Raw genomic sequence first — 288,358 nt, forward strand, 5'->3', positions numbered from 1 at the left:
ATACTAATAACCCTGCACCAAGATTGTACACCAGGTTGCCTTAGGGCTGCTGTATGGATCAGAGGATTGTCTGCCAATCATGATGGGTGACCTATTGTCCCAGTTTAGCAAGTTTCCCAGGATGTGGGACATTACATTTTAAAACTAAAATAGTTCAAAGAAAAGTGGAATGAGTTAGTTGTGTTACAACCAATTGAGTTGTTAATGTCCAAGGTAGACTTCAGAACACAGAAAGATATATAGACATTAACATGTGTCTGAATCAATCTTCAGTTCAAGTTTTAAAAAATGTAAGTTTGAAGTCTACCTATAAATATGATTATTTTATACATAAGTATGAATGTTCAAAAAGTATAGGTAAAATTATATTATATATACAAATAAGAATAATTTTCTCTCATCCTTGAAGTAATGTTTCATTAACCTGTAAATTTTTAAAAATTATATTTCCCTAAACTCTATATAAATTGACTTAACTAAATTCCTTAAACCTTTTAAACAATGTTTACAATTTTTTTTAATTTTATTTAGAAAATTAACTTTAACAGGGTGACATTGATCAATAAGAGTACATAGGTTTCAGGTAAACATTTCTATAGCATTTGAACTGTTGATTGTGTTATGTGCCCATCACTCAAAGTCAAATCATTTTCTATCACTGTATATTTGTCCCTCTTTACTCCCTTCCCCCACCCCCTCAATGTTTACAAATTTAATGTTAGATCTTCTCAGGCATTTATTTCAGTTACTTCACAGAATAAAGTTATAAGTTTAACAAACAAAATCATACTAAATTCATCAAAAAGTAATAAGTATATTAGATAAAAATTTTAGATGTACTAAGTCAAATCCGCTTAAACATTCAAACTCTTTAGAAACTTAATATTATCTTAATACTTTCTAATTAAAGTCTCTTAATTTTTCTAGTAGCACAAATAACAAACTTATAAAACTTATTATGATCTCCAGTTTTTAATAGTATCTGTCAATTTACTTCATTCGATCCAAATTTTTTTCTCTATCTTACCACAGCTGCAAAGGCTGTTGTTATTCAACCCAGGTGCAGAACTGTAATCTCAGATCTGTGGACCTTGAACCCAGGGCCCAGGATGCACATCACCAAGATGCCAGCCTGGTGCCTGTTAACATGCTGTGTCTCACAGAGTAGGGGACTGCCTAAACCCATGCGTCCCCCTTCCAAATTTCTGCCTTAGCCTCTTCTAATTTTATGATTTGAATTAAAGAGAGCCTATTCCCCTCCTGGTTTACACTGAAGAAATATTTTCCTTCTTCACACCCACCTTCAATTTTGTGTTCAAGTATTCTGAAACTCCTTAATGACACCCTTTTAAACATTTAAAGCACATTGCAAATATAAGGAAATATACACTTACAAATGTTGTTGCCTTTATTATTTGGTCAACATTTATTAGCTCCTTTATATCAATTCTCAATTAATACTTGTTGAATAGGATATAAAAGCGTGAATCAAGCCCCGGCCAGATAGCTCTGTTGGTTAGAACGCCATCCCAATATGCAGAGGTACAGGCTTGATCTCAAGTCAGAGCTCATACAGGAACAGAACAATGTTTCTGTGTCTCTCTCCCTTCCCCTCGCTCTAAAATCAATATAAAAAAAGGAGTGAATCAAAATTTTAATAGATGTATTTTGGGAAATAGCAAGATGATGCCAATAGTTCATAAAAAATATATGGTGTTGGCCTTGGCCAGTTGGCTCAGTGGTAGAGCGTCGACCTGGTGTGCGGAAGTCCCGGGTTCGATTCCCGGCCAGGACACACAGGAGAAGCACCCATCTGCTTCTCCACCCCTCCCCCTCTCCTTCCTCTCTGTCTCTCTCTTCCCCTCCCGCAGCTGAGGCTCCATTGGAGCAAAGATGGCCGGGCGCTGGGGATGGCTCCTTGGCCTCTGCCCCAGGCGCTAGAGTGGCTCTGGTCGCGACAAAGCGACGCTCTGGAGGGGCAGAGCATCGCCCCCTGGTGGGCAGAGCGTCGCCCCCTGGTGGGCGTGCCGGGTGGATCCTGGTCCGGCGCATGCGGGAGTCTGTCTGACTGTAAAAAAAAAAAAAAAAAAAAAAAAAAAAAAATATATATATATATATATATATATATATATATATATATGGTGTTGACACAATAATTAGCAGGTTGTTTAAGTGAACAGAAATGTAAGTCATGAAATTGATACTGACATATAAGATTGTGTCATTTGTAATAAAGGAAAAAACACAAACCAATGAAAAGGCAAATGGTCTGTTAAACAAATTATGTTGAGATTATTGCCTATTTGGGGGATATATGTGAAACTTGGTTCACACATACACTAAAGTAAATTTCAAATGCATTAAAGTGTGCAATAAAAAATAAAATCAGAAATACAAAATAAAAACTAAGTGCAGTAATCTCTGGAAAGAAGAGATATTCTTAGCACAAAGATAACAAATTATCACGAAGAAAAAAACTGAGTACGGATTTATAAAAATTCACAATTTCTATACATGCCTATAAAAACACTACAATTTCTATTTTAAAAAGTACTACAAACAAAGCACACACATAGAGACTAGCAGAATATGTCACTATGTCACATATACATACAAATGGTTCATATCTGCTATAGGTAAATATTTCCAGGAAATTAATAATAAAAAAACACACATTCTCTTCCCCTTTACCTTCCCAACTCAAAAGATCATAAAAAGCTTCCACTGCTGCCCTGACCAGATATCTTGGTTGGTTAGAGCATCATCCTGATATGCAAAGGTTGTGGATTTGATCCCCAGTCAGGGCATAAAAAGAAAAAAAAAAAAAGGCTTCTACTGCTGATATGATACGAAGCCAGGAACCGGGAAAGGAAAGATAAAATACCAATGCCAAACACTTAAGATTTTAAAAAGAGTTTGGAAATCTGTCCAGAAGTAAAAACAAGCAAGCCAATAATTCCACTTTATAACATTGGCTTGATAAAACCACTGGCAGGAGACAATGGGAACTCATCATTTGAGTTAATAAGCATTTTTATTAAAATGGACAAAAAGGCCAACGTGTACATTAGTATTTGACATAAAATGTTTAAAAATGTTTGTGCCCAGCCTGACCGGTCGTGGTGCAGTGGATAGAGCATTGGCCTGGGACACTGAGGTCCCTAGTTTGAAACCCTGAGGTCACCGGCTTTAGCATGAGCTCACCAACTTTAGCAGGAGCTCACCAGCTTGAGTGTGGGATCATAGACATGACACCATAGTCGCTGGCTTAAACCTAAAGGTCACTGACTTGAAACCCAAGGATGCTGGCTTGAGCAAGGGGTCACTGCCTTGGCTTGCACCCCCTGGTCAAGGCATGTATGAGAAGTAATCAATGAACAACTAAGTGCCGCAACTACGAGTTGGTGCTTCTCATTTCTCTTCCTTTCTCCCTCCCTCTCTCTTTAAAAATAAAATAAATAAACCAACAACAAACAGTATGTGTCTTTGTAAAGCATAATTAGTAAAATCTTTAGGCAGGACTTTTTTTTTTTTTTTTTTTTTTTTTTTTTTAGCGAGAGAGACAGAGACAGAGAGAGGGACAGACAGGCAGGAAGGGAGAGAGATGTGAAGCATCAATTCTTTGTTGCAGCACCTTGGTTGTTCATTGATTGCTTTCTCAAATGTACCTTGAGGGAGGGGGCGCTATAGCAGAGCGAGTGACCCCTTGCTCAAGCCAGTGACCTTGGGCTCAAGCCAGCAACCTTGGGCTTCAAGCCAGCGACCTTGGGCCAAACCATGAGGTCATGTCCATAATCCCATGCTTAAACCAGCATCCCCATGCTCAAGCTGGTGACTTTTGGGATTCGAACCTGGGTCCTCTGCATCCCAGTCCAATGCTCTATCCACTGTGCCACTGCCTGGTCAGGCTAACCAGGATTCTGTTAAACATTATTTTCATGCTTTTCCAGCACAATAGCAGATGTTTACCATAATGACTGAGGAACTGCATGTTTTTGAAGTTTCTTTTCAATAATCTTTTATCAACAACAGTCTTGTCACGGTGTCACTACAGAATGTATTTCTTTTTTGTTTTTGTTTTCTGAAGCTGGAAACAGGGAGAGACAGTCAGACTCCCGCATGCGCCCGACCGGGATCCACCCAGCACGCCCACCAGGGGGCGACGCTCTGCCCACCAGGGGGCGATGCTCTGCCCCTCTGGGGCGTCGCTCTGTTACGACCAGAGCCACTCTAGCGCCTGGGGCAAAGGTCAAGGAGCCATCCCCAGCGCCAGGGCCATCCTTGCTCCAATGGAGCCTCGGCTGGCTGCGGGAGGGGAAGAGAGAGACAGAGAGGAAGGAGAGGGGGAGGGGTGGAGAAGCAGATAGGCGCTTCTCCTGTGTGTCCTGGCCGGGAATCGAACCCGGGACTTCTGCACGCCAGGCCGACGCTCTACCACTGAGCCAACCGGCAGGGCCATAGAATGTATTTCTATCACAAATATCTGTGTCCCCAAGTGGTGCCTGCATGGCATACAAGGTAATTCTATTAATTGCTCCATTCCCTGGCTATTTTTCGGTAACAGAAATTTTACAACAATTTAATATAGAAGGTTCCTTTATCTGAAATGTAGAGAATAGGATTAAACAAAGCTACTGCTTAATAGAGAAAGAGTAAGGAAACAGTTAGTTTAGCTGAGGAAATGAAGTCAAAATAAAAAATGTAAAACGTCTCTAAATGCTGCAGAGGATACTCAAGGAGCAAAAGTTAGAAGGGACTGCGACATGCTTATTTGAAGATTGCGCAAAAAGCTGGCTTTTCTGTTTTACCAACAGGTGGCACTGCACTAGCACCCGGCCTCATGAACGCTGGCTGGGGAGAGAGCAGCCAGGAGCCACCAAGACCACTTCCTGTAGTGCGATCATGGGATCCATTTTTTTTTTTTTTGTCTGTTTGTGGCCTTCAAGAACCTCACTCTGTAATAAAACATAACAGCACAGGACCACACACAGGAAGGCACGTCATAAAGTGCATTTGTTGAGGCTGATTCAAAATATTCATCCTAGAGGTAAATTTGTTTATTCATTAACTTGTTTACTTTGTCAAGAAATATTCTGGGGCTTTCTATCCTATGTTGGGCCCCATACTTGGTGCTAGAGATATAATAGTTAAATACATGGACCCTGTTTTTATGGTCCTTATGGTTTGGTGGAGGGAACAGATATTACTAAAAATGTTCACATTAATGAAATAATCATGAACTGGGGTAAGTGATTCGAAGGAAAAGTACAAGCCATATACCCTATATTGACATTAGGACAAGGTGAATAAATATGGACTCAATTTTGTACAAAATAAGAATTTTCTAAAATGTTAAAATATACCCAGTGCATATAGCTATCATGTCATTAGGAGTATCTGTGGTATTATTTAAAATCACCTCCTAGCCCCACCATGGCAATCAACAGACATGGAAAAAGTGCCCCCTTCATTTCCCACCAAACCTATACTTCAAAGTCTAGGATGGGTTCCAAACTTTCTCTTCTAAGCAGCTCTTCTTCCTCTGCCTGCTTGCCCTCAAAATGCAGTAACTCCATCAGAGGCTGCACATAACCTACAACTTAAATTTTCCAAACATGGTTTTCTTCATGTCAATTTCCTTCTCATGGAACAGTCAGACGCTTGACTGTCTCCGAGCTGACATTCTAGTTCTTCACCCTGTTACTCAAGGAGCTCCATGACAGGCTCTAACTTCCTGTCAGCCCCACCGCCCATTGGCCATTGTGCAAGTCCTGGAGGCAAAGAAGTGTTCCTACCACCCCCGGAAGAGACGTGCCTACCTCCCTTCCCTGCCTCATTTCCACGTCTCTGATCCATGCCATCCCAGGCATCTGAAATGGCTTTCTTTCTTATCAATAAATGATGCCTTCCTTAAAATAAAATCACCAACTTTTTAAAGGGTGTTACAAGACCTTTCTTTAAAATAAAATAAACCTGGTTAAACTAGTGGTTGGTTTTAAAGATACTTGCTTGGCAAAATAAAAGGTGGATAACCCAATGGTAGTCCTCCCATTACAAAAAAATAAAATGTTATGAACATTTCATTGCACTTGTCTTTCGGAGCAGCACAGTCCTCCGTGGAAGTCTCCCTTCGCAGGCCCAGGGCCTGATTCCATTTGGAGAGAAAATGAGCCCACACCTGGGAGGACTGTCCTAGTCCCGAAACCCCTGTGAGTCCAGGCCGAGGGACCTGGAGGACAGAAAAGAGGCCTTTCTTCTCTTTGTTAAAATTTGTCCTCAGAGTTCTGGTTTCCTGTGTGAAGACCTACATTTTCTTCTGGCCATTCACTGGACAGATGCGGTCTACCCACAGGGCTGTGGTCCCGGCCGCGCAGGCCTCTATGGAACAAACACATGAGAACGTCACGTGTGGTAAGGAAAATCATCCATATATAGAATGATGATAATAGTTGTAAAATATCCAAATATGCTGCTTTCTTTTGTACAGAGGTTAATAATAATAACAGTATTAAAAACTGTTACTATTTTTAGTAGCAGTAGGCAAAAGTAGGTTAATAATAGTAACAGTAATAAAAACACAATAATTAAGAAATAATGAAATAAGAATAAACTCTCTCGCATACTCACAACTGTAAACCTGCCTTTGCCCACCCTTGTATTTTCTTATACTGACCTCTCTCCCCACCCAATATTTCCAGAGGTTTTCATTTGCCTTGAGGAGGTTTAGGATTGATACAAAAGGAATATGAACAAAAAGAGAAAAAGAAAGAAAAAGTTAAGTATCAGGCCCTGGCCGGTTGGCTCAGTGGTGGAGCGTCGGCCTGGCGTGCGGGGGACCCGGGTTCGATTCCCGGCCAGGGCACACAGGAGAAGCGCCCATTTGCTTCTCCACCCCCCTCCCCTCCTTCCTCTCTGTCTCTCTCTTCCCCTCCCGCAGCCAAGGCTCCATTGGAGCAGAGATGGCGCGGGTGCTGGGGATGGCTCTGTGGCCTCTGCCCCAGGCGCTAGAGTGGCTCTGGTCGCTGCAGTGCGACGCCCCGGAGGGGCAGAGCATCGCCCCCTGGTGGGCGGAGCGTTGCCCCTGGTGGGCTTGTCGGGTGGATCCCGGTCGGGCGCATGCGGGAGTCTGTCTGACTGTCTCTCCCCATTTCCAGCTTCGGAAAAAAAAAAAAGTTAAGTATCAGCTTCCACATAGACTTTTAGGATTTTTGAACCAAATCATCTTAAAAGCTAGGCTTAGTAAGAGATAGAAAAAAATGTTCTAGGTTCCTTTATCTCTCTTGTTGTCATATCAAAAACTAACTCGATCACAGTTTTGCACAGGGAAGTCCTGGAGTAGATAGGAAAAGAAAGAGGAGCACCTATCCTGTCAGTCCTAAGGGACAACCTAGGAAAAACGAGAGACAGAGATGGTGGGGTGACTCTAATCTCCCTTGATTCTGCCTGAAGCAGGGCGATTTATTAGCAGGTGGAAGAAAGGTGGAGGGTTTCTCTGGGACTCGGGGAGGGACTCATCTTGCAGGCTCGCTGGCCCCACCCTGGGAATGGCTATATTTAGGTTTAACTCAACATGATTCTGCAGGGAGGAAATGGGAATATAATTTTCTAGGCTCCCCCCAGGACCAGTAGAAAATAAATTGGGCCGAGAAGTTCCCACCTGCTCCAGAGAAGAGGTCTGGAAAGGAGCTGAGCTGAGAGCCAACAGGCTCCAGGCGTCAGTCAGCAAGATTGAAAAGTGAGTCAGCAATGAGCCTGGGGGGTGGACCTTCTGGGCAACAGTCAGATGGAGGATGTGGGGTCTGTAGCAGCAGCCAGAGTGGAGGCTGAGTCACCAGGGACCACTAACAGGCCACTAGCACCCCAGAGGAACCACGGGCACTGGAGATACAGCCTCAGCAGCAAGTGCTCATAGAAGTCCCAGGGGTGGGTTAATTACAACCCAAGGAGTGTCCAGACCACCCACCCACACCAACAAGCAGCAAAGATGCAGAAGGTGCTGCATGACCTGAGGCTCCCTCTTTACTCTGTGCCTAGGGAGTGCCTCAGCCATAACTCTTCCCGAAACCCAGACACAGTTTCAAAAAGACTGAAAGGGAGAGGGAGAATGCAGATATCTAAGACACTGAGCACGTTTCACATAAAGAGATGGACCGTGTCCCTAAGATGTCCAGTTGAACTGTTGCGCCAGAGTCTTTTCCCATCTATGCAGTGGTTGTAGGCTCGTAAGGAAGATAAGAAAAATTGTTAAAGAAATAAAGATGCTACATCTTCTCTGCACATTTGTGAGTAGGGTGAAAAAATCTGCCACCCTTCACACATGTTGGTGTTGCCAGCTTTTCCTGTCCTCCTCCTGTTGCTAAATTTGGTGCTGCTTGGGCTGTTCAGTTCCTCCTATCCACCCACAGCCAACTGTGGAGAAGAGCATGGAGGGTCCAGACGGATTTCTGAGATTTCAGTGCGGAATTCGAGAAATGGGAGACGGAAATAAGTGGTGTAAGCCACATGGGTAGATTATAAGGAGAAAATAATAATAATAATAATAATAAAGCAAGCTCCTCTTGCAAGAAGCCATGGAGAGCAGGGGGAATGAATGTGGGCAAATGCATCAGGTGGGTGTGGGAAAGGGGCCCAGAGAGATGTGGAGTGGGGGGAGCATGCCATTTTGGGGAAATAGAAGAATGGAACGGTTGAACATCTGAGGAGCGGAAAGATTACATACTTAGATCTCAATTATATTCCTTGAGATTAAGAGTAGAATTTCTGTCAGGACTTTGCTTCTTTGAGCCCCACCCACTCAAGGTCTGAACCACATGAATCTCAGCTTTGACAGGTTTACAAACACGGTGACCCTGCCAATATACAGGACATGCAGGGATCTCAACTATGGGTGGTCTTGCCTCCCAGAGGACATTTAGCAATGTTGAAGACGTTTTTTGATTGTCACAACTGGGAGAAGCTAGAGGCATTAAGTTGGTAGAGGCCAGATATGTTGCAAAGCATCCTAAAATGCATAAGTCAGCCTCCAACAGCAAAGAATTATCCCAGCCAAAATGTCAACAGGGCCACTGTTGAAAAATCCTGATATAGAAAAATGGAGGAAGTGGCATTTGTTCCCTTTCATCTTCTCTTCTCAAAGGCTACATGAAAAAAAAACCCAGCTTTTTTCATTTTAAACATTTTTTCAAGTGTGTGATATTAATTCTTTCTTTTTTTTTTTTTTTTTTTTGACAGAGAGAGAGAGTCAGAGAGAAGGATAGATAGGAACAGACAGGAAGGGAGAGAGATGAGAATCATCAATTTTTCGTTGTGGCACTTTAGTTGTTCATTGATTGCTTTCTCATATGTGCCTTGACTGTGGGGCTAAAGCAGACTGAGTAACCCCTTGATCAAGCCAGAGACCTTGGCCTCAAGCTGGTGAGCTTTTGCTCAAACCAGATGAACCCACGCTCAAGCTGGCGACCTCGGAGTATAAACCTGGGTCCTCTGCATCCCAGTCTGACGCTCTATCGACTGCGCCACCGCCTGGTCAGGCTGATATTAACTCTTAAACAACACTAAATGTGTGTGTGTGTGCTGTGTATAGTAATATTAGCTAAATAGAATGTGGGTTCCTAAAAACCTCTAAGTTGGGAGAGCTACTATTTAAGAATTCCAGGCCCTGTGGAAAAGTAGAGTTTAATACAGAAGTTTCTAGAAAATTAATGAAAAGTCTTCATAAATATTTTTACACTCAATATGAAAGATATAAAACTAGTACACTGAATAAAATAGTTATTAAATTTAAGAGGTGATTATATGAGCAACCGTGGTTACTCCCCATCTTTTGCTCACTACTAGAGAATCCTCCAAATCTAGCTCTCTTTCCCTCCCAACTCTCCCAACAATTTGTTTTGTGTTGTTTCAGATCAGACATCTACAATGTTTAAGGACTGTTTGGGGTAAGGGTGTTGAAGGACCAGGATATTTTTGGCCTCCATCCAAATGCTGTATTAAATGCCTTTAGATTTTGAGCCACCTTCCTCGGCTCTCTGTCCACCAGCCCTTCCTGCTCAGTCCCCACTCCATCTTTCTATATAGACAGCCCCAGAGGTCACTACTAGGGACCACCTTAGATGACTTTAAACAATAACTCAACAAACTAGAGGGCTTACCTTTTGATAGTTTCTTTTGATTCAATTATTTCAAATAGGCCACCAACTTAAAAAACAACAACAACATGCTGTTTCTTTTGTGGCTGTATCTCCATGTGTTTTCTCTGAAACTCAGTACTATAGAAGGAACAGTTGTATGAAATTGATGCCAAAGTGTTCAGAACTAGATAAAATACAAATTACAGTAGCAAATATGCTATGCTTATCCATATTATAAAGAGTCAGGGCTTCATTCTCTCCTTATATTCCTGACCTCAGCCTCTTTCGGTTGAAGGCAGCAAGGAGACACCTGGGAGAAGGTAAACAATATCCTGCCCTGTAGAGGTCATTTCTGGCCTCTCCCCTTCCATTGGATCTACAACCAGGCAGCCAGGATACAGGACTGGGCTGTCTCTAACTTTTACATTTCTCTGTAGGGACATACCAAGAGCAAAGACAGGACACAGGGCCAGAGGGAGATTGCCACCAGGCTTGGTCCTAGCACCAAGTTACAAAAGTAACTACCTTCAGTTGCCTTCATCACTTTGTCAGAGACCTATCTCCTTCCTCTTATAGCAGCAATGGTGGCCAGGGCCACCAAGTGATGAATCGAATCAACAGCATTGTCCGCCAGATGATTTATGAATGAACAACCTGGACTCTAAGAGATGATTTCAGCCTGGCCTGTGGTGGAGCAGTGGGTAAAAGCATCGACCTGGAACACTGAGGTCGCCGGTTTGAAACCCCAGGCTTGCCTGGTCAAGGCACATATGGGAGTTGATGCTTCCTGCTCTTCTCTCTGTTCTATCTCTTTCCTCTCTCTGTCTCTTTCTCTCTGTGTGTCTCCTCTCTCTAAAAAAAATGAATAAATTAAAAAAATGTAAAAAATAAATAAATTGTAAAAAAAAAAAAGATGATTTCATAGTATCAGCACATAAAATGTGCAAAAGTCAAACTTGTAACAACTAGGACCATGCTTTGGTCTAGCTGAAAAATAGGCATCTCTTTTTCTCTCTCATAACAAAAAGCCTGGAGGAAAGCAGTCCAACGCAGGTGTAGAGCTTCAAAGATTTGGGGGCAAGAATTCTCTTATCCTTTTTGTCATGGTCACAAGACAGCAGTTGCATTTCTAGGCATTGTATCTATGTTCAATGAGGAAGAAGGTATGGTGGCAATCTCATCTGGCCCTTTTGCCAGGAAAGCCTTCTGGAAGCCGGAAGAGGACTCCCTCTCATGTCTCATTAGGTCATATAACCTACCAGAAGATTTCCAGGTGTGCCCTATGGTATTCCAGAAAAATATGTGCCTGTTGGGGACCAAATATCCAAGAGGGTTTTTGGAGTTTAGATTTTTGGGGGACAGAGGTGTGGGGAATTGGCTGTAAGCTGACAGTCTGTCCAACCCCCTCACCTCACTTGCCTGATTAGGTTGCAAAAGGCTGTTAAGCTATGGTGCTGGATTGTTTATACTACTTCCCATGTTCCCTGGAAAGACTGGAGGCAAGTTTCTTCTATCCTTTGTTTGGTGTAAAGTTAAGATGATATGTATGGTGGGGGTTTTGGATTGATGATTAAACACAAGGAATTGTCTCTTGAAGCCTTTTGGATTTCTATAAAAGAAGAATATGTGGCAATATCTAAAAAAGCTTTGAACATTTTACTACAATTTTCAACATCCTATTTATGTGAATTAGGATTTTCTACCCTCAACACAATTAAGAGTAAAAGGAGAGGAATTCTTCAATGTATTGATGAGGAAACGAGAGTTTGCCTTTCAAATATATGCCTAAACATTGAAGAAATCGCTAGGACACATCAGGTTCATGTTTCTCATAAACACAAGAATGAAAAACCTTAACACATTCATGCCGGGACCTGCTAAATTTACTAAATCTTACTAAGAATGTGTGTGTGTGTATATATATATATATATATATATATATATATATATATATATAAAACTTTGTCATTTTTAAAATTTTTAACCCTTTTTTACAAATTTTAAAAGCGTAACTCAAAAAATGTAACATAAAAATGTTTTTTAATGCCATAATAAATTTAATTTTGTCGTATTTATTTTGTTTAATTACCATAAAAGCACGCTTGGACTTTATATTTTTTCTTTAATATTTGACTTAATTATAACATATTTCTCAGAAATTTGTATATAGTGCGCCTACAATTATTTGTAGGATTTTAAATGTGCCCCGACTTCAAAAAGTTTGAGAACCACTGCCCTAACCCTTTATAACATGTATAAGAATAGCATTTTTAGCCTGACCAAGCAGTGGTGCAATAGATAGAGCTTTGGACTGGGATGCGGAGGACCCAAGTTCAAAACCCCTTGAAACCCCAAAGTCCCTGGCCTGAGCGCGAGCTCATCTGGTTTGAGCAAGGCTCACCAGCTTGAGCCCAAGGTCGCTGGCTTGAGCAAGGGATCACTCAATCTGCTGTAGCCTCCTCCCTGGTCAAGGCACATATGAGAAAGCAACCAATGAACAACTAAAGTGCCACAGTGAAAAATTGATGCTTCTCATCTCTCCCTTCCTATCTGTCTATTCCTCTCTCTGTGTCTCTGTCTCTGTCACACACACACAAAAAGAATAGCATTTTTATTGTAAATTGTATTTTATCTAGTTCTGTCTAGAGATGGGAAGTACCCTCTCCGTTATATTATGTTAACCATAATATATATAAAAGTCTTCCAGCCTGGCATCTTCAACTAGTTGGAGGGCTGATGGGAAAAGAAATGAGAACCAGAGCTGAGAGTTGATTTTTATGAGAGACTCTGAGCCCAAGCAGTGCTGTTTGGGGGGCTTAGAATTGAGAAGAAGACTTTCCTTTTTAAAAAAATTTTTATTTATTGATTTTAGAAAGAGAAGAAGGGAGCGAGAGAGAGAGAGAGAGAGAGAGAGAGGTACATTAATCTGTTCCTTTATGTGCCCTGACCAGAGATTAAACCGGCAACCTCTATGCTTCAGAACAAAGCTCTAACCAACCAAGCTATCAGGCTGAGGCTGGGAGATGACCTTTCTTACCAGCTTTGCTGACACCTGGAAGCTCTGTGGGCTCTGAAGGACAATGATCTCAGTTTGGGCCTTGACGTTCTCACAGCAGGCACCGTAGAGTGGTGAGAGTCCCTCAAGCTACTTCCTGAGTAGACACAGTGACAAAGGGAAGCCAGAGCAAGAAAGGAAGAACATAACCAACCCAGCAACCCCCACTCTGTGAGTCTGACTGAGACTTGGGCACTCCTGGAAAGAAATCACTGGAGAGAGGTTGAATTATTCATGCAAGTGGGAAGTGGAGGCAAGATCAAGAACTTTAGGTTAATGATGTTAGCAGAGTCTCCTGTGTAGCCACAGGCTGATATGGTTGCCTGGAGATTTGACCATAATAATAATCATGAAAACAGCTTGCTACTTTGAAATCAGTTTTCCCAACTTCCACAACAACCCACAGAAAATGAAAGATGTTTAGCTCTATCCCACCACTAGACAACAGTTCATGAACCATGAGTTTCTGCTCCTCTTGGTATCTCTACCAAAAATGAGCTGCTTGTGACATACATCGCCCCAGCCCAAGGGGAGAATTGCAAACCTCAAACCCTGCCTCCTTCCTTTTCTCCTTCCTCATCTTACTTCTGAGGCTTTGCCTTTGCTCTGCACCTAAGCTTTCTGCAAAACCCAGTCTCAGCCCAACATGGTTATGTGGTCTGCTCTGGTTTCCCTTGTGGGTTTTAAATTCAGAATGCTGAGTTCATTTATTAGCAGGTTCTCTGACAGGCCATCTCATTCATTTGCTCATTCATTCATTCATTCATTCATCACTCATCAAACATTTAGTACATGCCTTCTGTGTTCTTTTATGTTTTCTATGCACCAGAGAGGCAAAGACAAATAAAATTTTGTCCAGTCTTTGAGAAAGTTATATACAGGCCAACAAATAAGAATGGTAAATACATTATGAACTTTCCCACGAATGTATACGCTGGGTACTATAAAGACACAAAGGAAGAAGAGGCCAGATGTATGGGGCAAATCAGGAGGTAAATCTCAGATATTATATATATTGAAATATTTTCAGTTGAACTTACTATTGAAATATAAGTAGATATGTTGGTATGGTGGTCAAAATTGGCTGTCTACTCCATGGCTATCGGTTTCTTTTCTTTCATAAGAGAACATGGTTTGGTTCAGCTCTCAGGTCTCAGACAGCAATGCACTTTTGGAAGGAGAATCCATTTCAGATACCAGGACTATTGATCAGACTAAGACAATTATACATTCATAATGATTGTGAGTGAGATTTATGGAGAATATACCTGGTCAGGGTGGGAAGGAGCATTAGGGGAGGGGAGTGACTTCTAGGAAAAACTCTCTGAGAAGGGTTTTCCTCCCTGATTTAAAAAACAAACAAACAAAGAAAAGCAATAGAATAAAATGTTTCTACCTGCCATTGGATGTTAAGATGTTTAGGGCTTCAACAATTATCTTGTGACTGTGAGGCCAAAGTCAAAAGAATTGCATAGAAGCTAACCCAGAGCCTTGCCATCATTGAGTCAATGAATCATCTCTGTGGCTATGTACTTAAGGACATTTTTTTCCCCCAAGTTTTTATTGTGGTAAAATATATATATAACATAAAGTGCTCTTTTTGAACATTTTTAGGTACTATTCAGTGGCATTAACTCCTTTTATATTGTTGTGCAGCCATTACCACCATCCATTTCCAGAACATTCGTCTTACAAAATCGAAACTCTGTACCCATCAAACACATAACTCTCCAGTCCTCTCCTCCCTTAGCCTTTGGCAACCACAATTCTACTCTGTCTCTAGGGTTTTGGCTACTCTAGGGACTGCATATGAGTAGAATCACATTTATATATATTTGTCTTTTGTGACAGATTTATTTCACTTAGCATAATGTCATTAAGATTCAACAGTGCAATATAGTGTGTGAGGATTACCTTCGTTTTTAAAGCTGCATAATATTTTGTCATGTGTATACCACCTTTTGCTTACATCATTCATCTGTCAGTGAACACTTGGATTACTTCTACCTTTTGATGATTGTGAATAGTGCTGCTATAAACACGATGTAAAAATCTCTTTGGACTGTGTTTTCAATTATTTTGGGTATGTACTCCGAAGTAGAATTGCTGAATCATACAGTAATTCTATTTTTAATTTACAGGACCTGTAAGGCCTTCTTTTTTTATGGACAAATTAAACTGTACTTGTTTATGCCATGTTTGACAGCTTTTCTGTTACTTGCAGCCAAATACCTCCTACGTGGTCTTATGGGAGCTAAAGTGGGCAGGGGGTCTTGGACAAAGGGAGGGGTTGATGTACAGTATATCTGCATATAGCCACCTCGCATATTTAGGGAACTAACTGCAGAGCTAGACATATCAGCACATAAAGTGTAAGCATGTATCTGTTATAGCTGACCCTGAAACAACAGACCCTTCCCTAGCTAGTTTAAGCAGGAAGGTGATGCATTACATGTATTGGGTAAATAAGAATCTTTTAGAGGGTTAGAAAGTCAAACTGGAAAGTTTTTCACCCAAACACAACACCCAAGTCACACATCTGGTCACACAGCACTGCAGTTTGCACAAGATAAAGTGGCCGAGGCCTCAACCTCTCCGACCTGAGGTCTTTGTGCTATGCCTTGCCACCTTCAACAGCGATGTCTTCTTTTTTATCATATTTCTCATATTCTCCTCTGAATTAAAATCTCTCATGGCTGTATCTCCCTGAGGGAAACTGAGACACACGTATGCATCCCAGCTACAAGAGACTTTGACCTTGAGAAGGCTAAGCATAGTGTTCTGAGTCTCATTAAAATTCAGTTGGAAAAAGCGTCGTGATTGATTGACAGTGTGTGCCATGGTTTTTATGGGAGCTTGTTATGGACCGAATGTATGTACCCCCCTCAAATTCACATGTTGAAATCCTAATTTCCAGTGAGGCTGTATTTGGAGATGGGGCCTTTAAAGAATCAAGGTTAAATGAGTCATAAGAGAGGGGTCCTGACCCAGTAGGATTAGTGTCTTTATACCAACTGATACCAGAGAGCTTGTTCTCACTCTCCATACGCATGCATCAAAGAAGGGCCATGCAAAAATGTACAGAGAGAGGGTTCCATCTGAAAGCTAGGAAGAGAGCTTTCACCAGAAACTGAATTCGCCAAACCTTGATCTTGAAGCCAGCAGCTTTGGCAAGATAAGAAGGACCCCAGGAAAAAGGCAAGAATTTAATCTTATCCTCCCACCCTCACCCTACCGCCACCTCCTTGTAAACCTCCTTACCTGGGGAAGATATGAATCAGGGGAAAGGAGATGCTTTTAATTTGAAGTAAGAAGTTTTGATTATTACTCTGCACTGGACACTTACATTATTGACATGAGTGTCCTGTGTGAGACTTCATCCAGGGTGGGTAAAAGATTTAGTCCTAGAGCAGGGAGAAGAGAATATGGAGGGGGAAATAAAATTGTTTTGTACCCACAGAATTCTACTTGTGGAATAAAATGGCTAACACAGGCATTGCTGGCTTTTCCTCCTCCTCCTCCTCCTCCTCCTCCTCAACCTCCTCCTCCTCCTCCTCCTAACTGCCCTGTTCCTTCAGTCCCATCCTTCTGGACACCTTTTTGTCCAGGCACCACTGAGCCCTTCTCAACTCAAGTAGATTCTCCTGTGGCTCTCTTCTGGAGCCCGCTCTTCCCCTTTGTTACTAAATTCCCAACCAGCCTTTTCACCCCCAAAATTCCATGAGCACTACTCAGAAGTTGCTCTCACCATCAGGAATGACTTCCTCTTAGGACCAGGCTCGCCCAAACCCTTACCACTGGGAAAACTACCCATTAGGGGATGCCTCTTCCGAGGATGGCATTGGAGTGTGCATTGGAGTAGCGTGAATGGGTGTGTCTGCTGCAGTCAGACTGCGTCAGGCCCAATCCCAGACGTCCTGCTTATGGGCTGCCTGACCTGCCTTCTTACCTGTCCATGCCCAGAGACATCCTCTATAAAAGGGTAATAACAACAATAAACAATAATAATATCATCCATGTATTTGTCCACATAAAGAGTCTGACCCAGAGTAAGCACTCAGTACATGGCACTATTAGTTCCTGTGCTTGGTCAGAGGGTAGAGGTACTTTGCAGAGAAGTTCTCCTTGGATTTGCATTGTTGAATCTCCTCCTTATTGATTTTTTCCCCACCTTGAATTTTGCTGTAAGAGGGGGCTTTGGGCCAACTCTGTAGTCAGTTTCTTTCTAGTTCTACCCAAGTCTCCTTTCTCCTTCCTCAGAGTTTGGAAGAACACAAGGGCACTATGTACCCAATCACTATTCCACTATCTTCCTACAGCACTGGGTGGGGGTGGGGGGAGAGACTGAGAGGTGACACACTGATCTCCAACCTATCATGAGTATAGCCAGCTAGGCCTCCAGCCCCGTCCTTTGCTGACAGATGGAGGTGCAAACTAATTGTGTGTCACCAGGTGAGTAACATGGTTCTCAGCCTCAGGAGACCTTAGCTATGTCTTTAGATTATGAAAATCAGCTGGGCCCTGGCCTGAGGTCCTCTGGTCTGGTTCTTTCCAACTGAATGGAACATTTCTCCAGGTTTCATAATGAATGGTCAAATCTGCCCGGACAGATAGAGACATTCCTTGAGTATAGAGGAATGAAGGAGATGAAACAAGTGCATTTTTGCTCAACTTTCCAGTTTTCTTTTCAGACCTGTTGTTTTACCAGTCTAAAATGATAAGAAAAGTGCAGTGAAGGTGGAGTGGATATGGCATCAAGTTCAAAAGTGGGGAGGCTCAGGCCCTGGCTGGTTGGCTTAGTGGTAGAGCGTCAGCCTGGCGTGCAGGAGTCCTGGGTTCGATTCCCGGTCAGGGCACACAGGAGAAGCGCCCATCTGCTTCTCCACCCCTCCCCCTATCCTTCCTCTCTGTCTCTCTCTTCCCCTTCTGCAGCCAAGGCTCCACTGGAGCAAAGTTTGCCCGGGTGCTGAGGATGGCTCTGTGGCCTCTGCCTCAGGCGCTAGAATGGCTCTGATTGTGGCAGAGCATCGCCCCCTGGTGGGCATGCTGGGTGGATCCCGGTCGGACACATGCGGGAGTCTGTCTGACTGCCTTCCTGTTTCCAGCTTCAGAAAAATACAAAAAAATAAAAATAAATAAAGTAGGGAGGCTCAGAAACAGCTGAAGTCAGACTGACCTAAGAGCATAGACTGTCCCATGCTCTAACATTCAGGCCTTTACCATCCTCCTCCAGGCACTGAGCAAATTTGAAAATATTTTTAATGCTTCTGAGCAGTGCTCATGGAATTTTGGGGGTGAAAAGGCTGGTTGGGGATTTAGTAACAAAGGGGAGGAGGAACTGGAAGCTTTAGGATAAAAACTTGCCATATTTTGGGGCATACCCTTGTTAAGGCTCAACCTGATCTAAAAGTCAAATGTTAAAAATATATTTTTTAATATTCTGAGTATTTAAATTCACCTTTCATCACTCTAACTTTGTAAAAAAAATTCTGATTGGTTTAGAGGTTGTTTGTACAATGTAACTGATTAACTAATGCTTAATATACAAACAGTACTTGATGAGATGATTGGGGAGATCAAATCATCAATGACCAAAAGAACTTGTCTTCCTACCAGTCCAATTTTAACTAAACAGTATCATAATTCTGCTCATGAGTCTACAGCCTTATGAAAATGACCTCCATTTAAAAACTAAAAAGCAAGCACATTTTTCTTCTCCTGACTCACCAGAATAAAGGTAATAAATAACTCAGGACCAGGAGATACCCCTTTTATTGCCATGTTAGAGGTTGATGGGTGCTGATTCAAAACAAGGCTGTGTAACTAACAAGTTCTGGAACTAGTTTTTGGCTGTTGGACATATTCTTAAGAGGCATTATAGTTTTCCTATCTCATCCACCATGAAGCAAGCCAATTTATGGGTGAAAATAACTGAATGGGTTAAAAACCGGTGAAGAAAGAGGAAAGGACATAGTAGTGAATGATTGATTGCTCATCAGAGCAGAAGGGGTAGAGATAGGGGAGATGGTCTTTAAACACATTCATTAATAATTTGAGGAAGGAAATGAAGTGCAAGTTTGTACATGATGCAATATTGTTCCAGTTACTAAACATCATGAAGAAAGGAGAGGAACTCTAGATGAATTTCAAACACAATGCAAGGGCAATAAAGGCAGGGAGGTATAACAGCCTTCTTGTAATTGTGCTGTGAGTAAATCTTATTAGTCTTTATAAAATTTTATATCCCAAATATTTTACACTAAGGAAACACTGACTCTGCTAAAGATCTCTGCTAAAGGTCTCTGCCAAGCAGGCCAGGATCAGTAAAAGAATAATAATGTCCTTAAGTGTTTATTCAGAGTTAGAGTAATTAGGAATGGCTTTGGATGAAGAAAAAAGGGAGTTTCTGGGTTTTAGTAAAACATTATCATAATTCTGAAATCTGTAATAGGAAGATCGCTTGAGAGAAAAAAAAAGTGGAGGGTCACTTCATGTAAAGTTGTTTTCATATCTTCAATAACAATTTAGTAATAGAGTTATGGACTGAGGGTTAAACTAGTGAAAAAGAATAGAAACTAGGAGAATTTGGTACAGATATTGATATTTACAAACTAGCTTTTAATTTCAAATTATAGGTCTGTGGTGGCTCAATGGATAAAGTGTCAAGCTGGAACACTGAGGGGGCTGGTTCGAAGCCCTGGGCTTGCCTAGGCACATATGACAAGCAAACAATGAACAACTGAAGTGAAGTGGTTATGAGTTGATCCTTCTCACTTCTCTACCCCTCTTTCTCCTCTCTCTGTAAAATCAATAAATAAAATCTTTAAAAAATAATTTTAAATTGTAGAATGTTATTAAAGCTTCCCATTCCTATTTTAATTATTTGGACAGGTGTGATAATGAATAATAAATACAAATCAGAATTTTCAAAACAGGAAAACTTCTGCAGAGTAGAAGAAGCAAGTGAGCAAATATGACTCCATCCACTTATTCAACAAATATTTATTGAGGGAGTTAAAAACATAAATCTAGGAGAAGAAATAAACAGGTACACACGTATATAATACTATGTAGAAAGTGATCAATGCCACAGAAAGGTACAAATGCGAACCTCTGTCTATGAGAGTAAGAGATAGATGGCTGAGGCAGCATTTGGCCAGGCAGGAAAAGGTCAACCCTAACAGAGTCAGGCTGGTGGGGAAAGTGATTCAGTGTGGCTGGTGGTAAGAAGAGTTAGGTAGGCTGGGTCCAGTTCCAACACTGGACATTTGCCTGAGGAATTTTAACTTTATTCTGCTTGCTGGCTGGCTGATGGGATAAATCAAACCATTGATGTTTTTCTGAGCTGATAAGTGACAAACTCCAATTTTTGCTTTAGGAAGATTAAGTGATGTGTAGGAGGAATGAGACAGATAGGAGACCTATTAGAAGAATTCCAGTCAAGAGAATGAGGTAATGTTTACTGAGTTAATCCTACTATGTGCCCAGCATTCCACTAGATGCTCCATATACACACTCTCAATAATTATTTAATCCTGATAATAATCCTTTGAAGAAGGAAGAGTAAGTATAGCATTCGCATTTTACTATTAAAAACAGGTTCAGAAAGGTCGAGTAACTTGCCCAAATGTCACACATATAAAAATGGTAGAATTAGGCTCCAACCCACATCTGCCTGTCTCATACACTCATTCATATCTTTTTAAAAACAAAAACCAAACACTATAATCTGTCAATACTATTCAAATGACAATTATTATTTTTTTTTAATAAATTTTTATTAATGGTAATGGGATGACATTAATAAATCAGGGTACATATATTCAAAGAAAACATGTCTAGGTTATTTTGTCATCAAATTATTTTGCAAACCCCTCGCCCAAAGTCAGATTGTCCTCCGTCACCCTCTATCTAGTTCTCTGTGCCCCTCCCCCTCCCCCTAACTCTCTCCCTCCCTCCCTCCCTCCCATGTCCTCCCTCCCCCCCCACCCTTGGTAACCACCACACTCTTGTCCATGTCTCTTAGTCTCATTTTTATGTTCCACCAATGTATGGAATCATGTAGTTCTTGTTTTTTTCTGATTTACTTATTTCACTCCTTATAATGTTATCAAGATCCCACCATTTTGCTGTAAATGATCTGATGTCATCATTTCTTATGGCTGAGTAGTATTCCATAGTGTATATGTGCCACATCTTCTTTATCCAGTCTTCTATTGAAGGGCTTTTTGGTTGTTTCCATGTCTTGGCCACTGTGAACAGTGCTGCAATGAACATGGGGCTACATGTGTCTTCACGTATCAATGTTTCTGAGGTTTTGGGGTATATACCCAGTAGAGGGATTGCTGGGTCAAATGACAATTATTTTAACAAGATCAATGACAGAAAATGGAAAGGAAGGGAAGGGGGGAGAAAAGATTTTGGTACAACCAAAAGAATGTGACAACTGAAACCAGTATGGTGACAAGGGATTTAAAAAAAACAAAGTTTTTAGCCCAGACAACAGAATACGGCTGTGAACTCAGTTTTGGAAAGAAAAATAGAAAATCAAGTTTGGGACTTATTGTTTGAAATGACAGGAAAACACCCACTTAAGAGCAGGTAAGTTTACTTTCTCCAAGTGTAAAAATCACAGAGGTTACCAGTAACACACCCCAAACTGCAAGTGTCACTCTTTAGTGACAGACATACACCGAGGGCCGGGGCTCTCTTCAGCTTCACCATTGTGTAGTCTCTGAGGTTATCACTAAGTCTGAGCCTCAAAAAATATTTGTTGACAGATGGACTGATTCCTATTGTCGCCCTGAAAAACAACTACCCTGCCCTATTAAGTCACAGTTTCTTCCTTCTTAGGGCAATGCAGAGAACAGCCTCAAGACCAGGAAATCATCGCCCTCATCACATACCAGGGCATTATTCATGCAGTTTACTCACTGTAAAGAGCTCCCTTGACATAAAGCTAACAACTAGTCAAAGATTGATAAATTTCCTCGTGTCAATCAACTTTTTAACAAGCCTACTTATGGGGGTGGTGGTGAAGGATTAGTGGGAGACCCAACCTTTCTTTGCTCTGTTTCTGAAATACAGAAGTGGTGGGGCTTCAGAATTTCTCTGCGGTAGGGTGTCAGGCACAGCAGTTGCTGTGATTGGGGACTATGGTCCTTTTTATGCATCAGTTGTTGCAAAGCAGTGTTCTTACTTAAAAATGAGGACTTGTGTGTAGTGTGTGGCTTGAGGATAGGATACAAATGGATATAATTGAAGGAATCTCTAATGCACTCTTAGCCCCTTTGGAATAAGAGAGTTTTGAGGTCCACTCAATTATCAAGCTCCATTCTATTCCATAGGCACTTTCCTTGAGTGCTAGGAGATAGGGAAGTCGGCCGGTGCAGATAGCCCAATTTCCAGGAGGACTTGGGGACTTCCGAAGGGCCGCGATTTTCTCTAAGTGGGTTTCCAGAACGGTCAGAGCCACGTCTTGGAGCCTCACTTGGCTAGCGCCGGGGCTTTATGGGGCAAAGAGAAGGCAAGCCAGGAGTTCGGTTCCCGCGGGAGCGGCGGCCCGGGCTCGGGACAGCGGCCCGGGCTCGGGACAGGGGAGCGCCGACAGTGCGGACCTGGGTGGGGCGGGCGGGGCCGCGGCCGGGCGGGGCGGGGCGAGCCGAGCCGAGGCTGGGGGCGGGGCCAGGCGCGCAGTTCGCCTCGCCTCGCCCGCTGGGCTCCGCCTCGCCGGGCTACGCAGGCGGCGGGGCTGCGGCACGGGCCGGGGCAGCACCATGGCGGCGGCGGCGGCTCCAGATGCTGCGGCGGTTTCTTCCGAGGCGCCGGCAGTACCTGCGACGGCAGAGCCCGAAGCTGCCGACGAGGACAATCGCGAGGTCCGAGTGCTGCAGAGTCTGCGGGGCAAGATCTGTAAGCGGCGGTCGGGCTGACGGGATCCACCCAGCGGCGGCGGCGGCCGCGGGGCTGAGGGGCGGCGGGCGCGCGGGGGTGTCGGCGCGAGCGGCGCCGGGGTCGCGGGGCTGAGAGGGGGCCTGGCCCAGGGCCGGACGAGCGGCGCGGGGAGGGCGGGCACGGGCGAGGCTGGAAGGGGGGTGTGTTGGGGGAGGCGTCGCCCGGACGGGGCGGCGTGGGCTGGGCTGCCCCTGTCCGGAGAGAGTGGAGAGCCGAGAATTTGTCGCGAGGGAGCCGCCTGGGCTGCGTCGGCGTGAGGAGCTCAGCTTGGAGGAGCGTCCGGGGCGCGGGGACGCCCGAGCTTGGGGCGCGGCCGGGGGCGCGGGCCGGGGGCGTGAGGCGCTTCCGGCCGCCCTGAGACGCAGGCCTGCGGGCGGCTGCGGGAGCCCGGGAGCAGCCCGGAGGTGGGAGCCGAGCGGTAATTACCGGGAGGCGCGGCCGGAGGAGGAGGGCGGGGAACTGGGGCTGGCCTGAGGGGAGGGGGCTGCTGTTTCCTGGGCTCCCGAGGCTGGGCGAGGCTGAAAACGGCGCCCTGGTCTGAAGGAAACAGGCCGCCGTGGGACTCGAGTGGCCGCTGCACTGTGTGTCCGGGAGGGGAGCGGGGCTGGACACCTGTACTCGCCTCAACTCGCTGCGGCGGGGACTTGAGTCGAGAGACAGCGTGACTGACAGTGAATTCAGGCAGGATGTAGTGGCTTCCTGTGAACAGGTCTCAAAACACAGTCATCCAGCCAGAACTTAACCCACTTAATTCATTTCCTTCTCATGCATTTAATTGTTACTTTTGTGAACGAGCCACCCTAGTTGACTTAATACAGATTTTTTTTGCTTGGAGGCTCTAAGCATTAAGAACCATTTGAGTCCAATCATTTGGACTTTTATTCGGGAGGGGAGCGAGGGACCCTTTGTCGTCAGATTGCCCTTTTTTTTTTCCACAGTAATTTATTCAGAGGAAATAGATACTTTTTTTCTATTTATAAGATATATCATTATAACTTACTTTTGCTTCTGACAAATACTAGTTTTATTTTCTTTATTCAGTGTCCTCAGACTGGAATGTGTTTCATGTTTCATGTAAATAACCCTTAGTTATAAGTACTTTTTTATTTTGTATGAAGAAAATTGAATTGCATTAAAATGGCTAACAACGCTGTTTTTTTTTCCTAAGGATGTAAAAGTTTCCTCTTTCTGACTAGTGATGTTATTAATTAAGCTTGGATTCTCCCCCTTTCCTCTTCAAGTTGCTCTCTCTTTCAAGTATTTGGGATTTTATTAAACCTCAGAAGCAGATATGTTAAAATTCTTTTACCTTTTTATTCCCTGAAGTAGTTCTCAGGCTCTTAAGAGAATACAGTTCTTTTTTTTTTTCTTTTTTTTTTTTGTATTTTTCTGAAGCTGGAAACGGGGAGAGACAGACAGACTCCCGCATGCGCCCGACGGGGATCCACCCGGCACGCCCACCAGGGGGCGACGCTCTGTTGCGACCAGAGCCACTCTAGCGCCTGGGGCAGAGGCCAAGGAGCCATCCCCAGCTCCCAGGCCATCTTTGCCCCGATGGGGCCTCGGCTGCGGGAGGGGAAGAGAGAGACAGAGAGGAAAGAGAGGGGGAGGGGTGGAGAAGCAGATGGGCGCTTCTCCTGTGTGTCCTGGCCGGGAATCGAACCCGGGACTTCTGCACGCCAGGCCGACGCTCTACCACTGAGCCAACCGGCCAGGGCCCGAGAATACAGTTCTTAAAACCTGGAAAAGGACACCAGAAAAGTATTGAATAGATCTTGTCTGTATCTAACTTCCTAGCATCGAAGTTAATTAACCGTATAGGGTATAAGATCTTTTAAGAATTCGGATTGTCTTATACTTAATATTTGCATATATCTAATTTAATATTTGGGAAAATTATAAATATACTAGCGTTTCTCCCTAATTTTACAAATTTTTTGCAACTTTACGCTTTAGTGTCACTTGATGCTAGAGAACACTGGAGCCTCACTGATTTACATAGCTGCTGGTTGCACCTTGGAACTTCATACACACACGTCTTGGAATTGAGGATTGAGATTGGGTTGTTTCCAGAAGAATTTAGCTGCCGTGCACTTTTACCTGCTCCGTGGCAAAGATATCATAGTAAGCGATATCTCTGTAAGGGAGAGTAGGGCCAACAAATAAGAAAACACAACTTTGCAGGCATCCCCAAAGGACAGCCCGTGCATGCGGCCCCCTGAGGCCATTTATCCTTCCCCCTTTACCCCCCCACTTCCGGAAGGGTCACCTCTTTCATTGGTGGTCAGTGAAAGGAGCACTGTATGTGTGGCCCTCCAACCATCTGGGGGACAATGAACTGGCCCCCTGTGTAAAAAGTTTGGGGACCCCTGGGAGCAACCCCACTCCCCACAAGTGGAGACTGATCGTCCAGTTGCTGGGAATGGTATTACCGCTTTAACCATAGATGACATATTACACTTGTTATCTCAATCGTTTTCTTGGTTTTTTAATTGCTCAGCTTATAGGTCAGATCATAGTGTCTGCTTCATAGAAATAAATATATTTAGGATATTTCTATATGAAACTTCTCCATTTCTTTGCCCTCCTTTTAGCTAGTGTAATTCAGAGTTGGTTGACCTTCAGAACACTGTGAAGAGATGCTGTTTTCTGTTTCTCTGAAACTGACATGTGGGTTTTGCATGGTGGGGGCTGGGGGCTGGGAAATTCATTACCAGGTGCTAAAGTCACAAACAGAATGAAGGTGGTTGTGACACTGAAGATACTAAGCAGCATGTCAGCTTTCCTTTTCATCATACTGGGAGACCTTGGAGGAAAGCCTGATAGTACTCACTAGCCTGGAGATGTGCTGGCACATTCTAAACTGCTGATTGCAAATCCCTGATCTGGAGAATTAGCGATCCACAGGACTGAAAGGGCGCCTGAAAGGAAATGTCCATTTTCCTAAACTGTGGTAGGACCCTTCAACTCCAAATCATACCAGCAAAAAAGTGAGTGTGTGTGTGTGTGTGTGTGTGTGTGTGTATATATATATATAAAATCAATACATATAGCCTGATGGGGCGGTGGCACAGTGGTTAGAACGTTGAACTGGGGCTTGGAGGATCCAGGTTTGAGACCCCAAGGTCACCAGCTTGAGTGTGGTCTCATCTGGTTTGAGCAAAGCTCACTAGCCTGGACCTAAGGTCACTGGCTTGAGCAAGGGGTTATTCGGTCTGCTGAAGGCCCACGGTCAAGGCACATATGAGAAAGCAATCAATGAACAACTAAGGTGTCACAATGAAAACCGATAATTGATGCTTCTCATCTCTCTTTGTTCCTGCCTGTCTGTCCCTCTCTCTGTGTCTGTAAGAAAAAAAAGAGCCCATATACAATTTATTTATTTATTTATTAAGAGGGAGACAGGAAGGGATAGTGATGAGAAGCATCAACTCGTAGTTGTGTCATTTTAGTTGTTCATTGTGTGTTTCTCATACATGCCTCGACGGAGGAGGGGAGCCATTGACCCCTTGTTCAAGCCAGCAACTTTGGCCTTCAAGCCAGCAACCTTTGGACTCAAGCCAGCAGCAATGTGATCGTATTGCTGATACCACGAAATGACCTTTGCTCAAGCTGGCAAGACTGCACTCAGACCAGCTACCTCAGGGCTTCAAACCTAGGACTTCATCGTCCCAGCTTGACACTCTTATCTACTGTACCACCACAAGTCAGACTTGATTTATGTATCTTTAAAATTTAAGAGATAATAGTCCACTGCCTTTTTTAGGGGTTTTATTCCAGTATTTATTAATTTTCTCATATACTTTACAAAGTGAAATACCAGGTTGACAGATCGAAAAAGCATTTTGTGGTGGTCAGTTTCAAATAATCAGACATTAGCGATTCCAGTGTTGCTGACAATATTTTATCTTACCTGCTGATTCCACATTCTCTGAGGTCCTTTTAGTGCCCTATGAAACCATGGCAGTTCCAAATGGTCTGCTCCATTAATATTCAAGAGACAGGTTTGGTTGTTGAATGTCCTGTAGTTGTCGTGTGAACTCTTGATGAAAGAAACTAAGGGTTACTTCAGACTCCATTCTTTGGCCTGAACTTCTGTGCAGTCAGTGGCAGGTACGCTACTCGACTGAGGAAATTTTGTATTATCCTTCCCTGCTGCTCCCCCTCCAGAAAAACCACATACAAGCAAAAGGGGATTGGGGTTTTCTCCTTTATACTTCAGGCTTCATGCTGTTATTTTATGATGTCTTTCTTTTTGTTTACTGCTTTTTGTTCAGTTTGCTCTTGTCTAATTAAATCAGATTGTTGCAGAAAGGGCCCATGCCAACTCAGGCTCGGGTTTACCTACTCAAGGAAGACCAGATTTATAAGGGAGCCAAATTTGAGGATTTGTATGAAAATCGAGATGAGTGGTATAACACTAGATCTCGGACCATAATGTATTCCAGAATTTATTTGGTCTCCCCGATGTCTTCAGATGAAGAATGACCTGGGGCTCTTTGGCAAAGCAGGATCTGGAGGGTATGCTGAGTTTAGATGCTTGGTCAGATTAGTTACCTAGGTTTGAGTTTTTACTTAATTTCCAACTTGTGTCTCTGTATTCTCATGTGTAAAATGGGGATAGTTAAAAATATCTCACAGGATTGATTTGAGGATTAAATAAATCCTATTCTCTGATTATTTCTTCTCCTCTTCCCAGAATATGGGACAGACATGGACCATCTCTTAAGAAGGAGAAAAAAGTAGGAGATAAAAGCTAATCTTTATTTGATGTTCTTATCCAACATGTACTGGCATTTTCTGGTGTGCAAAGCTAATTAAAATCAGAAGACCTAAAAAAAAAAAAAAAAAAAAAGAAGAAGACCTGTATTCTGTTTCTACATTGTTAATTATTATTCATGTGACAACTTTAGTCAGATCATTTATTTTTGAGCTTATCTTCCTCATCTTTAAAATGGGAATAATGCTTCATCATACACATGTTGTTCTCTCTGTCTGGGAGAGTCTTTTTTCTTTCTTGCACCCCATGTTTATGTCAGAGAACTCCTGCTCATCCTTCAAAAGCCTACTTCATGTCATGTCTCTTCTTTGGGTACTGCCATCTCTATCCCGGAATAGAAGGTGTTACGAGTTTGTACTGCTGGGGAATCATAATTCCTTGTCTACTTCCTTATTATATAGCACATTTCATATAACTTGTTTATTTCCCATTTAGACTGTGAGCTTTTCCAAGGTAGATTCATTCTTATGTATTCTTTAAAAAATTATAAGCGTCAGCATGGTGTCTAGAAGAAAATAGGTCTTTGGAAAATCCCCTATCTCTCACTGTGTTATCCTGAGGAGGATTTTGAGATACAAGATATGAAAGTGTTTTGTAAATTTTACAGCTAAATAAAATAGAAGAGATTATATTGTTACTAGATGGATCTGGCAGGAAGTTCATCCCTTTCAAAATCAGTGCCAGCTGAGTTTAGATTTGAACTGTTGCCAAAGTTGCTTCATTAGAAAAAGGATTAAATTTTTCTAGATGCTTTGATAGCTCATTATTAGAGGATTTGAGTATTGTTACCTGACTGTATTTCATAATTTTGTCATTAATTGGTCCTTAGCCTGGTAAGGAAAAGTCTCATAATCACATCTTAGACATTAAATGTTTTTATTGTCATGGCAAGTTTGAGTTTTTTGGTATTAAAATATAAATCAAAACATTTTATTGACCACAAAACAGAATTGAGAGGAAGAGATTAAAAAGTTTATTCCACTGAGAATTTATTATCAGATATGTGAAGTGAGATAAGTTATTTAATAAATTAATAGAGGAAAAGATTTTAAAGGGTTTGTTCACTCTATGAATTCATTATTGTCAGAAATTTGAAGTGAAATGAGAAGTTATTTAGAATGGAAGAAGAATCCATCTTTCAGATGGATAGAAATTAAGAGAAAGGGTTTCTTTGTAAAAGTTCACAGAGCAGTCTGCTAATCATTTGCTCTGAGGAAGATAGGAGGTAAACCTCAATGAGTTCATAGAGTTGTTTTTTTCTTTTTATTTGAACTTAGAACTCTTTGAATAGACTCTATAGTCTGTGGAAGTAATGTAGCTGAAATAAAATTATCGTTTTATCCTTTAATCATAGATGCTAATCTTATTTCCTTGTAATGTGCTTTATGAAATTATTTGACAGTAATATCAGATTACATTTTTTATCTATTAATAAAGTTCTTTGCTCTTTTGAGAGTTACTAACAGTTTTGTTGTATAGCCATTGACAAATGTAAATTAATAAACTTTATATTAAGAAATTTCTGTCCTATATCTTTAGTTTTATATGTCATTTTAGTCAGCAAAAAATCCTACCTGAAATAATATACCTTTAAGGTTATACCAGTACACATCTGTGAATAATAATTAACAATTTTTTCTTCTTCTTTTTTGGAAGGGAGAGAGAGACAGGAAGGAAGAGCGAGGAGAAAGGGAGGAAGAAATAGAAGCATCTGCTCATTGCTTCACTTAGTTGTGCATTGATTGCTTCTCATAAGTGCCTTGATTGGGCATCAGACTGGTGACCTCAGGCACAAGCCAAGCCAGCGACCCCTTGCTTAATCCAGCAACCTTGGGCTTAAGCTGGCAATTTTGGACTCAAGCTGGCGACAATGACCCCTCGCTTAAGCTGGTGACCCTGCTCTCAAGTCAGCAATTTAGGGCTTTGAACTGGTGGCCTCAGCATTCTGTGTCGATGCTCTATCTACTGTGCCCCCACTGGTCAGGCTAATTGACAAATTTTTATTAAGAGCTTGATCTGAATGTTGTAAATGACAGAATGACTGGAAAAATCCCTGAATTTTGCTGAGCTTTTATTTTCATGTAAAATGAGAGGTTTGGATATGGTCTTTAACATCCCTTTTAGCACTAAGTCTTTGATTAGTACTTTTATTTTATTTATTTATTTATTTGTATTTTTCTGAAGTTGGAAATGGGGAGACAGTCAGACAGACTCCCGCATGCACCCGACCGGGATCCACCTGGCATGCCCACGGAGGGGCGATGCTATGCCCATCTGGGGCATTGCTCTGTTGCAACCAGAGCCATTCTAGTGCCTGAGGCAGAGGCCATAGAGCCATCCTCAGTGCCCGGGCCAACCTTGCTCCAATGGAGCCTCGGTTGCGGGAGGGGAAGAGAGAGACAGAGAGGAAGGAGAGGGGGAGGGGTGGAGAAGCAGATGGGCGCTTCTCCTGTGTGCCCTGGCCAGGTATCTAACCTGGGACTCCTGCATGCCAGGCCGATGCTCTACCACTGAGCCAACCTGCCAGGGCTGATTATTGCTTTCAAACTTAAACTGTTTGCTTTAAGACAGTGCATCAGATGCTTTTACTTTAATGCTTAAATGTATTTAGTATACCTGTTTTGCATAAGATGCACTATTTAAAAACTAAGATTTATTAGATCATATTGTTTGAATCCTAATTTTTTTCTGTCAGCATTAATTAATTTATTCAGCAGCACATAATATATATCTGAGTGATAGGGCACTAGTCTATTGGATGGTGAATTGAGCCTAGCTGTGGATGTAATGAGAAAGTTTCTTACTAGTTTATCCTAAAATGTATACTAAGCAATAGTTGCCTTTAGACACCTGTATTCTAGATAATTATAGAAGTTTAGTTCTGAAAGGTAGAAAACATATCTTGTTTTGACCTCTTACCTTATAAATAAAGAAGTTGACAATAAGAGAGTCCCTGTGTTGGGCACTAGTCCACTGGTACTATCAAAGTTCTTTCTAAAATTCTATGTAGGGGGAATTTGTTAGTACTAACATTGCAATTAATGTACTCTATTTAATATATGAAGATTACACTGCTTATCTAGTAATATATCCAGTAGTAATAGATTTGCATTGCACTATCGACATACTTTTCATCTGTTCCTTTTTAAGAACTTTGTTAAGTGGTTAGGATTAATGATGAGACTATGACTGTGACATAAGTGGATATTGAGCCTGGATGCTCCCCTATTTGTGTCATGCTATAACTCAGCTGTTTTCAGTCCTGACCGTCCTTCAGCATCACTTGTGAACTTAAATTCTGACGTGCAGACTCTACTCCAATCCTACACACTACCTGAGTGGTAGCAATCTGTTGTGCATGACCATTTAAAGGGGACCAAAAGAAAGTTTGGTGTGATCACAGGAAGGTTTTATTTGTAAACAGATTTATTTATTTGATTAGGTAGTGCAAATGCCTGTTATATAATTCAAAAGAATCAAAAGGGAGGGTTGAAAAGTGTTTTCTTATTTCTGTTGTCCCCTAGCCATTCCCATTCCAGAAGCATGCATTACCAGTGTTTTGTGTATCCTTGTAGAGATTATTTAAATATTTACAAGCATAAATGTAGGAGTATTAATATCTCTCTCACCAGTATACAAATAATAGCAAAATATACCCATTGTTTGCATCTTGTTTTTTTTATACTTAACAGTAGTTTGAAGATTCATATCTATATAGGGTGCTGTCTCATTTTTAACAGCTGTATAATATTCCATCACCAAGATATATCAAAGTTTATTTAACTAGTCCCCTGTTAATGTTCATTTAGGTTGTTTCCATTTTTTTTTGCTATTACAAACATTACTGCAATAAATAACCTTGTAGGTATGCCATTTTTAGTATGAGTTATATGCCTATCAGTAGGATAAATTTCTAGATTTTATTAATTCAGTTGATGATTTGAATGGTATGTACATTTTTATTTGGGAAGACAGTACCAAACTGATTTTCATAGAAACTATAGCAATTGTGCTCCTACCAGCAACGTATAAATGCCTGTTTCTTTACGCTCACATAGAGTATATTTTAAAACTTCTTGATCTTTCTGGTCTGTAAGATGAAAAGAAATTTTGAATTTGTAGTTTTGATTTGTACTTCTAAATGAGGTCAAAGATCATTTCATATTTTTAAGAGCCATTTTCATTTCCATTTTTTTGTGAACTTGTCTTTATTTCTTTTGTCTTCTATTGGCTTATTCTTCTTACTGATTTGTGGGAATGCTTTATACAGTAAGGAAGTTAACTTTTTTTTTAGTAGAAAGATTTTTAAAAATTTAGATGCTTTGGCTGATGCCTGCATTTATTCTGGAAGAGAACTTGATTGTGAGATCTGGAAAGGGCAATCAGTTGTTGATTTCATCTACTTACGTAATTTCTGATACTAGAATAGAAATGGAGAAAAAACTGAGGAAAGGTAAGTGAAGACATAAACAGGAATTAAAAGACAATAGTTTGGGAGAAGATATTTGCAGCAAATCCTACAGACAAAAAGAAAACACTTATATGACCCTTATTAAGCCATTGTTTTAAAACACTTTAAGCATATTAACTAATTTAATCCTCATGGTAATTATAAGTATAGTTATTGTCCACATTTTGCAGATGAGGAAACTGAGGCACGGAATAGCTAAACTGAGTAACATGACCAAGATTAGACAGCTAGTGAATGTTGGAGCTGTCATTCAAACTGGGCAGACTAGCTCTACAGTCCATCCTGTTACTCTGAACCTGCTATGCTACACAACATCTTTATTTATTAGTGTCCAGACCAGGGGTCATCAAACTTTTTATAAAAACCTCCCACTTTTGCAGTGCTAGTCAACCTAGTCCCTACAGCCCACTAGTGGGCATTTCAGCTTTCATGGTGGGTGGTAGCAGAGCAACCAAAGGGCGCCGCGATTGGCCCACCATGAAAGCTGGAACGCCCACTAGTGGGTGGTAGGGACCAGATTGACCAGCACTACAAGAGTAGGTGGTTTTTATAAAAAGATTGACGTACCCTGGTCCACACTATATAGAAAGTTCATACAAACTTTAAAAAGGCTAGGAAACAAAGGAAAATACTGGTAAGAGTAAACAAATTAATCAGGAAAATACAAATTTTAAAAAGTCACCAGTTAGGCCTGACCAGGTGGTGGCACAGCGGATAGAGCATCACACTGGGACGCAGAGGACCCAGGTTTGAAATCCTGAGGTCGCTAGCTTGTGCGTGGGCTATTCTGGTTCAAGCAAGGCTCACTAGCTTGAGTCCAAGGTCGCTGGCTTGAGCAAAGGGTCGCTGGATCTGCTGTATCCCCCTGGTCAGGGCACATATGAAAGAGCAATCAATGAATGACTAAGGTGCCGCAATGAAGAATAGATGCCTCTCATCTCTCTTCGTTCCTGTTTCTCTCTCTCTCTCTCTCTCTCTCTCTCTCTCTCTCTCTCTCTCGTCTCTATGTCTACCTCTGTCACCCCCCCAAAAGTCACCAGTTAGTGAAAACAGAAAAACGTGTTAATTTCAGTTTTTTTGTTGCTGTGAATTTCAATTGGTAAAGTGATGTTGGAGAGCATATTGACAGTGTCTGTTAAAAATTGAAATGTATATACCAGGGGTCCCCAAACTTTTTACACAGGGGGCCAGTTCACTGTCCCTCAGACTGTTGGAGGGCCGGACTATAGAAAAAAACCTGAATAAATTTCTATGCACACTGCACATATCTTATTTTAAAGTAAAAAAAACGGGAACAAATACAATATTTAAAATAAAGAACAAGTAAATTTAAATCAACAAACTGACCAGTATTTCAATGGGAACTATGCTGCTCTCACTGACCACCAATGAAAGAAGTGGTGCCCCTTCCGGAAGTGCGGCGGGGCGGATAAATGGCCTCAGGGGCCCACATGTGGCCTGCGGGGCCGGTAGTTTGGGGACCCCTGGTATAAACCCTATGTATTTCTATGTCTGCATATCTACCTTACAAAAACACTTGTACATTTGCAAAAGAAGGACATACAAAGATGTTTAATGTCGCCTTGTTGGTAAAAAAAAAAAAGGCAATTAGAGACAACTTAAGTGTCCATCAGTAGTAAGATGGCTAAATAATATATTCATATACATATACTAGAGCAGCTAAAAAGAATGAGGTATATCTGTAGTATGAAAGGAAACAAAGAAAAAAGGAGACAATTTTTTTTAAATTTAGTGAGAAGAGGGGAGGCAATGAGACAGACTCTCCTATGTGCCCCGACCAGGATCTACCCAGCAAGCGCACTAGGGGACGACGCTCTGCCCATCTGGGGCCTCTGCAGCTGGAGCCATTTTTTAATGCCTGATACGGACGGAGGCCATAGAACCATCCTTAGCCTACTTGCTCCAACTGAGCCATGGCTCAAGAGGAGGAGAGAGAGAGAAGCAAGAGGGGGAAGGGTGGAGAAGCAGATGGGCGCTTCTCTGTGCCCTGACCAAGAATCCAACCTGGGTCTTCCACATGCCGGGCCAACACTCTACCACTGAGCCAACCAGCCAGAGCAAAAGGAAACAAATGTACAGGAAACAAATTGTTGAGTAAAAAAAAAAAATTGGTTGTTAAAGTGATATGTGTAATAGCATATGTTCTGTTTTTTCTACACGTTTGTGGGAAAATGCACAGAAAGAGATTTTAAAAGATGTACAACAATACCTGACTTACGGTGGCACAGTAGATAAAGCACTGACCTGGAATGCTGAGGTCACTGGTTTGAGACCCTGGGCTAGCCTGGTCAAGGCACATATGAGAAGCAACTACTAAGAGTTGATGCTTCCTGTTCCTTGCCGCCCCCCCCCTTCTCCCCTTTCTCTAAAAATCAATAAATAAAATCTTTAAAAAAAAAAGATGTACAACATTGGTTACCTCAGTGGTAGACAAAGGGAAATGAACCCTACTTATAGTTATTTAATTTTCCATTTGTGTATTAGCAAGTTATAAAAAAAAATGACCATTTGTATAAATGAGTGATAGAATATTTAGTTGTGTGAGCCTTTCTTGGTATGCTGTTTAAGATCATCCTATCTGCAAAAATAAGGGTTACTAAATGTTTAGCTTGGTAACATTTTTTTTTTTTTGGTTTTTTTTTTTTTGCATTTTTCTGAAGCTGGAAACAGGGAGAGACAGACAGACTCCCGCATGCGCCCGACCGGGATCCACTGGGCACGCCCACCAGGGGGCGATGCTCTGCCCATCCTGGGCGTCGCCATGTTGCGACCAGAGCCACTCTAGCGCCTGAGGCAGAGGCCACAGAGCCATCCCCAGTGCCCGGGCCATCTTTGCTCCAATGGAGCCTTGGCTGCGGGAGGGGAAGAGAGAGACAGAGAGGAAGGCACGGCAGAGGGGTGGAGAAGCAAATGGGCGCTTCTCCTGTGTGCCCTGGCCGGGAATCGAACCCGGGTCCTCTGCACGCTAGGCTGACGCTCTACCGCTGAGCCAACCGGCCAGGGCTAGCTTGGTAACATTTTGAGTGCACACAGAAATAGAGTCAATTTTTCTGTCAAGTTTTTGGATAACTTTTTATTTCTTATACTTGACCTGTTTTCCCCATTTGTGTTCAAAAATTCTTTTTCTTCGTTTGATAGAGACAGAGAGAGAGTCAGAGAGTGACAGATAAGACAGACAGGAAGGGAGAGAGATGAGAAGCATCAATTCTTCATTGGGGCTCTTTAGTTGTTCATTGATTGTTTTCTCATATATATGTGCCTTGACTGGGGGGCTCCAGCAGAACGAGTGACCACTTGCTGGAGCCAGAAACCTTGGGCTCAAGCTAGTGACCTTTGGGCTCAAGCCAGTGACCATGGGTCATGCCTGTGATCCCCTGCTCAAGCCAGCGGCCTCATTCTCTAGCTGGTGAGCCTGTGCTAAAGCTGGCTGAGCTCACGCCAGCAACCTCGGGGTTTCTTCTACCTATTTTCTTGTATTGATAGCTTGGTCTTGGTAAAACTCACACATACACATACATACACCTATACATGTATGTTTGTGGGTTCAACCTTTTAATATCTAGGTACCATTCTTTTTAAAGCACTAGGTCATTATGAGTCTCATTTTGGCTCCCTGGATGCTGTTATCAGAAATAGTAGCCATATTCTGTATATGACCTGTCCTTGAAGCCCTTACTTCTGCCACCACCTGGCTTTCAGCCTTTTGTTTGCTTGCCTTATGAGGCTCTCTTGGTCAGCTTAGGAGCCTTGCTATGCTTCATGTAGCTGTGAGAACCATTGGCCTGCCTAGGAGAGATTCTTACCATATGTTTCAGACTTTGGTTTGCTACTTGAGAAGGTGGCTGGCTGTAGGAAGCTTAGGGATCAGCACACATTCAAAACTGAAACCGGAAGTGGGTAAGGCAAACCACAGGAAGATCCTGCCTGCATCTTGGTGACGTATTTCTATAACCCATGGACGCTTCCTGCCAATACCTTGTGAAACTTGCCTTTTCATGTACAGTTTCCCCACTTCTTGTTCTGTACAAAGCTTCAGTCAAAGGTGATTAATACGATAGCAATATAGATAACTGTATGATAATTATTGTGCACATGACTTGTATGGAACAACTGGCCCCTAATTGTGTTCTGTAGACTTTTCTACCAAGGAGTTGCATCTTACCTAGTAGGACGTTTTTGATGGGTTGCTGTGGAACTTATGCTTTAACCTTGACTTTATGCCTTGTCAAGAATTGTACTATTGTTCAGGTTTTATGGCCACAAAACAATTCTTTGCTTACTGAGTCTAGCTAACCACCTCTAAACTATGCTGGATTCCTGGAGTCCTCTGTCCACTCAGGTGCTTGCTTAGGTACTCAGGTACCTTGCTTTTAGGCACCTTGATTGCTCGGTACCTTATTTCCACTTTGGAGTGGTGATTGTTATAATTTAGTAAGGGGTGCCCGTCTGCAGTTTCTACGCAGAACCAACTTGCCAAGTCTTTGATTATTAAAGAGAAACAGAAAATAATTATATATTTTTTATTAACTCTCCCAGTTTTTAGATGTTGGCTGCATTTTTCTTTTCATACTATGCAAGCCAAACAAATCTCTGGCTATCTAACTCCCAATTTGTGTCCTCTAGAATTGTTGAAACCCCTAATTTTAGAGATGTGGAACCTGACCTATAGAAAGGCCAGGTGTTTTTCCATGTATTTCCTATAATAGAAATGTATTACTTCTGAAATAATAATCTCTTTGTGTGTGTGTGTGTGTGTGTGTGTGTGTGTGTATTTTTCCGAAGGCATAAACGGGGAGGCAGTCAGACAGACTCCCGCATGCGCCCGACCAGGATCCACCCGGCACTCCCACCAGGGGGCGATGCTCTGCCCATCTTGGGGGGTCCCTCTGCTGCAATCAGAGCCATTTTAGCGCCTGAGGCAGAGGCCACAGAGCCATCCTCAGCGCCCGGGCAAACTTTGCTCCATTGGAGCCTTGGCTGCAGGAGAGGAAGAGAGAGACAGAGAGGAAGGAGAGGGGGAGGGGTGGAGAAGCAGATGGGCGCTTCTCCTGTGTGCCCTGGCCAGGAATCGAACCCGAGACTCCTGCACACCAGGCCGACACTCTACCACTGAGCCAACCGGCCTGGGCCAATAATCTCATTTTTTAAAAATAAATGAGCCTCTCTGTTGTATCTAGTTGTTAAATTACAGATTATCTTTGGTCAGTACTTAATGGCTAGGGTAAAGAGAATCTCTAACCAAAGAAGAGCACTACTAGTTGCTATTTGCTGAGTGCTTACTCTGTTACAGACATTTTGATGCTTTACCTCAATTAATGCTCACAGCAATCCTGAAGCATTATAGTTACCTCTTTTTATACAGGAAGTTGAGATTAAAGACATACAGGTAAAGTACAAAGCTTATGTTGAAACTCAGATCTCTGTCTCCAAAACAAATTCATTTAACTCACTATACTTTACCAATATAGTACTTTATATGTTTTCAGAATTGTGTCCCTTTTATTGTGAAAAATTTAATTAAACTTTGTAAGAAAATTGAAAGAACCTTCTGATATGTTAACATTATATAGGATTGTCTTGTTTATATATAATTAGATTGCATAAGAGCATTTTAATGTTATTCTAACTAGTTTACACCAAGACTATATTATATTTTAAGAGTACATCATTTTTCTTCTTCTTTTATTTTTGTGTGAATCTAAATCATAAAATTTCCACAGTTTTATATCTTTTCTCCATCTAACGTTCCAATCCTCTGTTTAGGTTGATAGTCCTGTTATTAGAATATCATCTCCTGAGTCACTGTAGCCAAATTATTCTATCTCTGTAGTATCTCTTCCATTTTTCTTTTCCTCATATTGCCCTTTTATTTTTTATTTTTTTTAAGATATATTTTTATTTTTTATTCATTTTAGAGAGGAGAGAGAGAGGGAGAGAGGAGAGAGACAGGGGGGAGGAGCTGGAAGTATCAACTCCCATATGTGCCTTGACCAGGCAAGCCCAGAGTTTCGAATCGGCGACCTCAGCATTTCCAGGTCGACGTTTTATCCACTGTGTCACCACAGGTCAGGCCCATATTGCCCTTTTATTACTTTAATTTAGGCTGATTAACTGTCAGAGTAATTTTCCTGAAGCTTAGTTCTGACCACACAGACTTTTAGTGACTCTTGTTGCTTACTGAATAAAGTTGAAACTCTTTAGCTTGGTGTTTCAATTTCTGTTTGATTCCATCCTTCCTTTACAATCTTATTCCTTCTTATACCCCTTTCAGCTCCCTTTATGCTCTAGCCAGTTTGTATTATTCCTACTTCTTTGAAGGTGCTTCTGCTGTTCCCACCTCTAGACCTTGTTCACTTACTCCTGGAATATTATCCTTCTACCCTCAGTGTCATTACTATGAAAAAAAAAAATCAATTGGAAGAAGTTATTATGAAGATAAAGTGAGGTAGCATAAATGAAGTCCCTAAAAAACATCTGCTATGTGTAGTAATGTGTAGTATATGTATTAACTTATTCAGTAAATGGTAGCAACTATTATGATTTAGCTTTCCTCCCACACCAAATTATCTTTATCTTTAGGGTTTTCACCCTGGCCCTTTGCAGTTTCTCTTGGGGTTTAATTTAATTCCACTGAGATTTATGTTGGCGCTTATCCCTGTACTTAAGTTATCCTTTGAACAGTCTTGGGTCTACAGGATCTCTTAGGATAAGCTCAGAAAGAAGTAGCTATCTATTCCTCTCAACACTACCGTTTTCAAAGACTTGAAGAGTGGAATGGAAAGACTAAGCTTTAGAGGTTGATTTTTGTCAAATCACCTTGCCAGATATGTAACTGAATTTTTAAAATTTGAATATGTTTATTTATTTATTTTTAATTTATTGATTGATTTGAGAGACAGAGAGAGAAATATTAATCTGTTGTTTCTCTTATTTATGCATTCATCGGTTGCTTCCCATAAATGCCCTGACTGGGGATCAAACCTGCTACCTTGGTGTTTCAGGATGACTCTTAACTGACGGAGCTAATGGGCCAATTCTTTTAGTTTATAAAAAGAAACAGTAATACTTATCTCACAAAGTTGTTGTATAGATCAAATGAGATATTTGAGAATATATTTAGTGTTAATCTTGGAGTATCCAACTACTTGATAATATTCTTTTCTTATTCCGGTAGTGTCCTTCTCTAGGACACACAGAAACATACACACAAACCTACAGATATAAATGCATGCATAATTTCCCCCAAACATACACATAGACGTATGTGCATACTCACGTACATGTCCAGAAGCATATAGACCAGAATTTGTACCAAGTAGCCTGATACTTAAAATTCTAGTCCTAGGCAAAATTTATATGGTAGGATCTGTATTTACCATCTGGTGACCTTTACATATAATCACTGCTCTCATACACAGAAAGTTGGCTATCTTTCTGTTTCTGTTAATCTAAGTTATCGGGTTTGGTTCCCACTGGTGTTTACTTGGTTTAATTGTTTATTTTATTTTATTTTATTTTTCTGAAGCTGGAAACGAGGAGAGACAGTCGGACAGACTCCCGCATGCCCCCGACCGGGATCCAACCGGCATGCCCACCAGGGGCGATGCTCTGCCCCTCCCGGGCGTCGCTTTGCTGCAACCAGAGCCACTCTAGCGCCTGGGGCAGAGGCCAAGGAGCCATCCCCAGCGCCCGGGCCATCTTTGCTCCAATGGAGCCTTGGCTGCGGGAGGGGAAGAGAGAGGCAGAGGGGGGGGGGTGGAGAAGCAAATGGGCGCTTCTCCTATGTACCCTGGCCGGGAATCGAACCCGGGTCCCCCGCACGCCAGGCCGACGCTCTACCGCTGAGCCAACCGGCCAGGGCAATTGTTTATTTTTTGACAGTGACTAAAAGCTACTATTTTTTAGAAAATATTTAGTTGTCTCCCCTCTTCCTTCAGGTATTTATGCAGAAGTTACCTTTTCAGTGGAACTCTCTTTGGTTCCCCCTTCCTGTGTCTTTCATGTGGTACCTGTTCTTGCTAAAAAATTATTAGTAATCGTTTTTACTTATTTATTTATTGTCTGCCTATGTTGGTACAATAAAGATACAGTTTTGCATATTTTTCTCACTATTGTGGCCCTTGCATCTTAATAGGCACTCAGTAAATAATTTGAATGTGTGAATTTCAAGATTGGTTTATTTTCAACATAATAACTGTGTAAATGTTATAGAGATTCTTATAGTTAGTGCTTTAGGTAACTGTATACAGGGGACTTTTTTTTAACCTTTGGAGCAGTTGACATAGATTAACTGATATCAACTGGAAAAAAAGAAGCTTATATGCAGTTTTATACTTTGTGATGTAATATCAGAACTCTTTTGCTCATGCTAAAATTATAAACACACACACTCACTCATACTTATTCAGAAGACATTTCATAATCTATTACAAGATCAGCATGGTTCTAAGAATTGATCTCTTCCCTTAAGAAGTTTATAGTTCAGTGAAGAGACATATAGCATTCTCCTTACTGTTTTCTTCTTATGTCTACTAACTCAAAATAATTAAGTGCTCAAAGACTCCATCTTCAAATCTCTTTTCTATCCATATTTACTCTCCTTGTGATCTTGTATAATCTTTTGGTTTTATAAATATTATGTATTTCCTGATAATTTTCAAATTTTATCTCCATCTAAGACTTCTTTGCCCTCTTGACATCTGCACTTGAATATCTAATAGGCATCTCAGATTTAATATGCCCAGTATAAACTCTTGATCTTCTTCCCCCAACAAGAGGCTTCTCCCTCTGGAAGTGGCATCTCTGTTCACACAATTACTCAGGCTTAAACTCTAGGAAGTCATCCTTGACCCCTCTTTTTCTCACACCCACATCCAAAATACCAAAAATCCTGTTGGCTCTATCTTCAATATGTATGCCCGTTTGACCACCTTTCTCCATATTGGGCTGCCCTCTCCATCCAAACTTATCTTGATTCATGGTTATTACAGTAGTCTCCTGCTTCCACCTTTTTCCTTCTGCAGTGAACTTTTGTCTTCTAAAACAAAAGTTATATCATGCCATTCTTCTACACAAAATCCTTCAGTAGCTTCCCATCTCACTCAAAAAATCCTAAGACTACACTGGCCTACAAGACCTATTTAACCTACTTCTTTCCCTACCTCTACCTCATCTCTTACTATTTCCTCCCTCTCTCCACTTGGCTTATTGTTTTACAGTCATACTGGCCTCCTTGATATTCCTTCACTGTGTCAAACTGTCCTGTTTCCGGGTCTTTGCATATTTTTTTCTTTCTGTCTGTCCATTCCTTTCCCCAGATATCCGCATGTCTCAGTCCCTCATTGACTTACTTCAGGTATATGCTCAATTATTTTAATAGAAAGGCTTTCCCTGGCTCCCTGTATAAAATAACATTGCTCTCTTCCCTCTCTCTACCTTCTGGGACTGACTCTCTTACCCTACTTTGTTTCTTCCATGGCAACAAATATTATTTACTTACTTAAGAGTTTATAATGTTTGTCTCCCCTGTCTAGGTTGTACAACAGTTCCATGTGAGCAAAGACCTATTTTTATTCATTTTTTTATCCCCAGCATTTAGAAGAGTACCTGGCATGTTGTAGGGACTTGAATATTTATTGAATGAAATACAACAAGTACAACACAATATTATTATTACAGTAGAAGTACATATAAGGAAATAAAGGAAAGAGTGACACGACTACCTAGGAATTGAAGGGAAACTTTACAATGATGCCCTTAAACAGATATTTTTTTTGGTAGGGAAGAGAAAACAGGAGCATTCCATATAATGAAAAAAGTCTTGGAAATGTAGAGGCATGAGAGAACACTGTGTTTAAGGCACCAAAGTACAATACTGCTAGAGCATAACTTGTGGGGATAAAGAGAGATTAAGAAAGTAGATGAGACCAAACATGTAGATGGTGTCAGATCATGAAGGGTTCTTATGCCAGACTAAGGAATTTTAGACTTTATCCTGCGAGGTGGGTAGTATGACACCATTGAAGATTTTGAGCAAAAGGTGATCCATATGTTTGAATATTAAAAAGATAACTGGCAACAATGCAACAGATGGGGATCCAAGCTAAATAGCACATTTTATTTAAGGTATATATAATGTTGCAAGCTATGTATGATGCAGAGAAACAATTACTATTGCATGAGTGGTCAAGAGGCTATTTCATTTTATGGTTGGACAAAAACCACTGATGTGTAGTGTGAAGGTGTTCTTGGAATTCTTGCTGTACATCTATGAAGGAGAAGAAATGCCCTGTGGAGATTAGTTAGTTCATCTCTAAAAATCCATGCTTTAGGAGATAAAAAAATTTAATTTAACAGTTATAAGTCATAATGTAGACTAGAAAAGTTTTTAAGGAGTACATTTATTAATGCAACAAGAAAGGGTGTTGTTACAGAATAAAAGGTGTTGCGCTTGAAGGCCAGCCTCCTTTCTTTATAGAGGAACAGTTGTTTTGTCAGTAATATGCCTCCTGATCGCGATTCACTGTTGAAGGAAATATTGACATTTGTAAATATAATCAGGTTTATACTCTATATTTGCTGTAGGGCCAATACATCTGCTTTTGTAGAACAAATATGTGCCTTTGCATATTGCAGTACCTTGGCATGAACAGAATTTTTTAAATCAGGGCTAAGCTAAAAACATTTCTTCTTTCATTAAATTGCAAGTAAAAACCACTTCCATTATTTTATTTGTCTTGCACAAGTGTTATTTCTCAGCAATATATTGAATATCTTGAATACTTTAATCTTATTACTTTAGAATCAAGACATGATGTATAAATTTAAGGATAAGATAGAGGTCAAAATGGTACACATGGTTTGAATGTTGAGAATTTGACACTCCCAAATTCATGGAAACATGATACTGTATATAATTGAGCATATTTTAAAAAAACTCATCCAAATGCTACAGTAGCAGATACAACAATATAGAGAATTAAGATACATTTGTCTCTATTTCCCAAGTTGAAGCATTTACCTTTTGAGCGTGCTGAGCTATTCAGCTTACTATCAAATGTAACTATAAAAGTAGTTTTTAGTGAGATACTGCTTTCTCATTTCTAAATCCATGTTTGATCCAGATAGCCACATCTGAAAGATTTACCAGACTCTGATGACTAGTAATGTAGAATGGAATTTTCTAATTTGTTAGAAATGAAGGGTAAGAAAAGAAACCAATTTAGGATTAGGTTTACAGAATCAGCTCTAGCTAGTTTAAGCTGAGAGATTTAGTAAAAGATTTTAAGTGTTTTATAGAATTGTTGGAAGGACTGTGGAAACAGACTGTGTGTTGAACTTTCAGGAATGACATTTAAAAGCCACATTGCAGCTGGACCACCAAGAGACTTAGTATCTCTTTTAGGATCAGAAAGGTGCCTACAGAATTGGGAAGCTGTAATTTCTAGCTACTTGGCTTAGAACCTTGCCACTTCTGCCATCAGGAATCTGCCACTATTAGGAAATAGCCATTAGCAAGCAGCCGTCTTCATCAGTAAGCTGTTGTCACTGCAGCTGGCTCTAGAGCCAAGCCACACCCGCCACAACCTGTATGACAGAATAGAGGCCTTGTGCCCTTCTTTTTGATACCTATGAAACCTGTGACTAGATACAAGGACCTCTGCAAATGCTGCTGCAGAAAACTTGGACAGCTCTGTGACAGTACTTGTTAGTAGAAGCAGCCTAAATGCAACCTCCCTACCTTTCTGCCTTCCACCAAATTTCTAGTGAGAGCATCTGATTGCTGGAATTTAACCCTTTGAGTAGTATGAACGTTCCTGTACATTCTCACCCAAAGGGTTAAAATAAAACAAATCTCACTACTCAAAGAGTTAACCCCAACAGCAAGAGTCTGGGAAATGTAGTTTTTAGCTTTCTGGTCTCTGCTGTGCAGAAAGGGTAGAGAGAGTACAGGTGGATGGATGAACTACAGATGAGCTTTGGATGAGAGGAGGGACGTGTAGTCTTTTGAGTAAGAGAATGGATAGATACCAAATCAAATATATATTATTTTTCCTGTTAAGAAACAGGCTTATCTGTAAAGCCCAACCAATATAAGGCAATTCTGGGATCATTTAAAAGATTAGATTTCTTTATTCTTACTTGAGATGAACATAAGTATTTTTATGTATTCTGATTAATTGGTAAATAGATTTTTTTCTAATTTCTCAATAATAAGTGTAATAACAATGAGTATCTTACTAGTGCCTTTCCATTGATTTTCTCATTTTAATTATAAAGTATTTGTTTATTGAGTTTTTCATAAGTGCTTATTATAGTTATGATAGTTTTTAAAAATATATTTGTTTAAGTGGCCTTAAATTTTTTTTCTTCTTTTCCAAGTGTGAAGAGGAGAGATAGAGAGACAGACTCCTGCATGTGCCCTGACCGGGATCCACCCGGCACTCCTGTTTGGGGCCGATGCTCTGCCCATCTGGGGCCATGCTTGCAACCCAGCTATTTTTAGTGCCTTAAGCTAAGGCTCCACGGAGCCACCCTCAGCACCCTGTGGAGCCATGAATATGAGAGGGGGAGAGAAAGAGGGGGGGCAGGGGAGGGGAGGAGAAATAGATGGTCACCTCTTCTGTGTACCCTGACTGGGAATTGAATCCAGGACATCCACATACCAGGCCAATGCTCTACCACTGAGCCAACCGGCCAGGGTCATAAATGGCCTTTAATTTGAAAGTTGATAAGCAGTTAAGAGACAAGTTTATTCCAAACTTTCATCGAGAAAGCTGTGCTTCAGTAATTTGTCTGAAGTCATTTAGCTGCTATAGTAGCAGAGGTAAGACAGGAACATTGGTTTCATGATTGTTAGGGTAGAGTTTTTTTCCTTATGCCAACTACCTTGCCTTCCTAATTTAGTACACTGGTGTCTGATTTCAGCATTCACACTTTTGTGTGTCCTTGTGGCCCCTGAGTATCACACAAGAACTTCAAAACTAGACTTACTGGGTTCTTTAATATCAATTCAACAAATACACTTAAGTGTCTTCCTCACTGTATGACAGTCACTAGTTTAGATCTTGGATATCAACCATTTCTCAGGCCTCAAGAAGGAGGGAACTAGCCTGAGCAGGTGGTGGCGCAGTGGATAGAGCGTCGGACTGGGATGCGGAAGGACCCAGGTTCGAGACCCCGAGGTGGCCAGCTTGAGCGCAGGCTCATATGGCTTGAGCAAAGAGCTCACCAGCTTGGACCCAAGGTCGCTGGCTCCAGCAGGGGGTTACTCGGTCTGCTGAAGGCCCGCGGTCAAGGCACATGTGAGAAAGCAATCAATGAACAACTAAGAAGTCGCAACGCGCAACGAGAAACTGATGATTGATGCTTCTCATCTCTCTCCGTTCCTGTCTGTCTGTCCCTGTCTATCTCTGCCTCTGTAAAAATAAATAAATAAATAAAAAATTAAAAAAAAAAAAAAAAAAAGGAGGGAACTAGAAAATAAACACGTAATATTAACCTGACCAGGTGGTGGTGTAGTGGATAGAGCATTGGACTGGGACGTGGAGGATCTAGGTTTGAAACCCTGAGGTCACTGCCTTGAGCATGGACTCATCCAGCTTGAGCACAGGGTCGCTGGCTTGAGCAGGGGATCGTAGACATAACCCCATGGTCACTGGTTTGAGCCCAAAGGTCGTTGGCTTGAAGCCCAAGGTCGCTGGATTGACGAAGGGGTCATTCACTCTACTGTAGCCCCCCCCCTCAAGACATATATGAGGAAGCAATCAATGAACAATTAAGAAGCCACAACAAAGAATTGATACTTCTTATCTCTCTCTCTTCCTGTCTATCCCTCTCACTGTCTCTGTTAGAAAAAAAAAAGTAATATTAACAGAGTTTCAAATAGTTATAAATGCTGTCATGAAAAGAAACAAATAAAATGTGGTAACTGTAGTCAGAGAAGGTTTCTCTGAGGAAGTGACATTTGAGCTGAGACCTTGATAAGAGCCAGCTATGAGAGCATTCCAGGCAGAGGCCCTAAGCTTGAACAAGCTTGGTATGAGTGATGAATGGAAAGAAGGTGAACATAGGGGAGAGTGGGAAGAGAAGATGTCAGAGCGGAGAGGACAGTAAGTAGGGCTGTGTAGACCATTAACATGGGGATTAGAAATGGGATTGTATTCTGAATAAATGGAATGGTGTTAGAGCAGGTGCATGACTGACCTGAACGATATGTTTTGTTTGTTTTGTTTTTTTAACTTAAAAAAATTATTTTTATTCATTTTAGAGAAGAGAGAGAGAGAGAGAGAAGGGGGGTGAGGAGCAGGAAGCATCAATTCCCATATGTGCCTTTACCGGGCAAGCCCAGGGTTTAAAACCGGTGATCTCAGCGTTTCAGGTTGATGCTTGATCCACTGTGCCACCACAAGTCAGGCCTGAGTGATATGTTTAAACGATCACATTGCTAGATGGAGAGTAGGTTGTAGGGTGCTACCAGTGAAAGTATTGAGGAGTGGTTGGATTTGGGATTTATTTTGGAGGTCTGTTGGATTTATTGATGGACTGAATGTGGGAGAGGGAGGTTTGGGGAGGATGGTAAGAAAAAGAGAAAGACAGTAGTAGATTGGGGGAAGAGCATGTTTTTGGGGAGGAAATCAGATGATTTGTCTGGAACCTATTAAATTTGAGATACCTACTGGAATCCACAGAAGTACTTGGATATTCAGATCTAGTGTTGAGGAGGACATATCAGACCTGGAAATGCAAATTTGGGAGGTATTAGCATTAACACACACACTGAAGGAATTTGCTTAGGGGAAGAAGAGAAGGTGGTCCACAGCAGAGCCCCGAAGCATTGTAACATTTAGAAGTAAGGAGGGAGTGAAGTCAGGAGAGAGGGCCAGTCATGTAGGAGGAAAGCCAGAGTTGTGGAAGCCAAGAAAAGGCTTAATGTTAGTGTTCACCTATTTTAAATAGTGCTGCCAGATCAAGTATGATGAGGACAATTGGGCTTGGCAGTATGGAAGGCAGTTTCAGTGTTGTAATAGAATTAGAAGCTAATTGGAGAGAGTTGAATGAATGGAAGAGATATTAGAGAATGACTAGAAATAATTGCTTTCAAGAAGTTTTGCTGTGCAAGGGAGTCTAGAAATGGAATGATACCACAGGGAGAAGGTGGAGTCAGAGGAGGTGTGTGTGTGTGTGTGTGCGTGTTTTAAATTGAGAAATACCAAAACTTGTTTATGTGCTGATGGGAATAATCTACTAGAAAGGAAAATTAATGATGATATAGGAAAGAAGGATTAAATGTAGAGTCAAGTTGTTGAGACAGTGCTGGTGGGATGGGATGGACATCACAAGTTGAGAGATTGCTCCTTTCTAGGAGCCAGGCGTACAGTGATGTACTATGACCTCACATGCCCTTTACACACAGCTCCTCCTTCATTATCACCAGACTCCTTTAGAACAAGTTGATCATCTTCTCTGGTAACTAATTTTTTTCCCTGTGCAATATCTTATATGTTATTTTGAATGGATTAATCTTATATAAGGCTTAGCATGAAGCAGCTGGTGATATTTAACACAAATTTCAATTTTTGTGCCAACAGGTGAAGCAAAAAATTTATTGCCATATCTTGGACCCAACAAAATGAGAGATTGTTTCTGCACCATAAATTTGGATCAGGAAGAAGTTTATCGTACTCAAGTTGTTGAAAAATCATTAAGGTTTGTAAAATATTGATAGATTATCATATATATGATATATATTTATTAATATACACTTTGCAGGCTTCATCAAAAAGTCCTCATATGACACTTTTATTTTTCTTCTATATTCTGAATTTAATTTTAGAGTGACAGGATCTCAGAGTTTGAAGGAACTTTAGTGGTCATTGAGCTAGACATCCCTATATTTGTTTCCTTCTGACAATTATCTTTGACAGGTGGTCATCATTTGCTTAATAATGTACCAGTGACCAAGGAGTTCATTGCCTCCTAAGCTGCCAGTCTGTTCTTGGAACTATTCTGGCTCCTAGAAAGTATTATTTTTAGTCAGTTAATGTCTAATAGAAGGAGAGCTCACTATATTCTGAGTACTTACTATGTGCTGTTTATTAATACACCCATGAGAACAAGATAGGCACACTGCTTGCTTTCATGTGGCTTTTCATTGTCTCAGAATCTGTCTTCCTCTTAATTATTATTGTTATTATTTTTTTAGGTGAGAGAAGGGGAGATAGTGAGGCAGACTCCCACATGTGCCCCCCAACTGGGATCCACTTGGCAACCCTATCTGGGGCCAATGCTGAAGTACTGAGCTATTTTTAGCACCTGAGGCTAACATGCTCTGACTCCTCAGTGCCTGAGGCCATGCTCAAACCAGTTAAGCCATTGGCTGCAGGAGGGGAAGAGTGAGAGAAGTGGGAGAGGAAAGGGGGAAGAAGCAGGATCATTGTTTCTCCTTTGTGCTCTGACCGGGAATTGAACCTGAGACGTCCGTATGCTGGGCTGATGCTCTATCCACTGAGCCACTGGCCAGTGCCACTCTTATTTTTAATTCTGTCCCTTGGACTTCTGGCAAACAAGTTTAATGCATCCTTCACATGACATGCTCAAATTTTTGAAAACAACTATCCTATAGTTGTTTGTTCTCTAGGCTAAATTTTACCCATTTGTTTGAACTTTTTTGAAACTATATCATTTTATTTCTCTCGAAACTGAATAACTTCTTATAGTTTAAACAAGTCACTTAACTAAGTAGGGCATTGTAAAGGAATGAATTCTTAGGTAAATTTCTCATCTTTGAAAGTGTAATAGCACTTTGAGACTATCGTAGTAAATTCTAACTCATAAAATTGAAGTGTGCCACCTCTTCCCTATAATATAGTGTTTGTGGACATTCTAGTACAGAGCTGTGCTGGAACAATGCGGTTTCATTCAGATACCAGAATCATAACAAGGGCTCTGGGAACATGTAGTGGATGAAATATTGAGTATCATGACATGTAAATTGTATGTCACATTTATATTTTTATGTTCTTTTTTTATATCTTTTTCCTTTATATTCACCTTTTTTTTCTTTTTCCCCTTTATGTCTTTATTGTCAATATTTATCATTTTGAATGTCTACAAAATTCTTCATAGGAAAGACATTGTATAAAGCTGAAAATACTTTTATAATTCAAAAAGGTTTGAGCCCTGGCCAGATGGCTCAGTTGGTTAGGACATTGTTTGAAGCGCAGAGGTTGCCATTTGAACTCCAGTCAGGGCACATACAGGAACAGATGTTTCTGTCTCTCTTTCTCCCTTTCTCTCTCACTAACATCAATAAGTAAACTAAAAAAGATTTGAAGTAATATACTTTATATCTTTAGTCATGAATCACCTGTCTCTTTTGTATTAGATTGTTCTTTATATGTTATAAATGATGAAACTGAGTTACCAAAAGGCTGAATAATTTGCATATAATAAAGGAAGTTAGTAGCAAAACTAAGATTGGGACCTGAAATTACTTAAATCTTAATTTGTTACTTTATGTGTGTTGACAGCATATAACACAAAGGTCAGTGATATATAAAACTAGTAGTCCATAAATTGAATACTTGTGGTTGTTTCTTATATGTAGCCTTGTAAATGAGTGACTAGAATTAGCCTACATTTTTTAACCCTTGCCTTTCTAAGATATTTGTGTTGAAAAAATGATAAAATAATTATTTTTATCTATCTTAAATTATATTTTGAGATGCATAGCAACTTCGAAGATATTTTAAAACTAGCAGTGATTACCTTAGGTCATTCAGTACAGACTATATACTAGTTAGACTAGGTGCTTGTTGGGTTCTGGGTTCTCCCTAGCATTTTTCCCCTTGTTGAAAAGTTTTCTTCAATTGGATTAATTAATTTATTTATAAAATAAAGATGTGGGTATTATTAAGATTGAGATGATAAAGTGATACAGATTACTTAATGAATAATTTTCATATTCTTATTTGGCTTTAGAATATTTAAAAAATAACATTTGTGTGTGGATGTATGATATATAAAAGAAATTCTCCATTTTATAATTGTTTATAAAATACAAAGGAGAAAAATACCTAAACATGTTAGGCTTTTGCCTAATAATTGTTTTAATATTGATTTCTGTATTGAGACTAATTAGAAGAGTCTAGTTATTTTGACAGACCAACTTTTAAGAGTTTAGTTTGGTTACATTTGACATGAAAAAGTATTGACAAAAGTTAACCAGGCATTATAACAACTGAAAAGCTGAGTCAGCCCTGGCCGGTTGGCTCAGCGGTAGAGCGTCGGCCTAGCGTGCGGAGGACCCGGGTTCGATTCCCGGCCAGGGCACACAAGAGAAGCGCCCATTTGCTTCTCCACCCCTCCGCCGCGCTTTCCTCTCTGTCTCTCTCTTCCCCTCCCGCAGCCAAGGCTCCATTGGAGCAAAGATGGCCCGGGCGCTGGGCATGGCTCTGTGGCCTCTGCCTCAGGCGCTAGAGTGGCTCTGGTCGCAACATGGCGACGCCCAGGATGGGCAGAGCATCGCCCCCTGGTGGGCAGAGCGTCGCCCCATGGTGGGCGTGCCAGGTGGATCCCGGTCGGGCGCATGCGGGAGTCTGTCTGACTGTCTCTCCCTGTTTCCAGCTTCAGAAAAATGAAAAATGGAAAAAAAAAAAGAAAAAGAAAAAAAAGCTGAGTCAGCTGTTTTCTGGACAAAGTTGGAAATGACTTCTTTCTTTTTTTTTTTTTTTAATAAATAAATTTTTATTAATGTTAATGGGATGACATCAATAAATCAGGGTACATATATTCAAAGAAAACATGTCCAGGTTATCTTGTCATTCAATTATGTTGCATACCCATCACCCAAAGTCAGATTGTCCTCCATTACCCTCTATCTAGTTTTCTTTGTACCCCTCCCCCTTCCCCTCTCCCTCCTCCCCTCCTGCGCCCCCTCCTCCTCCCCATCCCCAGTAACCACCACACTCTTGTCCATGTCTCTTAGTCTCGTTTTTATGTCCCACCAATGTATGGAATCAGTAGTTCTTGTTTTTTTCTGATTTACTAATTTCACTCTGTATAATGTTATCAAGATCCTACCATTTTGTTGTAAATTATCCGATGTCATCATTTCTTATGGCTGAGTAGTATTCCATAGTGTATATGTGCCACATTTTCTTTATCCAGTCTTCTATTGAAGGGCTTTTTGGACTTCTTAAAGAACATTTTACTTTGCATTTCAGCTTCTCTTCAGGTTGTGTCATCCTAAAGAGATTGCATTTTATGGTGACATTTCCAAAGTATCTTTTTGTTTTTAAACTAAACATTCGCAGGAAAAAGGGACTCTTTTTTCCCCCATTGATTTGAAGAGTAGGGTGGGGGGAGAAGCATCAACTTGTTGTTTCACTTAGTTGTTAAATCACTGATTGCTTCTCTTACGTGCCCTAACCAGGACCTTGGCATGTAGGGACAATGCATTATCCACTGAGCCATCCTACCAGGGTGAAAGAGGAACTGTTGACAAGATTTTACTAGCATTTCAGAGATTCCTGTCTTCATAGAAGAGTTTAAATATCAAAATAGTTTTCTTAAAGTGCACTTATAAAAATAAGGTATTTCATAGAGGAAACTCTTAGGAACTTGGAAGTAGGAAATGATTTTTTACTTTGTAAAAAGTAATCATAAAAAAGTTGATAAATCAGATTTCATCAAAATCTCAGCCTTCTGTTCTTCAACAGATACTGTCAAGAAAATGAAATCACAAACTACAACTGGAAGAAAATATCCTGACAAAGGACTTGTATCCAAAATTTATTTTTAAAAAAATAAGAAAGACAATCCATTTAAAACATGTGGAGAAAACCCAAGCAGATATTTCCCAAGAGAAGATAGACAAATGGCCAATAAGCACATGAAAAGCTATTCAACATCATTAGTCATCAAGGAAATGCTGTTTTTAAACCATTTTTGTCACTATAGATTCTTGAACATAACGTGTCAAGATAAAAATCAGATCACTGGTGTCTGCGACAGTATGGAGGGGGAACTTTCTAGAGAGATAGAAGTGTTCTGTATCTTGATTGGGGTAGAGATTACACAGGTGTATAAATTTATCTTGTCACATTCACTAAAATAGCAATTTTAAAAAGACTTTCAGCAGCAAAAGTTGACAATGATATGGAGCAACTAGAACTCTCATACCTTGCTGGTAGGGATGTAAAAAGATTGGAAATCATGTTTGAAAATAGTTTGACAGTTTCTTAAATTAAAATATTACTTACCCTTTAACTCAGCAATTCCATTCTTAGTTACCTACCCAAAAGAAAGCATATGTCCAGTAAAAGCCTTGTATAAAAATGTTTATAGCATCTTAATTTTTAGTAGCCCAAACTGGAAATAATTCAAGTGACATCAGTAGAATGGATTGTGGAATATTCATAAATGAAATATTATGCAGCAATGAAAACAAATGGACTGCTGATACACAGAAAACGGAAAAAAAATCTTACAGACTTTAAGCTGAGTAAAAGAAGCTGGACACAAGAGTACATACAATTTGATTCCATTTGTGTGAAATTCTACAGCAGGTCTATCTGTAGTGGTAGAAATCAGCTCACTGGTTACCCGTGGCAGGTATGGTGGGGTAACTGCAGAAGAGTATAGGGGAACTTTGTGGAGATATAGAAATGTTACCATATCTTAATTGAAATGGAGGCTACACAGTTTATAAACTTATCAAAAATAATTAATCTTTATACTTTAAATTGAATTTTAATAAGTATGTAATTTATACCTAAGTAAAGTTGATTTAAAAATAACCTTTTTTAATTTTTAAAATGTATTAAAAAATTTAATAATGTTTTACATAATATTACCTATTTTATGTTATATATGTATTATTGTGGTTAACATAGCTTCACATGTTTCTGAGATGATGATGGGACTGTCCTCTGCTCTCATTTGTGTTCACTTTAGGTGAACATTGACCTAGGGCAATTCCTAGGTCTTCTGTTCACATGACTTCTGAAAGCTGTTTGTTCAGAGCTCAACCTGGCAATTGAGGTCCTTTTAGAGTTCAGCTTGGTTTTTACAGGATTTAGTTGAAACAGAAAATTATTTTGGAGCTTTTGAAGCTTTTCTTATGGTGTTTTAGTGTGTAATTTCTTTAATTAAAAATATTATTTGAGGACACTTGTTAAGTTTAAAATAATGAGCTTTTTTCCTTTTCTCTCTAGCCCATTTTTTAGTGAAGAGTTTTACTTTGAGATTCCAAGAACTTTCCAGTATTTATCTTTCTATGTTTATGATAAGAATGTTTTACAAAGAGACCTTCGTATAGGTATGTACTATCCATAATTATCTTTAATTGCAACATTGGTGTTTATGTTCATTCTTTCTCTAAGTGTTGAAAACAACAGAATAATATATGATCATTATTCTAATCCTTTTCTCTAGTCTTATGTTCGTTTGTGAATCTGATTTTTAATTGGCCTGCTCTTGTCATGGTGGCATATGTTTCCTTAGTGCCTGATGGGTCTCTTTTCTGTAGTTCTTATAATGCTTATTCATCTATTGTTTAAGATCTAGATTCTCTAGTTGAATATGTTATTTATGAAGCAGAGGCTGTCACTCACAGAGTACCTTACATTTAGTAAATGTTTGATATATATTGTGTTGAATGATTCAAAGAATATTTTATACAAAGATCACAGTATTTGATTCCCACAATGAGCATCTGTTTTTGAAGTTTTTCTATTAGAAGTAATTCACTTTAATCTGGTCATATGTTTTCTGTCTGTTTGTATTGGTGACCAGTAACTATTTCTTAAATAATTGTTTGAGGCTAGGTGGACTAGAACAAAGCTAACTGGCCACATTTGTGTCACACTTATGATCTTTGCAACAGTATCTTTATATTTTAATAACAGGTAGAGATCTTTATTTTACATTTATTATCCTCTCCCCTTTTAGTGTCCTGAATTTTATCCTCTGCATCTCCCCTTTCTGATTTTAAATATGTTCAAGTTTCCTATAATTTAAACAGTTAAGCTTTCTTTGGCTTAGTCCTCTTAAACCACTATCTAATTTGTGTCTCCTTTGCTATTGAACTCTTTAACAAATGGTCTGTACCCTTCTGCTTACTGCTTATTTCCTTTTAAATCTCTGTGATATAGCTTCTACATTTTTTGGACAAACTTTTTTGAAGTTTGTCAAAATTATTTTAGGGAAAATCAAATAACCTCTTAAAAACAACATATTTTTTCTTAATTTTAAAACTATTACATAATCTTTGTGACTGGTAGTGTGGCTCTGCACAGGAATAACTGCAATTAATAATTTGTGTATTTTTTTCCATTTTTTTATTCCATGGTACATTTATTTTTTCTTTTCACTTAATAACATGTAATGATCCTTTTTGCATGTTAGTAAATATATTAAAAATGTATTTGTTGTATAATTGCTTTATATAGAAATGTATTATTTTAACCATTTCTTTGTTGGTAAACATTTACCTTTCCAGATTCTTGGTACTCTAAATCATTGGTCCCCAACCTTTTTTTGGGCCACGGACCGGTTTAATGTCAGAAGATATTTTCACGGGCCAGCCTTTAGGGTGGGATGGATAAATTCACAAAATGAAGTTATGCAACCAGCGTAAAAACTGGTATTTTTAGATATAATTGTCAAACTTACCAGACAAGCATCAAGAGTGCTTAGACAGATGTAACAGGAAATCTGGTCATTTTATAAAAATAAAACATCATTCAGACTTAAGTATAAATAAAACGGAAATAATGTAAGTTATTTATTCTTTCTTTGCGGACTGACTGGTACTGGTCCACGGCCCGGGGGTTGGAGACCACTGCTCTAAATAGTGCTGCTGTGAATATCCATTTTTCTTAGGATAAAGTTTTAGAAGTGAAATTACTGAGGCAAAGGGTATGAATATTTTAGGGTTTCTTCTATATATATCTTTACATTGGCCCCAGAAATACTGTACTAATTTATATTCCCTATTCTCAACATGGCATGGGCATAACCATTTCATACACTCCTTATTCTTAGATACTATCATTGAAAACAATATTTCCAATTTGATAGATGAAAAATAATATTTAATTTTTTAACTTGTCTTTTTCTGATTATCAGTGAATTTAAGGAATTTTCTGTTTTATATTTTTCTTTCATAAATTAATTGCATTTTTTACCCTTTTGTTTTTGCAGGCATTACATCTTTTATGTGTTGTTACACATCTTTATTTGTTAAATGTTAACTTTTGTCAGCTGTATTGATAGCAAATACTTTTTTTAACAAAAGGCAGTTTTTTAGTCCTCATCTGCCTCTGTGTCACATTTGAGTCTTTTGATTGCTAAGGAAAAGACAGTTTACTGACATTTTTAGGTGTCTTTCTTCTGACTTCTATACCTCTCTATACATACTGTCTTTCTAGCAAACCCTTAATTATAGATTACCCCAGAGATTCCATCCTTAATTTAATCAAACAAACATTTATAAACACTTCTATATGTCATGCAATGGATGGGTATGTTAAATGAGTAACACTCAGTACCCTTCCAGGCTATCAGAGGCAGATTGTACTCTAGTACTAATATAATAAGTTGTGTGCTGGAGGTGTGAACAAAGTACTTGGGATCATAAATGGGAGAACAGTTAATTTTGTTTAGTGGAAGGTTAACAGACTATTTAGGAAGATATTTCAAGGTAATAGGGATTGGCAGAAGCAGAGGAGAAAAGTTGAATCTTGTTTGTGGAGTATCTGATGGAGTAGTATAAATTAGGAGGATGGTAGAAGGTAAAGTTGGGAATATAAATTGGAGTCAAGTTGTGATGGACCCTAAAAGCCATGCTAAGGGATTTGACTTTATTCTGTAGACAGTAGTGTTGGACCTCTTAAGAATGAGAAACCTTTTAAAAATTACATAAAACTGTATATGCATCAATACTTTTATAGTTTAACAACTTCCAACAGCAGTAACTTTCAAACTATGAACTCAGTGTCCATTGATAGTATTTAGTATCTATATAGTATATATCTATAAATACATATTTAAAGTATTATACCGTGTTTCCCCAAAAATAGGACAGTGTCTTATATTAGTTTTTGCTCCTAAAGACGTGCTAGGTCTTACTGTGAGGGGAGGTCTAAGCTTGAAAAAAATTGCACTAGGTCTTATTTTCAGGGAAACAGGGTATGTATTTATATAACTACTGTATTTCCCCATGTATAAGAAACACCCCTTTTCAAAAAATTTTGGGTCTAAAAACTAGGTGCGTCTTATACAGTGGTTGTAGATTTTTTTACTTGCATTTCCCGCTTTTTCCCACGGATGAGGAGTTGTGTGAATTTTATGATGAATAAAATGAGTTCAATAACTTTATGTAATACTTTTTTTTCCAAATGTATTACATATGTGCCTTATATGTAGGGGCATCTTATACATGGGGAAATATGGTATATATACACGCATATAAAAAATATATAAACACATACTTTATTTTTATTTATTTTTCATATTTTTAGAAATTAAATTTAATGGGATAACATTGATCAGTTAGAGTATATAAGTTTCAGGTAAACATTTTTATGGCATTTGAACTGTTGATTGCATTGTATGCCCATCACCCAAAGTCAAATCATTTTTTGTCACTGTATATTTATCCCTCTGTACTCCCCTGCCCCAACCCCCTCCCCCTGGTAATCACTTTACTTTTATCTATGTCCATGAGTCTCAGTTTTATATCTCACCTATATGTGAAATCCTATAGTTCTTAGTTTTTCTGATTTACTTACTTCACTCAGTATAAGGTTCTCAAGGTTAATTCATGTTGTCATAAATGGTAATATGTCATCATTTCTTATGGCTGAGTAGTATTCCATTGTATGTATGTACCATATCTTCTTTATCCAGTCCTCTATTGAGGGACACTAGTTATTTCCATGTGGTTACTATGAATAATGCTGCAATGAACATGGGCATGCATATGTCTTTGCATACCAATGTTTTTGAGCTTTTTGGATAGATACCCAGTAGAGGGATTGCTGGATCACATGTTAATTCTATTCTTAATTTTTTGAGAAACTACTATACTGTGTTCCATAATGGCTGTACCAGTTTACATTCTCACCAGCAGTGAATGAGAGTTCCATTTTTTCCACAGCTTCTCTTAACACTTTAAACATATACTTTAAATATGTAATCTATAGTTTATAGTTTAGAATAGAGAGAGTTAGAGGCAGGGAGACCAACCTGGAGGCTATTACCAAATGAGATGGATAGGGTGATGGCAATGGAAATGCAAATAAAGGATTGTACTTCACAGGAGTAGCTTCAAATAGGATTTAGGGACTAAGAGGACAAATAGGATGTGAGAAGGGAAAGAGTTTAAAATGTTAGGCCTAACCTGTGGTGGTGCAGTGAATAATTCGTCAATCTGGACCGCTGAGGTCATCAGTTCAAAACCCTAGGCTGGCCAGGTCAAGGCACATATGGGAGTTGATGTTTCCTACTCTTCCCCCCTTCTCTTTATCTCTCTCTCTCTCTCTCTCTCTCTCTGTCTCTCTCTCTCTCCTCTCTCTCTAAAAATGAATAAATAAATAAATAAATTTTAATGGTAGTATGGCTGTCATTACTGATAGAAGGAACACAGCAGGAGCATTCAGGTTTGAGTGAGGGATGGGAAGGGGATAGGATGACTTTTGTTTCAAACAAGTTAAATTTATATTACTACCTGTATGGAACATCTTTGGCTGACTGTTGGGGATGCAGATCTGAAGCTTAGAAAAAAGAACTGGAGATGTGGACTTGAGAGTCGTTCGCATTAAGTGATACTTGAAGCCTCTGCTGGAATGAATGAAAAATTTCCAGAAGATAAGGAGTGTATTGCCGGGAAAATGAGCCTTCAGTGAAGATTGATAAGGTGTATCAGGAAGGTAGAAGGAGATAAGAGAGATGAATATCGTCACTAAAGGCAAGATCTTTTAATGTCAAAAACTAGGGAGAGGTAGAGTGGATGAGGATTGGGTAGAGGCTGTTGGTAATTATTAGAGACCTTTGAGAAATTATGTATCTTTGACTATCATGTCTTAAGAAAAAATTTTGTAATTTTCATTGTTTTACATGTAACATTATAGTTATCATATAGTATTGCTTGAAAAGGTCTTTAGTCAAGGTTTTTTTTGGGTTTTTCTTCTTTTCCAAGTGAGAGGAAGAGAGCTAGGGAGACATACTCCCTCATGTGCCCTGACTGGGATTCACCTGGCAATCCCTGTCTGTGGCCAATGCTCTGCCCATCTTGGACCATGCTGGCAACCGAGCTATTTTTAGCACCTAAGATGGAGGCACCAGGGGGCCATCCTCAGCACCCAGGGCTGGAGCACCCAAACCAATCGAGCCATGGCTGCCAGAGAGGAAGGGAGGGGGGGAAGAGTGGAGAAGTGGATGGTTGCTTCTCCTCTGTGCCCGACTGGGAATTGAACCTGGGACAACCACACGTTGGTCAGGTCCACACTCTACCACCGAACCAACCGGCCAGGGCCTAGTTGAGATTTATAAGTATGATTTCCAAACATTGCCTTTGTTTTGTTTTATTGTGTATTTTCTTTTTTTGTTTTTTTCCATTGATTTGAAAGAGAGAGAGGAAGGTGGGGAAAGAAGGGGGAGAGAGGGGAGTAAGGGAAAGAGAGGGAAAAACATTGACTTGTTTCACTTAGTTCCATTTATTTAGTTGTTCACTCTTGATTGCTTTATAAGCCCTGACCAGGGATTGAATCCCTATTCTTGGCTTACAAGAATGATGCTGTATGCATTAAACCACCCATCCAGGGCCTTCTTTGAGTGTTTTCAGAGTAAAAATCAATTAAAAAAAAAAAAGAAATAATTTTAAGTAAAAATCAGTTGTTCGTGGATTGTTATAAGAAAACCATGTCTAGGTGTGAGAACTTTCTCCAAATGTTTATTCTTATTAATAGATAAAATTTATATATTTAGTGGGAATTTTTTCTTTTACACATAGGAATTATTCTTAAAGTAAACATAATACATATGCACCCTTTAATTTAAAGCTGAAAAATGGTCTTGCTGTTCTCACATTTATACTTTTGTAGTTTAATATATTTTCTGTTGTCATTAACTCAGAAAGGTGGGTGGTTTTTTGTTTTTGTTTTTAAATTTTGAGCTACTGGAAATTAAGTTCCCTCAATTATTTTATAACTCTGAGCTACTCAGTTGTAGATTAAATAGTGCCATTTCCATTTTCTGGAAATGAAATTTAGCTAGAGATATGAGAATGTGTACTGGTCAAATATAACTAAAAGCTTCTTTGTTCTTTCTTTTTAATTATGTTGATATATGGATATTTTTCTTTTTGTAAAAAAAGGTAATTATAGTATTATAGATAATCCTAATTAATTTTGACCACTGACCCCACCCCACTCCTAATCCCTATAGCAGAAGCAATAACTATTACTTTTCATATAGGCATTTTATATGCTAGGAATAGGTAGTGTAAAAGATTGATTAGGGATTAATTAAAAACTTGAGACTTAGGAACCATTTTATAAAAAGAAAGGAAATTATAAAATTGAGGCTTTAAAAATGTAATATAAGGTATAGTGTCTTCTCTTAAAAATTGAGAAAAAGACAAAAACTATATAAGAATATATTTTCATTTCCAGTGAAGATCCTAGTATTAAAATTAAAACATATATACTTAACTTGTAATCTGTATATTTGGTCCTGAAAAAATTTCTTTTTCCTCATTAATTTGTGTCTTAAATTTAACCCCCCAAAAGACAAATATATTTTTTTCCTGGTGCTATTTCCTGTAAGATTTGAATGAATTATAAATGCTGTTATTTACATGAAGATTTTGCCCTTCACATTAGGTTTTATCCAATATATTTAAAAGAAAGTTGGAAAGATTCATGTTGTTGTGAGGGCTATTTATTAATTTTAAGATTAATATATTAATAATAAAGCTGAACTTTCAATAGTTCTCTTGGTTGTATATTAATACAGTTGCCATCCTAATGAAAACAAAAGTGGCTATGTATTTTAATATTTTTCTTAAAATTATACATATAAACATATATAGGTAGTCATTGTAGTTTGAGTTCTAGTCAGACTAGGAAGATAAGCTTATCGAAAACTTTAATCTGTTTAAAATTTTTTAATAACAGCTTTATTGAGATATAATTTACATACCATAAAACTCACCCTATTAAAATGTACAGTACAGTGGTTTTTAGTATATTCAGAGTTGTGCAGCCATCACCATGATCTAATTCCAGAATAAAATTTTTTTTTTTCAGAATAAAATTTTAAAGATAATTTTACTGTTTGTTTTCCTGTCATGCCTCTCCTTTTCACTTCATACACAAAACCTGACACACTGTTTTCTAAGTTTTCAAATGTTGAACTAAAAGGGCAAGATACATCATAAGTGAAAGATACCCTTGAAGTATAATTAGGACACTTAAAATGAAAATTCTTATTTGATAAAATAAAGTGAACTGTTTTTGACTTTTAGTGTATATCTTTTGTTGAAGTTTTTGTATAGAATTTTTGCATAAATTGTCAGTCATATGCAAAACTATGTCTGCTTCTTAAAACTTGAATTGAGGAAGGAAATGCTTTGTACCAACATGGCAAACACTTCATTATAATAAGAACATGTCTGTTTCTTCCTCTCTGTACTACTTTGTTGTACTATATCTTTTCCTGAGAGGTAGAAACTCTTTAAAGAGCTGTCTTGATTTTTTTTTGTATGTATTAAAGCAGTATAAGCAATGTTTGCAGTGTTTTAATAAAAACAAACTTTTAATAAAATTATTGCTTTAATCTTCCATAATTTTCAATGAATTTTCAATATTTTTAGTGTTATATGATGTTTTGATTTTTCTGTTAATTGGGACTTAAAACTCATTAAATGCAGGTATAACACATCTTTTATTCATAGTATTAAAGAATTAGAAGGATTAGTTTGCACTGTTGTTGTACTTTGCTTTTTATACTGATTGTACTCGGGGTGAAAACATGAATCTGAATAGGTAGTAAAAAATGCAATTGCATGTAAACACAACTGAGTTTTTGTGTAATCTCCTGATTCAAAATGACCCAGAAAATGACCTACCACAGAGCAAGGGGAATTAGCACTTCTTATTCTTTAGAATATAGAAAAATATTTTATAAAAATGTTTTTTTATGTCAGTAGATATGAATTATTTTTGTTTTATACGAACTATTAGATATTAACAGTGCTAAGAATTACACAAAATGTTTCCTCATATTGTTTTACTTATTTCCTATAGGAAAAGTAGCCATCAAAAAAGAAGACTTGTGTAACCACAGTGGTAAAGAAACTTGGTTTTCACTGCAGCCTGTTGACTCCAATTCAGAGGTTCAGGTAAATATTAAGACTTAAGTGATATAGGAGATTGTCACACACAGAAAATGAATGAAAAACAAACTATATCAGTTCATAGACAAAGAGTTTATTATACCTTATTTTAAATTTTGACACTAAATATTGAATACCTTTGGGTAATACATAGCTGGAAGGAAATGCCTCACTTGATGAATTCAAGAATAACACATATGCGTGTAGGTTTGGGGAAGTTTATTAGGGGGATATTTTTTCTTGTTCTTTTTTTTTTTCAGTCACAGTAGCAAATTATTAAAGTATTTTTAAAAGGAGAAAAAGTTTTAAAAGGAAAAAAATGTTTTATTAACTCTAACTCTGAAGATAGTCCCTAGATGTCTGTGATTTCATCTCTTCTGACCAGGATGCTTTACTTACTCTCTAGTGAACTCAACTTAAAAAAATACTGTTTATTCAAACCATGCTTGACCTCACCATACAGTACCTTTATTCTCATACCCTTAAAGGGGGATCGTTACTCTTTTTAAAGCTCTCTCTCTCCTCTTGTCAAAATAAGGGGTCTGTGTGTGAGGTATCTTGACTTTCTGTTTGTTTCTGAAAAATCTGAGTTTCTCTTAGAAGTTGTTATATCTATCTAAAAGGAATGCTTTCCTTATAACCCTATTTATTTATAAAATATGCTAAGGATTGTGAAACCATTTCCCGAAGGCATAATTGCAAGCAGAATTTTTCTTCTCTAAAAGAAGCTATAATTTGCTACTGTGACTCAAACAGAAGTTTAAGACAAGAAAAAGTGCTATGCACAGACCCACAGATATTTGCAAATAAAGTACTTGTCTCTATTTCCTTATAACCTCTCAAGCATTCTCTTTGATTAAATTCTCAAAATAATTGAGTATCGGTATACTAAAACCTCTTAAGTACAAAATATAATTAAAACTTTTCTTGTTTTATCTACCCCATTTTAATGTTCTTTTCTTTCCAGTTGACAATAACTGTTATTCAGATCCCAATTATACAATATGGTAAATGATCCAGGTGAGAGGCAATGTGGTGAAGTGGAAAGAGTTTTAAACTAGAAGTCAGAAAATGTAGGTCCTAATTTTCATATTGTAGTTACTTTACTGACCTTGAATTTTATTTCTATAAAATGGAAATAAAAGTTGCCATGTTGAGGCCCTGGCCAGTTGGCTCAGCGGTAGAGCGTCGGCTGGGTGTGTGGAAGTCCTGGCTTGGATTCCCAGTCAGGGCATGTAGGAGAAGCGCCCATCTGCTTTTCCACCCTTCCCCCTCTCCTTTCTCTCTCTCTCTTCCCCTCTTGCAGACAAGGCTCCATTGGAGCCAAGTTAGCTGGGGCTCTGAGGATGGCTCCATGGCCTCCACCTCAGGCCCTAGAATGGCTCTGATTGCAGCAGAGCAACACCCCAGAAGGGCTGAGCATCGCCCCCTGGCGGGCATGCCGGGTGGATCCCGGTTGGGTGCATGCGGGAGTCTGTCTGTCTGCCTCCCCCTCCCTTTCTCAATTCGGAAAAATATCAAAAAAAGAAAAATTGCCATGTTGACTCATATGAGACTTAAGTGAAATACTCTTAAAAGTATTTTGAAAGCTGTTACATGCTATTCAAGTGTGAAATGTCTGTTTACCAACCGTTGATCAGGTGGCCATTTCCCTAATATGCCTTTATGAAAAGGCAGATATGAATGTTTTAAATTAAAATATCCATTTTTATTTTTAATTTTTAATTTTTAATTTATTTTTAATTTTATTTTTATTTTCATTTGCATAACTTATAAAATTTTACAAAAATGTCATGGAAATGAAAGCTGTTAATGGAGCCATAGGAAAAAGCTGTAAGACAGAATTCAGCAGGAATTTCATCTAACAGTTGCTATTAGTAGTCATATCAGTCTATACCAAGCATGGTACTAAGTAAGTCCTTAATATGCATTATCTCATTTAATCTTCAAAGTAGTGTTATAAGGTAGAGGTAGGATTACATCCATTTTACAGATATGGAAAATGGATTCATAGAGGTTAAATACTGTCTCCAAAATCACAGCACTATTAAGTGATGGAGCCGTGATTACAATAACCTTAACCATAGTGCTTTACTGCCTTTTGCTGTTCTTTATTATTGGCCATAACAGGCTTCAACAGAGATTATTAGGAGAATCTCTTTAGGGAACATGTGACTATTAGGAACAGAAGCCTACTTAAGTAAGTTCAAAGAAAATGGAAGGGGCATTAGAAAGTCTTTACATAAGACTGCTTAAACCAAATCTCTCATATGGAGAGATTGGTGCTTTCATTAATTAAGAAGGGTGTTTGTCTTACATAACTTGTACAAGCAGTAAATCCAGCTATACTGTCAATCACGTCCTTTTGATGTAATTACTTAGTTAACAAGTGTTTACCAACAAGCTCATCTTGAATTTCTGGATCATGCCCTAAATTATTGTTTTGTAGTTTGTATGTATGTAATATGGCCTCTACCCTCCCTCTTTAAATAAGCATTAAAAAAGAAATGCATTGATTTCTAATCAGTATAAATCAGGGTTATTTTTTTTTATTATTTTTTTATTGATGTGATGGTTAATTCCATGTGTCACCTTGGCTCCGATATAATGCCCACTTATTTGGTCAAACACCAGCTTGAATGTTGCTGTGAAGGTATTTTAACATTAGAAAAAGTAGACTTTTTAAAATTTATTAACTTGAGAGAGAGGAAGGAAGAGAGAAAAAAGAAAGAGAGAGAGACATTGATATGCTCCTATATTGAACCAGCAACCTCTGTGCTGCAGGAGGAAGCTCCAACCAACTGAGCCAGTCAGCCAGGGCTAAATCAGGGTTTTTCTGCATGACCATTAAGACACATTGAAATATGGGTTGATTTTTTTTTTAATTTATTTTTAAATTTGTAAGTGTGAAATAACACAGGAATACATCTTCTGGATCATAATAAATACTTCTTTAAAGAGTAGAACAGGCCTGACCAGGTGGTGGCGCAGTGGATAGAGCGTCGGACTGGGATGCAGAGGACCCAAGTTCGAGACCTCGAGGTTGCCAGCTTGAGCGCCGGCTCATCTGATTTGAGCAAAGCTCACCAGCTTGGACCCAAGGTTGCTGGCTCGAGCAAAGGGTTACTCGGTCTGCTGAAGGCCCGCGGTCAAGGCACATATGAGAAAGCAATCAATGAACAACTAAAGTGTGGCCAGGAAAATCTGATGACTGATGCTTCTCATCTCTCTCCATTCCTGTCTGTCTGTCCCTATGTATCCCTCTCTCTGACTCTCTCTGTCTCTGTTAAAAATAAATAAATAAATAAAAAATATACTTACACATTAAAAAAAAAAAGTTAAATTCCAAAAAAAAATAAAAAAATAGAACAGATCTAGCCATACATAAATAAGAGATGGAATGTAAAACCTTTATTTTATTTTTCATCTGACAGGTAGTTATGTCTAAAATGATTTACAGATTTAATTACTGTATATGAAAACATTTGAGGGACAAATATACAGTGATGGAAAAAGACTTGACTTCAGGTGATGGGTACACAACATAATCAACAGTTCAAATGCTACAGAGATGTTTACCTTAAACCTACATACTCTTATTGATTAATGTCACCCCTTTAAATTTAGTTTTCTAAATAAAATTTTAAAAGAACCCATTTGTCAGAAATCCAGAAGTTGGGATATTTTCCCCTCATACAAAAATATTTTTCACTATTTGAAATACATTGAGTTTTTTATGAAGAATATTGTTAAAATTTAGTGTTCTATGATAAAAACTAAAAAAGTGTTTAGACTCGAGGTTTTAAGTGCATGCATTGTATATATAATATTTTGCTCAAATACCTATATTCATCTGAGTTTCCCAAACTATGCAGAAGTTTATATATTTTCTACAGGGTAAAAGAGCAACATAATATAAAATTAAAATAATCATGGATTTTTCTGTGTGAAATTTTTGTAAAAGTAATTGAAATAAAATTAGCATATGAAATATTAAACCTTCAGACAGTATCAGAACAATACAAGTTCCTTAATATGTTAATACAAATTAATGTGATACAGTTGCATGTATCAACCTAACATAGTCAATGCTGTGCAATACAGAATACCTTCCAAGAATTTGGTTTGTTTTTAATTAAAAGTAGAGAATACAGTGCTAGATGTCTGATCTTCCCGTGTTTTCTGGCATATAAAAGGTATATTATTTGTCATTGAATCTTCCTTAGATACTAGATAAGAAAGTAGTTGTGGACCAAATCACATTGCATGTTTCTAATTAAATATAATTCCTTGTCTGAGTCTTACGGTTTCTTCTTTGTAGGTGCATTGGCTTTTTCCTTGTTGCCTGTAGGATTTTTCTCTTTATCTTATGCTTTCATCAGATTTACTGTGTTGTGCCTAAGTGATTTTCTTTATATTTAGCCTACTTGGTGTTCCCAAAGGCTCTTGAATCTTTGCCTTGATGTCATTCTTTAGTTTTGGAAAATTCCAGACAATTATTTCTTTCTCTTTTTTCCTTCCCTATTATTTTTTTCCTCTCTTCTGGGACTACAAGTATATAAATAATAGACTTTTTTCAGTGACCCCGTGCTCTCTTATTCCCCCCCCCCCATCACCACCACCATCTGCTTCATTTGTAGATATTTTCTAACTAATTATCTCTCATTTTATCAATCTTCCTTTTTTTTTAGCTGTGGATAATCTGCTGTTAAATATATTCTCCTTTTGGTTATTTTATTGCTTTAATTCAAAATTTTTCATTTGATACATTTTCTAGTTTCTACTTGCTATTTTTTCATTTTATTTTCTATCTTAAAATTTATTTCCCGCCCTGGCCGGTTGGCTCAGCAGTAGAGCGTCGGCCTAGCGTGCGGAGGACCCGGGTTCGATTCCCGGCCAGGGCACACAGGAGAAGCGTCCATTTGCTTCTCCACCCCTCCGCCGCCGCACTTTCCTCTCTGTCTCTCTCTTCCCCTCCCGCAGCCAAGGCTCCATTGGAGCAAAGATGGCCCGGGCGCTGGGGATGGCTCTGTGGCCTCTGCCTCAGGCGCTAGAGTGGCTCTGGTCGCAACATGGCGACGCCCAGGAGGGGCAGAGCATCGCCCCCTGGTGGGAAGAGCGTCGCCCCATGGTGGGCGTGCCGGGTGGATCCCGGTCGGGCGCATGCGGGAGTCTGTCTGACTGTCTCTCCCCGTTTCCAGCTTCAGAAAAATGAAAAAAAAAAAAATGAAAAAAAAAAATTATTTCCCTGGGATTTTGGTTTTTTTTATTGGAATTTTTCCGAAGTTAGAAGTGGGGAGGCAATCAGACAGACTCCCACATGCCTACTAGGGGGCGATGCTCTGCCCATCTGGGGCGTTGCTCCATTGCGGCCAGAGCCATTCTAGCGCCTGAAGTGGAGGCCATGGAGCTGTCCTCAGTGCCCAGGCCAACTTTGCTGCAGTGGAGCCTTGGCTGCAGGACGGGAAGAGAGAGAGAGGAAGGAGAGGGGAAAGGGTGGAGAAGCAGATGGGTGCTTCTCCTGTGTGCTCTGACTGGGAATCAAACCCAGGACTTCCACACGCCAGGCTGATGCTCTACTGCTGAGCCAACCAGCCAGGGGCTCTCTGTTTCTTTTTTAGTTGAATTTATTGGGGTGACATTGGTTTACTAAAAAAAATTTTTTTGAGAGAGAGGGAGAGAGTCAGAGAGAGGGACAGATAGGGACAGACAGACAGGAAGAGAGAGAGAGAAGCATTAGTTCTTCATTGTGACACCTTAGTTGTTCACTGGTTGCTTTCTCATATGTGCCTTGATTGGGGGGGCACTCCAGCAGAATGAGTAACCTCTTACTCAAGCCAGCGACCTTGGGCTTCAAGCCAGTGACCATGGGGTCATGTCTATCATCCAAGGCTCAAGTCAGTGACCCCGTGCTCAAGATATGAGCTCTTGCTCAAGCTAGATGAGCCCGCACTCAAGCCGGCGACCTCGGGGTTTCGAACCTAGGTCCTTGCGTCCCTGTCTGATGCTTTATCCACTGTGCCACTGCCTGGTCAGGCTAAGAAAAAAAAAAAAATTAAAACAGCTATTTAACCTCTGTCAGTTAAATCCAACATCTGCATCTCCTATACATCTGCTTCTTTTTGTCAAGTTTTTGTTTTTGGTGTTTGTCTTCTGGCATGCTTAATACTTTTTGATGGAATGCTAGACATTGAAATATGAAATATTTTAGAGATAATTTGAAGCTCTGGGTATTTTTTTCTTCCTCCAGAGATTTATTTTGCTTTTGGCATGTAGATAGGTCAAAGGCAGTTTACCTTAATCCAGTTAAGGATTCAGCTGATTCAAGGCTAGGTTTCAGTCTTTGTAAGGGCTGGTCTTTGTTGTTTATTCTTACTCCTCAGGCATAGTCCTTCAGAGGATCCAACAGAAAGCCTGGGTGTTTCCGAATATCTTGGTGGATCCTAGACTCCAATTTTTATGTGCCCAGCACTGTGAGACTGGAAAGCTTTGACTAAACTGCTCAAGTTAGGGAGTTTCATTCAACAAGCTTCTTCAGATGCCCCACCAGCAACTTCTGTTATACATTTCATTGGCCAGAATATCATATGGCTCTCCTTAGCTACTATCCCTGGCTTCAAGGGAGACAAGTAAATGTTTTGCTGAACTCATAACTACCCTGTCAAAAAATAAACAAAAGAAAATTTGTTTTGCTACAATCCAAATACACAAAATGATGACAGATTTAAGTAAAACTAAACTTTTGTGTAAATGTATTAAGGAATACCAAATATATTTTCTTACACATTCACAGGTTTAGATTTCTGACACTGAAAAGTTGCTTCAAATAATATTTTATAAGATTTTTATTTATTGATTTTACAGAGAGAGGACAGAGGGTGGGGTGAGAGAAGTATTAACTCATAGTTGCTTCACTTAAGTTTTTCATTGTTTGCTTATCATATGTACCTTGAACTGGGCAAGCCCAGGGTTTCGAACAGGCAACCTCAGCATTCCTGGTCGATACTTTATCCATTGCACCACCACAGGCCAAGTAGCTTCAAATAATTAAAAAAAATTTTTTTTTATTTTTTTTTTATTTTTTATTAAAGATCCATTAGTAGTAGTGGAAAATTAGTAATAGTAACTTAAAAGGTCTAGATGAGCAAAAAGAAAAAACATCTACCAATAACAACAACAAAAAGAAAAATCCTACAAACGAAAGGTAACTTATAGACTGACCAGGCGGTGGTACAGTGGATAGAGCATCAGACGGGGACGTGGAGGATCCAGATTCGAAACCCCGAGATCACCAGCTTGAGTGCGGGCTCATCTGGTTTGAGCAAGGTTCACCAGCTTGAGTCCATGGTCTCTGGCTTGAGCAAGGGGTCACTCAGTCTGCTGTGCCACCCCCATCAAGGCACATATGAGAAAGCAATCAATGAACAACTAAGGTGCCTCAACAAAGAATTGATGCTTCTCATCTCTCCCTTCCTATCTGTCTATCCCTCTCTCTGTGTCTCTCTGTCTCTGTCACACACAAAAAAGTAACTTCTAGCAATGTTTTAGTAAATGGACTTATAGTAATTTTATATAGTGGTATATGTACAGTATATTATTCTATTTTTATAAATTATTCATTATACGTTGATTTTGTAACTTGTTTCTTTTACTTACTATCGTGTATAAACTCCCATGTGAAAGTATACAATGAAGTAGTGTTTTACAGTATAGAAATAATTTCCTTAACTCATAATGCCTTTTAATTTTAGTGTTCCACACTAATAGTATGTGCCTTGTGTCTCCTGTTCTGTACCCACTCTTTTCTTGACCACGTTAATACACAATTATGTTATTGTTGACTAATACCAAAGGAATGTTATGTTTAAAAGCCAGTGGGAGTAATGAACATGTTAGGTAGTCTCTGACTCAATGATAATGATTCCTGGAAGAATCCCATTAAATATCTTTTTATTTCTAGGCTTGACTTGATACAGTGCTGTGATTTTTAGTTGTGAATGAAATTATTATACTTTTTCTCTACTCCATGTTAGCAGTTTTTATTGTCTTAGAAATAGCCTAGACATTTCCTGAGAGACAGTTGGGTGTGCTTTGTTAGCATACAATTTCTACCATAGAATGCCTACGTGTTAAAATAATAAAACTGTTTTGAGATGCAAATATTGGTACAGTTGGCTGGGTTCACTAAGTGCCACATACACACCAACATGACAGCAAATATTATTCAGAATTCTACTTGAGTAATACTACAAATTACTACAGATCATGGACCTCTTCAGGGCCACTCTTGAATAGCAGGGGTTGTAAATATTAAAAGCAGGACTAATGAAAGACATTTCATAAATTGTATTGTGATTTTATAAATACATATTTGTGCCTAGATGTTTAGTGGAAGCTTTGTTTAATTTCATTCTAAATTCATCTTAACTGCTAATTTTACTACCACTGGTGCCTTTCTTTAGAGCTTAGCTTTCTTATGCAGACTTTTGTATAAAGAACATCAATATTTATTGTTCACCACTTACTATCTAACCCTGAGCTTTGTAGTTAGTGAACCTCAGATTCACTCTTGTACAATAAATCCCCATAAAATAGTGAGGCTGATTCAGGTTAGAATTCTGTGAAAGAATATCTGAAAGGGTTTGTTCCAAAAAGGAAGTGAGTCGATAGTGAACTGTCTTACCTCTAATGAAATCACTTTTGTCATCAGCCCCTAGACATCACACCCATGAAGTCTCCACTTGGCACTGTGGGAGTTTGTCTTGTCACCTGGGTGGAGGTAATCCAACATTGGATCCTTAACCAGTTCAGAATTGCTCATAACCAGTCTAGAATTGCTCATTACCAGTGGCACAGTAGAAATATCAAGCTCTTATATTGCTTCTAAGTCTTTGTTTCTTAGAAGTTAATAGTTTACTTTAAATTCATATTACTGAATTTTTTAAAAAACCATTTATTAATGGCTTTTTAAGGAAGTACTCCTTTGTTTTCAGTATTCCATTTTTTAATCAGTGCTCTTGGCTGTATATTGCTCTCTTTTGTTTATTGTCTCTCCAACTAGATTGTGAGCTTCTTATAAGCAGTAACTGTATGTTAGACATTTGTGGATTCCTACCCACTCCCACAGTGCCTCCTAAAATACAGTAGATAGTCCATAACTCTGTCATTTAAGAAGTGTTGACAGACTGCATTATTAGTTATAACTTAGTTTTATTGTTTTAGACTTGTATGATTTCTCTGTCTTTTAATGATATTGCCTCTGCTTTATTGATGGTTTGTCTTTTCTGGAAAAAGCATTCTACATTTTATAATTAGTTTTCATTTCATCATTTTTAAAAACATAATTGTTATCTTTCTTTGTAATCCATGATATTTGAGATATAAATATTTATTGAACTGGGCATCAAATTCTTAGAATTGAATACCATGTTTGATATAAGCATTTGACTGCTTATCTTTCAGATTTTGATTGTTGTTTATTAGTCATTTAACAGGTACTTAATGTGGGCAAAGCCATGTGTCACATGAATACCACTTGAAAAAGTATAGACCTTTAATCGTTTGCCAACAAATAGACTACTCAGTTTATAATTTTTTTTTTTTTTTGGCATTTTAGGGTAAAGTTCACCTTGAATTAAAACTGAATGAACTGATTACAGAGAATGGAACTGTGTGCCAGCAGCTTGTTGTACAGTAAGTATATTTCTTTTACCAAAATCAATGAGAAATAATTCTCCATTTAATTCTTTGAATCTTAAGCCAACTCTTTAAAAACTTCAGAAACTTTTTTCAGAAATGAAATTGCCATTTCTTTATTAAGTTGATTTTTAATTTATTTTCTTATATCTAGTCTACTCAGGTTATGATAAGTCATTAATTAACTCAACCAATATTTATTAATGAATGTGGGCTGAATGATAGATACAGGCAATAGGGTGTTATAGTTTCACAGTTAAGTGTGTCTAACCACCAGGCAGGAGGAAGGTGGGAAGGTTTCTTAGTGGAGAGCCTCTAGGAACTCTGATCCCACAGAGCAGAGCATTAGGGACCTTGGGACTAAGATTAAATGCCTATTTTGAGATTACCAGTATTGATTCTCACCTATTTTGAATTCCTTTTCTCTTTTGCCTTCAAGTCATTTTTTTTTTTTATCACCAGACTCTTAACTTTCTGTTGAGAAATCTGGCCTAGCCCAATCCTCTAACTTTTCTTTCCCACCCAATTCCTTCCTCTATGTTATTCTGGCTTCCTTTGAATGTTTTCTCTATCTTTGTTTTAACTGATATCTGACTACCCCCTGAGATAGTTTCCTCTACTGCTTTCTCAGTCAGAAGCTGTTGTTTGTTTTTTACCATACCACATACCTTAGAGCCAGGGAGTAGGATAAATGTCACTCTTCTGTTGCTGCTCTGGACTATAATTTATTCTATTAAATTTGAAGACCTCAACTTCTTTGAGGCATCCTCTCTCTATGTAAATATATAAATGTATATTTATATATTTTTATATGTACATTAAATATTATATATAATTTACTCAGTTAATTTTTTCTGAACTCTTTCAAAGAAGGTCGCATATATCATGATCCTTAGTATTTCATTGTTTATTTTCTAAGAATAAAGATACTTTCTTAAATAACTGTAGAATTATCAAACTCAGGAAATTTAACTTTGTTAAAGTATGATCAATAGCTATTATATTTCACTTTTGGCAGCTGTTCTAATAATGTCTTTTAGGACATTTTGTTTCTCTCCAGGAAAGAATTTCATCCAAGAGCATGTACAATATTCCATTTAGTTTAATGTCTTTTTAACCTGTAATCGTTTTTAGCTTTTCTGTGTCTTTCATGATATTAAGATTTTTGAAGAACACGAACCAGTTACTTTTCTATTTGGATGTAACTACTGAAAACAGTTCAAGATTTGTTTGCAGCCCCCCCCCCCCAGACTGGCAGCATATAGTGAAAATTTTTGAATTAGTCCCCTTTCCAATACTCCCTTCTCTGCTCATTTTGGTTATGTTATACAGTACATTTGAAACACAATTAGTTTGGTTGGTTTGGTTTGCATTCAATTTAGTGTCGTTTTCTCCTATCCTTGTTGGTTTACTTTCGTATTTTTGAACATGTAGAATATTGTTAGCATGACCTCAAAAGTCAAAATTACACCAAAAAACATTGTTCAGAAATGTATTCAGTCCCTGCCCCTATAACCTGATTTCTATGCCTATAGTTTTGCCTTTTCCAAAATGTCATATGAACAGTTTCATAATATAAAGTCTTGCGTGTCTGGCTTCTTTTACTTAGCTAGCATAATGCTTTTGAGATTGATCTACATTGTTCTATATATCAATATTTTATCCTTTTTTAGGTATTATTTCCTTTTTTTCCCCCATAACTTGATGGATACTGTTTTCCTCATTTTACAGATGACAAAATAATACACAGATTGGTTAAATAAGCCCAAGTTCATAACAAGGAGTGGTAGAGTCTGGGTTTGAACTCTGGCAGTTTTTTCTTGTTGTTGTTGTTGGGTTTTTTTATTAAATGAGAGAATGGGAGGCAGAGAGACAGACTCCCACATGCACCCAACTGGGATCCACCAGCCAAGGCCTCTAAGGGCAGTTCTCTGCCCATCTGGGCTATTGCTCTGTTGCTTGGCAACCAAGCTAATTTTTTAGCGCCTGAGGCAGAGACAACAGAGCCATTTTTAGTACCAGGGGCCAACTCTCTAGAACCATTGAACCATGGCTGCAGGAGAAGGGGTAGTGGAGCAGCAAGTGGTCACTTTTCCTGTGTGCCCTGACCAGAATCAAATTCCAGACATCCACACACTGGGCAACACTCTACCACCGAGCCAATTGGCCAGGGTTGATTACTTTCTTTTTCTTTTGAGATAATCACAGATTTATAGGAAATCGCAAAGTATAGAGAAGTCTTGTGTACCCTGCATTCAGTTTCATCTTACATAATTATAATACAATGTAAAAACCAGGATATTGGCATTGTACATGTATAGATCTGTGTAACCACCACCACAGTCAAGATATAGAACTATTCTATCACCATAAGATCTCCCTCATATGAGTCCTTTATTTTCACATTGACTCCTTTCCCCACCATCATGCCTAACCTTTGGCACCTTTAATCTGTCTCCATGTCTATAACTTTGTCACTGCGAGAATGTTATGTAAGTGGAGTCTTCTAAAATGTGACCTTTTGGGGTTGGGTTTTTTCAATTAGATCCACCCAGTTGTGTGAGTTTCTTGTAGATAGAATATACTTCTGTCAGTTTTTAAATCTACTTTCCTAAGCTCTGTCTTATTTAGTGAGTTTATACCATTTACTTTTAGTGTAAGTCTTGATATCATTTGGCTTAAATCTGTCATCTTTTTTTGTTCTCTCTTCCCTCTGTATTTTCTTTTTCTGTTTTCTTCTTTCTGTGGGTTACTTGAACATTTTTTAGAATTCCATTTTGATTTATCTATAGTGTTTTTCAATCTATTGTGTATTTCTTTGTATAGCTTTTTAGTGGTTGCTTTAGGTATTACATTGTACATGTATAACATCAGTCTACTGGTGCTGACATTTTACCAGTTAGAATGAAGTGTAGAAATTTTATCTTCTTTTAAATCCTTTTAACATCCACCATTTGTAACAAACTTGTCTTAAATGTTTTCTCTACATACATTGAGCAGCGCATCAACAGTATTTATAATTTTTTCTTCAGCCATTTAACAAAATTTTAAATAGTGAAAAAATTGAATTTACCCATATTTTTGCTCTTCTTTCTGTATTCTGTTTTCCTTCCTGTTGTTTCAAGATTCCCTATTTTATCACTATCTTTATTTTTAGAGAATTTCTTCTTTTAATCTACTGGTGCCACATTCTATTAGTTTTCCTTAACCTGACAATGTCTTGATTTTTTTTTTCTTTATTCCTGAAGAAATTTTACTGGATATAAAATTTTTGGTTTACAATTTTTATTTTAAAAAAAGAAAAGAGGCCCTGGCCGGTTGGCTCAGTGGTAGAGCATCAGCCTGGCGTGTAGGAGTCCCAGGTTCGATTCCTGGCCAGGGCACACAGGAGAAGCGCCCATCTGCTTCTCCACCTCTCCCCCTCTCCTTCCTCTCTTTTTCTCTCTTCCCCTCCCATAGCCAAGGCTCCATTGGAGCACTGGAATGGCTCTGGTTGCAACAGAGCAATGCCCCAGATGGGCCGAGCATCACCCCCTGGTGGGCATGCTGGTTGGATCCTGGTCGGGCGCATGCGGGAGTCTGTCTGACTGCCTCCCCGTTTCCAGCTTCAGAAAAATACAAAAAAAGAAAGAAAAGAAAGACATAAAATGTACCACTTCTTTCTGGCCTCATGGTTTCTGATGAGAAAGCTGCTGTCATTCATATTGTTTTTCCTATGCAGGTATTATGCTGTTTCTCTTTGGCTACTTTTAATTTTTTTTTCTTTGTTTTTTTGTTTCCTGTGTGTTTTAGTTTGACTATGATATATCTTGGCATAGATTTCTTTTGCTTTATCCTGTTTGATGTTCACTCAGTCTCTTGAATATAGTAAAATATGTCTTTTGCCAAATTTAAAGAATTTTCAGGTATTATTATTATTTTTTATTAAATGAGAGGCAGAAAGACAGATTTTCACATGCACCCTTCCCAGGATCCACCCAGTGAAGCCCCCATGAGGTGATGCTCAGCTCATCTGGTGCCACTGCTCTGTTGCTTGGCAACTGAACTATTTAGTGTCTGAGGTGAGGCCATGGAGCTATCCTCAGCACCTGGGGCCAACTTACTCAAACCAATCAAGCCATGGCTGCATGAGAGGAAGAGAGAGAAAGAGAGAAGGGAAAGGGAGGGGGGTGGAGAAGCAGATGGTCGCTTTTCCTGTGTGCCCTGATTGGGCATCAAACCCAGCTGGGACATCCACCTGCAGGGCCGATCTACCAATGAGCCAACCAGCCAGGGCCACCATTATTTTTTCTAATACTTTTATCAGCCCTGCCATCTTTCTCTTCTCCTTTTCGAGGTTTCAGTGGCATGAACGTTAGATCTTCTGTTATCGTACTACTGCTTTGTGAGGCTCTGCCACCTTTTTTTATTTTCCCAGTTTATTTTTCCTCTGTTTTTCATTTTGGGTGATTTCTAATGTTCCGTCTTTAAATTCACTGATTCTTTCCTATGTCCTCTTATTCTGATGTTGAGCCCATTTATTGAGTTTTTTATTTTGATTTTTATATTTTTAAGTTCTAAAATTTTTATTTCATCTTTATATCTTTTATTTCTTGGGTGAAAATTTCTTTTTTTTGCTGAAACTTTTTTTTCCATTTGTTTCGGACATGTTCATAATTTCTTATTGAATTATTTTCATGATGGCTGTTTTCACATTCTTGCCAGATAATTTCAGTATCAACATTATCTCAGTGTTGGCATCTGCTGATTGTCTTTTCTGATTGAAGTTGAAGATTATCTGTTTTTTGGTATGAATGGATTTCAGTTTTATCCTTGACATTTTGGATATTATGAGACTCTGGATCTCATTTAAATAGTTTTATTTTCTTATTTTTTTTATTAAGTGAGAGACAGGGAGGCAGAGATAGACTCTCCACATGTGCCCCGACCAGGATCCACCCAGCAAGCTCCCTACCAGGCGATGTTCTGCCTATTTGCTCTGTTGCTTGGCAACCAAGCTACTTCAGTGCCTGAGGCAAGGCCATGGAGCCATCCTCAGTGCCCGGGGCCAACTTTGCTCAAACCATTTAAACCATGGCTGTGGGAAGGGGGAGAGAGAAAGAGAGAGCTTGGAGGAGGAGTGAAGAAGCAGATGGTTGCATCTCCTATATGCCCTAACTGGGAATCAAATTTGGGACTTCCACATACCAGGCTGATGCTCTACTACTGAGCCAACAGGCCAAGGCCTTTTTTTTTTTTTTAAAGCTAAATTCCTCTGACCCTCTGTTGGTGGGGGAAGAAGAGTACCTATTCATTCTGTCAGGTGGAGGTAGAATTTAAGGTTTCTGACTTAACATCTGTTGCTACATTTGAGAAATGTTCCTTGTTACTGCTGAATAGAGTGGTAGTGAGGCTCCTGAAGTTCTCTCCTGTGACCACTCTCCCTGGGATGGGGAGGAGTGCCTAATTACTGCTCTGTGCCTTCCCACTCGGCTTTCTCTGCCACCACCACCCTGGCATGGAGAGGGAGGAGTGCCTTATTCTTTCTAGGTGGGGATGGAAAGCCAGGTTCCCCATGTGATCACCACTGACACCATTGAGGGAAGGGGCTTATTACACTTTGTCAAAGGTGGAAGTCTATATTCTCCCCTTAACCTTTGATCTTTGTTGATGGGCTCAGGCTGGAGCCATGACATTTTTTATGGTGTTTGATTGGAATAGGTGGTTATTGTCTAAAAATGGTTTCTATTTTGCTAAGTTGCCCACTTCTCCTTGTCCTTTGACTACAGATAGCTGGGGTTTTCTTAGAGCATTTATTTGTTTATACCCAATGGTGTTTCCAGGTTAGTGACTTCTCTATAATCAAGTCTAGGATATATAAGGTACAGTAGTCCTCCCCCCCTTATCAGTGGTTTCACCTTCTACGGTTTCACTTACCCATGGCCAACTGCAATCCAAAAATATTAAATAAAAACTTTCAGGAATAAATAATTTAAAAGTTTTAAATTACACACAGTTCTGAGTAGAGTGATGAAATTTCACACTGTCCTGCTCTATCTAGCTCAGGATGTGAATCATCCTTTGTCCAGTGTATCCACACTGTATATGCTACTCACCCATTAGTCACTTAGTAGCTGTTTCAGTTATCAGATCTACTGTCACAGTATTACAGTGCTTATATTCAGTTAACGCTTATTTTACTTAATGGCCCCAAAACAAGAGTAGTGATGCTGGCCATTTGGAGAGAAGCCATAAAGTGCTTTAAGTGAAAATTCTCAACTTAATAAGGAAAGAAAAAGTATTGTATGCTGAGGTTGCTAAGATCCGCAGTAAGAATGAATCTTCTGTGAAATTGTGAAAAAGAAAAAAATTCATGCTAGTTTGACAAGAGAGAGGCCACATTTATAGATTTTTTATTACAGTATTTGGTTATAATTATTGTTTTATTATTATTGTTGCTAATCTCTTACTATGCCTAATTTATAAATTAAATTTTATTATAGGTATGTATGTATAAGAAGAAAAATATATGTAGGGTTCAGTACTATCCATGGCTTCAGGCATCCAGTGGGGGGTCTTAGAATGGACCGCTGTGGATCAGGGGACTACTGAAAGCCCTTGTAACTCATTGCTGTATCTTTCTTTGTGTCCCAAGATTTCCTTTTCGTTTGTCTTGTTCTCTTCACCTTTTAAGAGTTTCCTTATGTTAGTTTTATATACTACGTCCAGGGTTTTAGCTAGCTATACTTAGTAGGAGGAATAGAGAAGCATGCATCTATTCTGCCTTTTCCTAGAACTAGAAATCAGTTCATTCTTTATTTATGAGTAGTATTCAATTGTATGGAATTTGTTTATTCATTCACCAGTTTATGGATGTTTGAATTGTTTTCAGTTTGAGGTTGTTATAAAGAAAGCTGCTGTAAGTGCTCACAAACAGGTTTTTATGTGAACATACACTTGTCTGTATTTTCTTTTTTCCTCTTCTTTTTCACTTAAGCCTCCACTATTCATACTCACTGACTTGTCGCAACAGAATACTGGTAGTAGCCTTATGGAATTTATTGTTGCTTTCTCAACTTAAGAGGTATTTTGAAGTTTTTAGAAATGCTGAAGAGATGGTTGCAAGTGTTGTTTTCTTTGTGCTCCTTGCTGAACTTTTAGTTTTGCAGGATAGTGTGGAAGGATTCATATCTTAGCAGTAGTAGTATCCTCCAAACCTAGAAGTTTCACACTAGAGCATTTTCTATATATCAATAAGACCATTATCCACTGGTCTTTACCACATTTTTTCCCACTCCTATTTTTACTTCCCTTTATACTTTTTTTTATGATGTCACTGTAATTGTTTTCTTGCAAGTACCCTAAATCCTCTACTCTTTATCCCTCTTGTTTATCTGGGAAAATTTAATATGAATTAATTTAACCTCTTCCTCTGTGTTTAATCTTCACCTGAATGTTGCTGGATAAATATCACAGTCAGACTGATTTTACTTTAAATTCATGACCACACACCTTACATGGGTACTTGTAACTGCCCTAGAGTATTACTGTGCTTCTCTGATGCACCACAGCCTATAAATTGATCACATCTTCCTGAATACAGATAGGTAAACCTGTATTGGCATCCATCGTTTTGTCCTTAGGTTAAGTAGAGGAAGTGCCCCTTTTCTTATTGGGGGTAAATTTTTATATCTGACCTCAGGATTTCATCTTTTTCCCCTACTCAAAGACTTTGCTCCTTCTGATACTCCTTTCATTTTACCCTCTCCTTTAGATTGTTCTCATCAACATGTAAACATGTGTTCTGGTATCTCCCATCCTAAAAGACAGTCCTCTCAAGACCTCATCTTCACCCCTCACTTCCATATCCCATTCCTATTTCTGTTCTCCTTTGAAGACAGATTTCTTAAAGTAAAATTGTCTAATAGATATGTGTTTGTGTACACTAGCTCTGTTCACTGAGAAGGCCTAGAAACAGTGTCATTCCAGTAGCAATGAGATTGCTTAGCACCCATATTTTGGTTTCTAAATATTATTCTCCAATTAGTACAGTTTGGTAGATCTTTCTGTGGTGATGAAAATGGTTTGTATCTTAACTGTCCAGTAAGTAGCCCCTAGGTATGGGTGGCTATTGAGAACTTGAAACATAGCTAGTGTTACTAAAAAATTGAATTTTTAATGTCTAATTTTAATTAAATTTAAATAACCACAAGTGGCTAATGGCAACAGTATTAGACAGCTGCTCCAATAAAAAGAACTTGGATTTTTATTTAGCAGTGGCTGATTTCAAGGCTTGGGCAAAGAAAATATGAGTCCAGAGCATCTATAAAGTCAGAAAGTAAAGAAATGCTTAAAAAATAATGAGGACATGTAGAAAGGACATTGAAATCAAATTGAAGGAGCCCCAGATAACCAAATCTGAGAGGATTTAAGCATCAAAATGAATAATGATAATGACAGATTAAAACCTGTAGAATAAAATATCTATAAGTCATGCTGCTATAAACAAATAAATGGAGAAAGGACTGTTTTTTCTTATAATAAAATTCTAATTAATTAATGTAAAGCAAATGATAGGAATCATCTTTGGCAACCACTACAATAATAATTAGTGCAAGTACAAGTCACCTATAGTTAAAAACAAATGGGCATAAGTATGATGACAAATAGCATATTTGCAGAGTCTCAAAGGGTATCCACGTAAGATGTCTAATAGATACCCCCTTAACTGAGGGATTAAAGTTACTGTCACCTATAATGTACACCAGTATGCCCTAGTATGATGAATTACAGAAGACACCAAGATGCATAACCTCAGTCTAATCATGAGCATGCATCAGACAAATTCAAATTAAGGAATATTCTACAAAAGAATTGGCTAGTACTGGCAAGATCATGGGACAAAGAAGGAAAACTAAGCAACTGTTTTGGGATGGAGGAGATTAAGAAGACATGACCACTAAATACAATGCAAGAGCCTATATGCATCCCAGACCAGAGAAAGGATATTGGTAAAATATGAGTAAGGTCTATAGAGTAGTTAATATTATTAACTAACATTGTATCAGTGTTAGTTTCCTGTTCTATAAATCTACCTGGGTTACACAAAATGTTAACATTGTGTGATGGGTATACAGGAACTCTATATATTTTACAACTCTTTGAAAGTCAGAAATTGTGTCAAAAAGTTTAAAGTTGTGCACACCATGTATATTCAACCCTTTTTCTAAGCTCCAAACTCATATGTCCACCTGCCTTTGGGAAACTTCACTTTGCTGTCTCACAACATTACAATTTAATGTATTAAAAACTGAAGTATCTATGCATCTCCTCCCCACAGCTGTAGCAAATGATACCTCATTCACCTAATTGCTCAAACCAGAATTCTGGGAGTCATTTAAAATCTTTTCTCTTTCCTCACACATTAGATCCACTTTTTACTGATTCTATAAAATATGTCTTGAATTGTCTAATTTCTAATAATATCTACTGACATGTCCTTATATCAGATTATCAACCATTTCTTACCTTGGCTATTTTAATAATCTCTTAACTGGCCTTTCACTCTGCAATCCATTCTCTTTATAGCAAACCAGAGTAATCTAAAACATAGCCAAGATCATGTCATTCCCCTGCTCAAACACTTAGTCATTTCCCATTGCATTTAGAATACGATACAAGTCTCTTATCTTGGCCTGCAAGATCGAGCGTGTTCTGACTGTGCTGCCTCTTTGATTTCATCTTGTGGCATGCTTTGTCTTGTCCATAGGCTTGCTGGCTTCCTCTCAGTGACTCAAATGCGACATTCTCTTCCAGTTCAGAGCTCTACATCTGTTCTTTTTGCCTGGAGTACCCTTGTGACCATTTGATTTCTAGCTGCTTCCTTCTCATCCTTCAAATCTCAGCCTAAATACCACTTATTCTAAAATAGGGCATTCTGTTCTTTTTCCTTCATAACACTTACTGCTATTTGTCATTACTTTTTTTTTCTTTATTGCTTGTCATCTCTTTCTTCCAAGTGGATTCTAAGCTGCATGAGATCAGAAACCATGTTTGTCTTATTCACCTCATCACCCCACTGCTTGACACTTAACAGTCAGTAAATAAATCTTTGCACAACTAAATGAAGAACGAAGGGAACATTTGTCTTAAAGGATGAATAGAAAGTAGCTAACCTAGAAAAAGTAAGATTTTATTTTTCCAGAAGAAAAGAACAATATAGGCAAAAGTGTGGAGGCAAGAAACAGCATGGTGTTTGTGTGTATGTGTGTGAATAATTAAAAGAAGATTGATATTACTTAGTATATGAAACTTGAGTCAAAGATTGGTCAGAAATTGGTGAGCCTGACCAGGTGGTGGCATGGTGGATAGAGTGTCAGACTGTGACGCAGAGGACCCAGGTTTGAAACCCCAAGGTCGCTGGCTTGAGCAGGGGCTAAGCAGCTTGAGCGCGGGGTCATTGGCTTGAGTGTGGGATTGTAGACATAACCCCATAGTTGCTGGCTTGAAGCCCAAAGTCACTGGCTTGAGCAAGGGGTCACTCGCTCTGCTGTAGCCCCCCACTCAAGGCACATATGAGAAAGCAGTCAATGAACAACTAATGTGCCTCAGTGAAGAATTGATGCTTCTCATCTCTCTTCCTCCTGCTTGTCTGTCCCTATCTGTCCCTCTCTCTCTCCCTCTCTGTCACACACACACACACACACACACACACACACACAATTGGTGAAATAAGCTAGATCTTGGAGGCTCTCATGAACCATGTGAACTTATAAAACTTATATGAACTTATGGAACTATTGGAAGACTTTAGATAATAGAGTAATATGGACAAACTTGCATTTTAGAAAGATCAGATATGTGACAACAGTTAAGTATAGAAACTAGGAGGTGAATTTGAAAGATGTTAGGGTGAAGCCCTGGCCGGTTGGCTCAGTGGTAGAGCATCGGCCTGGCGTGCAGGAGTCCCGGGTTCAATTCCTGGCCAGGGCACACAGGAGAAGCGCCCATCTGCTTCTCTACCCTCCCCCTCTCCTTCCTCTCTGTCTCTCTCTTCCCCTCCCGCAGCCAAGGCTCCATTGGAGCAAAGTTGGCCCGGGCGCTGAGGATGGCTCTGTGGCCTCTGCCTCAGGCGCTAGAATGGCTCTGGTTGCAGCAGAGCAATGCCCCAGATGGGCAGAGCATCGCCCCCTGGTGGGCATGCCGGGTGGATCCCGGTTGAGCGCATGCGGGAGTCTGTCTGACTGCCTCCCTGTTTCCAGCTTTGGAAAAATACAAGAAAAAAAAAAAAAAGATGTTAGGGTGATCCAAGTGAGATGATGGAACCAGAACGGTAGTTGGAGAGATGAGAAAAGAGGATAGGAAGAAATATTTAAAGAATAGAATCACCAAAACTTACTAATTAATTAAACATAGAAAGTAGGGGCCCTGGCCGGTTGGCTCAGTGGTAGAGTGTCAGCCCGGTGTGCAGGAGTCCCGGGTTCGATTCCCAGCCAAGGCACACAGGAGAAGCGCCCATCTGCTTCTCCACCCCTCCCCCTCTCCTTCCTCTCTGTCTCTCTCTTCCCCTCCCTCAGCCAAGGCTCCATTGGAGCAAAGTTGGCCTGGGCGCTGAGGATGGCTCTGTGGCCTCTGCCTCAGGCGCTAGAATGGCTCTGGTTGCAGCAGAGCAACGCCCCAGATGGGCAGAGCATCACCCCCTGGTGGGCGTGCCGGGTGGATCTGGGTCGGGCACATGCAGGAGTCTATCTGACTGCCTCCCCACTTCCAATTTCAGAAGAAAAAAAAAAAAAAAAAAAAAAATATATATATATATATATAGAGAGAGAGAGAGAGAGAGAGAGAGAAAGTGAGGAAGAAAAAAGAAAGAATTTAAGTATGGTTCCTAGATTTCTAGAATGTGTTACTGGATGGATGGTGGTGTTTGCAACAAAGGGGAAATCATGGAGGAGGAGTTGCTTTAATAAGATGGTAATGAGTTGGGTTGAACATCTAGGTAGAGATTTCCATCAGGCATCTCTGTGGAGTTCTTATATAGAAATGTAAAGTGAATATTGGTAATTTGTATCTTCACTCCTTGTTTTCCTAATTAGTCTAGCTAGAGGTTTATCAATTTCTTGTTTGCTTTCTGTTTTATTGATTTCCACTCTATTATTTGGATTTTATTTGCTATTCTTTTTTAATTTTCTTAATGATGGAGGCTGAGGTCAGTGATTAGAAGTCTTTCTGCTTTCCCAATGTAGGTATTTTAGGGCTATCCATTTTTCTCTAAGTACTACTTTAGTGACATCTCACAAATTTTGATAAGAATTTTCATTTTTATTCAATACAAAATACTTTATAATTTTTCTTTTATTTTTGACCTATGGAAATAAGAGGTAAGTTATTTCACTTTCAAATATTTGAGGATTTTCCAGCTATCTATTTGTTGTTGAATTTTAATTTAATTCCACTGTTGTCAACATATTTTGTATGATGTGAATATTTTTAAATTTACCAAGACTTGTTTTTTGCCCCCAAAGACTTTTTTTTGTGTGTGTATTTTTCTGAAGTTGGAAACGGGGAGGCAGTCAGACAGACTCCCGCATGTGCTCAACCAGGATCCACCCGGCATGCCCACCAGGGGGCGATGCTCTGCCCATTTGGGGCGTTGCTCTGCTGCAACCAGAGCCATTCTAGCGCCTGAGGCAGAGGCCACAGAGCCATCCTCAGTGCCCTGGCCAAATTTGCTCCAATGGAGCCTTGGCTGCTGAAGGGGGAGAGAGAGACAGAGAGGAAGGAGAAGGGGAGGGGTGGAGAAGCAGATGGGTGCTTCTCCTGTGTGCCCTGGCTGGGAATCGAACCCAGGGCTCCTGCATGCCAGGCCGACGCTCTACCACTGAGCCAACCGGCCAGGGCCCAAAGACTATTTTTTATTACTGTTAACTATGTCAGGTCTGTTTCTCCCTGCAGTTCTTCCAGTTTTACTTCATTTGTTTTGCAGCTGTAATGTTAGGAACTTAACATTAGGATTGTTATGTCCTCTTGATAAGTTAAACTCTTCATTATTGTCACGTGAACTTTCTTAACCCTGGTGATATTCTTTGTTGTCAAATCTACTTTGATATTAATATAGCCACTTTGGCTGGCTCTCTTCTTCGTTCTCTTATGTTTCTAATTCAAGTTTAATATAACTTTAATTTTATATTTGTATTTTCCTCTTAATTGAAAATTTTAATTTCTGACATTAACATAATTGTCTTCTATATCTTGTAAGTTATAGAAAACAGATTCAGAATAATATCAATATTACCACTGACAGGTAGGTTACTGAATGACGTTTCAGAGATCTTCTGGTTGTTTGTTCTAAGAATATATATCACTAAGGATGTAGAGTTAAACACTGTGTTCTAATCCCTTGAAATGAATTCTCTTTCTTTTTTTGTGGTTTTTCGGGTTTTTATTTTTAAGGATTGCTTCTTAAATTTATTTTACTTTTGAAAGGTAAAAATTTTTATATTTCCGAAGTCAGAACTTATATAAGGTCTGTTTGGAGAAGTATCATATCCATTCCCGACCCTGTAGCCTCTTACCTCTATATTTAAAATTTTTAGGGTTTTTAAAAAATTATTTTTAAAAATATAAATAAATACACATGCATACATCCAGGGTGGGGCAAAAATAGATTTACAGTTATATTATTATTAATTATTGTATATTGTCCATACAAACAACTGTAAACCTACTTTTTGCTCCACTGTATATAAATAAAAATATATTTGTGTTTCCCACCTGATTCTTACAATAAAGAGTAGTGTACTATAACTTCCTCTTTTCTACTTAATATGTATCTTGAAAATCATGGCATATCAGAGTAATTAGAGAATAGAGATTTGTTTTATTCCTTTTGACAACTACATAAGAGTTCTAACATAAATATTTACTATAGTTTACTATATTCAATCAGAGCCCTACTGATGGACATTTGAGTTGTTATTACCCATATAATGAGCTTTCTTTTACTAGTAGCATCCTAGAATATATATATTTCCATTCTTTTACTTTTAACCTAATTTTATTTTTATATTTAATGAGTTTCTTGTAGGTAGCTTACAATTTTTTTTTTTGTTCAATCTGAAAATCTCTCTTTTTTCTCCTTTTACTAAGTGAGAGGAGAGGAGATAGACAGAATCCCTCATATGCCCTGACCAAGATCCACCTGGCAACCCCACCTGGGACCTATTCTCACAACTGAGCTATTCCTAGTTCCTGAGGCGGAGGCTCCACAGAGCCATCCTCAGCTTCTGGGGCCAATGTGCTCAAATCAGTTGAGCCATGGCTACAGGAAGGGAAGAGACAGAGAGAAAAGGGGGAGAGGGGAGGGTTGGAGAAGGAGATGGGCACTTCTCCTGTGTGTCCTGACCAGGAATCGAACCTAGGACATCTATACACCAAGCTGACACTACCACTGAGCCAATGGGCCAGAGCCTGAAATTCTTTTCTTTTTCTTAAGTGATTACTAGGGAAGCAGAGAGACATTCACCTGCATGCACCCCAACCAGGATCCACCTGAAGCCCTCTATGGGGCAATGCTCTGCCCATCTGGATCTGTTGTTCTGTTGCTCAGCAGCCGAGCCATTTTAGCACCTAACGCAAGGCCACCAGAGCCATCCTCAGTGCCCAGGGCCAGCTTGTTCCAACTGAGCCATGGCTGCCAGAGGGGAAGAGAGATAGAAGGGAGAGGGGGAGGGGTAGAGAAGAAGATGGTCACTTCCCCTGTGTACCCTGACTAGGATTCAAACCCAGGAATTTTTCATGACAGGCTGACGCTCTACTGCTGAGCCAACGAGCCAGGGCGTGAAAATCTCTACTTTATAATTGGCATGTTTGGACCATTTACGCATCTATTTAATATGAGTTTATTGCTCTGTTTTTTTATTACTAATCTTTTCTTCTGCCATATCTAATCTTCTGTTACTCCCGCTTACTGTGTTTTTCTTGTTAGACCTGTGTTTTCCATCGCTAGTCTTTAAATTTTTAATGTCTTAATATGTCTCTATCAAACATATGAAGTACAGATATAATAACTGCTTTTAATGTCCTTATTTTCTAATTCTATCATCCATGTCATTCCTGGTCCTGTCACTGTTGATTTGTTTTTCTTATTCACTGTGGATCATAGTTTCTTGATTCTTTATGTTTTTGCTTATTTTCTATTGGATACTAGACATTATGAAGTTGCTTCATACTTTTGTAAGCACAGTAAGTCCCTGGGTTACAAATGAGGTAGGTTTTATAGGTTTGAAAATGTTTAAGTATTTATATGCACAGAAAGGTAAAAATACTATTTTATGACAAATATCTGTCTTAAAGTTGAATTTAGTAGGAAAATGTACCTGTTCCAACTTATATACAAATCAACTTAAGAACAAACCTACAGAACTTGCTTGTTCGTAACCCAGGGACTGCATGTATTCACATGAATATACTTAAGGATATTCACATAAATATATTATATTTAACTTACCTCGAAAGTTTTGATTTTTTTTTTGGTTTGCTTTTAAGCTTTGTTAGATGGAACAAGAGTTGGCCTTTGTGGCTTATATTTTCCCACTATTGAGGCAGCACCCATGAATTACCAGATTTTCTGTGGCCGGTTAGACATCTTACTAGCCATGTCTGGGCTTCAGGAATTTTCCCCTTTGCTCTTATCAAATAGTTCTTGCCCAAGCCTCAGGTAGTTAACTCATAAGTGTATGTTTATCAGCACTCAGCTGAAGGCTCTGGGTGGATTCCTGTAGCTCTCTGAAATTTTCTTTCTCTGCATGCAGCTTTCTTCCCCGGAGTACTCTGCCCTGGGAACTCTGGTCACCTGGGTCTTTCCCAACTGACAGTTCTCCCTCTTCTTCCCCGGGAAACTGTACAGCTGAAAGCTGGGACACTTGGAGGGCTCACCTTGTTTATTCTCCCCTCAGAGATGACTACCCTCAGCTGTTTTTAATTCTTTAAAAAAAAAAAAAAGGTTTTATTCAGGTGGGAGAGTAACTACATTCCCTGTTACTCCATCTTGACTGTATGTAGAAGTTAACATTTGTCTTTTAGTTTAAAAAACAAAATCCAAGAAAAAGATTCAACTCACTCAGTAATTAGTAAATTAGTTTGTACTAAATTTATCTTCCTTTATAGTTTCTAAAATAAAAAATTATTAATATCAAATCCTTTATATGTGATATGTAAACAAGATATAATTCAGTATAGTGTGTTTTTTTTTACATTTTCTGTTCATCTATGGTTTATGATATATAATTGCTTGATTTACCAATTAGAATAGTTGTATCCTATGTGTTAGAAATATAATACACTGCTCACAAAAATTAGGGGATCAGAGAATGTGCAGATACTCCAGTCCTTTCAGCCTTTTGTGTAGTGAATTTTTACCAATGAAATAAAAGTTGGTTTTGCATCTCATTTGCATAATTGAACAACTTTGACTTGTCATTTGCTTTTCTGATGTTCTTGTTTAATAAAAAAATCAAATGCTTCTTTTTTTATCCCTTCATATTCATTTTGAAATATCCCCTATTTTTTTGTGAGCAGTATATTTCATAATATATGTAGCAAATAAAATAATCTATAGTATTACTTGTTTTTCACAAAATTCAATTTTAAAACATTTAAAACTTGAGTAATTCTGACGATTTTTATGGGCTCGTACTTTTGGCTTATAAGTATTGTTTTGGTTTGTATTATAGAAGTCTTTGTACACTGAACTGCATTTTTCTCATTTTTTTTGTACTTCATAAATTGCAGTGAATTTTTGTAATTAAGATTTCTTATAATTAGTGAGGCAAATTTTGTATTGCAAGGTAAGGAATACAGCATACTCAGGCACAGTGGGAATGTAGAAGAGCACTAGACTTTAGAAACAGTTAAGAAAGAAGTTGAATCTTGGCCCACTTCTTACAAATTTTGTATTACCTTATTAGCCTTATTTTATTACTTTCTCACATAATCTTTTGGAGCCTTACTTTCTTTTTCACAATGGCATGATGGTACTCTTAGATACTCTTCTCAAAGGCAGTTGTGAGAATTAGATGCATTTTGTGAAAATAAACTGCAAATGCTATATAAATATTAGGTGTCATCTTTAGGTTTGGTCTGAAGTAAGTTTCACACAGTGTGTACGGTGGGAGAGTTTGACTGTTACCTAAACCTAACATTAATAACCAGAATAATTATCTAGGCCTGAGCTTTCTTTGGTTAGTTTCAGAAAACTTTTGAATTTGATTTTTGATACCCAATTTAATAGAAATGAGTCATTATCATTTCTGTCTTTGCTCGGCAGCACCATTTGTACTCACCACATATATGATCAGTGGGTTGTGGAGAGAAATAAGGATGTTGCTCAGTAGCCCACATCTTTCAATGAAGAATACTTTTCAACAGCACTCAGGAATTTCTCTTAGGCATTAGGAAATTCAATCCCTTAGATGTTAAATTCATGAACTTAATTTTTAGTGAAAGAAAATTTAGCAGATTAAGTCAGATGCTATATTCTCTGTAAATACCAATGACTGTGACCCATGGAGTGGGTTAGATGCCTTGGTGTTTATGGTCTATAACATCTTTAACAGAATGATGCAGGATCTATGACTGAAAATCAGAATAAAAGGCTACAGAACTGTGTAAGGCTTGCCCTCTATATATGAATCAGATTTTAAGTGGAAACCACAGCTGTTTCCTTGTTTCTCATTCATGCTTTAGCAGAGGATGTGATGCCATAGATCTGGCTTAATTTTGTAGTTTCTCCTTTAAGGTTCACACCGCTCTCTTTTCCTTTGTAGGAGCCACGGCAGTTTTAATGTATTGTCAAACCACAAAATGTACCTTATTACATATTTAGTCCGGATATGTGTGCTAAATATTATTTGGTAGTCTCAGTGCTGATTGTTGCATTCTAATATAACCCCATTTTGGAAATGCAGCATAAATAAATAAATAAATAAATGCATATATACATATATTTGGGGTAGATGGTATATAGGCATACAACTGCAGGCATATGTGGGAAACAATTTTAACCCTTTAAATATGTTAATTTGTATTTAAAGATAATGTTTTTGGCCTTGGCCGGGTAGCTCAGTTGGTTAGAGCAGCATCCCAATACTCCAAGGTTGTGGGTTTGATCCCCAGTCAGGGCACATACAAAATTAGCCAATGAATACATAATTAAGTGGAACAACAAATCAATGTCTCTCTCTCTCTCTTTCACTCTTTCATTCCCTCTCCCTCTCTCCCTCTCTCTGCCCCCCTTCCTCCCTTCATCTTTCTCTAAAATCAATAAATTTTTTAAAATTGTTAATGAAAAATAAGAAATAAAGATGTCTTATATTGTTTACCCTAAATATCATATGTTCATTTTTTTTTATTCTTCCTTAGCATCAAGGCATGCCACGGGTTGCCTCTCGTAAATGGACAAAGCTGTGACCCTTATGCAACAGTTTCTCTAGTGGGCCCTTCCAGGTAATGTTTATTGAATTATGAGATTTTTAAGTTTTAAAGTTTGATGCAAGAGTTAAAAAATTAAGGTTCTAAGAGAAAAATGCTAAATAGCTATTTATGACACAAGTAATGCTTTGAAAGAGAAATCTTTACTGAGTTCTATAACACCTTGTAAACAACCAAGTCTTGTTTTTATAGAAAGAGAAAAGGAGTCATTTCAAATCTGCCAGACCCTTAAGCTTCGGGGAAAGAACAACATCAGTTTTATAGTTGTTAAAGTATACTTTAAAACATAAACTTGACCTTCTTTATTCATTATCAGCCTTCCTGCTGGCAAATGTCTTAGATGTTATGCAGGTAAAATCCTGTTTTGATAAACGCTAGCACAGAATAAGGCAGATTTCATATTGTTATCTGGAAAGCAGCTCAGGACTAAATATTTCTTTTCTACTCAGGGCATCTGTGCTCTACAGAGAGAATTCAAAGCTGTAGAAAATCTGCCCAAGTACCAGAACATGGTCAAATGCACTGTAACGTGGATTTAAATTTATCAGGATAATTTATGGAAAAACCTATAGCACTTTGTATTATTTTGTATTTTATAGCTTCATTATGGTTTTTTTCAGACCCTAACTAGTCTGAAATTTGTCTACAACTGGAAGGTTTAGAATCAGGAAACAAAGAGCAAAATATTTTCTCTACACAAACACAACATTCATACACAGACACATACCCCTTCTCCCCAATCCCAAGCCCTCTCAGTATTATTATTTTTTAGAAACTCACTTGTGAGTCACTTTGAAAAATGTATTTGAAATGGACTTGTATGTGTGTGTAAAATACTGAGCACCATGCCTGTACTTACTGGGTGTTCAAACAGTAGTATGCTATTATTATTATAGATGGTTTTGGATTTAAAAGGAGATAGATACCCAATCCTATAACATTTGTGCTATCAGAGGAATTTAGTTGTGCGTGTTAAAATTATTTAACCTAGGCCTCACCTGTGGTGGTGCAGTGGATAAAGCATCGACCTGGAAATGCTGAGGTTGCCGGTTCGAAACCCTGGGCTTGCCTGGTCAAGGCACATATGGGAGTTGATGCTTCCTGCTCCTCCTCCCTTCTCTCTCTCTCTCTCTTCTTTCTAAAATGAATTAAAAAAACAAAACAAAAAAACGTACATACCCTTTGGCCCTGGCCGGTTGGCTCAGCGGTAGAGTGTCAGCCTGGCGTGCGGGGGACCTGGGTTCGATTCCCGGCCAGGGCACATAGGAGAAGCGCCCATTTGCTTCTCCACCCCCATCCCCTCCTTCCTCTCTGTCTCTCTCTTCCCCTCCCACAGCCAAGGCTCCATTGGAGCAAAGATGGCCCGGGCGCTGGGGATGGCTCCTTGGCCTCTGCCCCAGGCGCTAGAGTGGCTCTGGTCACAGCAGAGCGACACCCCGGAGGGGCAGAGCATCGCCCCCTGGTGGGCAGAACATTGCCCCTGGTGGGCGTGCCAGGTGGATCCTGGTCGGGCGCATGCGGGAGTCTGTCTGACTGTCTCTCCCCATTTCCAGCTTCAAAAAAGAATGAAAAATAAAGAAAAAAAAATTATTTAACCTAGTGGAGCTGTGTTTTGTTTCTTGTCTTTGTTTATAATTTATACCTGACAGGCAAATTCTTAAGTGTAATTGTTTAGTAACATACAGATAGAAACTATTTGGCATATGAATTTTTTATAAAAAGTCACTATTGGTTTTGATACTATAATTGCATAAGATGTTGATATTGAGGTAGGTTGGGAAAGGCTGCATGGGACTTTCCTATACATTTCTTTGTAACCTCCTCTGAATCTATAGTCATTTCATAATAAAAGGTTTTTTATAAAGTCACTTTGTAGCTGAAGCCCAAGAAGTAAACTGAGTTAAGAATGTTTTTTGTGCCTGACCAGATAGTGGTGCAGTGGATAGAGTGTCGGACTAAGACACAGAGAACCCAGATTTGAAACCCCAAGGTCACTGGCTTGAGCATGGACTCATCTGGCTTGAGCATGGGGTCACTAAAACATGGGATCATAGACATGACCCATGGTCTCTGGGTTAAGCCCAAAGGTCTCTGGCTTCAACCCAAGGTGTCTGGCTTAAGCAAGAAGTCACGCACTCAGCTGTAGCCCCCGCCCCCCAATTGAGGCACATATGAGAAAGCAATCAATAAACAACTTAAGTTGCTGCAACGAAGAACTGTTACTTCTCATCTTTCTCCCTTCCTGTCTGTCCCTATCTGTTCTTCTCTCTGACTCTCTGTCTCTGTCACACACACACACAAGAAAAGAAGAATGCTTTTCATATTTCTCAGGTATTTTTCAACATAGGTAAATCTTACTGTCTTTCTCCTACTATTTATTCTGAATTGCTTATAAAATAGAATGTGTTATTAAAACTTCCTGACATAAGGTTGGCAGTTAATCTAGTATAGCCACAGAGAGAGAGAATGATATAATCTTGCTATACGTCAAAAATACAAAACTTGATTATTCTTTGATTTGAGTTTTTAGGCACCTAATATCCCCCCCAAGTAATATTTAAAACTACAGTCTTGGCTGAGGCAACTTAACAGTTAAACAGGTCAGACTCCCCTGGTTGGAAATAGCATGTTTTATAATTGTGTACTGTTAAGTTCTACAAGGTAAAACTCTACCACATTGGAACAGGAATGATCAAAAGAAGACAAAAGTAAAGAAGAAAACAAGCAATCCGCAGTTTAATGAAATCTTTTATTTTGAGGTAAGTTTTTGTTTTATATACATACTAACATTGAATATTTAATACTAAATGCTGATTTACTTTTTTCAAAATACGGCCATAGTAGTCATTTTACCAACTAATGCAACTAAGCATTTCTCTCCTGAAGAACCATATGCAATGCAGAGGCTCACTATATAAAGCAAATGAAGGCAGAGCTGTGATTGACTTGGGGATGGGGAGATCTAGGAGCCACACCCATTTCCAAATCATCATCAGTATCACTCCCTTCTCCATAAACCCCACCTCATCCAGCATACCCCCAACCTGACAGTGGCCACAGAACTTTCTGCAGAGTACTGTTTGAATACCACTAGTGAGGTAAATACAATATCACTTGGGAGATCTGAGTTCTAGTGCCAGTTGACTGAACAAATCACTAAATGTGAGACTCAGGTTTCTTATCTTGTGAAAGGATAATTTTGTGAGAAAATAGTAGCAGCCCTACCTAACTGATAGTTTTTATGAGGCACAAATGTGGGAATGCTTTGAGACTAAAGCACACTCTGTGGACCCATGCTTATTCTCAGCGATCTTCAGCAGCCTTGAAGTTACCCCAAACACAGTGCTTTGGAGTTCATTACTGTGGAGCATTTCTTAAATTTATTAAAGAAATCCTTTTTTATACTATTTGAAAACTACAGAAAAAAATTAAAATAAGTCATTCTCTATTCTGAAAGATTGCATTCTAGCTATAGAACATGTTGCATTTGAGATTTACATGTGGGGTAGATTTGAAAAAAAATGTTATATTTTTTGCTTTACCATTTGTGTGGGTGTTTTTCTTGGTATTTCTAAGTGGAGAAAGCAAGGGCACTTCTAGCCATGCCCGATTACTGTACTTTTATAAAGGAACACAGGTTAAGGAAAATGCCAAATTGAAGTAGGAAGAATTGTGGGGGTGGAAGCAAGGGAGAAGGAAAAACAAAAGAAAATGTACCAATGTGAGGCTTTTCTTGCTATATCCAAGCATACCTATTAGGCCTTAAAACATTCATTCAAAGGGCACTTTGTTGAGCTGATTATAAAGATATGGTTCAGTGTCTATCCTCTAGCAGAGCAAGAGACACAAAACACATGCGCACACACACACACGTGTGCACACAGCAGTAAAATGCAGTAGATATTGAAGAGGCCAGATGAGTTCTGCTCCAGCTGAGTTAGTAAAGTCAGAGGAAAGAGAGTGTTAGAAAGAAGGAATATTTTGAGACTGAAAAGCAAAAAGTTGTGTCCAAAGAATAGCAAGTAGGGCCCTGGCCGGTTGGCTCAGCGGTCGAGCGTCGGCCTAGCGTGCGGAGGACCCGGGTTCGATTCCCGGCCAGGGCACACAGGAGAAGCGCCCATTTGCTTCTCCACCCCTCCGCCGCGCCTTCCTCTCTGTCTCTCTCTTCCCCTCCCGCAGCCAAGGCTCCATTGGAGCAAAGATGGCCCGGGCGCTGGGGATGGCTCTGTGGCCTCTGCTCCAGGCGCTAGAGTGGCTCTGGTCACAACATGGCGACGCCCAGGATGGGCAGAGCATCGCCCCCTGGTGGGCAGAGCGTCGCCCCATGGTGGGCGTGCCGGGTGGATCCCGGTCGGGTGCATGCGGGAGTCTGTCTGACTGTCTCTCCCTGTTTCCAGCTTCAGAAAAAAAAAAGAAAAAAAAAAAAAGAATAGCAAGTAGTGATTTGACTGGAAGGTTTGTACAAGAGAATAACGGAAACTAAGCTTTAAAAGATAGAGTAGGACCACCTAATGAAAGGCCTGAGTGCCTGCCTGAGGTGCTTTAATATTAGCCAGTGAATGTTTTTGAGTCTGGAAGCGCTAAGAGTAATACAGTTTGGGGAAGAATTAACCATGATCTGTGGGCCAAATGATTGAGAGAGAGACAACAGAGATGAAGAGACTGTTGTAGTTTAGCTATTAATAAAACGGGGGGTGGGGTGGGGTGGAGGAGGAAATGGGTCTGATCCAAGAGAGTAATATGAAAATGGAGAAGAAGGGAGAGATGAGAAAGAAAGGGCAAAAGGGAAGATAATAAAACATTGGTTGTAGAAGAAAAAACACAGGGAGGGGTCAAATGTTGTCTTCGTGATTTCATATCTGGAGAAATAAAAAAGTTAGACAAAGGAAAACAGAAGTGGTTCATTTGGGGGCATAGTGAGCTTGAGCTCTGACATGTAATATCCTCAAATAAGCAGTTTATGCCCAAAACTTGGGATGTGTGATGGTTGCAAATAAAGCCTCAAGATTTGCTCACAGGGAGTCAAGAAAGCCAAGGAAGTAGAGGTACACAGTAAGAGAGAGAAACGAAGAGGGTCGGTTCTGGCACTCATTAGGTATTCAGCTCTGAGCATGCCTCTTCATTTCTGTACTTTAGCTTCCTCATTTTCGAGATGAGGATAATAAATCTAGCTCTGCCTGCTGCAGAGCAGTGATCTGATGAACAAAGGAGATAATGGATGTGAAAGCACTCTGTAAACTGTGCAGCACTTGCAGCTCGTAGAACAAAATAGAAAATAAAACCTTAGAGAAAAGCCATGCTTTTATAGGTTCTGTGAAAGAAGAAGTACCAAAGGAAGAAGCAAAGAGAGCAGAAGGTTGCCAGGATAGGGCTTGGGCACATTCCAAGAAAGGAATGTTTCTGGGAAAGGAGGTACAGTTGTGTGATTACTTGTTCAGATGAGGGCTCAGTGAAGGTTAGAACTAAGAATTCATCAGGTTTGGTGGTTTAAGAGCAGGGTTTTAGGCAGGTTACCTGGAAGGAAGCCAGATTATGAAGAGTTACTGTAGTAAGTGGGTGATGAGGAAGAGGAGGCTGTAAGGATAGGCTATAGTTTTGAGATATTTGTGAAAGGAAGGAGGTAGAAAAACCATAATTTAAGGGAAGAATTTTTCTCAGACTTGAGTAAGGTGAATAAGCTGGTAAAGAAAACTATAATTAAAAGAGATCGAATGCTTACTGCATAGTAGGTATGGGTGGGGTAGTTTTAGAAAAGGGGAGGATCATCTCAACCTGTTAAGAAGAGGATGAGCAAATGCATCAAGTAGAAAGGCCTTGATGGGAGTGGACATGTCCAGGTGTACTGTAGTTGAGGAAGTTCCTGTCAATGGCCTTGGTATTTTTAGTAAAAATGTGAAAAGGAAGTATAGGGTGGCATTGATATCTTGAGAAATTGGGACAGTGCATCTGCACTCAAATAGAACATTTTTACTCTTTGAGTCATCAACAGATTACAGATGAGGCAGTGACCCTGATGTTGCTTTATATTGAGTCGATAAAGAAGGGTGTGGACATAAGGTTGCTTTTGATATTTTTGTACCACCTTATTCTTAACTTTTCTACTACTTTCATGGCTGTTTTTTAATTTAGCTTTTGGGTAAAATATTGATTGCCTAGGCATTTTCCTCTGTTTATAATAAACAAAATTGAAAATTTAGGGGTGATGGTTTTATCATCAGTTCATGTAGGAAAAAAAATGCTTAAATTTTTTTTTACTAAAATACTTTGTTTACAGGTAACCAGATCAAGTAGTTACACCAGAAAGTCCCAGTTCCAGGTAGAAGAGGAGGACATTGAAAAGCTAGAAATTAGGTATGTGTCTTGGGGTTTAACAGAACTACTTTTTATGTGCCAAAAGATAATCCTAAATTTAACTGGAAAAGGGGTACCAAGCTTAATAGAGTTCTCTTTAGCAGGTTGATTGATGAAACTTAAGAGGAACATACATCTAAGTTAAATCCAAATTATCTTCTCAAAATCTGATTCTTTATAGAAATAGTTAAGGTGTATTTATTTTGTAAACACAGATTAACTCATTTCACCTATTTTTATTTTTTTACCAAATTTAATTGCTCCTTAAATTTCTGAATCATAGCATAATGGATGCAAAAAAATATATGAAAAGTAATCACATATTAGCCTATTTAGAAATAATTTTTTCATTCTTCTTAACATATCTGCTGTCTAACAGAAATTTCAGTGAGGTAAGAAGTCTTATAAGAAATTCAACAGGTGCATGTGTTTGAAGTTTGTGCTTTTCCCTAGATCTTAAATATCTATGCTTTTTGGGAGGGGAAACTTTTTGTAAATGCATGTATAGGTGTGTTGTTAACCGTGTGTTCATCTAAAGGGTGTATTAATCACAGATATGGAATGATCAGGTAATGTATTTTTCTAAATTACCTATTTTTACACATTAACTGATTCTAATTGAGAAAGAAACTGTAGTCTTTGTTGGTTTCTTTTCTCAAATTCAACAAAGTGACTCTGTAGTCCTTATTGCTACAGGTTAAAATAAAGCCTAGGCTTTGAAACTAAGAAACTTAAGTGCTCTCTTTTAGGCTATTCAAAATGGTTACTTTCTGTACTTATAAATAAAAGCTACTGCAGTATTTTGCTTTCTTAGTTTAGATAGTGAAGTATATGACAATGCTAACATTTAAGCATGTAAAGTTAATGTTATAATACAAATCAAAGTAATTTTAAGCCATTTGATGGTGTGTGTTCTCTTAAACGTTGTTTGCAAAAAGAATAAAGCAAGTTTAAAATTTTCAGGATTGACTTGTGGAACAACGGAAACTTGGTTCAAGATGTTTTCCTTGGTGAGATTAAGGTTCCTGTGAATGTGTTAAGAAATGATCTCTCTCATCAAGCCTGGTAAGAAGACAAACACTCTAGTGATCGCTCTTTAATATATTATATATGCAAATAAATGCTCACTTATAAGCATATTCTAAATTTGTAATTGAATAAGCCAAAATTATTAACATTAATTGATTTCGTCATTAGTTTATTGTTGCAAAAATATAAGTATATACATTGATAGTTTTTATGACGACCTCTGGTACTGAGACAAAAGTACTGAACTGTCTAGTGATAGTTTTCTGTTCAAAAACTTAAGTCCTATCTCTAAGGGAGAAATGGAAAACACTTAAGGCATTACATGAGAGTTGCCCATGTAAGAAGATGTTTAGTCACATACCATCATCTACAGTTTAGAAGCCTCATTAATGGTCATGAAAACTGTGGATTCTTTTTTTTTTTTTTTTTTTATATTTTATTGATTTTTTTAGAGAGAGAGGAGTGAGAGAGAGAGACAGAGAGAGAGAGAGAAGGGGGAGGAGCAGGAAGCATCAACTCCCATATGTGCCTTGACCAGGCAAGCCCAAGGTTTTGAACCGGCGACCTCAGTGTTCCAGGTCGACGCTTTATCCCACTGCGCCACCACAGGTCAGGCGAAAACTGTGGATTCTTGAAGACCAGTGGTTTATTGAAGGGAATCAGCTTTTTCTGGGATCTAACCAGTGATTTGCTTCACCACAGCTCCCTGAAATGCAATGGAGATGGCCCTGATGTTATTTTCTAAATGTCTAGGGTTTTAGGTGTTATTGAACTGATTCAATTAATACATTTTTCAGGAGTTCCGGTGGCTCAAGAATAGTCACAACATTATTTTCCCTTTTATGACTCTTAATAGTGACATTAAATTGATACTAAATTAAACTTAATTTTTGGATATTAGGTTGATGTTAGTTTCCTTTGCAGAATTGATGTGCATCGTTTGTTCTATCAATGGCACTCTACAAGCTGCCTATCCTGTCCCTTCCAGGAGTTTGCCCCACAGCCCTCATGCTAGACTTGGGTTTCAACTGAGTATAAAAGAACATGCTTTCCTCATTTGCTAAACTTCTGAGGCCCACTTTTCAGAACTCAGTTTCAGTTGTCTGGAAGAAGATTTAGAAAGTAAGCCTTTAGCTGTTTCTTTCCACAGGCACCAATCTCATTTGTCTTTAAAAGAGCCTGCCTCTCCTGATTGGCTGTCAAACATTCTTCAGTTTGGACTCTGTGGTCCATAAGCAGTTTGAAGACTGATTTTTAGACTCTCAAAATTTTTTTGTTTTTATCTCTTGCTAATGCAGATCTTGTCATATTGCATGTCATAATTTTTAAACTGCATTGGGAGGCGATTACACTTAGTCATTATGAAAAATTGATGGACATTTGTCACCTTCTCCCCCCCCCACACATCTTCTTTCACCTTCCATAAAACACCATACATTTTAATATGAAAAAATTTTAACTCAGTTTGTTAAGTCTTTAAAATTATATGCCAAAACTACTTGGTACAAAATAAAAAGTAAGTTGTACCTGCGAGAGCCCCTCAAAGTGAACTTGAAGTGTGCCACATAGCTGTATTTTAAGTAAGACTATCCCTTCAAATTTAGCAGAATTTTTTCAACTCCCTTGGCAAGATGAAGAACACTAACAAATTCATTATATTCCTATAGATTTTTTTTGCCAATAGTCTTTTAAAATATTTTGAAGTATCTTGCCAAAAGTATAAGTGCTAAAATATACCTAGCACAAAATAGGAACACTTGCTAATTAGTTTATACTCTCATACATGTAATGAAATATAAAAAATAAAAATACCATTTCCTTCTAAGTTGAAATTAATAAAACGCTTAGCCTCCTTTTTAGAGCTATAGCATCCCCTTGTGGGATTGAGGGTAACTGCATGAACACTCAAGAAAAGCTTTATTTACCTTCCAAGATTTCAGGCATATTCTTTTTAATCTTAATATTAAGAAAAATGTAGAATAATGATCAGTAATGTTTTAAAAGCCTCAATTTTCTTTTTCACATAATTTCTATTTTTTATTTGTTTATTATAGTCCTTTTCCAAAAACTGGTTATTGATGGTTCTAATTCAATTTTATTCTCAAATTAAAATGATTTAATCATTTTCCCATTACTTTCTTGGCCTTTCAAGGCCTTAGTAATGATGTGTGTTCTTTTTTCTGAAACTTCTGTGAAATGTGAAGATTAGCCTATTAGTGTTAATATTAGCTAACTTGAACTTGAACCTATCTATATATATACTAGAGTTTTATTTGACTTTTTTTTTAATAGAATTTGCTATAGGGTAACTTTTTTTTTAAGATTTTATTTATTCATTTTAGAGAGGAGAGAGAGGGGGGAGGGGGGAAGAGCAGGAAGCATCAACTCCCATATGTGCCTTGACCAGACAAGCCCAAAGTTTTGAACCAGCAACCTCAGCATTCCAGGTCGATGCTTTAGCTACTGTGCCACCACAGGTCAGGCCTTATTTGACTTTTTGAATTAGAAATATACTTACATGGTTTATAGTTCAAAAGGTAAAATATGTCACCTTCTTCTGTCTTCCAGCTAATCATTTTTCCTTCTTCTGAGGCAGCTACTGTTTTTTGTTGTTGTTTGTTTTTTAATTTTAATTTTAATTTTTGCATTTTTCCAAAGCTGGAAACGGGAGGCAGTCAGACAGACTCCCCCATGCGCCCGACCGGGATCCACCCGGCATGCCCACCAGGGGGCGATGCTCTGCCCCTCTGGGGCATCGCTCTGTTGCATCCAGAGCCATCCTAGCGCCTGAGGCAGAGGCCACAGAGCCATCCTCAGTGCCCGGGCCAACTTTGCTCCAATGTAGCCTTGGCTGCGGGAGGGGAAGAGAGAGACAGAGAGGAAGGAGAGGGATAGGGGTGGAGAAGCAGATGGGCGCTTCTCCTGTGTGCCCTGGCTGGGAATCGAACCCAGGACTCCTGCACACCAGGCTGACGCTCTACCACTGAGCCAACCGGCCAGGGCTGCAGCTACTGTTTTGAGTTTTGAAAATATGTAGTATAGGCAAATAGATATACAGTGTGTCCGTAAAGTCATGGTGCACTTTTGACCGGTCACAGGAAAGCAACAAAAGACGATAGAAATGTGAAATCTGCACCAAATAAAAGGAAAACTCTCCCAGTTTCATACCTATTTAGTGCAGTTCGATGTGGGCTCACGTACAGATTTTTTAGCTCCTTAGGTAACTATCCCGTATAGCCTCTATAGCAGGGGTCCCCAAACTACAGCCCGCGGGCCACATGCGGCCCCCTGAGGCCATTTATCTGGCCCCCACCGCACTTCTGGAAAGGGCACCTCTTTCATTGGTGGTCAGTGAAAGGAGCACATTGACCATCTCATTAGCCAAAAGCAAGCCCATAGTTCCCATTGAAATATTGGTCAGTTTGTTGATTTAAATTTACTCATTCTTTATTTTAAATATTGTATTTGTTCCCGTTTTGTTTTTACTTTAAAATAAGATATGTGCAGTGTGCATAGGGATTTGTTTATAGTTTTTTTTTTATAGTCTGGCCCTCCAACGGTCTGAGGGACAGTGAACTGGCCCCCTGTGTAAAATGTTTGGGGACCCCTGCTCTATAGACTCATCACTGACTGATGGCCTACCAGAATGGGGTTTCTCCACCAAACTGCCAGTTTCCTTCAACTGCTTATCCCACTGAGTAATGGTATTCCTATGTGGTGGCGCTTCATTTTAAATGCGCCGATATTCACATTGCACTTTGGTCATGGATTCGAATTTAACGAGCCACAGAACACACTGAACTTTCCTCTGTACCGTCCACATCTCGACTGGCATGGCTGTGGCTGCTCCGCTGTATACACGGTGTTATCACCTGCGTATGCGCACATGCTGCCACATCATCCTACAGAAACTGAGAGAGTTTTCCTTTTATTTGGTCAGATTTCACATTTCTATCATCTTTTGTTGCTTTCCTGTGACGAGTCAAAAATGTACCATAACTTTACAGACACACTGTATATCTTTCTTCCCTCTTCTTTACACAAATGGACATATACTATATCTTGCTTGTACCTTGCATTTTTCACTTAGTAATTTAGTAGAACCTCAGTAAGTATTTGTTGTCTCTTTGGTTATGGTTAAGAGTATGGACTCTGGGACCAAGTGCAATCTTGGTTCAAATCCATCTGTGCCATTAACTACCTGTGTGATCTTGGACAGGTTACTCCACCTCTTTGCTTTGTTTACTTTGGCTATAAAATGGGGGTAATACAATACCTTCCAAAATTGTCAGAAGATGAATTGAGTTCTCATAAAGTTAGCTGAAAGTTCTGTAACCATGGATATAACTCATATTGTCATCATTATAGTTGTTGCTGTTGTCATCACTATAATTCCACATTGATACATATATATAAATTTTCTGCATCCTTTATTTTTTTCTCTTTTGTGCCAGTATTTTATGGTTTAGAATGTTATAAATAAAAATAATCATGGAGATAACCTAGTTCAATCAAATTTACCAGTTACCCCAATGTCAGAGAACTTAATGTATATAAAACCATTGTGTAATTTTACAGATTGGTACAATAATTTCCCCCAAAAGGATTCAAACTGTAAAAATGTATACTAAGAAAATATGGTCCTGGCTGGTTGGCTTAATGGTAGAGTGTCGGCCTGGCATGTGGATGTCCTGGGTTTGAGTCCCGGTCTAGGCACACAGGAGAAGCACTCATCTGCTTCTCCACTGCTCCTTCTCTCTCTCTCTCTCTCTCTCTCTCTCTCTTCCCCTCCTGCAGCCATGGCTCAATTGGAGTGAGTTGACCCTGAGTGCTGAGGATGGCTCCATTGCTTTCACCTCAGGTGCTAATAAGAGCTAGGTTGCTAAACAACGGAGCAACACCTCAGTTGGGCAGAGCATCGCCCCCTACTGGGCTTGATGGGTGGATCCTGGTTCGGAAACATGCAGAAACCTATCTCTGCCTCTCCTCCTACTACTGAAAATAAAATAAAATAAGATAGATATAAATATCTTTTCATGTTACAATTTTTAATTTTGAAAATAAGATTCAAATAGTAAATAAAACAAATGGATGGGGTTTTTTTAATATAAAGTACTTATACTTGTTTAAAACTAGATTAATATTTTATTTGAGGTGAATTGGTTTCCCCCTTTGCCAGTTTTAACACTTAATCTTTAATAGCTTTAGTTAAAATCCATTGATAATAGTTATCTTTATGAAACCAGAAGTAATATTCAAGTATTAGTAGAACTGCCTTTGAACAGTTATTTTTCAGCTTATATAGCATTATGAACAAACAATTGTAGTTTTTGCCTGCCTACTTCAACTTCAATTATATAGATCTTGTGGTTAAAATTTTTCAAATGCTGTTAATTAATTCTATTTAGGAGCTGCCAATACTGCTGACTCATGAGAGAATAAAGATTACTTTTATGCCTCTCTAATTGTGAATGAAAGAAATATTTGTACAACTGATTAACACTTTCAGTTAATAATTTATCCTTATTTCCTGTTTCTCATTCTTTAAAACTGAAACACTTCATTCAAAAACTGAAGAAAAGGCCCTGGCCGGTTGGCTCAGTGGTAGAACGTCAGCCTGGCGTGCGGGGGACCCGGGTTTGATTCCCGGCCAGGGCACATAAGAGAGGTGCCCATTTGCTTCTCCACCCCCCCCTCCTTCCTCTCTGTCTCTCTCTTCCCCTCCCGCAGCCGAGGCTCCATTGGAGCAAAGATAGCCCGGGCACTGGGGATGGCTCCTTGGCCTCTGCCCCAGGCGCTGGAGTGGCTCTGGTTGCAACAGAGCAACACCCCCTGGTGGGCAGAGCGTCGCCCCTGGTGGATCCCGGTCGGGCGCATGCGGGAGTCTGACTGTCTCTCCCCCGTTTCCAGCTTCAGAAAAATACAAAAAAAAAAAAAAAAAACCTGAAGAAAATATATTTGAGATTTTTTTGCATCCCTAGACCTTAGGCATGCCAGTTACCCTTTATTTAACAAATCTTCAGCTTTTCCCCTTTAGCTTTAATTTATACAAGATTCCTTAATTTACAAGGGATCCTTCAGGTGGTTTTTTTTTTCCTTTTTCTTTTTTTCCAAGTGAGAGGAGGGGAGATAGACACACTCCCACATGCACGCTCTGCAGGATCCACCCAGCATCCCTTGTCTGGGGCCATGCTTACAAGTGAGCTATTTTTAGCACCTGAGTGGAAAGCTTCATGGAGCCATCCTCAGCGCCTGGGGCCGATGCACCCTAATCAATGGAGCCATCTATGCAGAAGGGGAAGAGAGAGAGAAGAGGGAGTGAGAAGTGTGGATAAGTAGGTGGTCAGTTCTCCTGTGTGCTCTGATCAAGAATTGAACCCAGAACATCCATACTCTGGGCCGATGCTTAACTGGCCAGGGCCACCTTCAGGTGGTTTAAATTGAGCCTTTTGTAACAATATTTTAAAATAATAAATCACGTTTATCTATAGTTATTTACATATTTAAGTGGTGACAGTGATATATATGTAAATGTTATTTAAGTAGCATTACATATTGTTTACTGTGTACCAGACACTCTGAGTGCTCTGTTTATGTAACCTCTTTAGAGTTGTTATAAGGATTAAATCAGGATACACTATTATTAACTGTTATTTAACAGATAGGAAAACAAGTATAGAAAGACAAAGTGGTTGCTAAGGTCACACAGCTGGGATTTGAACCAAATTCTCTGACTCTAAAGTTTGTGCTCTTAACCAATGTACTATAATAAATTTGTTCTTTGGCATACATATTTTTGAATATGTTTAAAATTCAAAAATACTTTCTGTTTTAAGCTCTCAGCAAAGAGCTGAGTTCCCTTTGCTTCTAAAATATTTGAATTGGTCCCTAGTCATTGAAAAAAATTATTTTTTCAAGGAATGAGTAGGATAGTGACATATTTTAAAATTGTATTTTTTTTTTCAAGTAGACATGGATGAGATGGATGAAATAGTCTGTCCATAGGGATTTTTTACCCTGCCAAAGAAACCCAAGGACTCAAGCTTAAAATGTGTGTCAGGAGCAAGCCCTTCTGGAGATACTAAGCATCTTAAAACACAGTGTACGGATAAAAATTAATAACTTTGATAACACTACCCTAATCCTGCTGCACAGAACATGCCGTGTTAGGACTGTAAACCTGTTTTGTTGGTATTTTGTAGTTTTACGAGAGTAACAGGAATAAGACACAAACTCTCCTCCAGTAATTTGGAGATAAGGGAATTAAAGTTGCCCTCTGAGTAAATTTCTGTAAAGCAAATCAAAACAGTCTGGAATCTGACCAAAGTGTAGGAGCACTGTTTAAGATGGGTAGGTTCAGTCTCAGGGAGACAGAACCATATATTAAACGTAATACAAGTAATTTTATTCTACCATATATAGAAAACACTAGTTAAAATAGAAGGAGAATATTAGAATAAAAATAGGAGACCCAATGAGGAAGACATGGATGTGTACTGCCCATTTGAGCAGTCAAGAAGAAAGGGGATTCTGCTTCAGAGGCATTACTGTTTCCTTTGCAAAACTGTTGTCTTAGCTGAGAGAGTCTTAAGACTCCTTACATATCTGTGTTGTATCTGTGCGCATCATAGCACCTTCTGATAATTTGGCTTCCAGATAGCTTACCAACAGGAGAAATATATATAAATCAAACAGATTTGTAAAATAGTATTAACAGGTTAAAAAACTATTAGTTGAAGTGAAAGATATAGATGAAATACCATGGGAAATGGTGATCATTGTTGAAGCTTGAGTAATAAATGCTTGGAGGTGGTGGTGAGAGTGTTCGTTTTTAGTATCACTCTTCTGCCTACTTTTATGAATGAACATTTCCATAATAAAATATATTGACCACATAGAATTACAGTGTTTTTGTCACTTGACTATTGTATTTCGTTTCATAAATTTACTGATTGGCCCTGTACTTTAAATATGTCAGTCTCTGCTCAGTTATTACAATTCAGGTTCACTTTTAGATGCTGATAAAACTAGGTATCTGAATTTGCAAAGCTACAGACATACACTGGATTGGTGGAGGTGTCCAAAGAAATGCCCTTTTCCTAGGTGCTTGGTGATCAAATAGCTACGCTTCCCTTAGAGGCACTTCTGAGTCACCTTTGCTACAGGCTCATTTATAAATATTTCTTTAAGAAGTCTTTAAATCATTATTTCTCAAATCATAGAGTAGAAATTGTGAAGGTTGATCTTTTGAGATGGGAGTTTCTCTTTTGCAGGTAGTGATTATAATTTCTGTATAATTTTTTCACCCAGTATTATGATTCCCTCATCTTTTAAATTTTGCTTGGTTGAGTCTCTAGTTGTTTTTTTTTCTTTTATGCTTTTAATACTATTTTTCTCAAAGCTTAATATTCTATTAAGCCCTTTTCCTTCTATTTATTTATTTGTTTTAGTGAGGGGGGCTGAGAGAGAAAGAGAGAGAGAGAGAGAGAGAGAATGGGGGAAAAGCAGGAAGCATCAACTCCTATATGTACCTTGACCAGGCAATCCCAGGGTTTTAAACCGGCGACCTCAGCATTCCAGGTCAACACTTTATCCACTGTGCCACCACAGGTCAGGCCTTTCCTTCTATTTTTAAACAAATTAGTCTGTTGGGGAAGCCATTAAGTGATGAATATAAAAAATAAATATCAAAACTGTTGACTTTACTTTATAAAAAGCATTTCAGCTAATAAATAATGGAGGAAAGAATTATAAAATTATCATTTTGCAACCTGTAAAGATTAATGATGCAAGACAGTGATCATCAATGACTACTAATATCGCTAAAAGAGAAACAGTCAGACATTAGCACCTCTTAGTGGAACTACACAACACTATCAATGAAATGTTCTTGGGAGACAAGATGGCCACGAAGTAGGCGGACGCTCCAACTCCCATTTTCCAGAACCAAGGTGGATTACAACTTAATTCTGAGAACACTAATCTTGACAGACCAACTTTGGACTAAACTAAAAGGATTCTACAGCCAAGGACCACCAAAGAACCCACACTAAGACTGGTAGGAAAGGCGGAGATGTGGAATGGGCTGCCCTACTCCCAGGAGTGAGTGGCAGCTCGGAGAAACTCTCTGACGGGGGGAGGGTTGCCCAGCAAGTTGTGGGTTTTCAGCCCTAAAACCGGAATCCCAGCCTAGAGCCCTGGAGCTTGCAAGGGGCTTACAGACTATATTTGGCTGAGAAAAGAGCCTAGATACTGTTTGAGAGAAAGAGGTAGAACTCTCGGACCCAGGCTCTGTATTAAGGGGGCTACATGGAGAGCCTCACTCACAGCCACTTTCCTGTAGCTCCAGGAGCAGGGAGTGCTGGAAGGACTGGAGTTGCCAGGGGAGAGAGTGGTCTCAGAGGCACAGAGGGAGATGCTTGGAGGGATGGACACACTAACCCCTGGGCTGAGTCACTTCCCAAATCTAAAGTGAACATTTTTCCTGGGAACAGCATCACCAGCAAAGGGAAAGAAATTACTCCATCTACCAGAGGCTCATGTGCCCCAGTTAGAACAAAGAGGCGCTTAGAGGCAGGCAGCATGTTAGAGACACAAATAGGGAGTGCAGAGGTCTAAGCTACACCACCACCCCTCCCCCATGCCGCTGAGTATTTGCTGGGGGCCGGCAGGCGGGCTGGAGGTGACAGGGCACCGCTGCGGAAGCCAGGATGCAGCTGCGGAGGCCAGGGTGGTTCAAGCGAGCACGCGAAGGCGGGAACCAGGGCTACCGCTGCAGAGGTCAAAGGCTCAAACACAGCCCTGCTTGTGGCATGGGCCTGCCATTGGCAGAGGTGGAGGGCCAAGTGACAGTGGAGGGGGTTCACGCGGGTGTGCGCGGCCCCGCCAGCGAGGGTGGAAGTCACGACAGCCGCTGCGGAGGTCTGGGCAGTGGAAGCCAGGTGACCTCAGGGATGCTCCGAGAATGTGCAAGCGGGTCCACCTGCGATTTTGCAAGCCATGGCAGCTGCTGAGGAGGTCTGAGCTGATGCACAAACACCGTGGTGACGCCAACCACTCTTGGCTGCCTGGGGAGCTGTCCAAGTGGGCATGCACGGGCCTACCCGCAGGGCAGAAACTGCAGCAGACACTGCAGAGGCCCAAACCACGGCACAGGCCGGCCCTCAGCAGCAGCAGCGGAGGCTGCAGTGTCCGTGGAGGCGGGCTGGTGCTGGCAGCATCTAAGCCCAAACACCGTAGGCAGCAACAGCGGGTGGTGACCTGGTTGACAGACCACACAACAGGAGCACGGGGACCACACTCACTGGACCCCTGTGACTACACTCTACTGAGTGCTGAAAAAGAAGAAAAAAACAAAATAAAATAAATAAAAAGTCTGGATAGAATAACACCTGAGGCTAAGGAGCAGACCACATCTAATACCATACCTAGTCACTGAATTACAGTACTGAGCCCAACAAGTAGCCAGCAATAAGAGGCAACAGAAAGCAGATCTAAGGGGAACTTGAACTTTTAAAGGAACTTCCCCCAGGTCAAGAGTAGATAAAAGCAAGCCTAGGAGTGCAGCTGATATTTATAATGGCACCAGGGCCCAGCAGAGGCAGCCACAAGATCTGGATCGCCTCCAAAAAGGTTGATAAGAGCCAGTCACAGGCATTGACCTCCCCCCCCTCCACTGGTCTGTCCCAGGCCCCAGACAGGGAGGTCCAGGGCAGGCATATTCAGCGCCAGATAGGAAAACCACCAGTTCAGGACCTAATAACCCTTAATAGAGTGGAAGCTTAAGGAAGGGCTCCACACACCTGACCCAGCTAAGACATAGAAAACACCGACACAAACAGCAAGAGGAACAGTGATAGCAGATAAGTAGCCCACAGCAGATTACAAACAATAGCTGATGCCAACCCAAGAAGACCTAGAAATAACACAACTGAAAATTGGAGGCAGACAATACCAACCCTAGACTTAGCTAGCTTCACCAACAACACACCTAAATGAGGAGTGTATACACAGACAAAATTAGAAGTCAGAGAAATGCAACCCAGATGAATCTACAAGAGAAATCCCCAGAAAAAGAACTGAGTGAGATGGAAATAACCAAACTACTGGATGCAGAGTTTAAAATAATGATTATTAGAATGCTAAAAGATCTCAGAGCAACAATGGATGGACATAATGAACACCTGAATAAAGAGTTAACAAGCATCAAAAAGGACATTGAAATAGTAAAGAAAAACCAGTCAGAAATTACAAATATCAGAAATAAAGACTACACTAGAAGCAATTAAAAGCAAGCTGGGGCCCTGGCCGGTTGGCTCAGCGGTAGAGCGTCGGCCTAGCGTGCGGAGGACCCGGGTTCGATTCCCGGCCAGGGCACATAGGAAAAGCGCCCATTTGCTTCTCCACCCCTCCGCCGCGCTTTCCTCTCTGTCTCTCTCTTCCCCTCCCGCAGCCAAGGCTCCATTGGAGCAAAGATGGCCCGGGCGCTGGGCATGGCTCTGTGGCCTCTGCCTCAGGCGCTAGAGTGGCTCTGGTTGCAATATGGCGACGCCCAGGATGGGCAGAGCATCGCCCCCTGGGGGGCAGAGCACCGCCCCTGGTGGGCGTGCCGGGTGGATCCCGGTCGGGCGCATGCGGGAGTCTGACTGTCTCTCCCTGTTTCCAGCTTCAGAAAAATGAAAAAAAATAAATAAATAAAGGAAAAAAATAAATAAATAAAAGCAAGCTGGATGAAGCAGAGGATCAATCAATGATTTATAAGACAAAATAAACAAAAGCATGGAAGCAAAGCAGCAAAAAGAAAAGAGGCTCAAAAAGTTTGAGGAAATTCTAATAAGAGAGCTCTGTGACAGCGTAAAAAGAAACAACATTCACATCATAGGGGTTCCTAAAGAATAGAAAGAACAAGGGAAAGAGAGTCTGTTTGAAGAAATTATAGCTTAAAACTTCCCTAAATTGATGCAAGAAAAAGTCACACAAGTTCAAGAAGCACAGAAAATTCCATTAAAGAGAAACCCACAGAAACCTACACCAAGACACATCATTAAATACCAAAGCTAAGAGATAAAGAAAAAATACTAAAAGCTGCAAGGGAAAAAATGTCAATCACCTACAAAGGAGCCCCCATAAGGATGTCATTCGACTTCTCAACAGAAACACTCGAGGCCAGAAGGGAATGGCAAGAAATATTCAAAGTAATGCAGTACAACAGCCTACAACCAAGACTTCTTTATCCAGCAAGGCTATTGTTTAAAATTGAAGGAGAAATTAAAAGCTTCCCAGACAAAAAAAAAAACTAAAGGAATTCATTACAACCAAACCAATGCTGCAAGAAATGTTAAGAGGCCTGTTGTAAACAAATCAAAGGGGGAAAAGAATATAGTAAAAGAGGAATGTAGTTTTAAAAATTAATGGCAACAAACAATTACATATCAATAATAACCTTAAGTGTAAGTAGATTAAATGATCCAATCAAAAGACATAGGATAGCTGTGTGGATAAGAAAACAGGACCCATACATAATGCTGTCTACAAGAGACACACCTCAAAACAAAAGATACACATAGACTAAAAGTAAAAGGTTGGAAAAAAATTTTTCATGAAAATGGAAATGAAAAAAAAGCTGGGGTAGCAATACTTATATCAGACAAAATGGACTTTAAAACAAAGAATATAGTAAGGGATAAAGAAGGTTACTACATAATGATAAAGGGAGCAATCTAACAGGAAGATATAACCAGTATAAATATCTACGCACCTAATATAGGAGCATCTAAATATATAAAGCAGACTTTGATGGATATAAAGGGTGAGATCAACAGCACTACTATAAGAGTAGGGGATTTCAATACCCCACTAACATCTCTAGATAGATCCTCAAGAAAGAAAGTTAACAAAGAAACAGCAGGCTTAAAGGACACACTAGATCAACTGGATTTAATAGATATCTTCAGAACCCTAAAGCAGAATATACATTCTTTTCAAGTGCTCATGGTACTTTCCTAGGATAGACCACATGTTAGGCCATAAAAGTGGTCTTAACAAATTTAAGAAGATTGAAATCATATCAAGCATCTTCTCTGATCACAGTTAAATGAAACTAGAAATCATCCACAACAGAAAAACTGAAAAATACTCAAACACTTGGAAACTAAATAGCATGTTAATAAATAATGAATGGGTTAACAATGAGATTAGAGAAGAAATCAAAAAATTCCTAGAAACAAATGATAATGAGCATACAACAACTCAAAATTTATGGGACACAGCAAAAGCAGTCCTGAGAGGGAAGTTTGTAGCACTACAGGCATACCTTAAGAAGTTAGAGAAAGCTCAAGTAAACAACTTAACCCTGCATCTAAAAGAACTAGAAAAAGGACAGCAAGTAAAGCTTAGAGGAAGTAGGAGGAAGGAAATAATAAAGATCAGAGCAGAAATAAATGTCATAGAGGCTAAAAAAACAACTCAGAGAATCAATGAAACCAAGAGCTGGTTCTTTGAAAAGGTAAACAAGATTGATGAACCTTTAACCAGACTCACCAAGAAAAACAGACAGGACTCAGATAAAATTAGAAATAAGTGGAAAATTAACAGCTTACACAACAAATACAAGGGATTGTAATAAAATACTATGAAGAACTATATTAGACAACCTAGGTGAAATGGACAAATTCCTTGAAACATATAATTTTTTAAAAATCAATCTGGAAGAATCAGAAAACCTAAACAGACCGATTTCATCAAATGAGATAGAAACAGTTATCAAAAAACTCTCAACAAACAAAAGCCCAGGCTTCACAGGTGAATTCTACCAAGTATTCAAAGAAGAACTCACTCCTGTGCTTCTCAAGCTATTTCAAAAAATTCAAGAGGAGGGAAGATTTCCAAGCTCCTTTTATGAGGCGAGCATAATTCTGATTCCAAAACCAGGCAAAGACAACACAAAGAAAGAAAATTATAGGCCAGTATCCCTGATGAATTTAGATGCTAAAATCTTCAACAAAATATTAGCAAACCAGCCTGACCTGTGGTGGCACAGTGGGATAAAGCATCAACCTGGAACACTGAGGTTGCCGGTTCGAAACCTTGGGCTTGCCTGCTCAAGGCATATATGGGAGTTGATACTTCCTGCTCCTCCCCCTTCTCTCTCTCTCTCTCTCCCCCCCCTCTCTAAAAATCAATAAATAAAATATTATAAAATAAAAAATACATATATTAGCAAACCAGATCCTGCAGTACATGAAAAAAATCATACATCATGATCAAGTAGGATTTATTCTGGGGAGGCAAGGCTGGTACAATATTCACAAATCAATCAATGTGATTCATCACATAAACAAAAGGAAGGAGAAAAACCACATGATAATATCAATAGATGCAGAAAAAGCATCTGATAAAATCCAGCACCCATTTATGATCAAAACTGGAATACAGGGATTATACCTCACCATGATAAAGGCCATCTATGACAAACCCACAGCCAACATCATACTCAATGGGCAAAAATAAGACAATTCCCTTAAGAGCAGGAAAAAGGCAGTGTGTCCCCTTTCACCACTTTTATTCAACATAGTTCTGTAAGTCCTAGCCACAGCATTCAGACAAGAAGAAGAAATAAAAGGCATCCAAATTGGGAAAGAAGTAAAACTATCACTTTGCAAATGATAGGATACTGTATATAGAAAACCCTAAAGTTTCAGTCAAAAAGCTACTGGACCTGATAAATGAATTCAGCAAGGTGGCAAGATATAAAATTAATACTCAGAAGTCAGTGGCATATTTATACACCAACAATGAACTGTCAGAAAGAGAAATTAAGGAAACAATCTCCTTTACTACTGCAACAACAACAAAAAATAAAGTACCCAGGAATAAATTTAACCAAAGAGGTTAAAGACTTGTACTCAGAAAAGTATAAAACTGATAAAAGAAATCAAGGAAGATACAAATAAGTGGAAGCATATATCGTGTTCATGGATAGGAAGAATAAACATAATTAAAATGTCTATATTACCCAAACCAATTTATAAATTTAATGCAATACAAATTAAAATACCAATGACATACTTCAAATATAGAGAACACATATTCCAAAAATATATATAATATATATGGAACCAAAAAAGAACATGAATAGCCTCAGCAATCTTGGAAAAGAAGAATAAAGTGGGTGATATCACACTTCCTGATAGCAAGTTATACTACAAAGCCATTGTACTCAAAACAGCCTGGTACTGGCATAAGAACAGGCATATAGATCAATGGAACAGAACAGAGAACCCAGAAATAAACCCACACCGTTATGGACAATTGATATTTGACAAAGGAGGTAAGAGCATACAGTGGAATAAAGACAGCCTCTTTAACAAATGGTTTTGGGAAAATTGGACAACTACCTGCAAAAAATGAAACTGGATCACCAACTTACACCATTCACAAAAATAAACTCAAAATGGATAAAAGACTTAAATGTAAGTCGTGAAACCATAAGCATCTTAGAAAACATAGGCAATAAGCTCTTTGATATCTCTCGCAGCAATATAGAGTGGTACCTCGAGATACGAATTTAATTCGTTCTGTAACCGAGCTCGTAAGTCATTCAACTCATCAAACAGCTGATACTGGACCCGTTTGCCAGCGCGCCAACTAGCAGCAGCTTCCCAAATCACAACTCGTATCTCGGAATTTCGCTCAGATCTCAAACAAAAATACAGACCAAGTCACAGCTTGTATCTCAAAAAATTCGTATGTTGATCTGTTCGTATCTCAAGGTACCACTGTATTTGCCGATTTCTCTCCATGGGCAAGTGAAATAAAAGACAGGATAAACGTATGGGACTATATCAAACTAAAAAGCTTTTGCACAGCTAAAGAGTCTGAACAGAGTAAAAAGACAAACCACACTATGGGACAACATATTCAACAGTACATCTGATAAGGGTTTAATAATCAAAATTTATAAAGAATTTGTAAAACTCAACACCAGGAAGATAAACAATCTAATAAAAAAAAATGGGCAAAAGAAATGAATAGACACTTCTCCAGAGAGGACATACAGTTGGCAAATAGGCATATGAAAAATGTTCAACATCACTAATCATTAGAGAAATACAAATTAAAACCACAATGAAATTCCACCTCACACCAGTCAGAATGGCGCTCATTAACAAAACAACACATAATAAGTGCTGGCGGCCCTGGTCGGTTGGCTCAGTGGTAGAGCGTTGGCCTGGCGTGCAGGAGTCCTGGGTTCAATTCCTGGCCAGGGCACACAGGAGAAGTGCCCATCTGCTTCTCCACCCCTCCCCCTCTCCTTCCTCTCTTTTCCTCCCACAGCCAAGGCTCCATTGGAGCAAAGTTGGCCCGGGCGCTGAGGATGGCTCTGTGGCCTCTGCCTCAGGCGCTAGAATGGCTCTGGTCACAGCAGGGCGACGCCCCAGAGGGGCAGAGCATCACCCCCTGGTGGGCATGTCAGGTGGATCCCGGTCGGGTGCATGCGGGAGTCTGTCTCTGCCTTCCCATTTCCAACTTCAGAAAAATACCAAAAAAAAAACAAAAAAAAAACGTGCTGGCAAGGAAGTGGAGAAAGGGGAACCCTCCTGCACTGCTTGTGGGAATGTGGGCCAGTGCAGCCACTGTGGGAAACAGTATGGAGATTCCTCAAAAAATTAAAAATGGAACTGCCTTTTGACCCAGCCATCCCACTTTTAGGAATATATTCTAAAAACACCGTATCACTGATTCAAAAGAAGAAATGCATCCCCATGCTAATGGCAGCATTGTTCACAATAGCCAAGATCTGGAAACAGCCCAAGTGTCCATCAGTGGATGAGGGGATTAAAAAGCTGTGTTACATACACACAATGAAATACTACGTGGCCATGAGGAAGAAGGAAATCTTACCTTTTGCGATAACATGGATGGACCTGGAAACTATTATGTTTTTTGGGTTTTTTTGGAAATACTATGTTAGGTGAAATAAGCCAGGAAGAGAAAGAAAAATATCATATGACCTTGCTCATTTGAGGAATCCAATGAACAATTTGAACTGAGGAATGCAATTGAGACGGGAGGGATCAAAGGGACCAGAGGAAAAGAGGACAGAGGGTAAGGGCATGATAGGATGGAACAATCCTGAAGGGAAGGGGGGAGGGTGCTGTAGGGAGGGGGGCAAGGGAGATGTTGAGGGGAACATGGAGGAGGGGGGTGCATTTGGGGTGACACTAGAATCTGTGTAAACACAATATATTAAAATCAAGAAAAAAAAGAAATGTTCTTGGCAGAATATCAGATCTGAATCTAACCAAGCCTCCAGATCTAACTACCAATATACAGAAATACAGAGGGGGGCAATATAACATGCTAAATGATGTCATTGGGATAGAGATCAAGTTAACAACCCCAAATGTGGAAAATTCTATTAAGACATACTGCTTGATTTTTTAGGGGGTAGAGGGAATACATAGATAAAAAAAATTTAAGCTATCAACTAATTATAATATATAGACCTTGGATTTAAATAAACTTTAGAAAACTTGGTAAGTTTGGGAGAATTTGAATACTAACTGGCTAATTATAATTTTTAAAAGTTTTATATATATATATATTTACAGTTATATATTTTTTTAAACATTTTTTTATTTATTCATTTTAGAGAGGAGAGAAGGGGGGGAGAGAGAGAGAGAGAGAAGGGGAAGGAGCAGGAAGCATCAACTCACATATGGGCCTTGACCAGGCAAGCCAGGGTTTTGAACCGGCATCCTCAGTGTTTCCAGGTTGACACTTTATCCACTGCACCACCACAGGTCAGGCCTACAGGTATATATTTAGGTATACTGAAATATTTATAGAGGAAATTATAGGACACCTGGAAATTGCTTTAAAATAATGCACTAGTGTGAAGAGGAGTGAGTGGAGGTATGGCAGAAACAAGAAGAACTTTAAGACAATTGCTGAGGCTAGGCGATAGGTACTTGGGGTTCTGTATACTACTCTCTTTACTTTTTTTTTTATAATAATTTTATTTTTTTAATGGGGTGACATCAATAAATCAGGATACATATATTCAAAGATAACAAGTCCAGGTTATCTTGTCGTTCAATTATGTTGCATACCCATCACCCAAAGTCAGATTGTCCTCTGTCACCTTCTATCTTGTTTTTTTGTGCCCCCTCCCCCTCCCCCTTTCCCTCTCCCATTCCCCCCTCCCCCCCGTAACCACCACACTCTTATCAATGTCTCTTAGTTTCACTTTTTTTTTTTTTTTTTTTACAGAGACAGTGAGTCAGAGAGAGGAATAGACAGGGACAGACAGAAATGGAGAGAGATGAGAAGCATCAATCATTAGTTTTTCATTGCGCGTTGCAACACCTTAGTTGTTCATTGATTGCTTTCTCATATGTGCCTTGACCGCGGGCCTTCAGCAGACCGGGTAACCCCTTATTGGACCCAGCGACCTTGGGTTCAAGCTGGTGGGCTTTTTTGCTCAAACCAGAAGAGCCCGGGCTCAAGCTGGCGACCTCGGGGTCTCGAACCTTGGTCCTCTGCATCCCAGTCCGACGTTCTATCCACTGCGCCACCGCCTGGTCAGGCTTAGTTTCACTTTTATGTCCCACCTACGTATGGAATAATGCAGTTCCTGGTTTTTTCTGATTTACTTATTTCGCTTCGTATCATGTTATCAAGATCCCACCATTTTGCTGTAAATGTTCCGATGTCATCATTTCTTATGGCTGAGTAGTATTCCATAGTGTATATGTGCCACATCTTCTTTATCCAGTCATCTATTGACGGGAGTTTTGGTTGTTTCCATGTCCTGGCCACTGTGAACAATGCTGCAATAAACATGGGGCTGCATGTGTCTTTACGTATCAATGTCTCTGAGTTTTGGGGGTATATACCCAGTAGAGGGATTGCTGGGTCATAGGTAGTTCTATTTGCAGTTTTTTGAGGAACCACCATACTTTCTTCCATAATGGTTGTACTACTTTACATTCCCACCAACAGTGTATGAGGGTTCCTTTTTCTCCACAGCCTCCAACATTTGCTATTACCTGTCTTGCTAATAATAGCTAATCGAACAGGTGTGAGGTGGTATCTCATTGCCGTTTTGATTTGCATTTCTCTAATAGCTAAAGAAGATGAGCATCTTTTCATATATCTGTTGGCCATTTGTATTTCTTCCTGGGAGAAGTGTCTGTTCATGTCCTCTTCCCATTTTTTTATTGGATTGTTTGTTTGTTTGTTGTTGAGTTTTATGAGTTCTTTGTATATTTTGGATATTAGGCCCTTATCTGAGCTGTTGTTTGAAAATATCATTTCCCATTTAGTTGGCTGTCTGTTTATTTTGTTATCAGTTTCTCTTACTGAGCAAAAACTTCTTAGTCTGATGTAGTCCCATTCATTAATTTTTGCCTTCACTTCTCTTGCCTGTGGAGTCAAATTCATAAAATGCTCTTTAAAACCAAGGTCCATGAGTTTAGTACCTATGTCTTCTTCTATGTACTTAATTGTTTCAGGTCTTATGTTTAGATCTTTGATCTATTTTGAGTTAATTTTTGTACAGGGGGAGAGACTGTAGTCCAGTTTCATTCTTTTGCATGTGGCTTTCCAGTTTTCCCAGCACCATTTATTGAAGAGGCTTTCTTTTCTCCATTGTGTGTTGTTGGCCCCTTTATCAAAAATTATTTGACTATATATATGTGGTTTTATTTCTGGACTTTCTATTCTGTTCTATTGGTCTGAGTGTCTATTTTTCTGCCAATACCATGCTGTTTTGATTGTCGTGGCCCTATAATATAGTTTGAAGTCAGGTATTGTAATGCCCCCAGCTTCATTCTTTTTCTTTAGGATTGCTTTGGCTATTCGGGGTTTTTTATAGTTCCATATAAATCTGATGATTTTTTGCTCTATTTCTTTAAAAAACGTCATTGGAAGTTTGATGGGAATTGCATTAAATTTGTATATTGCTTTGGGTAATATAGCCATCTTGATTATATTTACTCTTCCTAGCCAAGAACAAGGTATATTCTTCCATCTCATTATATCTTTTTCGATTTCCCTTAACAATGGTTTATAGTTTTCATTATATAAGTCCTTTACATTCTTTGTTATGTTTATTCCTAAGTATTTTATTTTTTTTGTTGCAATCGTGAAGGGGATTATTCTTTTGAGTTCGTTCTCAATTGTTTCATTGTTGGCATATAGAAAGGCTATTGACTTCTGTATGTTAATTTTGTATCCTGAGACCTTACTGTATTGGCTTATTGTTTCTAGTAGTCTTTTTGTGGATTCTTTGGGGTTTTCGATGTATAGGATCATATCATCTGCAAAAAGTGATACCTTGACTTCTTCTTTTCCAATATGGATGCCTTTTATTTCTTTGTCTTGTCTGATTGCTCTGGCTAGAACCTCTAGTACCACATTAAATAAGAGTGGAGAGAGTGGACAACCATGTCTTGTTCCTGATTTAAGGGGGAAAGCCTTCAGTTTTGTGCCATTTAATATGATGTTAGCTGATAGTTTATCATATATGGCCTTTATCGTGTTGAGATATTTTCCTTCTATACCCATTTTGTTGAGAGTCTTAAACATAAAATTGTGTTGTATTTTATCGAAAGCCTTTTCTGCATCTATTGATAAGATCATGTGGTTTTTGTTCTTTGTTTTGTTGATATGGTGTATTACATTAACCGTTTTACGTATGTTGAACCATCCTTGAGATTCTGGGATGAATCCCACTTGATCATGATGTATTATTTTTTTAATATGTTATTGTATTCGATTTGCTAGTATTTTGTTTAGTATTTTAGCATCTGTATTCATTAGAGATATTGGTCTGTAGTTTTCTTTTTTTTGTGCCATCCCTGCCTGGTTTTGGTATGAGGGTTATGTTGGCCTCATAAAATGTGTTTGGAAGTATTGCTTCTTCTTCAATTTTTTGGAAGACTTTGAGTAGAATAGGAACCAAGTCTTCTTTGAATGTTTGATAAAATTCGCTGGTATAGCCGTCAGGGCCTGGACTTTTATTTTTGGGGAGGTTTTTAATGGTTTTTTCTATTTCTTCTCTACTGATAGGTCTGTTTAGGCTTTCTGCTTCTTCTTGACTCAGTCTAGGAAGGTTGTATTTTTCTAGGAATTTATCCATTTCTTCTAGGTTGTTGAATTTAGTGGCATAAAGTTTTTCATAGTATTCTACAATAATTCTTTGTATATCTACGGTGTCCGTGGTGATTTCTCCTCTTTCATTTTGGATTTTGTTTATATGAGTTCTTTCTCTTTTTTCCTTGGTAAGTCTTGCCAAGGGTTTGTCAATTTTGTTGATCTTTTCAAAGAACCAGCTCCTTGTTCTATTAATTTTTTCTATAGTTTTTCTGTTCTCTAATTCATTTATTTCTGCTCTGATTTTTATTATCTCCTTTCTTCGGCTGGTTTTGGGTTGTCTTTGTTCTTCTTTTTCTAGTTCCTTAAGGGGGGTAGTTAAGTGGTTCACTTGGGCTCTCTCTTGTTTGTTCATATATGCCTGAAGTGATATGAACTTCCCTCTTATCACTGCTTTTGCTGCATCCCATAGATTCTGATATGTCGTATTGTCTTTTTCATTAGTCTGTATATATCTTTTGATCTCTGCACTTATTTCTTCTTTGACCCATTCATTTTTTAGAAGTATGTTGTTTAGTTTCCACATTTTTGTGGGTTTTTCCCCCTCTTTTTTGCAGTTGAATTCTAGTTTCAAGGCTTTATGATCAGAAAATATGCTTGGTACAATTTCAATTTTTCTAAATTTGCTGATATTGTCTTTGTGGCCCAACATATGGTCAATTCTTGAGAATGTTCCATGTACACTAGAGAAAAATGTATACTCTGACGCTTTGGGATGAAGTGTCCTGTAGATGTCTATCATATCCAGGTGTTCTAGTATTTCGTTTAAGGCCACTATATCTTTATTGATTCTCTGTTTGGATGACCGATCTAGAGCCGTCAGCGGTGTATTGAGGTCTCCAAGTATGATTGTATTTTTGTTAGTTTTTGTTTTAAGGTCAATAAGTAGCTGTCTTATATATTTTGGTGCTCCTTGGTTTGGTGCATATATATTAAGGATTGTTATGTCTTCTTGATTCAACTTCCCCTTAATCATTATGAAATGACCATTTTTGTCTCTGAGTACTTTTTCTGTCTTGTAGTCAGCATTATTAGATATGAGTATTGCTACACCTGCTTTTTTTTGGGTGTTGTTTGCTTGGAGTATTGTTTTCCAGCCTTTCACTTTGAATTTGTTTTTATCCTTGTTGCTTAGATGTGTTTCTTGTAGGCAGCATATAGTTGGATTTTCTTTTTTAATCCATTCTGCTACTCTGTGTCTTTTTATTGGTAAGTTTAATCCATTTACATTTAGTGTAATTATTGATACTTGTGGGTTCCCTACTGCCATTTTATAAATTGCTTTCTGTTAGTTTTGTATCTAGTTTGATTCTTCTCTTTTGTTTTTCTATCATTTGTTTTTGTTTGTTTGTGTTCCATACTTCTTTCCTCTGTTGCTACCTTTTTTAAGTCAAGTGTTTTTGTGGTGGTTTTTTTAAGGGTGGTTACCATTAAGTAATGAAAAGGGTACCTACCATATTCATTGTAGTACCCTATCTTATAAGTATTTCTGCACTTCATCGTCCTTTGCTACTGTTAATCTCCATCCTCTCCCCCCTTTTTTTCCTTTGTTGTCACAGTTTAAGTTTGGTTTTATTGTGTTCTTGGTGGAGCTGTTACTTGTGGTGTTGTTTTCTTTTGTTCTTTGAATCTGGTTGGAAAACCCCCCTTAGTATTTCCTGGAGTGGGGGCTTTCTGTTGATAAATTCTCTCATCTTTTCTGTATTTGTGAATGTTTTTATATCTCCTTCATACTTGAAGGATAGCTTTGATGGGTATAGTATTCTTGGCTGAAAGTTCCTCTCTTTCAGGGCTTTAAATATTGGGGTCCACTCTCTTCTAGCTTGTAGAGTTTCTGCTGAGAAATCTGATGATAATCTAATAGGCCTTCCTTTATATGTTGTACTCTTCTTTTCCCTGGCTGCCTTGAGAATTTTTTCTTTGTCATTGGTTTGTGTCATCTTTATTATGATGTGCCTTGGAGTGGGTTTGTTGGGGTTAAGAAAACTTGGTGTTCTGTTTGCTTCTTGAATTTGAGGCTTTAGTTCCTTCCACAGGCTTGGGAAGTTCTCGTCTATTATTTGTTTGAGTATATTCTCCATTCCATTTTCTTTCTCTTCTCCCTCTGATATACCTATTATTCTTATGTTATTCTTTCTGATGGAGTCAGACAATTCCTGTAGGGCTTTCTCATTTTTTATTATTTTTGAGTCTCTTTCTTCTTCTCTCTGTTGTGCCTCAAGTTGTTTGTCTTCTATTTCACTAATCCTATCTTCAATCTGGGCTGTTCTGTTAGCTAAGCTTGTTACCTCGTTTTTCAGCTCGTGAATTGAGTTTTTCATTTCTGTTTGATTTGTTTTTATAGTTTCAATTTCCTTGGTAATATATTCTTTGTGTTCATTGAGTTGTTTTCTGATCTCCCTATATTGCCTTTCTGTGTTTTCTTGTATATCTCTGAGTATTTTTAACATTTCTATTTTAAATTCTCTGTCATTTAGCTCCAAGGCTTCCAATATGTTAAGTCTTTTCTCCATAGATTTTTCCACATCTATTTGTGTTACCTCTCTTTCTTTTGTATCCATAATATTCGATTTCCTCTTTCTTATCGGCATCTGAGGGTAGTCTTATTGATAGCACTAATTAGAATTAATAAAGAGTAAAAAGAAAAAAAAAAAAAAAGGGTTAAACACCCCACAAAAAAAAACAGTAATAATTTATTATTTCCCCCTTTTTTTCTCTCTTCTCTTTTCCTCCTCTCCCCTCCTCAGGGAAATATCGTGCCTATAATGGAGGGCCTGATTTGGGGTGAAGAGTTCAAAGGGCAAAAAAAGGGAGTAGGGACCTACTAAATGCAAAAAAAAAAAAAAGGAAGAAAATCTTAGACAAGCATAAGATGATTTGCTTGTAAGTGATGGTCAACTAAGAGATATAATGAGAGGGATAAGAGGGAACCAGAAAAAAGGACCAAAAAAGAATAATAAAGAAGAAAAATAAAAATAATAAGTAAAAATCTGTTGTATTAAGTGGAGCGAAGACTAAATACAATGGAGACCTTGGGTTGGGAGGACCCAAAATGCCACAAAAATAAACAAACAAGAGAAAAAAAAATAAAAACAAAAGCAAAAAAGAGAAATAAATCCAAAAAAAAGCCTTGAGTCCCAAATTAACTAATTTGTTCGTGATTGAGGATTATATGGGAGGAAAGTAAAATGAGAAAAGAAAAAACGAATAGAAAGGAAAAAATAAGAAAAAGAGAAAAACGAAGGAAGAAATAAAATAGGAGGAGAAAAAAAACAAAATAAAGCAAGACAAAAAAAAAACAAAAGAAGAGAGAGTGAGAGTTAAGTGTTTTGGAGTATAACCTTAAAGGAGGGTGAGGATGAAGAAGAAAAATAAAATGCAACACTCATGGGTAGTGTAGTTCAAGAAAGGGGAAGCATAAGATGGGAAGAGAATAGAAGGACCAAGGTGGAGGAAATAAAGGCAAAAAGATAGAAGAAACAAACAACAACAACAACAAAAAAAAAATTAGTGGATCAAGTTGTAAAGTCTGTGGGTTTTTCTTGATTTTGAGAGGTTAACTTCTTCCTTTTTCTTTTCTCTCCCTCTTCCTAGTCGGTGACTCTGTACCCCAGGCTCTGCCCCTGTGTCACTCTTAGGTAGGGATTTGCAGTTGATGGGATTCTATGGCTATGTCATATAATTGGCTTTAGTCTTGCTGGAAGTAAAGGCTTGTTGGCGTTTGCAGGGTCCAACGATGAGAGAGTTTGCTTTCCTGGATTCTCTCTCCTAGTCCCCCCTTTCTGAATTAGCAGCCTGGTGATCCAGCTATAAGGCTGCAACTGCTTCTGCCTGGGGAGTAAGAGGCTCAAAGAGCTGGGAAATCCCCACTCTATCCCCACTCAGTGCAAGGCTTTGGGAAAGGCTCTGAGAGTCAGGGCCTCCAGTGTAATCAGGCGGGGGTGGGAGTCAATTGTTGTCAAGGTGACTGTTCAGCGCCTATCATTTAGTTGGACCTCTTTCCACACTTTGTAGCCTGTTTTTGCAGGGAAGAAGAGGCACTAGTCTCTGCTTATGACTAGTGTAGTATAGACCTTATTATCTGCCAAGTCCTTCTTGTTAGCGTTTATCCCTGAATATGGAGGCTCTATCAATCAGAAGTTGCCCCCGCCCCTTTAGCGAGAGGCACTAAAAAATATCACGCCTCTTGTCTTGGATCGCTGAACTGAGAGAGATCTTATCAATTAGAACCGAGGGTGCGCAGATTTTATGGGTTAAGCTAATTTCAGTGATTGGGTCGCAGCTGTGTTTCTGAAGGTGTTTTAGGCTGCCTGCGCGCGCCCCTCCCCCAACGCTTGATTGTTAGCTTGAATGGCTGGGTGAGGTGCCCCGCCCACGGAGAGAATCTCCCAAGCCTCTCCCGCTCGCCCCGCCGCTGGCGGCTGGACCGCACCAGGCGCAGGATAATGGAGCCCCCTGGGTGTGCGGGCCAGCAGGGCTCCCTGGGCGCGTGGAATGCCCAAGGCACGCGCGCGAATGTGGCGCTCCGGGCACCGGTGGCCGGCGACCCCCACTCGCAGTGTGCGAGCCGCTGGGAACGTCAGCAGTGCTCAACCGGACCGGGCGCGCGCGCGCGCGGCGGGTCGTGGCGGCCGCTCGCGGTGCCGGTGGCGGTTCTCGGGGGTTCGCGGCAGCTCGCGGTCAGCGGCTCGCGGCGGCTTGCGGTTCCCAAGTATATGGGCTGACTCACCGCAGGCGCACTCCCTGGCGGCTTGAATGAGCGTCGCTGCGGTAGCTTCCTCCACACCCTCGTCTCTCAGATTCAAGTGATAACAGTCCTTTTGCTTTCAGTTTGTGTGGAACTCCGGAATGCTCCGAGGATAAATTTTTCTGTTTCTAGTTGATAAATTTGTTGTGATTTAGGGGAGAGCTGTCGGACGCGCTTCTCACGGCGCCATTTCCGTGACGTCAGTTTCAAGGCTTTATGATCAGAAAATATGCTTGGTACAACTTCAGTTTTTCTGAATTTGCTGATGTTGTTTTTGTGGCCCAACATATGGTCAATTCTTGAGAATGATCCATGTACACTGGAGAAAAATGTATACTCAGTCACTTTGGGATGAAATGTCCTGTAGATGTCTATCATATCCACGTGCTCTAGTGTTTTGTTTAAGGCCACTATGTCTTTGTTGATTCTCTGTTTGGATGACCGATCTAGAGCCGTCAGCGGTGTATTGAGGTCTCCAAGTATGATTGTATTTTTGTCAGTTTTTGTTTTAAGATCAATAAGTAGTTGTCTTATATATTTTGATGCTCCTTGGTTTGGTGCATATATATTAAGAATTGTTATGTCTTCTTGATTCAGTGTCCCCTTAGCCATTAAGAAATGACCATTTTTGTCTCTGAGTACTTTTCCTGTCTTGTAGTCAGCATTATCCGATATGAGTATTGCTACACCTGCTTTTTTTTGGATGTTATTTGCTTGGGAGTATTGTTTTCCAGCCTTTCACTTTGAATTTGTTTTTATCCTTGTTACTTAGATGAGTTTCCTGTAGGCAGCATATAGTTGGATTTTCTTTTTTAATCCATTCTGCTACTCTGTGCCTTTTTATTGGTGAGTTTAATTCGTTTACATTTAGTGTAATTATTGATACATGTGAGTTCCCTATTGCCATTTTATATCTTGCTTTCTGTTAGTTTTGTGTCTTGTTTGATCCTTCTCTTTCGTTTTTCTATCTTTTGTTTTTATTTGGATGTATTCCATACATCTTTCCTCTGTTGCTATCTTTTTTATCTCATGTGCTTCTGTGGTGGTTTTTTCAATGGTGGTTACCTTTGAGTAATGAAAAGGGTCCCTACCCTGTTCATTGTAGCGAACTATTTTGTGAGTACTTTTGCACTCCATCGTCCTTTGCTACTGTTAATCTCCATCTTCTCCCCCTCTTTCTTTTTGTTGTTGTCACAGTTTAAATTTGGTTTTATTGTCTTCTTGGAGCTTTTACTTGTGGCTCTGTTTTTTTTTTGTTCTTTGTATTTAATTGGAGAACCCCCTTTAGTAATTCCTGGAGTGGGGGTTTTCTGATGATAAATTCCCTCATCTTTTCTGTATCTGTGAATGTTTTTATTTCTCCTTCATATTTGAAGGATAGCTTTGATGGGTATAGTATTCGTGGCTGAAAGTTCCTCTCTTTCAGGACTTTAAATATTGGGGACCACTCTCTTCTAGCTTGTAGAGTTTCTGCTGAGAAATCTGATGATAATCTAATGGGCCTTCCTTTATATGTTGTATTCTTCTTTTCCCTGGCTGCCTTGAGAATTTTTTCTTTGCTGTTGGTTTGTGCCAATTTCATTATGATGTGCCTTGGAGTAGGTTTGTTGGGGTTAAGAAAACTCGGAGTCCTGTTTGCTTCTTGAACTTGAGGCTTTAGTTCTTTCCACAGGCTTGGGAAATTCTCATCTATTATTTGTTTGAGTATGTTCTCCATTCCATTTTCTTTCTCTTCTCCCTCTGATATACCTACTATTCTTATGTTATTCTTTCTGATGGAGTCAGATAATTCTTGTAGGGCTATCTCATTTTTTTTAATTTTTGAGTCTCTTTCTTCTTCTCTCTGTTGTGCCCCAAGTTGCTTGTCTTCTATTTCACTAATCCTCTCTTCTATCTGACCTGTTCTATTAGCTAAGCTTGTTACTTCGTTTTTCAGCTCGTGAATTGAGTTTTTCATCTCTGTTTGATTTGTTTTTATAGTTTCAATTTCCTTGGACATATATTCTTTGTGTTCTATATTGAGTTGTTTTCTGAGCTCCCTAAATTGCCTTTCTGTGTTTTCTTGTATATCTCTGAGTATTTTTAGGATTTCTATCTTGAATTCTCTGTCATTTAGCTCCAAGGTTTCCAATATATTAAATTTTTTCTCCATAGATTTTTCCTCATCTAGCTGTGTTACCTCTCTTTCTTTTGTATCCATGATATTTGATTTTCTCTTCCTTAATGGCATCTGAGGGTAGTTTTGTTGATAGTATTAATGAGATTTAATAAAGAATAAAAAGTTTAAAAAAATAAAAAAATCGAAGAGTTGTTTTTTTAAAAAAAATTAATAATGAAATAAAGAAAAATAAAATAAAATAAAATAAAAATTTTAAAAAAAGGAAATTATTCCCCCCCTCCTTTTTTCCTCTCCTCTCCTCTCCCCTCTTTCCTGAGAAAATCTTGTGGTGAACTGTGAATTATAACAAACAATGCCTGTGATGGAGGGCCTGAATTGGGGAAAAGTAATAAAGGGGCAAAAAAAAAGAAAAAAAAAGAAAGAAAGAAAAAAGGGGGTATGGACCCACAAAAAGCAAATAAGGAAAAAATTTGGGTCAAGAATAAAATTAGATTTGCTTTTAGGTGTTGGTTGTCTAAGAGTTATGATGAGAGGAGTAAGAGGAAAACAGAAAAATGGGGGGACAAATTAAAAAATTACTATTGTATTTAGTGGAATAAGAACTAGATAAAATGGAGAGCCAGGGATGGGAGCACTGCTAGTGAGTTAAAAAGGTGAAGTAAAAAAACCCCAAAATGCCACAAACATAAGTTTGAGTCCCAGATAAGATAATTTGTTTGTTATTGAGGTTTGAATGAGAGGAGATGTAAAGGAGAAAGGAAGAAACTAATATAGAGGGAGAAAAGAAAGAGAGAAAAAAAGAGAGAACCACTAAAAGAAGAAAAAAGAAAGGAGAGTGAGAGAGAGAGAGTTAAGGGTTTTGGAGTGCAACCCTCATAGAGAGAAAGGAAGAGGAGAGAAAAGATAATGGGAGATGTAACACTTATGGGTAGTGTAGTTCAAGGAGAGGAGAGAGTAAGACCGGCAGAGTTAATCGGCCAAATTGGAGGAGGAAAAAAGTATCAAGAATGAAGATAAGAGAAACAAACGAACAAATATAATAAAATGGGATAGGTTATAAAGTCTGCAGATTATTCTTGATTTTGAGAGGTTGTCTTCTTGCTTTTTCTTTTCTCTCCCTCTTCCTGGTCGGTGACTCTGTACCCTGGGTTCTGCCCCTTTGGCACGTTCAGGTAGAGGTTTGCAGTTGATAAGTCTCTATGGCAATGTCATGTATTGTGCTTTAGTCTCGTTGGCAGTCGAGGCTCATTAGCATTTATAGGCTCCTCCAGTGAGAGAGTCCGTGTTCCTGGAGCCTTTCTCTTAGTCTTTCCTTCCTCAATTAGTAGCCTGATAATCCACCTATGGGGTTGCTGCTGCCTCTGCCTGGATAGTAAGAGGCTCAAAGAGCTGGCAACTCCCCATTCTATTTCCACTCAGCACAGGGCTCTGGGTAAGGCTCAGTCAGTCAGAGCTGCTAGCATAATCAGGCGGGCTTTCCGCCCACTCAAAGATCTCTGGCTCTGCCACTCTGTCCGGTAACACAGGCGGGCGCCCACTTCCGGGGCGCTTGGAGGAAACTCTCGCTATCCACGTGCGCAGACCAGGATATCCGGCCAGCAGTCTCACGCTCTGAGTGAAACCCCCAACCGCATGGAAAAGTTGCAGCGTTGGAATTGGCTCTCGCTCCGTCCCCGTGTGCGGCTTTTGCAAGGCGCTGGGGTGGCCCGATATTCCGCTTTGGCCCACACAAAGGCCCCTGACTCTGCCCCTCTGTGCGATAACACGGGCACGCACTGCCGAGGCACTCGGAGGAATCATTCACTATCTGCGCTTACAGACCAGGATATGAGGCCGGCCGCGTTTCCCTCTGAGTGAAACCCCCACCAGCACGGAAAATTTCCACCGTTGGAATTAGTTCTCGCTCCCTCCCGTGCGTGGCTTTCCCAGGGAGCTGGGGCTGCCCAGAGATTCTGCTTTCGGCCCACAGAAAGGCCTCTGACTCTGCCTCTCTGTGGGGTAACACGTGCACCCACTCCCAGGGCTTAGGAAGAAATCTCTCACCCACTAACTGCACACCGACCAGGAGATCGGGTAAAATGGCTGCCCCGCTTGTTTGGGTTTGGTGCGAGTGTTAGCTTGTATTGCCCGAGTTGCCCCAGGATGTTTTTCCTCGGCTTGGATCTCCGTGCCACAGCCTGGTTCAGCCGTTTGTGCCACGACCTGGATCTATTCACCCCCTTTGCCTGCCTCAGTTTCTATATTCACAGTTACCAGAGAAAGCCGCCCTGTTTAGGTTAGTGAGGAAGGCAGAGCATTTCTTACTCCCTATTTCCTTCGGGGTTTGGTTATATATTTAGCCAATTTTTCACTCGACCATACCTTCGGGTGTATTGCAAAGCATCTGGAGGCTCCAAGTATAGGTTTTCTTTTTCTGGTTGAAGATCTTGTTGAGTTTGGGGGGAGATTTATCGGTATCGCTTCCTACCCCGCCATTACTCTGACGTTATCCTCCTCTCTTTACTTTTGATATATGTTTAAATTTCCATGATAAAAAGTCTTTAAAAATAACTTAGGTTTTGGGTGTTGCTCCTACAAATGTCTCTTGATTTCTAAACATTTCTTTTTCACTTGCTTTTTAAAGCTGTCTGTTTTTACTTTTTTTTTTGCCTTTTACATAACTGAAAGAAATAGTGTGAATTTGATTTTTATGAATAAACATTTTCAGTAATTATACTATTACTCCTTTAGTAATATAAAAAATCTAATTATAAACTGATCACTCACTTTTTAAAAAATAAGTTCAAAGTTTTACATATAGGATATATTTTCAACAAGATCATTTATGCCTTTTTGTGTAGTATATTTTATCTACTTCACCTAAATCCATCTTTCTTAAATTTAGTTGTTAAAATAAAATTTTTTTATAAGAAGAAAAGAGAATTTATTAAAGCTGGTGAAGCACACGGGGCCTGTGGCTCCAAAAATACGTGTTCCCCAAAATTATATTTCTTACATCTTATTTTTTCTTTTTCCTCTTTTTTATTTATGATTTTAAATGTGTTTACATATATTCAAGTGTCCCATCGAATATATCTCCCCCCCTTATTCCCCTCAGCCCCCTCATGCCCCTTCCCCCCAATGCCTTCCTCCCTTCCCTCCAGAATTTGCTGTCATGTTCTCTATAATGCTGTGTTATGTATATATAATTTCATTAATCTCTTTCACTTCTCTGATCCCATCTTCTCCTCTACTTTCCCTCTGACTACTTTTCCTCTAGTCCCTTTGATCCCACCTCTGCTTCTGTTCCGTTGCTCAGATCACATTGTTCACTGGATTCCTCAAATGAATTAGTGCATATGATATTTTTCTTTCTCTGCCTGGCTTATTTAATGTAGCATGATAATTTCCAGGTCCATCCATGTTGTCTCAAAAGGTAAAATTTCATTCTTCCTCACGGCCACGTAGTATTCCATGGTGTGTATGTAACACAGCTTTTTAATCCACTCGTCCGCTGATGGACACTTGGGCTGTTTCCAGATCTTGGCTATTGTAAACAACGCTGCCATAAACATGGGGGTGCATTTCTTCTTTTGAATCAGTGATATGGTGTTTTTAGAATATATTCCTAAAAGTAGGATGGCTGGGTCAAAAGGCAGTTCCATTTTTAATTTTTTGAGGAATCTCCATACTGTTTCCCACAGTGGCTGCACCGGTCTGCATTCTCACCAGCAGTGCAAGAGGGTTCCCTTTTCTCCACATCCTTGCCAGCACTTATTATTATTGTTATTGTTGCTTTGTTAATGAGCGCCATTCTTACTGGTATGAGGTGGTATTTCGTTGTGGTTTTAATTTGCATTTCTCTAATGATTAGTGATGTTGAACATTTTTTCATATACCTATTGGCCATCTGTATGTCCTCTTTGGAGAAATGTTTATTTTTTTCTTTTGCCCAATTTTGATTGGATTGTTTACCTTTCTGGTGTTGAGTTTTACAAGTTCTTTATAAATTTTGATTATTAACCCCTTATCAGATGTGTTGGCAAATATATTCTCCTATTGTGTGGGTTGTCTTTTTATTTTGTTAATGGTGTCTTTTGCTGTGCAAAAGCTTTTTAGTTTGATATAGTCCCATTTGTTTATCCTGTCCTTTATTTCACTTGACTGTGGAGATATATCAGCAAAATTATTGCTATTAGAGATATCGGAGAGTTTACTGCCTATGTTTTCTTCCCAGATGTTTATGGTTTCATGACTTATATTTAAGTCTTTTATCCATTTTAAGGTTTTTTTTGTGAATGATGTAAGTTGGTGATCCAGTTTCATTTTTTGCAAGTACCTGTCCAGTTTTCCCAACACCATTTGTTAAAGAGACTGTATTTACTCCATTGTATGCTCTTACCTCCTTTGTCAAATATCAATTGTCCATAACGATGTGGGTTTACTTCTGGGTTCTCTGTTCTGTTCCATTGATCTGTATGCCTGTTCTTATGCCAGTACCAACCTGTTTTGAGTACAGTGGCCTTGTAGTATAACTTGATATCAGGAAGTGTGATACCTCCCACTTTATTGTGCTTTTTCAGGATTGCTGAGGCTATTTGTGTTCTTTTTCGGTTCCATATAAATTTTTGGAATATTTGTTCTATATCTTTGAAGTATGTCAACAAGAACTGCATTGAGTTTATAGATTTCTTTGGGTAATACAGACATTTTAATGATGTTTATTCTTCCTATCCATGAACACGGCATATGCTTCCACTTATTTGTATCTTCCTTGATTTTCTTTATCAATGTTTTATAATTTTCTGAGTACAAGTCTTTAACCTCTTTGGTTAAATTTACTCCTAGGTACTTTATTTTTTTTGTTATTGCAATAGTGAAGGGGATTGTTTTCTTAATTTCTCTTTCAGGCCCTGGCCGGTTGGCTCAGCGGTAGAGCATTGGCCTGGCGTGTGGGGGACCCGGGTTCGATTCCTGGCCAGGGCACACAGGAGAGGCTCCCATTTGCTTCTCCACCCCCACCCTCTCCTTCTTCTCTGTCTCTCTCTTCCCCTCCCGCAGCCAGGGCTCCAGGGATGGCCTGGGCGCTGGGGATGACTCCTTGGCCTCTGCCCCAGGCGCTGGAGTGGCTCTGGTTGCGGCAGGGCGACGCCCCGGAGGGGCAGAGCATCGCCCCCTGGTGGGTAGAGCGTCGCCCCTGGTGGGCGTGCCGGGTGGATCCCGGTCGGGCGCATGCGGGAGTCTGTCTGACTGTCTCTCCCCGTTTCCAGCTTCGGAAAAATACAAAAAAAAAAATTTCTCTTTCCGACAGTTCATTGTTGGTGTATAAATATGCCACTGATTTCTGAATATTGATTTTATATCCTGCCACCTTGCTGAATTCATTTATCAGGTCCAGTAGTTTTTTGACTGAAACTTTAGGGCTTTCTATATACAATATCTTATCATCAGCAAATAATGATAGTTTTACTCTTTTCCAATTTGGATGCTTTTTATTTCTTCTTCTTGTCTAATTGCTGTGGCTAGGACTTCCAGAACTATGTTTAATAAAAGTGGTGAATGGGTGCACTGCTGCCTTTTTCTTGCTCTTAAGGATATTTCTTTTTACTTTTGCCTATTGATTGTGATGTTGGCTTTGGGTTTGTTATAGATGGTCGTTATCATGTTGAGGTATGATCCCTGTATTCCCATTTTGCTGAGAGTTTGATGATAAATGAGTGCTGGATTTTATCAGATGCTTTTTTTGCATCTATTGATATTATCATGTGGTTTTTCTCCTTCCTTTTGTTCATGTGTACAATCACATTGATTGGTTTGCAGATATTGTACCAGTCTTGTCTCCCTAGAATAAATCCCACCTGATCACGATGTATGATTTTTTTCATGTATTGCTGGATCTAGTTTGCTAATATTTTGTTGAGAATTTTAGTATCTAAGTTCATCAGGAATATTGGTCTATAGTTTTCTTTTTTTGTAGTGTCTTTGCCTGGTTTTGGAATCAGTATTATGCTCCCTCATAAAAGGAGTTTGGAAGTCTTCCCTCCTCTTGAATTTTTTGAAATAGCTTGAGAAGGATAGGAGTTAGTTCTTCTTTGAATATTTGGTAATATTTGCCTGTGAAGCCGTTTGGCCCAGGGCTTTTGTTTGTTTGGAGTTTTTTGATAACTTTCTATTTCATTTGATGAAATCAGTCTGTATAGGTTTTCTGATTCTTTTATATTGATTTTTGAAAGATTATATGTTCTGAGGAAAAGTCTATTTTACCTAAGTTGTCTAATTTTATGGTATACAGTTCTTCATAGTATTTTGTTACAATCCTTTGTATTTCTGCTGTGTCAGTTGTTACTTCTCTTTCATTTCTAATTTTATTTATTTGAATCCTCTCTCTTTTTTTCTTGGTGAGTCTGGCCAAGGGTTCATTAATCCTCTGTATTGTTTTTTTAGCCTCTATGTCATTTATTTCCGCTCTGATCTTTATTATTTCCTTCCTTCTACTTCCTCTGTGCTTTTCTTGCTCTTCTTTTTCTAGTTCTTTTAGATGCATTGTTAAATTGTTTATTGGAGCTTTTTCTAGCTTCTTAAGGTATGCCTGTAGTGCTATGAACTTCCCTCTCAGGACTGCTTTTGGTGTGTTTCATAAATTTTGAGTTGTTGTATGTTCGTTTTCATTTGTTTCACGGAAATTTTTTCTTTCTTGATCTCATTCTTAACCTATTCATTATTTAATAACTTGCTATTTAGTTTCCAAATGTTTGAGTGTTTTTTAGTTTTTCTATTGTAGTTGATTTCTAGTTACATGCCATTGTGATCCAAGAAGATGCTTGATATGATTTCAATCTTAAATTTCTTGAGACTCGTTTTGTGTCCTAGTGTGTGGTCTATCCTAGAGAATGTACCATGAGCACTTGAAAAGGATGGATATTCTGGTACTTTAGGGTGAACGGTTCTGAAGATAGCTATTAAATCCAGTTGCTCTAGTGTGTCCTTTAAGCCTGCTGTTTCTTTGTTAATTTTCTTTCTTGAGGATCTATCTAGTGATGTTAGTGGGATATTGAAATCCCCTGCTATTTTAGTATTGCTGTTGATCTCGCCCTTTATGCTCATCAAAATCTGCTTTATATATTTAGGTGCTCCTGTGTTAGGTGCCACAGATATTTATAATGGTTATATCTTCCTGTTGGGTTGCTCTTTTTATCATTATGTAGTGACCTTTATCCCTTACTGTAGCCTTTGTTTTAAAGTCTATTTTGTCTGATATATAAGTATTGCTACCCCAACTTTTTTTTTCATTTCCATTTGCATGAAATATTTTTTTATGTCTTTACTTTCAGTCTATGTGTATCTTTTGTTTTGAGGTATATCTCTTGTAGATAGCATATGTATGGGTCCTGTTTTCTTATCCAAGCAGCTACCATATGTCTTTTGATTGGAGCATTTATTCCATTTACATTTAAGGTTATTATTAATATGTAGTTGTTTATTGCCATTTTATTCTTTAAAGCTACATTCCTCTTTTATTAGATTTTTTCCCCTCCTTTGTTCTGTTTACAGCAGGCCCCTTAACATTTCTTGCAGCATTGGATTCATTGTAATGAATTTCTTGAGTTTTTTTGTCTGGAAAACTTTTTATTTCTCCTTCAATTTTAAATGGTAGCTCTGCTAGATAGAGAAGTCTTGGTTATAGGCTCTTGTTTTGCATTACTTTGAATATCTCTTAGCATTCCCTTCTGGCCTTTAATGTTTCCATTGAAAAGTCAGATGTCATCCTTATGGGGGCTCTTCTGTAGGTAGTAGAGTGCTTTTCTCTTACAGCTTTTAGTGTTCTTTATCTCTTAAAATTTGTTTTTTAATTATGATGTATCTTGGTGTTGGCTTCTTTGGCTTCATTCTTAATGGAACTCTTTGTGCTTCTTGAACTTGTGTGACTTTTTCTGCATTAATTTAGGGAAGTTTTCAGCTATGATTTTTTTCAGTTAGATTCTTTATCTTTTGTTCTTTCTCTTTTTCTTCAGGAACCCCTATTACATGGATGTTATTTCTCTTCATGTTGTCACAGAGCTTTATTAGAGTTTCTTAGACTTTTTGAGCCTTTTTTCTTTTTTCTGCTTCCATGCTTTTCTTTATCTTGTCCTCTAACTCGCTGATTCGATCCTCAGCTTCCTCCATCCTCCTTTTAATTCCTTCTAGTGTTGTCTTCATTTCTGATATTGTATTTGTCATTTCTGAATGACTTTTATTATTCAATGGTTTTTTATACTTGCTATCTCTTTATTTAGGTGCTCATTATGTCCATCCATTGTTGCTCTAAGATCTTTGAGCATCCTAACAATCATTTTAAACTCTGCATCCAATAAATTGGTTATTTCTCTCTCATTCAGATCTTTCTCTGGGAATTTCTCTTGTTGATTCATTTGAGTTAAATTTCTCTCCCTTCCCATTTTGTTTGTGTATAAGAAGGGTGTGGACACAGGAGTCCAGTGGGTGTGGCCTCTGTGTTCCTTAGGTGTGGTCTGTCTGCAGGCCTGCTACCCTCTCTGCCACCACCTTGGGTGTTGGGGCATAGGTGTTGCCTGTGCTGGCCTGCTGCAGCTATCGCTGCAGCTTCTGCCTTGTTTCTCTGGGCAGGACTGTGTTCACATGCCTGGGCTGCAAGCCTTGGCTGGCCCGGCCTCCACACCCCACCTCAAAAGTAGGACTGCGCTCATGTGCCTACACTGCAAGCCCTGGTCACCCTCAGCCTTCTCCCTTCCCCCACTGGTGGGACTCCTTTCCCTCATTTGGGCTGCAAGCCTTGGCTAGCCCCCTGCCTCAGCCTGGCCCCCACGGGTGGGAGTGTGGTCCTGTGCCCAGCTGCAAGTCTTAGCTTGTTCTCCGGGCGGGGCTGTGCTTCTATGCCCAGCCACAAGTCTCAGCCAGTTCCCAGGTTTCCGCCTTGCCCTTGTGGGCGGGACAGCCAGTGGGACTGCTCTTGCAACGCCTGGCCCTCAGCCACATGTTGGACCACTTTTTTGTGCCCCTTCCGCAGCAGCCACCGGCCCCCAGCCTCGCCCCTGCCAGGCAGGACTGTGCTCAAGCCTGGGCCGCAGCTACTACCAGCCATCGGCTTCCACCCCCGCCTACAAGACCCGCAGCCGCCTGCCCTCCGGCAAGCACTCCACAGTGTGGGGATGGCAATGCAGCTTCAGACCTTATCACTCAATTCTGTATCCCTGATGGCTCCCTGCTTCTAAGCGATTCTTTGCTCTGACTGCATCAGAGGAGCTTCTGTTTGGCTGGTGACCTGCTTCCCTTTGCTTGTATTACTGGTTCCTGGAAAAATATTCACTTTAGATTTGGGGAGTGACTCAGCCCAGGGATTAGAGTAGCAAAGTGTTTCTCCTTGTGCCTCCTAGATTACACTCTCTTCCTGCTACTCTAGTCCTCTCAGCTCTCCCTGTCCCCCAGAGCCCCAGGTGAGTGGTTATGAAAGAGGTTTTCTGTGCTGTCCCTTTAAGACAAATCCTGTGTCTGAGAAATCTGTCTCTTTCTCGCAAACAGTATCCCAGCTTGTTTCCCAGCTAAATACTGTCCATACACCTCTTCTAGGCTCTGGGGCTGCAGGCTGGGGCTTTGCTCCTGGGGCCCAAGACCCTCCCCTCTCCGCTAAACTCCCTTCCTGCCATGCGAGTCCCTTGACTGCTGTTCGTTCCCTCTCTGTGTTTCCGCTTTTCCTACCAGTCTCCGTGTGGTTTCTTCAGTGTTCCTTGATTAAAGAGTCCTCTTTGTTTAGTCCAAAGTTGGTTTTTGTAGGTGATTGTTCTTAAGATTAAGTTGTAATCCACCTTGGTTCTGGGAGGTGGAAGTTGGTACGTTCATCTACTCCAATGCCATCTTGCCACCTCAGATTTCTTACATCTTATATATCCTTTACAGAACACAAGTTCACATCTACTTAGTTTTGATAATATTGAATTTTATATATTTTACTTTTTTTTTCTAAAGCTACAAGGTAATCAAACTCTATTAAATCCCTTTGAGATCTTAATTTTTATATTATCTATACTTTCTGTTTCCAGTATAAAAATCTAATTATAGCTTTCTAGTTCAACCAATATTAAGCCTCTGAAGATTAATAGTCTGCTACTTATGAAGTGTCATAACCTTATCTATTAAGTTAACTTTTTGATTTAGTTTTTTATAGTTTACCTGTTTATTTACCTTACTAACTTGGATGCTAATTATCATCACATGGAATTGACTATATCTTTATTTTAGGTACTTGCTTCAACCAAGAGACAATGGAAACAAGTCATCTAAAACTGATGACCTGGGGTCTCTTCGATTAAATATATGTTATACAGAAGACTATGTGCTTCCTTCAGAGTACTATGGTCCTTTGAGAACTTTGCTGCTAAAGTCACCAGATATTCAGGTATTTTAAAAATCTTAAATGTATGATTTAATATGAAAAGGCTAAAACAATTCTGTAAATGATGAGGAAAAGATTTCAGCGTGAGTGTCAAGTTTTATTAAAACAAAAAAATATATATACGGGGGTGGGCAAAAGTAGGTTTACAGTTGTGAGTATGCAAAATGCAGTTTATTTTTGTGTTAATCTATTACTGTAAATCTATTTTTGCCTATCCCTATGTACACACACACACACACACACACACATTTACTTCGTCTGAGCTATAGTACTGTGATTCCAATATGAGCTCTAAATTTCATCTCTTATAGTTAGTATATTTGATTTACTTTTACAGGCTAGTGGTTAAACATTTAGTTATTTTTCCTTGATTTTGTGCTTGTTTTCTACCTTTTTGTATTTCAGCCAATATCTGCCTCAGCTGCTTACATTTTGGGTGAAATATGTCGAGATAAAAATGATGCTGTTTTACCCCTTGTACGACTGCTGCTGCACCATGATAAACTGGTTCCTTTTGCCACCGCAGTGGCTGAATTAGACTTGAAGGAAACACAGTAAGAGAGTTAGAGTAAATGTTAATTATGTATTGTTGAATTTGGACCTTAGTTTGTCTGATTGTTGTTGTAATCTTAGTTTTTTTATATTGACCATCTTTACAGTATCATAGTCTAAAAAGAACAGCTTAGTGTATACTAAAAAGCATTTCTTTAAATTAGTAAACAGTATCCACCAATGGTAAAATTAACAATTAATGACATATTTTTCACGTGGTATTGAAATTTCTTGTTACTAGTTTTTTTCCTTCTTGTTATAATGATTCACTTATTACAAATAAAATACCAGGTCAGAAGTTTCTTTTTCCTTGTGCATTATACTATATCACCCTTATGTGTACAGGTGTGACATTATAAAAAACAACTGGGTGGCTTGCTGTTCTTACCATAATCTTATGCTGTCTTTTTATACACACATCATACACAACACATACACATACATACCACATTTGCAGTTCATAAATGTGGTTTGCTTTTTTTTTTAACTTATTTTCTTATATTTTTGGTAAGTAGTTTTTATATATTTGACAATCCTAATAGCAGCAATCTTTGATATGGTAAAAATGACTAAAATTATGTGTATGGCCAAGTCAGATATTTCATATTATTGATTAGACAGCCTTTTTTTACTACACTTGTTTTCACCTATTTCTACCTGTGTTTCAGAGATGCAAACACAATTTTTAGAGGAAATTCCTTGGCTACCCGATGTCTGGATGAAATGATGAAAATAGTGGGAGGACACTACCTGAAAGTAACATTAAAACCTATTCTAGATGAGGTAAGGAATAAACATATGTACTCTGATAATAGTTTGTATGGCCTTATTATAGTATCACTTTTCATTTAGTGTTCTATTGATGAGAATGATAACCATTAAAGTATTACTGAAAGAATAAGGCCAAACACTTTAGAAGTAAAATTAATTATTTACTGTTTCATCAATGGATTTTTACTCCAAGGACACATTGTGGTATAATCTACATAATTATTTCTTTGTTATTTTATTTCTGTTTTAGCTAGAGTTTCAAATATTTACATATAAGAAATTTTTTATATAGTTCTTTGGGAGTATTACATATATTATCTCTGGGTAGGGGTTTAAATTTTTTTTTAATTTTTTATTTTTATTGTTTTAATTTTTTTTAATAAATAAATTCTTATTAATTTTAATAAGGTGACATCAATAAATCAGGGTACATAAATTCAAAGAAAACATGTCCAGGTTATCATGTCAATCAATTCTGTTGCATACCCATCACCCAAAGTCAGATTGTCCTCCATCACCTTCTATCTAGTTTTCTTTGTGCCCCTCCCCCTCTCCCTCCTTCCCTCCCCCCGCCCCCCCATAACCACCACTCTCTTGTCCATGTCTCTTAGTCTCGTTTTTATGTCCCACCAATGTATGGAATCCTGCAGTTCTTGTTTTTTTCTGACTTACTTATTTCTCTCTGGATTTTAAATTTTGTTACAGTTTTAATTTTTATAATTTTTATTATCAGAAAAATAATATTTAGAAAAAGAAAAATAAGATTTTCTCTTTTTTGTTTTTTCCAGAGACAGAGAGTCAGAGAGAGGGATAGATAGGGACAGACAGGAACGGAGGGAGATGAGAAGCATCAATCATTAGTTTTTCATTGTGACACCTTAGTTCAGGGGTCCCCAAACTTTTTACACAGGGGGCCAGTTCACTGTCCCTCAGACCGTTGGAGGGCCATACTATAAAAAAAACTATGAACAAATCCCTATGCACACTGCACATATCTTATTTTAAAGTAAAAAAACAAAACGGGAACAAATACAATATTTAAAATAAAGAACAAGTAAATTTAAATCAACAAACTGACCAGTATTTCAATGGGAACTATGGGCCTGCTTTTGGCTAATGAGATGGTCAATGTCCGGTTCCATATTTGTCACTGCTAGCCGTAACAAGTGATATGACGCGCTTCCAGAGCCATGATGCGCATCCCGCGGCACCAGAAGTAGTACTGTACGATGCCGCGCTTTGCGGCACCGCCACATACAGTACTCCAGGAGCACAGACGCATCCTGTGCTCCTCTCACTGACCACCAGTGAAAGAGGTGCCCCTTCCAGAAGTGTGGTGGGGCTGGATAAATGGCCTCAGGGGGCCGCAATTTGGGGACCCCTGCCTTAGTTGTTCATTGATTGATTTCTCATATGTGCCTTGACCGTGGGCCTTCAGCAGACCGAGTTACCCCTTTCTCAAGCTAGTGACCTTGGGTTCAAGCTGGTGAGCTTTGCTCAAACCAGATGAGCCCACGTTCAAGCTGGCAACCTTGAGGTCTCGAACCTGGGTCCTCCACATTCCAGTCCAATGCTCTATCCACTGCGCCACCACCTGGTCAGGCGAAAAATAAGATTTTCATTCTGCTATTTTAAAAAGAGCATTAAATGAAAAATAAATCTATTTTCCAGATATGCGAATCCTCAAAATCTTGTGAAATTGATCCTATTAAATTGAAAGAGGGGGATAATGTAGAAAATAATAAGGTAAGTCCTTGTTATCTCTATAACGCCATTAAAATTGGCCTTAAAGTTATACATACCTATCTCCCACCTACATTGTCGTAATGCTGTACGAAGGGAAGCAGTACTTTTTTTCTTTACATAATGCCCATACCCTTAGCAGCATTTCCTGTGTCTAGTTTTTAGAGTGTTGTTATCTCCTCATTGGGTTATACTTTATTTTTGTTCTTGATTGTCTCTTTTTAGCTCTAATAACAGTTGTGAAGTAAGGTTTTATCTAATTGCAGCCCCATTCTAGTTGGTTTTTTACGTTTAAAGTGATCAGGTCAAGGAGCACAATGCCTTGGTTAACCAGTACTTAAACTTGGCTCCAGGAAACGACAGTTTTGTTAGTCACAAATTTTCATTGCAGTAAATAACAGTGCCACAGTGTCTGTGCGCCTGCATATCTGAGTTATTTTCCTAATTTCCCTTGGGATCATTTTACTCTTTGTTGCCTCTTGTGCAGTTTATTCCATACATTCACTTCTTACATCTAGCTAGTCTAAATCCAGTATATCAACATGAGGTCAAGATGCAAATTGTTCTTTAACTGAATGAGTTTAGAGAAAAGAAGCAGAGCTTTAGAATACTAGATGGTGTCTGCGGCCATACCACCCTGAACGCACCCAATCTCGTCTGATCTCGGAAGCTAAGCAGGGTCGGGCCTGGTTAGTACTTGGAAGGGAAAATACTAGATGGTGACTGTCTAATAGAGCTCATTTTCATTGCATTTTTTTTCATGAAGGCTACTGAAGATGTGTAAAAGTCAAAATCTTAATGTTTACCTTTTTAAATCCTACAGGAAAATCTACGCTACTATGTAGACAAGTTATTCAGTACAATCATAAAATCAAGTATGAGCTGCCCCACTGTTATGTGTGATATCTTTTATTCTCTAAGGCAACTGGCTACTCAAAGATTTCCTAGTAAGTGCCTGGGTTACTAAAACATGCCTTTTTTTTTTCAATATTTGATTATTTTTGGAGACTTACTGTATATCTGGTTTATGTAAAATGTTTACAGTTTATAGGTATGTATAGTCTTAGTTTTCCAAAATCGTTCTTGCTTTTTAATGAAATATCTGATTTAATTTTCTTATAATCTCAAAACATATTATTTTATTTTAATATATTGACAACTTTCTACAAAGAGCAAGTCAAAATCATCATTGTTTTTTAAAAAGGCAAAATCTAGAACTATAACATAAATATAGTTGCTTATGAGATTGTTAAATATAATAAACAAAAATCTTTCTTATATATTTGTACCAACTCCCTTTCTACTTGTATACATTTATTTTTTTTATTTTTTTATTTTTTTATTTTATTTTTTTGTATTTTTCTGAAGCTGGGAACGGGGAGAGACAGTCAGACAGACTCCCGCATGCGCCCGACCTGGATCCACCTGGCACGCCCACCAGGGGGCGATGCTCTGCCCCTCCGGGGCGTCGCTCTGCCGCAACCAGAGCCACTCTAGCGCCTGGGGCAGAGGCCAAGGAGCCATTCCCCAGCACCCTGGCCATCTTTGCTCCAATGGAGCCTCACTGCGGGAGGGGAAGAGAGAGACAGAGAGGAAGGAGAGGGGGGTGGAGAAGCAAATGGGCGCTTCTCCTATGTGCCCTGGCCGGGAATCGAACCCGGGTCTCCCGCACGCCAGGCCGACACTCTATCACTGAGCCAACCGGCCAGGGCCTGCATACATTTATATAGTGAAAAATTTTAGTTCCATACAACTGACTAGATTTAGCATGATAAGGTTTTGGTAGTGACAGGTCTTTACAGAAATAGTTTTAGTAATTAGCACATCTCTACTGTAGTATAGATAGAGTTTGTGGTACTTAGGTTAGTAACTGGCATGGTTTAGTTTTGCACAGCAGCGTTAAGGCTTTGCTTAGAAACATGTCATAAAATTAAGAGTTTGTAGCTCTGATTGTCAATATTTTGAATTACTCTTATTTAATGCTTCTCTGATAAGTAAATAAACTTGCTATAGCTGTCTTTCCAGAGCTCCTTGCAGTAGGGGAACAGAGGAGGAGATAAGGCAGCTACTTAAATTATTACTCTTACCCAGCTATGTGAAACCTTAAGTTTATTTCTACAACCATCTGAAGAGATTTTGCTATTTTATAATGTTCTTTTAAGTGTGTGTAAGTGTATTCATATGTGTGTAGTGCTCTGACCCTCCACTAAATTTACCCAGTGCTAAAGTGATGGAACTGAGTCATCTAATTAGCATGTGGATAAATTCAAAGCTAGATGTCTTTGCTATTTATAGTGAATACATAAACAATTAACTTCAATAAGTATACTACATCTAGTCTTTGTAACAAAAATAAGGGGAGCAGAGACATTAACATATGCAAAGATGAAATGCTGACTGAAATTATATTTTAGTAAGATCGTGAAATGCTTAGTGACTGAACAAACACATGCTAGCCAGCATTATTGCCTACTCTCATCTACACAACACCACATGAGGGCAGGTACTGCTCCCCTTAGGTAGAGAATGAAACAGGTTTAGAGTTTAAATAATGTGCACAAGATCCATGACATGGCCAATGGGCCAAGCAGGGTCTCAAACCTGGGCCTAGCCTATTCCAAAGCATGCTACTAATTACAGTACTCTACCCAGTAATCTTACCCTTAAATATTCTTTATCTATTTAATCTTATTTATATAAAAATCTAAAAACATATTTTATGATTTTTTTTATAAATGCAAAAGGATCTCCTTGACTGCTTTTTTGTTAGCTTAAGTATTAATATGTTTTCATATTTTCAGTAGACTGCAGGAGTGATAGGTTTGTTATCATAAAATAATTTTATAGTTTCTCATTTGTTCCTAATACTCTGGTAAGAAGATGAGTTGGGAAGTAGGGAAGGAGACAATGAGTGGAAAGCAAGTATATTATTTATTTTCATTTTTATTTATTGATTTTAGAGAGAGAGAGAGAAAAAAAAACATCGAGTTGTTGCGCTTATTTGTGCATTCATTAGTTGGTTCTTGTATGGGTCCTGACCAGGGATCCAACCCAAAACCTTGGTGTGTCAGGTGATGCTCTAACCAATTGAGCTACCTGGCCAGGGTGGGAAGCAAGTATTATTAAAGAATTAAAAATTCAATGACTTGTCAGTTAAAACTCAAAACAAATCCAGACATTCTTACCCTCACCACCTGCTTCTCTGCCATCTGATTGTTGGGTTCATTGTTGACCCCAGTCTGAAACAAAAGCTGTAGGTGAAGGATCAAGGCCATAAGTTGTCTCCATTTCATTTGCATTTTTATATGGAATATGGATAGCTTTTTTTAAAAGTAAATATTTCATCTTAATTGTTTTTATTACATAGTCTTTGATATTATCAAGATTTTTGAGGGGAAAATTAAAACAATATCCTAAAACTGAAAGCAGTCAGCCCAGGCTGGTTGGCTCAGCAGTAGAGTGTTGGCCTGGCGTGTGGAAGTCCCAAGTTTGATTCCTAGTCAGGGCACACAAGAGAAGCAACCATCTGCTTCTCCCCCCCTCCCCCCCTCTCTCTTTCTCTCTCTCTCCTCTCTTCCCACAGCCGTGGCTCAAATGGTTCAAGCAGTTTGGCCCTGGGCACTGAGGATGGCTCCATGGCCTTAACTCAGGCGCTGAAATAGCTTGGTTGCTGAGCAACAGAGCAGCGGTACCAGATAGGCAGAGCATCGCCCTATAGGGGGCTTTGCCAGGTGGATCCCGGTCAGGGCTCATGTGGGAGTCTGTCTCTGCCTCCCCACCTCTCACTGAATAAAAAGAAACAAACTGAAAGCAGTCTCCTGTCCAAGTCTTCAGGAATTCAGTGTTACCACTAGGTAGTGCTAGATACTACTTTTATTTGTGTTATAATTTCAGGAGTCTTCTTGAAGATTAAGTAAAAAGGTATTTTTCCAAATTAAAATATTTCTGAAAACCTATTTGTCTTTCATTTTCTGTCTTAGTTCTTCCAGATTATTTTTTTATTCTTCCAGATTATTTTATCATAGAATTTTTTCCTTTAATTTAGTCATAATCACCACTCGCACTTCATCAATTCAGTCCTTACTAGACAAATTATAGAGATCTCCTATTTACATGTTCTTTCAGTATTTTTTACTTTATCATCTTTGTTTTTAATTCACTGTTTTTGTGCATGACATTTCACCATTTTTTTCTGCAGATGACCCTCATGTTCAGTATTCTGCTGTGAGCAGCTTTGTATTTCTTCGTTTCTTTGCTGTAGCCGTAGTATCACCTCATACTTTTCATTTGCGACCTCATCATCCAGTAAGTCTTGTTCTTCTCAAAGCTTTATTCCATTTTTACTTATTTTTATTAAAATAGAGAAGAGGTAAAATAAGCCAATTGCACTTGCCTATGCTTTCTTATACTTAAATTCACTGGGCCATTTCAGTCTTTTAGAGAAGGCTGAAAAATCTATTTTGTTGTTACTGTTAAAAGATTTGCACAGAGTAGTAAAATAGTGATAATTGCTGAAGCTTGGTGATAGCAGGAAGGGGACTCATTATATGTTTCATCTGCTGTTGTGTATGTTTGTAAATTTCCATAACACAAGGATTTTTTTCTTAATTAGTTATAGGTTTAGTTTAACCTTAAAGATATTTTTAAATCTTACAGAAGTTTGAAGAGGCTCATTTCTGAAAGGTAGAGAAACCTTTTTTGGAACATAATTTTTTTTTGTTTTGTTTTTTATTCACCTGATATGATATTGTAATTGTGAAATTTAAAAATTTTTTAAAAAGCATACAACTTTTTTGTTCTGAAATCCTATTTTATTAAGCAGGAGTCTGCATCTTATACTTTTATATTTCTTAACACTTTAAAACATTTTTTCCTGTTTATGTTTCCTTTTCATGCAGTGTATTTCTGCTGTTTCTTTAACCTTTTATGTTCCAAATATTTTATAATCTTATCTAATTACTTTTGTTGCTGATTTGTATAACAAATAATAATAACAGCCAACACTTATTTAGTGCTTTCTTTGTACTAGGCTTTGTTCTAAGTACTTTACGTTTTAACTTACTTGGTCCTCCCAGTAACCGTGTGAGGTAAATGGGAATGATAATAGTATCATTCCCATATGCATATAAGAAAATCACAATTCAGTAACTTCTCCCAGGTCAAACAGCTAAGAAATTATGATTTGATCTCACTCAGTTTTAACTGAATTAAACCAGAATTCTGACTCAGTCTTCTCAGTCTGTGAGCTTACCCCTCTTAGGCAGTCAGATGTTGGTGCACGTGTAATGTACCAAACACTCTGTCTGCGCTGGGGAGGCAGTGATGAGAAAGACTCCCTGCCCTTGGGAAACTCACTGACCAGTCCAGTGTATAGAGGACCCATGAGTTTTGGAGTTAAACTGGGTTCTGAAGGCCACTCCTCCTCTTGACATTGGCCACTCATAAAATTTTGAGAACTGAAAAGGACCATGCTGCTGTGGCAGCAACATACCCTTTCTTGTCACAGGACAGATGGTCTGTGGATAGCTACAGCAGAGAATAGGCCAGTGTCCTTTTGTTTACATGCTGTCTTTTCTGTGGCTTGTCACTAAAGCTGTACTGAACTGAGGGAAAGCAAAAGCTTGGTAACAGCGTTCTGGGCATAAACAGAACTCCTACCTCTGAGCTTGTGACCCTGCCTTGTATTCAGACTTGGATTTGCATATTTCTGTAACTGATGTTACAATAAAGTCCTTGTAAGCACAAACTCTTACAATTTTAGGTCAATTTTCATATGCCAGAAGATCTGCTTCATATTGTCATATAACTTTATTACTTACTTTTTTTTCCCCTAAATGTTTTCTCCTCAGGGAAACATAGCACTATTGAGTGTCTATTACATCCTATGTAGAATGTCAATCTTAGGTCACATATTATTTACTTTTAATTGAAACCTTATTCCTTCTTTTTAAAACCCTTTCCTTCTAATTGGTGAAGTAGGGAAAATACATAAGATTTGTAATCTAAAACTACATCTGTAAATCTAAAACTAGCACCTGATTAGTACCAAGTAAGAAATATTGACAATTCATACTATACCAATTGAGAGCAAGTGATGATTCCAGGAGGAACCTGATGATGATGACATTGTCAAGACCAGTATTGAAATTTACAGAATGTTTAGGGAGGAAAACCAGTTAAAGTTCATTGAATTTTATATTAGAAGTTCTTTGAGTTTTGAGAAGCCAGTTTCAGTAAAGTAAAAGAGCAGTATATCAGATTGCAGAAGATTAAAGAGTAAGTAGTTGAGTGTAGTTTTTCCTAGGAAACAAATCGAAAGTGAGCTTTTGGCCCGTCTGGTTGGCTCAGTGGTAGAGCATGGGCCCAGCATATGGATGTCCCGGGTTCTGGTCCTGATCAGGGCAAACAAGAGAAGTGAGTATCTGCTTTTTTCCCCGCTTTTTCTTCCTCTTTTTTCCCTCTTCCCCTCCCATAGCCAGTGGCTTGATTGGTTTGAGTGTTGGCCTTGGGCACTGAGGATAGCTCAGTTGGTCCCAGCATGTCGGCCTCAGGTGCTAAAAATGGCTCAATTGATTTGAGCATTGCCCCCAGATAGGGATTGCCAGATGGATCCCAGTCAGGTCACATGTGGGAGTCTATCTCACTATCTCTACTCCTCTCTCTGTAAAACACAAAAAAGTGAGCTTTTCATACTGTTAAAGCAAAAGGGCAAACTCAGGCATGTACACCTGTGTGTAATACACACATGATGAATAAGTTTTCTTGTTTTTTTTAAGGGGGGTTTGCAAGAGAGAGACACACACAGACAGACAGGAAGGAAGAGATGAGAAGCATCAACTTGTAGTTGCATCACTTTAGTTGTTCATTGATTGCTTATGATACGACGTGCCTTGACCAAGGGGCTTAAGCTGAGCCAGTGGCTTCTTGCTCAAGCCAGCAACCTTGGGCTTCAAGCCAGCGACCTAATGTTCAAGTCAGCAACCTCAGGCTTTTGAACCTAGTACTCAGCATCCCAGGTCGATACTCTTATTTGCTGCGCCACCATTGGTCAAGCTAGATTAATAATTTTTTTAAAAACACTAATTTTAAAGTTGGGTTATATTAACATTGGCACAATAGGCTGTTCTTTCCAGAAATTTCATGGTAAGGAAAAAGAAGGGATTCTTCTCACCATACCCCCGCATTCTCTCACTAGAGAGCTCCTTTTAAGATTCAGCCAAGACAGACTTCTCTAGCCCTTCAGTCTGGGTTAGGTGCCTCTCTCAGAGAACCTGTGGCTCTCTCTGTCATGGCATTTCTCATACTGTTTTATAATCATCTGTTTATAGTTTCTGCATATCGACTGCAGTACCATAATAGCAAGGGCTAGATCTGTTTCAAGTTTCTGTATCCCAAGCACATGGCACAGTGCTTAGGATAAGTAGATGCTCAATAAATGTTTGGGAGAGAAAGATGGTAGCTCAGAAAGGGATCCCATCAAATGATGAGTCTTTTCCATGATGGGAAAACCTACATATGGTTTAAATAGAGAAGAGAACAACAGAAGGAGAAATTGAAGAGAGAAGGGAAGTGGACTTAATAATACTAGGTCAGTATCCTAAAGGATTCAGAAAGCATGTGTTTAAAAGAAAAAGTAATGGGGTAAACCTTAGGAAAAAGAAGAATTCCTCCTTTGAAATATTATGGTAAAGCATATGAAAATTTTTTGTTTTGTTTTGTCTTTTGTAGATCAAAAATAGTCAAATAATGGTCATTTCTTTATTTTAAGTAATGGTAATTTTATATGGTTCTCCTTTAAGTTGAGTTCTAGCTTATGAAAAAAGGATATGTTGTTTTAAGGTGAGACCATCAACATTTTAGTTCAATTTAATAAATGTTGCATAGCATCTACCATATGCCAATGCCTGTTTATGTACTAGGTGTCAGATGTCTAAGTTATGGTTTATGAGAAATTATGATGGCAGATTGTAGCAAGGGGGAGATTTCGAACAATTTATATATTCGCAAGGCATTACCAGCAGCTAAGTGACAATGAGAACCATGTTGATGTAAACCATCCTCTGACATGCAGAAACTATATAAATATATCTTGTTCTCGTTTCCTAGTTCAGAAAAATAGTGACCTACAATACTGATTTTAAAACCAGATTTGAACAGGGAAGTCTTGGTGATGATATTCAGTTCAAATTCAGTTTATTAGCACATTGTTAAGAATTTTATGTCCTTCCAAGGCAGAGACTTATCGGGACCTTTTATATATATATATAATGGAATCATGAATGTTCTAGTTAAAATATTTCTGAATAAGCTTAATTTAAGTATGTGACTACTTTATGCGTATTTAATAATGATCATATCCAGATAGTCCTTCTTTTCCAGATTGCCTTACTTCCCAGTCATATCTTCCCCTCATATTCACTTCCTGTCTTCAATGTAGGGATACTAAAATACTAAGGAGTATAAACCAAAAACTAAACTAAAACATTTCTGTATCTAAATTTGAGTGTGTTTTTTGATGGAAGATACTATTTACTTGAAAATCCCCAAAACGAAGGTGTTCTATATAATGGTAGGGGAATTGGTTATACAGATGTATTGATGGGTGAAAACTCATCAGCCTATATATATTTAAAACCTGTTCACTTCACTGTATTTAAATTATACCTCATTTTTTTTAATAAGGGAAAGCATAAGGACTTATTAAGGAATACTGCTTATTCAGTTTTACTTATGTTTACTTCCTTCTGGTAGACAGTGCTGAAAAACACCTTGGATATAGACCCAAATAGATCCTATATGAACTGGGTTACTTCTTTCCTAAGTTGAATTTAGGTCTTTGCTTCCATGGTGGAAAGACTTGATAGCAGAAACCATATAAATTATTGAATGTGCATATAGGTGAGTTGAGTACAGAAAATTTGGAAATTTTAAAATGGAAGCTACCCTTTTAAGTTATAAGGTCGAAAAAAGTGCCATTGACATTTCAAAAGTGAATACAATATGTTAGGTAATTCACGCTGCCATGCTGTGTAGACCAACATATATAATGTTGATTAAATTATGGTTTTTAAAAGTTTCAAGCCATAATGTAATTACTTTAGGAGAAGTTGTCAATTTCATGTGGCTTCTTTAGTTGTGCCCATCCTTAGCTAGATTTTAACTATGTTGCTTTGAGTGAACATTATTGAGTCATTGTTTTCAGAGCAGTGTAGCCCATTCACTTTGTTCTACTTTTTATACAAATTCTATTTTTGAAAATTTAACAGTTTGTGTTATTTTTACATTCTCTAGGATCCACAGACAATTAGAACATTAACTCTCATCTCAAAAACCATTCAGACTTTGGGAAGCTGGGGGAGTTTGTCTAAAAGCAAGGTAAGTCTTTACATCTCTTGCTTTGTAGTCATACTTCTAAATGCTTTACCCCTATGATCCCTTCTTCCACACTCCCTCCCTCCCAAAATTACAAAGCAAAACCAAAAATACATAGTATGTATAGATACAGAACCTATCTTTTACATAGATGTTGTGTGTTAGTCACCTGTTAAAGAAGGCAGGTTCATTTTAACATATCTACGAGGGGGAGAGGGTGTGATAAACAGATGCTAGTGCCTCCTGTTTGTACTGTAATCATCTAAGAGCTGTTGAAGAAATCTTCAGCTGCCAGCCTTACAACTGTCTTAAAAGATATGATTGAATCCTTTTAGGTCTTAATCCTCAGCTTTATTAAAAATGTAGTCCACTGTATTCTTAGTGCTCTACTTAATATATATAAATCCTGTGTGTGTTTTTTTCCTTAGTCAAGTTTTAAGGAAACATTCATGTGTGAATTTTTCAAAATGTTTCAAGAAGAAGGATATATTATAGCAGTTAAAAAGGTATGATTGTTTTACTCTGGAAATATTAACATTTCTTATACAACTTTGAGGTAATAACATTTTATAATATTCCTATGAATTAATCCCCAGTTTAAAAAAAAAATTGTAGAACTATCCATCAACTATAACAACTCCTGTCCAAAACTATGGGTTTTTTTGGGTTTTTTTTAATTTTTTTAATTCACTCGTTTTAATTTTATGTTAGATTTTATTTATTAATTTTTAGAAAGGAGAGAGAGAGTGAGAGAGAGAGAGAAAGGGGGGAGGAGCAGGAAGCATCAACTCCCATATGTGCCTTGACCGGGCAAGCCCAGGGCCTTGAACCGGTGACCTCAGTATTCCAGGTTGACGCTTTATCCACTGCGCCACCACAGGTCAGGCCATTATGGGGTTTTTTAGCTGTGAAAATACCTGAGTTTTAGCAACAGCTACTATTGCCAGTGTCTTAATAATACAAGTCACAAGTATCTAGAGTCAGGGCTTCTCAACAGCAGCACTATTGGCAATTTAGTCAGGTAATTCTAGATTGTGAGGGGCTGCCTTGTACATTGTAGGATGTTTAGACGCATCCCTGGCTTCCACCAGTTAGATACCAGTAACATACCCCTAGTTTGGGTATGTTACAATAAAAAATTTCTCTACACAGCCAAATGACCCCTGAAGGAAAAAAATTGCCTCTGATTGAGAACCTCTGGTCTAGAAGTAACTTACTATGTGCCTGAGATATAGTAGGCACTTAATTGCCATAGTAAAAAACATATGAATTATTGAACATTTAATAAATAATATAGGCTTATGGTAGTAGTAACTCAAGGAAAGATACTAAAATTAAAATGTAAAAAACCCTAAAGTATATAATATCCTGACAAAAGGCTTATAATATATAAAAATTGGTATATTTCAAAATTGAAAATGTTTTGTAAGGATCTATAATTTCTTGAGTCTTTAGCTCTGAATCATTCTAAACAAAATGTAGCATTATTGTAATACCCTAAAATTTTGTTAAGAAAAGCTGTTTTTGGCCCTGGCCGGTTGGCTCAGTGGTAGAGCATCGGCCTGGCGTGCGGGGGACCCGGGTTCGATTCCCGGCCAGGGCACACAGGAGAAGCGCCCATTTGCTTCTCCACCCCCACCCCCTCCTTCCTCTCTGTCTCTCTCTTCCCCTCCCGCAGCCAAGGCTCCATTGGAGCAAAGATGGCCCGGGCGCTGGGGATGGCTCCTTGGCCTCTGCCCCAGGCGCTAGAGTGGCTCTGGTCGCTCGCGGCAGAGCGACGCCCCGGAGGGGCAGAGCATCGCCCCCTGGTGGGCAGAGCGTAGCCCCTGGTGGGCGTGCCAGGTGGATCCCGGTCGGGCGCATGTGGGAGACTGTCTGACTGTCTATCCCCGTTTCCAGCTTCGGAAAAATACAAAAAAAAAAAAAAAAAAAAGAAAAGTTGTTTTTGAAGTGTATCTAAACTTGGCTTGAAGAAAGTACTGCATCTTATCAGTTTTAACTTAATGAATTCAAATTAGCAAAGCCAAACTTTAAAGATTTCATTCAGTTTCTGCAACATGATTCACAATTGATTGCCAAGAATATATTTTGTGTAAATATGTTGGTATTTTTTTGTACTATTAAAATTCTTACAGGGACTTAGTAAATGAAAATGGTGATTTAAAACAATTAAAGCCAGTTAGAATCTTTTATCTAGAATAGTACAAGTTCAACCAAAAAGTTTTAAGCAACCATTGAAGGCTTGAGGAGAGTCTTTCAAAAGAATAGGGGAAGACAAAGATGCCTTTTTATTTATAGGACATTGTTGAAACAGTTGTGGGACAGTGTAGGCACTTTTGTTGGCAAGGTTACGATGTACTATCTTTTGTTTTAAGGTTGTTTTTGCATTTTTTATGACCTAAGCCATAGTAGAATATGATTTTTTTCCCCCTGATATAATCAGAATGTGTAGAGTTGATAAGGTCAGAGGGGAAAGTATTTAAGGGTGCCAGGAGTTTAGTCTGTTCCTGCTCCACCCTGAGTCACCCACTCACATTCTCATAGACTATCACCATAGCATGTCTCCTGTCTCAGTTTGGTTCTAGACTCCTGAACTAGCATAGGATATTTTGCCTTAATATAAGAGCTTTCTTTATTATTCACTAGCTAGGTCTGGATGTATATAGTGCTATGAAGGTCAACTTCTCATTCATGTTGTTCCCACTAGTGACATTATTGACCGCTGCTCCAGAAGATAATAGGTTATAACTGAGTCCTATACTATTCTAAGGGAGTTTAGGAAGGGTAGCTAGGATAGGTCTATAAATAGAATGACCATATAATTTAGTGTCCAAACCTGGATACTTTCAAGATTAAAAAGGAGTTCTATTGATTATGTTGGGTTGTAGACAAGAACAGTCCTGAGCACATTAAGACCTATATTCACCCTGCCTATAGTTCATCTTAATTATTGTGTTTTCTTTCACTTTGTCTAACTGTATTTACCCCATGTTCCTTAGAAATATTGTAAATAAATAATAAGTATTTGTCAAATAAGTAAATCAGTGCCTCGGGCAAAACTAAGGAATGAAATTCTCAGATAAGTCTGTTCCACTTCATTAGCAGGAGCTTTGCAGTGAGAACTAAAGATTTGACAGGACATTCTTTAGTTCCTGTGGGTACTTGCTCTGTATCACATATGTAATGCAAGCGGAACTCTGCTCTTGTTCTTTCGCCTGCCCAGATTTCCTTCCAGCAAACTAGAAGTAATCTTTCCACTGGAAAGCCCCTAAGAGTAGATTCTGCTGGGTAATTCAAAGCCAGTCTTAGGAGAAATGGCTGAGCTCACAAAATTCTACTTTACATTAGTCACTGGTGCCTCAGTGTAATTCTTACTGGAATGTAATTTATTTGTTTGTTTCTTAAGCCATAAATGGAACAACATAGAAAAGTATAAAGGAAAAAGTAAGGACTAAACATATAGTTCATTTATGGGACAAAATAGGGATTCCTCTGTAAGAATAAGAATTGTTCCTTGAACTAAATTTACCTTTCTCATGACAGCCACATGCCAGGAAGCTCTTGACAGTTCGAGGTAGCGTATTTATGAAGCTAAATGCTCTTCACTGGGTGGCTTGCCATTGCTAGAGTACTTTAAATTTTCTTGAGCCACCACATTCCCATGTTTTCATTGGAAGTTTATAAATTATGATGAGATTCCAGGTTATTCCAGAGAATACAGTTATACTTCGGTCATTCCTGTGAAATTCTCTCTCAAAGCTAAAGTCAGTTACATACAGTAGAATCAGCAAACTCTTTTCTGTCGAGGGCTAGTGAGTAAATATTTTAGGTTTTACTGGCCAAATAAGGGCTCTGCCCATATTCTTCATTTCTGTTTTTGCAACTCGTTCAAAATGTAAAAAATTTTTTTAACTCATGGGCCTTACAAAAACAGGCTGCAGGTTGAATCTGGCCTTCCAAACCATAGATTAGTGATCCCTTCCTATAATATAGGTTTATAATTCTGTATCTAAAAACTTTGGGGCCAGAAGTGTTTTAGAATTAAGTTTTCAAAGGTTTTAAAGGTATATGCTTCGTATAGTGTATCTTATCACAAAGTGTAATATTTGCCTTTTCCCCATTTAGTTCTTGGATGAAATATCATCTACTGAAACTAAAGAGTCCAGTGGTACAAGTGAGCCTGTGCACCTGAAAGAAGGGTAATTTAATGAAATTAGACATTAAAGTCATGTTTTAGTATAGGTTAAGTAGGTACAAAGAGCATAGGTCTGGAAATGAGGAGATAAGGGTTTCTGTTCTGTACTAGAACTGCCTCAGTGACATCAATCAGGTAAATCGCTCTCACTGTCCCGTAAACTTTATGTGTGATGGGTATGACTCCTTGTCCATACAGTCCTTGAGTTGTCTGGCAGCTAAAATGAGATTGTGAGTATTAGACTATTGACAGTTACTATTTTGAAAAAGTCACAGTACTGTTCAGTCTTAAAGTAATATTGTCATTGGAACTTAAGGGGGGAAATCACTCATTTGGCCTTTTTAATTATGAATAGCATAGTTACAGCTATTAAATTAATTAAAGGCTTTGTTCCCTTAGTATGGCCAAAATTAATGCAAAAGTTACGGACGGCAAAAACATTTTTATCTACTTATGTAATCTTACACCACCTTTCTTATATCATTTAAAATGAAAGGATGGTTTTTTTTGTTTTGATTAACTTTTAATATTTGTAACTAAATGTTTACATTTGTTGTTTTGGCAGTGAGATGTATAAAAGAGCTCAGGGAAGAACTCGGATTGGAAAAAAGAATTTCAAGAAACGGTGGTTCTGCTTAACAAGCAGAGAGCTCACCTACCACAAACAGCCAGGTAGTTGTGTTTATGCTTTATTGTGGGATCTTTTCCTGGTTTTCAATGCAGATTTCTTTTTGCTGCTAACTGTGACTCTAGTGACCCTTTTAACTAGTATTACCATAATTTATAGTTTCTCACAGTGATGCATACACACTAAGAATGCAGTAAATATTTGATGAGTGACAACATGGAAATTACATTTTTCTCACACATGCTCTGTTTTTAAAAATCCCTGCTTTTTCACCCTGTAGTGGGCTTGCCAGGTGAACCCTAGTCAGGGCACATGCAGGAGTCTGTCTCTGCCTCCCCTCCTCTTGCTTAATAATAATAATAATAATCCCTGCTTTTATAATCAATAAGAAATAACATTAAGACCTCTTAGAACTTGGAAGTTTCTTTAACTCTTAGAGCCAAATTGGTAGGAATCAATATCTAATAAATGAGAGTATTTTGGTAGTTTGCTGGATAATGTCAACCGAAAATTCTCATAGTCATACCATAGATAGTGATTCCTAAAAATTATCAGATTCATTCTAGACTGTTGGCCAAGCCAGCTCCAAGATGGAAATTTTAATTATTTGCTTTCTGAGAAAGTACAAATAGGCTATCTGTTTTGGTAAAGAAAGCCTTCTTTCTACAGTGTGATTTGAGGGCTTCAGAGAGGCAAAGTTTGTCCCTCAGTGGACTGAAATAATGCTTAACATTTCCGCCTTTTATGTTTATTCCTTTGAAGAAAAGCATTATCGACAGAAGACCGTTAGCTTCTTCTGATATATTAGCAAGAAGAACTTTTGTATTTGGATCATAGGTCACATACAGCAGAATCCCTGTTCAGAGTGATCAGGATCCAAAGATGTTCACTTGACCAGAAGAGTCATTTAAGCAAGAATCATTTAAAAGCAAACAAAAATATGCATACATACCTTACATATATATTTATGTAATTATTTACCAATCTTTTTATAGAGAGCCAAAAATCTTTTCTTTGAATATGGATCTTAAGTTGTATTGCTGCTTTGTCTTTTGCATGTAATATAACCCTAAGGTATCAGTTTTCAGGTTGATTTTTCCATAATGAAGCTAGAACTCGAATACTTGAAAAGTAATCCAAGTACAAAGTCCTTTTAGATTTTCAGGATAGTCACCCTTTTTTAAAATTTTTTTTTAATTTTACAGCTGTCTCACCCTCATTAAATCAACCTTATTTGTGTGGGTGTAGGTCTCCTTTTTTGAAGCTTTTCAAAGCACTTGACTGATTTTCAAATACATGGTAAACCTCTTTAGTTGGGGACAGTGTCACTTTCTATATATTTCAGTAAATTATAATTAAAACATGGAAAATGGCATAAATAGGTTTGAGAACAAATTCAATGAAATTGGTAAGCAAAAATGCCTAACTAATGGGACAGAAGGATACAAGCTTAATAGATTGTAGCATTCAGCATCCCATGAACATCATTCAGTATGTTTTACAGAGGAAATGATGAGTCTTAGTCAATCCATCGTATCTGTTAGGCAAAGTAAGAGAGCTTCTACTATAAATTCTGAAATGATGAAACAAACGCCAGACATAGGTTACTTTAAAGAGAATGTAGAGTGAGTGCTAAGTAGGGTGCTTCTTGAAGAGTAGAATGATAAGGAAAATGTTTTGTTTCATAATTTCTTTGACTGGCATAGTGAGAAGGACTATCTGTGTCCGAATATATTAGTAAGACATAGATACCAAATTCATTTTTTTAGGCACCCAGATAATTTGTTATGGCATATAAATATTCAGATGAGTAAATATCAGTAGGCTACATATTTACCCTTCCAGACAGCATTTTTTATGCTAAGCATATTTCAAAGGGTTTAAAAGTTATACTCTATGTTAAATACTATATAAATGTTCTCACATATATAGCAGCATTTTAAAACTAGCTGTCATGTGCTAATTATATTTCCATAAACAGTACATTGAAATAAAATTTAAGGTGAGTTAGTCATTTTCCATTAATAAATTAGCTTTTTTTTTCTCATTTAAAGTATTTCTAATCTAAGCCAATATTCTAAAGTCCTTTTGTTTTAGACTTTAAGAATCAAATGATAGCTTTGGACACTTTCCTCCAGAAAAAAAGCAATGTACATACAAACTAGACACAAAATTTTGCATGTAATTTCTAAGAGTTCTGCCTGACCAGGTGGTTGCGCAGTGGATAGAGCATCTGACTGGGACACAGAGGACCCTGGTTTGAAACCCTGAGGTCGCCAGCTTGAGCATGGGCTCATCTGGTTTGACCAAGGCTCACCAGCTTGAGCCCAAGGTTGCTGGCTTGAGCAAGGGGTCACTCAATCTGCTGTAGCTCCCCCCGCCCTGTCAAAGCACATATAAGAAAGCAATCAATGAACAACTAAGATGCTGCAACGAAGAGTTGATGCTTCTCATCTCTCCCTTCCTATCTCTCTGTCCCTGTCTGTTTCTCTCTCTGTCACCAAAAAAAAAAAAAGAATTCCCAGGAGTTCATAGACCCAAAGTCCATTCTAGTTTTCAAGAACATCTGTTCTATCCAGTGATCTTATGGGGGTAAAATTTTATAGAATGATTAGGCTGCTCTAGATATAAAATAGACACATTAGAAGTTACATTGTTTATAGACCTTAAGAAATTTAATATGTTGGAATGACATCATGGCATCGGAGGAGTGAGCTAGCTCTATTATATGAAGCTGCATGATTGTTTACCAAGGCCTACAATTTTAAGCATCCACACTGTTGCTTTAATTCTTTTTGATGGGTTTTTCCAAAATGTATTACATGCTTCCCCACCTTCTAAAAAAAGAGTTCGTTGAATGTAGTTAACATTTTCTAGATGACTTGGATCTGTGGTTGATAATATTAATTATTAGGTAGTGCTCTCCTATAGTGATGTTTTCAGGGCTGCATAGGGGTAGCTGCAGCTGTTTACTCCGCAGCTAAATGCCTTGGGCTGTTCCTTTTGCATTCCTGTGTTTGCTTTCACAGTTTTCTCCATCCTCTTTATATTTAGGCTGTCACCCTGATTTCTTGTGCTGTCAGTAAACCATAATGTAGCATCTCACTTCCACCTCTATCACTCACCTCCATTTTTTACTGCTAATATACTGGGAGTGAAGATACAGTTTCTGTGTTTGTTAAAATTATGCATAAGATTAAAACTCTTCAATTAAAGGCTTTAGGAATTTCCTCTGTGAATAGGATGCATGGACTTTGGAGTCTCCGATTGTTAAGCAAATGTTTTGTTTATTCCTGCTTTTCTGGATAGCCAAAGCTACTAGTTAAGTTTCTTGCTACACTTCCTGTATGACTTTGGTGTCACAAAGAGTGCCTCCCAAGGTTTCTGTAACAGCTCTGAATCCTTGAGTCTTCACTCTGTCCTCTTACTTGACACTAGTATTTTTCCAAATTACTGGAAAAGGAATTTATATAATTTTCTCAATTTTAAACGTTTTTCTCAAATAAGTTATTACATTTTGATGCCTGCTCAGGTAATTACTAACACAATAGTAAGCAACAAATCTTCAATACAACTAAATTAACAAGTGGCAAATGAATACTGTAGGGCAGTGGTCGGCAAACCGCGGCTCACTAGCCACATGCAGCTCTTTGGCCCCTTGAGTGTGGCTCTTCCACAAAATATCACGTGCAGTTGCAAAGGCCAGCTTAGGAGTACCCTAATTAAGTTAATAACAATGTACCTACCTATATAGTTTAAGTTTAAAAAATTTGGCTCTCAAAAGAAATTTCAATCATTGTACTGTTGATATTTGGCTATGCTGACTAATGAGTTTGCTGACCACTGCTCAGTTGGTTACCAGTCATGGTTACATTGCATTGACAGTTTTTTATGGGCCTGTATGCTTGTGATTATGGTTTTATATTGCTGTGTTGTAATGCAGTCATCTTCTACAAGTTGAAGTTCTCCTGGTTGTATGTTGGAACTAAATGAGTATTGATGTTCCCGCATCTTCTGTCTCATTTAGCCTCATCTTTTGTATTCTCCATGTGTTGCTTCACCAGAATACACTTGCGGTTTCTTCAACTTGTACTCTTTCACACTCATGCTTTTGCATATGTTCTACCTAGAAATCCCCTTCTTCTCTTCACCGGTGTAATTTGTTGTCCTTTAAGCCTCAAGTCAAATGTTAGCTCTTTTCAGAAGTCATTTATAAGCCTCTGGCTGCCTTAGTTGACCTGTTCCCTTACTAGGTTTCTTTATCATCTTAGTGATAACTTCTATCACAGTGTAGTTCTTATTCTTCTCTCTCTCTTCCCCTAGTCTTTACAATCCTCAATGGTAGAGACCGTGTTTTTACTACTTTTATTAAGACATTAGTAAATGTTTTTAATAAATGATGTTCTCCAAAGAAGTCCATGTCTTCTAAATATGTTATTATCTGAATTATTTTAAGAACCACAGCTCTAGGCTTCTAAACTGTTCACTAAGCATGCTAATAATAGATTATTAACATAAGCATCTCTGAAATTTCATCCTACATTCTCCAAACTTGATTAGATATGACATACACAAACACATACATACAGCCTACACAACTTCCATGTGATAGCAAATGTTCTAGCTCATATATTGTGGGCAATATAAAAGAAATTTGTGACGTTTTAAACAGAAATCTCAGGATATTTTGATTGATTTTTCAGCTGCTCATATTTCATACATACACCACTCTGTCGTATTTTTTTCTTTGATAACTAGAGAATGTAATTAATTCAATTATGCATTCATTCACCAAATATTTTATTGAGTGCTTGCTATGTGCCAGATATTGTTCTAGGCTTTGCAGAAAGCAGTAGTGAACAAAACATACCAAAATTCCTGCCCTTGTAGACCTTACATTTTGTAATAATAGACAATATGCAAAAAGAAATAGTATGTAGTATATTGGATGGCTATAAATGTGATAGACAAAAATAAAGCCTGGAAGAATAGAGAATGATGGGCTCATTGAGAAGAATTGCGATATTAAAATTTCTAATCAGTGATGGCTTCATTAAGGAAGTGATATTTGAGCAAAAATGTAAAGATGAGGAGAGGATGTGCCACGTGGATATTTGGGATAGTAATAATGCCGACATAACCTAACAGCAGTCAGTATAAAGGCCCTGCAACAGAAGCATGCCTGGAGTATTACGAAACAAGAGAAAGTTCTTGTGGCTAGGAAAAAAAATAGTAAGGGGGTAATTATTGAAATGTCATGGAGATGTTAGACATTATATGGCTTTGTGGACCATTGGAAAGGTATTGGAGAGTTTTCAGCAGAGAAATAACATCATTGTAATAGGATTAATCACGCCATGTGTAGTGCTGTGAGAAGAATAGAACACAGGGACAAGGAGACCAGTTAAATGGCCATTGCAGTAACCCAGGGAATAGAGGATAATGGCTTGGACCAGGTGGTAACAATGGAGATAGTAAAAATGGAACACATTCTGCATCTGTTTTGAAGATAGTACTCGCAAGATTTGCAAGAGGATCAGATATCAAGAGTAAGAGAAAGAGGAAGGACCCTCTCCTCCCACCTCATCCTGCCCATCACTATTTCTTCTCTTTCCTGAACTCGTTATTTATTTTGCAAGAATACTTTCTCAAGGAATAATTTCAGGTAGGCTTTATGGCTGATAAATTTTCTGAGTTCTTGCATAATAATTAGACTGAATTTAAAATTATATTCCCTCAGAACTTTCAAGATATTACTCCATGGTTTGCTAGTTTCCATTGTTGCTGGTGAGAATTTTGATGTCAGTCTTCTGATTCTCAATCTTGATTCTTTCTAGAAACTGTTAAGACTTCCTTTAGCCTTTGAGTTCTGATATTTTACAGCCAAGTGTATAAGTATTGTCTTGTTTCTTCTGTTTGCTCAGCACTTGATCGATCCTTTCAATCTAAAGGTTTCCGCCTTTATCTCTGGAACATTTTTATTGGTAACTGTCTCCTATTTCTGTTTTCTCTATTCTGTTTCTAGAATTATTAGACATATATTGAAACCTCTAAATCCATCCACATCAGCTCTTTTTTACTTATAGTTTCTTTGTCTTTTTTTATAAGTATATTTGGACAGTCCTTAGTAAAATCTTCTCATTTTACTAATTTACTTTGCAGTTCATTTCAGTTAAATACTATATACAATATAATATAATACAATATGAAGTTAACTCTATTGACATGACAGTTTATGTGCCTGGGAGCAATGTGCTTTCTCTGTATGCCCTATTATAATGTATCCAAAGAGGAACAAACACAGCCGTTCTAGGGTATGTGCATGCTTTGTATATCCAACAAATCTGAAAATAGAAATTCCCTGCAGTTCTAAATTCTCTGTAATCTCTGTGATGCCCTGTAGATTGGTACCCAAAGACTTATTATTTCTGCCCCCTTATTTGTTATGCCCAGTTTCCTCAGATGTTATTGTCTGAGTTGTACTACATGTGTCTCTTGTCTAGAGTTTGGTGATTTCCTCATCTCTTTGGTGATTTTTTTTTTTTTGTAATTTGCTCATATTTGAGTTTTGTAGTTCAATCACCCACTTGAGTGTTCAGTTGCTACTCCCAGTGACTATGAGGGAGGGGCGGGGTGCCAGTGCTTATCTTCTGGTGTGGGTGCTCTCCTTCCTTCTGAGGGCCAGCCGCTACCTGTGACTGGGCACTGCTCTACAGCCTGGCACACATCCTTGCTGCTTTAGCCTGGGATACACGCTTCTGTTGACTGATGCTTAGCACACACTAGGGAGTGAGGTGGGGGGATGAGGACCTAACCAGCCCAGTTGTGCCAGATGCATCTCACCAACTAATCATCCTGATGTATGTCCAAGTGTGTCCATTTTGACTCCAGCTTAAAGCTCCATTCTCACCAGTCCCACTTTTGCAGCTGTTTCTATATCTAGCTCTGCCTGGGGCTTTCTTCAGTTTACTCCCTCCCCACTTGCCACCCCCCACACACCATTAATTTGACCTTGTCTTCTTCCAGGAGACTACTGGTAGTCTTTTCTTATTTTCCCATGCATTTACAATTTGTATTTTGTTAAAGTTAAATGCCATTTCCTCAAAAAAGTTTTCCCTAGTCACCCGACTTGAAGTAACTTTTCAGTTACGTTCTGTCACATCATCTCAGGTTGTTTTCATTATTGCATCCATCTTTACCTAATATTTGTCTTGTCAGTCTTTCCAGACCTAATATAAGCTTTACTAGGGAAAGGGCCTTAGATGCTCTGTTTACTGCTCTATCCCAAGTGAGGTACAGTGTCTGGTATAGAGTAGACATTCAATATGATAATTGATTTAATGACTTTATGTTTTTTTAAGTTGTATATTACATCTACTTGAATTACACAAAGTTTAGATTTTATAATAGGAGCCAGTCTTAGCAAATAGTCTCTCTTGTCCAAAAGCTACGCATTAGTCCATAGACTAATATAAAATGTAAAGGTCTTAACCTCCAGCACTTTAATCCACATGCCATTAAAACAAAGTTTGGGGGAAAAGAAAGCAAAGCTTTGACTTTCTAAGAACAACATTACAAAATGACCAGAAAGAGTCATAATTCTATTTGTTTCCAGTTTCTGTGACTATATGAGATTGAGCCTATTCCCAGGTCAGTTGTAAGTTGCAGTGTATCAGACCCTTTCTGCCATGTTGGTATGGCGCTCCTTTAGCAAACTCAGACTTCCACATTCCTTCTCATTAGGTTAGAGTCACTCTACCAAATAAAATTCTTACTTTGTTACCTATATCTCTTAGAGTAAATTTGGTAGCTCTAGTCAGCTGACCAGCCAACATATAATACTAATGAATAATTTTTTCAATTAAAAATCATTATTTTGTGAGTTAACCTCTTAAATATAAGACTAGAAAATTATAAAAATTCCCCTTAGGTATAAATTTACTGCTCACATAATAACTCCATGAATGAAAATGTCTCAGGAAGTTTTTTAAGTAAACCTTTGTTGCTAAGTATATACATATATTTTCAGTTCCCACATCATATTACAAAATATTCTATCATTTTACAAAATAATAATGAATGTTAAATATTTATGAGAATTTGCTCTAATCGGCTGAAGAATGTTTTTTTAATATGGTGTCACAGCAAAATAAAAATAATGGTAGATCTATAAAAATATTACATTTTTTCTTTTCTACATAGAAATCAAATTTATTTTCACATTTTTCCTTGAAAAAGTTTTAATTTTATATTGAAACAAGTCACTTTATAGAAAACAATAATAATTTATCTGCTCCATAAAACATAGAATATTTATATATGTGCAGTTTAGAAATTCTACCATCAAGAAGATGAACTTAAACCTTACAGAAGTAGCCTCTTTATAATTCTGAGGAAGTTATTTTAATTCTGTTGTACTTCTTTTATTCTTAGGCAAAGATGCAATTTATACAATTCCAGTGAAAAACATTCTTGCTGTGGAAAAACTGGAAGATAGTTCTTTCAACAAGAAAAATGTAAGTTACAGAAATAATTAAAAAATTTAAACTGCATATAATTATCAGGAAAACTTTCAGGAGGTTGGTCATTTTAGTATTTTCCATTAATCATTAATATTTTGTAATTGCTGGTTAAAACATTGTCTTAAAATTGTCCAATATTATTGATGTCTTGTATTTCTGCCTAGCCTATTAGGTTGAAGGTACTTTTCTCAATATAACCCTATTAACTTCTCAGCTTGACATTCAGGTCTTGCAGTAATACAGTCTCACCAACCTGTGCACTCCTGTCTTTTGCTACCACTCGGCACATACAATACTCAAGCCAGCCAAGATGATTTGCTTGTTTTGCTGTATTTTCCCACTGCTTTGCCTTTACTTATACTTTTTCCTCTATCTGAAATTCCCTCCCTTTATTCCTATTTATATGATAGTCTGTTCCTTTGGGCATGTGTGGCTTCTAAAAATTATATAAATATAATGAGGTACTGTTTAGTATCATGTGGCTCACATTGTCCTTAGGACTAACTTGCTTGAAAAGTAACAGTTCATAAGATACCTGAGCAGCAGTTTTCTAGCTAAGAAAACTATTTTTCTGTTATGTACCTTTTTCTGTTTTATACTATTTGTTGGTTTGTCACTAAATTTTTATCTTAATTGCCTTAAAGATGTTCCAAGTAATACATTCGGAGAAACCGCTGTATGTCCAGGCAAATAATTGTGTAGAGGCTAATGAATGGATAGACATCCTCTGCAGGGTGAGCCGATGCAATCAGAACAGGCTCAGTTCTTACCATCCCTCTGCATATCTGAACGGCAGCTGGCTCTGCTGTCAGGAAACCAGTGAGAACGCTCTGGGCTGCAAGCCATGTACTGCGTAAGTTTCTTTCTGACTAAAAAAGCAACGTTTCAGATGTGGTCCATCTATACAAAAGAATATTATTTGGCCATAAAATGGAATGAAGTACTAATACATGCTACAACACAAGTGAACCTTGAAAACATGCTAAGTGAAAGAAGCCAGGCACAAAAAACACATACTATATGATAAGATTTAGGTAGTGTTCAAAATAGGTGATTTCATAGACACAGAAAGTAGATTAGCAGTTGTGAGGGGCAGTAGGGAGGGAAGAATGTAGAGCACTAACAGATACAGAGTTTCTTTTTGGGGTGATGAAAATGTGCTCAAGTAGTGGCTGACACAAGTCAGAAAAAAGGACAATGTTTTTAAATAGATGTCCAAATGTAAACAACATATCAAGATATTTCAATTGTATTTTCATTGTATAGAACAGCTAATGTCGCCTGATCAACTTAAGTAATGTGTTGCTATGGTGATGAAGTATAGGAAAATGACTTTACTTTTAAATTCCCCTCCTTTTGACTAGAGTCACATAATAACCAAACTTCTGTTGGTCCTGTTTAATTATCAAATGAGACTAGATTTCTGAGGTTCCTTCTGCAAAATTCTGTGGTTTTGTTTTTTAGTCTCAACTCATCAAAAAGTCTTTGGCATGTCAACAAAGTGAAATGTTTTCAATGTCTTTAATTTTATTTTACCATAGAGGTGTCCCTGCAGACATCCAAATAGATATTGATGAAGACAGAGAAACAGAAAGAATTTATTCCCTTTTTACCCACAGTTTACTTAAGCTACAAAAAATGGAAGGTAAATGTACAATTAAAATATTTTTATGTAACCATGATCTTTAATTACCAGGTCCTGAAGTGAAGTATTCCTTTGGCATTATCTTAGAGTTGAAAATACTCATAGATTTACCAAAATGTTACTTATATGACAAACTGTCAATGGGGGTGAGGGGACAGCATTTTTCATAAATATTCATGAAGTAAAAATACTATTCTGCATAAATGTTGATGATCATAATTAATAAAATAAATGCATTTTTGATTATCTGTGCATTTTTCAGGGGAAATCTCCCCAACTTGAGACACTTGAAAAGTTCTTATTTCAACTACTAATTATATTTTATGGAATACTGTTGTCTGAGCCAAGATTTTGTTGTCCTTCTAGAGGCCTGTGGAACAATAGCAGTGTATCAGGGACCACAGAAAGAGCCTGATGATTATTCTAACTTTGTAATCGAGGATTCTGTTACAACCTTTAAGACAATTCAGCAAATAAAAAGCATCATAGAGAAGCTAGATGAACCACATGAGAGGTATAGGAAGAAAAGATCAAGTAGTGCAAAATATGGGAGCAAGTAAGTATTTTTAAGATTCTTTAAGCATTTTTTTAGACATAATTTGGGATGGCCTATACTATATACTCACTCCTGACATGCAGGCCACCTGCTGGCCTTCATTTTTCTCTTGTGTAAGAGTTTCCCTAGCCACTCGTATGTGCTCTTTGTCTCTTCAGTTCCTGTGTCATTTCCTTGTGTTGGTGCTGAACTTCTCCTTTTCATGTTATATCCCAGTGTTATTCATTGAATTGAACACTCAGTAGCCTGTTATTTTTTGTTTTGTTTTGTTTTGTTTTTACTGATCCTCTTCCTTTTTAGTATCTCCCACAGTACCTTATACATACTGACTACTAAAATTTAAAAAAAAAATCTGATGTCAAAGTGCAGAGTATTTTATAGATTTTCTGATTCGTCTCAGATGTAGGTGGTGGATACTACAGTGGATAAAAATACAGTTAACGTTTACTAGGAACTCATTTTTCCTTCTACACTTGGTGAGTTCACCAGCTCAACACTGTCATCAGGGTCCATCCAGCCACTCAGCCATCCTCAACAGGATGATTTCTGTTTTCTTTTTTTAAATTTTTTCTGAAGTTGGAAACGGGGAGCCAGTCAGACAGACTCCCGCATGCGCCCGACCGGGATCCACCCGGCATGCCCACCAGGGGGCGATGCTCTGCCCGTCTGGGGTGGTGCTCTGTTGCAACCAGAGCCATTCTAGCGCCTGAGGCAGAGGCCATAGAGCCATCCTCAGCATCCGGGCCATCCTTGCTCCAATGGAGCCTTGGCTGTGGGAGGGAAAGAGAGAGAGATAAAGGAGAGGGGGAGGGGTGGAGAAGCAGATGGGTGCCTCTCCTGTGTGCCCTGGCTGGTAATCGAACCCAGGACTCCTGCACGCCAGGCCGACGCTCTACCACTGAGCCAACCAGCCAGGGTTTGATTTCTGTTTTCATCAGGCTTATCCCTTCATGGGCTCAGAGGGGCTAAAATGGCTTAAAGCCTCACATTTTTTATATAATAGTGTACAGAGACAGAAAGAGTTGTTTTCTCCTCACCAAGAGAAGAACCTTATCTAAAGTTAACCCAGCTTCCCCTAGACTGTAGGACTGCCCAGGACTAGCACTAGAATCTGATTTCTGTGTACAAAGAAGTAAATAGGAAGGGGACAGTTCTTAAACTAGCAAATAAGTGTTTGCCACTGTGTACACTCTCAGTGATCCTCACATCAGCCCAACACTGTTATATTCCCATTTACAGCTAGAGGAACTGCGGCTCAGGCAAGGTAAGTAAGTGCCTTGCTCAAGGTCACACAGCTAATTAGTGTGGGGAATTTGAATCCTGGCCCTATCATTTTAAGTATTTTTTTTGTGTGGATAAATAATTATATTTGTGGCCCTGGCCAGCTGGCTCAGTGGTAGAGCATCGGCCTGGTGTGTGGAAGTCCCAGGTTCAATTCCCAGCCAGGGCACACAGGAGAGGCACCTATCTGCTTCTCCACCCTTCCCCCTCTCCTCTCTATCTCTCTCTTCTCCTCCCACAGCGAAGGCTCTAATGGATCAAGGTGGCCTGGGTGCTGAGGATGGCTCTGTGGCCTCCGCCTCAGGCGCTAGAGTGGCTCTGGCCACAATGGAGCGATGCCCCAGATGGGCAGAGCATCGCCCCCTAGTGGGAATGCTGGGTGGATTCTAGTCCTGTGCATGTGGGAGTCTCTCTCTCTGCCTCCCCACTTCTCACTTCTGAAAAATAGAAAATAATAATAATAAAAAAATAAATAAATATATTTGTGATTTATGAGTAATAAAGATCGTTTGACAGGTATAAAGGTTTATGTTCTCCCTGGATAGAAGGCTCAGTACATCAGGAGGGTTATTGTAAACATCCTAATCCTGTCTTTTCCACATAGTATAATCGGTTCTCTTCCAGCAGTAGTCATGCAGTTGTGGAGTCTGGGGAAGTTTCCCTATGAGGTCCTAACCGGTGTTTAACCATCCTTAGATAGTAGGTCCTTCTTGTGCACACACACAGTACCCCTTCCCAGCTTTAGTTTTCTCTGTTGAAAAATACCAGTCTCTCTTGTATAAAATATTTTACTTGTTCGTTTTATTTCCCCTATACCAGAATGTAAGCTCCAAGAGGGCAATTTTATTCACTGTTGAATCCATAGCTTCTGAAATAGTGTCTGATATTTAATAAGTGGTCGGTCAAAATTTGTTGAATTAATGAAATAAGACTTGGCATCAGTGATTATCAAGGGAAAATTATAAGTACTTAATGGATAGATATTATGCGATATTTGTCACTTTTTAAAATGCTATATTTTTTAACTTTTGAAAAATGATTTTTATTTATTTATTTTAGGGAAAATCCAATTGTTGGAAAAACATCTTAGAATTTGACCTGTTGATTCTGAAGAACTGGAAAATATTATTTTTGTTGGAGTTTTTCAATTCATCATATATTTTGTTCAGAGTATTTAAGAATGAACATTGGCTTCAGTGTCGCTGGCATTCACATTGTATTTAATATTTAATAATTGAAATTAACTGTTTGGGAATCTTTGTATTGATGTATTGTATTACTAGAAATTTTGAAACCAAGATTTCCTTCATATCTATGTGTCAAAAGCCATGTTTCTGCAACTTCTTTTTAATAGAGAGAATTTTCCTAAAGAAGTTTTGTAACAAAAGGAGAACTCCTTCGTAGCCAGAACCCTCTCCCGTTGTAACACTCCGTGTTCCGTGGACTTCTCACTGCCGTTAGTGCCTGCTCTCTGCTCTCCACGGGTGGGGTTCCTCTAGAAAATCCCAATCCATGACAACTCAGTTTCCGTTTCATTCATCTAGACCTTTGTCTTCAAAACAGAAAAATAATAAAAGATTTTTCTTTGGTCCGTTAGCCATGACATTACATCAAGGGCAGTGACAGCAACCTCAGAAAACACCAGAACATCCCTGCAAGTGGACAGAGTCTTAGCCAGAGTAAAGGCAGAGCTAGAACTCAGACAGGAGCAGGCGGGAATCTGCTCTGTGTGCATCTTGTTTACACTTGGGATGAGTGGTGGAAAATGAAATAAAATGAGACCACTAAATGTTTTTCATTATTTTAAATATCAGGTACTCATTTTCTTGATTTGAATGTTCAGGTTAGCATGACTTCTAAGGACATTTCTTCTGAAAAAGAAGAGAAAATAAACAGTGAAAGAAGGTGGTGGAAGAATCACTAACTTCACCTGTTATTCCATGTTGTTATAAGGGCCACCATAAGGACGCCCTCCTCCTAGTGTGACTGTCAGCGAGGTGAGAGCTAACTCAACAACAGTCACTCGATGCACTTTAATGATCTGGGCTCCCAGGCCCAGATTATCCTTTAGATACTCTGTGGTATCTAATCTTTATGATCAGTTCAATGATCAATGTGTAAGTCTAGAAATAGTGCTTTCCTGAAAATGTTTATATTTCATTGCTGTTTCCTTATAGCCTGCTAGCCAAATGGAATTTGGGCAAGCAACTGAATCCTGTATTCCCCTGATAATTTACTTTTATCCTTAAAACTATAAATAAGTGGTCAAAACAAGTTGCCATCTTGAAGTTAAGAGGGACACACTTTTTGCTTCATCAGTATTAAAACCCATGGTACTCTTATTTTGTATTTTTAAATTCAAACCTTTTCTAAATGTGGTACTTTGACCTTGGAGTATTTACAGGTTTCTGTTTAAAACTGTGACTTATTACTGTAAGTCTAGCTAGTAGTGGGGTTTTTTTTGTTTGTTTGTTTCCCTGAGCATAAGCTATATTTTAAGATATACTTTGCCAATTACGTTATTGGTAAATTGTTTTTAAATTAAATTGTTACTAGGTAGGCATTTTTAAAGACCATTGACATACAATCAAAGTTGTTCCGTGAATAGTTATACCTGAGCAATGTATTTCTCTAAATGATTTGTAAAACTCAATTGATTTTATTAAGAAACATTTCTAGTGTGCATTAGTATGGTAGGTTATTCCTGATCCATTTTAAAGACAAGTTTGAAAAAGTTCTTTAAATTTTATGAGCTTGTAGATTCTCTAAGTACATTGATTTATAAATATGAAAAAATTTAACCATTTAACAATTTTCATTGTTGGATTTCATTCAGATCGAAATTTCCTTTTAAGAATCTCTGAAATGTCTACCTGAAGAGGACAAGTGAGCATTGCCAGGTGCCACTCATTACTCTTAAGTGGTGGTTTAGTCCTCTGCTCTTTTTTTCAAGGCAAAAGAAATATTCTTCTAATATCTATACTGTCAAATTCCCAATTATGACTTTTTTTAAAGATCTTGGCATTACCAAAGGGACCAAAGCTGTGTGTATACATAATTCTGAATTTGAAGGAGTTTCTTCACTTTTAAACAGCCAATTTAACTGGAATGAAGCACCACCTAAAAAGAAGTAATGTGAAATTAATTTTTCTGGAGAGTCTTCTGATATAAGAGATCATGTCCGTAGGACCCTAGATTACCAAAGTACTTAGGTCTACAGGTCTCATCCTCTACTGTTACTTATGAGTACTTTGACTTTTTACTACCAGATCTGCTTTCTCTGCCTTTTCCACAATGCATGGCAGCTCACCTCACCCTAAAAACCTGTGAACCCCAAGAAGGAAAGAAAAGAATGATACAGAGAGGCCCTTGCCATAAATGCCAGTGCTGGCTCTTAGCATAGCCATTTCCATCAGTTGAAATTGTGGCAGTCTGTTGCTTGTTTTGTTATTATTTGTTTTGTTTTTTGTTCAGCTTTGTATTTGAATTCACTTAATAAGATGATGGGCAATAAAAAGTTTTTTACTCCCAGGAACATAATTTATCAAATTCACTGATTTTCTTTGCCAAAGAAATACGTTCGTAGTAACACGGGTAATGGTTAAGTATCAAACTAGGCTTTCCTTATTATACAAAAAAGTGACGAATGCTGTGGTTTCGGTTTTGGTTTCTGAAGCCTAATTTCATTCATTTATCAGAAAGGCTCACTCAATCTGGGTTTTAGAAAACATTTTTTAAAAAGTAAAAGCACCTTTAATTTTCCTAACGGTACATCTGTAGAGACAGAATGCAGCCAAGCTTATTAGGGGTCCTCACAGTGTGGGAAATGCAGGACTCGCTCAAGAGTTAAATTACCAGCCTTGATTGATATTATTTGCTTCCATTTTTATAACTTGGAAATTAATATGTTGCTAGTAAATATTGGTTTTTACAGTGTCCAGTTTTAAAATTAAGTTATCAAAACTTAATGTAGTGAATTTGTGTAACCATGTTGTATTGTTGAGAATGTATTTTTATTTAAATTTTATTTTCTTATCAAGAGTATTATAAAAATTTTAAACTTTTGTAACTGTCGCTTGGAAATAACTCAAATAAATTACAAGAAGCCTGTCCATTCTTTGTGAGACTTTACTTTTTTTTACTGATTTAGGAATTCTTATTTAAAATCATCATACCTCTCATATTAGTGAGGAATTGCACAAGTGAGCAATCCTCAGTACAAGGAAGGTTGAAGCAGTCTGGAAAGGGCTCAGGATTCTTGCATCTAATGAGGCTGTTTTTTATGGACTGTGGTCAGTTTCATTTATTCATTCAACAGACTTGCTTTGAGGATCTGTAGTATGCCGTGCAGGGTCCCATCATTCCCTAGAGCTATACACGTCCAGTGTTCAGGAATATATTCCACTCCTGCCTGGGTTAGTAGTTTAGAGCTGAGTTTTCAGCCTATGTTTGACTCTGAAGAATCCTACATTCTACTCTTCTTAAAAAGGTCAACACGGCCTGACCAGGCAGTGGCGCAGTGGATTGAGCATCTGACTGGGATGCAGAGGACTCAGGTTTGAAACCCCAAGGTAGCCAGCTTGAGCGCGGGCTCATCTAGTTTGAGCAAAAGCTCACCAGCTTCAACCCAAGGTCACTGGCTTGAGCAGGGGGTTACTCAGTCTGCTGAAGACCCACGGTCAAGGCACATATGAGAAAGCAATCAATGAACAACTAAGGCGTTGCAATGTGCAACGAAAAACTAATGATTGATGCTTCTCATCTCTCCGTTCCTGTCTCTGTCCCCGTCTATCCCTCTCTCTGACTCTCTCTCTGTCTCTGTAAATAAATAAAGAAAAAAAAAAGTCAACACGATAGCTTCTGCTTCCCCAGGCCCTGCACTGACTCTTGCAGGTGGGCGTTCCCGTATTTTAGTGCATCCTGCCAGTTGGAATTTGATCATGGCATGCCATTTTGCTGAGTTGTCTAGAGAAGATAAAAGTGACAGCACCAAAAACCAGTTAGTAACTTGTGTCCCCAATAAGAGAAACAAGAATCCTCCCCAGGAGTACTTTAAATAAGCCTTCATAGAACAGCCCTCATGACTCCAGAAGAGGTCAAGGTTAATAAAAAGAAAGGAATAAAGTTCTGAATCTCGAAGGATCTTATTTTTATGTAAATACCAGATCCCCACTCAAACTAGCCCATGTATTAGAATAGAACTTGTCAGAAACATTAAAGAGTTAGGGTTCTATCCATGACATAAGCAAGTTAGTTATTTTAAGAGAAAGGGGGCCATACTTTAGTTGAGTTTCCCTTTCCAAACTGAATAACTCCAAAATGAGAGACACCTGAACTAAGCAGTGTCCCACCCCCCTTAAGTGTACACAGAGTAAAAAGTAAGACATAGCTTGGCACTGCTGTATTTTTGTACTCTAGGCCAGTGGCCAGCTCTGACTCTTAGGAGAATAACCTGTTTTGGGTAGACATGACATGCCTCAAAATAAACTGACCAACCTGACCAGTGGTGGCATAGTAGATAGAGCATCGACCTAGGACACTGAGGTCCCAAGTTTGAAGCCCTGACATTGCCAGCTTGAGTACAGACTCATCTGGCGTGAGCACAGGATCATCAACATGATCCCAAGGTTGCTGGCTTAAGCAAGGGGTCACTGGCTCGTCTTGAGCACCCCCTCCCCACATCCCCCACCCTGCCCCCAGTCAAGGCATGTATAAGAAGCAATCAGTGAACAACTGAAGTGATGCAACTATGAGTTGAGGCTTCTCATCTCTCTCCCTTCCTGTCTCTCTAATAATAATAATAATAATAATAGGCCTGACCTGTGGTGGCGCAGTGGATAAAGCGTCGACCTGGAAATGCTGAGGTCGCCAGTTCGAAACCCTGGGCTTGCCTGGTCAAGGCACATATGGGAGTTGATGCTTTCTGCTCCTCCCCCCTTCTCTCTCTCTTCTTTCTAAAATGAATAAAAATAAATTAATAAAAATAAATTAATTAAAAAATTAATAATAATAATAATAAACTGACCAGTGTTCAGAGAATCTTGATTTCTCATACACATCTTCACCTAAGGTTTGGTCTTTTCCAGCCAAAAGGTTCATTCTTTGACTTGTCATTTTGCCACTTCTTAGTTTAGTGACACCATTTGCTACCATATTTTAAACTTATTGCCTGTTTTATATTAATAGTATTAACCTGTTTAATTATACTGAAGTCCTATTAAGATTTGTTCTGTTTTCTGCCTTGTATCTCAGATCCTCTTTGTTTCATACCATCAATGCTCTGTGCTTTCTTTGTATTGATCTGCTTTTGATGTGGAGTTCAGTTTTAAACACAAAGTTTTTGCTCATCAAGAAAGAATTCTTCTTAATAACATTATACTGAGTGAAATCAGAAAAAACTAAGAACTATATGATTTCATACATAGGTGAGACATAAAAATGAAACTCAGGGACATGGACAAGCGTGTAGTGGTTATGGGGGGGGGTAGGAGAGAGAGAGGAGGGGCACAAAGAAAACCAGATAGAAGGTGAAGGAAGACAATTTGACTTTGGGTGATGGGGATGCAACATAATCAAATGTCAAAATAACCTGGAGATGTTTTCTCTGAACCTATGTACCCTGATTGATCAATGTTACCCCATTAAAATTTATAATTTAAAAAAAAAAATTCTTTTATCTGGAGTGAACAACATTTATTTCCAAATTTAATATATTTTTCATTTCCTCCCAGAACTGAGAAGGCCACATTGCCTGCACAGTTAAAAGAAAGAAAGAAAAACCCATCATTTTAGACCAGATTCTCAATGCATGATGAGTAAGTGACCCCTGGAGAGGCATATAAGAATCTACCTGAGGAGTTAGCAGGCTCAGGGGTGGGAAGGTATACAGTTTAAAAAGACATAGCCAATATTACAATTTCACACTTCAAATTTCAAATCAACCCCTAATTTTGTAATTCAAACAACAAGAAAAGCTCAACACAATCCTGACTGATAGAAACACATAGGTGAGACCATGATTCTTACCTGGAGGTCTTTTCCAATATGGAGCCTGAGATATTTGGCTTAATGTGGGGCATTTGCTTTTTAAAGTTTTGGAAATACTAGAATATGGGCTAAAGTAAATTTCAAATCTTGACTCCAAGTCTCAGTCCCAAAGTCAGCATGAAATTATGTCAGCAGTAAGGACACAGCCAAAATGACTGCTTCCCTGGAGCTTGCCGTCTGGGCGCAAGGAAGACTAAAGGGACAAGCACATTATATCAGATGGTAGGAAGTATGGTGGAGCAAAGTTAAGCAGGGAAAGGAGACCAGGAATGTTACATATGGGACTGGGAGAGGGGGGGAGGGGATTTAAAATTAGGAGGTTAGGGAAGTCCTCACTAGGAAGAAGATATTTGAACAAAGTTCTGAAGAAATGAGGAAAGAGTGTCCTAAGGATATGCAGGGGAAAATCCTTTCAGGCATAAAAAAAGAAAATGTGTGATGTGCTCAAATCAGCAGGATTGGTGTGGCCAGAGCAAAATGAGTGAGTGAAGGGGTGAGAAAGGAGATGGGGGGTATGGTTTTGAGGAGTAGGGTGACGTACTCAACCTACCTTGTGGGTTACTCTGACTGCTATGTGATAAAAAAATAAAAAAAAACCCTCAGCATAGGAGGAAGTATGAGACCAGCGGGTGGCCGTTGTAACCAGCTGAGATAGTGGTGGCTGGATCCCAGGGTGATCACATTGTGGGGAATGAGGCTGGTTAGACTCTGGTCGTATTTGACGGTAGAACCAACAGGACTCATTGACAAATGGAATGTGGGAGAAGGACAGGAGTCTGGGAAGAGCCCGTGACCTAACCAACTGGAGAAAGGGGGGGACATTTACTGAGAGAAGAGGGGCTAAAGAAGACATGTATGTGCTTTATCTGTGTCCATGTTAGTGGCTCCTGGAAAGCAGGTCCATTTAAATCACTGAGCAAGTCAGCACATCTTATATCTAGTTTTACGCATTTATCATATCTTCCTTACTAGACTGTAAATAATTCCAAGGGTAGGGAGGGACATTAATATATTCAGAGCCCCTTTCCCTGAGGAAGACAGTACTATTCCATGAATTAATGACATACTATGGCTAATGGTGGAGCAGCAAGGGCCCTGGTTGAAATTCATGACCACCAGAAAGTCATAAATTTATCATTACCTTTATGATCTTGGTCAGATAACCCCTTTGGGATTTGGTTTCCCTACACATGTAAAAAGTGAAAGCCTATATCTTCAAGAACAAGAATTAGGTCATTGTTATTCACTAAGCAATCTGCTAAACCCAGGAGCCGTGAGATGTTGCCCTGAAGTTGCTCACAGTCAAGCTAGAAACCGGACCAGAGTGACCTGAGGATTCTTCTACAACTTTAAATACCCAGATAACCCCTCTCACTCATCCTCCACCCCAATTATTTGTGTAGATAATTCAGTACCTTCAGTGGCCCCTTTCTCACAGAATGTTCCCTTCTCTCCTCCAAAGCTCCACAAATGGACCAATTTAAGAGTATTGACTATGTTAGGTAGGCCCTGTGAAATTGTATTATCCTCCTCCTATAATGCTTAGAGAAATTAACAGAATCTTAGTCATCAATGAAACAACTTACAAATGAAACAGCCTCGTGTAGGAAAAGAGCCCAGCTCCCGTTCTGCCAAGATATTGTAAAATTAATTGAACCAAGGAGACTATTCAACTGAAGTGACTCTAACGCCGTGGTGGTCTGTATGAGCAAAGTCAAAGCCTGTCACCATCTCAAGGTTGTGAAATCAAACACCAAGGACCACCAATCATGAACAGCCAACTAGGCTTTAAGCTCTAGCCAACAACTTTCTTTGCTTATGCACCTTCTCTACTTATGTCTCCCCTGGTGTGTGTGGGTGGAGACTCCTGTTCACTTCCTGTTTGATGCTTCCCAAATCCAGCTGATTGTGGCTCAAATCAACTCTTAAAAAGTTTAACTCTTTGACTAGGGAGTTTTTTTCATGCTTGCTGACCCCTGGGAGAGAGTTTTTTTTATAAAATGAAATTAGTTACAGTTACAGTTTTATTAACTTAAAATCATGTTTGTTTGATAACCAATTTACAGAAACAAGAAGAACATATATTTGCCTTTTTTTTAAATATTGCCTTACACATATCGTACTCTGGATGGTCAGGAGGCACGAGGACGCACATGAACGTTCGTACTACTCACAGGGTTTCTCTTTTAACTAATTATAGACAAAAAACTGCCTTAATATAGCAAAGCTGGCCCCGACTTGTGAAGGTGGTTATTATTTGGACTCAGAGAAGGAGCTGAAAGGACTGACAGTTGCATTTTAATGTTACAGAGCGAGAGGGGAGAGACCAAAGAATGCAGGAGAAGGGGCCTGCAGAAATGACTGGCTCAGCCAGTCCACATCTTTAACCCTAACAGGAGATCTCTAACTGATCTCCTGGAGACTTATAATACTTACAAAAGAAACAAGATCTGTAAATAGGTCCAAGGGTCTGGAAACCCCTTCTCCCTTGCTGCCTTGCCAAAACTCCCCACCCCACCTTGAGCCACAAGGTAGGTACATAGGACCTCAGACAAAGGAATCGTGCACCCCTTGCATGGACATTGTAACAGGTATATAAGATGTAAGAAATCTTACTTTGGGGAGCTCATGCTTTGGAGCAGGGGTCTCAAACTCGCGGCCCGCGGGCCGCATGTAGCAGGCCGCACAAAATTGGTGGGCGGGCCGCGAGTTTGAGACCCCTGCTTTGGAGCTACTAGTTTCACATGCTCCGCCAGCACAAATAAATTCTTCCTTCATTGAGTTGTCTGGGTGGCTAATCATTCTGTTTGCAGGTCATCTCCTGCTACAAGAGGTCATTGTGGATGATGATCGGCCCTTTCAGTGATCAAAGAAGATGAGGCACAAATCCGGGCATTTTTCCCTCTTCTGACTGGCTTCATTTCTTATAGGAAGCTAACTCCCACCCCCATTATTTATGGGGAACATGTAACCAATAATAGTATAATTATCATTTTGGGACTCTGGCATGGGGTTTTCTTGTGGTAGTTTAAAACAACTAAAAATGCTAAATTTCAAAAACATTTGTAGCAAAGAAATGAAGCAAATCATTCACTGCCTCAAACTAACTTTCACAATTAAATGCCCAATATACTTGCATCTTGGAAATTTTTGACGCCGTTTATTTTACTTAAATACTTAAGGGAATAGACTTGGTCAGTGAAGAGCCTGATATGCTTAAACCTAACCACTCTGTTTGAAAGTATTTTATCCATGTGTTGGTCAAATAAGTTTGTAAAATATGATTTTTATGTTTGCTCACTTATAGTTTGCATTGGGGCTGGACAGTGCCAGGTAACTGTGGTCTGTGAAATTGCAAATTACCTTCTTGCTTGGTAAGGGCCATTGTTTTGCTAATGTTTGCTGAAAGAGAGGTTTTTGCACCAGAAAGTTTTGAAAAGAGAGAGAAGAAGAAAAAAAAAAGGAAGCCATGTTTGCAGAGGGAGAGCAGAGAGAATGCAGAGTGCTGAAGAAGAAGCAAGTTTTGCAGCGAGAGAAGAAGAGGCAAAAAGAGAAGCCATGTTGGCAGGGAAAGAAAGGTGTGCAGATGGGGAACCAGAGCTGAGGGGCTTTGTGAGCTCTGCTGAGACTGGTGGGGCCTTTGATTCTAGGAGAAACCGGGGAAGATTCTCCTGGTTGTGGAACTGGAGAATGTGTCAGTGACTTTGGGAGCCCTGTGTGTTTGCTCGTCAGTTGGTGTGAGACTTTACAGAATGGCCCACCATTTTTTGGCTCCTCTGTTTCTTTACCGTCTGTCCGAATCCAATGAGAACCTGCATGTGCATGGCCACGACAGCAGTGGTCTTTGGCCATACACCATGTATGGAGCAGTACATGAAAATCTTTACAAACAGATCCCTAAAATGTAGTATGGAAGTACCACATTTTTTGCTCTATAAGACGCACTTGTTTCCCCCAAAAAGTGGAGGGGGAAATATGGTATTTTTTGTTGTTGTTGTTATTTTTCTGAAGTTGGAAACGGGGAGGCAGTCAGACAGACTCCCGCATGCGCCCGACCGGGATCCACCCAGCACGCCCACCAGGGGGCGATGCTCTGCCCATCTGGGGCATCGCTCTGTTGCATCCAGAGCCATTCTAGCGCCTGAGCCAGAGGCTACAGAGCCATCCTCAGCGCCCAGGCCAACTTTGCTCCAATGGAGCCTTGGCTACGGGAGGGGAAAAGAGAGACAGAAAGAAAGGAGAGGGGGAGGGATGGAGAAGCAGATGGGCGCCTCTCCTGTGTGCCCTGGCCTGAAATCAAACCTGGGACTCCTGCACGCCAGGCCAATGCTCTACCACTGAGCAAACCAGCCAGGGCTAAAATATGGTATTTTATTAAATATTTTAACACACCATTTGGTTCAGAATTTTTTTTTTCTTATTTTCCTCCTTAAAAGCCTAGGTGTGTCTTATGATCATGTGCGTCTTATGGAGTGAAAAATACGGTAAGTCATGTAACCTGCATATCTTAAATTCTACACAGCAGGAACTATAAAAGTGAAAAAAATCAGTTAACTTTTTCAGCCATCCTAGCAGGTGGGGGGTAGGGAGTGCAGCGGAACTCAAGTGTCCAATTACAGTTCAAGGAGTATTTTCAAGGAGTATTTTCTCAAGCACAGACTGAGTTTTCCTGTAGTTTCCTACAATTCTAGTTCAACCAGTCCCACTGGATGGGGGCTGGGAGGGAGAGCTTTTCTTTAGCAGCCTCTCCTGGAACCCTTCATTTGTCATGTTAAAATGACAAAATGGATCTAGGGGAGGGGCCTGCTGGGCCCACAGGAGCTACTCGGCAGGCCTGTGAAGAGCTGGCCTCCTTCAGCCTCAGACTCTTCTTCAGGATTCACTGAGCCCCTCTTAGGGTCATGCACGAAGGCTCATGGGGTCCGTGCTACAGTGCCCTTTACTAATCTAATGCACACAGTATGTTCTAAATAAATACTATTGTGGCCTGACTAGATGGTGGCTCAGTGGATAGAGCATCCTACTGGGATGTTGAGAACCCAGGTTTGAAAGCCCAAGGTTGCCAGCTTGAGTGCGGGCTTATCCAGCTTGAGCCTGAGGTCTTGAGCGTGGGGATCATAAACATGACCCCATGGTCACTGGTTTGAGCCCAAAGGTCACTGGGTTGATGTAAAGCCAGGAGCCAAGGCCAGGGCCACTATCAGAGGAGCCCAGCCCATGCAGGTTCGCATTGGATTCGGACAGTCGGTAAAGAAACCATGGAGCCAAAAACTGGTGGGCCATAGTCTTTAATCTAGCTTGCACCCGGCGGGCAAGTAAAAATACACACTGGGCTCCAAAACCCAGTCACATTCAGTGCTCACAAAGCTACTGATTTATCCGAGTTTCCTAGAATCAAAGATTTCTAGCTCAACAGCCTTATTCTCCTCAGTTCCCCATTTCCTTCCTTATCCCAGATACAAACTCTGTACAAACTGGCATCTCACTCAGTACTCCGCCATCTTGGCTGCTTTTCCTGGCCTTCTCCACGTGGCCTCCTCCCGCTGCTGGCTCTATTCTCTCTGCTCTCTCATGCTAACCTCAGGAACCAAGAGCGCAAACTCTCATTCCGTCCCCATTTTATAGTGTAGAAATCCAAACCCTTAATCCAATATACAAAACAGGGAAGTCTCTAATACAAAGTCAGCCTCTGAGGCATGATAGGATTGTACCGCCCTACATCAAAAAGGGTAGGAAAGGCTTAATCCCAAAACCAAGCCCCAGGCTAAAGGATTCTGCCTGCCTTTAGCCCACTCAAACACACATTAATATCACCTGGGTGACAGCCTCCTCCTGTTATCTTTAACAAAGTGAGCATAATACATTTTATCTGCCCAACAGTTGAGCAAGGGGTCACTCGCTCTGCTGTAGCCCCCACCTCCCATCAAGGCACATATGAGAAAGAAGTTGATGAACAACTAAGGTGCCACAATGAAGAATTGATGCTTCTCATCTCTCTCACTTCCTATCTGTCTGTTCCCCTTTCTGTCTCTCTGTCTGTCTCTGTCACATAAATAAATAAATAAATAAATAAATAAATAAATAAATAAATGCTATTGTGGGTAAGGAAGAAACTTTTCTCTGTCCTCATGGTTCTTTTGGCTGGCCTAATTATCAAATAAACATGAGACATTAGTAAGAGAGAATGACCAAATTTAACTACATACATGTGTATGGGGGTCCTACATACATGAGAGTCAGAGACCACACATACATGAGAGGTTCAGAGATGGACAGGGCAACTGATACATATAAGACATTCTGAGCTCTAGGGATGAGGTTGGGCACCTTGGGGTTTCTAAAGGCCAAGCGGAGAGAGCACATATTCAGTCATTATTAGTTTGCCCTTCCATGTAGGTAAGTAAAAAGTCATTACTGGAAGTAACTCTTATCATGGGCTAAGTTACACACTTCTAGATGGTTAAGGGGGCAGGGGATGGGGTAGAGCAGAAGTTTCTCTTGAGCCCGCAGGGTCTCCATTGCTTTAAACTCAAAATAATCTGCATACTGCTGAGGCATATCTTGAGGTGGCTTGTTCTGATCCCCTGCATTGTCATTATTACTCTGAGGCCTGAGATCAAGCCCCAGGCCCAAGAGAGGAACCCAAAAACTGGTAGCACTTCCTTCAGCCCCCTGGACACTGACTTAACAGCGTGGGATCTCTGCAAAGAGTTGACACCACTTTGCTCAGCCTGAACTATATATAGAGACCACTTGTAAAAGATCAGGGCCTTAGGACCCCAGGGCCTCTCCTTGGCTCTGGTTGTGACTTCTACCTAGTGCCTTCAGTCAACGGCAGGGATAGCCATGTAAGGACGTGAGAAGCAGACCATTAGGGGTGAGAAGTATGTGCAGCAATCCCTGTACAGAGCACAACCACTTCGGCATTGTCCGAAAGCCACAGAGAAACCCTCCTTTCCTCAGAGCTGCTTCCTCAGCAGAGCGCAGGTGACTTTCTGGGACTCTGCTGGATGAACTTGCCTTCACTAAAATACTGTGTAAAGCCAGAAGCCACGGCCACTATCAAAGCAGCCTGGACCATGCAGGTTCACATTGGATTCGGACAGTCAGTAAAGAAACAACAGAGCCAAAAACTGGTGGGTCATAGTCTTTAATCCTAGCTTGCACCCGGCGGGCAAGTAAAAACACACACTGGGCTCCAAAACCCACTCACATTCAGTGCTCACAAAGCCACTGACTTATCCGAGTTTCCTAGAATCAAAGGTTTCTAGCTCACCAGCCTTATTCTCCTCAGTTCCCCATCTCCTTCCTTCTCCCTGCATAAACTGCCCAAACTGGCCTTTCACTCAACACTCCGCCATCTTGGCTTCTTCCCCTGGCCTCCTCCACGTGGCCTTTCTCTGCTCTGCTCTCTAACGCTAATCCCAGGAACCAAGAGCCCAAGCTCCCGCTCCATCCCCATTTTATAGTGTAGAAATCCAAACCCTTAATCCAATATACAAAATAGGGAAGTCTCTAATACAAAGTCATTTCTCTGAGGCATGATTGGATTGTACCGCGCCACATCAAAAAAAGGGTAGGAAAGGCTTAATCCCAAAACCAAACCCCAGGCTACAAGGATTCTCAACACACATTAATATCACCTGGGCGACAGCCTCCATCTTTAACAAAGTGAGCATAATACATTTTATCTGCCCAACATACTGGGAGCTGTGCTGGTCCCCAGCAGGAGGGTTGAGGCTCTGACACTGGCTGCAGGAACGGGAGACCTCCACACCACGGCCAGGAAGGACTGCAGGCAGCCTCTGGGCCCGGGGAGCAGAATCCCAAAGGGCCCCCTGAAGAAGGGATCTGACCCCAGGGTTGGCCCTGGTGGGCAGAACCACATGGAGGGGGTGTTATGCTGTGATGGTGGCCCCAGGCCAGGAGGAAATTTCTTACTGTGCTGAACCAAAAACTGTCTCATGCGAGCCCTTCCTGCCTCTCTGCTTCTTCCTCTGTCCTCCCCCAGCCCTCTGCCCCTGCACCTGCCTTTTCAAACCAGTCCCACTTGGTTGTGGGGTCGACAGTGTATAGTCAATGGGAAAAAATGACACCTGAGTTAGTTGTGGCTACTGTTGTCTGGGTCCCTAAACCTAAGTTTGTGTACAGTACCACTCACTCTTGCTATCTGCTCTTCCCCATTTGAAACATAATGGATAGGCCTGACCCGTGGTGGCTCAATGGATAAACCGTTGACCTGGAACACTGAGGTCGCTGGTTCAAAGCCCCGGGTGTGCCTGGCCAAGACACATTTGAGAGTTGATACTTCCTGCTCCTCCCCCCTTCTCTCTCTCTCTTTCCCCTCTCTAAAATGAATAAATAAAAATCTAAAAAAGAAAGAAACCATGGATAAAGAGTTGGTGGTATTTCAGGGCTCCTTTAAATACTAACAGGAAAAATCATCTGCCTGAGATCATCAGCTTCAACTAGAGGAGGAAACGGCCCCTTCATTTCTACCAGTCCCAGGCCCTCACTGTTGAATCTTCTCACATTCCAAGAATCTTCTGTTCAGAACATCTACCCTCTTTCAATCCCTGTGTCATCTGAACTTTCATGACTTAAGGGAAAGGGATAGGAGAGAGCACAGACCACCTTTCCAGCTTCACCTGGTTCAACCTCGATGCACACTCCCCCTCCCCCAAGCACTCAGCCCAAGCGACAGATCTCCAACTGGAGGACAAGGTGCTGGTGCTAGAGACTGGGGCCACAGTGGACCACAGTTCTGGAAGAGGAAGGAGCACATTATTATGCATTTTCTTAACATGATCCTCAGTCCTGACACTAAGGGAGAACCTGCTGCCCACAGAGACTAAGTGACCTTCCCAAGGAGGAGAGTGTGGCCCCAGAACTGTCCCACCTGTCAGGCCAGTGGGTGTGAGCCAGAGTGTGAACCTTGAAAGGACGTGAAGCAGGCTGGTGAGCGCCTTTAGTGCCACTGAGTCCCAGGCTCACAGGCAAGCAGGGGCAGAGTCACAGGGTGCAGACAGGCTCGCTGACCGGCCTCCAAAGGGGAGGGGCCCAGAGGGGCAGCAGCGACCAGGAATGGGGAAGCTGGGCCAAGAAACAGAAAGCAGTGTGGGCAAGGCCCCGGGAGGTCTGACACCGAACAATCCAGGAATGTGTTCAAAGGGGGTCTGAATGGGACCTGGGGCGGTAAGGGAGGGAAGATAAAACCACAATAGGGAGTATCAGACATCACAGGCAGGGGCCCAGGCCAGAAGCCAGGGGACAGGAGGGCCAAGGTGGCAGCACCAGGCCCCAGAGCCCTCAGGTCAACCCCACAAGTGCCCTGAGAGTGGCAGAGTGCCTCATTTGCTGGGCCTAACACAGGGCACCAAGCAGGACAGGGCCTGAGCCACCCCTGCCCTCTTCACCCTCTTCACCCTCAGTTTCCTGCACTCTGCTCAGCTCTTCAGGGTGACCGACAGGCGCACCTGTCCCTGTTCCTCCAGGCACTGGTCTCGGGCTCGTTGGACTCACCCGACATGTCACTTGTTCCCAATGCCTGGTTTACTGACAGAGCTTTCTGCCCGGCCTGTGGACACCCTCTTGAGCAGCCCACGCAGACTGGGGTCCCAAGAACTGGGCTCAGACATCCTGAACTGGGCTCAGACAGCCATGGAGAGACCAGGATATCTCTCTCAGCAGTCATCCTCCGGGAGTAAACAGATCTAGGTACCTTCCAAGAAGCTGTCAGGTGCCAGACAGACTCGAGCCCTTGAGACTTAACCCAGGCCTTGAACCCAGCAAAGTGGCCTTTCTTACCCCTCCAACTAGCCCCATATTTCAGTGCAGACTCCACGGAGGGAGATCTCCTCAGGCCTCTGCAAGGCAGTTCCCCGGCTATGAGGTAACACTTTAGGCAGCTTTGGAAAGAAATAAAAGCATTAGCTCAGTGGTTCTCACGGTGAAGCCCCAGGACCAGCAGCATCAGCCTCACCTGGGAACCTGACAGAAATGCAGATGCTCAGGCCCCAGCCCAGACCCTCTGAGCCCCAGCTCTGGGGGTGGCGCCCAGCCTGCTGGTCAGTGGGCCCTTCAGGAGATTCTGCCAGGTAGCCACTCGAGTTTGGAGAGCCCTGCTTTCACTCTTGGTGAACGGGCGGGTCTCCAGATGCTGCAGATTGTGGGTGTCCCCCAATACTACTGAAGAGCAGAAATCAGCTACCTGGTCAGTGGGGAGAAGGTGATTCCTTCAAGCACCAGGTCACCCCCCAAAACTCTTCTGACTTACCCTCGAGGTTAGCATTGTGGATAAAAGCATAAAGCTGAATCAAAATGGCACAGAGCCATCTGAGATAAAAAAAAAATTCAAGTTCCCCAAATATTATTGTTGGGAGTACTTAGGAGAGCTCTAGTGTGGTGCCTTTTACACAAATATTGTGAGTCACAATAACTGTGTTTATCTTCTTTTTCCTTCGGCAAATAAGGAAACATCTGTGGAGGGTGCTGATATTTATTTATTTTGGGGTGAGCATCATGATAGTGGAAATATTTCAGAAGTGATTATAGAACCCTGGGGCGAAAGCGCTGCCCCTGAAGAAGAGCGAGGAGTTAATTGGTGAATAATGTAGACATTCCCTTCCTGTTAGGAAGACCCCAATGTGTCAGTCCTTGTTTTTCGGTGACATCACTCCAGGCCTCTTGCTTCTCAATGAGAGGTAAGGTCAGGCCGGTGGGAAAGGAAAGACAGCACTGGCAGAGGGTGCCTGGCCAGACCATCTCAAATGATACAGCTCTTTCTGTGCCTCAGCTTCCCCTTGTTTCTCTGCCTCGTGGGGGAGCTGAGGAGCCAGGAGCAGAGGCAGAATCAGGCCTCTGAGCCCATCTGGAGCCACGCCCTCAGGAGGGATCCTTAGTGGCTGCCATAAATCTGCCTAAAAATCCTAATGGCCCAGGTGACTTCCTAAGAGACAAAAGGAGGCACTTTCTGTCCTGTGGTGACAGAGTATAGATAACAGCCCTGTTAAAAACCTAACCTGACCAAGTGGTGGCGCAGTGGATAGAGCGTCGGACTGGGATGCAGAAGGACCCAGGTTCGAGACCCCGAGGTCGCCAGCTTGAGCACGGGCTCATCTGGCTTGAGCAAAGAGCTCACCAGCTTAGACCCAAGGTCGCTGGCTCCAGCAAGGGGTTACTCAGTCTGCTGAAGGCCCGCGGTCAAGGCACATGTGAGAAAGCAATCAATGAACAACTAAGAAGTCGCAACGCGCAACGAGAAACTGATGATTGATGCTTCTCATCTCTCTCCGTTCCTGTCTGTCTGTCCCTGTCTATCTCTGCCTCTGTAAAAACAAAACAAAACAAAAACCTAACTGACCAGCGTCTAACCCAAAGGCAGAGCGCATCGCCTTACTCCTTGTTCTTGAGGAAAAGGTTAGACGTGACCAGCATTTGGAGAGAATATTGGTTTTTAAGGTTGGATTGGGAGAAACAAAAACACATACCCACACAAAAGCTTATACAGAAGTGTTATAGAGGCTTTACCTATAACAGCTAAAAAAATAAAGGAAACAACCCAAATGTCCACTAACAGGTGCATGGACCATCAAAATTGTGGAATGTTCTAACAAAGAACACTCACTGCTGAGCTTTCTGGAGAGGTGAGCTACTAACACTCCCCACAAAGAAGGTGGTCTCAAAGTCACTCTTCTGAGCGAAAGACACCAGGCACAAGGGTGCCTGCTGTGCGATTCATTTGAATCAAATTTTAGAAAGTGCCGACAAACCTATAGTGAGAGAGAGCAGGTCAGTGGTTGCCTGTGGGGAGGGGCCACAGGGCACAAGGACATGCTGGGGTTCTGGAGATGCTCACCCTCTCGATGGTGGTGATAGTTTCACGAGTGATTACACATGCCAAAACATCAAAGTATCCACGTACCGATGAACAGTTTATTGTGACGTCAGTGAAGTTTTAAAAGCTATGGATTGGAAATAAAATGGGCTGGCAACTCCGATGGTTTCTTGGAGAAACTGGTCACATTTCCACGTGAGCCCCTACTCTTCCTAGTTGAGCTGGATATATACAGATTTTTGTGGCGAAATGTTGACACCACGAAAGAGATAAAGAATATTCCAGGGCAAACAATGAGTGAGTTTGTGAATTCAGGAGCAAGGAATGAGGAAATACCTCTCTTTCACAGTGACAGTGATATTAGTAGTCAACAAGTTGAGCGTTTCTTATCTTCCAAGCTCAGTATTTTACAAGCATTCTCTTATTTAATTCTCACACAACTTTGTGGGTAGATGTTTCTGGACCCATTTTATAGAAGAGGAAACTAAGACCAAGGGAAAAGAAGTAACTTCCTAAAGAGTGGCAGGCAGATCCAGGATTCAAAACGGTCTGTCACCTGCACTCTGTGGCCATCTCTGGCTGATATGATTACCGGTAACTTTTATTTTTTAATATTCATATCTTTCTCAAGCTTTCTGCAATGAACATGTACTATTTATTATTAACCAGAAGTACTTTAGAGTTATTAGAACTGGTTGTAACAATGCTTTAAGAATTCTTTTCCCATAAGAATCAGTCCTGCTTTTTGAGCCTGTAAAGTGCAACATGCTCAGTCTCTCCTTTTAATCTGCTAGTTGAAAGTGAGAGTGGAGGCTCAGAGTAGGTGAGCTAAGGAGTGGGAAAGGAAGGCAGAACTTGAATGCAGGACACTCTGGGTCTAGAATACTTGTCCTTTTCATAGCCCACTCCTACCTACCACATCCCCAAAGGCACGCACGGCTGTTCTAGCCTCTCGGAGGCTTCCTTCCAGCTCAGCCATGTGTGCACAGATCTAACAGAGCTGAAGTCACTGTGTTCATCTGCCACTGTTCTATTTTTCCCTCTTCAGACCACTTGAGCAATTCTTTCCATGTTAGTACATAAACATTCCTTCTTTTAAAGGGCCATGTAACATTTCATGCAGGTGATGTACTATAATCACATGCTTAGCCATTCCCCTACAATTGACCTGCAATGAGCTTTTTTTGTTTTTTGGTTTTTTTCCATTGATTTGAGAGAGAGACATCAATTTGTTGTTCCATTTAGTTCCATTCAGTTGTGTACTCATTGGTTGCTTCTCGTACGTGCTCTGACTGGGGATTGAACCCATGTTCTCAGGTCACCGGGAGAGCATTCTATCCACTGAGCAACACAGCCAAGGCCTGCAATAAGCTTTTTTTTTTTTTTTTCATTTTTCCGAAGCTGGAAACGGGGAGGCGCCCGACCGGGATCCACCCAGCATGCCCACCAGGGGGCGATGCTCTGCCCATCTGGGGCGTCGCTCTGTTGTATCCAGAGCCACTCTAGCACCTGAGGCAGAGGCCACAGAGCTGTCCTCAGTGCCCGGGCCATCTTTGCTCCAATGGAGCCTTGGCTGCGGGAGGGGAAGAGAGAGACAGAGAGGAAGGAGAGGGGGAGAGGTGGAGAAGCAGATGGGTGCTTCTCCTATGTGCCCTGGCCAGGAATCAAACCCGGGACTCCTGCACGCCAGGCCGATGCTCTACTGCTGAGCCAACCGGCCAGGGCAGCCTGCAATAAGCTTTTTACAGAAAACAATGCTATCAAAGGAAAGGCAGAAACTGTGGGCCAAACCAAAACCACAAGGCTAGTGTGTTCCAAAAGGAAAGTTTGTTTATTTTTATTTTTTTTATTTTATTATTATTATTTTTTTGTATTTTTCTGAAGTTGGAAATGGGGAAGCAGTCAGACAAACTCCCACATGTGTTCTACCAGGATCCACCCGGCATACCCACCAGGGGTGATGCTCTGCCCATCTGGGGTGTTGCTCTGTTGCAACCAGAGCCATTCTAGCGCCTGAGGCAGAGGCCACAGAGCCCTCCTCAGCGCCCAGGCCAACTTTACTCCAATGGAGCCTTGGCTGCGGGAGGGGAAGAGAGAGACAGAGAGAAAGGAGAGCGGGAGGGGTGGAGAAGCAGATGGGCACCTCTCCTGTGTGCTCTGGCCGGGAATTGAACCTGAGACTTCTACACGCCAGGCCGACGCTCTACCACTGAGCCAACTGGCCAGGGCCATTAAAGTTTATTTTAAAAATGCCCAGGTGGCCTGAACTGTGGTGGCACAGTGGCTAAAGCGTCGACCTGGAAATGCTGAGGTTGCCGGTTCGAAACCCTGGGCCCGCCTGGTCATGGCACATATGGGAGTTGATGCTTCCAGCTCCTCTCCCCTTCTCTTTGTCTGTCTGTCCTCTCTCTCTTTCTCTGTCTCTCTCTCTCCTCTCTAAAATGAATAAATAAAAAATAAATTTTAAAAAAAATGCCCGGGTGGCCTGACCAGGCGGTGGCACACTGGATAGAGCGTCGGACTGGGATGCAAAAGACCCAGGTTCGAGACCCCGAGGTCGCCAGCTTGAGCACGAGCTCATCTGGTTTGAGCAAAAAAAAAAAAAAGCTCACCAGCTTGAGCCCAAGGTCACTGGCTCAAGCAAGGGGTTATTTGGTCTGCTGAAGGCCCATGGTCAAGGCACATATGAGAAAGCAATCAATGAACAACTAAGGTGTTGCAACGCTCAACGAAAAACTAATGATTAATGCTTCTCATCTCTCCCTTCCTGTCTGTCTGTCCCTGTCTATCCCTCTCTCTGTCTCTGTAAAAAAATAAAAATAATAAAAATAAAAATGCCTGGGTGCAGGAAGGCTGAGACCAGTAAAGGATGTTGGCTCCAAGGGAGGATGGGGCAGAGGTTATATGGATTCATTAAAGGGCATTAGGCAGGCCCTGGCCGGTTGGCTCAGTGGTAGAGCGTCGGCCTGGCGTCAGAAGTCCCAGGTTCGATTCCCGGCCAGGACACACAGGAGAGGCGCCCATCTGCTTCTCCACCTCTCTCCCTCTCCTTCCTCTCTGTCTCTCTCTTCCCCTCCCGCAGCCAAGGCTCCATTGGAGCAAAAATGGCCCGGGCGCTGGGGATGGCTCCTTGGCCTCTGCCCCAGGCACTAGAGTGGCTCTGGTCTCAGCAGAGCGATGCCCTAGAGGGGCAGAGCATCGCCCCCTGGTGGGCAGAGCATCGCCCCTGGTGGGCGTGTCGGGTGGATCCCGGTCGGGCGCATGCGGGAGTCTGTCTGACTGTCTCTCCCCGTTTCCAGCTTCAGAAAAATTAAAAAAAAAAAAAAAGGGCATTAGGCAAAGGCAGCTGCAAGATCTCTTCTTCTGTTTGTGGTTGGAGTGGCGCCAAAGTTCCTCATAATTGTCTGCACCCTAATCCAATCATCCCTTATCAGCATCCAGCTACAAGGGAGGTCTGAGCCAGGGTACTGAGTAGGCAAGTCCTTCTTTCTCCTTCAGGCCTGCATTGTGCTTAAGAAAGATGGTGGCTGAGTAGCCATTTTACCTATCATCAACAAGGAGCCATAAAGGCACCTAGTAACTAACACTTGTCTTCAAAAATAACAGAGAACCAGAAAGGCAAAGATGCTCTGGCAATTAGAGGCAGGTTACCCCAAAACATGAAAGGGAAAGGCTCGGAACAATGAATTTTTTCATCCTCAAGAGGGAAGGCAAATGGTTTTAAGAAAAAGCTCGAGAATATTTTCCCATGTTAATGTTTGTGGAGCCTTTGTCAAAGTTTCTTTCTACTTCTTGATAAAATAGCACTTTTTTTGCCTGACCAGGCGGTGGCATAGTGGATAGAGCGTCAGACTGGGATGCAGAAGACCCAGGTTCGAGACCCCATGGTCACCAGCTTGAGTGTGGGCTCATCTGGTTTGAGTAAGGCTCACCGGCTTGAGCCCAAAGTCGCTGGCTCGAGCAAGAGGTCACTCGGTCTGCTGTAGCCCCCCAGTCAAGGCACATATGAGAAATCAATCAATGAACAACTAAGGAGCCGCAATGAAGAACTGATGTTTCTCATCTCTCTCCCTTCCTGTTCGTCTGTCCCTATCTATCCCTCTCTCTGACTCTCTCTGTCTCTGCCTATATATATATATATATATATATATATATATATATATATCACTATTTTTTTCACTCATGATGAAACAAAGATTATCCACGGTCAAATAAGTTTGTAAATATGATATATAGGTTTGCTCGCTTATAGTTTGCATTGAGTGTAGGAGACAGGCTGTATGCAAGCAGGGTTATTATAGCCTAAGGCTTAGTTTTAAGACTAAGCCTTTCCCACCCTAACTGACTTTGTATTTGAGACTTCCTTGTTTGTATATTGGATTAAAGGTTTTCATTTCTACACTATACAATGGGGCAGACCGGGAGCTTGCTCTCTCCATTCCTGAGATTAGCATTAGAGGAGAAGAGTGATTATGTTCTAGGAGGAGTGCATGCTAGAAGAGAGCAGAGAAAGGCCACGTGGAGGAGAGGAGAGGCAGCCAAGATGGCGGAGTGCTGAAAGAGAAGCCAGTTTGTGCAGAAAGAAGGAAATAGGGAACAGAGGTGAATGAGACTGGTGAAGTTAGAAACCTTTGATTCTAGGAAACTCGGATTAGTCAGTAGCTTTGTGAGCACTGAATGAGTGGGTTTTGGAGCCCAGTGTGGGTTTTTACTTGCCTGCCAGGTGCAAGCTAGGATTAAAGGTAATGTGGTCCCACCAGTTCCTGGCTCCGTTGTTTCATTACTGACTGTCCGAATCTAATGTGAACTTGCATGGGCCAGGCGGCTCTGATGGTGGCCATGGCTACTGGCCTTACAGGAGAATTGGATGTACTAATACAATAGGACAGCTATGGTCCATGGGCCAAATGTGGCCTACTACCTGTTTTTATACAGTCTATGAGCTAAGGATGATTTTTACATTTAAAAAAATTGTGCGGCCCTGGCCAGTTGACTCAGCGGTAGAGCGTCGGCCTGGCATGCAGGGGACCTGGGTTCAATTCCCGGCCAGGGCACATAAGAGAAGCGCCCATTTGCTTCTCCACCCCCCCTCCTTCCTCTCTGTCTCTCTCTTCCCCTCCCGCAGCCAAGGCTCCATTGGAGCAAAGATGGCCCGGGCGCTGGGGATGGCTCCTTGGCCTCTGCCCCAGGCGCTAGAGTGGCTCTGGTCTCAGCAGAGTGACGCCCCGGAGGGGCAGATCATCACCCCCTGGTGGGCAGAGCCTCGCCCCTGGTGGGTGTGCCGGGTGGATCCCGGTCAGGCGCATGCGAGAGTCTGTCTGACTGTCTCTTCCCGTCTCCAGCTTCAGAAAAAAAATAAATTAAATAAATAAATAAATAAATAGTGCAAATAATATTATTTACTATCATAATCATTTTATTTATTTATTTATTTCAGAGAAGAGAGAAAGAAAGAGAGAGAAAAAGAAGGTGGGGAGGAGCAGGAAGCATCTACTCCCACACATGCCTTGTCCAGGTAAGCCCAGGGTTTCAAACCAGTGACCTCAGCATTCCAGGTCAACGCTTCATCCACTGCGCCATCACAGGCCAGGCTCATCATAACCATTTTTAAGTGCAAAGTTCAGTGGCAATAAGTGCATTGACATTGTTGTGCAACCATCTGTGGAGGAATAGTATAGATCAGTGGTCGGCAAAATCATTAGTCAACAGAGTCAAATATCAACAGTACAACGATTTGTGATAAGGTGCTGTAAAGCCAGTAGCCCTGGCGACCTTCACAGCCGCCTGGCCCATGCAGGTTCTCATTTGATTCAGACAGATGGTAATGAAACAATGGAGCCAAGAACTGGTGGGCCATTAGCTTCAATCCTAGCTTGCACCCAGTGGGCAAGAAATACACACAGTGGGAAAACATTCCCTTTCCATTCAGTGCTCCCAAAGCCACTGACTTATCCGAGTTTTCTAGAATCTAAATTTTGTACCTGTTGGGCAGATAAAATGTATTATGCTCACTTTGTTAAAGATGGCGCTGCCCATGAGGAGGCCGTCTCCCAGGTGATATTAATGCGTGTTGGGGGTGGGCTAAAGGCAGGCAGAATCCTTGTAGCCTGGGGCTTGGTTTTGGGATTAAGCCTTTCCCACCCTTTTTGATGTGAGGCGGTACAATCCAATCGTGCCTCAGAGAGGTGACTTTGTATTAGAGACTTCCCTATTTTGTATATTGGATTGAGGGTTTGGATTTCTACACTATAAAATAGGGGCAGAACGGGAGCTTGCACTCTTGGTTCCTGGGATTAGCATTAGAGAGCAGAGCAAAGAGAGGCCACATGGAGGAGGCCAGGGGAAGCAGCCAAGATGGCGGAGTGTTGATTGAGAGGCCAGTTTGTGCAGTTTGACGCTGGAGAAGGAAGGAGATGGGGAACAGAGGTGAATAAAGTCTGGTGAGTTAGAAACCTTTGATTCTAGGAAACTTGGATAAGTCAGTAGCTTTGTGAGCACTGAATGTGACTGGGTTTTGGAGCCTAGTGTGTGTTTTTACTTGCCCGCCGGGTGCAAGCTAGGATTAAAGATGTTGGCCCAACAGTTTTTGGCTCCATTGTTTCTTTACCGACTGTCCGAATCCAATGCAAACCTGCATGAGCCAGGCTGCTGTGATAGTGGCCCTGGCTTCTGGCTTTACAGTACCTCACCAGCCTTATTCACCTCTGTTCCCCATTTCCTTCTCTCTGCACAAACTCTGCACGGACTGGCTTCTCTTTCAGTACTCTGCCATCTTGGTTGGCTGCTTCTCCTCTCCTCCACGTGGCCTTTCTCTGCTCTCCTTTCTCTGCTCTCCTCCAGCATGGGCTCCTCTGCCCCATTTTATAGCATAGAAATCAAAACCTTTAATCCGGGGAGGGGAGGGGCACAAAGAAAACCAGATAGAAGGGGACAGAAGACAATTTAACTTTGCGGGAGGGGTATACAGCACAATCAAATGTCAAAATAATCTAGAGATATTTTCTCTCAACATATGTATCCTGATTTATCAATGTCACTGCATTAAATTTAATTAAAAAATATTAATATTAAAAAAAAAAATGTGGAGCAATGGTCCTGGCTAGGTAGCTCAGTTGTTTAGAATGTCATCTGGATACTCCAAGGTTATGGGTTTGATCTTTGGTCAGGGCCTGCAAGAATCAACCAATGAATGCACAAATAAGTGGAACAACAAATCAATGTTTTTCTCTCTGTGTCTCTCTATTTCTCTCACTAAAATCAATTAAAAGAATATTGGGCAAGAGAAAAAAAAAACAAAAAAAAAACACCTTTAATCCAATATATAAATAAGGAAGTCTCTGATACAAAGTCACTTATCTGAGGCATAAATGGGATTCCTCATGAGAGTGCACCACCCCACATCATGCAACAATCAAGGGCGTGGGGAAAAGCTCAGTCTTAAAACTAAGCCTTAGGCTATCACGACCCTGCCTGCTTACAGCCTGTCCCCCACACCCAATGCAAACTGTAAGCGAGCAAACATATATATCATATTTACAAACTTATTTGACCAACAGGTGCCAAAGAACTGTAAAACTTAGTATTGGCAACGCCATTTAAAGAGGAAAGGTCAGGCTTCTTGCCCCCTCCTTTCCTTAGAGAATGAAAAGAGAAGAATACAAGAGTTTCCTGGCTTGCAAGGACAACTGGGTCAGATAAGTCATAATTTAACTACAGAGTAAAGAAGATAGAACTTATCTAAGAATCCCTTCACTTCTCTTTTCTTAAAAGCCTTTAGAAAAGAATGTTTATGTACCTTAATTAAGAATTCCTACACTCTGACTCACCCTCCCATCCTAAAGTCATGAAAGTAACGTATACCTCTAGACCAGTGGTAGTCAACCTGGTCCCTACCGTCCGCTAATGGGCGTTCCAGCTTTCATGGTGGGCAGTAGCAGAGCAACCAAAGTATAAATAAAAAGATAGATTTAACTATAGTTAAGTTGTTTTATAAAGATTTATTCTGCCAAACTTAACAAAAATCCGACATAAAGTACTTGGTAAGTAATTATTATTATATGCTTTAACTTGCTGTAACTCTGCTTTATAAATTTTATAGTTATTTCCCTACTTTATATATAAATCACCATTACTGTGGAACTGGTGAGCGGTTAGAAAATTTTACTAGTAACAGAAATACAAAAGTGGGTGGTAGGTATAAAAAAGTTGACTACCCCTGCACTAGACAAAGGGATCGCAAGCCCCTCCTTATCCACCCCAACCAGTATGTGATTTGGTCTATAAAATCAGCCACAGAATGGTAGGGACTTTCTACATGATATGGTGTTGGGTGGATGAAATGTATTATGCTCACTTTGTTAAAGATGCCGTCGCCCAGGTGATATTAATATGTGTTGGGGGCAGGCAGGATCATTGTAGCCTGGGGCTTGGTTTTGGGATTAAGCCTCTCCCACCCATTTTGATGTGGGGTGGTACAATCCAATCATGCCTCAGAGAAGTGACTTTGTATTAGAGACTTCCCTATTTTGTATATTGGATTAAGAGTTTGGATTTCTACACTATAAAATGGGGACGGAACGGGACTTGGCTCTTGGTTCCTGAGGTTAGCATGAGAGAGCAGAGAGAGTAGAGCCAGCAGCAGAAGGAGGCCACGTGGAGTAGGCCAGGAGAAGCAGCCAAGATGGTGGAGTACTGAGTGAGAAGCCAGTTTGTGCAGTTTGTATCTGGGATAAGGAAGGAGATGGGGAACTGAGGAGAATAAGGCTGGTGAGCTAGAAACCTTTGATTCTAGGAAACTCGGATAAATCAGTGGCTTTGTGAGCACTGAATGTGACTGGGTTTTGGAGCCCAGTGTGTATTTTTACTTGCCCGCCGGGTGCAAGCTAGAATTAAAGACTATGGCCCACCAGTTTGTGGCTCCGTTGTTTCTTTACCGACTGTCCGAATCCAATGCGAACCTGCACTGGCCAGGCTGCTGTGATAGTGGCGCTGGCCATGGCTCCTGGCCTTACATATGGGATTGTGCCCCATGTAGCCAACTGGCTAATTAATAAATGCCTCAAAAATTCATTTGGACTTGGTGTCTCTATGTAACCCATGGATTAAGGTACAGTACTTTACAACAGATTGAAATTTCTTTTGAGAGCCAAATTTTTTAAACTTAAACTACATAGGTAGGTACATTCCTTATCGAGGTAGCGCCCGCACGTGGTATTTTGTGGAAGAGCCACACTCAAGGGGCCAAAGAGCTGCATGTGGCTCGTGAGCTACAGTTTGTCGACCACTGGTATAGACAGATGGATAGACAGATGGATAGATAGATAGATAGATAGATAGATAGATAGATAGATAGATAGATAGATGATAGATAGACAGATAAATTTGAACACAATCTAACATGAACAAAAAGGGTCATGAAAAATGGCTGCAGGAATAACCGAGTCATTTACTCAGGGCGGGATGAGACAGTCCTGCCACAGTTTCCCCTGAAGCCAGGAAGGATGGTCTTAACCCTTGATTGCTGGCCTAGTTAATTATTGCAGAATGTGGTGACCTTTCTTTGTTCCCAGAGGTAATGTACAAAGGGCTTTCATGTAATAACCTCCAGCCAAAATTTTCCTATAAATATAGGTTGGGTCTCAGACCGCCCCTGAGCTGGGGTCGCGACCCACAGGCTGAGAACCGCTGCTCTAGATATTCTTCTTTGTAGATGCGCATGGTGGGTGGCCGACTTTGGAGTCTATGCTGAAGCTTCCTGGTTTGGTGATGTATTCCTCCACAGTTTGGTGAGAGTTGTACATACTCATAATTCTTTTTCTTGGTCTATTGCTTTAACTAGCTACTAGTCTAGAACCCAGACTGATGTTTCTTCATCTGGTGATGTTGTGTAGCTTATTGTTATGTTGATTCTTTTTCTTTATTCTACTTTAGGGTACATAAGTTCTAAACCCTTTTGGCCTGACCAGGTGGTGGCGCAGTGGAGAGAGCATTGGACTGGTATACGGAGGACCCAGGTTCAAGACCCCGAGGTCGCCAGCTTGAGCACGGGTTCATCTGGTTTGAGCAAAAGCTCACCAGCTTGAGCCCAAGGTCGCTGACTCGAGCAAAGGGTCACTCAGTCTGTTGTAGCCCTCTGGTCAAGACACATATGAGAAAGCAATCAATGAACAACTAAGGTGCCGCAACAAAGAATTGATGCTTCTCATCTCTCTCCCTTCCTGCCTATCCCTCTCTCTGACTCTCTGTGTCACAAAATAAATAAATAAAATTAAAAAAACAAACACTTTTGATTTTGCCTTGATTATTTTTAATTGTTATTAATCATAATAAATTTCCCCCTAAAATCCATCCATAATTGCAACTCTGTACCACACCTCCTGCACAGCACACCATCAATACCATCCATCTCCAAAACTGTTTTCATCTTGAAAAACTAAAACTTTCTCTGTACCCATTAAATAATTATTCATTTTCCATCTCCCCATCTTTCAGCAACCACCATTGTACTTTTGTCTCTATGAATTTGACTACCAATATAAGTGGAATCATACAGTATTTGTTTTTTTGTGACTGGCTCATTTCACTTAGCATAACGTCCTCAAGGTTCATGCATGTTGTATCTTGTGTCAGAATTTTCTTCCTTTTTAAAGCTGAATAATATTTCATTGTATAGACCACATTTTCTTTATCCATTCATCTGTTGATGGACACTGGGCTGTTTCCATCTTTTGGCTAAAATGAATAATGCTGCTATAAATAGGGGTGTACATGTATATGCTTCAAAATCCTGTTTCCAATTCTTTTGAATATATACCCAAAAATGCAATTTCTGGATCATATGGTAGTTCTGTTTTTTATTTTTATTTTTTGCCATAAATTGCCTCATTTGCCATAATGGCTATACCACTTTATTATTATACTTATTTACCTATTTTTATTGAAATATATTGACATAATATTATAATAGTTTTGCATGTACAACATAATGACTCACGAGGTATTCGTATACACTGCAAAAGGATCATCATGGTAAATCTAGTCACATCAGTAACCATACATATAGTTACAATTTCTTTTTGTGATAAGAACTTTCAAGACTTTCTTAACTTTCAAATATGAAATACAATATTATCAACAATAGTTACCATGCTATATATTACATCCCCATGACTTAACTGATTTTATAACAGGATGTTTGTACCTTTTGACACCTGTTCACCTATTTTATGCACCTCTTATCATCCCCTCACCCCTGCCTCTGGCAACCACCAATGTTTTCTGTGTCTATAAGCTCAGGGTTGTTTTTTTTGTTTGTTTTTGTTTTTTGAATTTCATATATAAGTGAGTTCATATGGTATTTGTCTCTCTCTGACTTTATTTCACTTAGAAGAATGCCCTCAAGGTCCATCCATATTGTTGCAAATAGCTTTTTTTATTTTATTTTAATGGCTGAAAAATATTCCACTGTGCAAAATTTTCTTTTAGCTATTTATCCATTGATGGAGACTTAGCTGTTTCCGTATCTTGGCTACTATAAATAATGCTGCAGGTAACATGGTGGTACATATATTTTTTTCAAGTTAGAGTTTTTGGGGTTTTTTGTATAAATACCCAGAAGTAGAATTACTGGGTCATGTGGTAGTTCTTTTTTTTTTTTTTTTTTTTTTTTTTTTGTATTTTTCTGAAATGAGAAGCGGGGAGGCAGACATACAGACTCCCACATGCGCCCAACTGGGATTCACCCGGCATGCCCACTAGGGGGCGATGCTCTGCTCATCTGGGCCGTTGCTCTGATACGATGGGAGCCATTCTAGCCATTCTGCCTGAGGCAGAGGCCATGGACCCTTTCTCAGCACCCAGGCCAAATTTGCTCCAATGGAGCCTTGGCTGTGGGAGGAGAAGAGCGAGACAGAGAGAAAGGAGAGGGGGTGGGGTGGAGAAGCAGATGGGCATTTTCCTGCGTGCCCTGGCCAGGAATCGAACCTGGGACTTCCACACACTGGCCGATGCTCTACCACTGAGCAAACCGTCAGAGCCTGGTAGTTCTATTTTTAATTTTTTGGAAACCTCTATACTGTTTTCCACAGTGGCTACACTGACTTACATTCCCACCAATAGTGTATGAGGATTCCCTCTTCTCCACATCCTCACCAACAATTATTTTCTGTTTTTGTTGATAGTAACTATCCTATACATTTTTAATAATTTTTTAAATTGAAAGAAAAATAACATTTCATGACATATGAAAATTAGATGACATTGAATTTCAGTGTCCATGAATAAAGTTTTTTTGGAATACAACCACATTCATTCATTTACCTAGTATCTACAGCTGCTGTTTTCACACTATAATAGCATAGAGTTGAATGACACCAACAGAAATCATATGGCTAGCAAGCCTAAAATACTTAATATATATCTCTTTACAGAAGGAATTTGCCAGTTCTGACTATAGGGACTAGACCTTCTGTTTCCCAGAGAGGATGGTAAATCAGCTTGGACTGAAGCCTCATCCTTGGTGAAGGAAGGAAACTTGACTTGAGTGGTGACCACACAATACAGTATACAGATACCTACATAATTTTATTAACAAATGTCACCCCAAAAATTCAATAAAAAAAGATTTCAAATATCCCAAAGTACCCTGTAAGTTTATAGTGCCTCCACACTCCTCAGTACGTAGTTTTGGAATTGTAGCTCTAAGACATGAAGTATTTCTAGAGATAAAAAGGAATATATTAAAGAATGACAAAAGGGTAGATTACTCCAAGAAGATTTATCAGTTCTAAATTAGTAGGTACCTAATAACATAGCTTCAAAATATATAAAACAAAAATTTATAGAATTAATAGCAGAAAGACATTCAAATTTATATACCTCTCTTGACAACTGAGAGAATAAGTGTGTATAAAATTCTCTAAAAATAAATGTAATAGCAGACAGTTGTAGGGATTTAGGAAGGAGAGTCACATGACCTGATTTACATTTGAAAGATATCACTGGTGACTGGCTAACACACTGACGGTGCAGGTGGAAGAGTGATGGTGGGATAGCAAAGGAGTGCTGTTCCTTTTGATGTTTGCCTTTCTTTTTCTTTTAAAGATTTTATTTTAGTTAATTTTACATAGAAAAGAGAAAGGGGGTATGAAATGAGAAGTATCAATTCGTAGTTGCTTCACTTTAGTTGTTCATTGATTGCTTGTGGTATGTGCCTTGACTGGGCAAGCTCAGGGTTTCAAACCGGCAACCTCAGCATTCCAGGTCATCACTCTATCCACTGGGCAACCACAAGCCAGCAATATTTGCTTTTCTTAACAACCCCTGTCTCCTCCAAGTTTCTTTGGCATGGTTCACCAGGTCCATATTCAATAAGGAGAATTCATTTTCATGTAAGATGACAAATACATTTTTGGATAATCTCTAACTGAAAATATTCCTATATATGGAAAAAGACTTTGCATGGGGCCTAGGGCACAATGTGGGGGTTTGAGGGTATTATATTGAGTGAGACACTTGAAACCATGTTAACACAATAAATTAAAAAGCCTAAAAAAAAAAAATTTAAAAGCCTGATCAAGTGGTAGCACAGTGGATAGAGTGTTGGCCTGGGATGCAGAGGACCCAGGTTCAAAATCCCAAGGTTATCAGCTTGAGCACAAGCTCATCCAGCTTGAGCATGGGCTCACCAGCTTGTGCGCAGGGTCACTGGCTTGAGTGTGGGATCATAGACATGACCCCATGGTCGCTGGCTTGAGCAAGGGGTCACTTGGCTGAGCCCCCCAGTCAAGGCATATATGAGAAAGCAATCAGTGAACAACTAAGGTGCAGCAATGAATTAATGCTTCTTATCTCTTTCCTTTTCTGTCTGTCCTTATTTGTCCCTCTGTCTGTCTCTCTCACTAAATGCAAATCAAAAGTACAATAAGCCTGACCAGGCAGTGGTGCAGTGGATAGAGCATTGGACTAGGATGCGGAGGACCCAGGTTCGAGACCCCAAGGTCACCAGCTTGAGTGTGGGCTCATCTGGTTTGAGCAAGGCTCACCAGCTTGAGCCCAAGGTCGCTGGCTCGAGCAAGGGGTCACTCAGTCTGCAGAAGCCCCCCGGGTCAAGGCACAGAGGAGAAAGCAATCAACGAACAATTCAGGTGCAGCAACGAAGAATTGATGCTTCTCATCTCTTTCCCTTCCTGTCTGTCCCTCTCTCTGACTCTCTCTGTCTCTGTCACAAAATTAAAAAAAAAAAAACAATAAGATACCATCTCACACCTGTTAGATTGGCTATTATCAACAAGACAGATAATAAAAAGTGTTGGAGAGGCTGTGGAGAAAAAGGAACCCTCATTCACTCCTCCTGCTGGGAATGCAAATTAGTACAACCATTATGGAAGAAAGTATGATGGTTCCCCAAAAAATTAAGAATAGAACTATCATATGACCCAGCAATCCCTCTACTGGCTATATACCCCCAAAACTAAAAGAACATTGGTATGTAAAGACACAGGCACATCCATGTTCATCATAGCATTGTTCACAGTGGCCAAGACATGGAAACAACCAAAGTGTCCTTCAATAGAGGATTGGATAAAGAAGATGTGGTTCATCTATACAATGGAATACTACTCAGCCATGAGAAATGATGACAAAGTGACATTTACAACATGGATAGACCTTAAGAATATTATACTGAATGAAATAAGTAAAACAGAAAAAGCTAAAATCTTTATGATTTCACATATAGGTGGGATACAAAATGGAGACTCATAGACATAGATAAGAGTGCAGTGGTTACTGGGGGAAGGAGGATGTGCGGGAAGGCAGAGGAGGGGAGGCGGTTGGCAGAAAGGTGTAAAGAGGGACAGATATAAGGTGATGGAAAATGATTTGACTTTGGGTGATGGGTATACAGCACAATCGACTGTTCAAGTGATATGATGATGTTTACCTGGAATCTATGTACTCTTGTTAATCAGTGTCACCCTGTTAAATTTCATTTTCTAAATAAAGAAAAAGAAAATATTCCCATATGGCAAAACTAATAATTCCTATAAACCTTTGTCTCTGTGAACCCAGTTCAGAGACTTAACCATTTCCTTCAGTTACCACATGGGGGACCCTTCAGGACTGATTTAAAGGACAAATTCAGTACTGATTGGGTAACTTCCTGTGGCCAGCAGAATAATAAGATCAATAATAACAATAAAGCCCTGGCCAGTTGGCTCAGTGGTAGAGCGTCGGCCTGGCGTGCAGGAGTCCTGGGTTCAATTTCCAGCCAGGGCACACAGGAGAAGCGCCCATCTGCTTCTCCACCCCTCCCCCTCTCCTTCCTCTCTGTCTCTCTCTTCCCCTCCCGCAGCCAAGGCTCCATTGGAGCAAAGTTGGCCTGGGCACTGAAGATGGCTCTATGGCCTCTGCCTCAGGCACTAGAATGGCTCTGGTTGCAACAGAGCAACGCCCCAGATGGGCAGAGCATCCCCCTCTGGTGGGCATGCCGGGTGGATCCCAGGCAGGCACATGCGGGAGTCTGTCTGACTGCCTCCCTGTTTCCAACTTCAGAAAAATACAAAATAATAATAATAATAACAATAAAGTTTACTGTGCATGTCCACATTATGTGACAGGTAGTATGCTAAATGCTTTATAAACTTATCTCATGTAATTTTTATGACAAGCAAAATTCATTTTACAGATGGTGAAATAGAGGCTTGAAGAGGCTTTATAATTTATCTAAGGCCACCCAGTGAGTCAAGTGGTAGAGACAAGAATAAAATCTAGGTCTGCTCTCTCCAAAACCTATGTTCTTAACCACTATGATATACTGCCTAGCAAAATTTATGGCAGTACAGAGAATTATGCCATTGTTAAATGAATATGTCCACTATTAATATTAATTGTGTTCCTTTATAATTTAGCTCCACGCGTACTGCTCTCATTTTAGAGAATCTAAAGAAAGGCCTGGCCTGTGGTGGCACAGTGGATAGAACATCAACCTGGAATGCTGAGGTCACAGGTTCAAAACCCTGTGCTTGCCTGCTCAAGGTATATACAAGAAGCAATTACTACGAGTTGATGCTCCCTGTTCCTCCCCTCACCCCTATTTCTCTCTTTCTCTAAAATCAATAAGTAAAATCTTTTTTTTTCTTTTTTCTTTTTTTTAGTGAGAGGAAAAGACAGGAAGGGAGAAAAATATGAGAAACATCAACTTGTAGTTGCAACATTTTAGTTGTTCATTGATTGCTTTCTCTATGTGCCTTGGCCAGGGGGCTCCAGCAGAGCCAGTGACCCCTTGTTCAAGCTAGTGACCTTGGGCTTGAGCCAGTGATCATGGGATCATGTTGATGACCCCATGCTCAAGTCAGCAACACTGCGCTCAATCTGGCGAGCCCAAACTTAAGCCGGCAACCTCAGGGTTTCAAACCTGGGAACTCAGTGTCCCAGTTCAACAGTCTATCCACTGCGCCACCACTGGTCAAGCAATAAATAAAATCTTTTAAAAAATTTTTTTGATTTGGCAATGATTTTTTCGATATGACAACAAAGGCATAGACAACAAAAGAAAAAATAAACTGGACTTAATGGAAATTAAAAAGATTATTACATTAAGAGACACTATCGACAGTAAAAAGTCAACCCAGAAAATGGGAGGCAAATCAAAACCACAATGAGATACAACTGCATGTAAACTAGGATGGTCACTGTTTTTATTTTAAAGCAGAAAATAACATGTTGCTGAGGATGTGGAGAAACTGGAACCCTTGTGCACTGCCAGTGGGAATGTAAAATGGTTCAGCGACTGTAGAAAACAGTATGGAGGTTCCCAAAAAATTAAAAATAGAACTACCATTTAATTCAGCAATCCGTTTCTGAGTATATGCCCCAAAGAGTTGAAATCAGGGTCTCAAAGAAAAATTTGTACACCCCTGTTCATAGCAGCAACATTCACATAACCAAAGGTGGAAACAACCCAAATTAACAAGCAAATGAATAAACAAAATGTGGTGTATGCATGCAATGAATTATTATTCAGCTGTAAAAAAAAATTCTAACACATGCTACATATAATACGGATGGACCTTGAAGAGCTTATTCTAAGTTAAATAAGTCCATCAAAAAAGGACAAATGCTAAATCATTCCACTTATTTGAGGTCCCCAGGGTAGTCAGATTCATAGAGCTAGAATGTAGAATAACAGTTGCCAGGGGCTGGGGAGGGGAGAATGAATGTTGTTCACTGGGCACAGAATTTCAGTTTTGCAAGATGAAAAAAGTTCTGGAGGTGGATGGTGGTGATGGTTACACACAATGTAAATGTACTTAATGCTACTGAACTGTACATTTAAAAATGGTTAAGATGGCATATTTTATGTTATATGTGTTTGAGTGAAATTTAAAAAAGAAGTTTTGAAATATATATTAAATATAAACCAGAATTTTTAGTTGTTTTGATTCAGAGGGTCAGTCAAGGTCCCCAGTCCATTCAAGCTGGAAACAGAATGCTTACAAGCTATCCTTAACAGTTCCTTAAAGTGTAGCCCTCCTGGTAACATGGAGGCTGCAGAGAAAGTCTTTCACAGATGGCCATGGTCTTGCCCACAGCAGGGGCAACACTGCAAACCACTGGTTTCGATCTCTGGGGCCTGGTAGAGCTTATTTTGCACAGACCAACATTGACATAAGTAGTGACATGTCACATGGGCTCCCCTGTCAGAAACACAGCTGGAGAAAACCAATCCCAGCCCAGAGCAGGCGCTCTCCCTCGGAGAGGCCTCAGGCGCCAGCTCTCGGGTTAAGGTTGCAAGTGCTTTTTATTCTCAAAGTATAATTTGAAATCGTATCTCTGACCAACGTGTCATTACCTCAAAAAAAAAAAAAAAAAAAACAACCAAAAAAAACAACCAAAAAAACCCCAGGAAATCCTAAATACTCCAAACCTCATGAAGCCTTTTTCAGGCTTAAACTCAGAACTGAAGGGATCCTCCGGTTGTGGTGATTCTAATAGCTAAAAGGTAGCCTTCGTGATATGTAGCTTTAAATTCCCTTTCCTGTCAGTTAGGCGGGGATTTAACTGGGACTGGGATGACACGTTACCACAAAGAATGACCGTGCCATTGACCACTCCATTCGGGAACCGAGAGAACTTGAGATGGTTCCAAGTGCTCACGTGTCGTCACTGGTCCATCTGCCTCAAAGTGAGAGGCAACTAGTTGCTGAATTTGCACAGCCTAGTTCTGAGCAGACATCTAAATCCTAATAATACTCAAAACTACGAAAACAAATTGATGTCATTATCTTTTAAAGATTTTTTAAAATTATTATTTTATTTATTTATTTATTCATTTTAGAGAGGAGAGAGAGAGAGAGAAGGGGGGAGGAGCAGGAAGCATCAACTTTCACAGGTGCCCTGACCAGTCAAGCCCAGGGTTTTGTACCAGTGACCTCAGCATTCCAGGTCAACGCTTTATCCACTGTGCCACCACAGGTCAGGCATTTTTTGTTTGTTTGTTTTTTGGGTTTTTTGTGTGACAAAGACAGAGAGAGACAGAGAGAGGGACAGACAGGGACCGACAGGCAGGAAGGGAAAGAGACCAGAAGCATCAATTCTTTGTTGCCACACTTTAGTTTTTCATTGATTGCTTCTCATATGCGCCTTGACAGAGTTGGGAGTGGGCTACAGCAGAGCGAGTGACCCCTTGCTCAAACCAGCAACCTTGGGCTCAAGCTGGTGAGCCTTGCTCAAACCAGATGAACCCGCACTCAAGCTGGCGATCTCGGGGTTTTGAACCTGGGTCCTCCGCATCCCAGTCCGACACCCTATCCACTGCGCCACCACCTGATCAGGAGAGGCATCTTTTTAAAGATTTTTAAAAAATTTTTATTGATTGATTTTAGAGAGAGAGGAAGGGAGAGAAAAGAGACAGACAAAAACAATTTCTGGGTGATGCTCTAACCAACTTAGCTATCTGGCCAAAGCGAGATAGTTTATTTTAAGTTTTATCTAATTAAAACATTGGCACTAGCCTGACCTGTGGTGGCGCAGTGGATAAAGCGTCAACCTGGAAACACTGAGGTTGCCGGTTCAAAACCCTGGCTTGCCTGGTCAAGGTACATATGGGAGTTGATGCTTCCTGCTCCTCCCCCTTCTCTCTCTCTCTCTCTCTCTCTCTCTCTCTCTCCCCACTCTTTAAAATTAAAAAACAAACAAACAAACAAAAAAAACATTGGCACCGGACAGCTTGGTTGGTTAGAGCATCATCCCAATATGCAGAGGTGCTGGTTCGATCCCTGCTCAGGGCACATACAGAAACAAGAAACAGATTGATGTTTCTGTCTCTCTCTCTCTCTTCCTTACTTTCTAAAATTAATTTTTAAAAACTGAGCTGACTCTTAAAAAAAAAAAAAGAAGATTGGCACAGCAACACTTCTCTGCTAAAATACTGAAAAGAACACAGCCATAGGAGGATAAAAATGTGTTGGTCAGAATATCAATATCTGCATCAGTTTTTTAACAGATATTTCTTAACAAAGTAGCACAGATTGCATGGCTTACACTACAGAAATGTATTTTCTCCCAGTTCTAGAGGCTGGAATTCTGAGCTCAGGTGTCAGTAGGGTTGGTTTCTTCTGAGGCCTCTCTCCTAGGTTGGTAAACAGTTATCTTCATCAGGTGTCCTCTGCACATATCTGCCCAGACTTCCTTTTCTTATGAGAACACCAGTCAGATTCCATCAGGGCTCATTCTAATGACCTCATTTTAACTTACCTCTTTAAAGGCCCTATCTCCAAACATAGTCACATTCTGAGGTACTAAGTGCCACCAAGACTTCAATGTATGAAAACTGGGAAGACACAGTTCAGTCCATAACAACATCTAAAAAAATAGACTACAATATGTCTTATCGCATCATAAAGTGTGGTGTTTCCCATTTAATTCTTTAAAGAGTCTTCACTTTCCCCCCTCCCAAGTTAGAGGAGGGGAGATAGAAAGACAGACTCCCATATGCGCCCCAACTGGGATCCACCCAGCAACCCCCGTCTGGGGCCAATGCTCTGCTTATCTGGGGCCATGCTTGCAACTGAGCTATTTTTTTTTAATTTTATTTTTTTAATGGAGCGACATCAATAAATCAGGATACATATATTCAAAGATAACATATCCAGGTTATCTTGTCGTTCAATTATGTTGCATTCCCATCACCCAAAGTCAGATTGTCCTCTGTCACCTTCTATCGAGTTTTCTTTGTGCCTCTCCCCCTCCCCCTTTCCCTCTCCCTCTCCCCCCTCCCCCCGTAACCACCACACTCTTATCAATGTTTCTTAGTCTCACTTTTATGTCCCACCTAGGTATGGAATAATGCAGTTCCTGTTTTTTTCTGATTTACTTATTTCACTTCATATAATGTTATCAAGATCCCACCATTTTGCTGTAAATGATTCGATGTCATCATTTCTTATGGCTGAGTAGTATTCCATAGTGTATATGTGCCACATCTTCTTTATCCAGTCATCTATTGACGGGCTTTTTGGTTGTTTCCATGTCCCGGCCACTGTGAACAATGCAATGAACATGGGGCTGCATGTGTCTTTACGTATCAATGTTTCTGAGTTTTGGGGTATATACCCAGTAGAGGGATTGCTGGGTCATAAGGTAGTTCTATTTGCAGTTTTTTGAGGAACCACCATACTTTCTTCCATAATGGTTGTACTACTTTACATTCCTACCAACAGTGGATGAGGGTTCCTTTTTCTCCACAGCCTCTCCAACATTTGCTATTACCTGTCTTGTTAATAATAGCTAATCTAACAGGTGTGAGGTGGTATCTCATTGCAGTTTTGATTTGCATTTCTCTAATAACTAAAGAAGATGAGCATCTTTTCATATATCTGTTGGCCATTTGTATTTCTTCCTGGGAGAAGTGTCTGTTCATGTCCTCTTCCCATTTTTTTATTGGATTGTTTGTTTGTTTGTTGTTGAAGTTTATGAGTTCTTTGTATATTTTGGATATTAGGCCCTTATCTGAGCTGTTGTTTGAAAATATCATTTCCCGTTTAGTTGGCTTTCTGTTTATTTTGTTATCAGTTTCTCTTGCTAAGCAAAAACTTCTTAGTCTGATGTAGTCCCATTCATTAATTTTTGCCTTCACTTCTCTTGCCTTTGGAGTCAAATTCATAAAATGCTCTTTAAAACCCAGGTCCATGAGTTGAGTACCTATGTCTTCTTCTATGTTCTTTATTGTTTCAGGTCTTATGTTTAGATCTCTGATCCATTTTGAGTTGATTTTAGTACAGGGGGACAAACTGTAGTCCAGTTTCATTCTTTTGCATGTGGCTTTCCAGTTTTCCCAGCACCATTTATTGAAGAGGCTTTCTTTTCTCCATTGTGTGTTGTTGGCCCCTTTATCAAAAATTATTTGACTATATATATGTGGTTTTATTTCTGGGTTTTCTATTCTGTTCCATTGGTCTGAGTGTCTATTTTTCTGCCAATACCATGCTGTTTTGATTGTCGTGGTCCTATAATATAGTTTGAAGTCAGGTATTGTAATGCCCCCAGCTTCATTCTTTTTCTTTAGGATTGCTTTGGCTATTCGGGGTTTTTTATAGTTCCATATAAATCTGATAAATTTTTGCTCCATTTCTTTAAAAAATGTCATTGGAATTTTGATAGGAATTATATTAAATTTGTATATTGCTTTGGGTAATATGGCCATCTTGATTACATTTATTCTTCTTAACCAAGAACAAGGAATATTCTTCCATCTCATTATATCTTTTTCGATTTCCCTTAACAATGGTTTATAGTTTTCATTATATAAGTCCTTTACATTCTTTGTTATGTTTATTCCTAAGTATTTTTGTTGTTGTTGTTGTAATCATGAAGGGGATTATTCTTTTGAGTTCGTTCTCAAATGTTTCATTGTTGGCATATAGAAAGGCTATTGACTTCTGTACGTTAATTTTGTATCCTGTGACCTTACTGTATTGGATTATTGTTTCTAGAAGTCTTTTTGTGGATTCTTTAGGGTTTTCGATGTATAGGATCATATCATCTGCAAAAAGTGATACCTTTACTTCTTCTTTTCCAATATGGATGCCTTTTATTTCTTTGTCTTGTCTGATTGCTGTGGCTAGAACCTCTAGTACCGCATTAAATAAGAGTGGAGAGAGTGGACAACCCTGTCTTGTTCCTGATTTAAGGGGGAAAGCCTTCAGTTTTGTGCCATTTAATATGATGTTAGCTGATGGTTTATCATATATGGCCTTTATCATGTTGAGATATTTTCCTTCTATACCCATTTTGTTGAGAGTCTTAAACATAAAATTGTGTTGTATTTTATCGAAAGCCTTTTCTGCATCTATTGATAAGATCATGTGGTTTTTGTTCTTTGTTTTGTTGATATGGTGTATTACGTTAACCGTTTTACGTATGTTGAGCCATCCTTGAGATTCTGGGATGAATTCCACTTGATCATGATGTATTATTTTTTTAATATATTGTTGTATTCGATTTGCTAGTATTTTGTTTAGTATTTTAGCATCTGTATTCATTAGAGATATTGGTCTGTAGTTTTCTTTTTTTGTGTCATCCTTGCCTGGTTTTGGTATGAGGGTTATATTGGCCTCATAAAATGTGTTTGGAAGTATTGCTTCTTCTTCAATTTTTTGGAAGACGCAACTGAGCTATTTTTAACACCTGAGGTGAGGCTCCATGGAGCCATATTCAGCACCTGGGGCCAATGCACTTGAACCAATCAAGCCATGGCTGTGGGAGGGGAAGAGAGAGAGAGAGACGGGCGGGGCGGGGGGCGAGTGGAGAAGCAGATGATCACATCTCCTGTGTGCCCTGACTAAGAATTGAACCCAGGACATCTACACACCACACCAACACTCTACCACTGAACCAAGCAGCCAGGGCCCTCAAAAAGTCTTCACTTTTTTTTTAAAGATTTTTAAATTTATTTATTCATTTTAGAGGGGGGAAAGAGAGAAAGACAAGAGTGGGAAGAGCAGGAAGCATCCATTCCCCTATGTTCCTTGACCAGGCAAGCCCAGAGTTTTGAACCAGCAACCTCAGCATTCCAGGTCAGTGCTTTATCCACTGTGCTACCACAGGTCAGGCAAGAGTCTTCACTTTTAAGGGAAATTATTTTCATGCCACTTTCTCCTTAAGTAATTAGAAAGTTATCCCTGAGGCAAAATGGTGAGGTAATTAACATAATTGACTTTTAAGTAACATTAAAACATAACATTTTAATCTTTCTTGAGTAAGCCCTCTTTACTTGGCATTCTTAGGCTTTGTTTCTGGAATTGAAGGGGTGCAGCCCCTGTCCACTGACCACCTTGGAACTCTTTTTTTGCAAGATGGATCCATGGTCTCTCCAGAGATCTGGGCAGGCCCTGTGGTTCTGCAGTTTGCAGTCTCTTGTCCTTGATCACTGCCAGTAAGGGTGGACTGCTGTCAGTTGGGGGAGGCAAAGGCAGGGGAGGGCACTGTCCCATTTTCTTGTGTCTCATCAAGTGGCCACTGAAAGGGGACACTTTAAAACCTCCTTAGAATTAATGTTCCTGAAAAACTGTTAGGGTTTTTATTTTTTACTTTTATTTATTTATTTATTTTTGTATTTTTCTTTTTTATTTATTTATTTTTTAATTTATTCATTTTAGAGGAGGAAGAGAGAGAGAGATAGAGAGAGAGAGAAAGGGGGGAGGAGCAGGAAGCATCAACTCCCATATGTGCCTTGACCAGGCAAGCCCAGGGTTTTGAACTGGTGACCTCAGCATTCCAGGTCGACGCTTTATCCACTGCGCCACCACAGGTCAGGCGTTTTTTTGTATTTTTCTGAAGCTGGAAACGGGGAGAGACAGTCAGACAGACTCCCGCATGCGGCCGACCGGGATCCACCCGGCACGCCCACCAGGGGGCAATGCTCCGCCCACCAGGGGGCGATGCTCCGCCCATCCGGGGGTGTTGCTATGCCTCGACCAGAGCCACTCTAGCCCCGGAGGCAGAGGCCACAGAGCCGTCCCCAGCGCCGGGGCCATCTCTGCTCCAATGGAGCCTCGGCTGTAGGAGGGGAAGAGAGAGACAGAGAGGAAGGAGAGGGGGAGGGGTGGAGAAGCAGATGGGCGCTTCTCCTGTGTGCCCTGGCCGGGAATCGAACCCGGGACTTCTGCACGCCAGGCCGATGCTCTACCACTGAGCGAACTGGCCAAGGCCTTTTTTTTTTTTTTAGATTTTATTTATTCTTTTTTTTTTTTTTTTTTTTAGAGAGAGGAGACAGAATGAGAGAAGGGAGGGAGGAGCAGAAAGCATCAACTCCCATATGTGCCTTGACCAGGAAAGCCCGGGGTTTCGAACCAGCGACCTCAGTATTCCAGGTCAACACTTTTACCCACTGCGCCACCGCAGGTCAGGCCTGTTAGGGTTCTTAAAAAGAATCTATTCATTCACTTATTCTTTCAACAAACATTTTTCCAAGGCCAGTCTGTGCAAGACACTGTGCTCATTGCTAAGGAAGAGGGAAATAGACACAAGGTAATGCTGCTGCCAAGGGAGTCCTCAGGAGGGCCGAGAGGAGACATGCTCTCCTTGATTATGCAGAATGTAAGGCTGAAATCTAAGTATCACAAAAAATGTCCATATACATTTTAGCAGAAACCACAGTTCTCAAGGTGATGGGATTCACCGGGAGGGGAGGTGGGAGAAAAGGTGTGGTGCCACGAAAGAGCAGAACAGGCCTTTCAGAGGGGGGCACCAAGCATGTCAGGGGAGAGTCAGGAGAGAATAATAACCATGATGATGATGACACCAGCTAATGGTGCTTGAATGCCTATTGTGTTTTTCTCACTTATTCTCCCAACAATTGATAGAAATGTACTATTATATATAGATGTATGATACATAATGATAGCTATCTCTTGACTATAGATGAAGAAAGACTCAAGGGGTTAATTGGCTTACTCAGAGCCATTCAGATTTTAGGGGTGGAGCCTAGATGTGAATCCAGCTGTCAGCATCAGAGCCCACCTCTGATCCATGATTCTAGTTTGCTAGTTTACTATCCACAAATAATTTCAAACTGCTCGAGTGATCTGGGTTAGTCATGCTACCTCTGTGCTCTGTAAGAATGAGACGATCTCTTCCACTTTGTAAGTGTATGATTCTGTGATTCCTCCCATGGAGCCAGGTAGTGCCTTGTACTCAACAGGCCCACAGGCTGTCAAGTGGAAGAGATGAATCATGCCGAAGAAGTGGTTACCACAGCAACAAAGGACCCATTAAAGAACTAGGGCCCTGGCAGCAACAATGCATAAGTCCATCAGCAAACGGTGGAGAGGGATTATTCTGTAGAGGTTCTCCAGACTTCTGAAATGCTGGAGGCGCTTTAGGCAGGGTACCCTAACACAGAACAGCAGAAGGCAGGGTCCTCAGGACGCCATGCAATGGCTGCAGGCTTGGCTTGGGAGTGCCCTTAGCTTCCCACACTGCCCCGCGCAGAATCAGCCCCATCACTAAGATACCACCCCCTTGACCGTAGCTCCTGCACTGGACGCAGAGACCTCACTGCTGGGAAAAGACGAGGAAGGAAAAAGGAATTCCCATCTTCAGGAAACAGCTTGTTTTAACTGTCAGTTGAAATTTTGCTGCTGCTCAGACGCCTAGAATTATCAGGGTTGGGTCGCTGGGAATCACCTCTATGACCTCAGCACTGGCAAACTCGCAGGTGACCGGGGCTGTGGAGTCCCCTGGTGGGCTGGGAGTCCACCAGGCAAGATGCTCCTCTTCCTCACACACAGCTGCATCCCACACCAACCATGGGAGCTAGCCCTCAATAATTGCTCCTTGGTTAAATAAATATATTTTTAAAGTTATTTTTATTGAAACTACTCATCTCATTTTAAAGTCCATGCCTTGGTGTTCTAAATTCCTGAAGATGTCTCTTTACTTCGCTGACCCTCAGTTTCCCAACCTGACACCGCCCCTCAGAGGCTGTTGCTGGCGTGAACAAGGCGGGGCCCGTGGTTTTACCTGCAGCCTGTGAGGACAGGGACGATGCCATCCCAGGTGAGGAGCTGCACAGGCCATGGAAGGAGGGCCGAGGGGTCGAACTCTCCTGAACCTGCTCTGGACAGACTTGCAGAGGCCCCTCCTTACAGAGGCCTGGTACCAGGCACTTCCCAGACTCCTTCGTCCCTGCCAGCGGGGCCACCTGCCCTGACTGCAGGAGTCAGAGCTTGCCGTCCATCTGCTCTCTTGAACCCGGGCTTCAAACCTCCTGCAGCGCCCTGTCGGAAGGCAGACGGCCAGGTCCCCTTCCTCCGCGGGCAGGCCGCCCCTCCGTCGGCCCCGTCCGGCCCAGAGTGAGCCCTAACCCGGGAGCCCAGCTTGAGGATCATCAGCAAAAGTGCCTCTAACAGCCCTAGCGGGTGCCTGGAAATTGATAACCCAGTGGACAACATAGGTTTTAAAAGTCACTGATTTGTTCCTGTCGTTACTTTCTAGATCTTAAAATAGAGAAATTAAAAGCATGCTCTCAAGCCTGAGAACAACCAAAGGCACCGCAGCCTCTGCCTGAGCTGCCGCGGCCTGAGGCCACAGGGCAGCCGAACTGGGCCCCTCTCCGCCACAGCGTCATTGGTGAGAGGTGGCTCTGCTGCCCGCCCGCCCGCCCGCCCACCCGCATCTGGGCGCTGTTCCGTCTGGAGTTATACAACCAGCTTATTTGCAGAGCCTGCTAGCCCATGAGTTCCCTCGACTTTAATTCTATTTCTGATCGTCTTTTTCTCTCCTCTAGTTACTTTTTTGCTTTCTTTTTCTTCATTGTAAGAAAAAGATCCTTTATTTACATTTAAGAATCAGGGGTGTCATGCTAAAATGCATGTCTTTGACCAGCTAACATGGTCACTAGGTCTATTTTTTGTGACACAATTTATTATGATTATTATTTTATAATCAGGCCTAATATTATAATTTTATGAGGCGAAGACCTCAAATCCACTGAGGAAGTGGAAATAGCAACAAATGAACTGTGTCTGACCCTTCCCCCGTGAGCTGCACATGGATGGCAGTCACCTGCAGTGTTGCGAGCGCTGGGGCCCATCGGACCCGTGTGGAGTCTGCGGAGTCTGCGGAGACGCAGGGAAGGACCGGACTCCAGGAGTGCTCGGACTGCCAACGTGAGCGCTGAAGAACCTGATCCTGAACTCTGTTGGGGCCACTAAAAAGAAGGAGACTGCTTTGCAATTGAAAGTGACCTTCCCAGTGGTCAATCAGGATTCTTCTCCTTGAGGATGAAACCAGAATAACGAGCCTGCAAAGATATCTTTGTCCTAATCTTCAGACTCTGGCTGTTACCTTTGTGGCAAAAGTGACTTTGCAAGTATAATTGAATTCAAGATCTTGCTATGGGGGGTTATCCTGGGATAGCTGGGTGGGTCCAGCATCGTCACAAAGATCTTTATAAGAGGGAGGCAGGCAGGTCAGAGTCAGAGAGAAGTTATATGAGGAGAGATTGAAGTGACCCACAATGAGGTGCCCTCTCTACCTGCCGAAAGGGCAGGGAAACAAATCCCTTCCCAGAGCCTCTAGGAGGAACTCAGCTCTGCCGATGCCTTGACTTTTGCCTCTATGACCCATTTCAGACTTCTGACCCGCAAAACTGTAAGATTTGTATTGCTCTAATTAAGCCACTAAGTTTGTGGTGATTTGTTACAGCAGCGATAGAAAACTAGTGCAGCATGTTAATCAGAACTCTTTTAGTTAAAAGTGAAAGCAATCCATGCCCTGCAGGGTAGCTCAGTTGGTTAGAGAGCATCATCCCAAAGTGCCAAGGTTAGATTCGATTCATGGTCAGAGCACATATGGGAAGCAACCAATGAATGCACAACTAAGTGGAATGACAAATGAATGTTTCTCTCTCCCCGCCCCAACCCCTTCTTTTCTCTGTCTTTCTAAAATCAGTCAAGAAATTTTTTAACAAGTTAAAGAACCCAAACAAAATTAAAGAGAGTTTTATTGGCTCACATAACTGGGTGTCTACAGGTGGCACTGTCTTCAGAGATGGCTGAAGTCAGGAGCTCAAACCATGTCTTCAGGAGAACCTGAGCTTGCTGCTCTTAACTCTACTTTCCTTCTGAGGTTTGGTCTTCTCCCCCAGTGCAGACAGGCTTCCTCTAAGCAGGAAATAGCCAGCAGTCTCAGGGCTATATCATTATGACTTATAATCAACCAGAAAGTGTGAGCCTCTTTCTTCCAGTTACTGTGGGTTAGATCCCATAGGAAAGCTCTAATTGGCCCTGCTCGGATCACATACCTACATCTTGGACCAATCCCTATAGCCCAGGTCATGGTAAACCATGATAGGTCAGGACTGAGCACACACCCGTTGGGGGAGGGGTGAAGCACTGTGCCAGGCAGTCCTACCAGAATCACATCATCTGCAGCAAGGAAGTGGCAGTCCCCCAAAGAAGTAGACAGATGAGGCGGCCAGATGCAAGATTGACTGAAACAAACAGCTGCTTACTTCTTTATAAAAGGCTATCAGCCCTGGCCAGATAGCTCAGTTGGTTAGAACATCGTCCCGAAGCACAAAAGTTGCCGGTTCGATCCCTGGTCCGGGCACATACAGTAACAGATTGATGTTCCTGTCTCTCTCTCTCTATCTATCTATCTCTCTTCCTTCCTCTCTCTCTAAAATCAATAAATAAACATTTTTTAAAAGGCTTATCATTTGTTTTAATAGATCCCAATAAGCTGATTTTCTTTTTTTTTTAAAGATTCTATTTATTCATTTTTAGAGAGACAGGAGAGAGAGAAAGTGAGAGAGAGAGAGAAAGAGAAAGGGGGGAGGAGCAGGAAGCATCAACTCCCGTATGTGCCTTGACCAGGCAAGCCCAGGGTTTTGAACCAGCGACCTCAGCATTCTAGGTCAACGCTTTATCCACTGCACCACCACAGGTCAGGCAAGCTGACTACTTTTAATCATTAGTAACAAAATATAGCAGGTGGTTAATATTAATAGCACAGACTTAGAGTCAGACCCAGGTTCAAGTCTTACTTCAGCTATGCATGACTTTGGGCAAGTATTCAAATTCATCTAATTTTAGACTCTTCTACTGCAAAATAAACATAATCATAACTACCCCATAACATTTAGTGAGATTTAAGTGATATAATGTAAAGCAGTTAGCACATGCCTTGCACATAGTAAGTACTTAAGAATGTTAATTATCACCATCATCATCATTATCATTATAGCTGCGACAACCATTTTCTAGGAGAGGAAAATCTTGAAGCATGTTAAACACAATCGCTCTACTTGCTGGAAAAAATGAAGATTAAGAGCTTAACTCTAGGCCCTGGCCGGTTGGCTCAATGGTAGAGCGTCGGCCTGGCGTGCAGGAGTCCCGGGTTCAATTCCCGGCCAGGGCACACAGGAGAGGCGCCCATTTGCTTCTCCACCCCTCCCCCTCTCCTTCCTCTCTGTCTCTCTCTTCCCCTCCCGCAGCGAGGCTCCATTGGAGCAAAGATGGCCCAGGCGCTGGGGATGGCTCTGTGGCCTCTGCCTCAGGCGCTGGAATGGCTCTGGACGCAACAGAGCGATGCCCCAGAGGGGCAAAGCACCGCCCCCTGGTGGGCATGCCGGGTGGATCCCGGTCGGGCGCATGCGGGAGTCTGTCTGACTGCCTCCCCGTTTCCAGCTTCGGAAAAATGAAAAGAAAAAAAAAGAGCTTAACTCTAATGGCTATAGTTCATGATACTGTTTTGCATATTTGAAAGTTACTAAGAGAATAGATCTTACAAATTCCCATCAAAAGAAAAAAAATGTGACATTGCAGTTATGGGTGTTAACTAGACTTAACTGTGGTGATTATTTTGCAATCTATATATATATCAAATCTTTTTGTTGGTCCTGGCCAGTTGGCTAAGTGGATAGAATGCCAGCCTGGCATGCAAAAGTCCCAGGTTCGATTCCTGGTCAGGACACACATGAGAAGCAACCACCTGCTTCTCTTTACCTCCCTCTCCTCCTTCTTCCTGTCTTCCCCTCTCAAAGCCAGTGGCTCAACTGGTTCGATTGTCGACCCCAGGCACTAAGGATAGCTCAGCTGATTCAAGCATCAGTCTCAGAGGGGATTGCCAGGTGGGTTCCCATCGGCGCGCGTACGGAAGTTTGTCTATCTCCCTCCTCTCAGTTAAAAAAATATATATATCCTGGCCTGACCTGTGGTGGCACAGTAGATAAAGCGTCAACCTGGAATGCTGAGGTCGCAGGTTCAAATTCCTGGGCTTGCCTGGTCAAGGCACATATGGGAGTTGATGCTTCCTGCTCCTCCCCCCTTTCTCTCTCTCTCTCTCTCTCTCTCTCTCTCTCTTTTCTCTATAAAAATGAATAAATAAAATCTAAAAATAAAATCCTTAGGTTGTACACCTGAAACTAATATAATGTTATATGTCAATTATATCTCTCCTTTTTTTTTTAATTTAGTGAGAGGAGGGGAGGCAGAGACAGACTCCCATACGTGCCCTGACCGACCAGGATCCACCCAGCAAGCCCTCTAGGGGGCAATGCTCTGTCCATCTGGGGCCCTTGCTTTGTTGTAACTGGAGCCATTTATTAGCTTCTGAAGCAGAGGCCATGGAGCCATGCTCAGTGCCCAGGGCCAATTTGCTCTAATCAAGCCATGGCTGCAGAAGAGGAGGAGAAGAGAGAGAGAGAAAAAGAGAGAGAAGTGAGAGGGGGAGGAGTAGAGGAGCAGATGGGCGCTTCTCTGTGTGCCCTGACTGGGAATTGAACCTGGGACATCCACATGCCAGGCCGACGCTTTACCACTGAGCCACTGGCCAGGGCCCAATTATATCTCAATTTTAAAAAACAAAACATTATTCACTAATGTGAAAAAAAAGAGCTAACTTCAAGGCTACTTTGTGGAAATGAGCTCAAAGAATTTGTAGTTAACACAGATTCGTAAATACAATGGTTATTCCCCATTTAGGAACTTTCATGGTGTCAAAGTTATACAGGTTGTTTGTGGAATTTGTTAATTCAGTTAATCCAATAAATATACAAAAAGAAACTGGAAAATAATGTTTGCTATCAAATAGTACTTTCCCTCTGCTATTTTTTACCAAGATTCTTGTAAAAAGCTATGTTCCTATTTCTGAAGTCTTAAATTGTAAGATCTAAATAACTAAGTAAATCTGTGACTTAAAAAAAGCAATCATTGGAAATATGAAAGCACCATCATAAGAGATTGCTGTGTGGCAGGCAGGGACTGGTGTGAGAGGCATGGGATTGGAAAAGTAAAAAAGCAACAAGGATGGGGGCAAGAAACGTGAAGATCTAGTTCAGTCACTCCAACTGATTTCTGCTGAAAGGGACATTAAGGCTTAATCTGAATGGTTCTGGATTTGTTTTCCCTGAGAGCCAAAAACGCCAGGGTCAGAGCTTACCACAGAGAGCGCCTGCCCCATCATTCGTCATAGCAACCTTGGACAGGGTGCACACTGCGCCAGCTGAGCCAGGCCATGCGGTCAGTGGTCACTGAACCTCTTTTAAGTTCCTTTTATCACTAAGGATCTCAGCAATAACAACAATAAAACCCACAAGGACATTTCTAGGTTCTCTTCCTCTAAGGCTGACTATGACAGGCTCTAACATTTACATACACTTGAACCTTAATGTTTTTTAGTTCATCTGGTGCATTTTAGCTATTCTTCCTTCTTTTGGGCAACTGTATTAGTCTGCTTGGACTGCCATAACAAAATTCCACAGACTGAATTTATTTTTCAGTCTGGAGATTGAAAGTCCAAGATCAAAGTGCTGGTTGATTTGGTTCCTATTCAAAGCTCTTTTCCTGACTTACAGATGACCGCCCTCTTTCTGTATCCTCACATGGCCTTTCCTAGGTGCACACGCTCACACACACATACACATACAGTGGCCTCTGGAGTCTCTCTCACAAGGACACTAATTCTATCTGATCAGGGACCCACCTTTATGACCTCATTTAAACCTTAATTCCTTCCTAAGAGGACAGTAGAGGTTCAGAATGAGTCATTCCAAGATGTGTCTCCAGTATGTGAATTTTTTTGTGCTAAAGGCAACTAACACTTTGTGGGCTCAAGAGAAACTCCTACACCACCTTAATTATCTAGAAGAATTTGAATTAAGGGTCTTGCCCATAATAAGAGATTATTGACGATAGCCTTTATTTGACCTATCTATAGGGAAGGGCAAACTACCAATGACTAAACATCTGCTCTCCTTATTGTCCTGCAATGACCTTCCTCCCCTCAGAGTATCATATAGACCTCATTTTCCCTTTCTGTTTTTGAACCTCTCATGTATGTAGGGTTTCTATACATCTGTATGTGATTAAATTTGGTTATTTTCTCTTGCTAATCTGCCTCATATCTATTTGAGTATTACAACAGCCAAAAGAATGTTGAAAGTAAAGGAAAGCTTTCTCCTCCCCATAGATCCCATCTCTAAATACACCCTTGGGGGTTCAATGTATGAATTTTGAGGGAGCACAAACGTTCACTCCATTGGAGTAACACACACACCAGTTCAGAGTAAAGTGCCTTATACTTCAGAGCTGGATGAATAGACCCCCCGCTCAGGCAAACTGTTTGCCCTTTTAATTTTACGTCTTATCCAACAAGATTAGCCATGAGTGAAAAGGGGGGGCATGTGAGACAAGAAAAATTATTTTAGTTTGTTAGTAACCCTCTCTCCTGACCACAGTGGGTATGGAACCCAAACCCCACCAGCTGGACTTTGCCACCCTAAAATGTGGTTCTTTTATTTTTATTTATTTATTTATTTATTTTTTGTGACAGAGACAGAGAGAAGGACAGAGAAAGGGACAGATAGGGACAAACAGGAAGAGAAAGATATGAGAAGCATCAATTCTTTGTTGCGGTTCCTTAGTCTCTTTAGTTGTTCATTGATTGCTTTCTCATATATGCCTTGACCGGGGTGCTACAGCAGAGCGAGTGACCCCCTTGCTCAAGTCAGAGATATTGGGCTCAAGCCAGCGACCATGCGGTCAGGTCTATGACCTCACGCTCAAGCCAGCAACCTTGGAGTTTCGAACCTAAGTCCTCTGCATCCCAGTCCATTGCTCTGTCTACTGCGCCACTACCTGGTTGGGCTAAAATGTGGTTCTTGAGCCAAGAACCTGGCACCATCCTCCCAAAAACCTGTGCTCTAGTTCATCCTGCCAGACCCCTGGAGCTGCCCTGGTTCTTGTCCTTCACAACCCTTGTCTTGAAACAAAGGAGTTATAGACTGTTGCTCCCTCCAAAGTCATATGTTGAACTCCTAATCCCCAAAATAATGGTTTTGGGGAGGCAATTAGGTCATGAGAGCAGAGCCCTAATGAATGAGATCAGTGTCCTTTTAAAAGAGCCTTCAGAGAGCTCCCTTGCCCCTTCTGCCATGTGAGGTTATAGTGAGAAGACAGCTGTCTATGAACCAGGAAGCAGGGTCTCACCAGACGCTGCATGTGCTGGTGCTTGGATCTTGGACTTCAGAACTGTGAGGAAGAAATGTTTTGCTGTTTCTAAGAGACTTCATTATAGTGCCCCAAATGCATTAAGACATGGAAACTTCCAGTTGGGTGTCTTTGAGAGGGTGTGAATGATTTAAAAACATGTCCAGATTCTCAGCTTCCATAAGGACCCAAAACCTGTGGTTAATTTCCCTGGTCACAATCATCACTTTACTTTGCCAAAGAAAGGCACACTTCTCTCCCATCCAGTTTCTGAGCAGAATGTCTTCCGTAGGGAGCAAAAACAAAGAGACAATTCAAAATATTGATGTAAGTGTTAAAGTGAGTGACTCTAATAAATCAGCAACAAGCCTTTTTTTACATATTAGGTGGCTCCAATTTTCACTTTTAAAGTAATTTGAGGAGGGCATAATCAAGTTACCAACTGACAGGTTATTTAAAATCTTTTTTAAAATAAATTTTATTGACCATCTGTGATTTTTAGCCTATAACTCAGAGTTCACAGAACTGAATAACACTGCTATGATAAAAAGTCCTTCTAGGATTGCCCAGTTAAATTTGAATTACAGATTAAAAAAACAAATGATTTATTATAAGTATGTCCCATGCAATGTTTGTAATATAATAACTAAAATAAGTTTTTTTATCTGACATTGAAATTGAGTGGGGTACCTGAGCAGGTGGTGGCACAGTGAATAGAGCTTCGGCCTGGGACGCTGGGGTCCCAGGTTCAAGGCCCCGAGGTTGTCGGCTTAAACGTGGGGTCATGAACATGACCCCATGGTCACTGGCTTGATGCCAAAGGTTGCTGGCTTGAGAAAGGAATCGCTGGCTCAGTTGGAGCCCCCTGGTCAAGGCACATATGAGAGGGCAATCAACAAACAACTAAGGTGCCATGACGAAAACTTGATGTTTCTCATCTCTTTCCCTTTCTGTCTGTCTGTCCTTGTCTGTCCCTCTCTCTCTCACACTTAAAAAAAAAAAAGAAATTGAGTGGGGTGTTCTGTATTTGGGGTAGGGGGAAGGGCAATTACATCTGGCAACCCTATTCCACTCCCATCTATATGAACAAGACTTCCCAGAATTTACAACTATCACAATGAAAAATAGCAATAGCATTGATGTGGAAATCAGCCTCATTTTAGCAGTAATATTCTTTAATGAATATATGAATGACTTATAAAAACAAATAAATAAAACAGCACCATCCATCCCATTAATAGGGGCATTCAATGAAATTTTATTTTTGTATTTAATTAGGATTTATCAAAATGTATAAAATACATGTTATATTAGTCAATCATATACTTATAAAAATTGATTAATAATTGCAGAGGACATTTTTAATACTTTAGAGCCTTATGATCCCAGAAATTTTTTAAAAAATTTAAATATTTGGAAATGTAGCATTTTTATTATGGAGACATATTACAGGATGAATTTTATACAAGCTTTTCCTTTTTTTTATTTTTTATTTTTTTAATGGGGCGACATCAATAAATCAGGATACATATATTCAAAGATAACAAGTCCAGGTTATCTTGTCTTTCAATTATGTTGCATACCCATCACCCAAAGTCAGATTGTCCTCTGTCACCTTCTATCGAGTTTTCTTTGTGCCCCTCCCCCTCCCCCTTTCCCTCTCCCTTTCCCCCCTCCCCCCTGTAACCACCACACTCTTATCAATGTCTCTTAGTTTCACTTTTATGTCCCACCTACGTATGGAATAATGCAGTTCCTGTTTCTTTCTGATTTACTTATTTCACTTTGTATAATGTTATCAAGATCCCACCATTTTGCTGTAAATGATCCGATGTCATCATTTCTTATGGCTGAGTAGTATTCCATGGAGTATATGTGCCACATCTTCTTTATCCAGCCATCTATTGACGGGTTTTTTGGTTGTTTCCATGTCCCGGCCACTGTGAACAATGCTGCAATGAACATGGGGCTGCATGTGTCTTTACGTATCAATGTTTCTGAGTTTTGGGGGTATATACCCAGTAGAGGGATTGCTGGGTCATAAGGTAGTTCTATTTTCAGTTTTTTGAGGAACCACCATACTTTCTTCCATAATGGTTGTACTACTTTACATTCCCACCAACAGTGGATAAGGGTTCTTTTTTCTCCACAGCCTCTCCAACATTTGCTATTACCTGTCTTGTTAATAATAGCTAATCTAACAGGTGTGAGGTGGTATCTCATTGCAGTTTTGATTTGCATTTCTCTAATAACTAAAGAAGATGAGCATCTTTTCATATATCTGTTGGCCATTTGTACTTCCTCCTGGGAGAAGTGTCTGTTCATGTCCTCTTCCCATTTTTTTATTGGATTGTTTGTTTGTTTGTTGTTGAGTTTTATGAGTTCTTCGTATATTTTGGATATTAGGCCCTTATCTGAGCTGTTGTTTGAAAATATCATTTCCCATTTAGTTGGCTTTCTGTTTATTTTGTTATCAGTTTCTCTTGCTGAGCAAAAACTTCTTAGTCTGATGTAGTCCCATTCATTAATTTTTGCCTTCACTTCTCTTGCCTTTGGAGTCAAATTCATAAAATGCTCTTTAAAACCAAGGTCCATGAGTTGAGTACCTATGTCTTCTTCTATGTTCTTTATTGTTTCAGGTCTTATGTTTAGATCTTTGATCCATTTTGAGTTGATTTTAGTACAGGGGGACAAACTGTAGTCCAGTTTCATTCTTTTGCATGTGGCTTTCCAGTTTTCCCAGCACCATTTATTGAAGAGGCTTTCTTTTCTCCATTGTATGCTCTTGGCCCCTTTATCAAAAATTATTTGACTATATATATGTGGTTTTATTTCTGGGTTTTCTATTCTGTTCCATTGGTCTGAGTGTCTACTTTTCTGCCAATACCATGCTGTTATGATTGTCGTGGCCCTATAATATAGTTTGAAGTCAGGTATTGTAATGCCCCCAGCTTCATTCTTTTTCTTTAGGATTGCTTTGGCTATTCGGGGTTTTTTATAGTTCCATATAAATCTGATGATTTTTTGCTCTATTTCTTTAAAAAATGTCATTGGAATTTTGATGGGAATTGCATTAAATTTGTATATTGCTTTGGGTAATATGGCCATCTTGATTATATTTATTCTTCTTAACCAAGAACAAGGAATATTCTTCCATCTCATTATATCTTTTTCGATTTCTCTTAACAATGGTTTATAGTTTTCATTATATAAGTCCTTTACATTCTTTGTTATGTTTATTCCTAAGTATTTTATTTTTTTTGTTGCAATTGTGAAGGGGATTATTCTTTTGAGTTCGTTCTCAGTTGTTTCATTATTGGCATATAGAAAGGCTATTGACTTCTGTATGTTAATTTTGTATCCTGCGACCTTACTGTATTGGCTTATTGTTTCTAGTAGTCTTTTTGTGGATTCTTTGGGGTTTTCGATGTATAGGATCATATCATCTGCAAAAAAGGGATATCTTTACTTCTTCTTTTCCGATATGGATGCCTTTTATTTCTTTGTCTTTTCTGATTGCTTTGGCTAGAACCTCTAGTACCACATTAAATAAGAGTGGAGAGAGTGGACAACCATGTCTTGTTCCTGATTTAAGGGGGAAAGCCTTCAGTTTTGTGCCATTTAATATGATGTTAGCTGATTGTTTATCATATATGGCCTTTATCATGTTGAGATATTTTCCTTCTTAAACATAAAATTGTGCTGTATTTTATCGAAAGCCTTTTCTGCGTCTATTGATAAGATCATGTGGTTTTTGTTCTTTGTTTTGTTGATATGGTGTATTATGTTAATCGTTTTACGTATGTTAAACCATCCTTGAGATTCTGGGATGAATCCCACTTGATCATGATGTATTAAATTTTTAATATGTTGTTGTATTCGATTTGCTAGTATTTTGTTTAGTATTTTAGCATCTGTATTCATTAGAGATATTGGTCTGTAGTTTTCTTTTTTTTGTGCCATCCTTGCCTGGTTTTGGTATGAGGGTTATGTTGGCCTCATAAAATGTGTTTGGAAGTATTGCTTCTTCTTCAATTTTTTGGAAGACTTTGAGTAGAATAGGAACCAAGTCTTCTTTGAATGTTTGATAAAATTCGCTGGTATAGCCGTCTGGGCCTGGACTTTTATTTTTGGGGAGGTTTTTAATGGTTTTTTCTATTTCTTCTCTACTAATTGGTCTGTTTAGGCTTTCTGCTTCTTCTTGACTCAGTCTAGGAAGGTTGTATTTTTCTAGGAATTTATCCATTTCTTCTAGGTTGTTGAATTTAGTGGCATAAAGGTTTTCATAGTATTCTACAATAATTCTTTGTATATCTATAGTGTTCGTGGTGATTTCTCCTCTTTCATTTTGGATTTTGTTTATATGAGTTCTTTCCCTTTTTTCCTTGGTAAGTCTTGCCAAGGGTTTGTCAATTTTGTTGATCTTTTCAAAGAACCAGCTCCTTGTTCTATTAATTTTTTCTATAGTTTTTCTGTTCTCTATTTCATTTATTTCTGCTCTGATTTTTATTATCTCCTTTCTTCAGCTGGTTTTGGGTTGTCTTTGTTCTTCTTTTTCTAGTTCCTTAAGGTGCGAAGTTAAGTGGTTCACTTGGGCTCTCTCTTGTTTGTTCATATATGCCTGAAGTGATATGAACTTCCCTCTTATCACTGCTTTTGCTGCATCCCATAGATTCTGATATGTCGTATTGTCTTTTTCATTAGTCTGTATATATCTTTTGATCTCTGCACTTATTTCTTCTTTGACCCATTCATTTTTTAAAAGTATGTTGTTTAGTTTCCACATTTTTGTGGGATTTTTTTCCTTCTTTTTGCAGTTGAATTCTAGTTTCAAGGCTTTATGATCAGAAAATATGCTTGGTACAACTTCGATTTTTCTGAATTTGCTGATGTTGTTTTTGTGGCCCAACATATGGTCAATTTTTGAGAATGATCCATGTACACTGGAGAAAAATGTATACTCAGTCACTTTGGGATGAAATGTCCTGTAGATGTCTATCATATCCAGGTGCTCTAGTGTTTTGTTTAAGGCCACTATGTCTTTGTTGATTCTCTGTTTGGATGACCGATCTAGAGCCGTCAGTGGTGTATTGAGGTCTCCAAGTATGATTGTATTTTTGTCAGTTATTGTTTTAAGGTCAATAAGTAGCTGTCTTATATATTTTGGTGCTCCTTGGTTTGGTGCATATATATTAAGAATTGTTATGTCTTCTTGATTCAGTGTCCCCTTAGCCATTATGAAATGGTCATTTTTTTTTTTTTTTTTTTTCATTTTTCTGAAGCTGGAAACGGGGAAAGACAGTCAGACAGACTCCCACATGCGCCCAACCGGGATCCACCCGGCACGCCCACCAGGGGCGATGCTCTGCCCACCAGGGGGCGATGCTCTGCCCATCCTGGGCGTCGCCATATTGCGACCAGAGCCACTCTAGCGCCTGAGGCAGAGGCCACAGAGCCATCCCCAGCGCCCGGGCCATCTCTGCTCCAATGGAGCCTTGGCTGCGGGAGGGGAAGAGAGAGACAGAGAGGAAAGCGCGGCGGAGGGGTGGAGAAGCAAATGGGCGCTTCTCCTGTGTGCCCTGGCCGGGAATTGAACCCGGGTCCTCCGCACGCTAGGCCGACGCTCTACCACTGAGCCAACCGGCCAGGGCTGAAATGGTCATTTTTGTCTCTGAGTACTTTTGCTATCTTGTAGTCAGCATTATCAGATATGAGTATTGCTACGCCTGCTTTTTTTGGATGTTATTTGCTTGGAGTATTGTTTTCCAGCCTTTCACTTTGAATTTATTTTTATCCTTGTTACTTAGATGAGTTTCCTGTAGGCAGCATACAGTTGGATTTTCTTTTTTAATCCATTCTGCTACTCTGTGTCTTTTTTTTTTTTTTTTTGCATTTTTCTGAAGCTGGAAACAGGAAGAGACAGTCAGACAGACTCCCGCATGCGCCCGACTGGGATACACCTGTCACGCCCACCATGGGGCAACGCTCTGCCCGGGCCATCTTTGCTCCAATGGAGCCTTGGCTGCAGGAGGGGAAGAGAGAGACAGAGAGGAAGGCGCGGCGGAGGGGTGGAGAAGCAAATGGGTGCCTCTCCTGTGTGCCCTGGCCGGGAATCGAACCCGGGTCCTCCACACGCTAGGCCGACGCTTTGCCGCTGAGCCAACCGGCCAGGGCCCCCTCTGTGTCTTTTTATTGGTGAGTTTAATCCATTTACATTTAGTGTAATTATTGACACTTGTGAGTTCCCTATTGCCATTTTATAGATTGCTTTCTGTTAGTTTTGTGTCTTGTTTGATCCTTCTCTTTTGTTTTGTTATCTTTTGTTTTTATTTGGTTGTATTCCATACATCTTTCCTCTGTTGCTATCTTTTTTATCTCATGTGCTTCTGTGGTGGTTTTTTCAATGGTGGTTACCTTCAAGTAGTGGAAAGTGTTCCTACCCTGTTCATTGTAGCGCACTATTTTGTGAGTACTTTTACACTCCCTCGTCCTTTGCTACTGTTAATCTCCATCCTCTCCCCCCTTTCTTTTTGTTGTTGTCACAGTTTAAATTTGGTTTTATTGTGTTCTTCTTGGAGCTTTTACTTGTGGCTTTATTTTTTTTGTTGTTCTTTGTATATGATTGGAGAACCCCCTTTAGTAATTCCTGGAGTGGGGGTTTTCTGATGATAAACTCCCTCATCTTTTCTGTATCTGTGAATGTTTTTATTTCTCCTTCATATTTGAAGGATAGCTTTGATGGGTATAGTATTCATGGCTGAAAGTTCCTCTCTTTCAGGACTTTAAATATTGGGGTCCACTCTCTTCTAGCTTGTAGTGTTTCTGCTGAGAAATCTGATGATAACCTAATGGGCCTTCCTTTATATGTTGTATTCTTCTTTTCCCTGGCTGCCTTGAGAATTTTTTCTTTGCCGTTGGTTTGTGCCAATTTCATTATGATGTGCCTTGGAGTAGGTTTGTTGGGGTTAAGAAAACTCGGAGTTCTATTTGCTTCATGAATTTGAGGCTTTAGTTCTTTCCACAGGCTTGGGAAGTTCTCATCTATTATTTGTTTGAGTATGTTCTCCATTCCATTTTCTTTCTCTTCTCCCTCTGATATACCTACTATTTTTATGTTATTCTTTCTGATGGAGTCAGATAATTCTTGTAGGGCTATCTCATTTTTTTTAATTTTTGAGTCTCTTTCTTCTTCTCTCTGTTGTGCCTCAAGTTGCTTGTCTACTATTTCACTAATCCTCTCTTCTATCTGGCCTGTTCTATTAGCTAAGCTTGTTACTTCATTTTTCAGCTCGTGAATTGAGTTTTTCATCTCTGTTTGATTTGTTTTTATAGTTTCAATTTCCTTGGACATATATTCTTTGTGTTCATTGAGTTGTTTACTGAGCTCCCTAAATTGCCTTTCTGTGTTTTCTTGTATATCTCTGAGTATTTTTAGGATTTCTATCTTGAATTCTCTGTCATTTAGCTCCAAGGTTTCCAATATATTAAATTTTTTCTCCATAGATTTTTCCTCATCTAGCTGTGTTACCTCTCTTTCTTTTATATCCATGATATTTGATTTTTCTCTTCCTTAATGGCATCTGAGGGTGGTTTTGTTGATAGTATTAATGAGATTTAATAAAGAATAAAAAGTTAAAAAAATCAAAAATCAAAAAAAGTTATTTTTTAAAATTAATAATGAAATAAAGAAAAATAAAATAATATAAAAATTTTTTAAAAATTAAAAAAAAAAAGAAATTATTCCTCCCCTCCTTTTTTCCTCTCCTCTCCTCTCCCCTCTTTCTTGAGAAAATCTTGTGGTGAACTGTGAATTATATTGTATTTAATAGAACAAACAATGCCTGTAATCGAGGGCCTGAATTGGGGAAAAGTAATAAAGGGGCAAAAAAATAAAAATACATAAAAAAAATTTTTTTAATTAAAAAAAGGGGGGGTATGGACCCACAAAAAGCAAATAATGAAAAAATTTGGATCAAGAATAAAATGATTTGCGTTTAGGTGTTGGTTGACTAAGAGTTATGATGAGAGGAATAAGAGGGAAACAGGAAAATGGGGGGGCAAATTAAAAAATTACTATTGTATTTAGTGGAACAAGAGTTTGATAAAATGGAGAGCCAGGGATGGGAGCACTGCTAGTGAGTTGAAAAGGTGAAGTAAAAAACCCCCAAAATGCCACAAACATAAGTTTGAGTCCCAGATAAGATAATTTGTTCATTATTGAGGTTTGAATGAGAGGAGACGTAAAGGAGAAAGGAAGAAACTAATATAGAGAGAGAAAAGAAAGAGAGAGAGAGAGAAAAAAAAAGAGGGAACCACTAAAAGAAGAAAAAAGAAAAAAGAGGAGAGAGAGAGAGTTAAGGGTTTTGGAGTGCAACCCTCAGAGAGAGAAAGGAAGAGGAAAGAAAAGATAATGGGAAATGTAACACTTATGGGTAGTGTAGTTCAAGGAGAGGAGAGAGTAAGACCAGTAGAGAGTTAAACGACCAAATTGGAGGAGGAAAAGAAAAAAATCAAGGATGAAGATAAGAGAAACAAACGAACAAATATAATAAAATGGGATAGGTTATAAAGTCTGCGGATTATTCTTGATTTTGAGAGGTTATCTTCTTGCTTTTTCTTTTCTCTCCCTCTTCCTGGTCGGTGACTCTGTACCCCGGGTTCTGCCCCTTTGGCACGCTCAGGTAGAGGTTTGCAGTTGATAAGTCTCTATGGCGATGTCATGTATTGTGCTTTAATCACATTGGCAGTCAAGGCTCATTAGCATTTATAGGCTCCGACAGTGAGAGAGTCCGTGTTCCTGGAGCCTCTCTCCTAGTCTTTCCTTCCTCAATTAGTAGCCTGATAGTCCAGCTATGGGGTTGCTGCTGCCTCTGCCTGGATAGTAAGAGGTTCAAAGAGCTGGCCACTCCCCACTCTATTCCCACTCAGCACAGGGCTCTGGGTAAGGCTCAGTCAGTCAGAGCTGCTAGCATAATCAGCCAGGGCTTCCACCCACTCAAAGACCTCTGGCTCTGCCACTCTGTCCGGTAACACGGGCGGGCACCCACCCCCGGGGCGCTTGGAGGAAACTCTCGTTCACTATCTGCGTGCGCTGTCCAGGATGTCAGACCGGAAGTCTCGCCCTCTGAGTGAAACCCCCCACCCGCACTGAAAAGTTCCAGCGTTGGAATTGGCTCTCGCTCTGTCCCCGTGTGCGGCTTTTTCAAGGCGCTGGGGCGGCCTGAGATTCCGCTTTAGGCCCACACAAAGGCCCCTGACTCTGCCTCTCTGTGGGGATAACACGGGAAGGCACTGCCGAGGCACTCAGAGGAATCTCTCGCTCACTATCTGCACGCGCAGACCAGGATATCAGACCAGCCAGGATATCAGAGGGCCTCACACTCTGAGTGAAACCCCCGCCCATACGAAAAAGTTCCAGCATTGGAATTAGTTCTCGCTCCCTCCCCGTGTGCAGCTCTCCCAGGGCGCTGGGGCAGCCCGGAGGCTTTCGGCCCACACAAAGGCCTCTGACTCTGCCTCTCTGTGGTACAACACGGGCGCACCCCCCCGGGGCTTTGGAAGGAATCTCTCGCCCACTATCTGCACGCGCCGACCAGGAGATCGGGTAAAATGGCTGCCCCGCTTGTCTTTCTTTGTCTGGGTTTGGCGCAAGTGTTAGCTGTATTGCCCGGGTTGTCACAGGAACAGTATTTCCTCGGCTTGGATCTCCATGCCACAGCTTGGTTCGGCCGTTTGTGCCACAGCCTGTTCAGCCGTTTCACCCCCTTTGCCCGCCTTAGTTTCTATATTCTCAGTTTCCAGTGAAAGCCGCCCTGTTTAGGTTAGTGAGGAAGGCGGAGCATTTCTTACTCCCTATTTCCTTTGGGGTTTGGTTATATATTTAGCCAATTTTTTGCTCGATCATACTCCGGTGTATTGTGAAACATCCGGAGGCTCCAAGGATAGGTTTTTCTGTTTCTGGTTGAAGATCTTGTTGAGTTTTGGGGGAGATTTATCGGTATCGCTTCCTACCCTGCCATTACTCTGATGTCATCTCCTATACAAGCTTTTCAAGTATAAAATTCTACAAAGAAAGAGAATGGAAATAAAATTAAAAGCATAAGAAAAAAAGGGAATAATGTAAAATTTTCAATCACTAAAGAAGAATTTGCTCATGTTTTGGGCTGTTTGAGATATTTTAATGGAGGATGGTGAATATCTACTTGCTGGGAATTTATAATAGATTCCATTTGACATACTTAAGAGAAGGTATTTCAGACTTTATTTTTAAGCATCAACATTTGTCATATTTGCTAGAAATATCATCCCTTCCTTGACATTTTAAAACGTATGTTAACCAGTCTGACGAGGCAGTGTCACAGTATATGGAAGCATCGGACTGAGATGCAGAGCACACAAGTTCAAAACCCCAAGGTTGCTGATTTGAGCTTGGGCTCATCCAGCTTTAGCACAGGTTCACTGGCTTGAGCGTGGGATTACAGACATGATCCCATGGTCACTGGCTTGAGCCCAAGGTCACTGGCTTGAGCAAGGGGTCACTCGCTCTGCTATAGCCGCCCCACCCCCGTCAAGGCACATATGAGAAAACAATCAATGAACAACTAAGGTGCTGCAATGAAGAATTGATGCTTCTCATTTCTCTCCTTTCATGTCTGTCTGTCCCTATCTGTCCCTCTCTGTCTCAGTCACCCCCCAAAAAACAAAAACAAAAAACTTATGATAACCAAATTTAAATGCCAACCTCAAGTGTACAAAATAGTACATAGTTTTTCAATATTCCTCTAGGGCAGTGGTCCCCAACCCCCGGGCCGTGGACCGGTACCGGTCCGTGGGCCATTTGGTACCGGTCCGCAGAGAAAGAATAAATAACTTACATTATTTGTTTTATTTATATTTAAGTCTGAATGATGTTCTATTTTTTTAAAATGACCAGATTCCCTCTGTTACATCCGTCTAAGACTCACTCTTGACACTTGTCTCAGTCATGTGATACATTTATCCATCCCACCCTAAAGGCTGGTCTGTGAAAATATTTTCTGACATTAAACCGGTCCGTGGCCCAAAAACGGTTGGGGACCACTGCTCTAGGGTGTTATGAGAGCACAAATGCTTTGAGGCACAGCTTTGTAAGGCCCAAACGTTTGGTTTTCACTGAGCTGCTCCCAGGTCTCCCAGTGACTTCTCCTTCCCAGCAGAGTCAGGCAAAGTCAATTTCTGTTGCTGAAGAGGCATGGATGCCTCACTATCCAATGACCAGTTTGTTTTTTTTAATTACTTGTTATAATATGTAAAATGTAATCTTAGTAATCAAATCTCCTTCATCAAAGGTGTGTGCACTTGTGTCTCTCCTAGTATATGCCAAGTACTGTTCCTGTCACTTGGGAGACAGTGCATGAAACAAAGATGCCTGCTCCAGGAAGTGGCTGGGAACGCAGTGTGTGCGTGCACCGTGCTTGTGCGGCGCGGATGTCTGTGTGGGGCAGGGGGAGTCAGACAATTTTTAAAAGGCATAACAAATATATACATGCTATAGTTTGCTTGAAGGATAACTGCTAGGGGAAAATAAAAAGTCAAGTGAGATAGGCAAGTTTGGGAGCCTGGGGAAGGAAAATTTCAAACAGATGGTTGGGTGTAGGCCTCCTAGAAAAGACAGTACTTGTGCAGACACTAGAGGTGAGGGAGTGAGCCTGCGTTGGATAAATGGGGAGAACATGCCAGAGGGAGGGGACAGCCAGCACCAAGGCCCCAAGGAGCAGCAAGGAGCGAGCAGGGTGCTAACAGGGACCGGTGGGTCAGCTACGAGGGAGCAGGGCGTTAGGACTTAGGTTTGAGACTTGTTTGCAGGTTCTAGCCGGGAAGCGCAGCTACTTGTATACCCTTGATCGATGAACAGCCCTTTCCTCTATCAGGGAAGGTCGTCCTCTTCAACTGAGCACGCAGCTTCTGGAGGGACGCACATGGAGCGGTGAGGGAGGAAGGGGACACCCGCCTAGCCTGGCCATCAACTCTGGCAATCAATGGGGTGACAGATGTCACAGCCAGATTGCCCTCACATCCAGGACTTAGGTTTGAGAAGGACCCCTCAATCCATGTGGCCAACTGTCTGGGTAGGGAGGCCTGATGGGAGGTCTGTTGTCATCCAGGTGAGAGGTGTCCACCCGGGTGAGAGTAGGATAGTGGCAGAGGAGGTCAGGTTCTACATCGATACCATCTCCTGGCGGATGGGGGTGGGATGCAAGAGGAAGAAAAAGAAGGGTCCAGACTGACTCAAGAGTGATGATATATTGATTTTTTTTAAAGAAAACATATAAAAAATACGGTCCTCTCTGCTACATTCTTATAAATCCCAGAGACCTGGGATTTATAGAGACCAGAGGGCGGCTACGGGGTGTGGAGAGTTCATGGGAGGCCTTGCAGGGTGATTCCTGGGGCCCTGCTGGGTTGCTTGTTCCCCTCAAGTCTCTGATAAAAGGAACATGAAAAAGACTGGGCCAAACTGCAGTGCGTGCAATTTTGACAATGGGTCGGGTAATTTGCTTTTATGAGAAATATCTTTGCCCAAATTATATACAAATTGAAGGTAGTAGTCAATATCAAAATGTGTCAAAAACCCTTCGTGCAACTTTGAACAGGCCTCCTTTTTGTGCTCTTTTTTCTTTTTTCATATAGCCAGACAGAGAGGAAGTTCAATTCTGAAGCAGATGGCACAGTCATCTGGAACTGGAACTGTGAAAACTACTTCAGGAAAAAAGAAGGAAAAAAGGTATTTTTGTTGTTCCAATCATTCCTCTCACTTCCTTTAACATGTAAATCACTTTTTCCTTTTATGGGCTGTGTGCGCCTACTCCTAAGGTAATTACCCCAAACAGAAAAATTCAAGCCTAGAAAAAGACTCAGTGTCTTATAACTTCACATTCATCTGAATACAGAACAGCTTCACCATATCCACTGGAAAAATTAGTCTCTGGCACATTCAACAAGGCTGAAAACTGCCTGACCTGGTGGTGGTGCAGTAGATAGAGTGTTGGCCAAGGACGCTAAGGACTCAGGTTTAAACACCGAGGTCACCGGCTTAAGCATAGGGTCACCCGGCTTGAGTGTGGGATCATAGTCCTGACCCCATGGTCACTAGCTTGAGCCCAAAGGTCCCTGGCTTGAAGTCCAAGGTCGCTGGCTTGAGCAAGGGGTCACTGGCTAGGCTGGAGCCCCCCTGTTAGGGCACATATGAGAAAGCAATCAATGAAAAACTAAAGTGCCTCAACTATGAGTTGATGCTTTTCATCTCTCTCTCTCTCTCTCTCTCTCTCCCTATCTGTCTGTCCCTCTCTCTTTCTCACTAAAAAAAAAAAAAGAAAAAGAAAAAGAATGGTTTGGGAATATGTCTGCAATAAACAGCCATCGATACATGAGATAATTCAGCCTTGAGACTTCTCTCCTCTGCTCATTACTTAGACTCAGAAACAGTCATTTTGAGATTTTAAGAAATCAGCAGCTCCAGAACCTCTGAGCAGGATTAACCTGAGACACTCTCTAGGCATTGAAGGTTCACAGCTAAGTGTTAGAAAACTAGGATTCTGTTCACAGCATGCATCCTGGTGCCTGTGTCTCAGCATCTTATTCTGCAAATCAAGGAATCTGCTCACAGCTTCCTACACCCCACTCAGCTTTGACATATTGAAGTTATGAAGAGACAGCCCAAGATGATCACTGGGTGTGTCATGGGCACGATTTTTGGAAACTCTGTGAGGCTAACCTAAATTCATCTTGTTTTGTTTTCATCCTCCCCTTTTTTTTTTCTATATAGTTGGTTTGTGGAAAGCAACAGGCCCTTGTAAAAAAACTCGTCACCCTTGGGCTTTTTCTTCCTCAATTTTAACCTGTTTGGGGGTGGTCTTTTTCCTGTCCTTGATTGATAATCCTCTGTGAAATCTCACTATATAAAAAAAAAATTCTTATGATCTAAAAAGCCTAATGAAAACAGAAAGTGAGAAAATCGATCAGACTCTGTCTCTTCTGCCTGATGTGAAGTCTTACATCTTACATAGTCTTTCCACTGGATATTGCTGGTAGGTTCTGGAAAATTTACAGAAAGGAAAAAGAAAGAGAACCATGCTCAGTTTTTATATGTTTTAGATAATTTCCATTTGTGAATATTCTCAACCAAAATTTTTTTTTTTTTTTTTTTTTTTTTTTTTAAGTGAGAGAGAAAGAGAGAGAATGAGAGAGAGAGAGGGACAGAGAGACAAGAAGGGAAAGAGATGAGAAGCATCAATTCTTTGATGTGGCTCCTTTGTTGTTCATTGATTGCTTTCTCAAATGTGCCTTGATGGGGAGGCTCCAGTCGATTCAATGATCCCTTGCTCAAGCCAGTGACCTTGGGCTCAAGCCAATGACCTACGGCTTCAAGCTAGCAACCTTTTGGATAAAACCAGAGGCCATGGGGTCATGTTTGTGATCCCACACTCAAGCCAGATAAGCCTATGCTCAAACAGGCAATCTAGGGGTTTTGAACCTGGATCCTCAGTGTCCCAGGCCGACGCTCTATCCACTCCACCACTGCCTGGTCAGGCTCAAACAAAATCCTTTCAGAGGAGTTTTTGGGGGCCTCTGTGAGGGATGTGTGGTGATCAGTGTCTCTAAGACAGGTGGCCCTACTACAGAAGACAGTCTTTCCACTGGGCCAGATGACATGATGGGAGAGACAGCTGAGTCACTAATTCTAACTCAGCATCTAGACTTAACAGGAAGTGGTGACAAGGACAGACTGAGGGTCTGCATCATGCTGTGCCATGAACTTGGCATTGCAGACAGAGCAGAAGGTCAAAATCTACATGGGAACTTCAAGGCTTCTCAAGGCTACTGAGAGGCTCTGATTACTTATTGAGATTTCTTGCTTAAAAAAAATTTTTTTAGGCCCTGGCCAGTTGGCTTAGTGGTAGAGCATCAGCCTGGAGTGTGGAGGTCCTGGGTTCAATTCCCGGCCAGGGCACACAGGAGAGGCACCCATCTGCTTATCCACCCTTCCCCCTCTCCTTCCTCTCTGTCTCTCTCTTCCCCTCCCGCAGCCAAGGCTCCATTGGAGCAAAGTTGGCCTGGGCGCTGAGGATGGCTTCATGGCCTCCACCTCAGGCACTAGAATGGCTCCAGCTGCAGCAGAGCAACACCTCAGATGGGCAGAGCATTGCCCCCTGGTGGGCATGCCAGGTGGATCCCGGTCAGGTGCATGCAGGAGTCTGTCTCTCTGCCTCCCCACTTCTAACTTCGAAAAAAAGCAAAAAAAAAAAAAGTTTTTTAGTTAACAAATAGCAAAAAAGATTTTTAAAATTGCACTATATTTGAAATCTTTACATTTAACAAGTAAACTTTTCTAACACATGTAAACACAGAGAACACACGCCTAACTTGATTAGGTAATGACACCAGAGTGAGAATGTGAGGCCCTTTGTGCCTATAACTCCTACTGTGCCCTGCCCCCACCCAGACCCCCACTCCCCTATCCCTATGTAGGCCCTGGAGACATTAAACTGCCATAGAAGGTGGATAGTTTGAGAGATGTCAAAAAGAACAATACAGCCCTGGCAGGTTTGCTCAGCGGTAGAGCGTCGGCCTGGCGTGCGGGGGACCTGGGTTCGATTCCCGGCCAGGGCACATAGGAGCAGCGCCCATTTGCTTCTCCACCCCACCCCCCGCCCTCCTTCCTCTCTGTCTCTCTCTTCCCCTCCCGCAGCCAAGGCTCCATTGGAGCGAAGATGGCCCGGGCGCTGGGGATGGCTCCTTGGCCTCTGCCCCAGGCGCTAGAGTGGCTCTGGTCGCGGCAGAGCAACACCCTGGAGGGGCAGAGTATCGCCCCCTGGTGGGCAGAGCGTCGCCCCTGGTGGGCGTGCCGGGTGGATCCCGGTCGGGCGCATGCGGGAGTCTGTCTGACTGTCTCTCCCCGTTTCCAGCTTCAGAAAAATACAAAAAAAAAACAACAAACAAACAAACAAAACAATACAATAATTCAACCTTTAGCTTTTAAATATCAGGTCTACCGGAAAAGTTCTGTCCGTTTCTATCACAACAAGTTTTGACACGTAAGCACATGTTTATTTGGCACATGTGTGCCTCTCTATTTTTATCACTTAATGTATACATACTGACGTAACAAATTAAGTAAAACAAAATTGATTCCCGTAAGTCTTATGTGTGAAGCGATAGTATACCCACGGCTACTGATAAAGTTCATTTACGCCACTGTATTTTTACGAATTTCAACAAGGAAGAAATGCTACAGAAGCATGTAGAAATTTATTGAAAGTGTTTGGTGAAGGTACAGTTTCTGATAGGACATGCAGAAGATGGTTCGAAAAATTCGAAACAGATGATTCCGACCTTTCTGATAAGCCACATTCTGGGCGACCATCTTTGATCAGTGACGATGTTGTTAAGACCATGTTGGAGCAAGATCCTTTTCTGACAACATCGGAGATCGCAGAAAGGCTTAATTCAGCTCAGCAAACCATTTCAGACCATATTCAGAAGATGGGATTGGTGTGGAAGTATTCAAGATGGGTGCCACATGAATTAAGTCAGAAGAATTTGGATGATCGAGTCATCATATGCAAATCTCTGCTTGCTCGGAACAAAATCGAGCCCTTCTTGAACCGGATGATAACTGAGGATGAAAAGTGGATTACCTACGAAAACATCTTAAGGAAAAGGACATATTGTGAACCTGGAAAACCTAGCCTTTCCACCTCTAAACCAAATTTGACTTTGAATAAGAGAATGTTGTGTATATGGTGGGACATTCGAGGACCAATACATTATGAGCTTTTAAAACCAAATGAAAAGCTCAATTTGGAGAAGTATTGTCAGCAACTGGATAATTTAAAGACAGCAGTCCAAGAAAAGAGGCCAGCTATGTTCAATAGGAAGAACATCATACTGCATCATATTAATGCCAGGCCACATGCTGCTTTGAGGACTCGTCAAAAAATTGCAGAACTAGGCTGGGAAATTCTGTCGCATCCACCATATTCCCTGGACTTAGCACCCTCCGACTATCACTTGTTTTTGTCCTTACAAAATTTTTTGAAGGGCACAAAATTCAAAAATGAAGAAGATATCAAACAAGCACTGGTTCAATTTTTCGCATCAAAAGATAAAACATTTTTCAAAAATGGGATATACAAATTGTCCTCACGCTGGCAAGAAATAATTAATAATAATGGCAATTATATTATTTAATAAAGTTTATTGACGGTAAGAAAAATTTGTATTTTGTTTTATTCCAAAAACGGACAGAACTTTCCCATAGACCGTATAATAGTTATGGCGAGGCCCAAGTCACAGTAATACCTAACTACTAACACCTGGCACAAAGCACCAGACATGCTTCTTTTGACCTTTGAAAGCTGTACAGACTCTCCCACCAGGCCCCCAGGGAGTCCAGTATCTTGCAGTTTTCCAGGGAAGAGGTTAGCAACCTTGAAGAACCGAAGGCTGCCGGTGAAATAAAATGTCCTCAGGGCCATTTTGGGCAGGTGTGTGAGGGATGTAGTGAGAGATATCCCTGGGCCCTGTCCCAAGGAGCCTACGCTCTGGTCATTGTCGTTGTCTCCACAGAAAATGGTTATCATGCACCAACTCTGTGGGGCACACGGTGAATACCTGCCTTCTAGGGGCCTCTTGGTGTCCCACTGCTGCCGTAACCAAGTGCAGAACGGGTGGCTTAAACAACGGAGTATGTCATCTCACAGATCTGGAGTGTGGAAGACAAGATCAAGATGTTGGCAGGGTTGTTTCCTTCTGGAAGTTCTAAGTGAGAATCAGTTCCATGCCTCTCTCACAGCCTGTGCTTTGCTGGCCATCTTCAGTGTTCCTGTACACCAACCTTTGCCATGGCATTGTCCTTTTGTGTGTGTCTGTGTCCATATTTCCCCTTTTCATAAGGACAGCAGTTGGATTGGATTAGGGACCCCCTCTACTCCATGACCTCATCTCAACTAATTACAGCTGCTATGACCCTGTTTCTAAATAAAGTCACACATTGATGAACAGGGGGTTAGATCTTAACATATTTGATCTTAACAATTTGGGAGGAGACAAAATTCAGCTCATAACAAAGAACTCAGAATGTAGTTTAGAAACCGGATACAGCCTGACCTGTGGTGGCGCAGTGGATAAAGCATCGACCTGGAATGCTGAGATCTCAGGTTCAAAACCCTGGGCTTGCCTGGTCAAGGTACATATGGGAGTTGATGCTTCCTGCTCCTCCCCCCTTGTGTCTCCCTTCTCTCTCACTCACTCTCTTTCTCTCTCTCTCTCCTTCTCCTCTCTCAAATAAATAAATAAAATCTTAAAAAAAAAAAAAAAGAAAAGAAACCGGATACACACCTAGAAAACAAAAAAATAAAAAATAAAATAGAAGTCAGCATCTGCCAAGGGCCACGCATGGACAGTGGGCTCAGAGAAGGACATTCTCCCACAGGCATAGACCTGGGGAGAAGCTTTTGTGAATGAGCTGGGAACTGACCCGTGGAAAGAAAGGACTCACACAAGGGAGGATTTAAGTGAGGAAGAAAGGCCTTCCCAAGGGAAGCCACAACCCACAAGTGTAGCTGGAACAAGAGGACATGGGAGGGTGGACCTGGCAAGAGGTATGGGTCACATTAAGGAGGACTGCACATGCCAAGTGAAGTATCAGACTTAATTCAGTAGACAGTGGGAGCCAGTAAAGCCCTTTGTTGCCCGAGGGATCCTGTGCCTCAATCAGTAGAAACGACTTGTACCGAGTATATATTTATGTTATAGCTTCTCGTCAGAGCAGACCATTTTCATGATTTCCAGAGTTCACAAAGCTAATTTATTTATTTATTTATTTATTTTCATTTTTCTGAAGCTGGAAACGGGGAGAGACAGTCAGACAGACTCCCACATGCGCCCGACCGGGATCCACCCGACACGCCCACCAGGGGCGACGCTCTGCCCACCAGGGGGCGATGCTCTGCCCATCCTGGGCGTCGCCATGTTGCGACCAGAGCCACTCTAGCGCCTGAGGCAGAGGTCACAGAGCCATCCCCAGCGCCCGGGCCATCTTTGCTCCAATGGAGCCTTGGCTGCGGGAGGGGAAGAGAGAGACAGAGAGGAAAGCGTGGCGGAGGGGTGGAGAAGCAAATGGGCGCTTCTCCTGTGAGCCCTGGCCGGGAATCGAACCCGGGTCCTCCGCACGCTAGGCCGACGCTCTACCGCTGAGCCAACCGGCCAGGGCCCACAAAGCTAATTTAAAAACACCTTCTCACGCCTGACCTGTGGTGGCGCAGTGGATAAAGTGTCGACCTGGAAATGCTGAGGTCGCCGGTTCAAAACCCTGGGCTTACCTGGTCAAGGCACATATGGGAGTTGATGCTTCCAGCTCCTCCCCCTTCTCTCTCTCTGTCTCTCCTCTCTCTCTCTCTGTCTCTCCCTCTCCTCTCTAAAATGAATAAATAAATAAAAAATTAAAAAAAACACCTCACAAGGGATAATTATTTTTGCAGTCATAAGCTGTTTGGTTGGGGTGAGTTTGGTCTTTGATGGAAGAGTTCTACTTGTTTCCAAATGAAAGGTCATATTGAGCTGATATACATCAATGTCCTGGGGAGGAGTCCAGATGGTTTCCATTTGGTCCCGATTGGAAACGGACAAACCCTTTATGCTTGCCCCTTTGTGGACAGGAGGCTTTTGACCTGCTACTTGGAAAGTCGAACTCACAATACTGTACAAGTCAAAAACCCCATTCAGAAGCCTGACACCCTTTATTATTCCTCTCCAAATGTGTAATTACAAGAATTTGACAATGTTACACTTAGCAGCCATTTATAAGTTATTAGGAGAGGCCAAGTATTCCATTCCCATGCTTGTAGAAGTGAGACAGCTGTTTGTCCAGGCCAGTCCTGTCTCAAAGCACCTTTGAACATGAAGAATCATTAGATCAGTGTTCTCAAACTTGAGCAGCATCAGAAGCATGTGGGGGGCTGGTGAAAACAAAGATTGCTGCCTAGAAGGCTGGTGCCCATTGCCATGGCCATGCAGGTTCACATTGGATTCAGGCAGACGGTAAAGGAACTATAGAGCCAGAAAATGGTGGGCCATTCTGTTTATTAAAGTCTCATAACGGCAGATAAGCAAACAGGCAGGGAAGATCATTTCCCTTTCTCTCAGGGCTCTCAAGCCCCTCAGCACTCTGGGCTCACCAGACCTGTTCTCCTGACTCACAGGCCTCCACCAGCCTCAGCACTCCCCAGCAAAACAGGCCGGGCAGAGATACCCCTTCCCTGGCAAACAATAGCAAACGATTGCCCCTCCCCATGGCGGCAGGCAGTCCAGAATCTGCAGTGTGCTGCTGTGAGGGCAGCACCCACAGCCTTCGATAGACTATACACACATGACGCTGCCCCAAAACAAGTGAGCAAACCTAAAAAACACTTGTTACAAACTTGTGTGCCCAACATTGCCCCTCCCTGCAACGTTCTGGATCAGTAGGTCAGAGGTAAAACCAGATAATTTGCATTTCTATCAAGTCCCTAAGTGATGCTGATGCTATCAGTCCAGGGTCTAACTTTCAGAACAGTGGTAGTCAACCTGGTCCCTACCGCCCACTAGTGGGCGCTCCAGCTTTCATGGTGGGTGGTAGCAGAGCAGCCAAAGTATAAATAAAAAGATAGATTTAACTATAGTAAGTTGTTTTATAAAGATTTATTCTGCCAAACTTAGCAAAAATCCAATATAAAGTATTTGGTAAGTAATTATTATTATATGCTTTAACTTGCTGTAACTCTGCTTTATAAATTTTATAAAGTAAAGTTACTTCCCTACTTTATAAATCACCATTACTGTGGAACCGGTGGGCGGTTAGAAAATTTTACTAGTAACAGAGATACAAAAGTGGGTGGTAGGTATAAAAAGGTTGACTACCCCTGTTTTAGAACCACTGCTTTAGCCTTTAAAGAAAATCAAATTGCCTACTTTTGATATATTTTGTTCAGTGAAGGAAACCAGAGAGCAGAATAAGGCTCCTAGATGCCTCTTCTCTGCCATGGAAACCATAGAACTGACAGGGTCCAGGCCTGTTTCTGTTCTGGCTTCTCTGTCTCTTCCAGACCCCACATAGACCATGTCTAAGCCCCATGGCTCTGTACCAGTGCTCTGTGAGAACAAGGGACCCTGGGCCTGGAGGGTGTCAATGCTCCAGTGAGTGACGTCTGGCTTGGCCTATGTCTAGTCAGAAGCCATCAGGCCCATAAAGAGCCAAAAGATGGCTAAAGACTGGAAGTCACTGAATGGTAAGTTCTCTTCCCTGAACCCTATTTAGCCAGTCCTGCCATGTCACTCCAAGACCCCAAAAGTTCCCAAAAGACCCAGCAAAGACTCAGGGGTGCCCTATCACCTAAGCCTGCTCTGCTTCCCTACCCAAGCCCCACACCATAGCTTTCAGGGATGTCTTACTTCTTAAGGATTTAAGACTGGGAAGCAAAATTAAACCATAAAATGGTCAGTCTGCAAGCTTGGGATTGATTCAACACTTGCTACAGTACCAGTGTGGCCCAAGTGAAAAAAAGTCACTGCCACCAAATAGGGCATTACTGCTTATATCATAGGCGCAGTCCACAAGAATGCTAAAGGCATTAAGGCATTCAAAGGTCAAGTTCAAGAGCCAAGATATAATCTTCAAAACAGCTATTAGTTCCAAATCACGAAGTTACACGTCATAATCCTGAAATTACTTTACTTGGGATTTTATCCTGGGGTGATATGAAACAGTGGATACCTTTGTGGACAGGTTCCAAGGTCTGAGGTGTGAATCATCCAACTCTAATTATACTCTGCTTCCTTTTGGCAAGCAAACACCATTTTTGTTCTGGTTTATAAACCTCTGGTAATTATACAGAAAATCACACATGCTTCTTGTTGATGGAAAAAACCCCCACTATTTTTAATAAGTTGAAAACAAGCAACCTCGAGAAGAAGGTCCTACCAGGACCTGGAACCCAGAGATAAACATCTGAGTGGTCGTTAAGCAAAACAGTCTGATGCCCACCAGAATGTATGATGCCTACCTGTTGTGGTGGTCCCAGCAGAGGTCAGAGGGTGAGGGACAAGCTGAGGAATCTTCTCTGGGGAACTTCTGGATCCATGAGCAAATGACAGGAAGCACAAAGTTGGGTGAGTTCATCTTGGATCTATGAGGTGGCTTCCAGGGAGACACGCAGTTGTCAGAAATATGTATCTGGTCCTCAGGAAGCCAGCGGCAGAAAGGGACACCTTATACATAGATGTTCTCCACCAGGTTGCCCCCATTCCAGTGTTTCAGTGACATACAAAATCCAGAAATGGAACTGGGAAGCTAGGCAGTATTATTTACTGCATACAAGCTGCCTCCACAGCCATTATTTCACCATGCTTCCCAGTTTATCTTCACCATGCATCTAAGAGATGAGTATTCTGATGTCTGTTTTAGCAATGAGGCAATTTAGGTTCAGAGAAGTTAGGTGAGTTTCTGGGGAGTCACACAGCATCTTTCAGAAAGAGATTTTAACCTAAAGATTCTGCTCATTTTACCATGCCTCTTAGCACATTGGCATTGCTATGCCACTGCCAAGTTCTCTGAGACAGAGGGGGATAAATTAAAGGAGTTGTTGTTGGTGAGCTTGTTTTTGTTCTAAAGAAATGTAAGACTAGGTAAAAATAGGTCGGGCTGAATAAAGCTGGGGAGGATCAAGTATTACCAGGGGCTGAGCATGAACTCCCTCTTACTCCAATGAACTTGTCTTCCATCCAGAAAAAATAATTTGGTTCTGCTTGGACTTTACTTTAAGGCCCAGAAAAGGAAATCCTTGTACTAAACAGCACCAGCCTCCTGCCCCCTCACAGGGCACGATGACTCACTGGAGCTCGAAATTCTGGAGAGTGGTTTGAACTAGCACCTTGAAACCTGGTTCTTTTCCATGGACAGAGATGACACTCTTACCTCCTTTACCCTCAGCCGGAGGGAGATTTGGATTGTTTTCCTTGCGGGGATGTAAGTTGTCCCAGGACCTTATAATGACGGGCTTGCAAGCTCCCTTCCTCTCTAATGGCACACGTCTGTGCCAGGCTGGCTAAGCTGGGGGTACAGACTGGCGGCGGCTGCTTCTTCCCTTGTGGAGCTGAGCAGCCGCACAGGAATGTGGCCTTTGGCCTTGGCCCCACTGGCCTCATGTTTCATCACTGCTGCGTGCTGGCATGCCAGAAGGGGACAGAAAGAAATGAGTGCCACATGCAATCAACATCCACATCGTTAATCTTTCTGAGCAGTAAACCTAACTTGTCAAAGGCATTCATGTTTGTGAGGAGATTTTTTTTTCTTCTTTTCCAAGTGAAAAGAGGGGAGATAGCGAGACAGACTTCCACATGCGCCCCAACCAGGGTTCACCCAGCATCCCCCATCTGGGGATGATGCTCTGCTCATCTGGGGCCATGTTCGCAACCAAACTATTTTTTAGTGCTTGAAGCGGAGGCTCTACGGAGCCATCTTCAGTGCTCAGGGCCAATGCACTCAAACCAATTGAGCTATGGCCTTGCAGGAGAAGAGAGAAAGCGAAGGGGGAGGGGGATAGGTGGAGAAACAGATAGGCGCTTCTCTTGTGTGCTCTGACGGGGAATCAAACCCAGGACATCCACATGGCGGACCAACACTCTACCACTGAGCCAACTGGCCAGAGCCATTAAGAGATTTGATACATATAAAAATGATATTCTACACATGTTCATGAATCTCAAGGCATTATTAGCTACACTAGACTTGGAAGAACAATGAACAGTGAGATCAAAGTTTCCACAATCTGACTGCACTAACATTTTATTATTCATGGATTTATTCATTTATTCAACAAACAGTTCTTAAACACCTACAATGTGCCAGATACTATTTTAATATATTAGCAACATTGTATTATTTATAATGTCTGTCACTTGCTATCATCCTCATGCCCTGGATGTTAGGACAAATGAAACTTGGACAAGTTAGGTGGATCCCCAATAAAACTAAAGAACAGGCTAGTTTTCATCCCTCCAACTGTGTTGTTTGTTTGTTTGTTTGTTTGTTTGTTTTGTGGCAGAGACAGAGAGAGTCAGAGAGAGGGACAGATAGGGACAGACAGACAGGAAGGGAGAGAGATGAGAAACATCAATTCTTCGTTGCGACACCTTAGTTGTTCATTGATTGATTTCTCATATGTGCCTTGACCGGGGGGCTACAGCAGACTGAGTGACCCCTTGCTCTAGCCAGTGACCTTGGGCTCAAGCTGGTGAGCTTTGCTCAAATCAGATGAGTCCATGCTCAAGCTTACGGCTTCGGGGTCTCAAACCTGGGTCCTCCACATCCCAGTCTGACACTCTATCCACTACGCCACCACCTGGTCAGGCTGTGTTTTGAAGGAAAAGATCCTGTCACTCTCATTCAACAATCCTTCAGGTTAAATTCATATCCAAAAAGACCAACTAATCATTTTGTAAAGCATGTCTTAAAAAAAAAATATATATATATATATATATATACACATATATATATATACCAATGTCCAAATGTATCATCTTTCTCTGACATGAAAGTTCTCTTTCCTGAATTGAATATTTATGCTTAATTATCCCAACTCCTCTTTCTCCTGCTCTTTCCAAACACAGCTAGCATTCACTTCCTGTCAGCGTCATGAATATAGGGAGTTCTCTCTTGTTTCCTCTCGGATTCCCATCACCAAAAACAGTGCCTGGCACATAATTGGAGCTCAAAAATATTTGTTGAACACTGAATCAACTCAAGTACAAGAGTCTTGTTTAGCCCTGGGGTTAGGTTCTCAAGTTGGCATGTTAAGCAAAATTAGTGTATTGCCCATACAATACAATATGTGGATATATTATCTCTAAGTCCCATACAGTTTCTCCCCCAGCTTTGGAACAGATGATTGTTTTTCAGTTGAGCCCCAGGATGAAGTAGTTGGCTAGTGTTTAGGAAGTCATGTTGCCCATAAAGCATATAACTTCAAACACTAACACCCCCAAACCCCAGAAGCAACTGGCGTTGGGACAGGAGATTCAGATCTGCCATCCCACTCTTACAGAGTAGATAAAATAGCATTATAGTCATGGCTGTTCCTCTTTCTTTATCCTCTTCCTGTATTTTTTCTCTGCTAACCTCCTAAATCTGAACTGGTGTTAATTACGTATATGCGTGATGCCACTCTGCAGCACTGACACTGAGCTGGATAGACTGATGAGGATGAACCAGACTCTAGAACCGCTGACCTCAGTCATGAAACCCACGAAGGCAAGATGGTTCTTACTCCTTTTGATTTGTCCTTCTAGAGGTAAAAAAATATGACAATTAAATAGGCTCTTTAAAAGGACTGAAGCCTGTGTAAGGGTTGTCACTTCCCCAAGATCAGTGGACAACTCATTCTTCTACCAAGAAATTTCCAGACACATCAATTTTTCTCTTTAGCAAAAGTTGTTGGAATCCATGGGAGTCCGAAAGAGACCAGAGTAAAAGGCTTTATTGAAAGGAAGAAAGGAACCCTGCTGGGCACTTCTCTGGGGAAAAGGGTGCTGGTTATAGACTAGGGGCGAGTTACATAGTGTTTGGGAGAGCCTGAGGGGATACTGAGGCAAAAGTTCTGATATGTCCGGAATGCTCCTTCTTGAGGGGCTTGCCAGCTTCTTGGAATTCCTTTGTCTCAGGGGCGATAGTCCAGTAAGGGTGAGGTCTGACAGAAAAGCGGAACAGCAAGAGGGCAGTTTGGAATTCACGTATCTATCAAAAGTAAAGGCAACGATCTAAATATTCAATGAGATCTCCTGTCATTCAGAACAAGTTGGGGCTTGTTATTGAAAGAATAAAGGATTTACTGAGTATTTTTAAAAGGAGTTCTTAAATTACATGTATTTACTTAACTATATTACAAAATGCATCTACCCATAAAAGAGAAATACATAACTATGATTTTTAAAACCAAGTTAGGCCCTGGCTAGGTGGCTCAGATAGTCAGAACATCATCCTGGTATGTTGAGGTTACGTGTTCCATCCCCAGTCAGGGCACATACGAGACTCAACCAATGACAGCATGAATAAGTGGAACAAAAAAATCAATGTTTCTCTCTCTCTCTCTCTCTCTTTCTCTCTCTTCTCTATGTCTCTCTCCCTTCCTCTTTCTTAAAAAAAAATTAGTAAATAGAAAAAAATTTTTCAATCAACTTAGATCGTGGTTAACAGAGAAACTATTGTCTAAAAATAATACAACTCTAATTTTCTTGTAGGAATCAAGAAAAAAATTAAAGGTTTGACTGAAACTGGTCCTTGGTTAGTGAAATTATATTTGGCAGGAAACGGCATACACAGAAAAGAAAAAGGAGAAAATAGTTTGTTGAAATTCACTCAAATCTTAACATGGTCAGTAGAAAATTAAGAGGTTTTATTCATTTATCTTCCAAAACTAGGTGCTTGGAATAAATCACGGGGACAATTATTGGTGTGTGTGTGTGTGTGTGTGTGTGTGTGTGTGTGTGTGTGTGTGACAGAGACAGAGAGAGAGAGACAGGTAGGGACAGAAAGACAGAAAGGGAGAGAGATGAGAAGCATCAATTCTTCGTTGTGGAACCTTAGCTGTTCATTGACTGCTTTCTCATATGTGCCTTGACCGTGGGGCTGCAGCAGACCGAGTGATCCCTTGCTTAAGCCAGCAATTTTGGGTTCAAGCTGGTGAGCCTTGCTGAAACCAGATGAGCCTGTGCTCAAGCCCGGCGACCTTGGGGTTCTGAATGTTGGTCCTCCGCATCTTAGTCCGAAGCTCCATCCACTGTGCCACCGTCATGGGGACAATTATTTAACTGCAACTTGTTAACAGTGCTGTGGGGGCAGGGGCCGCCGCAGTGGCCATGCAAGTTCTCATTGGATTTGGGCAGACAGTAAAGGTCTGTGGAGCCACACAGGGCCATTTTGTTTATTAAAGTCTCGTAATGGCGGACAAGCAGGCAGGGAAGACTGCTTTCTTTTCTCCCGTCTCAGGCCCCCACCAGTCTCAGCACTCCCCAGCCAAACAGGCCAAGCCAAAATCTCAGGGCTCCCAAGCCCTGACTCATCTGTGGTTCCACAACTCAGACTCATTCTCCCCGTTCACAGGCCCCTCAGCACTCTTTCTCTTCTCTCTCTAGATTCTCTGGCAAAACAGGCTGAGGAAAAAAACCTTTCTCCAACAAACAATGGGCCCTCCCAGGCAGGAAGGCAATCTGCAATTTGCAATGTGCCGCCCTGAGGGCAAGCACTTGCAGCCTTCCATGGACTATACACACTTTATGTTTGATGACAGAGTTGTTCCAAACTCCTTAGTCAGAAGGACAGAGCTATTCTCAAAAGCTTTTGGAAGAGAAAATATTTCCTTGCCGTGTTTATCTTGACAACCTTGGACATCTCTCTGTCCGGCAATCCTGAATCTGCATGCCAGTGGGCTATGAGTCAGCATTTGCTGGGTAAAGAGGGTTCTAGACTACACCTTCTTAGGACATCAGTGCTTACAGCACCTTGGAGCAATCAAGGGCAACAGTACAGACAAAATTGGAGGTTTGAGGGCTTGATTGATGGCTATTTATTATTTTTTAATAAAAATATTTATTCTCTAATATACTTGACTTCCATATTCCTGAAGGTTGGGAAGATGTCCAACTTGGATAGCCTTACTGCTATTTTTATAATAATTAATTAAAAAACTTTATTACCCTTTTAGTATTTGCTAGATTTAATATATTGCCAATGTATTATTATCCTTTCCTATACTGATAACATTTTATGAAGGATTTTTGCGTCTATGTTCATGAGGCATATTGGTTCATACATTTTTTTCCTTGGAGTGTCATCATCTGGTATTGAGATCAGAAAAAGTCTGGGCTTACAGAACAATTTAAGAAGTGTTTCTCCTCTTTTATTTTTTAAAAAAACTTGTGTAGAATTGGCATTGTTTTATCTTTAAATATTTGGTATAATTCACCAGTGAATGATGACCAGGAGTCATCTTTATGGGAAGACTTTTTTAACTACAAATTCAATTTCTTCTATGGATAGAAGGCTATTCTGGTTATTTTTTTCCTTGGGTAGAGCTTTGGTAATTTGTGTCTCTGGAGGAATTTATTAATTTCATCTAAGTTTTCAAATTTATTGGCATAGTTATTTATATTTCCTTCTAATCCTTTTCATGTCTGTAGGATCTGTAGTGAGATCTCTCTCATGCTTGACAGTATTAATTGTTTTCTCTCTTTTTTTCAATCAGTCTGATGAGAGATTATCAATTTTATTGATCTCAATAAAACCAGTTGTTGGTTTCCTCTAATGTTTTTCTTTTTTAAATTTCATTTATTTATTCTCTTCATTATTTTCTTTATTCTACATACTTTTGTTTTAATATGCTCTTCTCTTTCTAATTTAAGGTTGAAGCTTAAGTAATTGATTTTAAACCTTTTTATTTTTCTAATATAATATTTATATTAAAATAAGCACTCTTTCATTGCATCCTACAGCTCTTGATATGTTGTATTTTCATTGTCATTCAATTCAAACTATTTTATAATTCCCCTTTTTAAAAATGTTTTTTAATTGATTTGAAAGAGAAAGAGAGACACAAAGGGAGAGAGAAGGAGAGCAATGCGAAGCATCAACTCATAGTTGCTTCACTTTAGTTGTTCATTGATTGCTTCTCATGTGTGCCTTGACCAGGGTCTCAAGCTGAGCCAGTGACCCCTTGCTCAAGCCAGCAACCTTGTGTTTTGAACTAGGGACCTCAGCATCCCAGGTAAACATTCTGTCCACCACATCACCACTCATCAGGCATAATTCCCCTTTTGATTTCTTACTTGACCTATTGGTTATATAAAAGAGTGCTAGTTTCCACATATTTGTAAATTTTTCATATATTTCTCTGGTTGATTTCTAATTAAATTCTGCTGTGGCTGGACAACATACTACTTATTTTATGGCCCCGATTATGACCTTACTACATGTTCCAGGTGCACTTGAGAAAAATGTGTATTCTACTGTTATTGGATAGAATGTTGCATAAATGTTATTTATGTCAAGTTGATTAGCAGTGTTGTTCAAATCTTCCATAGATTTACAAATTTTCTGTTTACTTACTCTGTGAATTATTGAGAGAGGGAAAATTGTGACTTTGTTTACATATTTTTGCAGTTAATTAGTTTTGTTTCATATATTTTTAAGTTCTGTTATTAGATGCATAAACATTTAGGATTAAGTCTCTTGAAGAATTGATCCTCATTATCATTATGATATCCCTGGTAATATTTACCTCTTATCTCTGATAATATTCCTTCCTCTGAAATCTACTTTAACTAATATTAATATAGCCACTCCAGCTTTCTGTTGATTAATATTAGCATGATATAAAAGTCCCTTCACTTTTTTTTTTTTTTTACAGAGTCAGAGAGAGAGTCAGAGACAGGGACAGACAGACAGGAACGGAGAGAGATGAGAAGCATCAATCATCAGTTTTTCATTGCACATTGCAACACCTTAGTTGTTCATTGATTGCTTTCTCATATGTGCCTTGACTGCGGGCCTTCAGCAGACCGAGTAACCCCTTGCTTGAGCCAGCGACCTTGGGCTCAAGCTGGTGAGCTGTTTGCTCAAGCCAGATGAGCCTGCGCTCAAGATGGCAACCTCGGGGTCTCGAACCTGGGTCTTCCACATCCCAGTCCGACTCTCTATCTACTGTGTCACCGCCTGGTCAGGCGAAAAGTCCCTTCACTTTTAACCTATGTTTTTATATTCAAATTGGCTTTATTATAGATAGCATATAATTGAGACCTTTTTTATCCATTTGACAATTTTTGTCTTTTAATTGTTGTTTAGACCATTATAGTTAATGTGATTATCAATATGGTTGTATTTTTAATCTATCATCATGCCATTTGCTATTTGTCTCATTTGTTCTTTATTCCCTTTTAACTAGTTTTCTGCCTATGTTTTGATTAATTGAGCAATATTTATAATTCTATTTTTATCTCTGTTATTGGTTCATTAGCTATTCCTTTGTCATTTTTAGTGGTTGCTCTAGTATTTACACTATTCATTTGAACTTATCACAATCTTCAAATAGTTTCTTTTTGTTATTATTAAGTGAGAGGTGAGGAGGCAGAGAGATGGACTCCCATATGCGCCCCGAACAGGATCCACCTAGCAAGTCCACAGGGGGCAATGCTCTGCCCATCTGGGGCTGTTGCTCCATTGCTCAGTAACTGAGCTATTTTAGTGCCTGAGGTGAGGTCATGGTGCCATCCTCAGCGCCTGGGGGCAACTTGCTCAAATGAGCCATGGCTGCAGGATGAGGAGAGGGGGGGAGGAGAGAGAGAAAAGGGAGAAGGGTAGAGAAGCAGATGGTTGCTTCTCCTGTGTACCTTGACCGGGAATTGAATCCAGAACTTCCACAAGCTGGGCCAATGCTCTACCACTGAGCCAATCAGCCAGGGTCCCTTCAAATAATTTTATACTATTTCACTTATAGTATAAGAATCTTACAACAAAACACTTCCTTTCCCTCCCATCCTTTGTTCTATTATTTTCATTTATTTGACTTTTATAAATGTTGTAAGTCTCAGAATACATTATTATGATGGTGCTTGTTTTAAGCAGTTAATTATTTTTTTAATTAAGGGGAACTCTTTTATATTTATTCACATATTTTCCATTTTCAGTGTACTTTATTCCTTTTAATACATTCAAATTTTGATCTAGTATCATTTCCCTTCTCTCTGAAGGACTCACTTTGTACATTTCTTATAGTCCTAATCTGCTGCTGGTAATGACTTCTCTAAGCTTCTATATATTGAAAAAATTTCATATTTTACATTCATTTTTTTAATTATTTTTTTCTGGATATAGAATTCTTGGTTGGCAGTTAATACTTTCACTGTTTTCTGTTTGCATTTCTGTTTCTAAAGAGAAGTTTGTTGTTACTTTCATCTTTGTTCTTTTGGACATAATTTGTCCTTTTTCTCTGGCTGCTTTGAAGACTTCCTCTTTATTACTCTACTGACCTAACCAACTTGAACTCATAAAGACAGCTTAGTGCAACTTTAACATTCATAGTGTTTGCATCATCCATCTATTCTGGGCCTTTTCAGCCTCGCCTCATTTATTGGTGACTGGTGATTTTCTGATGTGACTTGTGTAGTAAACTGCATGCTCATCTTAAGGACAGACCCCTCTCTTGTCCAGCTGTGCAGACTTGGCACTCACTCTCCTTCTGCATCTCTGGCAGGCAAGGCCCTGGGAGGAGAAACACCATCTTTGCAATCCCACCCTCCCTGACAAGCCCAGTTCTGAGCCAGCTGTAGAACAATTGAAGGATTATCGTACAAGCTCCAGGAGCACTTTGGGAAAGATTTATGGCTTCTCACTTTTTATCATCAAAGATGAGGAGCACCTCAGTGGATGAATGGGGAGACAAAGGACTTGTCTGGCGGCTTGCTAGCAAAGTTAGCTCCAGGGGTTTGCTTAATTGAATATGTCCTTGAAGTGGCATATATTTATATTGGGTTAAGATTTGGTGTTAGAGATTATGGGGCACTAACCACCTGTCTACCTATTGGCCTTATCAAACTGTGGTGCTGTGGTGTTTTTGGTTTTTTAGATTTTATTTATTGATTTTTGGGGAGAGGCAAGAGAGAGAGAGAGAGGAGAAATGAGAAAGAGGGGGGAGAAGTGGGAAGAATCTATTCATAGTATTTGCTTCCTGTACGTGCCTTGACCAAGCAAGCCCAGGGATCCGAACTGACACCCTCAGCATTCCAGGTCGACGCTTTACCCTCTGCACCAACCACCACAAGGCCTTAGCCAACTTTGGTACCACATAGGTCTATCCTCACCTTCAGATTAGCTAGCGCAGGAACAAGGCATACCATGCCTTTGGATTGGATAAGGCCTTTCCTTCTCTGCTGCTTACATTGACCCCTAAAGCTGGTATCTGGTTTCTTTGAGCTTAAGGCAGGAACCCTGCTGATTACCCTTCTCATGAACCAGGCCTCCTTCTAATCATGATTTACCTAGCAAGGGGACCAACAGAACAGTACAATTTCTTAAGGCTGATCTTTTATCAAATTTTGCTTTCTGTTTCTCCCACACTAAACATGACAGCAGAACTGGCTACGGAAAGTGTGGGGACCCAGTGCAAACGGAAACTCATGAGCCCTTGTTCAAAAATGAAAAATTTCAATATGACAGTAGCAGAAGCATTAAACCAAGAGAGGAACCCTTCTGAGCATGGGGCCCTGTGCAACGAACCACAGCTCTGTGTTACAGGGTGTGGAAATACCACTGCTAAGGTGCACCTGTGCTGGGAATCCCCCCCCTTTTTTAGTTCTGACACTAAATACTTAAATAATTTTGTTCTTTTTTAAAAAGTATAAGAATTTAGGACTACTAAAGACTAAAACAAATTTTCTGGTATATTTGAATCACATTTCATGGTTATTTTTCAGCAGGCTGCCTGAGTTCACATTCCTGCTCCACGACTTACTAGCAGTATAATCTTAGGCAAGTTAGATAACTTCTTTATAAAAACAGGGATAATAATAGTATCTAACCCAAGAAATTGTTTCAGGGTTAAATGAGATTGTATATGTAAGGTGCTAAATATAGTGCCTAGAGCACCAACTAGCACCTTTATACAAATTAGGGAAAGAACCCCCTTGAGCAGATGAATTAAAAGAGGCACCACCTCTGGTCAGTGAGTCAGAGGAAATTACCCCTTCCAGATCTATGTTTCAGGTCCCAGGTCTTGGCAAGCAGAGCTTGGCTGAATTTCAACCCCACTGAGACCCTGGGAAGACCCTTTTGTGCCAAGCACAAGGGCTTAAGCATGTGAGTGGCATGATCACATCTGATGCATAGTGAATGCTCCATAAAATTGTAGCTTATGTGAGGCCGTGCAGTGTAATGGTTAGATCCATGGCCTCTGAAATCAGACCCAGCTGCAAAATTGTGGAGTTGTAAAGTTTGTGTTCACCACTCTCCACCCTCCCTATGTACCCCTGCTTCCTCCATGAAGCAAGCCTGTTCTCACCCATCTTGTATGAAGGAATCGGACACAATCAGGCTATTCAGCAAGCCATAATTGGTTAAGTCTTGATTAGACAAACTGTTTCTTTGGGAGCAAGACCTTCAAGAGGGAGAGTCTGGCAGGTTTGTTCAGCCTGGCCTGGAATTCTGGCTGTTGAATTAGTCGAAAGTGTGTACAGGGAGCAAGAGTATGGCCTTGTGTTCCCTACTGACCTAAGTGAAATTTCATATCTCCAGCACATGGTAAGAACTCAAAATTGTTTATTCATAGTTTCTTTCAAGAGCAGAGGCCATATATTAAATTCCTTTTAATAATCCCCACAATATTAGGCACATACTATGCATTTAGTAAGTAGGCATTCAATATAACAGCATTATTTGTATTGTATTTTGCAAGATGCTTTCATAGGAACTGCTGCACCCCTGTTTTCACCACAACCTTTTGAAATAGACAAAATAGTCCTTTTTAGACTGATTTTACAGATGAGGAAGGTGAGACCCAAAAGGGCCTATGGTCTGCTCATGCTTATGTGGCTGACAAGAGGTAGAAACTGACCAGGAACCCAGGCCTTCACCCAGACTCCATGTTCACTTCAGCTAGAGAGTCCCAGAGACAAGTTGGCTCAAAAATCCTAAATGAAATTAGAAAAATAAAGTCGAGTCAAGTACTCATCATAAAGTTAAACTTACTTGATTTTAAAAGTTAGCTTTTATTTCAAGACTAGGGCCTTTTTAATTTTATGAAAAAATATTTTTTCATTTGTAATATTGCTAGGTAAGAGTTGTTATTTATTTGACATACTAAAACTTGCCAAACTGATCTTTGTCAACCCACACGCTCCAAGTTTTAAAAAATACTTTGCTGGTGTGTAAAATCTAAATGACTGGTAAGCCCTGACAATACTATACCATATCTTTTGAATAAATAAATAAATGGAAGATTTAAGGCAACTAAAAACCCTTATCCTACCAACTTACTTAGAATAGACATCCAAATTAAAGATTAAATTGGAAAAAAACAGATTCAGAATATCTCCAGTTTCAAACTGAGTCAGTGCATCATCTTTGGAAGGGGGGTGACAGAGGGTGAAGAGGACCTAAAAATAAATATCACACTCCAAATAACTGGATTGAGTTTCTCTGACTAACCATGCTTGGAGCCAGGCCATTTTGTTTTGTAATTTCCTTTGGTCAGCCTGATCAAATACTCTGCCTACTTAAGGGAAACTGACCTTGGAAACAATATCCTAGGAGATATGGCTGCTGCTGACATACTTGAAGCTCTGAGAACCAAAAAGACAGAATGTTTTCAGTTTGTGTTCCCCTCCACCTATCCTTATCCACTCATTCCTAAGTGCTGTCTATTCAGACCAGCCAAGTGTCTTACAATTCAACTCAATTCTGATACCATCTACTTGGAGATAGCATCAGATTCCATGGGTTAACAGTCCAGTCCCACAAGACTGCCCTCCACTCCAGACACCAATTGTGAGTCCAGGTTATTGCCTGTGCTTCTGACTGACGGGCTATACATCAGAGGTTCCCACGACCCACCCCTTGGGTTTGATAGAGCCCCTCATTGGACTCAGGAAACCAGTTTACTCACTAAATCAACAGCCAAATAAAGGGAGCCTTAGGGTGAGATTCCAAACAAAGGAGCTTCTGTCCTCCTGGAGTTTGGCTCTGCTGGGTGGTACATGGAAGCATGCTGGTTCCCCAACCTGGGTGCTCTCTGAACCCTGTCCTTTGGGGTCCTTGTGGAGGCTTTATTGCATAGACATGATTAATTAAGTCATTAGCCATTGGTGATTGATTCATCCTCTGTCAGGGGTGGGACTAACTCTTTATGCTTGGTTCCTTTGGCAACCAGCACCCATCCTTAGATAGGGACTTCCAAAAGTTACCTCATTAACATAAATTCAGTTGTGGTTGAAAGGGGCTTGTCATGAATAATAAGACACCATTTCACCTCTGAAAGCAGTTTTTAAAAACTAGGGAAAAGGGACCAAATATTATAACAAAAGATACTCCCATTTCTCTTACTACTCAGGAAATCCCAAGGGTTTGGGGAGCTGTGAGCCCTCAACTAAGGACTAAGCCCAAATATATATGGTCATCTAAATGACCAAATATACATATATATTTCTTATAAGTCATGATATCACAGGTCTTTATAGGAAATCAGTGAGAACTCTTGGTTTCAAGTGATACAAAAAACAACTCAAACTGATTTAAGTACAAAAGGAAATTTGTTGATTCATATAACTAAAAGTCCAGGGGTGGTTCTAGCTGCAGGTCCAGCTGGGTTCAAGACCTTCAAATAGCACTACCTACTTTCATCCTCCTGGAAGATCATCATCTGTGTTGACTTTATTCTCAGACAAGCTCCTCCTACCCCGTGACAAGCTGGGTAGCATTAGCCAGAAATTTACATTTTGCTAGTTTAATCTCAAGAAAGAACCTTTCTCCTGATTTCATTAGACCACCATGAGTCATGTGTACACCTGTTAACCAATCACTGTGCAGAGAGAAGAAGTATACTAAGTGGCCAGCGATCAGTTATGGGCTCACCCCTAGAGGACAAGGGAATGAAATGCCAAAGGAAAGTCAAGGTTCTATTCCAGAAAGAAGCTAAACTGGAATCTGGAAAAACAAGAAAGATCCACTAAAGAGAAAGAGTTAATGAATGCCAGAATCAAAATTTTGTTTTCAGCTAATTAGTCTGGAAATAGAATCCAGGATGGATTTGACATTGGAGAACTCTGGGGTTAGAAAGACCAGTTAGAAGACTACCATAACCATCCAGGTAAGTTATATAACAGTGAGGATAAAAAAGAAAGGACTAATATAAGAAGATATTACAGAAATAAATTAATTGTCATTGAAGATATGACAATACCAAGGGAGGGGTATTAAGTGTGAAGAAAGTTTCCCAGTTAATAAGAATGGGAGACCCTGGCCGGTTGGCTCAGTGGTAGAGCGTCGGCCTGGTGTGCAGAAGTCCCAGGTTCAATTCCCGGCCAGTGCACACAGGAGAGGCGCCCATCTGCTTCTCCACCCCTCCCCCTCTCCTTCCTCTCTGTCTCTCTCTTCCCCTCCCACAGCGAGGCTCCATTGGAGCAAAGATGGCCTGGGTGCTGGGGATGGCTCCTTGCCCTCTGCCCCAGGTGCTGGAGTGGCTCTGGTCACAACAGAGCGACGCCCCGGAGGGGCAGAGCGTTGCCTCCTGGTGGGCATGCCGGGTGGATCCCGGTCAGGCGCATGCGGGAGTCTGTCTGACTGTCTCTCCCCGTTTCCAGCTTCAGAAAAATACAAAAAAAAAAAGAATGGGAGAATGTCCCTTTAAGAAGCCTAAGATTCAGTCCAACAAATGCAGTTATGAGATACCCTGCCCTCTTACTATTATGTTCTTCCCCCTCTTAGGTAACTCCCAGCCTTAAAAATTGCAGTCACCCCTCAGATGTCTTCAGACACCTTCAGATCTATTGGGAATATTAACAAGGAATCTAATAATACCCGTAAAAAGAAAAAAAAGGGTCCCTGGCAGGTTTGCTCAGTGGATAGAGCATCAGCCCTGCATGCAAACATCCCAGATTCAATCCCCAGTCAGGCATATATGAGAATGACCAACTGCTTCTCTTCCCCTCTCGCAGCCATTGGCTTGAATAGTTCAAGCACCAGCCTTGGGCTCTGAAGATAGCTTGGATGAGTCAAGTATCGGCCCCAGACAGGATTGCCAGGTGGATCCTGGTTGGGGCACATAGGGCAGTTTGTCTCTCTATCTCTCCTCCTCTCACTAATCAACTTTCTTTTTTTTTTTTTTTTTTTTTTAGATTTTATTTATTCATTTTAGAGAGAAGAGACAGACAGAGAGAGGGCAAGAGAGAGAGAAAGGGGGAGGAGCAAAAAGCATCAACTCCCATATATGCCTTGACTAGGCAAGCCCGGAGTTTTGAACTGGCGACCTCAGCATTCCAGGTCGACACTTTACCTATTGTGACACCACAGGTCAGGTTCTCCTCTCACTTAAAAAAAAGAAGAGAAAGATACGCTCTTGGATATTTGTGCCTGTTAGCCACAGCCACCAGGAGGCGCTGTATAGAGCCTAGACACTCAGCTGCAGTCAACTATGCCATCACAGCAGATTTTGCACTTGATAAGATCATGACAATTTGGTTCTAGGCAGTGGTGGGATTCAGCTGGTTGGCCCCAGATAGGCAGAACTGATACATAATTCTTCGTTGAGTTCAGCAAACCGGTTATTAAAATGGACTTGTAATCTGGGTTCTCTCTAAGGTGGCCTGCGCAGCCACCCAATGTGGAAATCACAAATTTACAGTACTTACCTTTTTTAACATTCATCTGCACAACAGCGTTTTCTAAGTGCCCATAGTAATGTTCATTCTGTCCAGAGGTGAAAAAAAACTTGATGGAACTATGCTTGTAATATTTATTTATTCATTTCATAAAACTAATTATACCTTTGATAAAATACTACATTTTAATTCCCACACGTTTGTTACTTCAGTAAACAAACATGTAACATAAAGAGAAAAAGTTCCAAACAGCCAGGAGGTGACAAGCTGTCATTGGAAATATCTTAAATAGTTTTATTGTTTTTTGTCAGGTATTTTTAAATATTTTTTTCATTAATACTTTAAAACTCTTTCTTATACAGCTAGTGCTCGACTTACGACCATGATTGGTTCCGGCAGACCAGTTGTAACACGATTTGGTCATAAGTTGAGTAGGCTATATGTACAGTACTGTAAAATGATGTTATAAAAATCTTTGAGTTGCCTGACCAGGCGGTGGCGCAGTGGATAGAGCATCCAACTGGTATGCGAAGGACACAGGTTCGAGACCCCGAGCTCGCCAGTTTGAGTGTGGGCTCATTTGGTTTGAGCAAAGCTCACTAGCTTGGACCCAAGGTCCCTGGCTTGAGCAAGGGGTTACTCAGTCTGCTGTAGCCCCATGGTCAAGGCACATATGAGAAAGCAATCCATGAACAACTAAAGTGTCACAACGAAAAACTAATGATTGATGCTTCTCATCTCTCTCTGTTCCTGTCTCTGTCCCTATCTATCCCTCTCTCTGTCTCTGTAAAAAAACAACAACAACAACAAAAAAAACCACTTTAAGTCAAAGACAAGACAATTTCCTCTTGGTAGACATCTTGGGAGGGGTTTGATGAAAAATATCCAAGACACAAAACACAAATTGCTGTACTGAATCTGGGATAACAGTTGAAATGGTGCACGCAGAGATGATAGTGCTGCTGGAAACTGGTCCGCACTGTCGTACACCCAGCTGGGCAACGCTTGCGCTGCAAGATGCGGAGCAGTCATGGCTAGCGAGTGTGGCCATAAAGTTGAGTGGTCGTAAGTTGCATAGGTCGTAAGTCGATCAATACCTGTAGCATAATCTAGTTTTGCATACCTCTTTTGTGTTCTTTGGACAGAGAGAGAGTCAGAGAGACGGATAGATAGGGACAGACAGACAGAAATAGAGATGAGAAGCATCAATCATCAGTTTTTTGTTGCGACACCTTAGTTGTTCATTGATTGCTTTCTCATATGTGCCTTGACCATGAGCCTTTAGCAGATGAAATAACCCCTTGCTCAAGCCAGAGACCTTGGTTCCAAGCTGGTAAGCTTTTTTGCTCAAGCTGGCGACCTCGGGGTCTCGAACCTGGGTCTTCCGCATGCCAGTCCGATGCTCTCTCCACTGCACCACAGCCTGGTCAGGCTCTTTTGTGTTCTTATTCAAGTATTAAATGCATGAAATAATAAACTACCTTTCAGTATATGGTTCTTTTGTACTTAAAACGGTCATTAGGGCAGAGAACTGGTTGTTAAGTTATTTGAATCCCACCACTGGGTCTAGATAACAGTCCCCTAAACCATCATTCCATTCTGATGGATGATGATTGCACCAAGGGACAAGTAGTAAGAGAACAACATAGCTCCCTCAAGTATTAGTACAAACTCTGCTGCCTCTCTTCAGCTCCCCACTCATGGCCACCATATCCTGGTTCCTGTGAGTTCATAGTGGATCTCAAATGGTGAATCTAACTCTTTATGAAGCATGTGTTACCTCTTAGGGGGTGATGATTTACATATGTTTACTGTCTATTGTATGAAGTTGAACTTTTTATTTTGAAATTTATGATTTCCTGTTCATTATATTATAGGCTAAAAACTGAATATGAATGCCATGTTTTCATATGGATGCTATTTCCATGGTCAATCAGACATGCCTATAAAAGTATCGCTTGTACTATGGTAATGTTTTTCACTGTAACCAAGCCCCTTTCAAGTTCTAAAATTTGGTAAGACTAATTTATGCAAGTTCAGAGAAGTTTAAATTGTATCATATTTGCCATTTTCTAAAATGTGGGTTTCACATTTAAGCCTTAGTAAAAATAGATGGGATTCTTCTCTGGGGCTTTTCTAGTGCATGTGAAATTTATAATTTGAAGAAAGTTGTGATTTTTATATAAAAGACTCTTCTTTCATAAATATAGCCTTAGTTTGGAACAATAGGAATGTTTTGAAAATAATAATCACTTTCTAAAAGATAACATCCCCCAAAATGGGGATCTTATGCAAATAGAGTTTGGAGGGAACTTCCAATCACTTTACCCCCAATTAAGATCTCAGACAGCTCCATGGGAAGTGGAAGAGATGTGGTTGATCAATGTAGGGGTGATAAATTAGATTAAGTTGAATTCTATATGCAGTGATAATATGGTACAGGGATAAAAAGCATGGACCTGATAATTAGATAAATCAGAATTCTCTGTGGAAATCTGCTGCTTTTGACATGTGACCTTGTCGACAGTCTGTGCCTAAATTTCCCCTTATGTAAGATACAGATAAGAATAACACCTTTCTCATTTGGTGAGCATTGAATGAAATGGCACATGTCAAGCATTTTAAGACAATACCTGTTTCATAGTAGATGCTCAAAAATAAATATTAGTAGCTGTTATCATTATTGATGTTAGAACTGAGTGACTACAATTATTTCGCATCAAACAGCCACACAAGAAAAAGAAAAAAGAAGACTTAAGACCTCTTTATTTTGAAGTTTTAAAAAAACTGTCATTTTTCTATGTACAAATGTAACAAGTGCTGGCAAGTTCATGGAACCAAACTAAGTGTGGAAGTGGGGATGGGTATAAGATCCACCGTTGAAGATCTTAGCATCTTGCTAGGAAGACAAGATCCTTGTTCATTAAAAGTAAATAACAATAGAGCATAGGGGCTAAAATAATTTAACAAATCCTCCAAAGTTATATATCCAATGTGTGAGGCCTCCTGAGAAATTATTTCTACTTTAAAAACAAAAGCCTGACCGGGTGGTAGTGCAGTGGATATTGCGTCAACCTGAGATGCTGAGGACCCAGGTTAGAAACCCCGAGGTTGCCAGCTTGAGCATGGGATCATAGACATGGCCCACTGGTCACTGACTTGAGCCCAAAGGTCACAGGCTTGAGTCCAATGTCACTGGCTTGAGCAAGAGGTCACTGACTTGGCTAGAGCCCCACTCCCTGCCTCCATCAAGGCACATATGAGAAAAAAATCAATAAATAACTAAGGTGGTGCAACTACAAGTTGATGCTTCTAATCTCTATCCCTTCCTGCCTGTCTGTTCCCTCTCCCCTCCTCACTAAAAACAAACAAACAAACAAAACCTTTTGGGAAATTTACCAGTAACATCCATGGTTGGGAGTATAAAGTCTGCAATCCTCTTTAAAGGTCTTTTGGCAATTTCTATCAAAATGAAAAATATACAGCTTTTGACCCAGGTATTATGGGTCACCAACTAAACTAAAATTACTTTTAGAAGTTTATTTTACACATATGCAAGGAAATATGTACAGAGATGTCACTGCAGCACTATACATTACACATTGGAAACAATTAGATGTGTATCAAAGGGATGTCAGGGAAAGAAATCACAGGAAATGTATGTGGTGGAGTATTACATAGCCATTAAAAAGAATAATGTGGATATATAAGTGTTTATATGGAAAGATGTCCTAGTAGTACTATTAACCAAAAAATCAGGCTAGAGAATTGTATATGTGAAACTTTTATATTAAAAATGAATTGGCCTGACCTGTGGTGGCGCAGTGGATAAAGCGTCGACCTGGAAATGCTGAGGTCGCCGGTTCGAAACCCTGGGCTTGCCTGGTCAAGGCACATATGGGAGTTGATGCTTCCAGCTCCTCCCCACCTTCTCTCTCTGTCTCTCTCTCTCCTCTCTAAAAAAAAAAAAAAAAAAAAAAAAAAAAAAAGGCCCTGGCCGGTTGGCTCAGCGGTAGAGCGTCGGCCTGGCGTGCGGGGGACCCGGGTTCGATTCCCGGCCAGGGCACACAGGAGAAGCGCCCATTTGCTTCTCCACCCCCCCTTCCTCTCTGTCTCTCTCTTCCCCTCCCGCAGCCAAGGCTCCATTGGAGTAAAGATGGCCCGGGCGCTGGGGATGGCTCCTTGGCCTCTGCCCCAGGCGCTAGAGTGGCTCTGGTCGCAGTAGAGCGACCCCCGGAGGGGCAGAGCATCGCCCCCTGGTGGGCAGAGCGTCGCCCCTGGTGGGCGTGCCGGGTGGATCCCGGTCGGGCGCATGCGGGAGTCTGTCTGACTGTCTCTCCCCGTTTCCAGCTTCAGAAAAAAATAAAATAAAATAAAATAAAATAATTAAAAAAAAAAATGAATTGATGTAATATGAGCCAGCAATTCAAATTCTGGGTATATATCCAAAAGAATTAAAGGCAAGATCAGAAGAGATATTTGTATACTCATGTTCATAACAGCATTATTTGTGATATGCAAATGGTGAAAACAATTCAAATGCCCATCAACTGATGAATGTATAAGCAACTTGTCAAATGTGCACACAATAGAATAGCATTCAGCCTTAAAAAGGAAGGAAACTGACACATGCTACAACATGGATAAACCTTGAGAACATGTTAAGTGAAATCAGCCAGTCACAAAAAGGCAAATACTGTATGATTCCACTTATATGAGGTACCAAGAGTAGCCAGACTCAGAAACAGAATGTAGAATGGTAGTTGTCAAGAGGAAGAGGGGGAAATGAAGAGTTCAATCACTATAGAGTTTCAGTTTTGGAAGATGAAGAAGTTCTGGAGATTGGTTGCATAATAATGTGAATGTACTTAATACTACTGAACTATATACTTAAAAATGGTTAAGATGGTAAACTTTGTTATATATATTTTACCATAATTAAAACTAAAAAATATAAGTTGATGTATTCTGTGTCTGCTTGTACATATATAGGAATTTCTGGACAGTCTATTATTAACAGTATTTGCTTATTTTCACTGCATACTCATTTTATTATTTTAATGCTTTTTATTATTTTTTGAGCTGTAATTTGAAAAACTTAAAATTATTTGATAAACATCAGTAACAGCATTTTTTTAGTTGCTAAGTGACCTGCCAAATGGGTGGAAGAAACACAGTTTTGTTATCATCTCCTGGGGAGACATAGATAAATGGTGGTAAAGATGGTCAGTGAGGCCTGACCAGGCGGTGGCTCAGTGAATAGAGCATCGAACTGGGACGCAGAGGACCCAGGTTTGAGACTCCAAGGTCGGCAGCTTGAGCGCAGGCTCATCGGGTTTGAGCAAGGCTCACCAGCTTGAGCACAAGGTTGCTGACTCAAGCAAGGGGTTACTAGGTCTGCTGTAGACCCTCCCCCCCAATCAGGGCACATATGAGAAATCAATCAATGGACAACTAAGGAACCGCAATGAAGAATTGATGTTTCTCATCTCTCTCCCTTCCTGTCTGTCTGTCCCTGTCTGTCCCTCTCTCTGTCTCTCTCTGTCTCTGTCACAAGAAAGAAAGAAAGAAAGAAAGAAAGAAAGAAAGAAAGAAAGAAAGAAAGAAAGAAAGAAAGAGAAAGAAAGAAAGAAGGAAAGAGAGGTCACAAAGATGAGTTTTTCCTCAGTGCAGAGGGCAATCCAGTCAGAACAGGTTAAGGGAAGTTCTGTCTAATGTTAGAGATATTAAAATGTGAAGGAGAAAAGAAAAAAGTCCACGTTGTGTTTAGATGACTGAGCAAGCCAATCTGACAAGGGTCTGAAGGAGGACTGCTTCAGGTGACACTAAAAAAGTATATTGAAGCCATACTGTGGCAGGATTAAATAACCAACTGGGACCTTTAGATTTTTTTCTGATGATAACAAAAGACCTTGTTAATTCAGAGCCGTGGAACATTTTGAGCTGGAAAATGCCAGGTGGACAAAAGGACATAGGAAAATTGAACAGCACATTAGATTGAATACCAGTTGGACTGGGGAGGAGAGACAGGGAGGAAGTCAGGACACAATAATCCAGTGACAGGCTGATGAGTTTCAGACTGGGCATGGGCATGTACCATTTCTTGCCCTTAACCTTTCTCTAATCCTTCAAAGTTTCATCTAAGTTTCACTCCTTTTCTCTTTCAAACCACCCAGCTCCTACCAACTGGGTGCATTCTATCCTCATCTGGTTCCAGCCTTTTAAAAAATTTTATTAGCTATCTAGCATTTATAGCCATCTCTAGTCAGATGTGTGGTCCCAGTATGAACAGAACATGTGCTGTTCATGGTTCATCTGAGTTTGTCTATAGCGATTTTTGTCTGGCTCGTAAAGTTAGTGCGGTAAGACTCATGTCTGCCACCAATACTACTGCTCAGTTCCAAGCAGAGGTTAGAATCTTCACTCATTTCCTGGCCACCAGGGCCTCCCATCTCCCCTTCGTCCCCCATTTCAAACCTCACTTCTTCCATGAGGCTTTTTACCTCACTGCATCAGTCCTTAGGAACATTTCTGTCCCTTACAGCACTTAACAGGCCACTTAACAAACAGCACACATTAGCATCTAGTCAAATGTGATCCTGTTCATATTTATATTTTTATGTATTGATGCATTCTTGTCTCCTTTGCTAGACTCCCTGAGCTTGGTTAGCACCTACCCAGTCAGAAGGTCTGGCACCTAGAGATGAGGGGATGATGTGAGGCTCATTAAGAGGTGGGAGGCTCTGAATCCCAACTCTGACACGGCAAGTGTTCACCCCTAGACGGTGATGGTAATCAGGCATCTCCTTAGGCTTCTGTGCCTCAGCGTTCTTATCTTTTAAACAAAAATGTTGTCTACTTTGCTTGTGAGAACATAATTATATGACCCTAAGCTAGCAATAGAAGAATGCTGGTCTCAAAACAGTAACCATGGTGTAGTAGCAGTGGGCTCTTTAAGTTACTTCTCTGGACCTCACTTCTCCTACATATAAAAGGATGAGGTTAAACCAGATTAAGAATCTCAAAGAGTGATCTTCAGGGTTGCCTGGATCCTTTCAGAGATCAAAACGACTTGCATAACAGTATTCAGGGCTATTTCTCTTTTCTTTCCATGAGTCTAGTGTTTTCCAGAAGCTACATGATGTGATGTCATTGTTCTAATGATAAGTTGTAATGGGTTTATTAGTTATTTTTAAATGAATTAATACATTTAAATCTTTTCCTCCATTTTAATTTCTTAAAATATATATAAGTCCTTTGGCAGCGGTAGAGCGTTGGCCTGGCGTGCAGGAGTCCCGGGTTCGATTCCCGGCCAGGGCACACAGGAGAAGCGCCCATCTGCTTCTCCACCCCTCCCCCCTCTCCTTCCTCTCTGTCTCTCTCTTCCCTCCCGCAGGCGCTAGAATGGCTCTGGATGCAACAGAGCGACGCCCCAGAGGGGCAAAACATCGCCCCCTGGTGGGCATGCCGGGTGGACCCCGGTCGGGCGCATGCGGGAGTCTGTCTGACTGCCTCACCTTTCCAGCTTCGGAAAAATGGAAGAAAAAAAAAAGTTCTTTGGGGTTCCAGTAATTTTTAAGTGTAAAGGGGTCTTCTAGAAGCTCATGAAGTTCCTTCACTCAACGAATAATTGGGCCTTCTGTAGCCAGACATTTTTTTGGTACGGAGGACAAGGTGGTGATAAAGACATGGTCCCTTGTATTAGCAGTTTTCATTTGTGAGGGACGACAAACGGATACATTAACAAGGTAATTTCTGAGAGTGGCAAGTTTCATAAAGGCATAAGGTAGGACAACCTGTTTCCCCGTGCAATCACGACAGTAACTATCCACAGAAATTAGGCAAATTCGGCTGGCTGTCGCCCCAAGTCCCTCAACCTTCCAGGTCGCGCAGCACGCAAAGAGGGAAGGGAAGACGACGGCAGAGCGCTGGCGTAATGTGACGTCACGGGCCCGCGCCAGCCAATCGCAGGCGGCCTCTGTCCCAGGCACCGCAGTGGCCGGCGGCCTGCAGGCGGCGCTGTGGCCTGTCGGGCGGCCCCACGGAGCCGCCATAACCGTCCACCTTCCCGGATCCAACGTCTCGGCCACCGGCTCAGCGCCTGCCGCTATGGCCGACGTGGAAGACGGCGAAGAGCCCTGCGCCCTGTCCTCTCACCCCGGGAGTGCAGGCTCCAAATCGGGAGGCGATAAAATGTTCTCTCTGAAGAAGTGGAACGCGGTGGCCATGTGGAGCTGGGACGTGGAGTGCGATACGTGCGCCATCTGCAGGGTCCAGGTGATGGGTAAGCGCTGCACGCGAGGCCCGGGCCGCGCTCCGGCCTCGGCGGCGCTGGTTCCGGGCGGGGACTGGCGAGAGCGAGGGGAGACCCCTGTCCGGAGGCCTGGGGGCGGGGGCTACGCCCTGGCTGTGGCTGCCGCCTGGAGCCGAGTTCTAGCGAGAGGAACGGGCAGTGAGTTGAGGACTTAAGATAATTTCAGGTAGCGATGGGTGTGGAACACTTGCGGCTGTGTGGGCTGCTGGGCGGCGGGAGGAACCGCCCGGGTAGGGCGGCCAGCCCCCAGCCCCGTCCTGAAAGCAGACCGCAGAGGGGTCGAGGGGAAGCCCTGACGCCGCACAGCGCTTTATTGGTTCTGGTCACACACCAAAGTGATGCTCTGGTAATCTTCCACGAAAACGACACCCTCAGTCTGCTCTTGAGAGCTGCAGGGAAGGAAAGTGTGCCCAGCCCTTGCATTTGTGTCTTAGCGACTACTGCCCTGCCTCTGGCTTTTAAATCTGGATGATTCAAGACAGGTCGGGCGGCACTCGCTTGGCTGGAAGGAGTACATTGTGGTTCAAGAATAAGTTTTGTGGGAATTGAATAATGTAAGCCCATTACTTAGAAACACAAAATTTAATCTTCATGCCGGCCCCTCCCTGTCATAAAATACTTGGAAAAGATACGGCCCTGCTCTGACTCATTCATGCCTTGGTGAGGAACACTTTTCTACAAATAATCTTCTCTCTTGATTTTTTAAAAAATTTTAATGGGGTGACATTGATCAATCAGGGTACATAGGTTCAGAAAAAACATCTCCAGGTAATTTTGATGTTTGATTATGTTGCATACTCATCACCCAAAGTCAAATTGTCTTCGGTCACCTTCTATCTGGTTCTCTGTGATATTTTGAATAAAAGTATTGGAGCAAGTGAAACCTTTCAGAATGGCTTCATCCTATTTTGTTTTCTATGGTTTCTGTTTTAAGATCTCAGACCACCTTGAAAAAGAGGTGCTCTTTAAATGCAAGTTATATATCATATATAATATATTTGTGTGCGTGTGTGTGTGTGTGTGTGTGTGTGTGTGTCAGACAGGAAGGGAAAGAGATGAGAAGCATCAGTTCTTCGTGGCAGCACCTTAGTTGTTCATTGATTGCTTTCTCATTTTATGTGCCTTGAGGGGGGCGGGGGGCTACAGCAGACCGAGTGCCCCTTGCTCAAGCCAGCAGCCTTGAACTCAAGCTGGTGAGCCTTGCTCAAACCAGATGAGCCCCTCCGAGCTCAGGGTTATGAACCTGGGTCCTCCGTGTCCCAGTCCTACGCTCTACTGTGCCACCGCCTGGTCAGACGCAGATTAGGTTTTAAAAGTACCCAGTTTATTGGCTTGCAATACAGTCCCCTTAACACACATACCCCACCCCTTAAGAACTAGAATGTTAATTTCCAGTTTGGTTGGCTTTTTCGTTTGTTTTTTGTATTGTTCTTTAGTGAATAACAGGGAGGTAGAGAGACAGACTTCCGCATGCACCCAACCAGGATTCACCCAGCATGCCCATTAGGGGGTGTTGCTCTGTTGCAACTGGAGCCATTGCAGTGCCTGAGCTGGAGGAGCCATCCTCAGCGCCCGGGCCAACCTTTCTCCAATGGAGCCTTGGCTGTGGCAGGGGAAGAGAGAGATAGAGACAAAGGAGAGGGGGAGGGGCAGAGAAGCAGATGGGCGCTTCTCCTGTGTGCCCTGGCTGGGAATTGAACCCGGAACTTCCACACACCGGGCCAGAGCTGGTTAGTATTTTTAACTTACACAGGTGACTTCATTTTTTTGTTCCTTAGCAAGACAGGCTATGCTAAAAATTTTGTCCCTTAAATTTCCTTTAGTATAAAAAAGAAGAATGTTCCTAAAAAGGCATTTTATTTTTCTCCCCAAAGAGAAATTTTTTAATCTAGTAAGTAGAAATGGAGAATTTAAAGTAATGGTTGAAATTTTGCAACCAATCAACTTTACTTGGGATATTTAAAGTAAGTCAGAGTATGAGTTATAAATGGCTCCCATTCATATTGACTTTCTAATTACAGCAAGTGTTCTGCTGCTGTGGATTAATGTTGCAGATTTACAGCAACTATACTTTGAAGTCAGTAAAGTATTCTGAACTAGACCTTTATAGTATATTTTGTTAATGAGGTGTTAAAATCCACTGAGTGGTCAGGTGACAGCAGAAGGATGTTTGTTATTCAGACTTCCCAGTCCTTACCCTAGCATCGGTCTAAAAGGTGTCAGTGTTATTGTACTCCTTAGAAATGTGCTGTTTCAGATATTAGGAATGTCATCAAAAGAAACTTTTTTCTTTTATCTGAAACTTTGGGAATTTTTTCTATTAGATCAGTTTTTGATAATCTAAATCATAACTATAAGCATAGTTTAGAGATTTCTCGATCCTACAAAAAGAGCCCACTTAATCTCACTTCCTTACTATTTGGATTTTCTCTCTCAAATACACTGATTTATCATGGCTTCTTGATGCAAGAATTGCCTGTCAGCCCATTCTGATTTGGTTAACTGTCTTGATTTCCGCTCCCCTCCTTCACTCTGAAAGGAGCAAGTGCTGCTGAGGAAGAGGACTGGTTTCGCTTGTACTGCTCAGTTATAAAGAGCCAGAGTGACCCTTGCCCGTGTGTGTGTGTGTGTGTGTGTGTGTGTGTGTGTGTGTGTGTAAGGTGGGCATTGGACGCATCCTTTTGGGGCCTTCTTTTCCTAATTTGTAAAAAGGCAGTTGGGATCATAGAATCTAATTCTGTGATTGCACAGAACCAGAGCCTTATCACCACTGTTACATTATGATCCTTAAGATACTTAATTGTTTGCCTGTCTATCCCCATTTGCTTTGGAGACTAGGGACCCAGACTTGGTCACTTTGGTGTCCCCAGTGCATAACTCCTTGCACAGAGTGGGTGCTTAGTAATTGTGGAATTGAAGAAAGTCTCAGGAGGCAGTAGTGGTTTTTAGTCCACACTGAAGAGGCAGGGTGGTGTGTTTTTTTAGGGTAAAAACATACAGAGAGAAGCAAACGAATGCCTGCACATACTCCAGTGTAAGAAGAAGCAGGCTTCAGCTCCATCGTGTATCTATTTTTACAGAATTATTTTTCTCCAGTTTATGTTTAAAACTTTTTTTCTGTTGGTTTGAACTTCCTTCTACCCAACCTTGACTCTTCTAGCTAGTGAATGAATCTATTTCATTAGTCCCTGAAACACTCTATATTACCTCCTTCATAAAAGTATACTTTAGGTTCCCATTCCTAGTATTTACTCCCAAGTAATTTCTTAAAATACTTTGCCATTGTTGGGTAAATGCTTTGGACTCAGACTTACATGTAAAGGGAGCATTTCCTTAGAAGAAAAAAACTCCTGGTTTTTAGAAAGTATTTTAAATTAATTTTAATTAATTTTTTCTATAGCTCATACAGTCATATAATTCAAAAATTTAAGACAGTATACAATAATAAATTCTTCCTGTTCAATCCCCTTTTAGGTAAACTTTATTATTAGTTTTGTGGGTATTCTTCTAGAGTTTCTTTATGTGTGTCTAAGCAAATATGTACATAAAATTTATGCGTGGCTTATTTAATTTTTAAATTTTATTTATTGAATTACAGTTTACATTCAGTATTATTTGTATTAGTTTCAGGTGTAAGCATAGTGGTTATATAATCTTTTTTTTTTTAATAGCAATATACTTTGCAGTGTTTTCCCAATATTTCCAGTACCCTCCTGGCATCATACATAGTAGATATACTGTTGACTGTTCCTCATGCTGTACTTTATATTCCCAAGTGCATAGGTTATTTAAAAGTGTGTCTTGAAAATACACTACCCCTAAGATTGAGCTATGTGAATATGCCCAGTGAGATTATAAATTTTAATACAATGGAGAACGGCATATTTTTCTCTAGTGGTTGTGTCCGCTGTCAGGACATCTTTTCATCAGAGCTTGTAAAAATAAAGAGTCAGTAAATTGCTCCTGTCATAAGTAAATTAAAAAAAAAAAAAGGCCTGTAAAATTGCTCCTGGTCATAAGTAAATTAGTAGAGTGCTTTGTACTTTATTCATCATTAAACAGTTATGTCAGATGAGAAATTAATATTATGAGTCTTTTATCTCCATCTCTAATCCTCTGGGCTTTTATTTTACTTTGAAATGTCTGGGTTTTAAAAGTTGCATTCTGAGCATCAGAACGAGCATTGCTGTTTGTTTACTTTTAGATGCCTGTCTTAGATGTCAAGCTGAAAACAAACAAGAGGATTGTGTTGGTATGTTGTAATTTCTTTCTCTTGCTTTTTCAACTGAAGGTTTTCTCTCAGTGGGATGTTTCAATTTGCTATTAAGATTGACTTTATCAATATACAAAAATAAACTGTAAAGCAGTGGTTCCATTATTAATATAAAATGTATTGGTTCTCAAAAGGTCATAATGGCGTAATCTGCAAGTTTTTTTATTCCCTGTAATTAAGAATTGGCTATGTAAGTATTTTAAACCTGGGTATAGTAAACATTTTGATAATCAAAAAATGAATAATTGTCTTCTACAAAATTATATAAGAAGGAATTTGGCAAAACATTTAAATTTTGAATACATTATAGGTCCGTTTTGGTAGAGTTCTATTATAATGAAGCATTTCCATTTTCAGTATTCTTATAGTGTTTAACTTTTCAACTAAAGTAGAAAAAATTATAGATCTTTTTTGAGAATGTAGTTTGTATATAAAAATCTATTAAATTTTCCTTATAGTCTAGCACTATAAAAGTTGTCTTAGGCTAAATGTGTTAAACATTTCAAAGGTTTGTATGCCCTAATTCTTGAAGTCGTCACTTCTAGATTGCTATATCAAAGTGTTCAAACATTTTTCTGGAATGAAAGGTTAACTTTGTGCTTTGTGCTGGTGTTTACGTACAGCTTCTTATTAATGATTTATGCTGTTTTGCTCAAGTCTTGCTTCTTCCTGAAACACAAGAATAATTCCCCCTTGCTTTCTACCCCCTACAGCCAATTTTAAGGAGTTGTTTTTCCTTTTTTCTTTTATTCTTATGTCTTTCTTGTTCTGTTATATAGCTCAGTTGATCAAGGGAAGGATAAATGAAGCTAACATTTGGTATTATAGTCCTGGTTGTGGGTGATTTCCCTTGGCTGAAAATTTTTCTGTCATGCTGTTTGTTTAAAGAATATTAATTTGGGAATTGTAAGGTGTAGGCTAGCTTTCTTTGATCACAAAGAGACCTCTTTTTCCAAACAGCCACTTGGAAAATTTCATTGTTTGTCTCCTGAGGAATTGCACTGCTTATTGATAACTTGACCTGGAAGTAGCTTATCACCACTTCCAGGTAAACAGCTCAGTAGATGGTACAGCAGATAATATTTAGAAGCATGTCATCTATTTTATAACAGCCTACAATGAACTGAAAACATTTAAAACTCTTATCTTGGTAAATAAAAATTGGGAGGATATTTTTTTAGTAAAATAAAGCGCAAAACATCTCCAAGGTCAGTGCATGCATGACTGAGAAGTCCAGGATCTAAGGAGAGCTCAAGTCCTTTAATCTCCTGATTTCAGGAAGACAGCATACAGAACTATGTAGGGACTTGGGGCCACCACATCATCTAGAGCAGGGGTCCCCAAACTACGGCCCACGGGCCGCATGCGGCCCCCTGAGGCCATTCATCTGGCCCCCGCTGCACTTCCGGAAGGGGCACCTCTTTCATTGGTGGTCAGTGAGAGGAGCATATTGACCATCTCATTAGCCAAAAGCAGGCCCATAGTTCCCATTGAAATACTGGTCAGTTTGTTGATTTAAATTTACTTGTTCTTTATTTTAAATACTGTATTTGATACCGTTTTTTTTTTTTTTACTTTAAAATAAGATATGTGCAGTGTGCATAGGGATTTTTTTATATTTTTTTTATAGTCCGGCCCTCCAACGGTCTGAGGGACAGTGAACTGGCCCCCTGTGTAAAAAGTTTGGGGACCCCTAATCTAGAGTCTAGTACAGTGATGGAAAGCCCCCTAAGCACAAACTTTACATGTGCAAAGGTTTTTTTTATTTGTTTTGTTTTGTTTATTTATTTATTTGAGACAGAGAATTAGGGAGAGGGACAGATAGGGACAGACAGACAGGGAGAGAGACGAGAAGCATCAATTCTTTGTTTCAGCACCTTAGTTGTTCAGTGATTGCTTTCTCCTATATACCTTGACCCAAGGGGGGAGGATGCTACAGCACAGTTAGTGACCCCTTGCTCAAGCCAGCAACCATGGGGTCATGTCTATGATCCCACACTTGAGCCAGTGATCCCTCGCTCAAGCCAGATGAGCCCGGGCTCAAGCCAGTGACCTCGGGGTTTCAAACCGGGGTCATCTGCGTCCCAGGCCAACGCTCTATCCACTGCACCACCGCCTTATCAAGCAGTTTTTAATTTTTTATAGGTATTGATTGGCTTTATAGGTAGGAAAAATTCTTTTTGACCAATTTACCCTCTTTATTTGAGATTATGAATCATGACTATTATTTATAATATAAAATAAGCTATATATTTCAGCTCAGTAATTTAAATTGAAATGTGTAATATCAAATAATCTTTTTATTTTTCCTTTTAGTGGTGTGGGGAGAATGCAATCATTCCTTCCATAACTGCTGCATGTCCCTGTGGGTGAAACAGAACAATCGCTGCCCTCTCTGCCAGCAAGACTGGGTGGTCCAAAGAATCGGCAAATGAGGGTTCTGGAGGCCTTTATAGTGCTTGTCTGGGGCCCTGGAGGATCACGTTACCAAGTGCCCCACAAAGGCGAGGACACTTGGGGACTAATCCTTCAAATAGGAGGAGATGGATCTCGACTCTTTGAAGACACACATCAAAGGCATGTGTTAGCATTTTGTCCATTTTATTTTCAGAAATTCTCTACAATGAAGAAGATAATTTATTAAAAATGGTCTTTCCTATCCCTGGTATGTGTCACACTGCTTAGAAGTGCTATAGAGGAGAGAACTACAAATCGAGTGACCTTTATCATTTACTTACGGATATCCAAGGGGCTGTAGAAGCAGTTCCATTTAGAGAACTTTTTGCATGCTGTGGTGGGTCAGATATAAAAATGACAGTGTTACAGTAAGAAAGTTCAGTTTAAAGCTCAACTCATCCTTAATTTGTTCCTGGTATTTATTTTAGACCAAGAAGGGGGTGATTGATGAAATATTTACTTGATATGACAGTTTTAAGTTTGGCCCTATGAGTGGAGTAAATAAAATTTAATCTTTGGGCATCTGGATTTTGATCGTCTTTGAGGTTATCATTCTCTATCCTTGACTCAGTCCCAAACCCTAGGTCTGCACACCTCACTGCTCAGTTGTTCAGTGGTAAAGGACAAGTATCTTCAAGTTTTTGTCAGATTATGATGTAATTTGGCTGTTCTTAGGTGAACTGTTAATGAGGGGGAAATGTTTACCACTATAGTATTGGATCAAAATTTTTTTTATTTTATTACACAGTGTTTTAATAAATGATTTATTCTGTTTACTTCATTTGAATTCTCATTATTGTGATTTTATTCACAACTTTAAACTTGATGTTAATAAACTGATTTGTCAAGTAAATGCTTTTGTTTGAAAAAACTATGTTCTTTCATTTGGTAATAAGAACATTTTAATTTTATTACCTGGAAACATATACATGTGAGAAAATACTTAAATCTTATCCAACTCATTTACATCTAATGGAGGTTATCTTGTAACAATTTTTGGACCACAAATTCATTTTGATTTTTTCCATAATAGAGGCCGCTGCTAAGAATTTAAAAAGCTAAAATCTTTACATCTTAACTATTTACTTCTGTAGTTTCAGAGTTAGTGAATCGCAATCTTTATATCTAAAAAATGTGGATATATAAGAAAATGTTAAAAACATAAATTGATAAAACAGGGTTCCGTATGCATTTGCATTGGCTACCATTAGATTTCTCTGGGAATTTTAGCTTTATTATATATTTTTATAACTGTCCACTGAAAAATTAATTACAATATACAAATATGTTTGACCATTTGAATGTGTTTGTCATGGGCAATGAACTATTTTAACAGGTTTTAGACCTTTTTAAAAGGTTATACCTATAAAAAGTGAAGCAAATATTTGGCTTAAAGTGAAGATAAATAATTAAAATGATGAATTATTTTAGTCAGTGTGACAGTATGTAAATGAAAAGTGGAGGAAAGTGGTAATAAACTGATTTTCCTCAGTAGGACTGCTCGTCGGCCACCTAACAAAGCTGTTTCTGTCCCACATCAGCATCGGAGGGAAATGAGGAGGGACCGGGACGAAGCAGCTCCGCTCCTACCCACCCTGCAAAGATGTCAGCGCATCTGCATAGCCATCTGAAAGTTTCAGCCAAAACAACAAGCTGTGACATTTAATTAGGGGTTCCAACACAAAAGTTAAGCATTGAACTGGTCTTTCCATTGGGTTCAACAGTGTTGAGTTTTATTTTAACAGTGAATTGGAAACACATTTGTCATCTTTAGCTATTTAATTTTTCATCTATGCAAGTTGCCTTGTATTACGGCTGGCATCTGAGTCAGTAAGTCAACCCTATCAAATCCATTACTTCCTTTTTATAAAAAATGCCCCCTTTACTATCCTGAAGTGAAATTAATGTCTCTACATATAATTAAAATGTATATAATGACAACTTAATTCTAATACAGAATATATAAACAAGAGGAAAGTAATTATAATCATTTGTATTTCCGTATGTAAATGCTTGGGTGTAATTACATCAGAACTTGATCACTATATGTAGACCATTGTGACTCAGAAACACAAACATTTCTATTGATGGTAAGACTTTTTTCCCTAAAATGGTGAATCGTGCATAGTCAAGTTCTGAACAAAACAGTGTACAATCTTGATTTACCCATTAGTTGCATGTTTGGAAACTAATGAATTTTAAAGCTATGCAAAAAAGTACTTGTGTTATATAAAAAGAAATTAGGTCCACCTGACCAGGTGGTGGTGCAGTGGATAGAGCATCGGGCCGGGATGCAGAGGACCCAGATTCGAGACCCCGAGGTCACCAGCTTGAGCATGGGCTTATCTGGTTTGAGCAAAGTTCACCAACTTGGACCCAAGGTCGCTGGCTTGAGCAAGGGGTCACTCTGTCTGCTGTAGCCCTACGGTCAAGGCACCTATGAGAAAGCAATCAATGAACAAAAAGTGCCACAATGAAAAAAATTGATGATTCTCATCTCTCTCCCTTCCTGTCTGCCCCCATCTATCCTCTCTGTCTCTGTCAAAAAAAAAAAAGAAATTAGGTTCTAGATTCAGATAATCATAAAATAATTTTTCTGCTAATATGAAAGGACATTCGAAAGTCACACAGGATGCTGAACTATGTTTCATCATATGAAATTGTTCCAAATGTTGTAAGACATTGAACTTCCCTGGGCCCCATCTACCAAATGCCAGTGGTGCCATTAATCTTTCTGCCACCCAAAAGAAAGCTCACATCTCCAAAACATCCTATTTAGAAGTGGTGTTGGCTTCCTTGGGAACACTGACCTAAGTGCTGGTACAAGCGATTAATGCAGGGGTCGGGAACGTTTTTGGCTGAGAGAGCCATAAACACCACATATTTTTAAATGTAATTCCGTGAGAGCCATACAATAACCCATGTACATTAAGCATTATCCAATAAAAATTTGGTTTTGTCCCAGAGGACAGCTGTGATTGGCTCCAGCCACTCGTAACCATGAACATGGGTGGTAGGAAATGAATAGATTGTAATACATGAGAATGTTTTATATTTTTAACATTTTTTTTATTAAAGATTTGTCTGCGAGCCAGATGCAGCCATCAAAAGAGCCACATCTGGCTTGCGAGCCATAGGTTCTCGCCCTGGATTAATGGATACCTTGTGCCACAGTCTGAGAAACTTCCTGAAATGGCAGACACTAAATAAATCCTATAATGTATAAAGGGTTCAGATTTTTTTAATAGCTGCTATCCTAAAGAGAGTTCACAGAACCAAATCTTGCTGATCTATGCACTCCTCTAGAGGTGAACTACTCTTGTTAGTATTTAATACCTAGGACATACATGGCTGGTGATTATTCATTCACTTGGCAGTCTTCTAGGCCTAAAGAATAGGCTCAAAATCGTTTTATTTAACTGAAGCTAATGTAAAAGCCATTAGGATCAAAGAAAGAAAATGTTAAGTGTTCTTTTGAAGTTTAGAAGACATCTGATAAGAAAAGTATTCTAAAAATGCTTTGTTGCTTTTTTAACTTATTGCCAAGGGCTAACTTCAGGTGGTGCTCTGAAAAGAAAATTTAAAATTTTCATATTTACGTAAGTAAGCCCTTGTTTTAAGAAATATTTAAAGGAAAAAAATATTACTGATTTGAAGATGAGGAAATTTGGAATTAAAGTACAAATAATTTTAAATTTTAAGCTGTTTTATATTGAACATTTAAATAATATGGTAAAATATATGAGGAACACTTGCGTGGAAGTTCCTCTTATGCCCTTTTTACATCATTCCATTTCTATTAGGTTTTCTTCAGTGAAATATGTTTTGCAGTAAAAGTATTTTTGCATTTTGATATTCACTGTCTGACACTCCAGACCAGGGGTCCCCAAACTTTTTACATAGGGGGCCAATTCTCTGTCCCTCAGACCGTTGGAGGGCCGGAGTATAAAAAAAACTATGAACAAATCCCTATGCACACTGCACATATCTTATTTTTAAGTAAAAAAACAAAACGGGAACAAATACAATATTTAAAATAAAGAACAAGTAAATTTAAATCAACAAACTGACCAGTATTTCAATGGGAACTATTCTCCTCTCACTGACCGCCAATGAAATGTGCCCCTTCCAGAAGTGCGGTGGGGGCCGGATAAATGGCCTCAGGGGGGCTCATGTGGCCCGCTGGCCATAGTTTGGGGACTCCTGCTCCAGACCCAGGATAAGGATTTGAATCCTAGCACCACCATTTATTTGTGTGACCTTGAGCAAGTTATTTCACCTCTCCACATCTGAGTTTCCTCATGGGCCGTATAAATAATTACAAGTACCTCACTAGGTCACTTTGGAGATTGAAGACTAACTGGATTATTAGTAACGTAAAACATGGTTTTCAGCACATGGTAAATGCTACTGGTGTTATTTTATTCAGTTTTGGAAGCTCCTATAATAGAAGTGGCACTTATTAATGTGTTTTTAATTATGGGTTAAAGCACTCCCGTGTTCTTAATAAGAATTTTGTAAGAAAATTATAAACATGTTAGATGACTTGTGACACTGAGCTTCTGTGAAGGATGGTAATGAGGCTTTGATGACTTGCCTATTACACTTGTTTGGTCAACACAATTTCCAGATTTTATATTAAGGAAAAAATTTTTGAGCTTTCATTTTAATTTTAGGTATCCATCTTAATCTTAGAAACATTTCACTGGGTCTTACAAATGTGAATATAGAAGTACATTTTTGACCCTTAAATTTGGTGATAGCCGTACAGTTTTAGCCAATCGTTTTTACAGTCTTCAGTTTTCATCCTCATAGCCTTTCAGAGCAGGGGCAAGCTTTCCAATCAGTCAGCTGCTTCTTCTTGTCTGCACTTCATAAACCAGAGAGTCAGTGATGAGAAGAGAGCCGCTTTTCGTAGGATGGCCTCAAGCAAGCTTTCCCTCTGAGTGTGGCTGTGGTTCCATAGAGGAGTGCTTTTGGAGTCACTCAGCGGGCCTTGGAACCATTGTTTACTACCTGTGTGATCTTGCACAAAATCCTTAACTTCTCTGTGCCTATTTCCTCAGCTAAAATAGGAATAACAATATTATCTACCTCGTAGAGTTGCTATGAAGATTTCATGAAGTAATGCATGTGAACTGCCTACAATACTGCCTGAAACAGTAAGCATTGAATAAATGTTAGCCTTTATATAGATCAGCACTGGCACAGCTGATCTCTGCTTTAATTAGAGAATGGCCTTTGATGCTTCTTGTAAGAATTCAAATGTTTGTGTGCACCCACAACCAGTGAAGAACCACCGAGGGGTTTTTAGGAGAGTAATTTTAACCATCACAACACATGTCACATCTGAAAAACACATTTCTGTCAGCAACAATGGACTCTCCCTCAGCGATTCGCAAAGAAGTATGTGTGTATAAATGGGGCAGGCAGGAGAGTTAAACTGTCTAGAAGAAAATCACAGTTAAAAACTTGGAACTGGCCCTGGCCGGTTGGCTCAGTGGTAGAGCGTCAGCCTGGCATGCAGGAGTCCTGGGTTCGATTCCCGGCCAGGGCACACAGGAGAAGCGCCCATCTGCTTCTCTACCCCTCCCCCTCTCTTTCCTCTCTGTCTCTCTCTTCCCCTCCCGCAGCCAAGGCTCTATTGGAGCAAAGTTGGCCCAGGCGCTGAGGATGGCTCCGTGGCCTCTGCCTCAGGCGCTAGGATGACTCTGGTTGCAACAGAGCGACGCCCCAGATGGGCAGAGCATCGTGCCCTGGTGGGCATGCCGGGTGGATTCCGGTTGGGCGCATACAGGAGTCTGACTGCCTCCCCGTTTCCAACTTCAGAAAAATACAATAAATAAATAAATAAATAAATAAATAAATAAAACCAAAAAATGCAACTAAAGTATTTGTACCAAAATTTTAGTGTAATAGGATAATCAGAATTCTTATCAGATTACCCAGGGTATGATTTTATTTATTTTTTCAGGGTATGATTTTATAAATCCAAAAAATACATAGCATAGAACAAGCTTTGTGTGGTTGGTGTAATGTAATCATCATCTAACTCTAATGGTGATTTTGAGACCCCCATTGTCAATTCACCTCTGCTGTGCTAACTTCTACTCTGCTTTTTCTACTTTCATAGAAATTATATAGTTAAAACATTTATAATAAAAATGTATTATTTACCGCTTCCCTACGGTATATGAGACTTTGCCATAATAGTAGAAAAAAATGAATACTAATATATTTGCTGTCTTCAGAAACTGCAGGCTCTGCTAGGGAATGTTAGATTTACAACAAAATTGCAAAATGTACTATAGTGAATCTTCTAAGAGACAGCACTCGAGGTACTAGAAGGGACAGACCACAATCACTTGCAGTATATACAGTATGTGACTGAGGACCGTTTCTTGCATAGATTATGAAAACCCACTTCTATTTTATTTAGCAGTATTTGGTATGTATGTGTTGCATAGCGTTTATTTCTGTCCCCTTGAAATAAGTTGTTCATGTAACTCCCACTTCTTGCCTACCTACCTTGCCTTCAGTTCCATTTCTGTTCTATGTACCCTCATATTCACCTGGTTGTCGCCTTCTACGTAAGACAAGAGGAGAAGGAGGCCAGCCCACTGACAAAAAGACCCTCAAGAAAAAAATAATAATATTTAAAATAATTTCTTTCTTGAAGAGAATAGACCTATACCATCCAATAGTGTAGTCACTAGTCCTAGCTGGCTATTTAAATTTTAATTGAATTAATTAAAATAAAATGTGAATTATATTTAATTAATTAAAATAACATTTCAATTTCAGTCCTTTAGACATACCAGCTACATTGTACTGCTCAGTAGTCACATGTGATTAGCAGCTTCCATCATGGGACATTTCCATCATGGAAGAAAGTTCTGTTGGATAGTGTTAGTGTACATCATCCATTATAAGGTTTATTCTGTCAGAATTTAGGAATCACAAGAGCCAGTTATTTCAAATAACTGAACAATTGTTAATACTCAGGAAGTTGCCACTATTCATAAATGCTTAGAATTGGAAGTGTCATTTTTATCCCTGAAATGCATCTTTGTCATTATGTTTTTTAATATGCTTACTTATAAGGCAAACAGTTTTAAAGGGCCTTTATCACATGTCCATTTTTTTTTTTTTTTTTTTTTCATTTTTCTGAAGCTGGAAACGGGGAGAGACAGTCAGACAGACTCCCGCATGCGCCCGACCGGGATCCACCCGGCACGCCCACCAGGGGCAACGCTCTGCCCACCAGGGGGCGATGCTCTGCCCATCCTGGGCGTAGCCATATTGCAACCAGAGCCACTCTAGCGCCTGAGGCAGAGGCCACAGAGCCATCCCCAGCGCCCGGGCCATCTCTGCTCCAATGGAGCCTTAGCTGCGGGAGGGGAAGAGAGAGACAGAGAGGAAAGCGCGGTGGAGGGGTGGAGAAGCAAATGGGCGCTTCTCCTGTGTGCCCTGGCCGGGAATCGAACCCGGGTCCTCCGCACGCTAGGCCGACGCTCTACCGCTGAGCCAACCGGCCAGGGCCAACATGTCCATTTTAACACAAATTTAGTTGGTCCTTGAATAAAAACATGTCTAAAAAATATAGCATTATAAAAACATTATGTTATATAGTCTGTAAATCCACTTTTAGATATTTTTCTTCAATGCTAATTTTGTACAGAGATCATAGAGTACTTTTTATTTTGAAACTGAACTGAAATAGCACATGGGGCCATTTAGTCATGAATGGTTGCTTCTGTAATTGTCCTGAGAAATACAAACTGTTTGGAAAGAGCTAAGCCTAATGCTCTTATATTGCTATCTTATTTCAGCCATGGCTGCCTCAAATCTGCTCAATATTCAGCTTCTATATTAAAGAATACAATCAGTCAATGGAATACTGCCTGATGTGGCCATATTCTCAACAAAATAACTGGATATTGGGCAACAGAATTGAAAAGATACTTCTCAAAAGAAGACATACCAATGGGCAGTTAGCACACAAAAAGATACCTAACATTCCTCATCAGAAATGCAAGTTAAAGTCACAATGAAACACCTCCTAGACTAGCTCAAGTTAAAAAGACTGATAACACTGCCTGACCAGGTTGTGCACAGTGGATAGATCATTGTCCTGGGACACTGAGGATCCAGTTTCGAAACCCCAGTGTCGCCGGCTTGAGCATGGGCTCATCTGGCTTGAGATGGACACCAGCTTGAGTGCAGGGTCACTGGCTTGAACATGGGGTCATAGTTATGACCCCATGGTTCCTGGCTTGAACCCAAAGGTCACTGACTTGAAGCCCAAGGTCACTGGCTTGAGCAAGGGGTCACTGGCTCAGCTGGAGCCCCCAAGTCTTGGGTAAGATATGGAGGACCTGGAACTCCCACAGATTGCTGGTAGGAATGAAAAATGTAATAGCTACTCTGACAAATAGTAAGGCAGTATTGTAAAATGTTAAATATACAATGTGTCCGTAAAGTCATGGTGCACTTTTGACCGGCCACAGGAAAGCAACAAAAGACGATAGAAATGTGAAATCTGCACCAAATAAAAGGAAAACTCTCCCAGTTTCATACCTATTCAGTGCAGTTCGATGTGGGCTCATGCACAGATTTTTTAGGGCTCCTTAGGTAACTATCCCGTATAGCCTCTACAGACTCGTCACTGACTGATGGCCTACCAGAACAAGGTTTCTCCACCAAACTGCCAGTTTCCTTCAACTGCTTATCCCACCGAGTAATGTTATTCCTATGTGGTGGTGCTTTGTTATAAATGCGCCGATATTCACATTGCACTTTGGTCATGGATTCGAATTTAGCAAGCCACAGAACACACTGAACTTTCCTCTGTACCATCCACATCTCAACTGGCATGGCCGTGGGCTGCTCCGCTGTATACACGGTGTTACGTCATCATCTGCACATGTGCACATGCTGCCACATCATCCTACAGAAACTAGGAGAGTTTTCCTTTTATTTGGTGCAGATTTCACATTTCTATCGTCTTTTATTGCTTTCCTGTGACTGGTCAAAAGTGCACTGTGACTTTACGGACACACTGTATATCTAGTCTATGACCCAGCAATTCTATTCCTAGGTATTTATCTAAGAGAAATAAAAACACATGTCCACAAAAAGACTTAGATAAATATTCAAAGCTGCTTTATTAATATTTATAATAGCCCCAAACTAGAAATAACCTAAATGTCCATCAATAGTAGAATAGTATACGTAGTCATAGAATAAAATTCTATTCAGCAGTAAAACAAACAAACTATTGATGCATGCTACAAGATGGATGAATCTCAAAACATTATGTAGAGCAAAGAATCCAGGAATAAAAGAGCACTTAATAATATGATTTTGTTTACATGAAACTCAAGAACAGACAAAGCGAATCGATAGAAATCAGAAGGATGCTTGCCTCTCGGTGGGAGTATCGCGAGGCAGTCACACTTCTGCCCTAGAAGAGGGCACAAAAGCTTCAGAGGGGATGGAGATGTTCTGTGTATTGATATGGGTGATAGTTACATATGTGTATACATTTTTTAAAACCCAGCCAACTGTACACTTAAGATATGTATGGTTTATTTTATGTAAAATAAGCTTGAATTAAAAAAAAAGGAGAGAGATGGACATTATTATTTAAGACCACAACCAACACAAGTTTACATTTGCTACAAAGTAGAAAATACAAGAAAATGCATTAATGGTTTATTAATGGTTATTCCATTTGTCTTATTGTTCAACTCTTCAAGTAAGCACTCAAATCAAAATAATTGTGTTTCTCATCTTGTTCTGGTCCCCTGTGGAGGTAATCTGAGAAAGCTCTTTGGAGTTCATTAGAAGTGCTACATTTTCAAGAAGTTTATCAAACTGTAGAAGAAATAAGTAATGGAAGAAGTGACATTTTTAAAGGGAAAATTTTATTCATTTCGGCTCTCTTCTAGAACATTTTTCAGGGTTTTACATATACAAATTCATGGAGCTGCCCTTCAATTACAAGGCGAAAATTTTAATGTAGCCTGAAATTCCTCACTGAGCTCTGAACTCTGACAACACTAACTCATAACTTTTCTAACAATGAGTTTAAATCTTAAAGATGAAAATCTGCACTTGGGTCTTTCCCGTGCATTATGCTTTTAAAAGCCCTTGACAGCCCTGAGGTTACAGTGTTGGGTTTCTGTTGGATAGATGGCCCAGGACTGAGGTTTTGGGATTACAGACAGACACTCTCATAAAACTTAGGAATGCTAAAGTCCTCCCAACTGTGCAGCCTTGCTGTCAGACCCTTAGGTGTATGTAAAGTAAAAGAAGTCCTCACCCACGGCCCTAAAACCCACCATCCAACCATGAAAATGCCCCAGGTCCTCTCCAGCTCAGCTCAGACCAACCCTCTGCCACCTCTACCCACATGGACCAGGTGGGAGGTGCCCAAGTGCTCCACATAAGACCTCTCATAACTCAGTGGTCCAGTGGGTGCATGATCTCAGTGACCTAGTGGGAGCTCTAGCATCCTATGTGCCCATTACAGGCCAACACCACTTCCTGCCCCAGGATTTGCAGTCTGGCCACTATCTGCTTGTGATCATCAGCCTAATCCTGCCTTCATCTCTAGTTAGGCCAGACAACACAAGAAAGGCAGACTTTCAGCCTGACCTCTGGTGGCGGAGTGGATAAAGCATGGACCTAGAACACTGAGGACGCCAGTTCAAAACCCTGGGCTTGGTCCTGGCCTGTTGGCTCAGTGGTAGAGCATCGCCCTGGTGTGCAGGAGTCCCGGGTTCGATTTCCGACCAGGGCACACAGGAGAAGCGCCCATCTGCTTCTCCACCCCTCCACCTCTCCTTCCTCTCTGTCTCTCTCTTCCCCTCCCGCAGCCAAGGCTCCAGTGGAGCAAAGTTGGCCCGGGCGCTGAGGATGGCTCTGTGGCCTCTGCCTCAGGCGCTAGAGTGGCTCTGGTTGCAACAGAGCGACGCCCCAGATGGGCAGAGCATCGCCCCCTGGTGGGCATGCTGGGTGGATTCCAGTTGGGGGCATGCGGGAGTCTGTCTGACTGTCTCCCTGTTTCCAACTTCAGAAAAATACAAAAAATAAATAAACAAAAAAAACCCTGGGCTTGCCCGATCAAGGCACATATGGGAGTTGATGCTTCCTGCTCCTCTCCCCTTCTATCTCTATCTCTCTCTTCTCAAAACTGAATAAATAAATAAAAATAATTTAAAAAAAAAAAAAGCAGGCTTTCCAGGTCACCTTGCTTTCTCTTAAATCCAATCCCAACTAGTTCTTTACATCTTCTATTCCTCTATCTCCTACTCCTCCCTGACTTCTGAAACTCTTCTCTGATACTTACACCAACAAAGTTTCCTCCATCCTTCTCCTTCTTTGTATAATAAGTTCCCTTCTCTTTCTTATTCTCACTAACATCCGGTTCTCCTGAGAACACTGCTTCTTCTGCTCCCCTTCTGCTCCCCGCAGACCACTGGACTCGGCAATGGGCAAGATGCCTTCATTTCTCCTTGTTCTTATTCCCCTCCGCTCACCAGTGGACATTTAGTTGTGATCTAATGCTTACTTAACTTGTCCAATTTTCCTTATAATTCCCTTATTCTTATTCATTTTTTAAAATTTATTGGGGTGACATTGGTTAATAAAATTATACAGGTTTCAAGTGTACCATTCTACAATACAGTATCTGTATATTCTATTGTGTGGTCATCACCCTAAGTCAAGTCTTCCTTCGCCATCTATCCTCCCTCACTCCGCCCACTCCCTTCCCTCCTGCAATCCCACACTGTTGTCTGTGTCTGTAACTTCTTTTTCTTTGCTTAATCTATTCACCTTTTGCACCCAACCCACCAACCCCAGCCCCTCTGACAGTGTCAATCTGCTCTCCATACCTATAAGTCTGTTTCTATTTTGTTTGTTTATTTTGTTCTTTAGATTCCACAAATAAGTAAAATCATATGGCACTTGTCTTTCTCTGCCTTATTTCTCTTGGCAAAATAATCTCCAGATCCATCCATGCTGGATGGACACTTACTTATGGCTAAGTAGTTAGTATGCCATTGTGTAAATGTACCACAGCTTTTAAAATTATTTTTATTCTTCACTGAATATATTTTAAAAGAAATAGAAGCAAGATTTACCAAAATTTGTAACAAACACAGTACTTCCCATTCCAGAATAGTCTTTTTGTATTCAACTAAAAATAACTTTGTCTTTTTTCCCTTTAAGTAATTCTCCATTATAACCACCAGAACTTTCACAATTAATCCCCACTTTTTCCCACATATCAAAACATATGTTTTATGGACTTTATTTTGCTTGTTTTGGTTGTTGTTGTTGCTGTTGTTCTTAGCATTGTATTGTTTTGTCTTTTCTAATAATCTTTTAGTCTTCTTTAATAAAATCTCTTACTTTCCAGAGAGTTGTTTAGTAGATTTAAAAAATCTCATTGTCTGAACACATACAATTTATTTTCTTTTTTTGTTGTTGTTGGGGTTTTTTTGTTTTTGTTTTTTTGTATTTTTCTGAAGTTGGAAACGGGGAGGCAGACAGACTCCCGCATGCGCCCGACCGGGATCCACCTGGCATGCCCACCAGGGGGTGATGCTCTGCCCATCTGGGGCATAATCAGAGCCATTCTAGTGCCTGAGGCAGAGGCCACAGAGCCATCCTCAGCGCCCAGGCCAACTTTGCTCCAATGGAGCCTTGGCTGCGGGAGGGGAAGAGAGAGACAGAGAGGAAGGAGAGGGGGAGGGGTGGAGAAGCAGATGGGCGTTTCTCCTGTGTGCCCTGGCTGGGAATCGAACCTGGGACTCCCGCATGCCAGGCTGACGCTCTACCATTGAACTAACCAGCCAGGGCCTACAATTTATTTTCTTTCGTATATCTGCCATAATTCATTTCCAACTTGAACTTCTAATCAAAAAGTATTTTCTACTATCTTCACATTTACCAATTACTTAATTTTCTCTCTTAGCTATTGTGGCTCTTTGTTTAAGAAGAATATCCTCTGTTATGGGTGTGTATTCATTATTAAAACAATTAGTCTTATTTAGAGAGGAAGATGTTGCTTGACCAGGCAGTGGCATAGTGTATAGAGTGTCGGACCGGGATGTGGAGGACCCAGGTTCGAAACCCCGAGGTTGCCAGCTTGAGCGCAGGCTCATCTGGTTTGAACAAGGCTTACCAGCTTGAGCCCAAGGTCACTGGCTTGAGCAAGTGGTCACTTGCTCTGCTGTAGCCCCCCCCCCCCGGTCATGACACATATGAGAAAGCAATCAATGAACAACTAAAGTGCTGCTACAAAGAATTGATACTTCTCATCTCTCTCTCTTCCTGTCTGTCTGTCCCTCTCTCTGTCTCTCTCTGTCACAAAAAAAAGAGAGAGAGGAAGATGTTTATGTTATGCCAGATTATGAACCTCAGGTTCAATATTTATTAATTTAGTTTACAATAAAAACAAACTTTAAACAGGTCTGCAGATTCTTTTGTCCCTATTAAAGAATTTACAATTTCTTCTGTGTTATGTAGCCTCAAAAGGAAATTTTTTCACTGTCTATTCTTGGTATGGCTTTTAAGGAAGGTCAGGATTCCTGCCAGTAAAAGGATTCTTCCTTTAGATGCACGGTAATTGTTTCATTATCATATGAAATAGAGTGGAGCTATGTGATAACCATGACACCATGCCAACTTTATAGTTGGCATATTTGCCATTTTGAAAGAAGACAATTAATGTCATCCCATTAACATTAATAAAAATTTATTTAAAAAAAAAGAAAGAAGACAAAGCACAAGAATAATTTCTAAATACAATTCCAGCTTCTCCCAGCCCAGATTGAACTCTCTTGACTTCACAGCTTTTCTGTTTCACAGGGACAATCTCCAGTGACAAAAGCCCTTGACTGAAGAGTGAGAGACCCCAAGTTCCTAGTCCAAACCCAGCACTTTTTTTTTTTTTTTACTGGTATCAATATCAATTTTCTTCATATACAGTAAAAGCTTAAACAGTTCAACACTAGAATCACATTATAGTTAACTCTAAGTCCATGACTGTTGGATAATGTTTGAAGTTAATTAGAAAATTCTTGGCAGACTAGTGTCACTAGATTTGCTTTTAAAACGATTATCCCATGTCTGTGGAAGATGAGTATGAGCCAAGGAAAGACTTGGGGCAGAGAGACCATGAACACATGCTGATAATAATTAAAAAATATGATGGCCACCATTGCTATAGCATGTTTCTCTCATTGTCAATCAGAAACAGGAAATCTACAAATTTCTGGAAAATATTGTCATTCTTAATAACCTAGTTCTTCTCATTGATGGATTTTAAACACACACAAAAAGAAAATGCTTGGTTTAAACTATTTCCTGACAGCTAGCAAAGTCACTGCTCCCTTCTCAATGCTCCCACTGCATTTGTTGCCTCCCTCTATGGTGGCCTTTAACCACATGGTATCCAGTTATCATTAAATGGAGTGACCAAACAAAACCCTGGCACCCACACCCACCTTCCTTCTCTCTTTATGATCGGAGTGCTGTCCCTTAATCCTAAAGCCCTTCACCTGGGCCTTGAACCCCTGCTGTCTTCTCGGGAATCTTACACATGTATTTTCATATTGTAACCTTGCCCTGTACACTGAATCCTTTATCAGCTTTTCATGTGTTACCATTAATTTTTTTCCCCTCTCTGCCCGCTCCCGTAGTTAATCTCCTCTTCACAACCAAGCTTCTGCTAATGCAATCCACACTTTTTCATCTTCCTTTCCTCCTCAGCCCACTCCAGTCAGGCTCACAGCACCATGATGCCGACAAAACTATTCTGCTCCAGGACTCTGAGATGATCTCCATCTTGCCCAACCAGTCATCATTTCATTGTCCTCGTCTTCTCGGCCTCGACAGGAGTCAGTGTAGCTGTCCGCTCTCTCTCTGACTTTTGTGGCTCTCCCCGAATTCTCTGGCCGTTCCCTCTCAGACCCCACTAGAGGCTCATCCTCCTCTGACTGCCGAATGTGGGAGATCCTCAAGGTTCAGTCCTTGTCCCTCTTTGCGTCTCACTCACTCCCAGGACAAGCTCTTCAATAACTGTTCAATTGTCACCTAAATCACTGTAGCTCACAAACGTGAGTCTCCCCTCAGATGTCTCTGGATTCCCAGACTTGTGTCCAACTGACCATCTGCTATCTCTGCTTGGCTATCTTGCAGCACCCCAAACTCTACATGTCCCAAACTGAATTCAAACCATGCCTCTTCCAAGTTTTCCCTATCTTGGAGAATGACGGTTGTCCTGGTCCAAGCAGGCACCCGGAGGTCACCCCTTTGTCTCTCTTCCTCACCCTCCATCTCACCACCTCTTGTTCATTTTGCCTTCTGAATAGGTTGACTCATTCTGCTCCATCCCTTCTCTACTGCCAACCTCACTGAGTTGCTGCAGTGGCTCCCCCGGACTCCCAGCTCCCACTCTCCACCACAGCAGTCGGTGGGATCGTTTTGAAAACATAAACATAATCATGTTATGTGGATAAACACACTTGTGGCCTAACATTGTTTTTAGGACAGAAGACCAAATCCTCCACAGGACAGTTTGACTCCTGGCTGTCCGTGCAGCTTCAACAGGTACCACAGGCCCTTCCCCCATTCACGGCTCGCCAGCCACATCCGTCTGTGGCATTCTGTGAGCTATGACTCCCGCTTCCAGAAACGCCCCTCCCATCTCTCCTCTTCCTTCAGGACAAAGCTCAGCCTTGCTGGACCTGCCCAGCCAGTTTCCGTCATGCCCTGCGATTTTATCATGTAACTCTCCACTGGACCACTTCACACAAATGGTAAATCACATGGTCAGTTGTGTCTTTCATGTGCAGGGCACGAACCTGTCATCTTTTGGGTCTGCACTATGGCCACAGCCACAGCACAATGCCAAGCAGGTAGAGACCCCAATAAACACATGTTGAAGGTTAGAAAGAAAGAAGGCAGGTGGAAGGGACTTTGATCATCATCCCTGGCACACAATGGTGCTCACTTAGTGTCCTGAATGAATGTATGCATGGAAAAACTTATCCAGGAGCAAGTAGTAACACATACACACTAATAAACAATTTTAGGATAAGCTAAACTGGTCTGGGTGAGAGAAACCCCCACATCTCAAGGCTCCACACATAAAAGTGTATTTCTAGGTATTAGATTACATTAAGGAAGTATTGGCCATTGTGTTAGGGGTGGTAATGCCGTGATAGTTCTGCTGATCACCGGACGGTTTGTTCTCAGATGCTTCCTCTGACTTTGCCCTTTTCTGATCTGTATCTCAGGGGCTTAGCTCCCATTTCCCTTGCTGTATTCGGGCTGTCGTAACAAAATGCCATAGCATGAGTGTCTTAAAAAAACAAAATTTGTTTTCTCCCAGTTCTGGGGACTGGAAGTCTGAGGTCAAGGTGCCAGCACACTTGGGTGGTGGTGAGAGCTATCTTCCTGATTGGAGATAGCACCTTCTTGCTGTGTCTTCACATGGAGGGCAGCAGAAAGGAGTGAAGATTTTCCTCCTCTTATCAGGCCATCAATACTATAGTACCCCCCACCTATGACCTCTTAATGACCTCATAACACCCCATCTCCAAAAACAGTGGCATCAGGGGTTAGGGCTTCAGCATATGAATTGGGGAGAAGAACAGAATTCAGTCCATAGCACCTACCTTCTGGTGTCTACCCAGTGGAGACAGGGTGCCAGGCATCTCTCCCCTTGGCTTCCTGTGGCATCTCTGGCAGTGGCTGCCTCTCCCCCAACATTTCAGCTCCCACAGGATAGCCTCTCCCTTCCTGGTCCCAGCTGCTACCAGATGGACCCTGTATTATTTCCTGTGGCTGCCATAACAAAATGCCACAAACTGGGTCACTTAAAACAACCAAAATCTATTCTCTCACAGCTCAGGAGACCAGAAGTCCAAACTCCAGGTGTCAACAAGGTGGTTCCTTCTGAGGGCTCTGAGGGACAACCTGCTCCTGGCCTCCCCTGATTCCTGGTGGTTGCCCGCAACTCACCTTCACATTACCTTCCCTTCGTTCCCTCTGTCTCTGACTCCAAATCTCTCTCTCTCTCCTTTTTCTTACAAAGATGCCAGTCATTGGATTCAGGGCCCACCCTAATCTAGTATGGCTTCATTTTAACTTTACAACATCCGCAAAATTCCTATTTCCAATAAGGTCGTATCCACAGAGCTGTAGGACTACTACCCCCATCATGGTTCCACGGTCCATTGGGTGTTTGCAGCTCATGGGCCTAAATCCAACACCTTGTCCTCCCTTTGTCTCTTTCAGCCCTAGAAATTAACTTTTTTGCTAGAGTTAATCTTCATGTTGCTTCACCAATCCTTATTTGTTTATATTAGGTAAAATATAAATATATATTATATATACGTATATGTATGTGTGTGTGTACATATAATGGCATGGGCTTGTCTTTAAAATATTCCAGCAGAAAAAGAGGTGGGGTAAATCCTAATGTAAACTATGGGCTTTGTGGGATTATGATGTATCTGTATAGGTTCAATTAATTATAATAAATGTACCACTCTGGTGCAGGGAGTGTTATAACAAGAGAGGCTATGCATGTAATCTCTTTATCCTCCTCGCAACTCTGAATCTAAAACTGCTCTTAAAATATTAAGTCTGCCTGACCAGGCGGTGGTGCAGTGGATAGAGTGTCGGACTGGGATGTGGAGGACCCAGGTTCAAGACCCTGAGGTCGCTAGCTTGAGCGCGGGCTCATCTGGTTTGAGCAAGGCTCACCAGCTTGAGCCCAAGGTTGCTGGCTCGAACAAGGAGTCACTCAGTCTGCTGCAGCCCCCCAGTCAAGGCACATATGAGAAATCAATCAATGAATAAGGAGCCGCAACAAAGGATTGATGTTTCTCATCTCTCTCCCTTCCTGTCTGTCCCTACCTGTTCCTCTCTCTGACTCTGTCTCTGCCACACACACATAAATAAATAAATAAATAAATAAATAAATAAATAAATAAAATTTAAAAAAATATATTAAGTCTTTAAAAAAAGATGCGGGGTGTTAGATGAACATGAAAGAAATTGTCAAAATGCTGATGATAAAGTTGAATGATTAGTATATGGGAGTTCATTTTATTGTTATCTCTACAATGTGTATGCTTCAGATTTTCCCTAACAAAAAAGACTATGAACTTGGTATGATAAAAATGGTGATTTTTGTCCCATTTCATTTTTATACTTAGTTCTCTGAAAATACCTGTGTATCACCCCTTCCTAATGTCATTAAAAACTTTAGTTTTCTCTAAACTGTTAAAGAAAATCCAGTAAGCCTGACCAAGTGGTGGCGCAGTAGATGGAGCATTGGCCTGTGATGCAAAGGACCCGGTTAAAACCTCAAGGTCACCAGCTTGAGCATGGGCTCATCTGGCTTGAGTGCGGGGTAGCTGGCTTGAGCATGGGATCATGGATGT

The 288,358-nt window shown here is 40.4% G+C and overlaps 2 protein-coding genes across 4 annotated transcripts; both read left to right on the plus strand.

Annotated features, from left to right (window-relative positions):
* Nucleotides 1-22,923: 22,923 nt before the first annotated feature.
* RASA2 (RAS p21 protein activator 2) lies at nt 22,924-169,138 on the plus strand. Of its 2 annotated transcripts, none has more exons than XM_066244856.1 (24): nt 22,924-23,097; nt 48,002-48,119; nt 53,630-53,733; nt 61,727-61,821; nt 71,432-71,508; nt 89,908-89,991; nt 92,663-92,735; nt 96,251-96,327; nt 97,291-97,392; nt 135,615-135,771; nt 136,174-136,322; nt 136,989-137,103; nt 138,763-138,837; nt 139,658-139,781; nt 143,033-143,139; nt 148,126-148,209; nt 148,635-148,712; nt 152,332-152,405; nt 152,967-153,076; nt 161,463-161,545; nt 162,196-162,404; nt 163,093-163,196; nt 163,563-163,752; nt 166,093-169,138. In XM_066244856.1, exons 1-24 carry the CDS (start codon nt 22,962-22,964, stop codon nt 166,121-166,123), a joined length of 2,556 nt encoding a protein of 851 aa, XP_066100953.1. In that variant the 5' UTR covers nt 22,924-22,961; the 3' UTR covers nt 166,124-169,138. The 2 variants fall into 2 exon arrangements, with proteins under 2 accessions (XP_066100953.1, XP_066100954.1); XM_066244857.1 differs by having other exon boundaries at nt 22,932-23,097; nt 152,967-153,073.
* A 93,713-nt stretch (nt 169,139-262,851) lies between these two features.
* RNF7 (ring finger protein 7) lies at nt 262,852-270,666 on the plus strand. Of its 2 annotated transcripts, none has more exons than XM_066245625.1 (3): nt 262,852-263,118; nt 267,360-267,407; nt 269,745-270,666. In XM_066245625.1, exons 1-3 carry the CDS (start codon nt 262,951-262,953, stop codon nt 269,799-269,801), a joined length of 273 nt encoding a protein of 90 aa, XP_066101722.1. In that variant the 5' UTR covers nt 262,852-262,950; the 3' UTR covers nt 269,802-270,666. The 2 variants fall into 2 exon arrangements, with proteins under 2 accessions (XP_066101722.1, XP_066101721.1); XM_066245624.1 differs by having other exon boundaries at nt 262,861-263,125.
* Nucleotides 270,667-288,358: the final 17,692 nt, after the last annotated feature.

The sequence above is a fragment of the Saccopteryx bilineata genome, chromosome 10, assembly GCF_036850765.1.
Source record: "Saccopteryx bilineata isolate mSacBil1 chromosome 10, mSacBil1_pri_phased_curated, whole genome shotgun sequence".
Lineage (NCBI taxonomy): Eukaryota > Metazoa > Chordata > Mammalia > Chiroptera > Emballonuridae > Saccopteryx > Saccopteryx bilineata.

What these genes read in the sequence shown, in the direction of transcription:
- RASA2 (XM_066244856.1), top strand. Translation starts at nt 22,962, where the DNA reads ATGGCGGCGGCGGCGGCTCCAGATGCTGCGGCGGTTTCTTCCGAGGCG. An exon ending in CCTGTGCACCTGAAAGAAGG is followed by an intron (nt 152,406 to 152,966) that starts GTAATTTAATGA and finishes TTGTTTTGGCAG; the next exon opens with TGAGATGTATAAAAGAGCTC. An exon ending in GTTCTTTCAACAAGAAAAAT is followed by an intron (nt 161,546 to 162,195) that starts GTAAGTTACAGA and finishes ATTGCCTTAAAG; the next exon opens with ATGTTCCAAGTAATACATTC.
- RNF7 (XM_066245624.1), top strand. Translation starts at nt 262,951, where the DNA reads ATGGCCGACGTGGAAGACGGCGAAGAGCCCTGCGCCCTGTCCTCTCAC. An exon ending in CTGCAGGGTCCAGGTGATGG is followed by an intron (nt 263,126 to 267,359) that starts GTAAGCGCTGCA and finishes GTTTACTTTTAG; the next exon opens with ATGCCTGTCTTAGATGTCAA. An exon ending in CAAACAAGAGGATTGTGTTG is followed by an intron (nt 267,408 to 269,744) that starts GTATGTTGTAAT and finishes TTTTCCTTTTAG; the next exon opens with TGGTGTGGGGAGAATGCAAT.